The sequence below is a fragment of the Maylandia zebra genome, linkage group LG19 (genome assembly GCF_041146795.1).
Source record: "Maylandia zebra isolate NMK-2024a linkage group LG19, Mzebra_GT3a, whole genome shotgun sequence".
Taxonomy (NCBI): domain Eukaryota; kingdom Metazoa; phylum Chordata; class Actinopteri; order Cichliformes; family Cichlidae; genus Maylandia; species Maylandia zebra.
The window spans coordinates 21,704,318-21,992,675 of record NC_135185.1 but is presented as its reverse complement, the minus strand read 5'-3'; the positions used below and the strand labels follow the sequence as shown (position 1 = coordinate 21,992,675).

Sequence of the window (288,358 nt, the reverse complement as noted above, 5' to 3'; positions counted from 1 at the left end):
ATTATAGTATTTCTGCCAAATTATAATATTTGTGCTAAAACATAGTCTCAATTTAAAATTACAATATTCATAGTTCATCACAGTGTCTCTGGTAAATCACAATATTTCTGCTCTGTTGTACTATTTTTCTAAATCATAGTGTTTCTGTAATGTTTAAGTATTTTTGGCTAAATATATTCTTTCTGTTATCTTATACTATTTCTCCTAAATTCTTGTATTTTTGAGAAGTTATCATGTTTCTGGTAAGTTACAATATTTCTGCTAAATTCTGCTATGCTATTGTATTTCTGCCAAGTATTATGTTTCCTCTAAGATATTGCAGTTCTGCTAAGTTATTCCATTTTAGCAAAGTTCTTTTGCTTCTGCAAAGTTTTTACAATTTCTGCAACTTTTCAGCTTTTTCAGCTAGTTTTTGCATACAGCTTCAGCTTTAAGCATCCACACTGCATTTTCGCAGGAAATGCAAATTTTTCTAGTTCTTTATTATTATTCTAGTTGCTTCCGTACACTTTTTGGCACTTAACTACTTCCACAATTTTCAGCCGATTTTCACCGTTCAAATTTTAAACTATTCTGCTATTTCTGCTAATGTGCGCTATGACTTTTGCTATTTTTAACTATTATACTTTTTAAAATATTAAGCTTTTTTCCTTTAATTTGTCCCATTGAAATGAATGGGAAACTTCAGCAATTCTGCTAAAATTTGCTTGTTTTTGAAACTTAACTACTTCCTCATATTTTCACCTAGAACAACCATTCAAACTTTAAAATGTTCACAAATTATTGGGCTATTCAGGTATGATTCAGCTTTTTCAAATGTTTTACTGTTTTACTTTTATGCCTCTTAAAGTTTTGAGTTGCAAAATTGTGATTTTTCACAAAATACATGTGTTGTTATGGTTGCTATGCTCTTGGCTTCCAGTGTGCCACTGAAGGTTTTGCAATTTTCACTTCATGTCCGAACAACTTCCTGCTACTTGCTCAATTTTCACTCAACTTCCACAAATTATACATCAAAACGTAGGTATTTTTGCTGGCTTTCAGAAAATGTCACCATCATTGTTGTGGGATTTATAGAATTTTTGCAAATCTCCTCAGACTAACACAAGGTCAGAAAACTCTCCATATAAAGTGAATGGAGAGCTTGTTCAAAATCACCGCTGGATTTCTGTAATGAGAGGCATATTCGAATCGTCATATCTCCTTAACGAAGCAAAGTTAAGACATGAGGCTTGTCCCCGAATATCTTCAGACACCCCTGACGCTCACAATTCAAGAATTTCTTTCTCACCTATTACCGTTCTGAAATGAGTTGGACTTGTTTGAGGGTAGGAAATTCGTCCTTCGCTCAGATTTCTTCAGATTTCAAACTGTGGAAATGAACCACTTTTTTCTCTCGTCATAACTTTTTGTTGGATTTCCACAGAGACCTGAAAATTTCCATGATTGTTCACCAAAGCCTGCTGTCTCTTACGGTGAAAGAATGATATCGATACTCCAAATAGATTTCGAGTTAGAAAGCGTTGTTTGAGGGCAAGTCAAGGCAGTTTTTGCTTCGCTCTACTCAGTTATGGTGCATTACAAGTCAAATATCTTTAATAATTCATATTTTAATGATAAATTGTAAACACTGGAAGATTCCCCCATCTCTTCTGAACAAAACGGTGTAAGAATGACCGCTCTAGCCCCTACGGTTTGGAAATTATGGTCATTTGTTTGAGGGGAGTCCTCACTATGAGAAATAGGCTGCAATAATCCTGTGCCTCTCTGTGCTGCGTGTGTAAAAAGAGGCACATGTTTTGGCGGGAAAAAGTACACAGCCTCTCTGATTGGTGGATTCAAATTCAGCAGCTCCCAGGCTGACCTAGAAACTTACTTCTCTCTCCCTGTGCATTTTTTTGCTGATTTTTTCATTTAACAAGTATATTTGAGGGACCCTCAGCATGTTCAGCATTTTTTCAGCTGTCCATTTTGCTTTTCCAATTTTTCTGTTTAACTTATTACTATTGTGCTAAATAATACTATTTCTGCTATTTTATAAGATTTGTGCCTAATATAGTATTTCTGCTAAATTACAATATTTCTGCTTTTTATACTGTTTGTGCTAAAACATAGTATTTCTACTAAATGTAGTATTTATGCTTAATCATACTATTTCTGCTTTTTATGGGATTTGTGCCTAATATAGTATTTCTGCTTTTTATAGGATTTTTGCTCAAACATAGTATTTCTGCTAAATGTAGTGTTTATGCTTAATCATCCTATTTCTGCTTTTTATAAGATTTGTGCTTAATATAGTATTTCTGCTAAATTATAGTATTTCTGCTTTTTATAGTATTTGTGCTAAAACATAGTATTTCTACTAAATGTAGTATTTATGCTTAATCATAGTATTTCTATATATTTCTGCCAGGTCCCCAGGCAGCCAATCCTCTGTGAGGACTGAGAAATTCAAATTTTCAAATCAGGGCCTGCACGGCTTCCCAGCCAATCATATATGTGTCCTGAGGCATTCAAATTTGCATATTGGGGCCTTCATGGCTTCTAAGCCAGCCAATCATATCTGAGGGCTGAGGAATTCAAATCCACAAATCAGGGCCTGCACGGCTTCCCAGCCAGCCAATCATATATGTGGTCTCAGGCATTCATATTTGCATATTGGGGAATTCGTGGCTTCTAAGTCAACAAGTCATCCATGTCATATATCTCTAAAAATTCACATTTTAATGATAAATTGTTAACACTGGAAGATTCCCCCATCTCTTCTGAACAAAACGGTGTAAGAATGACCGCTCTAGCCCCTACGGTTAGGAAATTATGGTCATTTGTTTGAGGGGAGTCCTCACTATGAGAAATAGGCTGCAATAATCCTGTGCCTCTCTGTGCTGCTGCGTGTGTAAAAAGATGCACCTGTTTTGGCGGGAAAACGTAAACAGCCACTCTGATTGGTGGATTTAAATTCGGCAGCTCTCTCCCTGTGTGTGTGTGTGTGTGTGTGTGTGTGTGTGTGTGTGTGTGTGTGTGTGTGTGTGTTTAGTGGGAGAGAGAGGACCCTGCCCTTATTTGACAGCATGTCATTGTAGGATTTAAATTGAACATAGTTAGACTGGTTGACTGGATTAGAGCCTGTGTTTGTGTGTCCCTCTGTGCATTTGTGTTTCAATAAGTTATTACTATTCTGCTAAATCATAGTGTTTCTGGTACTTTTCGGTACTTGTGCTAAATACAGTATTTCTGCTAAATCATAGTATTTCTGGTACTTTTCGGTACTTGTGCTAAATACAGTATTTCTGCTTTTCATAGGATTTATGCCTAATATAGTATTTCTGCTTTTTATAGGATTTGTGCCTAACATAGTATTTCTGCTAAATTATAGTATTTCTGCTTTTTATACTATTTGTTCTAAATTATAGTATTTCTGCTTTTTATAGGATTTGTGCTTAATATAGTATTTCTGCTAAATTATAGTTTTTCTTCTTTTTATAGTATTTGTGCTAAAACATAGTATTTCTACTAAATGTAGTATTTATGCTTAATAATAGTATTTCTATATATTTCTGCCAGGTCCCCAGGCAGCCAATCCTCTGTGAGGACTGAGACATTCAAATTTTCAAATCAGGGCCTGCACAGTTTCCCAGCCAATCAAATAAGTGTCCTGAGGCATTCAAATTTGCATATTGGGGCCTTCGTGGCTTCTAAGCCAGCCAATCATATCTGAGGGCTGAGGAATTCAAATCCACAAATCAGGGCCTGCACGGCTTCCCAGCCAGCCAATCACATATGTGGTCTCAGGCATTCAAATTTGCATATTGGGGAATTCGTGGCTTCTAAGTCAACAAGTCATCCATGTCATATATCTCTAAAAATTCATATTTTAATATTAAATTGTCAACACTTGAAGATTCCCCCATCTCTTCTGAACAAAACGGTGTAAGAATGACCGTTCTAGCCCCTACGGTTAGGAAATTACGGTCATTTGTTTGAGGGGAGTCGTCACTATGAGAAATAGACTGCAAAAATCCTGTGTCTCTCTGTGCTGCTGCGTGTGTAAACAGATGCACCTGTTTTGGTGGGGAAAAGTGCACAGCCTCTCTGATTGGTGGATTCAAATTCACCAGCTCCCAGGCTGACCTAGAAACTTACTTCTCTCTCCCTGTGTGTGTGTGTGTGTGTGTGTGTGTGTGTGTGTGTGTGTGTGTGTGTGTGTGTGTGTGTGTGACAGAGAGAGAGAGAGAGAGAGAGAGAGAGAAAGGCTTTTAATGGGATGATCTCATTCTAAGATTTAAATTCAATATATTTAGACTGGTTGACTGAATTGGATCTTGTGTGTGGGTCTCTCTGTGCATGTGTGTTTCCTCATGTGTACATATTTGTGATTGTGTGGCTGTAATAAATTTTTTTGCAGATTTTTGTCATTTAACAAGTATATTTGAGGGACCCTCAGCATGTTCAGCATTTTTTCAGCTGTCCATTTTGCTTTTCCAATTTTTCTGTTTAACTTATTACTATTGTGCTAAATCATACTGTTTCTGCTATTTTATAAGATTTGTGCTTAATATACTATTTCTGCTTTTATAGGATTTGTGCTTAATATAGTATTTCTGCTAAATACAGTATTTCTGCTAAATCATACTATTTCTGCTTTTCATAGGATTTATGCCTAATATAGTATTTCTGCTAAATTATAGTATTTCTGCTTTTTATAGGATTTGTGCCTAACATAGTATTTCTGCTAAATTATAGTATTTCTGCTTTTTATAGGATTTGTGCTTAACATAGTATTTCTGCTAAATTATAGTATTTCTGCTTTTTATACTATTTGTTCTAAATTATAGTATTTCTGCTTTTTATAGGATTTGTGCTTAATATAGTATTTCTGCTAAATTATAGTTTTTCTTCTTTTTATAATATTTGTGCTAAAACATAGTATTTCTACTAAATGTAGTATTTATGCTTAATAATAGTATTTCTATATATTTCTGCCAGGTCCCCAGGCAGCCAATCCTCTGTGAGGACTGAGACATTCAAATTTTCAAATCAGGGCCTGCACAGTTTCCCAGCCAATCAAATAAGTGTCCTGAGGCATTCAAATTTGCATATTGGGGAATTCGTGGCTTCTAAGTCAACAAGTCATCCATGTCATATATCTCTAAAAATTCATATTTTAATATTAAATTGTCAACACTTGAAGATTCCCCCATCTCTTCTGAACAAAACGGTGTAAGAATGACCGTTCTAGCCCCTACGGTTAGGAAATTACGGTCATTTGTTTGAGGGGAGTCGTCACTATGAGAAATAGACTGCAAAAATCCTGTGCCTCTCTGTGCTGCTGCGTGTGTAAACAGATGCACCTGTTTTGGTGGGGAAAAGTGCACAGCCTCTCTGATTGGTGGATTCAAATTCACCAGCTCCCAGGCTGACCTAGAAACTTACTTCTCTCTCCCTGTGTGTGTGTGTGTGTGTGTGTGTGTGTGTGTGTGTGTTTGTGTGTGTGTGTGTGTGTGACAGAGAGAGAGAGAGAGAGAGAAAGCCTTTTAATGGGATGATCCCATTGTAAGATTCAAATTCAATATATTTAGACTGGTTGACTGAATTGGATCTTGTGTGTGTGTCTCTCTGTGCATGTATGTTTCCTCATGTGTACATATTTGTAATTGTGTGGCAGTCATAAATTTTTTTGCTGATTTTTGTCATTTAACAAGTATATTTGAGGGAACCTCAGCATGTTCAGCATTTTTTCAGCTGTCCATTTTGCTTTTCCAATTTTTCTGTTTAACTTATTACTATTGTGCTAAATCACACTATTTCTGCTATTTTATAAGATTTGTGCTTAATATACTATTTCTGCTTTTATAGGATTTGTGCTTAATATAGTATTTCTGCTTTTTATAAGATTTGTGCTTAATATAGTATTTCTGCTAAATGTAGTATTTATGCTTAATCACACTATTTCTGCTATTTTATAAGATTTGTGCTTAATATGCTATTTCTGCTTTTATAGGATTTGTGCTTAATATACTATTTCTGCTTTTATAGGATTTGTGCTTAATATACTATTTCTGCTTTTCATAGGATTTGTGCTTAATATAGTATTTCTGCTAAATTTAGTATTTCTGATTAATTATAGTCTTTCTACTAAATCATAGTACAGTATTTCTGCTTTTTATGGGATTTGTGCTAAAACAAAGTATTTCTACTAAATGTAGTATTTATGCTTAATCATACCATTTCTGCTTTTTATAGGATTTGTGCTTAATATAGTATTTCTGCTCAATTATAGTATTTCTGCCAAATTATAATATTTGTGCTAAAACATAGTCTCAATTTAAAATTACAATATTCATAGTTCATCACAGTGTCTCTGGTAAATCACAATATTTCTGCTCTGTTGTACTATTTTTCTAAATCATAGTGTTTCTGTAATGTTTAAGTATTTTTGGCTAAATATATTCTTTCTGTTATCTTATACTATTTCTCCTAAATTCTTGTATTTTTGAGAAGTTATCATGTTTCTGGTAAGTTACAATATTTCTGCTAAATTCTGCTATGCTATTGTATTTCTGCCAAGTATTATGTTTCCTCTAAGATATTGCAGTTCTGCTAAGTTATTCCATTTTAGCAAACTTCTTTTGCTTCTGCAAAGTTTTTACAATTTCTGCAACTTTTCAGCTTTTTCAGCTACTTTTTGCATACAGCTTCAGCTTTAAGCATCCACACTGCATTTTCGCAGGAAATGCAAATTTTTCTAGTTGTGTGGATGCTTTAAGCATCCACACTATTGAGTTCCTGTTTCTCTTTATTCTTTATTATTATTCTAGTTGCTTCCGTACACTTTTCGCCGTTTAACTACTTCCACAATTTTTGTGCTATTTTCACCGTTCAAACTTTAAACTATTCAGCTATTTTTGCTAATTCCTGCTACGATTTTTGCTATTTTTAACTATTATACTTTTTAAAATATTAAGCTTTTTTCCTTTAATTTGTCCCATTGAAATGAATGGGAAACTTCTGCAATTCTGCTAAATTTTGCCTGTTTTTGAAACTTAACTACTTCCTCATATTTTCACCTAGAACAACCATTCAAATTTTAAAATGTTCACAAATTATTTGGCTATTCAGGTATGATTCAGCTTTTTCAAATCTTCTACTGTTTTACTTTTATGCCTCTTAAAGTTTTGAGTTGCAAAATTGTGATTTTTCACAAAATACATGTGTTGTTATGGTTGCTATGCTCTTGGCTTCCAGTGTGCCACTGAAGGTTTTGCAATTTTCACTTCATGTCCGAACAACTTCCTGCTACTTGCTCAATTTTCACTCAACTTCCACAAATTATACATCAAAACGTAGGTATTTTTGCTGGCTTTCAGAAAATGTCACCATCATTGTTGTGGGATTTATAGAATTTTTGCAAATCTCCTCAGACTAACACAAGGTCAGAAAACTCTCCATATAAAGTGAATGGAGAGCTTGTTCAAAATCACCGCTGGATTTCTGTAATGAGAGGCATATTCGAATCGTCATATCTCCTTAACGAAGCAAAGTTAAGACATGAGGCTTGTCCCCGAATATCTTCAGACACCCCTGACGCTCACAATTCAAGAATTTCTTTCTCACCTATTACCGTTCTGAAATGAGTTGGACTTGTTTGAGGGTAGGAAATTCGTCCTTCGCTCAGATTTCTTCAGATTTCAAACTGTGGAAATGAACCACTTTTTTCTCTCGTCATAACTTTTTGTTGGATTTCCACAGAGACCTGAAAATTTCCATGATTGTTCACCAAAGCCTGCTGTCTCTTACGGTGAAAGAATGATATCGATACTCCAAATAGATTTCGAGTTAGAAAGCGTTGTTTGAGGGCAAGTCAAGGCAGTTTTTGCTTCGCTCTACTCAGTTATGGTGCATTACAAGTCAAATATCTTTAATAATTCATATTTTAATGATAAATTGTAAACACTGGAAGATTCCCCCATCTCTTCTGAACAAAACGGTGTAAGAATGACCGCTCTAGCCCCTACGGTTTGGAAATTATGGTCATTTGTTTGAGGGGAGTCCTCACTATGAGAAATAGGCTGCAATAATCCTGTGCCTCTCTGTGCTGCGTGTGTAAAAAGAGGCACATGTTTTGGCGGGAAAAAGTACACAGGCTCTCTGATTGGTGGATTCAAATTCAGCAGCTCCCAGGCTGACCTAGAAACTTACTTCTCTCTCCCTGTGCATTTTTTTGCTGATTTTTTCATTTAACAAGTATATTTGAGGGACCCTCAGCATGTTCAGCATTTTTTCAGCTGTCCATTTTGCTTTTCCAATTTTTCTGTTTAACTTATTACTATTGTGCTAAATAATACTATTTCTGCTATTTTATAAGATTTGTGCCTAATATAGTATTTCTGCTAAATTACAATATTTCTGCTTTTTATACTATTTGTGCTAAAACATAGTATTTCTACTAAATGTAGTATTTATGCTTAATCATACTATTTCTGCTTTTTATGGGATTTGTGCCTAATATAGTATTTCTGCTTTTTATAGGATTTTTGCTCAAACATAGTATTTCTACTAAATGTAGTGTTTATGCTTAATCATCCTATTTCTGCTTTTTATAGGATTTGTGCTTAATATAGTATTTCTGCTAAATTATAGTATTTCTGCTTTTTATAGTATTTGTGCTAAAACATAGTATTTCTACTAAATGTAGTATTTATGCTTAATCATAGTATTTCTATATATTTCTGCCAGGTCCCCAGGCAGCCAATCCTCTGTGAGGACTGAGAAATTCAAATTTTCAAATCAGGGCCTGCACGGCTTCCCAGCCAATCATATATGTGTCCTGAGGCATTCAAATTTGCATATTGGGGCCTTCATGGCTTCTAAGCCAGCCAATCATATCTGAGGGCTGAGGAATTCAAATCCACAAATCAGGGCCTGCACGGCTTCCCAGCCAGCCAATCATATATGTGGTCTCAGGCATTCATATTTGCATATTGGGGAATTCGTGGCTTCTAAGTCAACAAGTCATCCATGTCATATATCTCTAAAAATTCACATTTTAATGATAAATTGTTAACACTGGAAGATTCCCCCATCTCTTCTGAACAAAACAGTGTAAGAATGACCGCTCTAGCCCCTACGGTTAGGAAATTATGGTCATTTGTTTGAGGGGAGTCCTCACTATGAGAAATAGGCTGCAATAATCCTGTGCCTCTCTGTGCTGCTGCGTGTGTAAAAAGATGCACCTGTTTTGGCGGGAAAACGTAAACAGCCACTCTGATTGGTGGATTTAAATTCGGCAGCTCTCTCCCTCTGTGTGTGTGTGTGTGTGTGTGTGTGTGTGTGTGTGTTTAGTGGGAGAGAGAGGACCCTGCCCTTATTTGGCAGCATGTCATTGTAGGATTTAAATTGAATATAGTTAGACTGGTTGACTGGATTAGAGCCTGTGTTTGTGTGTCCCTCTGTGCATTTGTGTTTCAATATGCCTCCATATTTGTAATTTTGTAAGTTATTACTATTCTGCTAAATCATAGTATTTCTGGTACTTTTCGGTACTTGTGCTAAATACAGTATTTCTGCTAAATCATACTATTTCTGCTTTTCATAAGATTTGTGCCTAATATAGTATTTCTGCTAAATTATAGTATTTATTATTTTTATAGGATTTGTGCCAAACATAGTATTTCTGCTAAATTATAGTATTTCTGCTTTTTATACTATTTGTGCCTAATATAGTATTTCTGCTTTTTATAGGATTTTTGCCTAATATAGTATTTCTGCTTTTTATAGGATTTGTGCCTAATATAGTATTTCTGCTTTTTATAGGATTTGTACCTAATATAGTATTTCTGCTTTTTATAGGATTTGTGCTTAATATAGTATTTCTGCTAAATTATAGTATTTCTGCTTTTTATAGTATTTGTGCTAAAACATAGTATTTCTACTAAATGTAGTATTTATGCTTAATCATAGTATTTCTATATATATATCTGCCAGGTCCCCAGGCAGCCAATCCTCTGTGAGGACTGAGAAATTCAAATTTTCAAATCAGGGCCTGCACGGCTTCCCAGCCAATCATATATGTGTCCTGAGGCATTCAAATTTGCATATTGGGGCCTTCATGGCTTCTAAGCCAGCCAATCATATCTGAGGGCTGAGGAATTCAAATCCACAAATCAGGGCCTGCACAGCTTCCCAGCCAGCCAATCATGTATGTGGGCTCCAGGTATTCAAATTTGCATATTGGGGAATTCGTGGCTTCTAAGTCAACAAGTCATCCATGTCATATATCTCTAAAAATTCATATTTTAATGATAAATTGTCAACACTTGAAGATTCCCCCATCTCTTCTGAACAAAACGGTGTAAGAATGACCGCTCTAGCCCCTATGGTTAGGAAATTATGGTCATTTGTTTGAGGGGAATCCTCACTATGTGAAATAAACTGAAAGAAGCAGGTCTATGTCTCTGTGCTGCGTGTGTAAAAAGATGCACCTGCTTTGGCGGGAAAACGTAAACAGCCTCTCTGATTGGTGGATTCAAATTCAGCAGCTCCCAGGCTGACCTAGAAACTTAGTCCTCTCTCCCTGTGTGTGTGTGTGTGTGTGTGTGTGTGTGTGTGTGTGTGTGTGTGTGTGTGTGTGTGTGTGTGTGTGTGTGTTTAGTGGGAGAGAGAGGACCCTGCCCTTATTTGACAGCATGTCATTGTAGGATTTAAATTGAACATAGTTAGACTGGTTGACTGGATTAGAGCCTGTGTTTGTGTGTCCCTCTGTGCATTTGTGTTTCAATAAGTTATTACTATTCTGCTAAATCATAGTATTTCTGGTACTTTTCGGTACTTGTGCTAAATACAGTATTTCTGCTAAATCATACTATTTCTGCTTTTCATAGGATTTATGCCTAATATAGTATTTCTGCTAAATTATAGTATTTCTGCTTTTTATAGGATTTGTGCCTAACATAGTATTTCTGCTAAATTATAATATTTCTGCTTTTTATACTATTTGTTCTAAATTATAGTATTTCTGCTTTTTATAGGATTTGTGCTTAATATAGTATTTCTGCTAAATTATAGTTTTTCTTCTTTTTATAGTATTTGTGCTAAAACATAGTATTTCTACTAAATGTAGTATTTATGCTTAATAATAGTATTTCTATATATTTCTGCCAGGTCCCCAGGCAGCCAATCCTCTGTGAGGACTGAGACATTCAAATTTTCAAATCAGGGCCTGCACAGTTTCCCAGCCAATCAAATAAGTGTCCTGAGGCATTCAAATTTGCATATTGGGGCCTTCGTGGCTTCTAAGCCAGCCAATCATATCTGAGGGCTGAGGAATTCAAATCCACAAATCAGGGCCTGCACGGCTTCCCAGCCAGCCAATCACATATGTGGTCTCAGGCATTCAAATTTGCATATTGGGGAATTCGTGGCTTCTAAGTCAACAAGTCATCCATGTCATATATCTCTAAAAATTCATATTTTAATATTAAATTGTCAACACTTGAAGATTCCCCCATCTCTTCTGAACAAAACGGTGTAAGAATGACCGTTCTATCCCCTACGGTTAGGAAATTATGGTCATTTGTTTGAGGGGAGTCGTCACTATGAGAAATAGACTGCAAAAATCCTGTGTCTCTCTGTGCTGCTGCGTGTGTAAACAGATGCACCTGTTTTGGTGGGGAAAAGTGCACAGCCTCTCTGATTGGTGGATTCAAATTCACCAGCTCCCAGGCTGACCTAGAAACTTACTTCTCTCTCCCTGTGTGTGTGTGTGTGTGTGTGTGTGTGTGTGTGTGTGACAGAGAGAGAGAGAGAGAGAGAGAGAGAGAGAGAGAGAGAGAGAAAGGCTTTTAATGGGATGATCTCATTCTAAGATTTAAATTCAATATATTTAGACTGGTTGACTGAATTGGATCTTGTGTGTGGGTCTCTCTGTACATGTGTGTTTCCTCATGTGTACATATTTGTGATTGTGTGGCTGTAATAAATTTTTTTGCAGATTTTTGTCATTTAACAAGTATATTTGAGGGACCCTCAGCATGTTCAGCATTTTTTCAGCTGTCCATTTTGCTTTTCCAATTTTTCTGTTTAACTTATTACTATTGTGCTAAATCATACTATTTCTGCTATTTTATAAGATTTGTGCTTAATATACTATTTCTGCTTTTATAGGATTTGTGCTTAATATAGTATTTCTGCTTAATCATACTATTTCTGCTTTTCATAGTATTTGTGCTTAATATAGTATTTCTGCTAAATTTAGTATTTCTGATTAATTATAGTTTTTCTACTAAATCATAGTACAGTATTTCTGCTTTTTATGGGATTTGTGCTAAAACAAAGTATTTCTACTAAATGTAGTATTTGTGCTTAATCATACCATTTCTGCTTTTTATAGGATTTGTGCTTAATATAGTATTTCTGCTAAATTATAGTATTTCTGCCAAATTATAATATTTGTGCTAAAACATAGTCTCAATTTAAAATTACAATATTCATAGTTCATCACAGTGTCTCTGGTAAATCACAATATTTCTGCTCTGTTGTACTATTTTTCTAAATCATAGTGTTTCTGTAATGTTTAAGTATTTTTGGCTAAATATATTCTTTCTGTTATCTTATACTATTTCTCCTAAATTCTTGTATTTTTGAGAAGTTATCATGTTTCTGGTAAGTTACAATATTTCTGCTAAATTCTGCTATGCTATTGTATTTCTGCCAAGTATTATGTTTCCTCTAAGATATTGCAGTTCTGCTAAGTTATTCCATTTTAGCAAACTTCTTTTGCTTCTGCAAAGTTTTTACAATTTCTGCAACTTTTCAGCTTTTTCAGCTACTTTTTGCATACAACTTCAGCTTTAAGCATCCACACTGCATTTTCGCAGGAAATGCAAATTTTTCTAGTTATTATTATTATTATTCTAGTTGCTTCCGTACACTTTTTGGCACTTAACTACTTCCACAATTTTCAGCCGATTTTCACCGTTCAAATTTTAAACTATTCTGCTATTTCTGCTAATTTACGCTATGATTTTTGCTATTTTTAACTATTATACTTTTTAAAATATTCCACTTTTTTCCTTTAATTTGTCCCATTGAAATGAATGGGAAACTTCAGCAATTCTGCTAAAATTTGCTTGTTTTTGAAACTTAACTACTTCCTCATATTTTCACCTAGAACAACCATTCAAACTTTAAAATGTTCACAAATTATTGGGCTATTCAGGTATGATTCAGCTTTTTCAAATCTTTTACTGTTTTACTTTTATGCCTCTTAAAGTTTTGAGTTGCAAAATTGTGATTTTTCACAAAATACATGTGTTGTTATGGTTGCTATGCTCTTGGCTTCCAGTGTTCCACTGAAGGTTTTGCAATTTTCACTTCATGTCCGAACAACTTCCTGCTACTTGCTCAATTTTCACTCAACTTCCACAAATTATACATCAAAACGTAGGTATTTTTGCTGGCTTTCAGAAAATGTCACCATCATTGTTGTGGGATTTATAGAATTTTTGCAAATCTCCTCAGACTAACACAAGGTCAGAAAACTCTCCATATAAAGTGAATGGAGAGCTTGTTCAAAATCACCGCTGGATTTCTGTAATGAGAGGCATATTCGAATCGTCATATCTCCTTAACGAAGCAAAGTTAAGACATGAGGCTTGTCCCCGAATATCTTCAGACACCCCTGACGCTCACAATTCAAGAATTTCTTTCTCACCTATTACCGTTCTGAAATGAGTTGGACTTGTTTGAGGGTAGGAAATTCGTCCTTCGCTCAGATTTCTTCAGATTTCAAACTGTGGAAATGAACCACTTTTTTCTCTCGTCATAACTTTTTGTTGGATTTCCACAGAGACCTGAAAATTTCCATGATTGTTCACCAAAGCCTGCTGTCTCTTACGGTGAAAGAATGATATCGATACTCCAAATAGATTTCAAGTTACAAAGCGTTGTTTGAGGGCAAGTCAAGGCAGTTTTTGCTTCGCTCTACTCAGTTATGGTGCATTAGAAGTCAAATATCTTTAATAATTCATATTTTAATGATAAATTGTAAACACTGGAAGATTCCCCCATCTCTTCTGAACAAAACGGTGTAAGAATGACCGCTCTAGCCCCTACGGTTTGGAAATTATGGTCATTTGTTTGAGGGGAGTCCTCACTATGAGAAATAGGCTGCAATAATCCTGTGCCTCTCTGTGCTGCGTGTGTAAAAAGAGGCACATGTTTTGGCGGGAAAAAGTACACAGGCTCTCTGATTGGTGGATTCAAATTCAGCAGCTCCCAGGCTGACCTAGAAACGTACTTCTCTCTCCCTGTGCATTTTTTTGCTGATTTTTTTCATTTAACAAGTATATTTGAGGGACCCTCAGCATGTTCAGCATTTTTTCAGCTGTCCATTTTGCTTTTCCAATTTTTCTGTTTAACTTATTACTATTGTGCTAAATAATACTATTTCTGCTATTTTATAAGATTTGTGCCTAATATAGTATTTCTGCTAAATTACAATATTTCTGCTTTTTATACTATTTGTGCTCAAACATAGTATTTCTGCTAAATGTAATGTTTATGCTTAATCATCCTATTTCTGCTTTTTATGGGATTTGTGCTTAATATAGTATTTCTGCTAAATTATAGTATTTCTGCTTTTTATAGTATTTGTGCTAAAACATAGTATTTCTACTAAATGTAGTATTTATGCTTAATCATACTATTTCTGCTTTTTATGGGATTTGTGCCTAATATAGTATTTCTGCTTTTTATAGGATTTTTGCTCAAACATAGTATTTCTACTAAATGTAGTGTTTATGCTTAATCATCCTATTTCTGCTTTTTATAGGATTTGTGCTTAATATAGTATTTCTGCTAAATTATAGTATTTCTGCTTTTTATAGTATTTGTGCTAAAACATAGTATTTCTACTAAATGTAGTATTTATGCTTAATCATAGTATTTCTATATATTTCTGCCAGGTCCCCAGGCAGCCAATCCTCTGTGAGGACTGAGAAATTCAAATTTTCAAATCAGGGCCTGCACGGCTTCCCAGCCAATCATATATGTGTCCTGAGGCATTCAAATTTGCATATTGGGGCCTTCATGGCTTCTAAGCCAGCCAATCATATCTGAGGGCTGAGGAATTCAAATCCACAAATCAGGGCCTGCACAGCTTCCCAGCCAGCCAATCATGTATGTGGGCTCCAGGTATTCAAATTTGCATATTGGGGAATTCGTGGCTTCTAAGTCAACAAGTCATCCATGTCATATATCTCTAAAAATTCATATTTTAATGATAAATTGTCAATACTTGAAGATTCCCCCATCTCTTCTGAACAAAACGGTGTAAGAATGACCGCTCTAGCCCCTATGGTTAGGAAATTATGGTCATTTGTTTGAGGGGAATCCTCACTATGTGAAATAAACTGAAAGAAGCAGGTCTATGTCTCTGTGCTGCGTGTGTAAAACAGATGCACCTGTTTTGGCGGGAAAACGTAAACAGCCTCTCTGATTGGTGGATTCAAATTCAGCAGCTCCCAGGCTGACCTAGAAACTTAGTCCTCTCTCCCTGTGTGTGTGTGTGTGTGTGTGTGTGTGTGTGTGTGTGTGTGTGTGTGTGTGTTTAGTGGGAGAGAGAGGACCCTGCCCTTATTTGACAGCATGTCATTGTAGGATTTAAATTGAACATAGTTAGACTGGTTGACTGGATTAGAGCCTGTGTTTGTGTGTCCCTCTGTGCATTTGTGTTTCAATAAGTTATTACTATTCTGCTAAATCATAGTGTTTCTGGTACTTTTCGGTACTTGTGCTAAATACAGTATTTCTGCTAAATCATAGTATTTCTGGTACTTTTCGGTACTTGTGCTAAATACAGTATTTCTGCTTTTCATAGGATTTATGCCTAATATAGTATTTCTGCTAAATTATAGTATTTCTGCTTTTTATAGGATTTGTGCCTAACATAGTATTTCTGCTAAATTATAGTATTTCTGCTTTTTATACTATTTGTTCTAAATTATAGTATTTCTGCTTTTTATAGGATTTGTGCTTAATATAGTATTTCTGCTAAATTATAGTTTTTCTTCTTTTTATAGTATTTGTGCTAAAACATAGTATTTCTACTAAATGTAGTATTTATGCTTAATAATAGTATTTCTATATATTTCTGCCAGGTCCCCAGGCAGCCAATCCTCTGTGAGGACTGAGACATTCAAATTTTCAAATCAGGGCCTGCACAGTTTCCCAGCCAATCAAATAAGTGTCCTGAGGCATTCAAATTTGCATATTGGGGCCTTCGTGGCTTCTAAGCCAGCCAATCATATCTGAGGGCTGAGGAATTCAAATCCACAAATCAGGGCCTGCACGGCTTCCCAGCCAGCCAATCACATATGTGGTCTCAGGCATTCAAATTTGCATATTGGGGAATTCGTGGCTTCTAAGTCAACAAGTCATCCATGTCATATATCTCTAAAAATTCATATTTTAATATTAAATTGTCAACACTTGAAGATTCCCCCATCTCTTCTGAACAAAACGGTGTAAGAATGACCGTTCTAGCCCCTACGGTTAGGAAATTACGGTCATTTGTTTGAGGGGAGTCGTCACTATGAGAAATAGACTGCAAAAATCCTGTGTCTCTCTGTGCTGCTGCGTGTGTAAACAGATGCACCTGTTTTGGTGGGGAAAAGTGCACAGCCTCTCTGATTGGTGGATTCAAATTCACCAGCTCCCAGGCTGACCTAGAAACTTACTTCTCTCTCCCTGTGTGTGTGTGTGTGTGTGTGTGTGTGTGTGTGTGTGTGTGTGTGTGTGTGTGTGACAGAGAGAGAGAGAGAGAGAGAGAGAGAGAAAGGCTTTTAATGGGATGATCTCATTCTAAGATTCAAATTCAATATATTTAGACTGGTTGACTAAATTGGATCTTGTGTGTGTGTCTCTCTGTGCATGTGTGTTTCCTCATGTGTACATATTTGTAATTGTGTGGCAGTCATAAGTTCTTTTGCTGATTTTTGTCATTTAACAAGTATATTTGAGGGAACCTCAGCATGTTCAGCATTTTTTCAGCTGTCCATTTTGCTTTTCCAATTTTTCTGTTTAACTTATTACTATTGTGCTAAATCACACTATTTCTGCTATTTTATAAGATTTGTGCTTAATATACTATTTCTGCTTTTTATAAGATTTGTGCTTAATATAGTATTTCTGCTAAATGTAGTATTTATGCTTAATCATACTATTTCTGCTTTTCATAGGATTTGTGCTTAATATAGTATTTCTGCTAAATTTAGTATTTCTGATTAATTATAGTCTTTCTACTAAATCATAGTACAGTATTTCTGCTTTTTATGGGATTTGTGCTAAAACAAAGTATTTCTACTAAATGTAGTATTTATGCTTAATCATACCATTTCTGCTTTTTATAGGATTTGTGCTTAATATAGTATTTCTGCTAAATTATAGTATTTCTGCCAAATTATAATATTTGTGCTAAAACATAGTCTTAATTTAAAATTACAATATTCATAGTTCATCACAGTGTCTCTGGTAAATCACAATATTTCTGCTCTGTTGTACTATTTTTCTAAATCATAGTGTTTCTGTAATGTTTAAGTATTTTTGGCTAAATATATTCTTTCTGTTATCTTATACTATTTCTCCTAAATTCTTGTATTTTTGAGAAGTTATCATGTTTCTGGTAAGTTACAATATTTCTGCTAAATTCTGCTATGCTATTGTATTTCTGCCAAGTATTATGTTTCCTCTAAGATATTGCAGTTCTGCTAAGTTATTCCATTTTAGCAAAGTTCTTTTGCTTCTGCAAAGTTTTTACAATTTCTGCAACTTTTCAGCTTTTTCAGCTAGTTTTTGCATACAGCTTCAGCTTTAAGCATCCACACTGCATTTTCGCAGGAAATGCAAATTTTTCTAGTTATTATTCTAGTTGCTTCCGTACACTTTTTGGCACTTAACTACTTCCACAATTTTCAGCCGATTTTCACCGTTCAAATTTTAAACTATTCTGCTATTTCTGCTAATGTGCGCTATGACTTTTGCTATTTTTAACTATTATACTTTTTAAAATATTAAGCTTTTTTCCTTTAATTTGTCCCATTGAAATGAATGGGAAACTTCAGCAATTCTGCTAAAATTTGCTTGTTTTTGAAACTTAACTACTTCCTCATATTTTCACCTAGAACAACCATTCAAACTTTAAAATGTTCACAAATTATTGGGCTATTCAGGTATGATTCAGCTTTTTCAAATCTTTTACTGTTTTACTTTTATGCCTCTTAAAGTTTTGAGTTGCAAAATTGTGATTTTTCACAAAATACATGTGTTGTTATGGTTGCTATGCTCTTGGCTTCCAGTGTGCCACTGAAGGTTTTGCAATTTTCACTTCATGTCCGAACAACTGTTTGCTACTTGCTCAATTTTCACTCAACTTCCACAAATTATACATCAAAACGTAGGTATTTTTGCTGGCTTTCAGAAAATGTCACCATCATTGTTGTGGGATTTATAGAATTTTTGCAAATCTCCTCAGACTAACACAAGGTCAGAAAACTCTCCATATAAAGTGAATGGAGAGCTTGTTCAAAATCACCGCTGGATTTCTGTAATGAGAGGCATATTCGAATCGTCATATCTCCTTAACGAAGCAAAGTTAAGACATGAGGCTTGTCCCCGAATATCTTCAGACACCCCTGACGCTCACAATTCAAGAATTTCTTTCTCACCTATTACCGTTCTGAAATGAGTTGGACTTGTTTGAGGGTAGGAAATTCGTCCTTCGCTCAGATTTCTTCAGATTTCAAACTGTGGAAATGAACCACTTTTTTCTCTCGTCATAACTTTTTGTTGGATTTCCACAGAGACCTGAAAATTTCCATGATTGTTCACCAAAGCCTGCTGTCTCTTACGGTGAAAGAATGATATCGATACTCCAAATAGATTTCGAGTTAGAAAGCGTTGTTTGAGGGCAAGTCAAGGCAGTTTTTGCTTCGCTCTACTCAGTTATGGTGCATTACAAGTCAAATATCTTTAATAATTCATATTTTAATGATAAATTGTAAACACTGGAAGATTCCCCCATCTCTTCTGAACAAAACGGTGTAAGAATGACCGCTCTAGCCCCTACGGTTTGGAAATTATGGTCATTTGTTTGAGGGGAGTCCTCACTATGAGAAATAGGCTGCAATAATCCTGTGCCTCTCTGTGCTGCGTGTGTAAAAAGAGGCACATGTTTTGGCGGGAAAAAGTACACAGGCTCTCTGATTGGTGGATTCAAATTCAGCAGCTCCCAGGCTGACCTAGAAACTTACTTCTCTCTCCCTGTGCATTTTTTTGCTGATTTTTTCATTTAACAAGTATATTTGAGGGACCCTCAGCATGTTCAGCATTTTTTCAGCTGTCCATTTTGCTTTTCCAATTTTTCTGTTTAACTTATTACTATTGTGCTAAATAATACTATTTCTGCTATTTTATAAGATTTGTGCCTAATATAGTATTTCTGCTAAATTACAATATTTCTGCTTTTTATACTATTTGTGCTAAAACATAGTATTTCTACTAAATGTAGTATTTATGCTTAATCATACTATTTCTGCTTTTTATGGGATTTGTGCCTAATATAGTATTTCTGCTTTTTATAGGATTTTTGCTCAAACATAGTATTTCTGCTAAATGTAGTGTTTATGCTTAATCATCCTATTTCTGCTTTTCATAGGATTTATGCCTAATATAGTATTTCTGCTAAATTATAGTATTTCTGCTTTTTATAGGATTTGTGCCTAACATAGTATTTCTGCTAAATTATAGTATTTCTGCTTTTTATAGGATTTGTGCCTAACATAGTATTTCTGCTAAATTATAGTATTTCTGCTTTTTATACTATTTGTTCTAAATTATAGTATTTCTGCTTTTTATAGGATTTGTGCTTAATATAGTATTTCTGCTAAATTATAGTTTTTCTTCTTTTTATAGTATTTGTGCTAAAACATAGTATTTCTACTAAATGTAGTATTTATGCTTAATAATAGTATTTCTATATATTTCTGCCAGGTCCCCAGGCAGCCAATCCTCTGTGAGGACTGAGACATTCAAATTTTCAAATCAGGGCCTGCACAGTTTCCCAGCCAATCAAATAAGTGTCCTGAGGCATTCAAATTTGCATATTGGGGCCTTCGTGGCTTCTAAGCCAGCCAATCATATCTGAGGGCTGAGGAATTCAAATCCACAAATCAGGACCTGCACGGCTTCCCAGCCAGCCAATCACATATGTGGTCTCAGGCATTCAAATTTGCATATTGGGGAATTCGTGGCTTCTAAGTCAACAAGTCATCCATGTCATATATCTCTAAAAATTCATATTTTAATATTAAATTGTCAACACTTGAAGATTCCCCCATCTCTTCTGAACAAAACGGTGTAAGAATGACCGTTCTAGCCCCTACGGTTAGGAAATTACGGTTATTTGTTTGAGGGGAGTCGTCACTATGAGAAATAGACTGCAAAAATCCTGTGTCTCTCTGTGCTGCTGCGTGTGTAAACAGATGCACCTGTTTTGGTGGGGAAAAGTGCACAGCCTCTCTGATTGGTGGATTCAAATTCACCAGCTCCCAGGCTGACCTAGAAACTTACTTCTCTCTCCCTGTGTGTGTGTGTGTGTGTGTGTGTGTGTGTGTGTGTGTGTGTGTGTGTGTGTGTGTGACAGAGAGAGAGAGAGAGAGCGAGAGAGAGAGAGAAAGGCTTTTAATGGGATGATCTCATTCTAAGATTTAAATTCAATATATTTAGACTGGTTGACTGAATTGGATCTTGTGTGTGGGTCTCTCTGTGCATGTGTGTTTCCTCATGTGTACATATTTGTGATTGTGTGGCTGTAATAAATTTTTTTGCAGATTTTTGTCATTTAACAAGTATATTTGAGGGACCCTCAGCATGTTCAGCATTTTTTCAGCTGTCCATTTTGCTTTTCCAATTTTTCTGTTTAACTTATTACTATTGTGCTAAATCATACTATTTCTGCTATTTTATAAGATTTGTGCTTAATATACTATTTCTGCTTTTATAGGATTTGTGCTTAATATAGTATTTCTGCTAAATGTAGTATTTATGCTTAATCATACTATTTCTGCTTTTCATAGTATTTGTGCTTAATATAGTATTTCTGCTAAATTTAGTATTTCTGATTAATTATAGTTTTTCTACTAAATCATAGTACAGTATTTCTGCTTTTTATGGGATTTGTGCTAAAACAAAGTATTTCTACTAAATGTAGTATTTGTGCTTAATCATACCATTTCTGCTTTTTATGGGATTTGTGCTTAATATAGTATTTCTGCTAAATTATAGTATTTCTGCCAAATTATAATATTTGTGCTAAAACATAGTCTCAATTTAAAATTACAATATTCATAGTTCATCACAGTGTCTCTGGTAAATCACAATATTTCTGCTCTGTTGTACTATTTTTCTAAATCATAGTGTTTCTGTAATGTTTAAGTATTTTTGGCTAAATATATTCTTTCTGTTATCTTATACTATTTCTCCTAAATTCTTGTATTTTTGAGAAGTTATCATGTTTCTGGTAAGTTACAATATTTCTGCTAAATTCTGCTATGCTATTGTATTTCTGCCAAGTATTATGTTTCCTCTAAGATATTGCAGTTCTGCTAAGTTATTCCATTTTAGCAAAGTTCTTTTGCTTCTGCAAAGTTTTTACAATTTCTGCAACTTTTCAGCTTTTTCAGCTAGTTTTTGCATACAGCTTCAGCTTTAAGCATCCACACTGCATTTTCGCAGGAAATGCAAATTTTTCTAGTTATTATTCTAGTTGCTTCCGTACACTTTTTGGCACTTAACTACTTCCACAATTTTCAGCCGATTTTCACCGTTCAAATTTTAAACTATTCTGCTATTTCTGCTAATGTGCGCTATGACTTTTGCTATTTTTAACTATTATACTTTTTAAAATATTAAGCTTTTTTCCTTTAATTTGTCCCATTGAAATGAATGGGAAACTTCAGCAATTCTGCTAAAATTTGCTTGTTTTTGAAACTTAACTACTTCCTCATATTTTCACCTAGAACAACCATTCAAACTTTAAAATGTTCACAAATTATTGGGCTATTCAGGTATGATTCAGCTTTTTCAAATCTTTTACTGTTTTACTTTTATGCCTCTTAAAGTTTTGAGTTGCAAAATTGTGATTTTTCACAAAATACATGTGTTGTTATGGTTGCTATGCTCTTGGCTTCCAGTGTGCCACTGAAGGTTTTGCAATTTTCACTTCATGTCCGAACAACTTCCTGCTACTTGCTCAATTTTCACTCAACTTCCACAAATTATACATCAAAACGTAGGTATTTTTGCTGGCTTTCAGAAAATGTCACTATCATTGTTGTGGGATTTATAGAATTTTTGCAAATCTCCTCAGACTAACACAAGGTCAGAAAACTCTCCATATAAAGTGAATGGAGAGCTTGTTCAAAATCACCGCTGGATTTCTGTAATGAGAGGCATATTCGAATCGTCATATCTCCTTAACGAAGCAAAGTTAAGACATGAGGCTTGTCCCCGAATATCTTCAGACACCCCTGACGCTCACAATTCAAGAATTTCTTTCTCACCTATTACCGTTCTGAAATGAGTTGGACTTGTCTGAGGGTAGGAAATTCGTCCTTCGCTCAGATTTCTTCAGATTTCAAACTGTGGAAATGAACCACTTTTTTCTCTCGTCATAACTTTTTGTTGGATTTCCACAGAGACCTGAAAATTTCCATGATTGTTCACCAAAGCCTGCTGTCTCTTACGGTGAAAGAATGATATCGATACTCCAAATAGATTTCGAGTTAGAAAGCGTTGTTTGAGGGCAAGTCAAGGCAGTTTTTGCTTCGCTCTACTCAGTTATGGTGCATTACAAGTCAAATATCTTTAATAATTCATATTTTAATGATAAATTGTAAACACTGGAAGATTCCCCCATCTCTTCTGAACAAAACGGTGTAAGAATGACCGCTCTAGCCCCTACGGTTTGGAAATTATGGTCATTTGTTTGAGGGGAGTCCTCACTATGAGAAATAGGCTGCAATAATCCTGTGCCTCTCTGTGCTGCGTGTGTAAAAAGAGGCACATGTTTTGGCGGGAAAAAGTACACAGGCTCTCTGATTGGTGGATTCAAATTCAGCAGCTCCCAGGCTGACCTAGAAACTTACTTCTCTCTCCCTGTGCATTTTTTTTGCTGATTTTTTCATTTAACAAGTATATTTGAGGGACCCTCAGCATGTTCAGCATTTTTTCAGCTGTCCATTTTGCTTTTCCAATTTTTCTGTTTAACTTATTACTATTGTGCTAAATAATACTATTTCTGCTATTTTATAAGATTTGTGCCTAATATAGTATTTCTGCTAAATTACAATATTTCTGCTTTTTATACTATTTGTGCTAAAACATAGTATTTCTACTAAATGTAGTATTTATGCTTAATCATACTATTTCTGCTTTTTATGGGATTTGTGCCTAATATAGTATTTCTGCTTTTTATAGGATTTTTGCTCAAACATAGTATTTCTGCTAAATGTAGTGTTTATGCTTAATCATCCTATTTCTGCTTTTTATAAGATTTGTGCTTAATATAGTATTTCTGCTAAATTATAGTATTTCTGCTTTTTATAGTATTTGTGCTAAAACATAGTATTTCTACTAAATGTAGTATTTATGCTTAATCATAGTATTTCTATATATTTCTGCCAGGTCCCCAGGCAGCCAATCCTCTGTGAGGACTTAGACATTCAAATTTTCAAATCAGGGCCTGCACGGCTTCCCAGCCAATCATATATGTGTCCTGAGGCATTCAAATTTGCATATTGGGGCCTTCATGGCTTCTAAGCCAGCCAATCATATCTGAGGGCTGAGGAATTCAAATCCACAAATCAGGGCCTGCACAGCTTCCCAGCCAGCCAATCATGTATGTGGGCTCCAGGTATTCAAATTTGCATATTGGGGAATTCGTGGCTTCTAAGTCAACAAGTCATCCATGTCATATATCTCTAAAAATTCATATTTTAATGATAAATTGTCAACACTTGAAGATTCCCCCATCTCTTCTGAACAAAACGGTGTAAGAATGACCGCTCTAGCCCCTATGGTTAGGAAATTATGGTCATTTGTTTGAGGGGAATCCTCACTATGTGAAATAAACTGAAAGAAGCAGGTCTATGTCTCTGTGCTGCGTGTGTAAAAAGAGGCACCTGTTTTGGCGGGAAAACGTAAACAGCCTCTCTGATTGGTGGATTCAAATTCAGCAGCTCCCAGGCTGACCTAGAAACTTAGTCCTCTCTCCCTGTGTGTGTGTGTGTGTGTGTGTGTGTGTGTGTGTGTGTGTGTGTGTGTGTGTGTGTGTTTAGTGGGAGAGAGAGGACCCTGCCCTTATTTGGCAGCATGTCATTGTAGGATTTAAATTGAACATAGTTAGACTGGTTGACTGGATTAGAGCCTGTGTTTGTGTGTCCCTCTGTGCATTTGTGTTTCAATAAGTTATTACTATTCTGCTAAATCATAGTATTTCTGGTACTTTTCAGTACTTGTGCTAAATACAGTATTTCTGCTAAATCATACTATTTCTGCTTTTCATAGGATTTATGCCTAATATAGTATTTCTGCTAAATTATAGTATTTCTGCTTTTTATAGGATTTGTGCCTAACATAGTATTTCTGCTAAATTATAGTATTTCTGCTTTTTATAGGATTTGTGCCTAACATAGTATTTCTGCTAAATTATAGTATTTCTGCTTTTTATACTATTTGTTCTAAATTATAGTATTTCTGCTTTTTATAGGATTTGTGCTTAATATAGTATTTCTGCTAAATTATAGTTTTTCTTTTTTTTATAGTATTTGTGCTAAAACATAGTATTTCTACTAAATGTAGTATTTATGCTTAATAATAGTATTTCTATATATTTCTGCCAGGTCCCCAGGCAGCCAATCCTCTGTGAGGACTGAGACATTCAAATTTTCAAATCAGGGCCTGCACAGTTTCCCAGCCAATCAAATAAGTGTCCTGAGGCATTCAAATTTGCATATTGGGGCCTTCGTGGCTTCTAAGCCAGCCAATCATATCTGAGGGCTGAGGAATTCAAATCCACAAATCAGGGCCTGCACAGCTTCCCAGCCAGCCAATCATGTATGTGGGCTCCAGGTATTCAAATTTGCATATTGGGGAATTCGTGGCTTCTAAGTCAACAAGTCATCCATGTCATATATCTCTAAAAATTCATATTTTAATGATAAATTGTCAACACTTGAAGATTCCCCCATCTCTTCTGAACAAAACGGTGTAAGAATGACCGCTCTAGCCCCTATGGTTAGGAAATTATGGTCATTTGTTTGAGGGGAGTCGTCATTATGAGAAATAGACTGCAATGATCCTGTGTCTCTCTGTGCTGCGTGTGTAAAAAGGATGCACCTGTTTTGGAGGGAAAGAGTGCACAGCCTCTCTGATTGGTGGATTCAAATTCAGCAGCTCCCAGGCTGACCTAGAAACTCACTTTTCTCTCCCTGTGTGTGTGTGTGTGTGTGTGTGTGTGTGTGTGTGTGTGTGTGTGTGTGTGTGTGTGTGTGACAGAGAGAGAGAGAGAAAGGCTTTTAATGGGATGATCTCATTCTAAGATTTAAATTCAATATATTTAGACTGGTTGACTGAATTGGATCTTGTGTGTGGGTCTCTCTGTGCATGTGTGTTTCCTCATGTGTACATATTTGTGATTGTGTGGCTGTAATAAATTTTTTTGCAGATTTTTGTCATTTAACAAGTATATTTGAGGGACCCTCAGCATGTTCAGCATTTTTTCAGCTGTCCATTTTGCTTTTCCAATTTTTCTGTTTAACTTATTACTATTGTGCTAAATCATACTGTTTCTGCTATTTTATAAGATTTGTGCTTAATATACTATTTCTGCTTTTATAGGATTTGTGCTTAATATAGTATTTCTGCTAAATGTAGTATTTATGCTTAATCATACTATTTCTGCTTTTCATAGTATTTGTGCTTAATATAGTATTTCTGCTAAATTTAGTATTTCTGATTAATTATAGTTTTTCTACTAAATCATAGTACAGTATTTCTGCTTTTTATGGGATTTGTGCTAAAATAAAGTATTTCTACTAAATGTAGTATTTGTGCTTAATCATACCATTTCTGCTTTTTATAGGATTTGTGCTTAATATAGTATTTCTGCTAAATTATAGTATTTCTGCCAAATTATAATATTTGTGCTAAAACATAGTCTCAATTTAAAATTACAATATTCATAGTTCATCACAGTGTCTCTGGTAAATCACAATATTTCTGCTCTGTTGTACTATTTTTCTAAATCATAGTGTTTCTGTAATGTTTAAGTATTTTTGGCTAAATATATTCTTTCTGTTATCTTATACTATTTCTCCTAAATTCTTGTATTTTTGAGAAGTTATCATGTTTCTGGTAAGTTACAATATTTCTGCTAAATTCTGCTATGTTATTGTATTTCTGCCAAGTATTATGTTTCCTCTAAGATATTGCAGTTCTGCTAAGTTATTCCATTTTAGCAAACTTCTTTTGCTTCTGCAAAGTTTTTACAATTTCTGCAACTTTTCAGCTTTTTCAGCTACTTTTTGCATACAGCTTCAGCTTTAAGCATCCACACTGCATTTTCGCAGGAAATGCAAATTTTTCTAGTTGGGTGGATGCCGTAGGCATCCACACTATTGAGATCCTGTTTCTCTTTATTCTTTATCCTTTATTATTCTAGTTGCTCCGTTTCTTTGCCGCTTAACTACTCCCTCAGTTTTCAGCCGATTTTTACCATTCAAACTCTAAACTGTTCTGCTATTTCTGCTTTCGACTGCTATATCTTTTGGTACTTATTACTATTATACTTTTTAAAATATTACACTTTTTTCCTTTAATTTGTCCCATTGAAATGAATGGGAAACTTCTACAATTCTGCTAAAACTTGCTTGTCTTTGAAACTTAACTACTTCCTCATACTTTCACCTAGAAACTCCATTCAAACTTTAAAACGTTCTCAGATGATTGGGCTATTCCTGTGTGATTCAGCTTTTTCATATCTGTTACCGTTTTCATGTAATGACTCTTTAAGTTTTCAGTTACAACTTTGTGATTTTTCAGAAAATACATGTGTTGCTATGGTTGCTATGCAATTAACTCCCACTGCACACTCGTCCGTTCTGAATTTTCTCTTCATGTCTGAACAACTCCTTGCTACTCGCTCAATTTCCACTCAACTTCCACAAATTATACATCAAAACGTAGGTATTTTTGCTGGCTTTAAGACAGTGTCACTATAATTATTGTGAGAGTTACGTTTTTTTCACAATTTGCCTCGAAGTGACACATGGTCTAAAAACTCCCCATTCAAAGTCTATGGGGAGGTTGTGAAACTCAGAGCTGAAATACTGAAACTGAAGGCATTTTCAAATCGTCATATCTCCTTAACGAAGCAAAGTTAAGACATGAGGCTTGTCCCTGTATATCTTCAGACACTCCTGACACTCACAATTCAAGAATTATTTTCTCACCTATTACCGTTCTGAGATGAGTTAGACTTGTTTGAGGGGTGGAAATCTGTCCTCCTCTCATTTTTCAAATTCCGAAAATGAAGCCGTTTCTTCTCTCGTCATATCTCCGCGACGGAGATACAAAGAGCTATGTAAATCGCAGTCAAAGTACACCAAAGTCCGCTGATTCACCCAGTGCAAGAATTATGCTTCTATCCCACCTAGTTTTTGAGTTACACGACGTTTTGTAACTCCAAAAAACGGCGTTTTTCGCGTCTCACCGCGATCTAATTCTGACTCCTCATCACCCTTTTTTTCAAAGCGCCCGCCCCCTTAGAGGTGGCGCGATTGGTAATGACACCGCTCTTCAGACCAGAGGTCGTGGGTTCGATTCCACCTTGGCCCACATGTTTTTTTTTTAACTACAAATTTATACACTATCACAGACCGGTAATTCATATTGATAATTTATTACAATTCTGCAAAGTTTAATGATTTTAGCAGCTTTTCTAATATGGACCTCAGATTCTGGTTAACAGTCTATGGCAGAAATACATACAAGTACACAGCCTGATGAAGCAGACAGAAGCAGTACCTCTGATTGGTTCCGCAGTTTCACCTCTTATCAGCACAAATCTCACCCTCTTCTGCTGTTTTCACCTCTTTTCTGCTAATTTGAGCTTCTGTTCCACAGTGCACTCAGCCTCTTCTGCTGTTTTCATTAGAATTTTAAGCTTTTCCACCTTTTTTCAGTTACGTGAGAACCAGTTTGGCTCAATGAGTAGCTGAAAAATATCAGCCTCTTCTGCTGTTTTAGCAGGATTTCAGAGTTCAGCTTTTTCACTTGTTTTAAGCACAAATTTCAGTTTCTTTACCTCATTTCACAACAAAGTTCTTCCTCTTCACCTCTTTTCTGCTAATTTGAGCTGCTGCTCCACAGTGCACATTTTCCCTCTCATCATATCTTTGCTTGTGACCAGAACTCATTTGGCTCAGAGGGTAGGGCATCTGTCGTGAGACCCGGTGGCAGAGGTTCGAATCCTACCTGTGACAGCTGCTACACATGTTCACTGCTTGCATGCGCTCTGCTTTCTTGACACTCTCCAGTGTGTCATTACACATACAGCCATCTTCAGCAAGCACTTCTGCTTCTACACTTCTTTTCAACTCGGCTTTTTGCTTCTTTACCTCTTTTCAGCAGAAATTATTCCTCTTCACCTCTTTTCTGCTAATTAGAGCTCCTGCTCCACAGTGCACTTAGCCTCTTCTGCTGTTTTCATTAGAATTTTAAGCTTTTCCACCTTTTTTCAGTTACGTGAGAACCAGTTTGGCTCAGTGAGTAGCTGAAAAATATCAGCCTCTACTACTGTTTTAGCAGGATTTCAGAGTTCAGCTTTTTCACTTGTTTTAAGCACAAATTTCAGTTTCTTTACCTCATTTCACAACAAAGTTCTTCCTCTTCACCTCTTTTCTGCTAATTTGAGCTTCTGCTCCACAGTGCACATTTTCTCTCTCATCATATATTTGTTTGAGACCAGAACTCATTTGGCTCAGAGGGTAGGGCAGCTGCCGTGAGACCCGGGGGCAGAGTTTCGAATCCTACCTGTGACAGTTGCTACACATGTTCCCTGCTTGCATGCGCTCTGCTTTCTTGACACTCTCCAGTGTGTCATTACACATACAGCCATCTTCAGCAAGCACTTCTACACCTCTTTTCAACTCATCTTTTTGCTTCTTTACCTCTTTTCAGCAGAACTTCTTCTGATTCACCTCTTTTCTGCTAAATGTTTAGCCTTTTCACCTCTTATTAGCACAATACTAAGCAGCTTCTGCTAATTTCACCAGAATTGTCAGTCTCTCCACCTCTTCTTTGTAAGAATCAGTTTGGTCCAGTAAGGTGAGACGCCGCCTATAGATCAGAAAGGCCAGGTTCGAATCTCGCTCAGGGCAATGTTTTTTGTTTTTTCAACTTTTTCTGCTTTTTTCAGCAGAAATCTTCAGCGTAAGGCATCCACACAGCATTTTCGCAGGAAATGCAATTTTTTCTAGTTGGGTGGATGCCGTAGGCATCCACACTATTGAGATCCTGTTTCTCTTTATTCTTTATCCTTTATTATTCTAGTTGCTCCGTTTCTTTGCCGCTTAACTACTCCCTCAGTTTTCAGCCGATTTTTACCATTCAAACTCTAAACTGTTCTGCTATTTCTGCTTTCGACTGCTATATCTTTTGGTACTTATTACTATTATACTTTTTAAAATATTACACTTTTTTCCTTTAATTTGTCCCATTGAAATGAATGGGAAACTTCTACAATTCTGCTAAAACTTGCTTGTCTTTGAAACTTAACTACTTCCTCATACTTTCACCTAGAAACTCCATTCAAACTTTAAAACGTTCTCAGATGATTGGGCTATTCCTGTGTGATTCAGCTTTTTCATATCTGTTACCGTTTTCATGTAATGACTCTTTAAGTTTTCAGTTACAACTTTGTGATTTTTCAGAAAATACATGTGTTGCTATGGTTGCTATGCAATTAACTCCCACTGCACACTCGTCCGTTCTGAATTTTCTCTTCATGTCTGAACAACTCCTTGCTACTCGCTCAATTTCCACTCAACTTCCACAAATTATACATCAAAACGTAGGTATTTTTGCTGGCTTTAAGACAGTGTCACTATAATTATTGTGAGAGTTACGTTTTTTTCACAATTTGCCTCGAAGTGACACATGGTCTAAAAACTCCCCATTCAAAGTCTATGGGGAGGTTGTGAAACTCAGAGCTGAAATACTGAAACTGAAGGCATTTTCAAATCGTCATATCTCCTTAACGAAGCAAAGTTAAGACATGAGGCTTGTCCCTGTATATCTTCAGACACTCCTGACACTCACAATTCAAGAATTATTTTCTCACCTATTACCGTTCTGAGATGAGTTAGACTTGTTTGAGGGGTGGAAATCTGTCCTCCTCTCATTTTTCAAATTCCGAAAATGAAGCCGTTTCTTCTCTCGTCATATCTCCGCGACGGAGATACAAAGAGCTATGTAAATCGCAGTCAAAGTACACCAAAGTCCGCTGATTCACCCAGTGCAAGAATTATGCTTCTATCCCACCTAGTTTTTGAGTTACACGACGTTTTGTAACTCCAAAAAACGGCGTTTTTCGCGTCTCACCGCGATCTAATTCTGACTCCTCATCACCCTTTTTTTCAAAGCGCCCGCCCCCTTAGAGGTGGCGCGATTGGTAATGACACCGCTCTTCAGACCAGAGGTCGTGGGTTCGATTCCACCTTGGCCCACATGTTTTTTTTTTAACTACAAATTTATACACTATCACAGACCGGTAATTCATATTGATAATTTATTACAATTCTGCAAAGTTTAATGATTTTAGCAGCTTTTCTAATATGGACCTCAGATTCTGGTTAACAGTCTATGGCAGAAATACATACAAGTACACAGCCTGATGAAGCAGACAGAAGCAGTACCTCTGATTGGTTCCGCAGTTTCACCTCTTATCAGCACAAATCTCACCCTCTTCTGCTGTTTTCACCTCTTTTCTGCTAATTTGAGCTTCTGTTCCACAGTGCACTCAGCCTCTTCTGCTGTTTTCATTAGAATTTTAAGCTTTTCCACCTTTTTTCAGTTACGTGAGAACCAGTTTGGCTCAATGAGTAGCTGAAAAATATCAGCCTCTTCTGCTGTTTTAGCAGGATTTCAGAGTTCAGCTTTTTCACTTGTTTTAAGCACAAATTTCAGTTTCTTTACCTCATTTCACAACAAAGTTCTTCCTCTTCACCTCTTTTCTGCTAATTTGAGCTGCTGCTCCACAGTGCACATTTTCCCTCTCATCATATCTTTGCTTGTGACCAGAACTCATTTGGCTCAGAGGGTAGGGCATCTGTCGTGAGACCCGGTGGCAGAGGTTCGAATCCTACCTGTGACAGCTGCTACACATGTTCACTGCTTGCATGCGCTCTGCTTTCTTGACACTCTCCAGTGTGTCATTACACATACAGCCATCTTCAGCAAGCACTTCTGCTTCTACACTTCTTTTCAACTCGGCTTTTTGCTTCTTTACCTCTTTTCAGCAGAAATTATTCCTCTTCACCTCTTTTCTGCTAATTAGAGCTCCTGCTCCACAGTGCACTTAGCCTCTTCTGCTGTTTTCATTAGAATTTTAAGCTTTTCCACCTTTTTTCAGTTACGTGAGAACCAGTTTGGCTCAGTGAGTAGCTGAAAAATATCAGCCTCTACTACTGTTTTAGCAGGATTTCAGAGTTCAGCTTTTTCACTTGTTTTAAGCACAAATTTCAGTTTCTTTACCTCATTTCACAACAAAGTTCTTCCTCTTCACCTCTTTTCTGCTAATTTGAGCTTCTGCTCCACAGTGCACATTTTCTCTCTCATCATATATTTGCTTGAGACCAGAACTCATTTGGCTCAGAGGGTAGGGCAGCTGCCGTGAGACCCGGGGGCAGAGTTTCGAATCCTACCTGTGACAGTTGCTACACATGTTCCCTGCTTGCATGCGCTCTGCTTTCTTGACACTCTCCAGTGTGTCATTACACATACAGCCATCTTCAGCAAGCACTTCTACACCTCTTTTCAACTCATCTTTTTGCTTCTTTACCTCTTTTCAGCAGAACTTCTTCTGATTCACCTCTTTTCTGCTAAATGTTTAGCCTTTTCACCTCTTATTAGCACAATACTAAGCAGCTTCTGCTAATTTCACCAGAATTGTCAGTCTCTCCACCTCTTCTTTGTAAGAATCAGTTTGGTCCAGTAAGGTGAGACGCCGCCTATAGATCAGAAAGGCCAGGTTCGAATCTCGCTCAGGGCAATGTTTTTTGTTTTTTCAACTTTTTCTGCTTTTTTCAGCAGAAATCTTCAGCGTAAGGCATCCACACAGCATTTTCGCAGGAAATGCAATTTTTTCTAGTTGGGTGGATGCCGTAGGCATCCACACTATTGAGATCCTGTTTCTCTTTATTCTTTATCCTTTATTATTCTAGTTGCTCCGTTTCTTTGCCGCTTAACTACTCCCTCAGTTTTCAGCCGATTTTTACCATTCAAACTCTAAACTGTTCTGCTATTTCTGCTTTCGACTGCTATATCTTTTGGTACTTATTACTATTATACTTTTTAAAATATTACACTTTTTTCCTTTAATTTGTCCCATTGAAATGAATGGGAAACTTCTACAATTCTGCTAAAACTTGCTTGTCTTTGAAACTTAACTACTTCCTCATACTTTCACCTAGAAACTCCATTCAAACTTTAAAACGTTCTCAGATGATTGGGCTATTCCTGTGTGATTCAGCTTTTTCATATCTGTTACCGTTTTCATGTAATGACTCTTTAAGTTTTCAGTTACAACTTTGTGATTTTTCAGAAAATACATGTGTTGCTATGGTTGCTATGCAATTAACTCCCACTGCACACTCGTCCGTTCTGAATTTTCTCTTCATGTCTGAACAACTCCTTGCTACTCGCTCAATTTCCACTCAACTTCCACAAATTATACATCAAAACGTAGGTATTTTTGCTGGCTTTAAGACAGTGTCACTATAATTATTGTGAGAGTTACGTTTTTTTCACAATTTGCCTCGAAGTGACACATGGTCTAAAAACTCCCCATTCAAAGTCTATGGGGAGGTTGTGAAACTCAGAGCTGAAATACTGAAACTGAAGGCATTTTCAAATCGTCATATCTCCTTAACGAAGCAAAGTTAAGACATGAGGCTTGTCCCTGTATATCTTCAGACACTCCTGACACTCACAATTCAAGAATTATTTTCTCACCTATTACCGTTCTGAGATGAGTTAGACTTGTTTGAGGGGTGGAAATCTGTCCTCCTCTCATTTTTCAAATTCCGAAAATGAAGCCGTTTCTTCTCTCGTCATATCTCCGCGACGGAGATACAAAGAGCTATGTAAATCGCAGTCAAAGTACACCAAAGTCCGCTGATTCACCCAGTGCAAGAATTATGCTTCTATCCCACCTAGTTTTTGAGTTACACGACGTTTTGTAACTCCAAAAAACGGCGTTTTTCGCGTCTCACCGCGATCTAATTCTGACTCCTCATCACCCTTTTTTTCAAAGCGCCCGCCCCCTTAGAGGTGGCGCGATTGGTAATGACACCGCTCTTCAGACCAGAGGTCGTGGGTTCGATTCCACCTTGGCCCACATGTTTTTTTTTTAACTACAAATTTATACACTATCACAGACCGGTAATTCATATTGATAATTTATTACAATTCTGCAAAGTTTAATGATTTTAGCAGCTTTTCTAATATGGACCTCAGATTCTGGTTAACAGTCTATGGCAGAAATACATACAAGTACACAGCCTGATGAAGCAGACAGAAGCAGTACCTCTGATTGGTTCCGCAGTTTCACCTCTTATCAGCACAAATCTCACCCTCTTCTGCTGTTTTCACCTCTTTTCTGCTAATTTGAGCTTCTGTTCCACAGTGCACTCAGCCTCTTCTGCTGTTTTCATTAGAATTTTAAGCTTTTCCACCTTTTTTCAGTTACGTGAGAACCAGTTTGGCTCAATGAGTAGCTGAAAAATATCAGCCTCTTCTGCTGTTTTAGCAGGATTTCAGAGTTCAGCTTTTTCACTTGTTTTAAGCACAAATTTCAGTTTCTTTACCTCATTTCACAACAAAGTTCTTCCTCTTCACCTCTTTTCTGCTAATTTGAGCTGCTGCTCCACAGTGCACATTTTCCCTCTCATCATATCTTTGCTTGTGACCAGAACTCATTTGGCTCAGAGGGTAGGGCATCTGTCGTGAGACCCGGTGGCAGAGGTTCGAATCCTACCTGTGACAGCTGCTACACATGTTCACTGCTTGCATGCGCTCTGCTTTCTTGACACTCTCCAGTGTGTCATTACACATACAGCCATCTTCAGCAAGCACTTCTGCTTCTACACTTCTTTTCAACTCGGCTTTTTGCTTCTTTACCTCTTTTCAGCAGAAATTATTCCTCTTCACCTCTTTTCTGCTAATTAGAGCTCCTGCTCCACAGTGCACTTAGCCTCTTCTGCTGTTTTCATTAGAATTTTAAGCTTTTCCACCTTTTTTCAGTTACGTGAGAACCAGTTTGGCTCAGTGAGTAGCTGAAAAATATCAGCCTCTACTACTGTTTTAGCAGGATTTCAGAGTTCAGCTTTTTCACTTGTTTTAAGCACAAATTTCAGTTTCTTTACCTCATTTCACAACAAAGTTCTTCCTCTTCACCTCTTTTCTGCTAATTTGAGCTTCTGCTCCACAGTGCACATTTTCTCTCTCATCATATATTTGCTTGAGACCAGAACTCATTTGGCTCAGAGGGTAGGGCAGCTGCCGTGAGACCCGGGGGCAGAGTTTCGAATCCTACCTGTGACAGTTGCTACACATGTTCCCTGCTTGCATGCGCTCTGCTTTCTTGACACTCTCCAGTGTGTCATTACACATACAGCCATCTTCAGCAAGCACTTCTACACCTCTTTTCAACTCATCTTTTTGCTTCTTTACCTCTTTTCAGCAGAACTTCTTCTGATTCACCTCTTTTCTGCTAAATGTTTAGCCTTTTCACCTCTTATTAGCACAATACTAAGCAGCTTCTGCTAATTTCACCAGAATTGTCAGTCTCTCCACCTCTTCTTTGTAAGAATCAGTTTGGTCCAGTAAGGTGAGACGCCGCCTATAGATCAGAAAGGCCAGGTTCGAATCTCGCTCAGGGCAATGTTTTTTGTTTTTTCAACTTTTTCTGCTTTTTTCAGCAGAAATCTTCAGCGTAAGGCATCCACACAGCATTTTCGCAGGAAATGCAATTTTTTCTAGTTGTGTGGATGCTTTAAGCATCCACACTATTGAGTTCCTGTTTCTCTTTATTCTTTATTATTGTGTGGATGCTTAAGCATCCACACTATTGAGTTCCTGTTTCTCTTTATTCTTTATTATTATTCTAGTTGCTTCCGTACACTTTTTGGCACTTAACTACTTCCACAATTTTCAGCCGATTTTCACCGTTCAAATTTTAAACTATTCTGCTATTTCTGCTAATGTGCGCTATGACTTTTGCTATTTTTAACTATTATACTTTTTAAAATATTAAGCTTTTTTCCTTTAATTTGTCCCATTGAAATGAATGGGAAACTTCAGCAATTCTGCTAAAATTTGCTTGTTTTTGAAACTTAACTACTTCCTCATATTTTCACCTAGAACAACCATTCAAACTTTAAAATGTTCACAAATTATTGGGCTATTCAGGTATGATTCAGCTTTTTCAAATCTTTTACTGTTTTACTTTTATGCCTCTTAAAGTTTTGAGTTGCAAAATTGTGATTTTTCACAAAATACATGTGTTGTTATGGTTGCTATGCTCTTGGCTTCCAGTGTGCCACTGAAGGTTTTGCAATTTTCACTTCATGTCCGAACAACTTCCTGCTACTTGCTCAATTTTCACTCAACTTCCACAAATTATACATCAAAACGTAGGTATTTTTGCTGGCTTTCAGAAAATGTCACCATCATTGTTGTGGGATTTATAGAATTTTTGCAAATCTCCTCAGACTAACACAAGGTCAGAAAACTCTCCATATAAAGTGAATGGAGAGCTTGTTCAAAATCACCGCTGGATTTCTGTAATGAGAGGCATATTCGAATCGTCATATCTCCTTAACGAAGCAAAGTTAAGACATGAGGCTTGTCCCCGAATATCTTCAGACACCCCTGACGCTCACAATTCAAGAATTTCTTTCTCACCTATTACCGTTCTGAAATGAGTTGGACTTGTTTGAGGGTAGGAAATTCGTCCTTCGCTCAGATTTCTTCAGATTTAAAACTGTGGAAATGAACCACTTTTTTCTCTCGTCATAACTTTTTGTTGGATTTCCACAGAGACCTGAAAATTTCCATGATTGTTCACCAAAGCCTGCTGTCTCTTACGGTGAAAGAATGATATCGATACTCCAAATAGATTTCGAGTTAGAAAGCGTTGTTTGAGGGCAAGTCAAGGCAGTTTTTGCTTCGCTCTACTCAGTTATGGTGCATTACAAGTCAAATATCTTTAATAATTCATATTTTAATGATAAATTGTAAACACTGGAAGATTCCCCCATCTCTTCTGAACAAAACGGTGTAAGAATGACCGCTCTAGCCCCTACGGTTTGGAAATTATGGTCATTTGTTTGAGGGGAGTCCTCACTATGAGAAATAGGCTGCAATAATCCTGTGCCTCTCTGTGCTGCGTGTGTAAAAAGAGGCACATGTTTTGGCGGGAAAAAGTACACAGGCTCTCTGATTGGTGGATTCAAATTCAGCAGCTCCCAGGCTGACCTAGAAACTTACTTCTCTCTCCCTGTGCATTTTTTTGCTGATTTTTTCATTTAACAAGTATATTTGAGGGACCCTCAGCATGTTCAGCATTTTTTCAGCTGTCCATTTTGCTTTTCCAATTTTTCTGTTTAACTTATTACTATTGTGCTAAATAATACTATTTCTGCTATTTTATAAGATTTGTGCCTAATATAGTATTTCTGCTAAATTACAATATTTCTGCTTTTTATACTATTTTTGCTAAAACATAGTATTTCTACTAAATGTAGTATTTATGCTTAATCATACTATTTCTGCTTTTTATGGGATTTGTGCCTAATATAGTATTTCTGCTTTTTATAGGATTTTTGCTCAAACATAGTATTTCTACTAAATGTAGTGTTTATGCTTAATCATCCTATTTCTGCTTTTTATAGGATTTGTGCTTAATATAGTATTTCTGCTAAATTATAGTATTTCTGCTTTTTATAGTATTTGTGCTAAAACATAGTATTTCTACTAAATGTAGTATTTATGCTTAATCATAGTATTTCTATATATTTCTGCCAGGTCCCCAGGCAGCCAATCCTCTGTGAGGACTGAGACATTCAAATTTTCAAATCAGGGCCTGCACAGTTTCCCAGCCAATCAAATAAGTGTCCTGAGGCATTCAAATTTGCATATTGGGGCCTTCGTGGCTTCTAAGCCAGCCAATCATATCTGAGGGCTGAGGAATTCAAATCCACAAATCAGGGCCTGCACGGCTTCCCAGCCAGCCAATCACATATGTGGTCTCAGGCATTCAAATTTGCATATTGGGGAATTCGTGGCTTCTAAGTCAACAAGTCATCCATGTCATATATCTCTAAAAATTCATATTTTAATATTAAATTGTCAACACTTGAAGATTCCCCCATCTCTTCTGAACAAAACGGTGTAAGAATGACCGTTCTAGCCCCTACGGTTAGGAAATTACGGTCATTTGTTTGAGGGGAGTCGTCACTATGAGAAATAGACTGCAAAAATCCTGTGTCTCTCTGTGCTGCTGCGTGTGTAAACAGATGCACCTGTTTTGGTGGGAAAAAGTGCACAGGCTCTCTGATTGGTGGATTCAAATTCAGCAGCTCCCAGGCTGACCTAGAAACTTACTTCTCTCTCCCTGTGTGTGTGTGTGTGTGTGTGTGTGTGTGTGTGTGTGTGTGTGTGTGTGTGTGTGTGTGTGTGTGTGTGTGACAGAGAGAGAGAGAGAGAGAGAGAGAGAAAGGCTTTTAATGGGATGATCTCATTCTAAGATTTAAATTCAATATATTTAGACTGGTTGACTGAATTGGATCTTGTGTGTGGGTCTCTCTGTGCATGTGTGTTTCCTCATGTGTACATATTTGTGATTGTGTGGCTGTAATAATTTTTTTTGCAGATTTTTGTCATTTAACAAGTATATTTGAGGGACCCTCAGCATGTTCAGCATTTTTTCAGCTGTCCATTTTGCTTTTCCAATTTTTCTGTTTAACTTATTACTATTGTGCTAAAGCATACTATTTCTGCTATTTTATAAGATTTGTGCTTAATATACTATTTCTGCTTTTATAGGATTTGTGCTTAATATAGTATTTCTGCTAAATGTAGTATTTATACTTAATCATACTATTTCTGCTTTTTATAGTATTTGTGCTTAATATAGTATTTCTGCTAAATTTAGTATTTCTGATTAATTATAGTTTTTCTACTAAATCATAGTACAGTATTTCTGCTTTTTATGGGATTTGTGCTAAAACAAAGTATTTCTACTAAATGTAGTATTTGTGCTTAATCATACCATTTCTGCTTTTTATAGGATTTGTGCTTAATATAGTATTTCTGCTAAATTATAGTATTTCTGCCAAATTATAATATTTGTGCTAAAACATAGTCTCAATTTAAAATTACAATATTCATAGTTCATCACAGTGTCTCTGGTAAATCACAATATTTCTGCTCTGTTGTACTATTTTTCTAAATCATAGTGTTTCTGTAATGTTTAAGTATTTTTGGCTAAATATATTCTTTCTGTTATCTTATACTATTTCTCCTAAATTCTTGTATTTTTGAGAAGTTATCATGTTTCTGGTAAGTTACAATATTTCTGCTAAATTCTGCTATGCTATTGTATTTCTGCCAAGTATTATGTTTCCTCTAAGATATTGCAGTTCTGCTAAGTTATTCCATTTTAGCAAACTTCTTTTGCTTCTGCAAAGTTTTTACAATTTCTGCAACTTTTCAGCTTTTTCAGCTACTTTTTGCATACAGCTTCAGCTTTAAGCATCCACACTGCATTTTCGCAGGAAATGCAAATTTTTCTAGTTATTATTATTCTTCAAGTTGCTCGTTTTTCGTCCTTTAACTACTTCCACAATTTTTGTGCTATTTTCACCGTTCAAATTTTAAACTATTCTGCTATTTCTGCTAATTTGCGCTATGATTTTTGCTATTTTTTGCTATTATACTTTTTAAAATATTAAGCTTTTTTCCTTTAATTTGTCCCATTGAAATGAATGGAAAACTTCCAAAATTCTGCTAAATTTTGCTTGTTTTTGAAACTTAACTACTTCCTCATACTTTCGCCTAGAAAAACCATTCAAACTTTAAAATGTTCACAAATTATTGGGCTATTCATGTATGATTCAGCTTTTTCAAATCTTTTACCGTTTTACTTTTATGCCTCTTAAAGTTTTCAGTTGCAAAATTGTGATTTTTCACAAAATACATGCGTTGTTATGGTTGCTATGCTCTTGGCTTCCAGTGTGTCACTGAAGGTTTTGCAATTTTCACTTCATGTCCGAACAACTTCTTGCTACTTGCTCAATTTTCACTCAACTTCCACAAATTATACATCAAAATGTAGGTATTTTTGCTGGCTTTCAGAAAATGTCACTATCATTGTTGTGGGATTTATAGAATTTTGGCAAATCTCCTCAGACCAACACAAGGTCACAAAACTCTCCATATAAAGTCAATGGAGAGCTTGTTCAAAATCATCGCTGGATTTCTGTAATGAGAGGCATATTCGAATCGTCATATCTCCTTAACGAAGCGACTTTAAGACATGAGGCTTGTCCCCGAATATCTTCAGACACCCCTGACGCTCACAATTCAAGAATTTCTTTCTCACCTATTACCGTTCTGAAATGAGTTGGACTTGTTTGAGGGTAGGAAATTCGTCCGTCGCTCAGATTTCTTCAGATTTCAAACTGTGGAAATGAACCACTTTTTTCTCTCGTCATAACTTTTTGTTGGATTTCCACAGAGACCTGAAAATTTCTATGACTGTTCACCAAAGCCTGCTGTCTCTTACGGTGAAAGAATGATATCGATACTCCAAATAGATTTAGAGTTAGAAAGCGTTGTTTGAGGGCAAGTCAAGGCAGTTTTTGCTTCGCTCTGCTCAGTTATGGTGCATTAGAAGTCAAATATCTTTAATAATTCATATTTTAATGATAAATTGTTAACACTGGAAGATTCCCCCATCTCTTCTGAACAAAACGGTGTAAGAATGACCGCTCTAGCCCCTACGGTTAGGAAATTATGGTCATTTGTTTGAGGGGAGTCCTCACTATGAGAAATAGGCTGCAATAATCCTGTGCCTCTCTGTCCTGCGTGTGTAAAAAGATGCACCTGTTTTGGCGGGAAAACGTAAACAGCCACTCTGATTGGTGGATTTAAATTCGGCAGCTCTCTCCCTCTGTGTGTGTGTGTGTGTGTGTGTGTGTGTGTGTGTGTGTGTGTGTGTGTGTGTGTGTGTGTGTGTGTGTGTTTAGTGGGAGAGAGAGGACCCTGCCCTTATTTGGCAGCATGTCATTGTAGGATTTAAATTGAATATAGTTAGACTGGTTGACTGGATTAGAGCCTGTGTTTGTGTGTCCCTCTGTGCATTTGTGTTTCAATATGCCTCCATATTTGTAATTTTGTAAGTTATTACTATTCTGCTAAATGATACTATTTCTGCTTTTCATAAGATTTGTGCCTAATATAGTATTTCTGCTAAATTATAGTATTTATTATTTTTATAGGATTTGTGCCAAACATAGTATTTCTAGTAAATTATAGTATTTCTGCTTTTTATACTATTTGTGCCTAATATAGTATTTCTGCTTTTTATAGGATTTGTGCCTAATATAGTATTTCTGCTTTTTATAGGACTTGTACCTAATATAGTATTTCTGCTTTTTATAGGATTTGTGCTTAATATAGTATTTCTGCTAAATTATAGTATTTCTGCTTTTTATAGTATTTGTGCTAAAACATAGTATTTCTACTAAATGTAGTATTTATGCTTAATCATAGTATTTCTATATATTTCTGCCAGGTCCCCAGGCAGCCAATCCTCTGTGAGGACTTAGACATTCAAATTTTCAAATCAGGGCCTGCACGGTTTCCCAGCCAATCATATATGTGTCCTGAGGCATTCAAATTTGCATATTGGGGCCTTCATGGCTTCTAAGCCAGCCAATCATATCTGAGGGCTGAGGAATTCAAATCCGCAAATCAGGGCCTGCACAGCTTCCCAGCCAGCCAATCATGTATGTGGGCTCCAGGTATTCAAATTTGCATATTGGGGAATTCGTGGCTTCTAAGTCAACAAGTCATCCATGTCCTATATCTCTAAAAATTCATATTTTAATATTAAATTGTCAACACTTGAAGATTCCCCCATCTCTTCTGAACAAAACGGTGTAAGAATGACCGCTCTAGCCCCTATGGTTAGGAAATTATGGTCATTTGTTTGAGGGGAATCCTCACTATGTGAAATAAACTGAAAAAAGCAGGTCTATGTCTCTGTGCTGCGTGTGTAAAAAGATGCACCTGTTTTGGCGGGAAAACGTAAACAGCCTCTCTGATTGGTGGATTCAAATTCAGCAGCTCCCAGGCTGACCTAGAAACTTAGTCCTCTCTCCCTGTGTGTGTGTGTGTGTGTGTGTGTGTGTGTGTGTGTGTGTGTGTGTTTAGTGGGAGAGCGAGGACCCTGCCCTTATTTGGCAGCATGTCATTGTAGGATTTAAATTGAACATAGTTAGACTGGTTGACTGGATTAGAGCCTGTGTTTGTGTGTCCCTCTGTGCATTTGTGTTTCAATAAGTTATTACTATTCTGCTAAATCATAGTATTTCTGGTACTTTTCGGTACTTGTGCTAAATACAGTATTTCTGCTAAATCATACTATTTCTGCTTTTCATAGGATTTATGCCTAATATAGTATTTCTGCTAAATTATAGTATTTCTGCTTTTTATAGGATTTGTGCCTAACATAGTATTTCTGCTAAATTATAGTATTTCTGCTTTTTATAGGATTTGTGCCTAACATAGTATTTCTGCTAAATTATAGTATTTCTGCTTTTTATACTATTTGTTCTAAATTATAGTATTTCTGCTTTTTATAGGATTTGTGCTTAATATAGTATTTCTGCTAAATTATAGTTTTTCTTCTTTTTATAGTATTTGTGCTAAAACATAGTATTTCTACTAAATGTAGTATTTATGCTTAATAATAGTATTTCTATATATTTCTGCCAGGTCCCCAGGCAGCCAATCCTCTGTGAGGACTGAGACATTCAAATTTTCAAATCAGGGCCTGCACAGTTTCCCAGCCAATCAAATAAGTGTCCTGAGGCATTCAAATTTGCATATTGGGGCCTTCGTGGCTTCTAAGCCAGCCAATCATATCTGAGGGCTGAGGAATTCAAATCCACAAATCAGGGCCTGCACGGCTTCCCAGCCAGCCAATCACATATGTGGTCTCAGGCATTCAAATTTGCATATTGGGGAATTCGTGGCTTCTAAGTCAACAAGTCATCCATGTCATATATCTCTAAAAATTCATATTTTAATATTAAATTGTCAACACTTGAAGATTCCCCCATCTCTTCTGAACAAAACGGTGTAAGAATGACCGTTCTAGCCCCTATGGTTAGGAAATTACGGTCATTTGTTTGAGGGGAGTCGTCACTATGAGAAATAGACTGCAAAAATCCTGTGTCTCTCTGTGCTGCTGCGTGTGTAAACAGATGCACCTGTTTTGGTGGGGAAAAGTGCACAGCCTCTCTGATTGATGGATTCAAATTCACCAGCTCCCAGGCTGACCTAGAAACTTACTTCTCTCTCCCTGTGTGTGTGTGTGTGTGTGTGTGTGTGTGTGTGTGTGTGTGTGTGTGTGTGTGTGTGTTTGTGTGTGTGTGTGACAGAGAGAGAGAGAGAGAGAGAGAGAGAGAAAGCCTTTTAATGGGATGATCCCATTGTAAGATTCAAATTCAATATATTTAGACTGGTTGACTGAATTGGATCTTGTGTGTGTGTCTCTCTGTGCATGTGTGTTTCCTCATGTGTACATATTTGTAATTGTGTGGCTGTCATAAATTTTTTTGCTGATTTTTGTCATTTAACAAGTATATTTGAGGGAACCTCAGCATGTTCAGCATTTTTTCAGCTGTCCATTTTGCTTTTCCAATTTTTCTGTTTAACTTATTACTATTGTGCTAAATCACACTATTTCTGCTATTTTATAAGATTTGTGCTTAATATACTATTTCTGCTTTTATAGGATTTGTGCTTAATATAGTATTTCTGCTTTTTATAAGATTTGTGCTTAATATAGTATTTCTGCTAAATGTAGTATTTATGCTTAATCATACTATTTCTGCTTTTCATAGGATTTGTGCTTAATATAGTATTTCTGCTAAATTTAGTATTTCTGATTAATTATAGTCTTTCTACTAAATCATAGTACAGTATTTCTGCTTTTTATGGGATTTGTGCTAAAACAAAGTATTTCTACTAAATGTAGTATTTATGCTTAATCATACCATTTCTGCTTTTTATAGGATTTGTGCTTAATATAGTATTTCTGCTAAATTATAGTATTTCTGCCAAATTATAATATTTGTGCTAAAACATAGTCTTAATTTAAAATTACAATATTCATAGTTCATCACAGTGTCTCTGGTAAATCACAATATTTCTGCTCTGTTGTACTATTTTTCTAAATCATAGTGTTTCTGTAATGTTTAAGTATTTTTGGCTAAATATATTCTTTCTGTTATCTTATACTATTTCTCCTAAATTCTTGTATTTTTGAGAAGTTATCATGTTTCTGGTAAGTTACAATATTTCTGCTAAATTCTGCTATGCTATTGTATTTCTGCCAAGTATTATGTTTCCTCTAAGATATTGCAGTTCTGCTAAGTTATTCCATTTTAGCAAACTTCTTTTGCTTCTGCAAAGTTTTTACAATTTCTGCAACTTTTCAGCTTTTTCAGCTACTTTTTGCATACAGCTTCAGCTTTAAGCATCCACACTGCATTTTCGCAGGAAATGCAAATTTTTCTAGTATGTATTGTCATCTAGATATTAATTATGCTGTGAAAGAGTATCCTCTACACGCATATGCGAATCTAATGTATTCATGTGTAGTCTTCATTTAAACTTATTAGGATTCTGCATCAGTGTTTCCAGTTCAGTTTTTAATAGTTTATTAATATGTTATTATATAGAAAAAGGCTGCTTTGCATTTTGCATGCTTATTACACAGAAACTACCACAGGTAATTGAGTGGTAATAGCTTAGAAATTATCACATTATAATTTTCTTTTTGGGGGGAGCAGCACAGTGGCACGATGGTTAGCACTGTTGCTGCAGAGCAAGAAGGTCCTGAATTCAGTTCCAGTGGAGTTTGCGTGTTCTCCCCGTGTTTGTGTGGGTTCTCCCTGGGTACTCTGGCTTCCTCCCACAGTCCAAAGATATGCAGTTCTTGGGGATAGGTTAATTGGTAACTCTAAATTGCCTGTGGGAGTGAATGTGAGTGTGAATGGTTGTCTATCTCCGTGTGTTAGCCCTGTGCTATAGTAAATTTGTCTTTTATATTATATTTATAGTCTCTGCGTAGTTGGAAATCAGTCATATGGCTCTCTACTTACATTTTGTTCAGGTCAGCTGACCACAGCGACACACACATACACACAAGCAAAAGCAATTTACTGGAGCTCACAACACAAATTATGATGTGACTTATTTCTAAGTAATTATTTTCCCCACACTGCACCTCAACACCCACTCTTAGGGCTCCCCCTCCTTCAAAATTTCACTTTAATCTCTGGTTGACTCATGTTTGTCAGCATAGCACAAACTCTCTTTATGATATCTTAGGTTTTGTTTTTGCGGGGGGGGGGGTTCTTAGTTAATGACAAGCACAATGGGTTACATTTATTATTTACAATTAAAACTACCTACTACTTGATTTCAGTTGATATTTCAATATGTCAATAGCTTGAAAATGGTGAGGAATTGTATGAAAATGATGTGACATAACACAGTAGTAAAAAACTTGAAACTGGCAGTTGGTTTTTGTTGTTTTTAAATGTCATGATGAACAAACTTGCTATGAATACAAAGGTAAAGAAAATATATTTCATTTGTTCATATGAACGACTACTCTTGTTGTGACTACAGTCAGGAAACCTAACTAAAATTAGTTGTTATGTTTTTATTAAAAATGTAATTATTTATTTATTTAAATCCTTATGTTAAAATGCCCTTGAATGTGTTTATTGCTCAGGGAGGTTACTGTGAGGTCTGTGTTCAGTGGTCTGTGTCAGAGTCTCTTCCTCTGCAGTCAGTTCCTGCTGTAACAGCTCAGTGTCTCTGCAGTCTGACTGAGGGAGGTTTTTGTACGACTACAAATCACTGTGTGAACACATAAGCACTGTTTATGTTATGTTGACTCTGACAGTAGTAAACTGCTGCATCTTCAGCCTGAACTCCACTGATGATCATAGAGAAGTCAGAGCTGCTTCCACTGCCACTAAATCGAGTTGGTGTTCCTGACTGAAGTGTTTTCACAAATTTTATTAGGAGCTTTGGAGCCTGTCCAGATTTTTGTTGATACCAGAACATGGTGTCACCATCAGACCATCTCTGAACAGCTTGGCTGGTCCTACAGGTCAGAGTGACAGTGTTTCCAGGAGTAGATGTCAGTACTGGAGGTTGAGTCACAGTCACCTGACCGCTGCATCCTGCAGACAAAAACAAATCATTCATTTATCAGCAGAAATCAATGAGAGAAAAAGCAGCACATCATGTTTGAAATGTTGCTGAGTGAATGAACCTGTAAAACAGCAGCAGGTCAGCGTCCAGATGAGGATGGTGATGAGAGTCATGGTGGTTGTGCTTTCTGCTGTGTTGACTGACAGATGTGAGTCCTGCAGTGTTGAAGTCACAGGACTATAAACCTTCTCAGTTCTCTGGAGGATCAGCTGATGATGCAAAGCCTCCTCTCTATGGAAATCATTTCTCTGCTCTCAACACACTGAAGGAAATTTATATATCTTATTTTTGTTTATTGAACATTTTGAATGTGTTCTACTTTCTTTCCTACCTGAAATATTTTTACCATTTTATGTATTGTCATCTAGATATTAATTATGCTGTGAAAGAGTATCCTCTACACGCATATGTGAATCTAATGTATTCATGTGTAGTCTTCATTCAATTTTAATTATTATGATTCTGCATATGTTTTTCCAGTTCATTCAATTAAGTTTTTTAATAGGTTAATAATATGTTAATATATAGAAACGGGCAGCTTTGCATTTTGCATGCTTATTACATGGAACTACCACAGGTAATTGAGTGGTAATAGCTTAGAAAACAAATCATTCATTTATCAACAAAAATAAATGAGGGAAAAAGCAGCACATCTTGCTTGAAATGTTGCTTGGCTTCATCAGTCTGAGTCAAAAAGTTATTGGCAAATGAGCCTGAAATGAAGAAAAAAATAAAAACTAACTAACAAAAGAACCACCTTTTTTGACCTCAAATTTTACTGAGAAAGAATGAGTAACATATTTTAATATTTTATATTTTTTTTATAACACACTCTGCAGTTTCAGATGCATTTTGAGTTCCTGAAAATAACTGCATTATTATTGCTTTAACATGATGATGCTGGCATTTTTGCTCAGACCTCACAGAGCTTTTTGATTTTAAACTCATTAGATAATAATTATTGAAGCTCAAGAAGACCAGATCCTCAGTCTGTGAGGTAAAACTTGTTTTGTTTTAACATACTAACTACTAATCTAGCAGGTTGTATATGTTACTGCATGTTTACTTATAAAGTCAAGTCTCTGTCTATGGTATGAAACTAATCTAATCCAAAGGAAAAAATCCGTATTCTGGAGTTTATTTTACCTTTTGCTTTGGAACTATAGATTCTAAGAACAATGTTTGTTTCTGCAGAAGGAAACTGTTTGCATAACTGAAGTGTGAAGCTGAAAAAAGGAGCGCAAATGTCAATTTCACTACCCGTTAATGAGTATCAGGGAGTTTCTATGGAACAGTGTTGTCTCTAATCTCCTCCGAGAGATCATCGCTGCAACACATCAGTCCCTAGTTTAATTTGATATTAGTATAACTAATGTGCTTGTTCTCACACATATGTTTCAACACAGCAGTAATTTAGATCTTCATAAGTTCAGAGTTGAGGTAATTACAGATTTCTGTGCTGGCTGTACAGCTCAGAGAGACGGCCTTATAGACTTAAAGACAGCTGTCCACCCAGCAAAACATTAAAAACTGTCATTTTACAGAAGGGGAAAAAAATTCTGAAACTATAGAAAACTATTTTGCATCCAGGGTGTGCGACAGATATTCAAATTAATGCATGGGTCAGTGAGCACACACCTGCACCAATGGAGTCTGGGTGGAAATTGTACATTGCTGCTGTACAAATAGTGCCCTCTTATGTCAAAATAAGAGAATACATATAAAATTGACTCTGATACACAGATCCAAAAAGCAGACTGGACATCGATGAAAAAACACATTTTCTTTGTCTCCTTCTGGCCAATTGTAATTTTCTTTAATTCATTTCTGTTAAGGTTTTTATACATGTTTTGTCTGTCTGTGTCTCAGTTGCCATTTTGTGACTTTTGCATTCAATGTATTTCTTTATAGTGTGTTTTTATACTTTGGCTTATTTGGTTATTAATTTGCTTATTTGCATTTCCTTATATTGTTTTATGCCATTTTGCATTTTTTTTTATACAATTGCGGGCTATTTGTGGTTATTTCATTTTTTTTATTTTGTCACCAGGGTTTTTTCCTGGTTCACACTGTTTATTGTCTTTGCACTGAGTTACTGTGAACACCCTTCTTTTGTGGTCAGTTCTTCTCCTGTAGGTCAAAACACTCTAACACTGTTAAAATGACTGTTAGCATTTTTACCAATACTAATTTAACCATGATACACACTGACCAAGACACCAATCTCCTTATACTGTTTTACGTCATTTGTATTTTTTTTACACGATTTTCTGTTTTTTGTGGTTATTTTAAAATCTCAGATTCGGAGCATTTCTGTTATTATTTCTTTTTCTATTTAATACCATTTAATAAATCTGCACATATTTTTGTGCACACCATCCTTTTGTAGTCATTTGACATATTTCAAACAACTTCTTTCCACATTTTGTATGTTACAGTAAAATCTGGCCTGGCTTTCACTCAGGAGAAGAGTGGACTCTACAGCAGCAGCAGTCTGAGTCTGAGCCAGGAGAGCTGGATGAATGGTCAGGGTCATCCATCATGATTACATGTAGTTAAGGTCTCTTCACAACGTGGACTAAAGATTAAATTGCAGTCATCATTACAACCCTGTGACAGGAAACATAATCAAGATCAATTTCAAATAAAAGTAAATATATGTTTTATATTAAATGTTTAACTGAAAAATACATGTATTGTAAATACATGTATAATGTACGGGTACCTTGTTTGTGTGATATGTGAAGTTATTTTTTTACATTTGCATTATATTGTAAATGTGGAACACTTTGTGACTTAGTCTATGTCTTAAATGTGAGAACTCTATTTTAAAAACTGTTAGAACATCTTATTATTATGTTACCTTATTGTGTGCAGTGCAAAATGTAGAGAAGAAAATACAATGTACTACAGATTTTTAAGACTGTAGTGCCACTTCAATGAAGATCCTTTCAGTAACTGACCACCAATCTATCACACAGTCAAGGTTATAACCCGTTATTTATTGTTTCAGTAACATAACATGTTTTAGTTTGGTCTATTCTGTATTATTGTAGGGCCCTTTCCTTACAATATAAAGCTCTCTGAGGCAACTGTTGTGATTTAGCTGTGATTTAGTGTATTTTGTAACAGTAAATAATATGTTTCTATTTTATTAGTTGATCAGTTCAAGAGGAAAACTACATTTACTGTTTTTTAGCAGAGTTAAATCAGCATGTTTAAGCTTTTAGTTTCTTCAGTTGTATTTATGTTCTTGTGTTTGTGCTCTTTTTGTGTTCACTGGGCCAGTAACTTTCATCACAGCCTCTGCAACAGCTATCTGCACCTGCAGCCTTCAGTCTTGCTGAAGGAGGTTTTTGTACAGCTATATATCACTGTGTGAACACTCCACCACCATGGTCACCCAGACAATAATAATCTCCAGCATCTTCAGCCTGAACACCACTGATGGTTAAAGTGTACTGAGAATCAGATCTACTGCCACTGAATCGTGACGGAGTTCCTGAGGAGAGACTTGATGCTTTGTATATAAGGAGTTTGGGAGGCTGTCCAGGTTTCTGAAGGTACCAACTGAGATCAGGACCAATATTTGAACTCCCTGTGGCGCTGATGGTCACGGTCCCACCAAGACTGACAGACTTGGCTTCATCAGTCTGAGTCAGAAAGTTATTGGCAAATGACCCTGAAATGAAGAAATAAAACAAAGACTTTAACAGCATTTTTTAACTTTAAAATAGTAAACATCAGTAAGGCATTTTAAACTCTCAAACTCAATGTACACAGAAAGAGCAGATAACATGTCACCAAACATAAAATTTGTTTTATATGTCAGAAATGTTTTCAAAACTCTCACCCTGACTCAGAAAGCCTAACAAAAGAACCACCAACATTGGAAACACCATCCTGACTCAGTTTTCAGTGGAAGTGCATGAGAGCATGTGTGACAGCAGAACTTAAACTGTGAGGAGCAGTGATGCATGAAAGTGTGCAAAACACACTGTAGGAGGAAACCACCCACCTCTCCCAATGAAACAGAAAACACAGAGGTCGTGTGAGGAGAGGCTCATTCAACCTTTCCATTATATTTGTCTCATTAACAGGGCCCATATTAGTTGGTCGCCAGATACTGGTTGGTTCATTTTGCTCATTCTGACAAACCAAATCTATATTTAAATGTAAATACATGAACATCAATTAAAAGGAAGGTATATTAAACTGATGTAATATTATCTTTTTTCTATGTGCTGAAAGATGTTCAGTTCTACACAACTCATGATAGCATAAATCTATGAAAACCCAACAGGTTTGAGCTGATTTCTTTACAGGTACCTGTGCTGACTGTACAGATCGGAGAGACGGTATCGCCTTGTTTTATAGACGTTGATAATTGTGTGTCAGAATCAGAGCTAGGTTAGCTGTCAGTCCGGTAAAATATTTAAAATATATATTTTTTAAGATTTTTTTTATCATCGCATAATAAAAACTTTTTTTCAAAAATGTTTTTTTCTGGGATGATAATATGGAATATATAGCAAATATTCAAATTACAGCATGGGTCAGTGAACACACCTGCACCTGGAGAGTCTGCATGGGAAATTATAACCCTCTGTTTATATGAAAACAAATAGTGCCCTCTTGTGTCATAAAAAGAGAATACACATAAAATTAAATCCACCAAATTGATACAAAAAGCAAACTGGACATCGGAGCGACTCTGAAAGAGACACAAAATTACAGGAGTGGCTTAAAAAAAATATGCCCTGCCTCTTTCTAGTGATCTATATTAAAAATAATAATAATTGCTATAATGATCTTTGTCGAGAGTTTGTGTTTCTTTGCAATTTTGCATCTACATACATTATTTTACAGTATTTTGCATTGCTTAACATGACAATTTCCTTTTGGTGTTTTTTTTTCCACACCTCATATTTGTTTGTAGTGTTTTGTAGTCATTTTTTCCTGTTTTATACCTCTTTTTATTGCATCCTTTTATGGTCATTTTTCACCTCCGAGTAGCCAAAAACTGTCACTTTGTTTGAAGTGGGACAGTCACTTAACATAACAGTTTATCCATGGATCTCATTAATTGAGATCCAAATCTCTGAGGCCAAACTTTAATTATAATTTACATCATGTCTAAATTTTATTCAGTGCCAGAAATTATTCTTTTCAGTCTCACATATTTCTAACTGGAGCAGGTGTTCTGGTTAAAAAACACATAATGATGTATATTACTGTGTCCTAAGGATTTGTGTCAACTTGTGGAGTAAATACATCAACAAGTTTCAGTGTTTGCAGTGATTGTCTAAAGTTTCTGGAAATTGAAACAGTCTCATCTGTTACTCCAGCCACCTAAAACAAATTTCATAATACTATGTGTCTAAGGGTTATCATTATATTGTGATTTTTGAGTGCAGATTGCATAGTTCAGGAAACCAAAGATGAATTTTTAAAAAAGAATCTGGAAAAAAAAATAGAAATCCTCTTTTGTTGTGTTCATTTTACCAATAAAACAATCATATGCATAGTAAGAGCTGTTCAAAATACCGAACATTACACAAAATACAAAATATACAAAAGAAACCTGCTACACCTCCAACTACCACCAGAGGGCTGAAACGTAGAACTTCAGAACATTTTTCTTCCAATTAAAAAAAAATGAAAACGTTTCATTCACAAAAAAAGACTACAAGCAAAAGACCTGAATATTCCTAGAATTAATCTATGCAGGAAGATCAAGATTCACTCATCTTTCATCGTTACTGGGTGTCAGGCTTCTCTATTCCTTGCAACACTTTCACTTTTCCCTTGCTGTCTAAATTAACTCTGTATTCATCACTCTGCTCCAGTCATTTTCTTGTCCCCCTTCTGCAAACCAGTCAGCCTCTGTGTGATGATCTTTAAATCGCACTGCTTTTCTGTCATTCAGCCTTTGAGACTCTCATTGTTACTTCCTGCCTCTTCCCCATCCCTACCTCATTCTGGCCAGATAGAGCTCCTCACCCTTATCTCCACCTGCTTCATCTCCACCACCAGCGTCTAGACTCCAGGGGTCCTGTTCTACTTCCTGTTCTACATAGCACTATGGGGCGTAATTGCTAAATAGCTGTATTTCAATAAATCATGTTCAGTTCCTTCAAAATGATGTCTCCTTATTGAGGTGCATGTGATAATAAAGCACAGTGAGATAAATTTTACTAGTGATGTCTCAGTTTTACCTTAGTTAGCCATGAGTGTGACAACCATTATGCCAAGCAGAAGGACCCTAAGCAGTATAAACTGATATCTCAATATAAAGACACAGAAGCTGTAGTCAAAGGCAAGATTTCTGATATCAGTATTTTTTTTGGTTTCCATCTGTATTATGACATCTACTCACAAATCACATGATTTGAGCAAGCCTTTACCCTCTAATGGCAAAAATATCCTATTTGATACACAGGTTTTTTAGGGTTTTTGAGATCGCTACGTCATCAGAGTGATCCCCCCCCCCCCACCCCCCCCCCAAAAAAAAAAACTAAACAAATTGCACAATATATCTTCAAGCAATGACCAAATGTAACAACATTTGTTGGAAAATACATATTTATTTACTTATTTTGTCAGAAGATTCAATAACCACTCCATTTTCAAAAATAAATAAGCAAATTAGAATTTTCTGGCAATTGTTTCGTGGTTCAGGCTTTACAGGGTTAACTTTATCATTTTATACCAGAATTCCTCAGAAGTTAGTTCTGCAGACTTCCAGGATCCTGAAATTATCTCATCTAAATGAAAGGAATGATACATGTTAAAATAATCACTGAAATGCCATCTGCTGTGAAAAGTGCATATTTTCATGATCATATCTCCTTGTACCAGCTAGAACACAATGTGGCAGATTTCTTTCCTGCCATTAAAAGAATGTATAGTGTCACTGGACCATATTTACTAATAGTTGTTTAAACACAAATAATGCGTATATGAATGTTCCATCTGCCAATCTGTGATTTATCAATATTTTCATACCTGAATTTGTTTGTACTTCAGTTCATTAGTGGTCTTGGTAGTGCCCATTTTGAGTCCCTATATCTTTCTGAAACATTCACTAATGTTCACTGGTTTTTATATGATACATTGAATTCTATTAAATGTAAATGTATTGTCATGCACTGTAGCTTCATGACTCTAAGATTATAAGCATTAGAATTAATGACTGAACTTTTATTTTAGGGGTAAAAGTATCAATGGGAAGGTGGTCAATTTTTACCATTTTAATGTTGCAAAAATAATCTTATGAACATTAACTGTTATTAACACACATTTGATCTTATGACTTAATACACTTGAGGAAAAAAATATTAGATTTTAAAAAAAAGAAGACTGGAAATATGGCAAATGTCATATTAGAAAAAATATTGACATTTTGGATAATTCTATTAACTGGCAAAAGGATGAGGCACATGATCAATAGTGGGTCATGACCTTTTAAGTGACAACTCCCACTAGGGTGTAAATACCTGGGGCTCTCCACCATTTGGTTTTAGAACTGAAGAAGCTTCTTTGATGAGAGGAAACTCATCTTCAACAAACTTACAGAAGTCCAGTGACTTTCTTTCCAAGCTCCCAAGACATGAAATTGCACTGATTTTTTTTTTAATTTCAGGATCATTCTGTGAATTAAACCTTTGTGAAGCACGGAGATTTCAAGATCCTAGCAACAGCCTTGCTTTATAGTTATACAACCAATTCAGTTTGTGGTATAATTATCTCTGACACGTATACTGTGATTTCCCTGGGCTGTATTTCAGGTCATGAAAGGTGACCAATTTTATTCACTTCATCAGTCATCTTTAACGGCTTGGCTGATTAGTTTCTAATTTCAGGTAAAGTCTTAAAAAAACATGTAGTTTGCAAGGTTTAATTTAGCTACGTTAACACATTTTAACTTTCCTAATACAATCCCAGTCATTCACCACAATGCATCACCCCAAATACACCAAAAACAACTTGTTTCACAACTGTTTATTTATTCAAAACTCAAAAGATGAGTGTTCTGTAGATGTTTATATGGTCGATGAATGCGAGTTCCAGAGTAGATAACAGCCAGTTTGCAAAGTAAAAATAACTAGGGAAGGACAAGGAGAGTTCCTTGTTTGATGACCAGTCAACTGGTCTTAGATCTCTAAATAATGACTTTCTCTGAGACACCTCTAAAACCCTGGGCAACCCTTTACAGCAAATTTAAAGTATAAACACAGCATGATTAGCAGTAGAACATGTGAAAATGTCTCTGTTTTTAATTCAGTGTCAGGCTTTTTCATATTGTAGAGTTAAACCTTTAGATCTGCTACACTCGATAACCAAGTTGCCAGAATCCAGGTGCCTTTCCACCTTTACATTTTACACCTAAATAGACTGCGGTATGTCAGCCTAAAAAGATACAATGGCAATTAACCAGGATCGTGCGACATCCAAGAAAATCTGCACACAAAATACACGTACAAAATATCACTCATTCACAGTCAATGTGTAACATTCTCATGCTCAGATATGTTGCTGATCAATAATGAATAATTGCAGAGCACTTATCATAAGTCTTGAGTCATTACACCAAAGAATTTCCTTCAGCATTTCTACATGCCATGGACCCACCGTCACAGAAACCAAAAGCTTGACTGAAGCACAAACCGATATGAGTAACACACATGGCCTCAGCTTTCAGTTCACGTACAGTAGGTCTGCACCAATTTTGCTACAGAAAGTTAAATGAAATATAAATAATAAATAATAAAGTGTTAATAAAAAGTCAGTTTTGTTACAGTTTTAGTAGCTCAAGGAGTGTCCTGATTGCACATGGGAGCAGTGTTGTCCTGTGCTCTAACAGTAGTATTAACAACGCACCAAAGGCAAATAAGTTACTCCATAAAGAGCAAAGACATTGTTCCTTCGGTAATCAAAATGTCGGTAATATTTACAGACTTAAACTCAACTGTTCGCCATAACAACCTCCATGCCAGCCAGCTCTCGGCTCTATTTTCTGCATTACTCATGCTGAAATAACTGGGGATGTGTCATACATTACTGTTATTGTTACTGTGTAAATGGAGGCAGGGAGGAGCAGCAAATATTGATACGGAGATGTTGTGAAGAGTGTGTAGATGGCCAGAGGATGGAGGGGGAGGTTACCAACAGATATGCACATGAGAAAGAAAGGAAAACACAGACAGAAAGCTGGGATGATGGTGAGTATTTACAGAAAGCGTGCAAACAGGAGAAAAAAAATGAGGGGAAAAAGAAGAGGGGAAGAAAGATGGAGATGTTTGAGGGTAGGGACACGATGGGTTCAGTATTCGTCCTGGTCCAGGTGAGCTTGCTCATCGAGGTCTTCATCATCTGGAGGTGCAAAGCCTTCCTAAGATACAGAAAAAAAAAAATATATATATATTATCATATCACCATATTAGAGCACTTTGCTCTTGCACTGCAGGCTTACTTGTTGTTCCTAGAGTATTTAAAGTAGAATGGAAGGTGAGCCTTCAGTTTTCAGGCCCCTCTTCTATGGAAGCAGCTTCTAGTTTGGATTCGGGAGACACACACTATTGCAACTTTTAAGATTAGGCTTAAAACTTTCCTTTCTATAATTAGGGCTGGATCAGGTGACCCTGAATCCTCCCTTAGTTATGCTGCAATAGGCGTAGGCTGCTGGGGGATTCCCATGACCCTGTATTGTGTTCTCCACACCTGTTACATTTTTGCACTGATCATCACCTGCATTCATGTATATATCAATCTGCTTAGCACTTTTTCTTTTTATTTAAGTGTTTGTCTTATCGTATGTCTCACACAAAGTACCTAATTTCCTAATGTTGTAAATCTGTTCAACATTTGGCAATAAAACCCTTTCTGATTCTGATTCTGATTCTAAATTGGTCATGGGGGATCATATGATTGTTGGGTTTTTCTCTGTATGTATTTAAAAAAGTGCCTTGAGACAGCTGATGTTGTGATTTGCGTTGAATAAATTGAATTGTATTGTATTGAATTGAATTGAATTGAATTGAATTGAATTGAATTGAATTGAATTGAATTGAATTGAATTGAATTGAAAGCAAGAAGGGCAGAAAACCTGATAATATTTTATCAGGTCTTCTGCTCTCCTTGCTTTTCACTGTCAACAGTGGAGAGAGTATGGCAATCTGTTATATATCTGTTATAATGGCTAGATACCTCTGTTGCGTAGAGAATGTTAATTATCCTGCTGAGAATGGGGTTGTTTTCACTCTCGTGCTCCTGGCAGATCAACTCGATATCCCGTAGTTTGCTGAAGTAGAAGTCTCTTTCCTTCTCAAGGCCATCTACAGTCAACTTCAACTCCATCAACTTAGAAAAACAGAAAAAGGTGCTTAAGCTGGTAGTCAAAAACTAGTCTGGAGGATGAAATCAGAACAAAAGAGCCACACGGCCTTCTGTCCTTCCCGTTCAACTCTACCTGTTGATTTAGCTCCATGATTTCAGCATCACTGCCCCCATTTCTTGACAAAGTCGGATTCTTCCTCAAGGCTGGAGTGTTATGTTGGACCCGCTGCGGTGTTGGCATGTTTTTGGGAACTGTTGGGGATGTCCTCTGTGGTCCTGGAGTGGTTAGAGATGGTGGGAGTGGTTCAGCATTTCATTTAAGACAGATTTATTGCACTTATTTTGGCTTGTTAGCAGTTGTGGCGATGGATATAGCACATTATAGAGCGCTGATGCAATCATCTTGTAGAAGAATTTTATGCCTTTGACATGTAAAAGGTTTCAAATTGTTTTACAACTAAACTGATAGAAATGACACATATTTAGAGTGCTGAGGTTAAATAGCCAAATTATCGATTCATTTATATAAATGACCAAAGGTTGTTTTAATTTGACTCAAGATCTTAAAAACGAAAAGACCTGTTGCCTACTAAACCTCTATAAGTGCTTAAGCAAAGGTGTTTCAGATAAACTCAAAGACAAAACATGCGAACACATTATCCACAGGCTGTATATAAAAGATGGAAGCGGCTTCCAGGTCTTAAAAGTAACGCTAATCAAGTAGTGCAAAACTTGTTTTTATTTATCATTGTTTTTTGTTTTTACTGGCCAAGATGGGGTGGCTTTCCTGGTTGCAAATAGTTTTTGGGACTGTGCACAAGTCAGTGAAAAAATGCCCTTAATTCTCACAATGTATTGGTTGCTTCGATACATTACAAATGATATTCATGTTATAAATTATGGGCCTAATAATGGTAAAATAATTGCTATTCTTCAGGGTGCAACAGGCTAAGGAGCTGGCTGTTCAGTTTTTCTACTACGCACATTTTTAAGCCTGTTTTCCAAGTTGCTCAAACTGTTCATTATTAGCACCTGGCTAACCAAGATGACTAACTAGTGCAAAAACCGGACGCTCATGTTCAAATAAGGTAAATGCCAGACTTGAGGCTTCGAAACAGCAGCCCACAATGCAATGAGTGACATCCATCTTTTATATACAGTCTATGGTATTTTCAGTTTTAAAAATAAGTGCAATCATTCTTCCCATTTATAACACACTGCTTGCTAGTGACAAAGTCACAAAGCAGGCTTATGACATACTACAGCTTAAATTAGATTGTTTGCCATGATCTTCAAGCAAAAAGCTTTTACAGAGACAGGGCGAGGCTGTTCAGGCTGACACCACTCTCGTTAGTAGAAAGGGAAGAATTTGTTGTTATCAAACCAGCTTTAATAGAGACAAAGCTGCAACAGTGTTGCATCAGTCGCTCGATGCAGGACACTGGGGAGATAACTATATTTGCTGTTTCTGCAGGTGTTTGGGCATTATTGATCATGATCGATCAGAACAAATGTGGATTTTCTGCCAAACTAACGCTGCATCCCACTAGGCACTGTGACGATTACTAGAATATTACCAATGACTCACTTGTACCTAAAGTGTCATGGTTTTGCGAATGCTGGGCAGTGAGATGGATCAAAGAAGTCATTCTGTGAATCGTGCTGCTCACACCACTTGCTTGCAGGGAGCGCTTTTGAGCCATCCAAAGCTCAGCAAGACCGTGCAGCAAAGGCAAAATGTTTGGCTTTACCTTGGTTTCTCTTTGGTTTGTGGATAAAGTGATCACCTGGATTGGGGGGAGGGGCCACGTCCTGCCCCTGTCTGGCTAGTAAAGGGTCATACTCCTTGCCGTCATAGTTGGCGTCGAAGAACTTCTTGAACCACTGCACAAATTCAAAGTTGTCCTGGAATTTCCCTTTTACAAGCTTTTCTACAGGAATTATCTGGACAATGAAAACAGGAAATAGTTGAAAAGCTCCACTTGATACACACACGTATATCAGTATGAAAGGTAAAACAATTAATTATCTCAGGTATCATAAATGAAATAAATAATAAAACCATAATAAAGTGATTCTGACTTTGTCGACACTCATCCGTTTAAAAGCTGCCTGAAGAACTTTGAAGTTGTGTATAAATTCATGCTCCAGCTTGGCTTGAAATTTGACCTTCTTCAGAAGAATGCACCCCGGAAACAACATGTCCATGAACTGGCAATACGCCGCTCCTTGAAAACATAAAGACACAACAAATCGATCTCGTTATTTCGGTCAAGAGTTGCCCCAAAATTACCTCAGCAGCTTATTTCAGGGGGAAAAAATAACCTCAGGCCTCACCTGAACAGAGCTGTTCAATCTTGGTGTAAGTGAGATGCAAAGAGTCGTTGACCCACGCCAGCATGTCATGTCGGCTGAGGTTGTCAATGGACACAGATGTTGCGTACACATTCACTGCCATCCCTGAGTCGAAAAGAGAGAAACAACCACTCAGCTACATTTTCCTGTTAGCAAGACTTGAAAACCTTAAATGGAAGTTGAAGGAAGAATATTGGTCAATGATTAATCTCTCTGATTGGTCAGTGCAAGGTATGAGTATAAAAATGTAGGGATTGTTTTTATAGTATAATCTAGGCAAAGTAACCATTCTGCATGCTCCTTAACCAAGCTACCAACTACTGTACATAACATTTACCAAGCTTCTTATATTGGATTTGAAAGACTGAAACAGGACTTATTTAGGCCTTAAATAATGATTATTATTGCAATTAATTACTTGCTAAAAACAATGTGCCTATTTCTCATGCAAACACTGCAAAACATATAAACCTACTATACATGATTATTATGCCATTATCTACTACACCACTATGGCTTTTTATCACTAACAATTAACAATCATTATTAATTAGTTTTTAAACTGTGGCTTTCTTCCATGTGTTCCTTTTCCCTCTGCTCTTTTATCTTTCCCCTCACCCCCAACCAGCTACAACTGCTCCTCCCTAATCCTAGTCCTGCCAGAGGCTTCTTCCTGTTAAAAGGGAGTTTTTCCTTCCCACTGTCACCAGCACTTGCTCATAGAGTGTCAACTGATTGTTGGAGTTTTCTCTCTAATATTATAAGGTCTTTAACTTACAGTATCAAAGCACCCGAGGGTTGCTGTGATTTGGCGCTATATAAACAATGTTTATCTCGGTTAAACATAAAGAGATAGCAACACATTCAAGAAGCTGGAATTAGGAAATGTTAAACTGACTTCTGACTTCATTAACTTGTGAATCTACATCACTGCACTACTTTCACTGAATCCATTTTTTTTTTACTGTACTGACCTGGATTTCTTCGTTGGGCCATGTTAATATTAAACCCTATAATCTATACAGGCAGATTCCAAAACTGCACTGCAGTTTCTTCAATTTTTAGGAATTATTTTTTCACCCCCTGTCTGACTGTAAATCCTGGGGCTGGGCCACAGTCTGTTGCAGCTGTAAAGCCCACTGAGAATGGGGATATCAAGCTTTTAGGGAGGAAATTTGACTTTCAGACATAAACTGAGTCCCTAAGAAGCATCTTTATTCTCAGTTCTAATCTAAAAATGTGTTTCAAGCATAATCCTCCCTGATTATACAGAGAGAAAAAAATCCGGAGTATTTGTCAGCAGCTTTACACATCTGGCATCTCCAGCCTTCTCTGTGCTCACTTTGCTTGCCTGTTAATGCGGTGTCATGTCCAAATGATCTTGTAACACCTCAGACCTTTCCTGCACCAATATGCATATTAACACGGGCAACGTGGCGACTTTAAAATGATGCTTTTTAAGGTCACACGCCGCTCTGTCTGCACCTGACAGCCAAAGACTAATGAAACCACGTCTGTCAGTTTTTAGTTTGATGCTGAATCGTGCTGTGATTTCTGATGATAACACTTCTATTGTGAATGCACCTTCAGCAACGCATTCTCCCACGGGCCATTGGCTATACTGAAATTGCATGGCTGTAGCGTCTAACCCCACGAGCAACTACTAGCCAGGATGAGGAAAAAATCACAATGTTTCAGCTACATGAGCAGCAAAGGACCACGCAGTGGGCGTACATTTATTAAATAAGGGCACGAAGGGAAGTCTATCTATTCTCCAAAAATCTATCGGGCCTTGGAAAAAGCTCCCATAATGACTGCAGCAAAAAATAAATAAATAAAATCCTGAGCGCAAATCGCTGAAGTCAAGCAAGAGCAAATGGGCGGGGGTCTGACATTTCAACCCGAGCTGAGAACAATAAATGTGCTCGTTTGCTGGGTGCTTTTGGTTAAAAAAAAAGCCGCAACGCTGGGTGTTGCTCTCATAGCGGCCCCCTCTACAGGCCTCCCCGAATACCTCAGGACTGTCAGCGCACGGGAAATATCCTCGCTGCATGGGAATAAAGCACAGCTCCCCGTTAAACCCCTTTACGCGCAGAAAAAGGAGAGATTTAAGAGACGGGGTGGGTCGGCAGGGCGTAAATGCGGCGATACTCACTGTATTCAGGAGCGTCTGTGGTGTTATCACGCTGGCAGTATTCCTTATGTCAATGCCCGTTGCTGTCGTCGTTGTCAGACCCTGCGCGGTGCAGTGCTTGGTAACGGGCCGCCCTGTCTGGGGCTGCAACAATTCAGCCTCTACTGCGCGTGCGCCCGACTCCATGCTGTTAAAGGTTCATTATAAATAGGACTTTGGCCTGTTCCAGCTAAGAGACACATGATGTGTCTGGTTGGATCTTAGGACTGCGAGTGACTAAGGTTTTTGTGGGGTCAGGCTTCACATGTTGCTGTTTTATCTGCTGCTGGATAAGATATGTGAACGAAGGACAAAGTGGAGTGATCATTTTTTACAAAAGAACTGTTTTAGAATTTCTATGGGTTGATTTAATGTGCAAACTGCTGTTAATACTGCTGGGTCCAGTATTTTAGTTGTGATCTGTATCTATTATATCTACAGTATAAATTTAATTTAGTTTGACAGTTTCCAATCAAGTGGTCAGACCCTTTTTGAAAAAGAAGAAAAAGCACTCTTATATTTTTTGTCTAATTATATATGCCATCTGTTTTCAGTTATTTACATTTGTCCTATTAAGTGAAAATTGTTATTGGTGAAATGTGACGAAGGAGCCTAACAAGCCAAAAGAGTTACTAGCAATGGCAAATGTCTGCGAAATATAGAGAAGTATGAAAAATGTAATGTAAAAGCATAAAACTGGATAAAATTGTAATTTTCCTGTGAAAGAATGTGCAGTATATCGAGTATAGCCAGGAATCAGACACAGGATTTGATTTCATTGTTGTTTATTTGCACTCACATCATGTGATAGAGAGCTCCAAGGGGCGAAAAAAGGAGATAAAAGGATTCAATGTGACGACACATTGTTCAGCACCAGTGTACGTTAGGTGGGGAAAAGACACAGCATAATGCACTGGAGCAAAATGTGAACTCTGTCCAAAAAGAAACAGTGATGGAGGAGTTTTACTAGAACATGCATGAAGATCTTGTGAACATAACTGATTCTAAAATGAGCTAAATCCTGAATGCATGATCAAAATACAAAAAAAGAGAGAGAATCGGTTGCTGAGACAAATATTCACAAGTAGTAACTACAAAATGAACAGTAAAAATACATTATTAGAGAACTTGAAAAAGTATCAGTGCTTTTCTGTAGTTGCTAAACAAACATACAAACTTTCAGTGTCATAAGAAGGCATTTGATCCTCTGAAGATTTCAACTTTATGAACACTAAAGTGGATCCCTTCACCGCTTCTATACAGAGCTTAACAAATTTTATCAGACCACCTGTCATAAAAAGAAGAAAACACAAATATTTTATAAATCTGTCAAAAACTTACTAAAAACTAAAATTATATTGTTTGTTAGGCAAGTAAAATATACTTTTTTATACCCAAATTTTGAGCAGGCACAAATTTGGGTCAGAAATTATTCAAGCACAATATTCAACCACTAAAATAAATGTTTCTACTGAGGAATGTAAGTAAATAGCTGTAATTTGGCATCTGAATCAAAAAATGATCATGTGTTTAACTATTTCATCTCTTTTTTTGTAAAAGTACATTTGAAAGTTCAGGAGTTAATTTGGGGCACACTGTGTGGTGGTCTAATAGGTTTGTTGAGCACTGTATGTGCTTCACAGTGGTGTGCTACATTAGACGTGTCAGTCAGATGACCGATAACACCCTGACCACAGTGAACCAAAGTTGTTAAGTTGTTAAAAGTGCACCAGTGGTACAGGATGATGTGTTCTCAGGTGAGAAAAAGGCCATTTGGGTGAGACTGTTTGCTCTCTGTGGAAATAAATATGATCAGAAAAGATGCTAACATGTTTAGTATCAGTGCTTGTTAAAGTTCTTCTAACTATGCTAACATGCACAGTACTCACAGCATAGCTTCATTCACATTTGGTGGAGGTGGAACAGAAGTCTATTCTGCTATAAGGCTGTTGAACCTGATGAACCAGTGAGCAAAGACTTCATGTTCTTATTTGTGTAATCATTCCAACATAGTAGCATCAAAAGAACATAACAAATAATGCAATATAAAAAAATGATAACAAAAAACAGTAAGCTTGAATTATGATATTCCTCATCATTTGATCAGTAGCAACTCTTCCTTTCACAACTGACATTTTTTAATGTCACGTCGACATCCTTGTAGGAATTTGTCACATTTCATTCATCGTGGCTCTGAGTAAAAAGACATTTTGTGACACTTGTGACATGAAATCATGTAAAAAGGCATCTAAATAGTACATGATACAAGTGCAAAATCGTATTTTACAGTGAGGTAACACAATCGCATCATAAAAACCTTGACTCACCTTCATATTTCTAAAACTGTTAATAAGACTCAACATTTTCCCCTACCAGAATCCAATAACCAAAGTAACTCAACTGCAACTCAATTTATATCTGCTGCTTATATTTGGTTAACATTTCACTGGAATTTGGTAGCAATAACCACTTAGCAAACATTTTTCCCTGGCCGTATTGCAGTATAATTACAGCCACGTCATACAATTTTACAATTCTAAATAACAGCACTGAGTTCAAAATGAAAACATGACTCCGTTACTCCACACATGTTCTAAAGTAAAACAAGTCTTCTTGCTTGGCCATACATTTTCCTCAAATATCATTCTTCTGCTTTACGTAGCAGCATTCTGACTGGTTACCAGATCCCGCTGGATCTTCCACCAGGAGGAGCAAGGATCCTCGCTGAGGATCTCTTTGGAATGTTGTCATCGATTTGAGCACCTGGAGCAACCGGGGACAAGATCACGTTGGATTAGGCAACGAAAAACAAACAACTGCTATTGCCTTGAAGAACTTACTTGAAGCTCAGTCATACTTTGCAGTAGTACAGTAAAGGCTTCTCTAAAGAGCTTATGTTAAGTTCCGGGAGATTTAGGAAATGGAGCATAACTAAAAGGATGGAAGTGTTTGTTTGCTTTCCATTTAATCAAAGCATTTATGGTTTTGATAAAACTATTGGTAAGTAATTTGATGTAAGGTACAAATACAAGGATTCCTTCAGCATAAATGTTCACTATAACTACACTCCAATTATTATCTTCCCAGGTGAAGTGACTTCCCAGGCATAAAGCAACACGTGTTGCACAGTTAGAATCATTATTGGAGTTTTAACCTTTTCAGACGTGTTCTTCAGCATGCACCCTGGAAGCAGGTGAGATTCTGTCAGAAACCTTTACTCTCTTTCTACTGAGACTTTTTGCTGCCTGTCATTCGTCATTTCTACCTCAGCAGCTTGCCAGTAAGTACTGCTCTGATTATGCAGGCCTAAACAAACAAGTTTGATCCCAAACATGGGACAACTATAGTCTTCAGCTGACTTAAAGTGCTGTTATTCAAAGTTACTTTGACTATAGCGCCCTCATCAGGCCAGTCATTAGACATTTTATAAAACCAGCAGCAGCGCCACCAAATCACAAGCTACCAGTGTCCCGTAGCTTCCATTAACATGGAAATTCCTCCTTTTGTGTATCTATAACATAATTATAAAATTCACAATGCCATGTGTATGAATCAGCTGGTCCTCACCAGACAGGCTGAAGCTGGACTCATGGAGGTCCCTCATGCCCCCATGCCGGGTGCAGGGGCGTGTTGGAGTGTCTAGATCTGAAGAGCCGGTGTCTCTTTTTCCAGAATTTGCCACGGCAACAACTTCACCTGTGTAGGGTTCCCGCTCCACAGCTTTCACCGCCTGGCACTGGCAGAAACATATAGCAATAAGTATTCCTTAAAAACAATACTTTCAACAAACTACGCTGCAGGCTTCCTGTAAAAATGTAGAGAACATAAGTTGAAGTAGCACATATTTATTGACATTCTAAATTAATCTCATTACAGTCTTCAAATCCTCTAATCTTGTCTGAATCTAACAAAGTTCACACACCCTGATCCAAGAATTCTTATCAATTATTGAGATTTTTTTTTTTTTTCTTTTTTAAGGAAAAAATATGAAGATGATAGGATCAGCAAACTCTCCTTGCTGTCCCCTAGCAGGGGCTTTATGTTCCACCAGGGGGCACTGAAAGCAATGCATGTTTTAGCAACTGAGTATATTTCTCAACCCCACTGCAAAATTTCTTAGATGCTAACTACACCTCCAGAATCAAGATTAATCAGTGGGAAACACTGAGCTTTGTAGTGGAAGCTCCAACAATCTCTAACATTTTCCCTCTCACAGAACATCCCAATTGATTAAGAGCTATTTGGCCAACTCTGGTTAAATATACAAATTCGTTTTTGATTTTCTAGCTTTCCATCTTTTGTAGTTCCACTATGGAGGATGAGACATAAAATCACAATAAACTACAATTATACATATAACTAAGGAGAAATATAGTGTGAAAAATACATGTTTCTAAATTATGATATAATTAACTTAAATTAGTGCAGCTCTGGTTTATTTTTAACCAACCTTCAACCTTTTCTATGATATTTGCCTTTTTAGTACTGCTTTGTCAATTATCCTATTTTTTTTTTTATATAACAAATGGGAAGTTCAATCATTACAGTAGGGAGTGCGGCACCGGTGATAGAGAAAAATACATGAAACAACTGTGCCGTATCATCCTATTATAAAATTTAAGTTTATAAACCAATGCTTTGTAAGTGTATTTCAGGTCAGGCTGATACCTTTTCTCTCTGAACCATCTTCTTGTAGAGATAATCCGGGAAAGTCCTCAGTGGGCAAAACTTTCCGGAGCCCTCGGCGCACGTGAACATGCCATTTTCGTAGACCAGACGTCCACGGCTGATGGTGACAATCGGTACACCGTGGCAGCGCAGACCTTCATACGGGTTAATATCACCTCCCTGCACCTGGTTTTCAACAGAAATGACCCTGTAGGCAGAGATTGAAAGACAGAAGTGACCCAGTTTAGCAAAGCAAACGCTGGATCAGCTTTACAGCTTTGATATAAAAGCTGCACTGAGACAAGCTGGTCGATAAATGGATGGATTGAGTTTCATACTTGGATCCCTCTGGGTCCCAGACCACCACATCAGCATCTGCTCCTGGGATGATCCTGCCTTTTCTCGGGTAGAGGTTGTAGATCTTGGCTGCATTTGAGCTTGTGACTGCTACAAAGCGATTCTCATCCATTTTACCTCCAATCTGAAAATGAGAACACGCACACACATTTGAATCCATTTCTAATACTAGGGATAAACACAAAACACAAACTGCTACTAAATCATTTGACCCAGTAAAAGGAGACCAAGATGTTTTTGTGTCTCTTCTGCCCGTTCTGTCTGTTTGTTAAAAGCTCACATTCATAACCACCAAAACAGATGTCCTATTTGTGAAAGTTCTCTGACAGCCACACAGGAACAAAAGAGCCACACATACCACCCCTTTCTCCCAGATGACGCTCATACGGTCCTGAATGCCAGGAAGCCCATGAGGGATCTTTGTGAAATCATCCTTGCCCATGGCCTTCTGTTTGACGGTGAATGGACGATGGTCAGACCCCACAACATTTAGAGTGTCGCTGAAGCAGGACAAAGGAAGTCATATTTATTATTAATTATTTAATCAGTGGAAGAAACAAGAAACATTCATATTAAATTAAACTTAACGACAGATGTTATAGTATTTTTTTTCTCACTTTCCAAGCAGGCTCATTAGAAAATTTGGAGTATTGGGGTCCAGGCGGAGAGGAGGCACAGTCACATGGGCAGCTGCATGAGACCAGTCCTGATGATAGTACTGCATACCGTTCAGGACAGTGTGGGCAGTTGTTGTTTCTCCGTGGACCACCTTACCTGTGGTCAGACATTTCAATAAGGACATATATTAGCTAGAATAATAGTGCAAGGAGCTTAAAAGACAAGCAAACACTGATTTTCAGTTGACTTTAGGATCATCAAAGCAGACATTTAAGTAACAGTAGATCAAATCTCATCAAAGAAATACATTCCCTTAATGCACATCACTTGCTTCAAAGATAGTAACACTAAATATAAAAGATAAAGAGCCTCACCTTGCATCTTGGCTGTAGCCACTACATCTCCAGCAGACATACTGGAGACATTCACAAGATAAACTGGGCAGTGGGCCTAACAGAAAACAAAAAGGTTATATAGTTAGGTCCACAAGTGCTTGTACAGACTTTTTAATACAAAAGCAGCATTAACTGTTGAAGAAGTACAGTTATTTTTATTCATAGATCCTTATTTTCAAAGTCTCAAAAGTACAGTAATTGGACAAACTACATGGATGAAAATAATTTCTACATACTTTTCGCTTACATCGTTCTAGTACAAGTTAATTTAGAGTTTTATCTGCTAAATCTGTGTTTTTTAGAGCTATACAGGCTCTTTGAGATGTTTTATGGCAAAGTCTAATCTGAACTTCCTGTTCCTGGGTGTAAGCAGTGGTTTGCACCCTGTTTTAAAGCTTCGGTGTATTTATATTCATAAAGGCGTCTCTTGATTGCAGACTTTGGCAACGATACGCCTACCTCCTCCAGAGTGTTGTTGACTTGGCTAGATGTTTTGAAGGGTTGTTGTTTTTTTAACCAAGAAAAGAACAGTGCAATCATCCACTTTAGCTGTCTTTTGTGGTGTTTCAGGCTTTTAGGTGTTCCTGAGCTGGCCCGCGCATTCATTATTTCCAAGAAAGTGTCAGATTGTTGATTTGACCACTTCCAGAGTTTTGCTGTCTCGCTGATTCAATTCAAATTCAATTCAATTAAATTCATTTCAGTTTTATTTACCAAATGATAATAACTGTAGTCTTAAGGTGTTTTAGATTATAGGGTAAAATCCCTACTTAAACTGTTTGTCAGTCAGCCATCCAGTTAGATTTCAGCCTCTGAAAATGGGGCACTGTGTATGAAAATGGTTGCTAAACAACTAATGTAATAGTTTTGTTAGAGCCCTTAAATTAAAGCCTAAAGTCTGCCCTTTAATTTAATCACATCCTGATTGTTGGTTTAAAATCAACTGTGGTTGTGCACAAAGACAATTTTGTCCAACAAAAACAGCTCTGTGCAGATTAATCATTGGAGTTAAATTGCAGTGTTAGCAGTGCTAAGATTGGTGATTAAAATGTTTTATGTTTAACATCCCTAGAGTTTATAATGACCTTATTTTGATTTCTATACTGCATTTTTTCTGACATCCTACTCACCCTGTTGGCGATGGTAATCGCCCTGTGGGTTGCTTCTGCTTCCAACTGCAAGGAAATCACAGTAAATCAAAGCAAGGAATTTATTCAATCATAGAAAAAATATCTCATATCCTTGACCAGAGTTTGGATATCATTAAGAGTTATAATTATAAATGTTTATACCTCTTCAGGCCTGCTGATTTCAATACCTTCTGGGCCACTAATGCCAAGATCCAATGCCTCCTTGGCACCCTGACAAAAAAAGTAATAATGTTTTTTTTTTAAATATATAGAAAATGTAATTAAATAACTTTAACAATATTTTCATTTGCGTACACACACTGTAATTCCCAGTAAATCCCTTACCTCTGACACAAGTTCCCCATTCTCAGCGTGGACCCTCGCTATGGCTCCAATGTCCTTACAGTGCTGCAGGACCTGGAAGAGTTCACTGTCCCGCAGCATGAACATGTCCTTATACGCCATGAACATCTGAAAGGAGTTCACTCCTTTGTCTCTTACCAGCTTCTCCATCTCAGCTCGAACCTGTACAAGGGGAACAATGACACAAGCTCAAATGTGGCCTCAATCTCCAAAATATCCTTATCCAGAAAAAAAAGGTTAAACTGAAGTAGTTAATTTGAGTGTTTAATGCCGTTATTTGAGTTACCTTATTTATTCTTGTAAGTAGGTGGGATCAAAGTGGATTTCTTATTTTTACAAAAAAAGTTTGGTATTTTTGAAATAAATAGTTTGTTCCAGTATTGTTTTTAACAACTATGAAGTCATAAAGCAAATATGGGTCATTTCTTACTTGTTAATTTAAGTCAGTTATGAAATCCAGCCTGATTTAAGGAGAATGCAAAAATAGTTATTTTAAAGAGGATCTGTTATGCTTTTCCTTATTATTGTCAAATATAATACAACGGATATAATAAATAATGACACAGTGTAATGTGTAATATATTGTAGATTACAGTTACCTCATTTTAATGCCTGCTAAGGACCTGATTTTGTTTTTATGGGGTTTGTTTTGTTTTTTTGTGTTGATGTGTAAAACCTTAGAATTGGCAAATGATGCTCTTTCTTTTTACCTTGACTGTCCTGTAGTGGTGGAGGCTCATATTAAACATGGCTAAAGATTCAAAGAATGAGGTCAGCATTATCATCTCAGGCACACAGCTAGCTATGAGCACAACAGCCCCACCCACTGGTTGTAAAGGGGCAACCAGATCAAAAGAAGTCGTCTTAAAGGGTGGGGTAAGGGAGCGAAAACAGCTCGTTTCTGACAAAAGATGAACTCAGATGTTCATGAGCAAGCAAAATATGAATAAGGATTAATCTGAGCTGTAAATTCAAAGCTATCATAGCAGAACACTAGATTTAAAATAAGAAGCTGGAAATTAGCATAACAGGTCCTCTTTAAAAATAACAAGTCTCTTGCATTTATTTGTACTTTGACATATTAGCAGCTAAAGATCATCAAGTTCATTATTACAAAGTTAGTCAAATTTAACAAGGATTTTAAAACATATTCCAGGTATTTCGAATAGATTCTGGTACTTTGTGAGAAAGGAAATGTGAAAAGTGCTGCTAACTGTTCCTAATATTGCATTTGGGGGGGGCTTAGAAACCCATTGCAATACTTTATACACACTGGTCATTTATAATAATTTAAGTCACAAAGTTGAGTTTTTACTTTAGAAGAAGTGTTCGTGGAGGCGAAACGTATTACAATGACATAGAGCGACAGTGTTCCAGTACCTTGGGTCCCCACCAAGTAACTCCAATGTGCAGAGCGTAATCACAGCAGGCCTTGGAGTCGGCTGAGTTGCGGCACTTTTCGTAGGCTTCCAGCAAAGATTCGTTCCTCTCAGGGAGAACATGTCCGATCACCATGGTGGTGCCACCAGCCAAAGCAGCCTGGAAAAACAACAAAAGTAGCTCTGAAGTCACTTATAATGTCTAATTTAATTCTGTCAAATAAGTTGCAAAAAACATGTGGTGTATTTCCTGCTCTGACATTTTTTCATTTGCTATAATAGTTGATTTTTTTTCACTGAGATGTTTCAGTTTAAAAGCTGCTATTCAGTTTGTTTAGAATCGTCAGCTGCAATTTAAGACTTAAATAATTTGAGACTATATGACACGAACTTAAATTAAATCCTTAAACTTAATCATTTGCTTCTTTAAAAATGATTAAATAGCACAAAATGGATTGATTTATGAAGCAATCCATTTTGTGCTATTTTGTGCTAGAATTTATGAACTACTAAAACAACTTTAATCTACTAATCAGCACAGCCCCGAGTCCAAGCATAAAAGTGATAGCTTCAATTACCATTAATGCTAATGGTTATCTTTACATTCTTGCTGATGGAAATATAAATCCTTCAGCAGTTAAAGCACAGGATTGAGTGCTCCTTACAGTGTAATCATGTTTTTTTAAAACCTACAAACTATATCATTTCTTTACAGCATCAGCACTTCTTACTTTTTAACCTCCTACGAGCAGATTTAGATGTTTCAGACACAAGTTAAGGAAAATCTTAATAACCCAAACAAGTGTTTTGTGCTTCATGCTTCACTGAGCATCTGTCAGCTGACCCTAGAGACTCGAGCGGCGTGCACGGAGTACGGGTGTTAGGGGGGCGTGGGTCTGGGAACCATTGTCTCCAAGCACAATAGCGTGAGTGAAAAGGCTTTGCGGCAATCTTTGCAGCAGCACCCCGGTATCCATGGAAACAGATACTGATCTGCATTTTTCTCTGGACTTATACTGGAGCAGGCAGGGAGGGGCCAGGAGAGAGACAGAGAAGAGGAATGACTGGCGGAGATGGAAAGCAGCAAAGAATTGTGTCTGTCACCAGCATCTACCGGCCTGTTCGCTCCCAGCATCCGTCACCTCTTAGAAAGCTGAAAGTACTACAGGGTGATGAGTCATCACAGTGCCCTGAAGCAGAGTGGGGTATCCCGGTTATATCAGCCTCCAACATTCACCCTTGCCAAGAGCAAAATTGCCAAAACACCTTTGTCTAATTTTGGAGAAATAAACTCTGGATGCAACCCAGTGACATTTATTTTTATAAATGCTTCTTATATCCTTAGTAACAGCTATTGTTAATGTTAGTACCGCTGGTTTGTCTGCTTTTTCTGCTTGCAGCTAGATCTTAAAATTAAATGCTTCGTTACTATTTTATGTGCCAGTTTTTGACGTAATTTCTGTGCTCTGCTTATTTGCAAAGTAATAGATATATTACTTCTGGCTCTCTTAAGGGAAGGAGGAGTGACCTATAAATTTGTGTCTGAGGTCTGACTTCTTAGTTCTAACTTTGACAGCAAAAGTATTCCTGCCTAAAATAACCTAAATATTTGATCTCCAAATATTAAGAACAGAATAATGATGCATTACTGACAGTGTGACTAAAATTAACATCAGTAAAAAACCTTTTTTTCAATAATTCAATGGTCTCTGAATCTTAATCTTTCCTGTTGTGACAAAGGTGATAAAACATGAAGTTTGCTCTTTTGCTTCTCTAAATTTGGGACAATATGAAAAGACTGTTACCTTGGTACCGCTGTAGAAGTCATCTACTGTGGTGGCATTCATGAAGCTCTCCTCCAGGTGGACACTAGTGTCGATGCCCCCAGGAAGCACCAGTTTCCCTGAGGCATCAATCACTTTAGCCCCACCTGGGATCATCAGCTCTTTCCCCACCTGCTGGACGATGCCGTTCTCGATGTAAACATCAGCCTCCTGGGTACAGTCATCATTCACCACTTTGCCACCCTTTATAAGGATCCGCACCATCGCTGAGCTGGAAGACATGGCTATTGATCTGCGAGGAAGAGGGAAACATACAGCTGAATACTTTTTGCTTTTTGTAGATACTAAAGGGTGGCAATCTGATTCAAAGCAACCACAGTGTACATCAAAACAGAAGAAAAGTTATAACCACCTGACAAAGGAATCTGCAGTATTTCTATGAAAAAAATCTGTTTACAGTACCTCATTTTTACAGTAGAATAAGATGACAGAGGAGAGAGAAGGATCAGTAATGCTGCTCTGGGACCAGTCTGTCACACTGTGACTGACATCAGCTACAAGGCTGAGTAGGCTGTGTCAGTCACTGCCTGAGACCTGACAGCTCAGTGTGCAGAGGCGTCATAATAGAAAGAAGCTGCGTCCAGTTAAGGGTCACAATAGGGCAAGCAAGGGTCAATGGGACTATTATTTTTGAAAGGACCGAAGGAGCATAACACTGCTTACACTCACTGTATTGTTATATTACAAGAATCTAACCCTAACCCTAAACCTAACCCTAAGAAAACATGTAAAAATATGTTTAGCTTAAACTGAGAATGGTTTTGATTGCCTCTACTCCATTTCCTAAACTGATGGTTGGTACGTACACATTTTCCACTTACATTATCTAAAATCATGTTATCATCTGAAATAGTCACCTCTAGATTTTAACTGCTCACAGGTGTGAATGCTGTGATAAAAATACACACACATGTGAATTGGATGGTGTAGCAAGCCCTCATATTTTAACAGCTAACTCCAGTTTTACATGTTTAAATCAGGTTATTTTTGGACCAATCCACAGTTTTATTCCAGGCAGTATGAAAACTTCCAAAGGTTTTAGGCATTTCTCATGTAAAATTAAATTAATTTATAGTAAGTAACAAATTATTACTCCAAAGACAATTTTATTGAGTAAGGCTGTCCGAGGCCTCTTGGTCCTAAAGGCCCCTCTACTCTTATCTGCTCTGTCCTAAACACGTTTTAACTCATAAAAGTCATAAATAAACACACACAATATTTTCTTTAAATCAGCTGTTGGGTAGCACAGATATAATTACTGTCAGTAATTAACGGCTCATCTGTGACAAAGAAGCAGTCTCTAAGACCTACACCCTCCCTTCCCTCCACACCACTGTATTAATGGTGTGATGTAGTGTGTGAGTGTGTTTCCATCCTTGCGTGCTTGCGTACATGTGTGCATGCAGGATGCGTGCGTATGAGGGTGCGGCAACTTTACTGCAAGGCATGGACTCCTTACACATCCACATCTGATAGCTGATAATGTGATGGATATCCCATTATTACATGTACATCTATTGATACTCACAGGTGCTTTTTTTTTTACCCTCCTAAAGCCTGAGGGGACAGCTACAGGCATAATAAAGTCATTACTATATCAGGAGGCCTATAGCTCAGTTACCAGTACGGAAGTTGTCGGCGGTTAGTTATTATTAAACATAGGAGCTTGAGTTGCATGAAATCACTGCACGATAAATAAGGATACACTAAACCTTTAATATAAAATAAAGGTAATTACAAACTTATAACGCAAGGCTTCTTTCGTGGCTACATTGCTCAAATGCTCTTTATTTGATATTTTTCTTGTTCGTCCATAAAATAAATGTAATAAATCCCTCGTAAAAACCAAACGTGCTTTTAAATTGGCGCCAGCCACAATGATTATTCCAATAAATATGGCAATTTTGCTGATTAGCTGTGAACACAGTGAAATGATGACACTTCCACTTGTGCGACTTGACACAAAGAAACCGGTCTCCATCCGGCATGATCGGCTTCACAGCGTTCATTACCGACCTAGAAAAGCGTCCTCTTAACTCTCAGTCCGCCCTCCTCTCCTCTTCCACAATGAGCACCAGTCTGCTATCTAAGTGGCCTCACATTATCATCACACTGCCCTCATGCACGGTGAACGGATGCAGCTGCACTTGTAGGGTGTGTATAGATCACGGGGAGGATGGTATAAACACCAGGTAGGGACCAGACGTGTAGCCAAGGGGCATGGAAACAAAGTCTCCGTGCTCCAGGAGAGGATTTGCACCCCAGACACAGTCACTGCAGCATAGCAGACCTAATAATTCTGACGACGTGGACCACATACCTCCTCTATGGGCCTGCTGCTGCTCCACTCGGATCACTGGATACTTTCTCAACACAATTCAACACAATCCGTGGATGGCACTTCCCAAGGAGATATACACACACACACACCAGATGGATACCTTCCTGGCCGGTCCGGGACCATCAGGGGCAGCATCATCACCGTGAAGTCAGCAATGACATGCAAGCAAGACTTCTTATTGTGACTTTCAAAATAAAACAGTTGTTGAGCCCAATGCAACTTCTAGTAAAGTAATGCGAATATAGAGTAGATTTTCATCATGATTTGTATATAATTGATCAGCTGCTACCTAACATCAAGCTCAAGAAAGAAAGAAAGAAAGAAAGAAAGAAAGAAAGAAAGGGAGTTTTCTACAACTTATTGATGTTAAAAATGTGTTAGAATATATTTTAGAGCAGCTCATGTTTTATAGCTTTATATCAAATGTTATCAAATAAATAAAAAAAACATTGTATGTAGTAATTTTTAGATACATATGATGGAAGACAATAATTTGAGGTAATTCTTTTTTTATTATTTTTCAATAACAATATTTGTTTATTTTATTTATTTATTTTTGTCACTGATTCACAAAAAACTCTTGAGTTATAACTAACCAATAACTGCACTAATATTGTCTTTGCATAAAATAACTCAATGAAAATTACGATCAGTGTAATTTATATCAGCACCGATATCGAAACGCTATAACTATGATGGTATAGCTACTATATTTTATTTTGTAGGAAAATCAGCACACTTCCGGTGTTTCTGTGATTAACTTGACGCAGCTCGCAGCATCCAGGCCGTGCGACTGTGTGACGCTCCAATCAGCAGCGTTCAGTGAAGGCTTGGTTGCCCAAGCACCCAATTAATTTGGACTTAGGGCGTGTTCACTCTGAGGAGGCCGTACCACTACCAGATCAAGAGGGTGATTATGAAGAGGGTGATTATGAAGACAGCAGTACAGCAAGGCTGATTGAAGTACCCTTAGGATTCATAGTTAGTACTAATGTAACGGATTTAAAGGATTATGTATCTTTATGAGGTTCACCTTGAGGTATAAGTAGCTCGTTTACCTTTTGTGCGTTATCTTTCAACGACTTCAGCTTCATCTGCCACAGCTATAAATGAGGTAAAGGGGGGAAAGAAAAAGAAATTCTATTGCAAGCAAGAACATGGTACTAGCAGAAAGTGTAACTGCAGGCGACTCATCAGCTCTGATTGGTGGCTGAATTAGAAGCTGGAGAATGGCAACATGTTCAGGTTTAATGTGATCAAAGGGGAGCTGCAGGCTGTCACCTGTATTTAAAGCAGTGAGTCGTAGTGAACTCAGGTGCCAAGACACTGAGAGATCCTCTGCTGGAGGAGCATGGAAACTGGAGCTGAATATCAATGTTCACGGGCTGCTGACAGTCACAAGCTTATAATTGCCTAATTATGCAACATTATAATTATACTATGATTTATACTTTTATCATTTTATTCAGTATAATTAAGATATAGTAGGCTATATCTTAATTACAGACTAAGTTACAAATGAACAAATACTGAAAATCATAACATTAATTCACTAATGCAGAACCATTCTTAGTAATATTTGCAGCAGATATGACTTGAAAATATAATAGGAATCACCTCATATACAAGGAGTTCCCACTAAATCAAAAGTACTGATTTAGATATTGCATCATGTATCTCAGAGGTTCTTTTGGGGGGCAGGGACCCCTTGGGGGGGGGGGGGGGGGGGGGGGGACCCATTGGACCCAATTATAGTCCTCAGCTGATAAAATGCTGGGTACTTTGTGATGACATGCCACTTTAGCTTGGCTTGCTTCATTGGTTTATATACTAAAACTTGAAGACACACAATAATAATAATAATCATAGACACAGACATAACGTGTAATTTCAGCTGCCCATTTTCACATTAATATGGCAATAAATACATCACTGGCTCTCAAACTCAGCTAATTAGCACAATGGACAAATAATAACAATGGAAGACTAAAATGTGTTGTGTGTCTTCAAGTGCTAGCAAATGAAGCAATGAAGCCATGTCTGGTTAATAAAAATCATTCATACTTTTGAATCACTTTGGCTGTCATGTCCAACAGCCTGTGCCTTACTTACTTGGACACCTTAAAAGTCTAAACACATCTACTGGTTTGACTGTAATGTGACACTGATATTATTTTAAAGTACCTTTGTCATTTATTAGCCACAGTCAGTTTCAGTTTTTGGCCAGATAATGGTCTAACTTTAAAAAAAAGGTGATGGTACATATTTCTCTAACACTTAATTTGGTTCTGGCGTAATTCTGATGCTGAACATCTGAAATATATTTTCTTAGTGTAACGTCAAAAGATACATTTTACAAGATATCAATACATTTAAAAAAAGAAGAAAGACCCATGGTGAATTTTTTTTTGCACAAAAACAATACATTTATTCAAGTGTTCTCCAGCACAAGTACATACGAAGCCTTTATCTTCTCTTTGAACACTAAACAAAGGTATGGGGCAGAGAATGACTGCTACATCTGCTGTATGAACTGGTCTTGAGGAAAACCATACAGGCCATAAAACAGTTATGACAGAAAGAAAGTCACAAAGAGCGTTAACAGTATCACTGAAGTATTGACCTGCTTTGACCAGTAAAATGAAATGCTGTTTCAGATTTTTTTTTTCTTCTTTTTTTTAAAAACAAAGAAACAAGTAAGCGTCAGTTCAAAACAACATTCGGAAAACAGACATGGAGAATATTGTGGCATGGAATGTAGGATTAAGAAGCAATGCGCATTAAGCATACATTATGCTACAGTAAAAGTTATTACCATTTTTTTTCTCACACAATTTTCCCACAGATAAGCACCGACTACAGCAATCTCTAGTCTAAAACAATATAGCAAACCTTTCATTATTTGTTATCCTTATTTTTTCAAGTACAAAGTTAAAATGCCTTTGTTAATATATTTATATGAGTGAAATAATAGTTATTTTTCATTACTACAAGGAACTTAAAACAGTCATTGTCAAGACATGTTTATTTGTCTTCCAATCAAACACATTTTTCTTGATTAGGTAAAATGTTTAGCACCATCGGAAACGCCTACAATCCCTCTTTTTAAAGTCTTACAAAAAGAAACAGAAGTTTAAAAAAAAAAACACCACCGTGTAGGGCTGTGCAGTGAAGTTTAGACCATCAATCTTAAAGCTGTCTTTAGGCCAATGTTAAGATCACAAAACATCCAATCTGGATTCACTTGAAACAAACAAATAAAAAAACAAAAAAACAAAAAAAGCAGAGTTGGAATCTCTCTACATCTAATGCTTGAAGCTTTGAATGAAATTTGTCAATGATTTTTATTTTCGACCTAAGATTTTCTTTCTATTTGATGATATATATTAGCAAAGAATTATATTTGTACATCTCATTTGTAATTAAAAAAAGAAAAGAAAAAAAATTGAAAACAGCAACCAGAAAACTCTATGTACAGAATGTACAACCATGAATATGACGTTAGGTATTAAAGGTGGAGAGGGGGATAACATCTGATAAAATACAAAGCACGAGAGCTCATATTGAGCCACCATGCATGGACAAAAAGGATGGCAATAAGGTCACTTAAGAAATTAATTACATTAAGAAATTAAATTTCAAATCTTAAATATGATTTAGAGAAGCGATAGCATCTGCTCTTACTCTTTACTCTTTGAGTGCTGACATCCGTGTCAAACACTGTGTCAGGCTTTTGTTTTGACAAACTGCAGCCTAAATCCTCTGTGTTTAGCTTAAGGATTACAATCAAGAGAATTTAGTTTGCGCGTGTAATCCATAATTTGGATCGGCGCTTACAATTTGCCAACGTGACGACTACAATTTATCGAGCAAATGGCAGCGGCCCTACTGTCCTTCACAGGGGACAAAATATTTTTACAAAGCAGGAAACACAGCTTTTTGACGCTGCCTTACATTTTTACAATCTTAATAGCAACAGACATTCCTTGAATTTACGTGGCAACATACTGTATCGCTGCTTCGAAACAGAGAACAATATGGATGATGGAAGGTGAGAAAAGGAGTTGGAGGTTACAAATGACAATCCATCTACTGTACACCGAGTCAAATAACATGGTTTCACATATAAAAAAAAATCCATTCTTTCACTTCTATTGGCACAGCCCTACTGTATACAAAAAATATTACACGAGGATTGATCAGTTCACATCATTAAACTAAACAAAAAATAAACCAATTCACAAGAAAAAAAAAAGTTTTTAAAAGAAAAAGAAAGTGTACGTATAAAAGTGCTTGATAATGTTGATAAAACAGCACAAAATTGCTATAAAAAGGTAGAAGAACTCTGTGAAGCGGCACCATATTGTTGAGTATTTGCACCTGACAGTTATTCAGTTTAGAGAGGTGGAAGCCAAGGAGGAGAGTTACCCGGCCTGGTCGCTCTCCCTCCTTTACAGCGACCACGCTTACTAACAGTTGTACAGTAACGTCATTGTTCATGATGAAACTAGAAAAAAGTAGCTCATCACAGACTTTGATCTTAAGTTTTTTCTTTTGAATGACAGAAAACATCATCTCCCATGTGGCTAGCTTCACTTTCTGTTTGTGCAGATTCAGACAGTGAGCCTGAGTGTAGCAAGGCTGAGATTAGAAGAGCACCAGTACAAACTTGTGTAATAGCTGTAAAAACGCAGAAAAGAGTATAAGCTCTATTTTGCAGTCAAACGTCGGTCAACCGAACGGCATACAACATTATTTTATTTTTTTTTCGTTAAATGTAAAAACGTCAAACAAAAGTTCATCCAGCAACAGGTTAAAACGCTCCGTATTGTCTAAAAATGCATTGCCACATGGGCTATGATGTTTCATATCATCTTGGAGCACCATGGTATTGTAACCATATTACAGTAGTACCTTTATTACCTTCAGTTGTGTATAGAAACTGTAAACAAAGAGGTATATGTGATCTGGTGTTTTGGATTCTCAGAGACACAGCTCTCTTGACACTGAAGGAAACATCCCTGTGAGGCTCAGTAGCTGGAAGCATGGCTGCACTGCAGGTGGGAGTCTCGCAGTACGCTCACACAGCAGAAGCATTTCACATATCTTGAAAAAAAATATCCTACTTCCTGTCTTTCTGATGTTTCCCAATGTATTCCTATCCCTCTCTCTTACAAGACGTATTTAGCACTCTTCTGTCTTCGTGTCTTGAGAAGAAAGCATAGTCTCAAGTATAGCTTGCACAAACAAATAAACAATACTTGATAACACTGCAGCGGCCCTACTGTAAAATGATATATAAAATTAAATAGAATAAGAATTGCAATTCAAATACAAGAAATAATGTGAAATCTATGTTTCGCTTACAAATTATACCAGAGTATAATTTGAGGATCAAGGCTCTTGTTTCTAGTCACAACATACAGTTGTGGTTCCTAAATTATGAGGTACCGTAAGGGACATTATTACTGAAATGCTCTCACACACACGACTAAAATTTTATCTCTCACACACACTACTGAAACGCTCTAACAAACGCTACTGAAATGTACTCGCACACGCTACTGAAATGCAGTCACACACACTACTGAAATGCAGTCACACACACTACTTAAAACCAAGGCGTTTCAGCTGGATAGGGCAGTGTTGCCAAATCCTTAGTAAGGAAAGTCGCTATTAGCGTTGTTGTCCTAAAAGTCGCTAGAAGTTGCTAAATATGGTCATTGCCTAATTTGCATAATTGGTCATGCTTATGTAATTGTAACCTATGTTGTAGGAGAGAGAAATAACATCGTGGAAGAGACATAAAGTGGGTAAAAAACCACCCTAAATGGATTAGGAATATATTTAGAACTACAAATTAAATTCTTTGAGTAATTATTGTTTTTTTAATGTCACAATTCTAACCCTCCTCCTTTATCCGGGCTTGGTACCGGCAAAAGTGACCCAAAAAAGGCACTCTGGCGGAGTTACACACACACACACACTGTGTGTGTTTAAGTAGTTTTAAACCTTGTGATTTACAAAAAGTAAAAGAAGAACTGACTGCGTTAAAGTCAGGGTGGGAGCAGCGGCTTTGCTCATGCGTGATTCATTTGCAGTTTGGATGGGTAGGGATCAGCATCTCCTGCTCTGACAGCAGCTGGGGGCGACTGCTGCCTGTGAGCACTTTGGCATGGGCGAAGTGCCCACGGCAGCACCCGCTGCTTGTTGGGAGTAAGACAGATATGTGCTTTCACGTCAAAAAGTGGTCATAGGTCTTCCTAATAACAAAAGCAAAAGTCGCCAGATTTGTCGCTAGTCGTTTTTTAGAGAAAAAAAGTCGCTAAGGGGGTCTGAAAACTCGCTAAATATAGCGACAAAGTTGCTAAGTTGGCAACACTAAAACACCTTCCTGTTCAGCTGAAATGCCTTGGTGTTCAGTAGTGTGTCTGAGAGCGTTTCAGTAATAATGCCCCTTACGGCACTTCATACTAAATGGTTCTGAGCTAATTTTTTGACTGCTCAGTCACAGGCAAAGTACTCTTTGAGTGGTGCAAACAGGTGGCGGATAACTGGGACGCTCCATGATCTGCCCAGCAGCCTCTGCCTCGCCAGTCGGCTCATGTTGGATACGTCTGTATAGTGGACTGGAAAACCAAAGACCCTGATGTGAGCAACCATCCACACCACACGTGCAACCAGCGAGCAGACAGGGGAAGACAAAGGAAGAAAACCTTGAAATTCTGACCTCTGAAAAAAGCCTACACAGTAGTTGAAATCATTATGTTTACATACCTCTCCATCTCAGTGCACCACAGTATGTCTTCCTTCTCATTCATGTAGACTGGGAAGTGCTGGTCCTTGCCCTGCTTGATGGAATTAGACCTGGTAGTGATAGTCCTCACCTTGCCAAACTGGAGGACAATAAAAAAAAAATTTGTTTATGCCATTTTTATGTCCTTGCTGCGTAACAAACTTACAAAACCTGAGATACCTTTTCTAAAATGTTGAGGTTATCGTGATCAGATAATTTGGTAAACATGAGGTTCCATGTGAAGACCTGTCCCTGGATCTTGGTCCCAGAGTTTTGAGTCTTCAGCTTTGTATTTTTGATCTTTATTTCATGATTCTGTATTGGTTTTAGTCCTCTGTTGTGAGTTTTTCGTGTTCTGGTTTCTTGGTTTTAGGCTGGTTTAAGAATCCCTGGTTATTCCCGCCTCTCGTTTCCTTTTCTGGCCCAGTATTGTTTCCATGTTTGTTTACCGCCCTCATGGTTGTGTCTTCTTTCGTTAAAGTTTTGTTTCCTAGTTTTTTGGACATGGAGTACTTTGTTCTTTGTTGAAGTTTAAGCTCTGCAATAAAGTTGTCTTTTAGTTTAAACTTAGTTTCTGAGTCATGTCAAAGCTGATTTTTTTTGTTAGATAAATTCAATTTGAAACTATTACATCTAGCTGCCACATGGAGCCACCAGTGTGCAGAGTTTTACACTCCTGAATCAAATGAACTGTATTACGAAATCCGAACATGTCACACAGTGGAAATTTGCATTTATCTTTTATATTGGTCTTATTCTGATTCTAGTGTTTATTTGTGAGTGTAGTTTTTATTTGCATGATTTTATTCTGGTTGTATTGCATGTTTTTTCTGTATACTTTATTAATCCTCTGTAAGAAAATTACTCTCTGCATTTAACCCATTCACTCAGTGAAGCAGTGGGCAGCCAATCCAGCGCCCGGGGAGCAGTGTGTAGGGACGGTACCTTGCTCAGGGGTAACTCGGGGTAGCCGTTCGGTGGATTTGAACCCCCGACCTTCCGATCATGTTTTAATCCACTGTGGACTGGCTGGGCATGGGACAAATTAGCTGATAGCGGTCACCTCCTGAGGCATGGGTGTGTCCAAAGGCGGCCTATCAGCTGTTTAAAGGACCTATTAAAAGGAAGCTAGCTGAGCACTGGAAGGAGAGAGGCCCCAGATATGGAGAGGAATGCATGGAGGCCAGCTGATAAAGAGGGACCCGCTGCCTGATCATGGGGGTGCGACACCTCATCTGGAGACAGTCTGGTCAGCGTGACGTGGCGACCCAGTCCCAACAGTAGGAATGGCGACAGTGGGAGACAACATGTGGGATTGACAGCAGGGCAGAGGTATACCTCTGGCTGCATTTGTGAGTAGTGTCTCCACCGTTGTGCAGCCGTGTTGGGAGACGGTCGCCATGGCTATAAGCCAGGCCAACTTCCGGGACGATGGTTCTGGCCCCTGTTTGTTTACTTACAGGGCAATGATGCAAGGGGAGCCGTGGTGGCATCAAGCAACGGACTCCAGTGCAGAATTCGAGCTGGGCAGGGATGTGATGGGACGAGAGGGGGATAGAAGGCTTCTCCTGGTCTTCCTGGGACGAGGCTGGTATGGACCCCGCTCTGGAAGAGGGATTTCTGCCCTGATTGTGAACACCTAACAAACATTCGTCCTTGGCTGTGGGACAGTTACATTGTGTGACGGGGTGGGATTTTAGAGCGCATAGAACATTGCGTTTTATAAGGTTTTTTTGATATTGGGTTTGTTTATTCCTGGGAATTTTAGTACCTCTACAACATTTTATTGCTTATGGCTTTTAGAATTGTTTGTCATTCTTGCTCCCTGGCCTGGAATAAACCCTTTCTGATCAGACCTGCTTCATCTTTGTGCCCTGGGTTTCTGACTCGCTTTCTCCCCCCTTGTATGTAAAGAACCATCCTCTAGTATGACATTCTGCCACACCAGCTTTAGTGTCTCTGATATTCTACTGTATTTAAATTGAATGAATCAGATTAACCAGAGAGATTACAGCTGCCAGACTGAGTTTTTGTGTGCACCGGTGAGCGAACATGATGTGTATTGAAAGACAAGCTGCAAGTACCTTGGCTGTCCTGCCATGTTCTAAACAGTCCTGGAGTTCCAGCCTATCAGTGCACATGGCAGTCAAAGGCCTGAAAGAGAGAATGAACAATTTACACTTTAACACATTATTTAAATCTAACATGCATTTCATTTTTTTCCTGGTCCCTATATACACTTACAATAGTGGATGCTCACATTAAACTTGGACTAAGTTTCAAACAATTACATAACAGGTCAGGGTATGGTGACACAGTTGTCAGCACCGTCACCTCAAAGCAAGAAGGATGTGGGTTTGAGTTCACCAGCTGGGCGCCACGGACCTTTCTAGATGGACACGGGCTGTGGGAGGAACTGGTGATTCTAAATTGTTAATAGGTGTGAATGGTTGTCCGTGTCTCCGTGTTAGGATGGATGGAATGAGTGCAGGTACAAATAACCCTGGTGAGTTCAAATCTTTGTGGACAAAACGTAACAGTCAAAAACAGTCAATTTTCTCATTACTAGGTGTGCAATAAAGCTCATGCTACATTCCTCTGATTACTCTACCTTTTTCTAAGCCCTCCCCTACAACCTTGCATTTAATGCCACATTGCTACGAACTCTGAGTAACTGTCTTGAGCAAAGTCTACAGAAATGCAGACTTGTGAAACTATGGATAATGTCTAGCAGAGAGCTCGTCATGCATTTCATAATGTCACAGTGGGATAGCCTAAGTCTCTGAGTCTGTAAATGTAGACATTGGGATTGAGCCAAGGGAGGAACGGGGCCCAGAAAAAGATAACAAATTATTATTTGAACTGTGAATCATGCAAAGCTACACTAATAGAGTCCAAGAATAAAAATATGGAGCTGGAGGTAGTAAAAGGTCCCATTTACAAATGTGAAAGTAGGGCATAATAGACTGAATTGGATCTGCTATACTACAAGTCTCTACTTCATCGGCCTTTATCTGCAATTTTAAACAAGAAAAAAAATCTCTGCCGGAAGTATGAAATTACTTCTAATCTAGCCACTGAAATCAGTTTCAGTCCATGCCATAATGGCACTTCATTTTGATTCAATGATTTTGGAGATAATCTAATCTAATTTGCTGTTCCATGCTTTGAATGCAGTATTAAGAAAACAGAAGATAATCTGCCAGGACAAGAATAGTTAAAAAAAAAAAAAAAAAAAAGAAGCCAAATCAATTGGGTATGTATGACTCACTATCACTACCTTATCTATAGTCATAGTAAAAAAGACAGTATGATCCTTAAAATTCTGTTTTCCCATAAATAAACTAAAAATAAAAATAATCTGGTCTTTAGCAGGTCTTAAAATATGATACATAAAACCTCAAAGGGCCTACAAAACACGACGTACCACACTGTGTGACTATCTATTTAACAATCAAAAATCAGAAGCAGTGCGTGAGAAACTAAAGCCACACTTCTTCTTCCACACTGCTTCAACAGGAATTAAGAGAATAAGTAGCAGCCAGGTGCTGCTAATCAAGTTCACTCGATTCATTGATCATCAGCAAGCACGCGCCTCTAAAAAACAAAAGGTTTAGGCAGTTTGTTCATCAGGAACATTCACATGTGTGTTAACACAATGCCAAAGAGGAAAAACATCAGCAATTATTTTCAGCAGAGAAGCTGTTTCCAAATAGTCTGAGGTCTCTCATTCTGCAGTGAGAAATATTATTCACGATCAGAAAACATTCACGACAGCTGCCAATCTCAGCAGTGGCGGGCCATGCAATGCTCAGAGAAATGACAAAAAAACAAGAGCTACGTCTCAGCCTCAACAGGCCTTAATTAGATAGTTAAATTCTACAGTTCAAGACACACTGAACAAATGTGGCTTACTTGGAAGGGTTGTCAGGAGACATCCTCTTCTCTCTAAAAATAATATGGCAGCATACTTAGATTTGCAAAGATGCATCTGAGCAAACCACAAGACTTCTGGAACAATGTCCTTTGGACAGATGAGACCAAAGTAGACATGTGTGGCTATAATGCACAAAACCAAATACAGCACATCAGCACAAACACCTCATACTAACTGTCAGCATGGTGGTGGAGGGGTGATGGTTTGGGTTTGTTTTGCAGCCACAGGATCTTGGCATGTTGAAGTCATTGAGTCTTTGTATACCAAAGATTTCTAAAGCAAAATGTGAGGCCATCTGTTTGACAACTGAAACTTGCCAAAATGATGTCATGCAACACGATAATAATCCCAAGTACAGCAGCAAATCTAAAACAGAATAACTAAAAAAGGAAATAGCGGAAATGCTATACCACATAAATTTACCATATAAATGCCTGCAAATCTCAATGAACTGGAGGAAGTTCCTCCACAGCAACATGAGAGACGAATAAAGTCATGCAGAAAACAAAACACTTTAAATTATGGCACCTAAAAGTTATAATGAATCACAGGGTGTGATTAGTTTTTCACACACCACTTTTTCTTTTGGGCTTACTTTTCTAAAAACAAGTAATAACATAGTGTAACATGTTCTGTGTTGTTGTTCATTTTTAGTTTGTTTTTGCATTATTTTAAGACTTGATATGGACTAAAGAATTTAGGTTGTACTTTGTTGTAACATGACCATATAATTTGACATAAGCAGTCCCTTTATAGTGTTACTTTTTTGTTAAATACTACTTCTTTTCTCACCATTCATACACCAACCTGTTCATGCCAGGAAGGTTACCCCAGAAGTAACGGGCACGGTGGGCAGCTGACACTTCCTTGGCATCGATCATCACTGGGTTACACTGAAAACAGAGACGAGGAAGAACAAGCACCAATCAGGAAGCAACAAAGGTAAAAAGCTTGTGATTGCATACAGAATAATACAAGTGTAATCACACAACAACAACAATTTTATTATATAGCACAATGTTAATATAACAGAAAAGAGTCCAAATTAAACTTCAAAATTGTCAGTTTCCTCAGTGGACAGTCATTTAAAAAAAAGAGAGTATTCTAACAGCTAATGAGGGCTTCACCTAACAGATAACCAGAAACACCATCTAGGAGTAGATTGCAGCGCATTAAAGATGGCATATTAAACTGTTGAATGAAGATCAAGACGTCAGAGCTCCGTTCTCATAATTTTTGCCTAAAGATAATGAATTATTGCCACAAGGGGGCATTCAAAGCCCAACAATACCCACTTCACCAACAGCACATCATACATCTACCGCCTACAGCAGGTAGAGATTATAAGTATCAGTAAAGAAATTAACCTCTAAAAAGCGAGATATGTCCCTCTTGTCACTGACGCCCATAGCAACCACATTTTCAAAGAGCCAGAAGAAAGGCCTGTCTTCCCCCTGCTTCGGCCGAGCCTCATGGAGCAGTCGGTAAAACTCAAAGAACAGGCGTCCGGTGCCCTCTGTGAGACAGAAAGAGGTATTAAACCAGGTGCTGAAGCAAAGCAAAAGACATAAACTCCTTATATTCTAGTGATTTATTTAGGCCAGTGACTTTATATATGAATGAATTTCCCAACTAATACATTAGCAAAGCAAAAAAGCAGTGGACTCATTTAAACTTACCATACAGACCCTTCCTTGCAGGATTGACTATTGAGAGGTCATTGCATGGGCTTCCACCTATAACTAGATCAAAAGGACCCCACTCGTTTATCTGTATAGAGAAAAGAATCAGAGTCAGGATTAGGGTTATGAACTGAACCAGCAATGTACTCCTAGTGAGTAGTAAATACTAATAAAACTAGCTATACAGATGCTAGAGTTTGAATGTTTTATAATGTCTTTATTGTCTTTTACTCTCCACTCTTGGCTTTTAATATGACAAGGTAAAGTGTCAAAGAAAAGCATGGTCTCACTGTCGGTCATTTGTACATCTGGTAAACAACCATACTGTTAAGCCTTAAAAATATCCACATTTTCTGTTTAGAAGAGTCTGCATTTAATTTCTGGTTTTCCACAATAGAAAATGATATCCAATGCTACTTAGTACAAGCGAGTAATGATATATTTGTAAGTTTGTAGCCATTTGCAAGTTTGGTGTCTCTTTTTAGTAACTTATTCTCACTCACATGTTTGCGCGTGATGTTCCGCACGTCTCCAACATACATGATGCGACCCTCATGCCGGACGATACCCACAGTGATGGAGTCTTCACACACTTCAGAAGCTATGTAGCGACCCACTTGGATGCCAAGTTCTTTGAGCACCAGCAGTCCTGTGCAGGGTGTAGTTAAAGATTTTTTTTTTAAAAAGAAAAGAAGGAGACAGTCTAAAAAAATCTGTCCACTTAAATGATCTGATCTGAAGAACTGGAGCTATCCCTAATAAATAAATCCTATGATGACTAACACAAATATAGCTAATAGCTATATAGCTAGTATAGCTAGTTATATATGGCATGTGTAGTGACTGATACATGGCAATGTTCTGACTAATAAAGGAAGAAAGTAAATCCATCTAATTTTTTATAACACAAACTGGGGAAAATTTTCTAACCTGTGGCTATGCCATCAAATAGTGAAAGGACACGAATGGGCTTCCTCTTCTCCGCCATGACTGGGGCGTAAAGCTTTGGTGGATCCTGAAATTATTGGCAGAGGGGGCAACAGTGAGACACAAAGGAGACAGACTCCTCAGTCACATGGTGATTGAGATTTATGGACTAGAGGTCAATTACTTACAAAATCTTGATCGTGATTATTTGCAAAGAAGTGCTGGAGACGGCTGGGCCAATCGCTACGACGCTCCAGCAGACCAAACACACCCTTCTGACCGCACATGTAGCAGTTCCATGGGTCTTCTTTGATGGCAGCGTGAGCGGCTCCTTGACCAACAAGAAGGTCCACGCACTCCACACAGAAGCACCTGCGCCAAGGACAAGGACATTTACTTCTAAAATGATAACTAACCCTACCTATTAAAAGCAGTCACAGTGTTAAGTACAGTAAGCGACTAAGTGACTAAATGTGGTAGACTGCATGTTTTCCATTAGAAGACCAAAATAAACTATTAACTGTTTAAAATGGTCTTGATCTGAGAATGAAAATGCAGGAAATGTAACGTGCAAGTAGGGTTGCCAACCGTCCCTTAAAAAACGGAATCGTCCCGTATTTAGAAACAAAAGTACACGTCCCGTATTGAGCTAATAAGGGACGCACTTTGTCCCGTAATACAGTGAGAATCAAAAGTAGTCTATAAATGTTAATGGAATTAACGCTTTGTTGGAAAACATAATTCCCAGCCCCTCTCCTGCTTTGTGACCAATGAGCTGACAGCACACTTATGACAATTCGAGTATGACAATTCAGATTACTGCTCATCTCATTGGTCGAGGAAAGGTCGCTTGCGGAGAAAATACCGGAAGACAACAGATGACCACAACAACAAGCATGGCCAACAGGGAAACAAATGCCAACACTGCAGTGCAAATCTCGGACGACAGTACACCTAAAGCTGGGCAAACACTGTGCGATTTTTTCAGTCACGTTATTCAGCTCCTGCTCAAACTGCACGATTGACTCGCAGGGGTTAGAAGTTCATAGGTCACGATGCAGGGTCTCACACTATACGACCCGATACTCTGATGCGACCTGAGTGCTCACACTGTGCCTCCATAAAATGAAGGTTATAACAGAAAATCTGTCGCTCGCTCTCCCTCTCTCTGTCTTTCACTCACACAGACACACCACCACCATCAACTTTGCTAAATTGCTAATGAAAAACATTGATCAGGCAGCTGTGATTGAGCAGCAATGTAAATCCAACTATTTTCACAGTTGTTGTGGTCGTGATAATTTTGTGAGGCCACATCGAAAAGGCTCGGATGAGCTTTCCAAAGTTCTACAAGTTGTGCCTCCATCGCTTGTGTCCAGATCACACGCTGCACAGCTGTGCTGCTCCACCTTTTTCACCGACGTTTACGTGTTTGCGCGTGAGCAGTGGTCGTGAGGTGTTAATCGTGTCTCGTTACCCCACGTATACTACACGATGCACGATGAAGGCCAAAATCGGGCCGATCGCCAAAACGGTCGCACGACTCAAAAATCGGCTCAAAATGGGCCAAAAATCGCACAGTGTAAGCCCAGCATTAGAGCAGCAATGTTTGTTCGCTCAGAGAAAGAAAAAAAAAGGCTGCAAAAGTACAGGGAGGAATGGGAAAAGGAAAACACCTGGCTGGAAAAGTGCACGATAACACCTTTAAAGCGCACTGCACTGTGTGCCGGCGCACTTTTTCCATAGGCATGCTTCTAGTGGTGGGCACATGAAGAACAAGAGGGGCGTGAAAGCTCGGGGAACCCTTAACCAATTTCTTGTCCACCAGGCCACGGCAGAAGCAGATATGGTATGCAAACACTGGTTTGTTTTTTTTAAACCTTCTGGTTAAGGTTAATATGGGCATGTGCAGTGAATATCAGCGCTATGTGGCCAGAAGTGTGATAATATAATTTATTTTGTGTAATAAACTGCAAGGATAGATGATTACAACAAATAGATCACTAATACATAAAAGTAATACATAGATTAATAATGATGATGACTTAAGATGCGTAATCATGGGAACAAGCAGGTTTACAAACAGAAGCAGCTGATTAGCATTAGAAAAGCTGAAATAATACCTCAACTGAAGCAAATTGTACTAAATGCACTATATGTGCACAGTTACAAGAATATTTTTCATTCTATTGCTTTCTATTAATTTATATAATTTTAAGTTAAGCAGGACAGAGTTCTTTTAAAGAAAGATTTACTTATATTCTCAAAAGTTAAGCATGACAGGCTTCTGTTTAAGAAAGAGACCTGTTTTATTGTGTTAATGTTGTCATTTTGAGCTAAAAATAAATGGCTAAATGATCATTTGTTTCCCATATGGTCATATCACAAAGAATATGCATCTGCTTAAATCAAATTCAAGTCAAATGGTTAAAAATTAATTTCACACACAAAAAAAAGAGCTACCACACTGGGAAGGGTTAAGACAACTGGGTTGCCCGGCCCTGGCCACGAGGTGTCCCTTATTTATTTTTCAGGGAGTTGGCAACCCTACGTGCAAGTGAAAAAACTTCTGCATCTTTGATGGGGTTTACCAAGGTTGTCTAAAAGGCCCCAAAGTTCATAGGATAACTATATTTGAATTCTTATACAGGTGTTTGTAAGTTTATATACAAGTTTATATGCTGTTCATTTAGCATTTAACCTTCTGTTAGTTTGAGCCAGCCCACCGTCTGGTGATGTCATATAGTTAGTAAGGTGGGCAGTTTTAGTGTCGGATGAGCAGTGTTGGTCAGGTGGGGGTGCACTGATTCCTGTGGGATATGATGTGTGCGTGAATGGTAAGTGATTATTAACCTGTGTTGCATTTTGCTTTATTTGTGTTGATACTGTGATATATTTACCATTTAGGAGCTAATGTAGTTCATAGTTGGAGCGGTATAGGCCACGCACGCAATGCGTGAGTTCACCCTCATTTCACATGCTAATTGATGTCAGTTACTTCATCCTGGTTTGGCTTTAGTTTGCCACATGTACGATCCTCAATATGTTTCTAACGTAATTCATGTGTTATCAGAGCTTCCCTGTATGGTATATGTGGTGCTCGTGATTCTTTAATTTAAAATACGGAGTTTATAGCGGATAATTTGTTCAGAGTACCGCTTAAATGCCGAGCGTAGTTCGACCGGAAGTACCATGTTCCTACTTCCCCTTCGCAATAAAAGCATTACGGCGGATTATAACGGAGAAGCCTTTATTTTCTACAGCTACCGGAAGTAGTTCCTCTGTACTGACGTTAACTTAACCTCGCAGTAATGCTATTTAGCTGGCATAGTGTAAGCAGTAGAAGTGTACTACATTGCTCTGCTCATTTAAAGGATAGATTTATGTAGAGATACATCTTTTTGTGTTTAGCATTACTGCCTTACACTACTGTGCTCTTTTCTTTATGTATGGTTATGTTAACTATATTGTATTATGCATATATCTGGATATGTCACTTATCTCTTCACCTTATTTATCACTTATTTGTATTATGTACTTCTTTAGTAGAAAACCACACACACACACACACACACACACACACACACACACACACACGATTACAGCCACAGGAATTGAGCTGTGAAGGAAATAAACTTCCTCAAACCAAACCTTAAGCTTTTTTTTCCATGCTCTGGGAGAATTGGTGAAGTGGTGTTCTGGCTGACACACCAGGGTGACCGTAGTGCTAAGGAGTGAATCAGTGCCATAACCGTGTCTATCCCTGATACCTCCACTACACAGGTTATTTGCATTTTTAGGAAAAATCGTTTAAAAAAAAACCTCAACAAATAAGTCTGTTAAGTCTTTCGTTTGTGCCAGTAGGACTGTAAGGAGAAATGTTTGGTCTAGCAGTAATGGTTTAACTAGAAGAGGAACAGGAAGTTGTGACTGAAAGAGCCCCACACACACAGAAGACAGAGTGGTACAATGCCTCTGTTGAAAATTTGATTGCCAGGGTAATTATTAGCCAACAGCAAAGCCAGATGCATCTGGCATAGTTTACTACCAGATTAGAAAGGAATACAGAGGATGGTCCATAAAAGATTAAATATCCAGTGAGCAGCAGTTCTCTGGGTAAAGATGCCTTGTTGATATCAGAGGTCAAAGGAGAACAGCCAGACTGCTTCACACTAATAGGAAACCAACTGTTACTCATATAACCACTTGTTACAACCAAGGTATGCCGAAGAGCATCTTTCAACATGCGACACTTGAAACCTTGAAGGTTAATGGGCTGGAGTGGTAGAAGACCACATCGCGTGCCACTTCTGTCAGCTAAGAACAGGAAAGTGACGCTCACCAAAATGGGAAACTAGATGACTGGAGAACTGTTGCCTGGTCTGATGAGTCTCAATTTCTTCTGCTACGTTCAGATGGTAAGGTCAGAATTTGGTCTTAACACTATAGCCAGTTTGATTACTCTTGCTGACCTCATCCACCCCCTTTATGATCACAGTGTACCCATCTTTTGATGTACCTTGATATAAAGAACAAATATTCTCAAAATTGCATCTTCAGCATCTTCACTGTATTCACATGGCCTCCAAAGTCACCAGCTATCAGTGTGTGTTTTATGACAGACAAATGTTGCCCTGGAGTCACCTGCTGTAATAAGAACAACCACAAAGGTGGTTTGAATACTTCATCAAGTAGGCAAGATACAAATCCAAATATTTACAGGCTGAGATCAAAAAGAAAATCAACCAATGAGTACCAAGGACTCGTATGAGGGGGTTTGCTGACCGTAATGATCGTAGGAGAACATCTGTGTCCTTCAAATAAAATTATACAATATGAACATGACCGACATGTCTCTCTTCTCTAAATCAGTTTATCAGTCATAGGCAGAGATGGGCAGTAACGCCTTACTTGTAATGTGTTACTGTAATCTGATTACTTTTTTCAGGTAACGAGTAAAGTAAGGGATTACTATTGCGAAAACGGTAATTAGATTACCGTTACTTTCCCGTAGGAACGCTGCGTTACTAAAACCGTGATTTTTTTGCCAGAATGTCTCATGACAGTGACGTAAGCAAGTGCGACGTTCGTGACAACAGCTGTGTGCAGATCAACAATGGATCATATATCGAATGCAGGAGAGAGTATGAGCGTGCAGCGTTTAAAGCGTGGAAGTACTGACCTTATTTTGAGTTTAATTCCATAAAAAGTGACAAAAACATTAGCGTCCGTTGTGCCTGGGAAGAAAACTTCTCTTTATAGCGAAAAAAGCCCCTAAACTTCCAAGCAAGCACCAAGTACGCTGAGAAACTCGCGGATTCTTCAACTGACCGCCGCAGCACACCTGCACCAGGGTAAACCTCCGCCTACGCTACTCCTGCTTTACAGGTGAAAATAGAGCAACAGGACCGCTAGTCTTTGATGTTATTTATTTTCTGCTGTGTTTTACTTGCATCTATTTGAAAGACTGAGTGTAAACACAAAAAAAAAAAATTTTATGTGCTGGAATGTGCAGAAAATAAGTTTAAATGTTAAGCAAATTTCTTCCAGTCAGAGACTGTTGCATATAATTAAATTTTTGCTTGATGCATAAAGTTAAAAGATTAAAACTGATAAAACAAGTTAAAAACAAGAGACTTTTCCATTTGATTACATTTTGTATGATGGATTATGCAGAAAAAGTAGAAATGGGCTGAAAGATCTATCGCTTTATCACCTATTCAGGTTGTAAATCGTGTTTTTAAAAAGTAACTAAGTAACTAAGTAATTAATTACTTTTGAAAAAGTAATCAGTAAAGTAACGGGATTACTTTTTGGGGGAAGTAATCGGTAATTAGTTACTGATTACTTTTTTCAAGTAACTTGACCAACACTGGTCATAGGTCAAGCACAGTTTCATTATCACTCTTTGTTTTGTATTTAAAAGGTGTAGATAAAAAGGTTTTTAATGGGGTTTGTGGGTTTTGAGAAGCAGCAAGTTATCGTTAACACTGTCATCCAAATGTCAAATGCCACCATCCAAAAATAGCATTGTTTGTGATCAGTCCAGCATGCCTCTGACAAAGCTCAATCTGTTCTCAATGGTATTTTTCTAGACTTCAATCTAACTGTGTGAGAACACCAGTCTGTTTCTTTATGTTTAACAATGCTCTATTCAACAGAAATACAGTGCAACCACACTTTATAAAATATTTGCTATCAGCAAGTTCTCCACTGGGCTGCCACGATGTTGCCTTACATCACTGCTACGAGATTAGTGACCCATCACAAAGCCTTTATTGTGCATCCAATATGAGCAGTGAACGCACAATCCTGCTATCTGTGCTGGAAAAACAACTGTAAATTTAGAGGCAAGTACTGTCCTATTCAAAAATAAAAAATATTGCTGTTATTTGCTACACAGCTTCACAATGTTCTTTATTAAGCAATAATTTTATGAGTATTTTTTATGACAAAGAGATTTGAGAACAAGTCAATTGGCTGATTATCCTGTAATAAAGGTGTGAAGAAAGCATATGAGAATTTTGCAAAGATTGCAAGTTTTTTTTAAAGACCCTTTCATACTCTACTAACAGTAGATTTAGGTTATGGAAGGTCAGTTTATTTTTAGTTTCTTGTTCTTAGCTCACAGGAGTGCCACTTGGTGTGGTCTTCTGCTGCTGTAGGCTTCTAATGCTTCAAGGTTTGACGTGTTGCAAATTTAGAGATGCTCTTCTACATACCTCGGTTGTAATGAGCAGTTATTTCAGTTACTGTTGCCTTTCTGTCAACTTTGCACCAAGAAAATCCCTCATAGCTATGGTTTTAAAAATCCAACTGTTGTCTTGACCACTTAGCATATCAAAACTATAAAAAAGGCTGTGCTCAGGTCAGGTAATGTGTAGCTGTATATGTAGACTAAATCTAGTTCTACCAGACTCCATGCACATCCATGTAATTGCAACACAGGCTCTCATGGTAGAAACCTTACCGACAACAATTGTTGTTCCCACACATGAGCACCTCTCGTCCCCCGCAGCAGATAGTGCAGTATGACTGGTAGCCGTCGTCGTCGTATTGATAAGCACATTCTAGGAAGCAGTTCTGCAAAAAATATCCAAAATATACTCTAAGACACGGGGTCACATCAGTTGCTGCTTAAAATATGTGTTGTTTATTAGGAGCTTTGAAATTTGCTGTGACTTTTAATAACACCCTAGTTGAGTCCAAGTCTAAGCCTTTATCGCAGCTTACCTTGCAACTCTGACACATTCCTCCAGCAAAAAGAGGGTGCTCAAGGCTAACATTCAGACTTCCACAGGAGATACAGATGTCTGCAGTAAGAGAAACACCGTGTTAGTATTTAACAGGCAGAGCTCTGAGAGGAGTGAGCACCCAGAACTCACACCTCTGTGAAACAATTTGAATATCTATGAGATACAGTTGTGGTCAGAAGTTTCCATACGCTCATCATGGGACACGAAGGGTAATTTGTACTTTTAATGATTTCCTGTTATTTTTCCAGAGTGGGATGATTGTACAGCATACATCTTTGCACTAGTTTTAATTTATTTTGGATTTTCTCTTATCTAAACATGGTCAGAAGTATAAATCTTTGAATAACTGGTGCTGAAGGTTCTGCAATGTCTTTTAACTTGACAAGGCCTGTTAGCTTCTCATTAGTGATCATGACTGGTAGTTTCTCTTTGCCAGCATTACAGAGGATAGGCAACAACACCAAGAAGCATGCTTAGAGTAGTAAGGGTGAGTGTTTCAACCTAGAAACACTTCGCTATCCAGCTGTCAGGTAATTGTCAAGCATGGTGGTAGCATCACCCAATCCTTTAACTTCACCTCAAATCAACAGCTGGTTGAAACTTTGATATAATTGGATGTCCCAGCTGGGCAACGATCCCATATACACATCAAAACTGATTTTAAAATGAATAAAGCAGGCTAAAATTAAGCTTCTGGAATGGCCTTCCCAAGGCTTCAACCTGAACCTTATTGAAAATGTGTGTACTATGTACCAGAAAACCAACAAATTTAAATTAATTCTGTCAATACCACCTAGAAGACCAGTCAGATATACAGCCATAATTATTCCAGAAGCTTGCTGATGGCTCAGAAGGGTTGAGCTGCAACTTGCTAAGAGAGACTGAATGAAATGTATGTTTGAGCCCCAAATTATTATTCATGACCATAAGTGTGTGTAAACATTGACCACAACTGTAGGTCTAGATCTAGTTAGTTTAGCTATCAGGTTATGAGAAAACAAACAAAGCTGCTAATAAGGTAGATGAAATTACAGAAAACCCATTTCCTCCTTTTTACTCATTGTTATTTTGTGAACACAGATGCATGCATATAATCGGCTTTGCCCGTCAACAACAGGTACAAATAAGAGGTGTGTCGGTGCCTCCTGAGAGGCCCTTCGGTGTTGCTACAAGCAAGAGCACACAGAGAACATTTCACTTACCCTCTAAGCTGCGGCACTTTTGTCTCACTTCATAAACAAGTCGCTCTGACACAGAGAAATGAAGAATCTGTGTTAGTTCCTTCATTTTTTTTAGAAGTAAATTCAAAAAAATATAGGAAAAAATAAATAAAACTAAAATTTAAGATGGTATCACGCAAATAAAACTTCTTCGCCAAACATGTCAGAAACCACTTAAAGTATCAGTCATCATGATAATCCCTGACAGCACAAATGCTTTCATGATATATAAAGAAATAATGTAACAAACAGATCATTTGATGGGTCAGTCAAAATACACATTTGGTTATGTTATTGTTGGAGTTTCCTCTGTTTTCCTTGTATTACTATGGGATCTTTATTTTACATTATAAAGCACCTTAAGGCAACTGTTGTTGTGATTTGACACTACATAAATAAAACTGAATTGAATTACACTTCTTTTCTTCTTTTGTCATTTGGAAGAGACGGAGGATGAGTAATACTTGTAATAAAGACAGGGCACTGTCTTTCTAGATAGCATCTATTTATTGTCTTTAGAGCAACCTGAATCTTTTTGCCTTCTCACGTCACTTGCTAATGGATCTCTTGTCCATACCTTACCTCCCAGACCACTATAGTGATGTAAAACACCGCCGCAACCTCCCCAAGGAGCTGGACACAGAGTTCATGACTCCAATATAACCCAATAAATGAGGCACGTTACCTCGTGTTCTCTCATCAATGATGTCCTTGACCTTAGGTTTCTCTGCTGTGCTTTTGCGAGGCTTTTTGGCTGGAGGAGGTGTATAGGCTGCTGCTTCTGGCTCTACCCATATTTCAGGATAAACTTCTTTGTATGGGTTACGCTCCTCTGGGGTGCACAACAGAAGCAAAAAATTAATATTGCACCAAATGTTACGGATGTTTTTAATTACCAAGTGTATAGAATACATCTGCTATGCCATTATATATAGCAATTTTTAACTCTTCCAGATGGGTCATAAATAGGGTTAAAATAGTGATGTCATCTTACCTTCTGGTGGCTCCAAGCCTTTGGGTCCAGTGGGCTGAAATCCTGTCATAGCCCACTCAATCATCTGCTTGTTTAACATTTCCACGGATTTTGAGGTCTCTGTCTCATCACTGTCAGGGCAGGCCATGAAGGCCTTTCCTGCCCGGCTGCTAGCCACCTACAAACACATTCAAAACGTTTTTCACCAAAAATGTATTCTTATTCTATGATATTTACAGTAAAGATCCTTTAGTCCCATTCAGTTTAATACTATGCCTAAAATGGGTGGATAATTTGAGAGGGCTCTGCCTGCGGGGCGTCTTGGATAATTTTGCTCTTGAATTTCTCATTGAGAGCACTTATTTTGAAATTACTTCTTCGTTTTTTTTGCATTTGGCTCTCCAAATTATGGTAATTGCAGAAACGTTTCTGCAATTTTCATAAAGCTTCTTAAACACCCTCTTCCTGAGATGCTCAAAAAGACTGGGGAACATGGAATAAAGTTACTTCTTATTCTATATCTGCAAAAAGACACAAAGACACAAACAAGATGTGCCATGTTAATATTCGTGGCCTTTCTAAAGAACCATTGCAGCTGCTTCAACCCTACTTCAAGTCTTTATGCTATGCCAAGCTAAGTGTCAGTAGGCTTTGGTTTAATGCCACAGCAGATATTGAAGTCTTTACATGAAAGATTGAAAACATGTAAAAAATATGAATGTCAGATACATTCGCTTTGTAAGTTTAAAGGTTTAACTACAACGAAAGCTGTGCCCTAAAATCTTCTCCCATGCTCACCTGTAAGACTTCGTAGATGGCTTTCCTGTACATGGGCTGCTTGTTGTAAGTTGGTTGGTGAAAGGCATTGTTAAAGGAACTTAAAGGCAATAGTTTCTCTACACAAACCTGTGAAAATACACATAAAAATAAACGATTGTTTACACCGCATGTTTAAAGGAATCGTGTTGAGGTAAAAAAAACTTTCCAGACATTGAGTTTTCTGTTTATATTCTAAAGGATCATCTGGCTGAGTAAATAAAACCAATAAGCTCATTATAAAGTCTGTGGCTGTCACTATAAACAGACGTCTGTTTTGCTTGAAGAAGAAAAAAAAAAGACCTAACAGCAATATTAATGTTGGCTCTAAAGACTCACCACTGAGAATTTTCCATCTCCAAACCACATGACCCATCTGGTTCCCTCAGCAGCTCTGCTACGTCCCGTCATCCACCAGGATACGATGCGGCCTGGCCACCAAGAGAATCCTCGGAGCTTCCCCCAAACCAGCTCGCCGATGCCAAAACCACGACCGTCCTGCAGCCAAAAGAAAAGACAAATCATCCCCTCTGCTATGACTTGTGGGCAGAGTTGTGAAACCTTTTTTCAACAGCCTGTCTAGGGATATTTTTTACTTTTTGGATGGTTAGATCGCTTAGATAAAAAAGTTTATATGAAAATGGTGACCGTAGCAACATCACAAATCACCTTTTTTTTCTGAGAAAGCTAAACTCACTTTCCCATAAAATTAACAATGCTAGGGATTTTTATGTGGGAGAAAACTATGAAAAAAGTACAGCTTATGAAAATAGGTTGAATAATTGCCGAATTAAGTAATTGATTTACACATATCTACTCCAAATAACCGTTAAATTAGTGCATATTTAAAAACCTGTCATTTATTTGAATGCTTCGTTTGCCCTTTAAAGTTTGCAGATGTCACAATCAGAATTCTTAACAATCCCAGAAGAAATTATGTAAATATCTGAAATGAATACATTCCCAGAACGTGACCGGCTACCTTGCATGATAAAGATGAACCCTCACCGTCAACTGGATCCTTTATCCAGTACAGACTAGCTTACAACCAGACACGAGTCAGTGGGAAACCCAAAATGATCTTACCTCATACTCAGACTCAGTGTCTGGAGTCTTGGGGGATGTCTTGTCTTCTCCTTCGATGGCGACAGGCTCTGGGGTCGTGGCCACAGTGGGGGAAGCTGGGTCAGTAGGCTGTTGCTGCTGTTGCTGCTGCTGAGGTGGCTGCTGATGTTGCAGTTGTTGCTGTTGCTGTGGCAGCACCAGCGGTGATTGCTGTTGATACTGAGGCTGTGACTGAGACTTAGTGTGTGGCTGCGGCTGCAGCTGCTGCTGCGGCTGCTGCTTTGAAGGCTGTGGGTGTTTGATTATTGAGACCTCTTCATTCCGGGTCTCTGTTTCATTATCCTCGTGATCCTTCATCGCGTTCATTGCTGACATTTGTTTGGCCTTTTTCTCTGCCTGAAACAAAGCCAAGTGATAACAGAGATGAGGACATGATGCGTGCAGTCACTGAGTTTAAGTAAGTTTAAGCTAGATATCAAGATATCAGGAATTTACACTATTAGAGGATTTAAAAAAATATAATTTACAAAAAATATGTATAAATGTGACCAAATCAGACATAGCTGTTTGTATATTAATACAAACAGCTGAAGAATAACTGTGAAAAAAGAAGAAAAAGAAGCCACTTGTGATGAAGCTAACCAGTAAGAGCACAAAGCTGCACTTTCTGGATTGGCCATTTGAGGCTGGCTCCAACAGCAACTCAATAACCATACCCTCCCATGTTAAAACATGGTTTTGGTATTTATAGAAAAATTACTGCCCTCACACCAGCTGTGCAGGATCTGATTTGTTAACACCTCCGTTTTAAATATTATTAAGCCTTAAATGTAACAGCTAGCTATGTTCCAGACTTCATCTGCATCTCTCATTTTGTGTCTTTTCATGCAACTGTGTAGGGGTGGGCGGTATAAACGGTATATGGTAGAAACGATATAAATTTGGCCAGCAGTAGATTTTTACTATACCGCTCTACCGCAATAGCACATGTTGATGGTGTCATTATCAAGCTGCGCCTGGTTGCAGCGGCTGCAAACAACATCATCTAACATTGGGTAGGATGTTTTTTCGGGTAGGATGGATTCCCAGAACACCGGGCGACAGTAATAGCAAAGAGACAAAGCACTTCTGGAATATGAGGAAAGTCAAAAACTGCGCTTCCTCCACTTCCCTACCATTGATTCATTAATGCCGAATTCCCTCGCAGCTGCTCTATTCCCATGTTGTTGCTGTATATTAATGACTAACCTCGTATTGTGGATGGATTATCTTAGTTGTTCTCCTGACTGAAGTTTGGTCCGTTTATAGCATCCTGCTATGCAATTGCATTTGTCCCTAACCAGCAGAACCCTCACGTTAACTTTTATCGAGTGGAAAAAAAGTTAACGTTCATCCTTCAGCTTCACTGTGCTAATGTTATGCTAACATAGCTGTTTTGCTAGCAATCACGTAGGACATTATTATATACCAGCTAGTCCAACTTCAGTAACCCTACAAACGTCACTGCTTAGTTTTCTGTCCTCATTTATGTTGGAAGTGATAGCAGAGCTGTACGTTTGAATTTCTTCAGATATCTCTCAGTCAGAACATGGCATGTCATGTTTAGGTGGAAACCAGCGAGCTAACTTCCTGCTAACTTCTAACTCCGTTGAATGGTAAATGGTAAATGGCCTGCATTTGTATAGCGCTTTTCTAGTCCCTAAGGACCCCATTGTGTTGAATTTAATAAATTCTGTTTTCATGGATGCCTGGATGTTAAACTTAATTGTTACAACTGGTAAAGCAGCAACGCTGATCATTTTATTAAAGATGAAATAATTTAGACAGTTTTTAACTGTCAGTAATGCCGCAGTGTTCCTTTGACTTTGGGACCTGAAGGAGATGGAGTTTTGGACCCAGATTACCAGGCTCCTGACTACGGTAGCCGTAATGCTCCGAGGCGGTGTGGCTTCATAGCTTACCAAAGTCGTACTAAAGCATTTTTGACAGATTTTTGAGCGCCGTGTACCACATAAAATCTGTTTGAGGTCAGTAAGCACAACCAGAATTCATACATAAGCCACACTGTCGATTTTTGAGAAAATTAAAGGATTTTAAGTGTGCCTTATACTTTGTAAAATACGTTATACAGAAGAAAAGAATATATCGCAATATATATCGTTACCGCACATGCTTCAAATTATACCATGATATGGATTTTAGGCCATATCTCCCAGCCCTACAACTGTGTGACAAATACTGACTTGCTGTGCAAATAATTGTACCTTTTCAAAAATTCTGAGCACCAGTTTTGGTGAGTGATACTTTGTTTATATGTTACTTGGCGCTAATTAGCAGCTGTCTTTTTCAGCATGGTAGCACTAGCTAATAACTTAACTAATACCCCACCAACTTGTCAAGATATGTAATGAAGCACAGGAAACCCAGGTACTTGCAAAAAAAAAAAAAAAAATCAGCCAAGCAATGATGAAACATCAAGATTTCAAATATTTGCTGTCTTAACTTCATTTACTACAATATTTCTCAAAACGCTGTGAAAAATCTAGCTTATTTGAACCAAATCCTCATATAACATACCTCTTGGCTATCAGAGCAGAAACCCCCACGCTTTGCAGCTAAACATGGGTGTGCGACCCTTTAGCCTGATAACACTGTGTGGTTTGTGTTTGATGGACAACCTACTGAAGTGTTAAACTGAAGCTTAATCATTTACCAACGTCCTTTATGTGAGTATTTATCAATTTGCAACATTCTTAAACCACAAAAATAGGCACAGTTTGACATTTTCAAGTTAAAAAATTAATTGAAAATAAACAAAGGTAGATAAATGATGTGTAACCTGTGCCTCACTTCTAGGCTGAGCTACTGTAATTCGTTATAATCAGGTTGCTTTAAAAACTCCTTGAAGAGCCTTCAGTTGATCCTGAACGCTGCAAGGGATGGATCAGGTGACACTGAACCCTTCTTTAGTAATGCTGCAACAGGCTTAGGCTGCTAGGGGGGGCTTCCTGTTGCTCATTCAGTCTGTTTTCAGTACCTCTGTTAATACATCACTAAATCACATTTAATCTTTATTAATTATTAAATATCTCTCCCATCATGAATCTTTTGTCCTGTCTTCCTCCTGTCATGCCCAACCGGTCACAGCAGATGGCTGCCCCTTCCTGATCCTGCTTGTGGTAAAGGTTTCCTCATGTTAGAAGAGTGTATTTCCTTCCTACTGTCACAAAGTGCTTGCTTATAGGGGGTGGTGTGATGTTTCTTTTTGTTTTTTGTTGTTTTGTTTTTTTTTTTTTGGGGGGGGGTCTTACTAACCTCAAGGAAATATAAACGCAATATATCAAAGAAGTAAAAATTAAAAAAATTAAAAAAATGTAAAACTGCCAAAATGTCTGTGAAGGTTCTCAGTCATCCAGGTCATCGTAGTCAAAGGAGCTTGCAAAGAAAAGCGTCTGGACTTCTTTAAGTTGCTTGAAGACGTTTCACCTCTCATCCGAGAAGCAGTAAAACTGCCAACAACTTCTATGGACACAGTTTTTTACTCACAAGGGTAACAATTTGTTACGCAGCCCAGTCTTCCATAAATCTGGTCATGCATGAAATGCTTCCCTCAGATATAGATATAGCTGTACAGAGGCTGACGGATTTGAAGCTATTTAGCTATAGAACATAAGAGGCACGCCTCATTTCTGCTGTGTAAATGCAGAATGGTAGCCTTTGCAAACGCGTCTTTATCTCTGCGTGTGAGACCTATTCATCAGCAGCACTGAATACAATAACTCTATAGTGTACAGACCTGCAGTGTATCGTTCACTTGGTTTGTGGTACCTGACACTGAACCGCTAGGTCGATCAGAGAGGACGAGACACAGCCGGGACTTAAGCCTCTCACAGCAAATCCCCAACAGCTGCACTCATTCTGATGTCCCTCTCTCTCTCTCTCTCTCTCTCTCTCTCTCTCTCTCTCAAACACACACCCAGTAGGGCTGTACTGCGAACACGTGCTAACTTTCTTCTTCCTTTCTTTCTTTTCCTTTGTCACACACAGAATATATGCAGTACCATATGTAAACACGTGCTGGTCATACTATAGGCTCCACGTGAGAGCAGTGCTGCACAGCTGTGCTTACTTTTGCTCAAGTGTTTCTCAGGTTCTCATATCTCACTCAGAGGCTCTGTGGGAAGAGGAGGAAAAAAAGTCAAACAGCAGAGAGGCTGAGAGAGAGTATAGCACAACGCTCCGTCCTCTCCCCCAGTGTGACTAGTAAACAATAGTGCCTTTAAGGGGAGGTAGTGCCGAGCATGGGGAGGGGTGTCGGCGCAGAAGAGTAGAAACATGTGCTCTTCAATCAAGAGGCTCTGCTGTGGTTTATAAATATCTGTACTGTAGTGCGGGATGGATGGTTCAAAGCCCTCGGCCATATGTGTTAGGCCTCTTGGCTCCAGTACAAGAACACTGAAGTTAGTGTTCGAGAGCCCTGCGTGAATGTGCGGTTCCAGTTGGTAAAATACAAAAACTACCAAATGCCAGTTAAGCTGACATAGTTTGTGGTGGAATAATCCGTGTTGTTATGGGCAAGTGAGGAGGGCAGTCACTGGTGTAGCTGTGACGAAATGAGCTGACTTAAGACTAACTGGAAGGTTAGTTAGTCTTGGTTTAATGAATTAAACTGGCACAGTGAGTTTCTTCATATTTGTTGACTGGTAATTGCAGGTATACAGAGTTATCTGTAAAAGCCAATGAAGCACCTTTTTCCTGCATTCGTTTTTGTGTTTTTAGGACTCGGCTGTCTCCATGACTCCTTCTCCTCGGAGCCAATGAGAAAGTGACGCTGAAAATGCCAGTGGGGGGAGGAGAGAAAGTACAGTGGCTATAAGAACCAGATATTTGTCTTGCCCCCTTTTGGGGGCCTCACAGTGTGTGTGCAGCTCCACCAGCAAGACAGGCCCTCAGAGTCTAAAGGGGAAAATACGAAAGGAGGTAGCAGAGACACAATGCGGTCTTTATCACTTACACACGCCTGCCCGTCACTGACAGCTTAGAAATACCAGATACCAGAAATACCATATATCCGCTGTCACGCCGTGCTGAACAACAATACCAAAAATGACAGCAGACATACTGTAGTTGTAAAAACACTCCAAAATAAATGTGCTGAAAACAACTACACAATCCCCCTTCCCCCACCCTCCAAAAAACTATGTTAAATGTTCTAAAGTATCATGCAAGACTAAGCTTCCAGTGATCGTGGACTTTGTTATGAGCAGAGAGAAAACAGAAGCTCTGCAGGCCCCTGGCAGACTGTGGAGACATGTTGGGCGCACAATAAGGGATAATCAGACTTAGAGGCTGTGCTGCATGATACCCTGAGGGCTCAAGGGGTGACAGAGTGCACTGCAACGGAGGAAGAAAAAAAAGAGAAGTGATATTGGTCTCTGGGGTGTGCAGATGATACTTTACTATCAAATCTGGCAGCACTTGTTAACAAAAAGGTCACTTTTACTGCATAGCTGCAGTCAGCAACTGTCTATTATATGGTTATTAACTTTACAAGTTATAGACGTCTCAGTATTTACGGGTCAAAGATTTAAAAGTGCAGTTGCTGAGATGAAACAACACTGTGCATGTTAAAAATAATATGATCCAGCTACAAAGAGAAAATCAAATCTGATTACAGAGAGAAGCGTGTTAAAACTTCAAGAAAAAATGCCATTTAGTCAAAACAATCAGGTATCCTAAACATTAGACGAAATACACTGTCACAAAAATTACACTGAGCCTTTGAAACAACACAAAAGAGTGTGACCTTTGAATGCAGTAGTCTGTCATGCGCAACAGGCAGGGGAGGCACAGCGGGGACTCATTTGTGTGACTGTGTGATGGATAATGCAGTGAGATGTCTTTTCAGTGCAAAGACCTAAGCTTATCTGCTGAGCAGAACTGCAGCAAAATAATAAAAACTAAAGCCACAACAGGTGTAGTTAACTCCAAATGGAGAATAATCTGATCCTAAGCTTTGAAAAAGCTTTTAGCGTGGAAATACTTTGCAAAAATGCACAAATGTCAGGTTCAGCGGCTACTGCTTTCATTAGGCTGTTTTTAGCACTGATCCCTACAACATGAGTGTCCTCGGAAGAGGGGGTGCGGGGGGTCACATCGCCCAGAAAATACGTTTTAAAAAAGGCCATCTGTTTCTCATTGTATTACATCCCTTTAAGAGATAATTAGGAATTTTACAGAGCTACCCATGAATACATAAATCAACTTCTCCATTAATCCACAACTAGAGTTGTTAACAAAAAAAGCCACTTAAAATATTTCTAAGGGATTGAGTTTTTACAGTAATCTATGTTAGGAGTCAAACAGAACAAAGTGCACAAAGATAGGAAGAAAAGGGCTTCACTTCACACTTTTTCTAGGTGCATGTTATGTAAGGTGAAGGATACCGGCACTGAGGAAATAAAAAACAAACATTTTTTTCAAAAGTTAAATATACTTCACCTCTAAAAACAATGCTATTCTAACATTTCTAGCTGCTGCTCTGAAGCAGGAAATAGTTTGAGCAAGTATTCAACCCAGGGGAAAAAGTTTTTTTCATGCCAATCAACTTTTTCCCAAACACGGCTAAAGCTCCCTGCTCCCTCTTCCTTTTTAAAGAGACGTTTCCCTTTAAGCCGTGCAGAGCAGATGGTCCACAACAATTCTCGTGGAAATACCTGAAGTCAGCATATTCGCCTCGCTGTAAGCAGGCTAATCAGACATGCACACTATCCCCCTGTGTTATCAAACAAACAATGCAGTGCACATACCCATACACGCCAGCGTGCAACCCTCATAATCCAGTGTGGGGCTGAAGTTTTTTTTCCACCCCCACTCTTGGCGTAGGAGAGATCGCTTAAAAAAAGAAAGCATGAACATTTCTTTGTCTGGGAATTCAGGGTCAGGTGATTGCCGACAGGAACGCTGGTTGGCTAGAGAGGACTTGCAAAGTTTTGGCAAGGAGCCAAGAGGCTCTCTTGCAAGCAGGGTTGGAAATTTGCTGCAAACCTCATCTTCACCCTCATATCCATAGCACAGAGTTCATTTCCATAGCTGGGGGAGGGGTCCTTGGAAGAATGGAGCAGGGAAAAGGAGAGGGAGAGACCGAGAAGTCCACTGTAACACAGGGCAAATGAAACAAACAGGGATCCTGGAGAAAGTGCAAGACAGCCTTTCAACAACATATGGCCCCTGTTGCAGCAGAATGCAACAGCAAAGATCTTTGTAGCAAGAGCAGAACCAAAATTACGGGATATGAATCATATCAAGAAAGGGCTTTTATGTCAAAACAAATCACCCTTTTATGCAAATGAGTTCAAAGCTTGCAAAAAGCCAGATAAGAAAAGGATGGGGAAGGGGAGGGGGGGAGCAGGTACATTCAAAATTTGCATCTTGCAAATCCCCATAAATCCCTGTCTTGTACAGCTACTTCTTCAAGAGTATCCACCTCTGTTTGGAAAATGTGAACTACCCACTTTGTATTTTATGACATTTCACTCGTAGGACTAATTTGGCAATATTTTCTCTCTGGAGACACTTTTACGGTCCCGAGGAGAGCAGAGGGAGAAGCGAGCAGCAGAAGAAATGGAAGACTCCCCATTATGTAACAGATGAAGGTAGGTGCCATCACATTACTATGAGGATTAAGTAAGCAATGTGGAGAATTTTACAATGATGAAGGATGATCTATCATCATTCACAGATGATAAATGTTCTAAAAAGAAAAATCAAGGATAAATATTTGCCAGAAGATAAAAGAGCAAGCTGTGTGATTGTTCTGAGTGTAGTTAATGGATATAAAATATTGTTTGAAGTGTGTTAACAGGTAGCACAGAGGTCTTCATAAAACCTGCGTAAAAATCCCCTCCTTTATTTGGAAGTGGCCACTGGTTCTGGCAAAAATAAGAAAAAAAGGAAGGCCAACTGTACCACAATGCAACATCATCCAACAGTAAAATTAGACAAGTGGAAATTCCTGGTTTGCAAATGCTGTTTGATTCAGCAAGAGTACTATCAGGGACCATAAAAACAGATCATATTTCTCCTATTTCAGCTTCTCTTTATTGGCTTCCTTCTAAATCCAGGAATGACTTTGAAATCCTTATTCTGACAAAGTCCTGAATCATTGGCCTCCAACATATTTTTTTGTATTAGAGCAGTTCACTCTCAGAGTGTAGACTAAAAGTAGAATGGGAGGCAGACCCTTCAGCTTTCAGGCACTTCACCTGTGGAACCTCCCAGTTTGCATTTGGTAAACAAGCATGCTCTCTAACTATCATATTTGATAAAGCTTAGAGTTAGCGCTGTACTCGGTGACCCTGGACCTTCCATTAATCTCCTAGAGACTGAATGGCGACCGCCTGGTCAGAAAAAATATATATGTAATTAATCAAAAAGATGATGACATGCAAAAAAATTTCTTACAACTGCTTTGGTTGCTAGTATTTCGCTGCAGTCGCCCATACAGAAGAGGTCAGCTTGTCTAAAAGCACTCCAACTACATGCTAAACCATAGGGAGTCTGTGAAGAGTGGAATGCAAACAATAAAAAGGAAACCATTTATTTTCACAGTAAAAGTTGCATCTTTTGAAGTGTGTTGGTTTCAGCAAAAAGGGACAACTTTTACTTGAATAGCAAAAGTTCTACTTTTGCACTTTGCAAAAGTAGAACCTTTTCAAGTTTTGCAACCACATGTTTGCAAATCCATGCAACCACAGCCACAGAAATCTGCTGCTGAACAAACCAATTAGGTTTTTGATGCAGCACCTTCTTTGCATCCAATCTCACCCAGTAGCAGCCAGCAACCTCGAGGAACCACTCAGCAACCTGTCAGGGCATACACATTTTTCTCTACCGACTGGAGATTGGCAGGGGGTTGCCAACCTGTCTGAAGACCTGTGCGACTGAGGCCTTAGTTATGCTGCTACCAACTGAAGCTGCTGGGGGACTTCCCATGATGCACTGAGTGCTTCTTTTCGACTCATGATGCAGTTACATGCCACTATAAAATCTACTTTCGGCAGCCCCATTATTCAATAGGGATTGCTACAGCTGGTTGCTCAGTATGTTTGATTTGGCAATACTGTCAGGGGGGCTTTACTTTAAAATACAAAACACCTTGAGGCGATTGTTGTTATGATTTAGTGCTACATATAGCTATATATACAAATTAAATTTACTCTGCAACTGTTGGGTTGAAAGATGAAATGATTGCTACTGTGATTACGTTTCAAAGCAGTAAAGTCGGCTGGTGTTTGTCCAGCAGAGGAACTCTGACTTTGTCTATAATACGTTCTGCAGTACAAATAGCAAAGTACACAGCACAGCTGCAGATGGTGGGCAGAGTCAAGCAGTGTCTTCACATCAAGTTGTTAACAACCTTACAAATACATTGCTAGAATTTTTTTAAGTGCATCTATAATACACTACTTTTTTCTATTTGACTGAATACACAGGAAGCAAATGGGTTAATATGCTGATAATTACTTTTTTTACTCCTGAATCCTTTCCCATTAAATTATGAACCCGTGCCATATATAAGCATCTGCGAAAGCTTTGAAAATACTACTCTTACAAGATCATCCTCACACTGGACTTCTTTAATTTTTAAACACCATTTCTTAAATCTAAACTTAGTCTGATCTAGCCAATTAAAAGTACATTCGATATTAACAAAGACAGAGGGAGAATCTGTCCTTAGGAGACTGCATTGGCTGGCTCAGCTTCAACACACCAAAAGCAGTCAGAATGATGCAAATCGAAATGTAACACATTTTCATCCAGGAGGCATGAATCATATCAACACACCAAACGAATGCTATTTACACAGCTGTGTGTGATTTCTTCTCTGCAAATGCAAGACACAAGAACTAAGCCAGGAGACACAGGAGCCTACTGAGCCAGAAAGGCCTGGAAATCCACTGAAATAAATGGTACCTTCATGAGATATCAAATGACCCATCAAATACACTTGGCAGAGCATGAATGCACTACGAGCTCTGTCTTTTACCCTGGCGGCTTTAGTCAACGCCTGTCACTCATCCTGCCGTCTGTGGTGGCTGGGACAGAGCTGGGGTACTCACCTCCATCTTCCACTTGGCCAGCAACTCCTCTCTGGTCCTCTTGCTAATGTAATAAGGGTCACCAGCCTGGAAGGTTATTCTGGGCATGGGCCTCTGACGAAGGCTGATCTCCCAACCAACTCCCCCTCGCAGCCTGCCTCGACCTCCCTGTTTAAGGCGTTAAAAAAAAAAGTTAGCTATTTGTTTTTGATTCTTCTTCTGAGAGTTTCTGTCATAAGGAAGCATCCAGATTTGTAGTAAAATGACTGATCTGTCGCTACAACCTGCAAATTAACAATTTAGGTAACAACTGGGTAATAATAAACTTAAGATGGGGTTAACTACATTGCTAAAAATATGATGTCTCGCATGCTGGTGATTGGTCAGGCAGGAAGAAATGATGTCACCATGTCTAACAGACTCAAGGCCAACAATACCGACTTATACAACAAGCTCCCAAGTGTATTTGATATTTCAAATTTATACACCATCAGGTACCATTTCTTTCATAAGTCCAAAGGCAAGAAAACGAATAGCCTCCACTTGTGTAATGGTGCTGATACAGTGTAGGCTTCTTTGCTCCATTTATGGGAAGGCATGTGGCAAAAGTTTAATGAGTAAGTTTAAAGGAATAGCTTCTCATTTTTGCCATGTTCAGTTCAGAACCCAACCGGTTTGACTTCTGGTTTGACACGAGCAAAGTAATTCACCCACTTCAATAAATGAAGCTACACTTCTGCAACGTGGGACAGTCACCTTAGCTACATTAACCAAAGAATAAAGACACAACAGGACAGAAATCTTACCTCAGTCTTTACCGCATCACTCCCATCCTCCTCCTTGTGCTCCACATCTAGAGAGAAGACAGTGACACAATGGATGGCCTGAATCATTCATAAGAGAGAGGGAGCTGGCATCGGCTTTCGCTGTATCAATGTTGAGCTTCAGTGAGCTCTCGTCCATCACTGAGCCATATTATACATATATTAATCTGACCCCCATAAATGACGTGTTTGATCAAATTAAAGTCAAGTTAATAAACTGCTGAAAGATACCATAGCCACTCCGAACATTCGGAGGGCCTGCCCAAATTATGATGAAGATGGAGGGTGGCCAGGATTACTTGCAAATGTTGTGTTTCTGACCTGATATCCCCCCTTCATGAGAAACACAACTGGCTGCCATTAACATGGCCCCTCCCTAACTACTGAGAGTGAGTTTTGAAGGCAACAGTACACTGCTTCACGTCTGTGACTCTGGGGCTGTATATAATCTCCCCGCCAATCTCCAAAGCCTGAAATGGATCGACACAGGATTCTCATTTCCCTGCAGTTGTCTTGTGTAGATGGAGATGTATGTAGTGAGGAGACACAATAGCCAGTGCTTGTCAACATTATTTTGGAAGGAAAAAAACAGCCTCCTATTTTGTGTATTAAAGCTGAGGAGTGAATAATTTACTTTGTACCTTAGCTGAGTACAATTTTGTCAAAGCTAAGTTTGGGCATTCAAAGATCACAGACTTCACAGCTAACAGGAGGGTTTCACCTCACAGTTCATTCAGTAGGAGTTTTTATTTTTATTTTATTTTTTTCTTAGTTTTAAAAGATTTATTTTCACATTTGGAACTGTTTTAATAAACCCCACTGAATCAATTTAATGGAAAAATAAAAAAGAATAAAAAGAAAACCTGACAGCTGAGGCCAGCTGGCTACAGTCCAAATGACATCTTAAATTATCCAAAAGATAACTGCAGTGTCATATCTTTGTCCACACATATAAACACACACACCTACACGCACACACGCACACTTACACAGTTACCTGCACACACCTGTTTAATAGACTTCTGTTTGATACGCCTTTCCAAGCCTATCTTTAGTTTTCCATTTTAAATATATTGTTTGGTTTTTTTTTTATTCCTTTCCACACTACACTCTTCATGATGGAGTCAGGATAACAGCTGGGGGGGACACTTCATACAAATACGCTGCTGCTGCCACAACTCAACTATTTTTCCTTCTTGGTTGTCCCAGTCAATTGGTTTAGCCCATTTTAAAATCCACTGATACCATTTAGACACATCACTTCATGATGCATTCCTGCTGGCTGGTTGGAAGACATTAAAGAGGTTGAAGCTCCAGTGCTTACTTGACCAATACGTAATGAAGTACCACAGGTTTTCCTGGATTGTCAACCTGTCTAAAACTACTGCTTATCTCCACAGACCTTGGAAGTAGGTGAAGCTGTGCTAGAAATGTCCTAAATATTAGACACTGTGAGAATTTTTTTGTCCCAGATAATCTTCGGTTGCAAGACTGAAGACTGAAGATTACATTGAATGCCTCTCGCTGTACAACACAAGCACCGTTTTGGGATTTCCATTATCTTGGACACCCCAAAATTGCAAACTGGCTTTAACACTGCCAACACTATAGAGAAGAAATCCCTCATGCATCCATGGCGATGAGAAAAATGAGTATTGATAGTTTTGATATAATATTTCTGAGGGACTTCCTACAGATTATTAGTACGGTTTACTAGACTACATTCATGCAGCAGTTAAAAATGTCTGATTGCCACTGTACAACTTTTAGAATATGATATCACACGTTAAATTATACAACAGCACAAAAGTAGTTCAAATGTAAGTAGTAGGTCAAACTAGAGCAGGGCGATATGACCAAAAATATTTATCACGATATGCATTTGAAAATTTGTGATAACGATATAACTGACGATATAATTGACACTAGACAAAATACTTTACAACTCCACAACTTTATTAGTACAAAAAAAATCCCATCAATGTATTTTTACTTAAACAAGCAGCTGTTTTTATGAGCATTAAAGTTATATAAAAATTTAACAGTGCAAATGCAAATTCCTTGCTGACAGTTTAACCAAAAGGCATTTCTAGTGGAAATTGGCCTCAGCATAACCATGTATAATATCCATAAAACTTAAAAAGAGGTTATACACACACAATACGATAATATTATGTTGAAGCACAGTACGTATCACTCTGCGAGGCTCCTGCCTACGATAGCCGTAATGCTCCGACAATCCATCAAGCGGTGCGGGTTCGTAGGTTAGCAAAGTCGTACTAAAATATTTGACAGATTTTCGAGCGCCGTGTACGACATAAAATCATTTCGAGGTCAGTAAACACAACCAGAATTCATAAATAAGGCACACGGGATTATAAGGGGCACTGTTGATTTTCAGAAAAATCAAAGGATTGATTTTAAGTGTGCCGTATTTTCCAAAGAACACGGTAATAACGTCGTCCCGCTAGCATGCTCTACCAAAAATAGTGCTTTGTTGTGTGTCTGACAGACGAAAGCTAAACCAGTTCCACACCACTGAAGTTGCAGCATTTTTACAAACCAATTCTGGTTCATCCGTTTCATTCAACGACCCGCTTTCGCCCTTCTCATTCTCCACCATGCTTTTTCCGCCATGTGCGTATGAAAAGAAAGGCACTACGCATGTGCGTTTTACCCATATTCTATCGCGATATTTCATTTTCTTATCGTTGCCCAACATTATACCGGTATTACCGTGAACGGTATGATATGGCCCAGCCTTAGGTCAAACTATAACCAGCTACAGTAATAATATAGTAATAAGAATCTTTGTAAACAAGCAAGCGTTCAAGAATTTTGAGCAATATTTAGATTTTAAGTGGATGAGTCAATCTAACAACTATAGTCCTTCATTTATAAGCAAAAAGACAACTAATCATGGATATGTGTGGGTTTAAGTGGGCAGAAACTCAGTGTAAGAAGCTAAATTTTTTCAGGGTGCTATTCTTGCCAAGAAATGAGGAGATATTCATATAAGAAAAGCTCTAACCGCTGTATTATGGCATTTTGATCCAAAAATGCAAACCTCCCAACATTACTACTGGAAAATTCTACTCTTCTTTTTAAAAATCTGTAAAAACATTCACGCAATTACATGAAATCATCATGCTTTACCCACCGCTGATATATTATTACTGCTCAAGACGCTAAAGAGTACCAGCAAGTCCAGTGTTTTGCACAGGAAAGAGTGCCTAACTGTACAGAGGAAGTTGCGAAACCGTAAGTGAGAGGTACAGCAGCGGGGTAAAGCTGTCAAAAATGGCACTGAAAATATTTGCTGAAACGTGCACTGAAACCGCAGTCTAATAAAAATGCTTCAAACACAGTAAAAGCTCCAGTTGGGATTTCCCATTAACTTGGCCATGATTTAATGTCTGGGGGTGCACACCAACAACGGCATGTTATTCATTCTTAAAAGGCATTGTTTGCCTGTGTTCAGCGGAGCAGCGAGAGGTTAGCCTGCGAGCATGGATATCACCCAACTGAAACGCTAGCCTGGCAGCAGGGATTCATGATTTATGAAAAGTTTTTCTGCCACAGTGGCTGCAGAAACATTGATAAGCAAGCCAAAATCAGCTTCATCACAGAAGCTCAAACCAGAAGCTCGTGTATTACTTTCACTATGTTTAATCTGAATGAAGGCACGTGTTTCGAAAAGGGCCCTGGCTCAGTGATATTACACCGGGGCAGCATACACACAACATTGAGGCAGCTGTGGCCTGAATTAGCATGATGGCACAGCCAGAGTACACATAACTAGCTGCTGTTTTAAAGCCCAAACACTATCATAACACTCGAGTCCTAAGAGGTTAAGGACAACTTTTGATGGCGTGTTTTCTGCACAGGATTGTTAGTGAAGTGCCCTGCAAACCTGTCCAAACAATAGTCCGCTCTCTTAGCAGCCTCTTCAAGTTGGTTCCATGTGTGGCTGAACTTGCTGCACCACCACCACCACCCCCCCACACACACACCCTGACCCCACCCCTCTCTACTCGTCTCCTTGTCCTCATCGGGAATAAGTGACTATATAACAAATCGGTGAGGCATGCACACTGCCAAGGTCACTGGGTTTGCATGAGGAGCTGGCTAATGTTGCCCACAGAGAGTATACTTTGCCAGTTTGAGTGGGTTCCAGCTCTAGTATTGCTGGAGCTCAGTTCAACTCCTGCTGGAGCTAAAGTCCTTCCTGTACCCTCCAGATGGATAACAGAAACCCTGTTTAGCTGACTATTGATCGACCGCAGTGCCTCCCACCAAGGTCTCTCCACTCTAAAAAGGATATACCAACACATTTTAAATGTTTAGTTAAAACCTTAATAAGCCCCCTGCATGGATTGTTTTGGGATTTTTTTGCAGTCTGATATGCTGTTGAGTATAATGCAATAAGGTAAATGTTAACATCATACATGCGCATGCCAGAGTGTTTGCATAACGCCTTGCTGCTTTCACATTTCTGTAAAATGTCACCATCCTTTCTCCATGTTGATTAAAAAAAAATCTTAAAATCTCAAGCAAACTTTCTGCTGTATCATCCCACATAGCTGCTGGTGAACACCATGATGCAGCCATGTCGCTAACATCTGCTGCAGATTTTGAAGGACTTGCAGAGTGCTTGCAAACCTCTACTCTGAGTATCTGATTGTGAAGGTTGTTTGTTTGACTTTGTGGCTAACGGTGCTTTATCACACTACCTAGTTCCTCTGTCTGACAAACTGGTCTGACATGTCGACAACTGGTCTTATCTTGTGAGAGAAACTTTGCTGAGACCTTTCATTTCTGTTACACAGCTAAAGTGGAAAGGAATGCTTATAGGTTGTTTCCTGCAAACTCCCACAATTCACTCTAGATTATCACGGCACAGGGCTCATTAAAAGTCGTTATCGTGGAAAAGAGTGCTGACAACCCTTTCAAAATTTTAGAGATTAGGTCATTCTTTATGTGGTCTTAATGTTTGAAAAATAATTACAAACACATTTGTCACTGAAACACTGGGAATTTACAAAGCTGCTGTTAATTTTCTGAGTTAGCATGCTCCTATATTAGACTAAAGTTGTAAACAGTGCTTTAATGTTGCACTTTCCACTGGTTTCAAATCAGTGTCCTCAAAAAAGACACATTCTTTGAATAGAGGCACGAGTAACACTTTTTCTGACAGTAATATTAGCCTTTTGACAGACTGGTCAAGTGCTTTTCAATAGTTTTAACTTCATGCAGTCCCTAATAGTATACTCCCTAATAGTTTTCACTTCATACAGTCTACTTCTAAGGCTTCTCCTCACTGTAAAAATAAAAAAAGATGCGGTGCATTGATTAGCGCTGTCACCTCACAGCAAGAAGGCCCTGGGTGTGAATCCCAGCTGGGACCTTTCTGTGTCAAGTTTACACATTCAGGTTTAACCGGTAATACTAAATCAGCTGTGGATGTGAGTGTAAATGGTTGTCCGTCTCTGGGTCTCTTCCACAGTGTTTTTTATCCTGTCTTTTGTCCAGGTCACAGCAGACACCTGCCCCTCCCTGAGCCTGGTACCCCTGGAGTTGTTTTCCTGTTAAAAGGGAGTTTTTCCTTACCACTGTTGCCAAGTGCTTGCTCATAGGGGGTCATCTAATTGTTGGGGTTTGCTCTCTATTATTCTAAGGTCTTTACCTTGCAATATAAGGCGCCTTAAAGCAACTGTTGTGATTTGGCACTATATAAAAAACTCAGTGGAATTAAATTGTCTCACTGTGTTAGCCCTGTACCAAATTGGCAGCCCGTCCACGGTGTACCTTGGCTCTCACCCTATGACAGCTGGGATAGGCTAGTTCTCCCCACGACCCTGAATCAAATAAGCGGAAGAAAATGGTTGGCTCAAAACACTTTCATGATTTATCAGAGAATTACCATCATTAAGGTAGAAATGTGGAAATCAGATTTCCATGCCATCTGCGTCCCATGCTAATGGTGAGCGGCACTGGACTGAGCTTTAAGAAATCTGACCCTTTTTCACCTGCAGCCAATATGCATATTCCTGCCTTTTGCTTGGAAGTGAAGTAACAGATCCTAGAAGCACAGATCAGGTGTATGCAGAGTGCAGACTCAGTTTGTAAAGAGTTCTGGGCACAAAGCCATCCACCTGGCAGGACCCCCGACAGGGAGGTGGCCACAACAGAGACCTGCCAGCTCCCAACAGAGGCCCGTTGCCAGGAGAGAACTTGCTCCTCCCCTCGATTTATTTATTGCACTCATCAAGGTCATAGCCAGTGTGTCTGCCGACTGAGAGTGGAGCAGGAGAGGCACGTGGCTGAGGGAGAGATAGGACAAAAAATGGAGTGCATGTGTGCTGTGATGGGTGTGTTGGGGGGGCTAAGTGATATGGTTAATCTCCATCTTGGCCTAAAACCTACCTGTCAGCAGTATTTTCTCACAACAATGCCCCACTGATTTACATCGCTTTACATGGTTGTTTTATCTCCTGGTGCACTGCGACTGGTGCTGATTTAGTCCAACAGAACAAAAATCTGATCTATACAAAATAATTATATTTGCCATAATTATTTTGTCAAATTATTTCCTGAAAAATAAATATTTGAGGCATTCTTCAGTACGACATTTCCTTTTTGTCCTAATTTTCTTGCATCCCTCTATTATAAACGATTTAATCCCGCTAATTTTAACTGTTAATGTGGCCATATTTTCAAAATGAACATGAGTAGAGTAATAAATTACATGCACTAATCATTTTGTCTGTTACGTTGTACAAAGTCCAATAAATGCAGCGAACATTCGCATTCGAGAAGCTGGCAGCAGAAACTACTTGTGCATGGAGAAATTATTAGAAAAACTGAACAGACAGATTAATAAATAATTGCTTCTTTAATCTAAAACTGCACACTGGGAGCAGAGCCTGTTCTTGTCTTATTAAAAAGTTAAACATCTGGGCATTTTCCCTAAATTTTTAATTAAGTGTTGTCTTCAAGATTAGTTTGTGAATTCATACTGTCAGAGCTGCTGGTACATGTAGTCTGCGTTTTGATGTTTTAATGAACTGCTGGATGAGTCGAAACCTTTGGGGTAAATTAAATTTGTATTCTTTTATATCCTGCTAAAACGGCACATTGTAATTAACTTAGAGGATAGCATAATAAATGTAAAGTGATCCACTCTTCTTTTCACTACATTATCTGGTAATTATCCCTTTCTTTTTTCATTACATTTGTAATTTCATTTTTGTCATATGGAGCACGCTGAGCTTTTAAATGCCAACTGCTTCTGCATACTGAAAGCATTTGGTAGCCCAAACTGAGGCAAAATAAGCGACATATTGCATGCATAACAGTCTGCATACTGTGTCTCACATAAATGTTAACAGTGGAGATCATCATCACCAATTTGCTTTGCAGACTAGTCTGTGCAGCAGCATGAAGGCACCTCTTCGAGCCCAGTGTTACTAATCCTGGCAGCATCAGTTGACCTACTTGGTCTGACATCCATTTACGGTTCATTACTCAACATCTTGTACTTGTCACACGCCCAGGATTTTTTCTTCCTGGAGCCACACAAGACTGATCAAAAGATAATAAACCTCAACTAAAAACTAAAAAAAAAAACCCCAAATGAAAATGGCCAAAATCTTACATTTAGTTGGGTGCTCCAGTTTCCGCCTCCCTCGTTTCTTGCGCGGCGTCATCAGGCAGTCATCATTGGCTTTCTCCAAGTCCTGTTCTTCCCGGCTGGACAGGAATCCGTTCTCTTGAGGATGACTCAGACTCTGCCCCTGAGAGCTGTCCTCTGCACGGCAGGAGGAAGGGTCTCTGGGAATCCCATTCTCGACTTCCCGCTTCTCCTGTTTTGGGAAGCAGGCATCGGGCATCCTGTCTCTGATCCCGCCCATGTCCCCATTGAAGACCTGTGCCATCGCCATAGTGTAGCTGTGGCCTACACTCGCACTGTCTTTAAGAGAGCCACAGCTCTCAACCTGCTGAAAGGAAAAGGGGAGGTTGAAATGTTAACATCCTGATGATCGATCATCCTTAAAGATTCTTACAGCTGTATGCTATAAATTGATGTTTTGAAGTGTACAACAGAGTTGTGCCTCAGCAGTCATGAAATATGACTGGATAGCTGGCTGTGAGATAAACACAACCTTTCTGAATTTACAACAAATCATCCAGTGGATCTGAACGACCCACAATAAAACAGTTGGCACTATCCGTGTCAGGATAAGCACTTTTCAGCAGTGGCTAAATGGCCTTTTTCAAAGAGAATGTGAATGAAAGCATTCATCTCTTTCATATTAGACAAGCCTAATTAAATTTCCTCAGCTCTATCTGGACAGAATCAAACATGTAGCTCAGCTCCGCACGTATTAATCTGTGAATTATGGCAAACTTATAAACTTCAAAGCTGTGCCAGTAAATGTGCTGTACAGCCATTAACTTGCAAGAAGGAAAGGGATTACATTACAGTTCATCAGGTACACTAGTGCACTTTTTGTAGTCATGTATTCATCATTACAGCAGCACGGAAATATGTTGAGAATGTTGGCTGTTTGACAATGGGAAGGCTTTTTCTCCGGCCAGTTTGGAACGCCCAGTCAAGTGTTTCATTCTATAAAGCGGAGTAAATTCAAATAGAGCTGACCTGAAGCTGAAAGTTTCAATGGCAGGAACTCAGTCATCAATCCTTAAATAAAACACCAACTATCTTAGAAGACCTAGAAAAGTCCTAAATGTTTGAAGCAATGTAATAGTGTCTTTGCTACTGCCTAAAAATAGCCCTAAAAACCGAGTTAGTGAGACAGTCCCACTATAGGGTCACTGAGGGGAGAAAGTGGAGTGTGTCTTGTGAGATTAGACTGTCAGCAGTTACGACAGTATCTGAAACTTTTATCTGCAGGTATTTACAGAAGTTTGAGGAAGGGGGAAAGCAATGCCTCAGGAGGCTTGTCTGTCATCGGACGACGTTGAGCAAAGATCCTCTCCAGGAAGGTAAGGATCAAATCCGTAATCTGATTCTTACAGTCGGAATAAGCAAACACAACTTAAATCAAGTTTTAATGTCTGTGTAAGGGATGCAATGCAAATTATGAGTGGCAGACATGCAAAAGAAAAAAAAAGCTTCAGTGGAAGTTGCTCTGAATCGTAAAACAAATCTACAGCAAGCCAAAGTCGGTTTCAAAGCATTCTTCAGAGGCCGCAGAACTCTAAACGACTTCATCACTGTAGTAACTGAGAACAAATTAACTGTAAACTGAACAATTGCACTCCTACAAAGAACAGCTCTCCAGTAAATCTCTTTGACACGATGAATGAAAACAACCCAGAGCTCAGACATTATTAATATTCTGACTCAGTTTACTACTAAAAAAAGAGGCTACAGTGTGTGTGTGTGTGTGTGTGGGGGGGGGGGGGGGGTTACGCAAATATCACACACATGCAAAAAAAAGAAGTAAGCAAAGAGAAAACCCAAAAAACTCATATTCTCAGACACACATGCTAGCAACACACAGAACTCACAGTGAAAGAATTACGCAACAGATTTGTGACATAGTTAACAACATGCGGCCCCTGCTACAGGTCAAAAGTCAAAGTTGGTAAATCAGGCAGCTTAGACAGAGAGAGAGGTTGAAAAAATAAAGACTAATTACCTCAACCAACTTACTGCTACAACACTCACACACCCTCATAGAACTAGGTGCAGTAATAATATGATTATAAAGGTTTCTAAAAATACACATTGAAATTAAAATTAAATGCAGATGTACGCCTGAAAATATGAGCTAATAATTCATTACACTGCCTGATAACTTCTTACATTATTCAATTAACAGCAACTGGAAACTGTTATGCGAAAAGAGGTATTTTGCTGCCTTTCTACGTGTTATTATCATTGATTGAAGATCTTCTGTTTCTGGAAAGCTAGCCGAACAGGAAATATTAAGATGTTTATGGAAGTTTTTCTTTATTTTCAGGGGTTTTTTTTTTTAATACCACTCCAGTGTTTGATCTGTTTAACAGAAGACTAATCATCACATTTAACAGGCAACAGGGCTTTTTTGCAGGCAAGTTTTTGTTTGGATTTTTTATATTTTTAGCCTGAAACTTCAGAAATTCATCAGTTCACGTGAAACTAGTGCAGTGCAGCAATAAAGAAGCTGGGTGCCCTAAAAAAAGAGCTTAGTCATGTTACTTTGTTCAGGCAGGTTTTCTAAAGGATTAGCTCAACATCTTTCCAAGCAAAACCTGTTTATTCATGTTCCTGCCAAGTGCTACGTTCTCATGTCTGTACAATAAGAATTAAGCTATAGCAAGTATTTTATCAAAAAGACTTTACACACCTTATACAAACTTATTCTATACATATGATATAGTCAGTATATAAATGGCTATCTGTGTACAGCTCCTAAGCTATGCTAACATCCTGATGGCTTTAGTTTCATACTCACTTTGTTACCTAGTATATTGATCTTGTCACTGAACACTTAAAAAGAACGCAAATATATGTAAAGAGCAGAATGAGTGAGTATGTACACAATAAGGACAAAAGTATAGACCTGAAGCAATGGGGCTAAGATTCAAAGATTAAGAGGTTTGACCCAATACTTTCACCCATATACAGTAGTGTGCATTGATAAAATACATACACTTTTGTAGAAAGGACATTTCTGAGAATTTCTCTCCACTGTCTTTGTCCATGTGGGTAAACGCAACATACGAAGAGGGCTAAAGGCTTGTTTACGCTATCCTTTCCAACAATTACCTTCTGTTTTCACTCAGCTTTTGACAGTTTGCATGGAAAACAACATTTTAAAACCAATGTTCCATGTCAGCCTCTTTTCAAAAAAGTCAAACAAAAAAATTAAAAGAGGCTTTCTGACAGCATTTGAAGTTGGCCAATCTGGCATTTGAGTGACTCTTTTATTCAGAGAATAACAACAACAACTGTGAAACATCTATGTGAGCAGAACGCCTGGTACACATGGTCAATCCCCCACAGCTGTGAAAACACTCAGTGAGGCGCCCCGATTCTGCGTACGGCTTTTCTTAATCAGTTATTGATACCACTCCTCAGCTTCTTTAAATACAGGGGCACAAACCCTCTGGCATATCCCGTCCAATCATACATTATCTGTAAATATTTGTCTAATCCTTTTTTCCCTTTTTGGTTTGTTTAATTGCACAGTGAGAGTTAATTAAGATGATTTTCAACAGAAGCTTATGCAAATGCTAACATCTCAGGGAAAGAAAAAATACCCAGAAACATGTTGGCCCTTAGAGTCATTATTAAATCAGAGCTTTTAACTACACAAGGCATCACAAATAGACTGCAAATGGTGTTAGTGTAGTGCATGCATGTATCTTGGAAACAAGGTTCAAGAATATGTCATGTTTATTCATGAGTACAAAGGAGTACACGTTGTGTCTTACAGGTTAACAGATTTCTGAAGGCTAAAATAATACTTGTTTTTCTACTGAAACTGCTTATAGGTGCCATGTGCAAAGACAAAACAAGAGCTTTCATTATAAACTGGTACATGCCTCAAATAATGTGGCGTACAGATAAATGATTACTTGACGATGAGGCAAAAACATGGCGAAGGGAAGAATAATATCAAATATTTTTAGATGGGCTTTCCTTACAGGCATTTCCGCCATTATAATCTTTCTGCTTGAATGGAATGATGAGATTCACTCAGTACATCGGGCTTATAAATACCAGTGAATGAAACCGAATATGGCCAGGTGGGATTCACAAGAACAATCATGTTGAAACTGGTCAGATGGTTAAACACATCGTTCTGACGATGCTGGAAAAGGGCTGAATTTTGAAACCAACAGTCTAACAAGCACTTCACGCGATGACTGGCCAGCTACAGTATGTGAAGGTGAAAAGGCAGCCATCTGTCCTTCTGCCTTCCAGGAGGGTTTCAGTTCAGTAGTTTCAGTTCTGAAACAGCAAACCTTCGGTTGTGGTTGGACAACTTGAACCCATTTTGAGTTCTAAATTTATTTCTTTGCAACTTTTTTTTTCTTTTGACATTTGACACTGAAGGCAGGAAACAACGCAAGTCAGCGAGGAGGCTGATATGTGACAAAGTGAAGTGGCTGTCTCGCTCAGATGAATTACAACAACAGCAACAGTGAACATTTGAGCATTTGGTACATGTGGTCAATTCCCCACGCAGCTGTGAAAGCACTTACTAAGGTGCCTTGATTCGAAGTAGAGTGTTACTATACCAGGTATTAATACTAACTCCAAGCTGCTTTAACCTCCTAGGACCTGGCGTCCACATATGTGGACATCACATTTTGTGTTATTTAGACCAAAATACTCAGTTTTGCTCTACAAGGGCCTGATATCCACTTACGAGGACATTATACTGCTACTGTTCTATCAAAATTTTAAACGAATATCCTCATATGTGGCTCTTATTTTTCTTAAAAACAAAAATAAGTTTTAAAAAAAAATCTGGTAATTCTTTGTTTTTACATTCATCGGGCCCCAATGTGACCAAATATCAAAGAGAAATTAAAAATGCATGCCGTGGAAGAGTTTGGGTCTTAGGAGGTTAAATTTACTTACACAAGCCCTCTGGCACATCATCTGCAAATATTTTTCTAATCCTATTTTTGGGTTTGTTGAATCAGACCTAATCACTGCAAAACAAGTATGCATGCGTGGACAAATGTAATTTGTTTAGACATGTCAACACTCACTGAAAACTGCTTGCGTTTTCTTCCAGGCTTGCTACTTTTAGGTGACTTCTCCTCCATCAGGTCCGAGTCCAGTATTGTTCTCTCATCCTATCAAGAAAAAATGCATGCCACAATTTAGACAAAGTACCTGCAGCTGCTTGGGTAAAGATGCACGTAACACTGAATGATTTAATTAGTGCATTTTTGTGTACAATCAGCTAGATGGCAGTTTCACCTCCACCAAAGATACTAGATCTATAGGAAACAGAGACAACTGCACTACAGTGAAACACTTGAACATTTGGGAGGGCTGGAGCAGGTCCTCCAGTGTCTTTGGTTGAGTGGACAATGAGACAGATAGAAACTGAATGACACATTCCTTTGAAGTAGGCTGAAATGAAAGCTCCTCGGACGCAGTGCTGACCTTCCCTCTTGACACCGTTACAAAGACATAGATCGGCCCCCACCTTCCCCTGCTGCAATTTCCCTTTGATTAATAAAACTGTCTAGCCCCAGGAACAAAGCCCCATGTCTGCCATCACCAAGTACCCCTGGGGTTGACGGGAGAAAAGATGATCCTAATGTAGATGCTTTGAGTTTCAATATTGACTGAATAGAACCACCAGTACCAGGTTTGAATGCAAATGAGAGTGCAACGCCATTCCTGACAGCTGCAGTGGGGGGGTGGAGGGCCGGGTCCTTATTAAATTCCTTCAGTACTGAATGTGAAATTCCATCAAAGATAAACGGGGTCTCTGCACTGTAGGCATTCTCCAACCTCTGCTGACATGTTGATAAGTGTATGTATGTCTAATCTCTAGTGAGATGGCGTAGTACAACATGATAAAATGTTACTATGAGATAGTACAAGCTTTTGTCTATATATAATGGGTGGAGTTAAGTCTAACAAGAGGAGTTACTGAATTACGGAGGTAAAGTGGTATAAAACATTAATAACTTTAAGAAGCAGCAAACCAGAGTAAAAGCAGTCTCCAGTGCATATCCACAGTTAATTTGTCATCTTAAAGACATTTAACTAGAAATTACAACAATGAACATATGAAACTACGTCAGATTTAGTGTATTTCAATATGACACAGAATTACTGTGCTATGCAGACTATGGAAGTATCAAACTGCAATTAAAGATAAAAGCAATTATGGCATTGCTTTAACCTTGGATGTTGGATCTCATGTTCATACCTGAGCTGTCTGCGCTTCATCAAGAAGGCGATGCCATGAACACAATCCTTCAGCAATACATGGAGTGGAAGGCTGCGACGCGTTCATGGATAGAGCCTGGTGGGTTTTCTATGTATGGCTTATTTAGGGAGTCATAAATACACAAGACATGTTGCCATTTCAATACTGTTTGTGTGCAAAGGTGGCGCTGGCATGAATTCTCCAACTTTCCAAGTGGCACGTTGACTTGAATGGGCATTCCAGCTAAAACTTCAGAGACTGGAAACTTCCTGCTTCCAACAGAATGCAGGATAACTGTGGGACTGAAAAGCGAATCCAAGGTGGAAATGCCTTGAACCTTAATTATTTCACAATGACCAGCAGGAGGCAACTCTTGTAGTTGCTGTATGATCTATGAGTAAATGGGCCTACTTCTCACTCAATTTATGACCTCAGTAAACACTCTCCTACTGAGTTTAAGACCTCATTCACTCATTTCGCGTGCTGTTTAACACAGCATGACGTTCATTTTTTAAAATTATGGTTCCATTTACAGTAAATTAACAATAAAGCAGGTTATGCTTTAGGATTTGGCTCATAGTGTGGTATTTTGGGGGGGGAGATTGGCAGTGGTTCAGGAGGTAGAGTGAGTCATCTATTTTTTGGAAAATTTAATCCCTGATTCCTCCAACTCGAAGCATCCTTGGGCAAGATACTGAACCCCAGGTTCCTCCCGATGTATTCTTTGGAGAGTGAGTATATGAATGCTAGGTCATAAGTGTTTAGGAATAGAAAAAAGCACTTCTATGAATGTTTGTGTAAATGGGTGAGGCTTATAGTCAGTGTTGGGGAGTAACGGAATACATGTATCGCCGTTACGTATTTAAAATACAAAATATGAGTAACTGTATTCCGTTACAGTTACCGTTTAAAAAGGAGAGTGAAAAAGTACGAGCTGTCAAAGAGCAGAAACGGGAGATGAAAGCATGTAAATATAATAATAACCACTGCAGCCAAAAAGAGTGCCTGATGAGCCCAGTTGTAAGTAAGCTATTAAGACTCGACTGTACACTGTGATCGTATTTTCCTCTAAAACAATAAGTTACGTTGGAGCAGCCTTTCAACGCCTCTCTCTGTCTCTCGCTAGCAAAGCGGACTCAGACAACAAAGTAAAGCTAGTTTTCAGCTACGAGCCCGACATGAACCCGACGTATTAGCCAGAGGTCCCTTTACTACGGTTTCGGAGCCGCGGACCTGTTCTATACACGCGCGGAATAGTTTTCTATATGAAATCGCTGCAAAAAGTGCAGCCTTACCTAATGTCCACCTACTGTTACTCATTTTATATTAAGATTTAAAAATCTAGTTGCTATTGGTATGGAGAGTATCCTTCAGTTATAGTAATAAATCACACAGCAATACTACATTCATGTAGTTGTAAAAAGCATGATAATATATTAAGTAATCCAAAGTATTCCGAATACGTTACTCTCATTGAGTAACTTAACGGAATATGTTACAAAATACATTTTGAGGCATGTACTCTGTAATCTGTAGTGGAATACATTTGAAAAGTAACCTTCCCAACACTGCTTATAGTAAATAAGAAAGCAATTTGAGTCCATATATGCTCCTGTTACATTTTTTTTTTAAACAAGATGGCAGCAGCAAAATGAGACTAAGCAGCCCACAAATCAACAAGCTGCTTCAAAGTGCATGTGCACGTCTTTTACTTACACTGCATGACTTCATGTGGTCTTCCACCCTGGTGTTACATGAAAACATTTACCTTATAGATTATACTCTAGTGTCATAATTTATTCTGGAATTAAAGAACAGGAAATGAGGCCACAGGATCCATTCAGCATCAGATCTAATTAAATCATTTCCTTTTATCAGCACAAAGGGTTCAAAAGTCAATTAAATGTTCAAATTTAAACACTTAGGGGGTAAGGGGTTCTTGATTTGGGCAAAAAGATTACAAGCTGCTAACTGGGCCTTGGAGTTAATTATTCTTTCAACTGCTGTCTCAAAAGTCAAAAATTCACCTCATATGTTAAACCAAAATGGATGGGATTTCCTTCATTTTCTCAGAAAATTATTTAAACAGGAACAATTTCATTTTAGCCGTACAAAATGTGCCCTTTGACGATGATCTTGTCATGTGAAAAAAAAAACTTGCAGTATGCAAAGTGAGTTTTTACAGTAGCCTTAGTGTTGAGCATATTTCATGAAGTACCTGGTAGCTGTGACATTCTGGGTTTGAGTCAGTCCTACAGTAAAATCTGCAACTCATCCGATTCTGTGCTGATGAAATACTATAACTATATAATATGTTTAAAAAAATACCATAAAAGTACCACAAGGTCTACTAAATAATTTAAGGGCAAGGGGTTTTAATCATTATAGGCAGTTATTTCAACCGTCTGGCCACGTTTCGCCCTCAGTGTCTGCCATAGCCATCAATGCTCCTGGGAGATAAACTAATTTGCATAAGGAAATAGATATAATCAAGGTAAATGATACTCTGATTGATGGGCAGAGGATTAAAACTGGAAGAAATGGTTATAAAATAAGTGAAAATAATGACATTTTTGTTAGAGATAAGCATTTGAACGGTTATTTTTACACGTAGATTTGAAACCTTTTGTAAGAGAATGTGTTTTGATGATGGTTCCAGTTCATTGTGCGATCACTAATAGAGTGCCTGGTGCGTCGGTTTTTCCCTACCAGGGCGGCAGAATTTGCATAGATAATAGCACGTTTTGAGTGCAGCCTGGTGTGCAGGCTCATTTGGGAACCACTTACATGGATGACACAATTCAGTGGTGCCTGGCTATCTCTGCAAGGACAGCACAGCACAGCACACCGCTCCTCCAGTTCTCTGTTAGAGAGCTCAGGCTGAGGTCCTCCGACTGAGGACAACACGCCATTTTCACATTCAGCTTCGCCCTAATATTTTCTGAGAAAAACAACAAAAAAAGCCTGGAATATAATTTGTTCTTGCCTGGAGTGAACCCTACTACATTGTCAATATCTCTGCACTATTTCCGTCTGGGTAGCCAGTTATTTAAGGCAATGTCTGTTGCCAGGCAACAAGACTAAGGGCAGTACTGTGTAATGGGAACACAGAAGAAGAGGACAGATCCCCCCAGCAAAAGAGCTGTCGAGCCATTCCAGCTCCATCTCAACCTACACCAGCCAACGCCCACGTCACCAACCACCATTATACCAGTAAATGTCACAGAATACAGCTGCACCTCCCAACAGCCTCTTCGGTGCCGCTGCTATTGCTGCCACACAGGTGATGCTGCAGTTACACAGAGACTGAAATTACAAGTGCGTCTGCATCATGAAAGGTGACAAGGCATGTCACGTGCTGTTGGATTCTACTGTAAAAATTTGCCCATTTCTTCACTGAATAGAGGAATTCATTGCAATGAGGTCTGCTCTAGCAATTCTTTGGACTGCACAGATTAGTGAGTGTGGGTTAATGATTAACGGGAATCGTAAAATTGAGGAAGATTTGAATTGGTTTTGGCCTGAAGTGACTATAGAAATCAATCCAATCCACTTCCTTTCATTTTTAAGGCTCTATCTGTGTAACAGCACGGTCATAAAAAATACAATTCATGTACACATACTCCGTGCCAAGATCATATGAAAATACAAACAGGCAGTGCATGCTATATCACTGCAGGACGAGCTCAGGGGTGAATAATGTCTTTTTAAATCAGTGCTTCCGAAGACATTAAAAGAAGCACTTTTCAGTGATGGACGAGCAAATCCAATTCAATCTTGAGCTCAAGTCAAGTGATTCAGAAACCCTCCCGACATCTTTTTAAAATCACCAGATCATGAGTTAAGTTCCGCAACGTGTCAAGTGACGCATTTTTTGTTGTTGTCACGCACGTGTTTCTTACCATTGGATTTCCAGGTGAATCAGCAGTGGTGGTGGTGTTGGTGAGAGTGTTGGACGGCATCATTGAGTCTTATGAGCTTATGGGTAATGTCTGATGATGGGTAGTGTAGATATGGACTTTCACGTTAAAAGGAAGTTGAAAAGTTTAAAAGAAAATAAAGCAATGACGGATGATCCCCTCTTCTTCCTGCTCTCCTGGAAGTTAAAAGAAGAAAAGCAATGGTAAGATATGTTCAGCAAGTTTGTCTTTAATGTGTTGATTCTTTAGTTTCATGCAGACTAGATAATCCAGTGACATATTTTATGTATCTTCTCTAAAATGAAGTTGTTTTACCCTGAGCATCAGCTTTCTCTTTGCTGAGTACACGTCATGTAGCTATAGGACCCTCACAGGCTTCTATAGATACTGTATGGCCACTATATCCTACAGGCCCCTTTACACCACATGAATGTGTGTTGTGCAGTAGACGACATGAACTGGGTGCATCGTGCAGCCTGAAAATAAAGAGCGCGATGCTCCAAACTAAGCGCAAAAATACTTGTATTTTTGTGGGGACATTTTTCAAAATTCATTAATATTTCATTTCCATCGTGAGAGTCTGGGTTAAAGTTACTCGAGCGGTCTGCCTAACGCGCAAAGCGAAGCCACAGTTACACTGTTTTGCACTCGTGGAAATTTACAACAACAACAAAAAAACAACAACAACCTATATTCGTACAGGATGTGTTGAATCTAAGGGCTAAAATGAGACTGATGACACTCGGTTGTGATTTATTTAAAACATGCTGTATGTAAAACACACTGCCGGATTTACGTCCACGCTCGTGGAAAATAAATGTAGGCAACAACCAGAACGTGTTAAAAAATAATTTATTATAAGGCCACACAGGCGTTCAGTGTCACCGCATTTCCATGCCATCAGCCTGCAATCAGGCCACACGCTTACACCATACTACGATCGACTGATGTGCATATATTATTCAACCGGCTATGCGTTAAAAATTGCAAAGTTTTAGACGTCTTTTTACAGCAGGGGAAGTCTGCAATATGACCCAGGGGATTGTGGATCTTTTACAGGCCACGGACACTGAAGGATAACCCCCCCGTTATTTCCTTTAATGAGGCCACAGCTTTGAGAAGCCGCGATGCTGGTTCCGTGCTCCAAAACCGGTCAAGTTCACATCTCGACGTCCAATCAGCACATCTGCAAAAAGCGAACCCTAAATCGCTATTTCCCCATTTCCATCGAGCGCCTTCCGGTCGTTCACGTTTTTTGTTCACATAAAGGTTACCCTTCCTGCGTGGTTGCTCGTGGCGGGTTAAACAAATTTACATGCGTGAGTCACTGTGTGTCATTACCCGGTTTTCCCAAGTCCCAGGCCTGACCCTTTTTGTCTCGCTTGCTCCCGGAGCCTCCTTCCTCTTCTCTCCCCGTCCTCCACCTCCCCAGCCGGCCAGCTCTCTTCCAGATGCGCCGCTCTGACTGCAGGGGCCTGAAGTGTGCCTGCTTTTCTCTGGGTCCTAGAAACAGTCATATATCGTGGACTCAACACATTTGCAAATATCTACATTTTTGCACGATAATAGGGCTGGTATCGTCACTGATTTATATAATCGATTAGATTCCGATTCACAAGGTCCCGATTCGATTGGATTTCGATTGAAATTTTGCGTCAGATAAACAGCTTAAAAGTAATTTCTTCGGTATTAAACAGCAGAAATAAGCAATAAGCAAGAAAATTATGCAGAAAACTGAGATTTAAGATGGGAAACTATTCTTGAACTACACTGACAGAGAGAGAGAGCTGTGCAGGAAGTGTGATTTTATCCTGATGGAAGCAAAACAGCAAAAATAAGAGTAATTAATGACCATATTTATCAAATTTAAAGCGTAGTTTGATCTTCTTTTACTGCTGGTTCAGTGCATTTTGGTCGGAGAGCGACAAAACCTGCACCATCAAAATCTATGAGGTGTCGAGTCTGCGCTTTGTGTTTACATCTATGTGTTAATAAGAAAATCGATAATTGAAACCCAGCCCTACTCCATGTGTATCCCCCGAACATTTGGGATGCCTTCATATGTTTATTCTTGAGTATTTACCAAAGCTATTATAATTAACTAAACGAATATTTGGGGAATGCGTCTATTGAGATTTGTGTACATTGTAATGTGTGCATGACTGTGAAAATAAATGAAACTAAGCTGAATTGAATTGAAAACAAACACTCAAAGTAAAATTGAAAAAAAAAAGCTCAATTGGAAATGCAAGTCTTTAGTAACTCTGGCCTTTACCTTATACTCTAACATGAGACAGGTAAAGGGGAATCCTGTATAACAAAGATAATTCAGGCTGGGACTCATGCTACCACACTGTGTGCACTGAAGACCACAAGGCTGCAGGGATGCCTCTATAACTTTATTTACAGGTCTATGCATTATTGCACAATTGGAACAATACTATGCTTAGTTTCTAAACTGATTTTACACCAGAGACATTTTAATGGTCCAGATGTCCCCTAAGTGCTGCTCTGGTTGGCCCCAGTGATGTGACCTTAGGGTAAAAATAAGCAGTAAACCAAACCACATTTTTACCACTGCCCCTTAGAGAGTCTCTGCGTGCCTGTGCCAAATGACAATATGCACTTGCAGTCATAACCAGTCCTGAGCTGTTTTGTCCTTTATGTGTGTGTAGTCCCCATCTCCTTTTCTGCTCATTGCATATTCAAAAGATTGTCCAAATCTCACATGTCAAAAACCTGATGAACCTGATCATTTAAAGCTATCACCAGAAGCTGTTGAAATGCCGTGCACGTAAAAGTGACACACTGACAAAATATGCAAGATAAGTTCTTAAATGTATCAAAATACACAAATACTAAGTTGAGAAAAATGAAACAACCAAGCATGCAAGAAGTTTCCTGTTTGAAAATGATTGTTGCATTTTTAGTATTGGCACTGAAACACACAAAGGCTTGAACTTGTTCAAATGTAGTGTGTAATACAAGTAATACATGTGTAATAGAAAATAATGACAAAACACACACACACAGGAACCTGGAGAGACTTCCTAGTTTTTATTTTGTTTCTTTTATGGGCCCCCTGGTGGCTGTGGGGCCCCAAGCAGCCATGTAATTAGCTGATGCCTGAAGCCAGCTTTGGGGTCTGGTGAAGTAACACTTGTGTCATCTATGCCTATTTTAATTAAACTGCAATGTGTGTTTTGCTTCTTGACGCTGGTGTAGACTTTTTCTTTTAATGCCCCACTTTTTTTTTTTTTTTTTTTTTTTTTTTTTACATATTTATGGATTGTAACATTCCCTGTACAGTCTGTTCATCCCTGTTCAGACCCTTCAAATTACTCGTAAATGTGCCTTTCTTAGATTTAGACATTTATGATTCTTTTTTTTAATCCTAGATTTCTTATTCTGTACGCTAATTGGTACCTGCGATGCTTTGTCTCTGGTATCTAATAAGGGATGAGAGGACAACAGTATCCTTCAATCCTTTCTCGGTCAAATCAACAGTTTTAGAGAAGCAGACAGTTCAACTGGCGAAACGCAGTTGGGACTAATAAAATGTTCAAAGTTTCACTGTGATGCCTGTAAGCGCTGGAGTGGAGGCTGTGACAAATCAAAAGTAATTTCTGTGAAAAAACTTTGGTACGTTTCCTGTAAAAGAAAGTTTACTTACACAAAGACAATTTAAAGTCATTTACATCATGCATTAATACATAATAATAATAAGGCTTTTAAATGCAAATTACAAGAACATTAAACAAAAGGAAATAAAAACAAGTTTAGAGATGTAAGAGTAGGATAATTCATGATGAGCTTTTAAGGCTCAGCTGAAGGCAATACACAATATTAAAGGTATTAACATTTAGTATCTGAGATCTTTGCTCGGTTTTACTCAGTAACTTCTAAGTCCTTGTTTAATTTGCCCCCTGGGAACAGTTAGTATCCTTTATATCGCAGTAAAGAGTCACATTAGTAGGATTTATTAAGATGGCAAAACAACACAATAAAAAAGAAGCTGGACAAAGGTATGAGTTTAAAAAAAAACAGTGCAAAGGTCTAAGATTCACTTTATTTCAAATGTATCTTAAATTAAACGTGCAAAAATGCATGCAGTATATCAAAATGTTTGGGACTATAGTCCATATAGAATTCTTCATCTTGCACCATGTCTGTGGTTTTATCATTTTCATTTTATTACTCACTATTGCAAACAACCATCTATACCCGTACATGCCACTAGACGCAGTCGCCCAATGCCAGATTCCGGGAAGGCTAAATGTTCACCGAACAAATCCCTTTGGGGCAGCTTGAAGGCTTTTCATGGGCAATGAGGAAGAGAGGACATGTGTGCGTAGTTGGCAGATGTGGTTCACTGATATGGAAGTAGCAATGGCTCCTCTTTCTCATAGTGTCATTGGGACTGAGTGGTTCATCTGAGGATAGCAGCAGCAAGACGATGGCACATGACCTACAGACATAAGCAGCGTGCTGCTGGCTAGTGGACACCCTTTGTCTATTCGTGGAAACCCCAAGAGGAGGATACTGAGAGGTCACAGTGTCCTGACCTCATGTCAGCTTCATAGCTTTTGATATGATCTACGCCTGAAGTATTGGGAAAAAGGCCACACTCTTTTTGATTTAGAGTTTGGTGGGCTTCATTTTTTGCTGGGTTATTCTGTTTCTCTGCTTCTTGTTTAAAAGAAGATGCTGAAAAGGTGGTTGCACATAAAAGATTAAAATCAAGGGTACTCACACTTTCTTGTGTCTGCAACTTGGAAATACTTGTGTAAGGTTGGCGAAACAAGCAGTAACTGAGATGTAAAGAAAATAGCCTGTTAAACAAGTAAAATATGGATGGATATTACACTGTAGACTTACCTATATTAACAAAGGATGAAACACTCATAAGACAGCAAGTGATGATTTGTCCTTAGATACACATTGGAGTAAACGTTTTTTTTAATCTACTCTACATGAATGAAGTGCATATTAAATAAAAGGGATGTGACCAACATTACTTGCAAAGTTTCTGTTTCCTTGAACTCTATACTTCCTGTATTAAGTGAAATACATGTTAAAATAGCATAATAGCATGTGTCTTCACCACTAATGCATTGAAATAAAGGAAGTAATACTTTAAATGTGTAAGAATGACCTCATTTACAAGTGTGAACATCAAACTAGACAAAAAAAGTGATCAAAGAAACCCAACTCAACATTTGCACTGCAACAAACTTGCAAGTACATTTCAGGATTCAAAGGCAGTTATCTTAATGTTTCTATGTTACAATGAAACCCAAGACTTTTACTGCCCCATTCTTTTAATTGGTATAATTAATGCTGGAGAACGTAGTCTAATTAAAAATAATAATACTGCTATGTACAATTCAGCAATGAAACACTAACTAAAATTAGTGAATGAGATTTTTGTAAGAACATTCACTATAAATTAATAGTGATGAGAGTTGCTATGAATGATGCTTCCATTATGTGTGAATTGTAGCCTCAGTTTCCTGTTCTTAGCTGACATGAGTGGCACCCAGTGTGGTTTTCTGCTGCTGTAACCCATCTGCGTCTAGGTAAGACATGCTGTATGCAAATTTCTGCATACCTCATTTGCAACGAGTGGTTAGTTGAGCTACTGTTGCTTTACTGTCACCTCAAAGCAGTCTGACCATTCTCCTCTGACCTCTGGCATCAACAAGGCATTTTCTCCCAGAAAACTGCCACTCACTGGATATTTTCTCTTTTCCTGACCATTCTCTGTAAACCCTAGAGATGGTTGTGTGAGAAAAAGACGACAGGCCAGCAGTTTCTGAAACACTCAAACCAGCCTGGCAACAACAACCAAGTCACCTAAATCGCTTCAGTTTGAACTTCAGCACGTCATCTTGACTATGTCTACATGCATAAATGCATTAAGTTGCTGCCGTGTGCTTGGCTCATTAGAGATGCATGTTAATGAGCATTTGCCAGAGAGTACATGTTACTTGCCACCAATGATAGCTGATGTATGCATCGAGTGATGATAAATAAAAAAACGTGACCAGCCGCAGCCATATTTTAAATCTTTTTAATATATCTCACATTTGATTTATTTACAAAAGACAGTGGCTTTGTGACATAAAACTCTGTTTTGTAAAATCAACATGAGAAACAATGGGTACCAGAAGCATAACCATACAGAACACATACATAGATAAATAACATCAGGGGAGCGTTGTCGCCGAGGTTGTCCTCGTTACACATTGTCTCTCTGCAAACATTAAAAGGATCACGATGTATGCACCTCTGTGTGACCAGCTATGTTATAATTGTATTACCCCGAGTTTGGTCTGACAGGGTATGTACATACAGTATTGCCTCTGCGTTGGTTAAAATGACATCAGTGACTCTCTATCAGTAGATCTGGAATGTGTGTGTGTGGTTTTTTAAATTATCTTTTTTTCTGAAATATTTAATATGAGTTTGTTTTTGTTTGGGGATTTTTTTTTCCCCAGCAGATGAAATCATTAAATACGAACATCTTCAGGCATTCTGTGAATAAACTATGAACAACAACGTACTAATGCAGATATACTTTGATATATACCTGGAATTTGACACACAATGTCTGCAAACAGTTTGGCACAAATGTAAAGGCTGAGCATGAGTAAGTTTCCCCCAGAACATAATAAATAAATAAAATCAAAAGCTAAAACAGACATAAAGGCTGACAGTATTTGCTGAATGGTTACTTTGTACAGCACTCTACAGAACAGCTACAGGCACGGACTGAAAGAACAAACGGAAAGCTCAATTTTGCACCGGAATGCATGGTTGAAATGACGGGGAAGACAGGAACTCGCTAAATTTTTACCTGTGCAGTTTTGTAATTTTGGGACCTTTGACGCCGGACGAACTTTTTGACAGCAGGGGTCCCAGAATTGTACTTTACGGCACCTGCTATATATTATATTTGGGCAATTATACAAGTGAATCCTTATTCCAACAAAATCATTACAATAACGATACTCCACTAATATTGTAAACCATAATAACAGTAATGATAACGCAGAGCAGAAAAGAGAACTTAATGAAAAACGTCACATTAAGAACAACAATAACAGAGGAGTGTCTTTTTGTTGTTTTTCTTGACACAGTGTAACAGGTTGTTCAAACCCTATACTTAGCTTATAGCACAGGCTTAATTTACAAATCTCAAAGCAGAAAAAAAAATGTAAATAAATAGATCACACTTTTTGTAGTTTAACTGAGGCAGACTTTACCCTGCGCTTCTTTCTGGGACTGAACACATCCCTCTTAAACTGCTCACCAACGTTTACCAATCAAGCATTTACTTAAAAACCCGACGTTGCCTGTTTTCATATGAGATGAAAGGCTACTCTGAAGGACAAAACAGTGAGCTAGACAAAAATGTAAAATTAACTGAGACTCACTCTACTAGTGACGTAGGATAAACTTCCTTTCATGTTAACAGCTGCCTCCTTAACAGGCGAATCACTCTGCTTTTCCACAAAAAGTACAAATTCACACACAGACAAACTATATTCAACAACATGCTTCACTGAAATCTCCTTTTCTTCGAATCCAATAAATAAAACAAACTTGACTTGGTAGAATGTGAAACTATTTTGGGAAACTTCAACAAAGCCAGTGACCACAACTGCACTATTCTGCAGTTAAATCCTCCATCTTCAATTAACATTGATCTTAGTTTGTGGCAAAAGATTTCTTCATGTTACCATCACATTTCACCTAAATTACCTCTGCAGTCCCTGAGCACCTACCTTCATTGCACATACACATTGTCAATATTCTCGAAATAACAAAATAAAGCTATTAAAACATTATCTACTTGCTCACTAAAACCTTAAATCCTCAAATTTTATAACTCAAAACTAAAAGTCAGTGCCTAATTCATTACTATTTAACATCCTGAGGTGCTTCTCTATACTTTAAACCAGTGTTTCCCAACCCTTTGGAGCCACGGCACATATTCCCCATTAGAAAAATCACACGACACACCACCAAACAAAAATGTCACAAAAAGCATATTGATCATTTTCCCCGGCACCGGCCATAGCGGAATTGGTTTGGTTTGTCCCCAGTATACCTTTTTTGCTTTCTTCTGACCACTACTACAGCAACCCATTTAATTAGAGCAGCCAGTTATACTGCCCTCTACTGGAACAGAATGTAATACAGTAGTTCTGCCAGTCGCTGAGTACTAATCAGGTGGAAACAGATAACGGCACACCTGATCATTTCTTACAGCACACCTATGTGCCGTGGCACAGTGGCTGGGAAACACTGCTTTAAACAATAAATACTGAGGCTACCAGCTAGTCAGTGTCATTTGCAAGGAGGCACCATGCTGTGCTGAGCAGTACAATGCCCTTCAGGTGGTTCAGTTTTCACTGGGAGGAAACAAGGCTTGGCTCATTATTGTGTATAGAGCAGCCCCTCGGTTTGTAAGCGCACAGCCCTCTTTATTTGCAAGGGTTTGCTCACTGAGAGCACATTAGCAGCAGAATAGTATAGACTCATCGAGTGTGTTTACATGCTCCTGATATTCTGGAAACAACAGTGGTAAAAGTTCCATGCTATTCCTTATTCATTCCAAGATTTTTTTAAACGATTAAAGGAAAAATTCAGCCTTGTGGAAACTACACCTGCTTGCTTTCTTGCCAAAAGGAGAAAATCAAAATCAGTGTCAGATGTGTACTCTGGTCTGGAAGGTAAATGCAGGACAATAGCAATCCTTGCAATCACCGTGGTCGCTGAAAGGTTGCCATGGTCACCAGCAGTTTGCATGAAAGACTTGTCTGCAAACATTTGCAAACTACTCACCAAGCTGTAGCGAAACTGTTTATAGTAAAACAGAAACCAGAAATGGAGAACTTATGCCGTCAAAGTAAAAGTTGTGCCTTTTGAAATGTGTTAGTTGCAGACGATAAGGAAACTTTGATATTTTTTTTTCTCACACTTTTCACAGCATCACTGTTGCTTGCAGACAAATTACCATCTCCATTGCAAACTACAGGTAGCCAGATAAAGGTTTTTGATGCATCACCTTATGTGCAACTAGTTTCAATTAGCAACCAGGGGCTCGTTGACTGGTTTCTAGACCTGTGTGAGTCAGGCTTAAGCCAGTATTCTTGGCTAGAAGCGGGTGCTCAACAGCTAACTTGGTTTTGCTTGCTTTTAAATATTCGTTGAAAGAAAAATAGAAAAAACAACCAAATCTAGTGATTTTATTTTATTTTTCCCAGCTAAGTTAGCTAGTATTTTGTTTTTGTGATTCTTGATTGCCAGGCCAATGGCTTCTGACAGACCAGCTAACCCTCCTCCGGCTTTTATACTAGATTAATCTAATTTTGTCCCAGCTTAATCCTTTCATAGCACTACGAGAAAGGAAATGAAATATTCCTTAATATGAAGCTTTTCTCCAGGCTGTGACCAGAGCATAGAGCGTCTTTGCTATTGGAGACTAGAGTGGCAGAATACAGATGTGCAGGTAAACACACTCAGCATGAATTCTGAGGCAGGACACTTCTGACACTCCAGCTGTCATCATAAACCCACAAAGAGCTGGCATAGTGTGGTACAGTACCTTTATCAAGACACGAGTGCAACGTCATGCAAAAAATATCAAAACAGAAAAAAAGAAATGCTAGTGCTAATCATACAAAAAGCAATGACAGGGAACATGTGGTGACAGCAGGTCGCCTTCATGTTGGGGCATTCCCAAGGTCATGTGTGTACAGAATCTTATATACAGATGATCTGCTGCGGTGGAACAGTTGGGAGAGAAAGCACAGCAAGCCATTCCTTAGCAGTCATGAGGGAAATCATTGGGTAATTACAGCAGTTTTTGTTTACAGGACAACATACATACTTGCTAATTATACACATCTTGCTACCAGCAAGGTGCGAAGAAACTTTTTTTTTTCACATAGTGAAATCCCGTTAGATTACAGCATGCATTACTCTACGTGCTAATGCCAGGGGGGTTCTTGTTATTGTTGCTGATTCTTCCCAGTTAATGACTGTATGTCCTTACAGGATGGGATGGTGTTCTCTTTCCCTCAGTGCTTCTGTAATCTCACTGTGCCTGGATACACAAACAGAAGAGCTTGTTGACAGCCCGAAGAGTCTAGATGAATTAGTTGTTTTTTTTTTTAAAAAGAAAAAAAAGAATGTGGCAATACGCCACAGTGCATCGCTGCTTTTGGATGAAGTGTGACAGAAGGAGCCCAGTTCGAAGAGCCAAACAAGTATATTTTTCTTGGCTGATATAGGTGCCATGCAAATATTTAGTCGGAGCCAATCATTCAAATCCAACAAATGAAGAAACAACACAGTCATTGTCATCAAAAGCTGCTGTTTCTGCAGTAATTTTATATTATCCTGTCAAATTTTGATTGATTTTATGTTGCAACAGAAAAGAAACCAAATATTGCATATTTTGATCCTGGCCAATCGTTATAATTACTATTACCAGACTTACCTCTGTCTCCACCATTCCTCATGTTGGTCTCCTCATCCTCTGCGGCATCGTCCACTTTAAAAAACAAGAACTACATTTTAGTGACAGCAGTTCCTTATGTAAATACTTGGGCACAAAAGGCTAAAATATAGCAGAAAGAACACAGAAGTGCCTTTTTTAAGATAAGAAAAAAGGACTGAAGGCGAAGAGGAAGAAAAAAAAGCTAAAAACCTATTTTGTCTAGACTAACCTGAGTGAAGCTCTTTCACCAGTGACGACATGGTGTTTGTGATTGAGTCAGCAGCAACTAAAAGATCATTCCGAAGATTTCTAGGCACACCTGAGGAACAGAGAACGGAGAAGACATCAAATGACCAGTCTTGGAGTGTAACTTTGTGTAAGTATAATCTGCTTCAAATCCTCTTTGTTTTACTGGTTTCAGACGAACCCTGAGCAAAGGCCTCCAGCACATCCCCTCCCACACCTGCCAGGCAGTCCTGTGGTGTGTGAGTTGGGGTGGACCCAGCCGAGGTGGAACGTATGGGCATAGGCATTGAGCAGCCCGCACCGTGGCTGGGAGAAGAGTGAGGGGAGCCTCCAGACTGTGACTGCAATGGATAAAACCATTTATGATAGTTACGGTAATCATCAGCACATTACCTAACCTCCAAACGTAGGAACCACATGCTGAAAGTTCACATGCAAGAGGGTAGAGCACAACTTCCAGGGAGCACTCTAAAAATAGTAGCAAAGTTGAAATTGGAGAGGTATACAACCAGATAAGCTTAAAGAAGAGACTGGCTACATTTACATCAGGACTGATTTCTGATATTTATGTGTTTGACCCTGGCAGGTACAAAGACACTAGCTGACCGGTGTCATCTTCTTCCAGAAGCATAATAAGCGAAAAACATGGAATCTATGCTTGCTAACCTTTAGTGATTCTACAGAAAGAAGATAAAAAAACAAAGAAACCTAAATATCAGCCTAACATCAACTAATCAAATTCTCGAACAACCAGTTTAAATAGATGATGCTCTATTGGGATCACAGATTGCAGCTTTAGGAAACCTTTTTGTTTCTAAAGGTGACTTCTAATGAAATAAATCTTGACACAGATGTGACCAAAAGAACTTAATCCTTACTGGGAGAACAAACAAACAAACAAACAAACAAAATATTGGCTAAAAGCCACAACCCCCCCCCCCCCCCCCCAAAAAAAAAGAAAGACTTGTGGTAAAGCTATACTGATTGGCTTTATCTTGTCTGTCTATAGTACACCTTTACTGCATTCACAGGGTTAATGAGAACCATGCGTAGGTGTGCATGTGGGGCTTGTGCTGAGTTGGGAGCTATATCTCATAGAGAAAGGATCAGTGTGTGTCTCTGGGACTGTTGCAGGCCTGGGTTGATGGCTCCGTGCCAGGCAGCAGATGGCCAGCCAGACTGCAGTCATATTAGAAGTGAGTTTGTTAGCGCCAATGAAAGGAACAGGTCCCTGACATTTGGACCAAGAAAAACACAGTTCTCTCAACTCGCCTGGGTTAGAAAACAAATTTTAAAGATTGTGCCTCTACCGCACTGGCATGAAGCTAACAAGGAAGTGGTGGAGCAGAATCAAGTTTGACAACTAGATCAGTGTAATCATGTTAGGTAGTGGAATCCTATCATCTTTCTTAACAGTCGTCTTAAAACCTATTATAAACGCTTCCTTCAATCACATCTGTGTGGAGAGGGGAGCAGTGGACTAAGTGATGTGACTAGAGCAGGTATTGAGCCTTGCAAACTGAATTAAGGGCAACTTACAGCCTGCTTCTGCTCCTCATCCTATCAGCCAGCAAAGGTAAGCAGAGAGTGAGAGAGCAAGGAGAGTGAGAGCAACAGAATTAAAGCAATAAAAGAAGAAGAAAGGGGTTTCTGCATGCACCACATGGCACGTTTACATAAGATTACTGCTGTCTTGGTTTTGAAGACTTAAGGAAATTTTCAATTCATCAAATAAAGCCTAATTATGTAAGGTAGAATATCATTGATAAAACCTGTGAAATATAAAAGAATAACAGCAGATTTAGGACAGTTAATATCTGTTCTGTTCTGGGTTATTATATATCCCTACTTGAAGATAAATCTTCTCCAAGCAGGTGAAAGTTTTACCTTTAGCAGCCTCATGAGACCCTCCAGCTGCACCATCAACTCCCGCCTGCTCTCTTGCAAGGCTGACATGCGCCTCTCCAGCTCATCCTTCCTGTGTCTGCCGAGGAAGGAGGAAAACAAAAGATTTATGCATTCCTGTTTTATTTGTAAGGCATAATCTTACACCAGTGCTTTGCTTTAAACTCCAAACAGACAACAAAAGATTCCTGGAAAATATTCTGTAAAGAAGGCGGTGTCATCTGAAACTGAAAGCATTTCAGATGAAGTCTATTTCAGAGACTTCATCAAAGTCTATTAGCAAATTATTTTATACACTTATTCACTTCCTGAAGAGCAGCTAAGTGAGGGGATTATTTTTGTGTCTGGGAGACAGACTTGCCTTTAGGTCCCACGGCATTTGCATCAAGTATGTGCACCATAACCGGCATTATTAGGTAATATGTTTTCTCGATATTGAAAAAATGACATCAATGTCACACCTTAAACCAAGTGTGTCAACCTACAGCCATTAAGGTCAAATCCAGCCATTAACCCTCACCCTGACACTAACACTATGCTATCAGAATATGTGTTCTTTCACGTTTTGGCATTCAGGAAACAAAGACTCCTGGATGCCAAATAACAAGGCTCTAGTGTGTTTTTCTGTTCTTGCTATGATTAAGCCCCAGTGTTCCCTTTTATTCTTCATGAGCTCTTTGTTGTTCAGAGGTCTGTTTTAGGATAAAGTTTTGATTTGCTGCTTTTCATAAAGTACATGCACAAAAATGGTCTAAAATAATTCTTTTATATATAAAAACATGACTCTGTGACTGCTTGTGGCCTCTTTTCAATTCAGCTTCTGGCTCTTTATCACCCCCTGGTGTCCATACTATGTAACTGTATATTGAAAAAAAAAATTAAAGCACAGTAGCAATCATTTGTATGGCTAAAGTTGTCCTATAAGAAACGTACAAACATTTGCAGATTGTAAGCAGCAGTTATCTGTTCTTCATCCTGTGGCTGTATAAATGCAATAGGACATCTGCTCAGTCCAAATACAGCTCCACACAGAACACTGTGCTGTTAAATATTTACCATTTGATGATGTCTGCCCTAAAGCAAACATACTAAGAGAGCGTATTAATATATGAAAACCTGTTTACTAGTAAGAAACAATGTGGTTACGTGACATAAGACAGAAATTGCCTAATAATTACCATATTATGAAAATATTATCAACACTAACATGCCAAAAAGAGTCCGCGTGGGGAGTAAAATTGAAAAAAAAAAACCCCATGATACAAATGGATGAATGACTAAAGATTAATTTAGAAGCTAAACAGTTAAGCTATAAAACATTAAAAGATGATGTGATTTGAACCTTTGGCACAACTGTTGACTTGCAATGTTGCCTCTGATGCATTATTTAGGCCAGTTGACACAATCAAGGAGTCGTTCAAGGTAAAAAGTGCTGTAACATGTCCTCACAGGGTGACTCTCTCCCAGCAACTGAACCCAAGGGTCTCAGTGTCCTGCCAGCAAGACAAATGTCCATGCTGTTGTGGAAGCAAATGCTCCCTAATTAGGCACACATTAATTTTACGTAAAGAATGAGTTCAGTCCAAAAAGGTACAACCGCCCTGAGGTTTTGTTTGTTTTTATTTCTTTATCTTTTTGACCCCTTAATGATGATGTTATATGTGATGTATCGTGTCGGCAGGTTGATACCTGAGGAGTCGTAGTTCGGTCAGGAGTGTGGGGTTCTGCTGGGCTTTTTCTGGTGTCGGCTGAGAGGCCTGTTCATGCTCCAAACGCAGCCTCTGGATTTCCTGCAGGATCTCTCTGAATATAGCAGACAGCAGAGACGAAACGTGAGCTTTATTACTCATGCTGTGTTGTCACATGTTTAAAAATACCTTAAATGCAAAACTTGCATTTGAAATGATTTAAAATGTGAAAGGAAAAGCACATATTGTTTACATACTGTACTCAGATGAGTCAAAGGACAAAGATTTAATAATGGGTTTACTGCTAATGCATTCACATGCAAGCAGCATTTTAATATTACAGATGGCTGAGAAACTTTCAAAGGAACAGCTTGATTAGCCACGCTGTGCACCGTTGTAATATTTTTAGCACACATATATAATCATCATCTCAACTAAAGGCTGTAACAGAAAGCAAATGAGTGCAACAAAATCATGCATCACTGCTTTACCACCAACAAGCCAAAAAATCAAATCAAAACCTGTCACACATGTATGACAATGGTCGCATGATAAGCTGTACCTGTTTTTGTTCTCCAGCTCTGCAATCAGCTGCCTCTGCTGCTTATTGGCATCAAAGTTGAAACTGAGATCTGTTGGAGGACATTGTTGCTGAAAAACAAAATTATCATAAAACAGTATTAAAAACACGGTGGGGAGAACAAAAGTTAAATACAAACAGCTATCGCGTCTGACCACAGCGAGCAGTAATGATGCTCCGCTGGAGACTTATTATGTTTCAGCATAAACAGGAACCACAGCGTCGCTTTATCCCTTCCATATATAACAAACAGTGACAAAGAAATCTACTGCTGCTGCTTCACAACAAAAGAGTTCAGCTGGCGAAACCAGCGGGGCGCTTTTTATTTTGAAGCATGTATGTGTCACCCTCGTTACCATTTTTCTTCACCAAAATGTGCCTTCAAAACATATTTTTTTCCATTTCTTGGAGAGGTTTATGTTTAAATTTCTAAAAGGTAGCAATGGAATATGAAAGAGTTAAGAAGGAGAGAGTTGTACTCTTCCAGCTCACGACTAGTGGAGCATAAAATCAGAAAGCAGTTTTTATTAAGAGAACCTGATTTTGTTTGGCTGCAGAGTAAACAGACCCAGCAGTTGGTGTATTTGTGATAAGGAATCTGGCTTGAGGAGTATTTGTTGCATATTTGAGCCACACTTTGCTGTTAACATGTTACCAGCATAGAAAGGACTAGAACTTTTAATCAGATGACATGTGCTCCTTACTTCACTGTATTTCTAGAAAAGTCATCAACGTAAGGGCTACGTTTCCCATTGCTTAGAGATTTTAATGCCCTGAACATGTTCAACTCCCAGCTTGGCTGACCTTCAACTTGAGTCATTTCCCTGCTCACTGCCCCATGTGCCCTGCCTATTTCTCTACAGCGCTCTGCCAAAAAGTAAAAATTCCTTAAGTCTTTCTAAAACAAATACAAGTCATGGAAAATAAAAGCTCACATTTCAGTTTCAAAATCCAAGTTCCCTGTGCTGATGAAGAAAACCTGACAAAAACTTCAAAGCATCAAATCTGAAATGCAGGGTGACTGATGCCCACCATGGGGTCTCATACTCACTGTGGAGTTGCCCGCCTCAGCTGCCAGGCGGGCAGCGTATCGAGCAATGAGGCGGTGCTCTTCATCTAGCCGGCTGGGACTCTCCAAGACACTGCCCAAAGTCAAAGATAGAAAGACACATCATGCACGCGTGCACACAAGCATAGACAGCAACAGTGACTCAAATGTCAAAAGCGCTTATGTAAGTAGAAAGGAACAAAAAAAAATTGCATGGCGCAAGTGATTATATAAAATAATTTGCATGAAAACAAAACTTCATAATTAAGGCGACCTTACAAAGGACAATTGGCTTTGACTGCAGTGTTGATAGACAGTCTGAGGTACAGTAATTGGTCATAACAATGAACTGTGATGGATAAGAGAGAATGCAGCATGCCAAATGCATTTGTGACTGTGCCAATGCCCATTCTGGCCATTTCATCACTGACTGGAAATGTCAAATAAGGCGCAAGACTTTAAATGACCATGGGTGTGGCATATGGTGCGGACAGACGACAGGACATATGCTGTTCTTTCTCGGCAGGCGGTCTGCAGTGAAGAGTGAAGGACAGCTGATATGGAGTTGGGCGCTATCTGAGAGTAAGTGATGATTAAGACCATTAAACCCAATCTGGCTTCAAACCCGCTGCATCAGCAACCACACGGCCTCAAAAGGACTGATAATCAGCCTCTTAATTAACATTTGTATTTGAATCTTATCTATACACATAAATCTGCTAGTGTACTGAGATCATTTCAGCTATTTTTTTCAATGTTTTTTTCCCATAATTTCACTGATTACATCATTAAATAGTCACTGTACGATTTGACATATTTTTAGATACTATCACCTGACTGGAGGAGATTAAACTTGGTCCACTAGAGGAGAAATCACTCAACCAACATGTCATAGCAGTCGTTTTGAGCCAGATCTCTGAAAATGTCTCGTTAAGTGGGGCACTTTCTAAATAATTTACCTTCTCGTCCTCAGGCCAAAGCACAGGCAGAGTCTGAGGTTTCTTGTAGAATTAAAGTAAGGCATTAACATACGTCAGGGAGCCGTTTGGGTTGAATCTTCAGGCTGGAAGCAGCTCCAGTGTTTTGTTCTTCAGGGAGTTTCTTGGCACCACCTGATGGCCTGAGCCAGGTTTCAGACAGAGATGCATGAACTACCTTTAAGCGCTCCAAACTGGCATCTTTCCCAGATACTTATTTTAGTTGTAAGCATTTTTACTCAAACACAATTTCTCAGACACCACTGTGTCTGTCATGTTTACCTATTTCAGCTCAGCGTGGGCAGGCTCAGAGTTCAGATTTCTGGTTTCTTTGACGCTCCTATAAATAAAGACTAAATGACTTTTAAGTGACAGATTTTGGATATCAAGTGTTTACAGCACTAATATCAATATATATGATTTAGAGTAAATTCATCCATTTTCATAAAAAACAGCAAAACATTACATTAGGTCATTTGCCAACCACTATAAGTACGATAGAGTGACGTTAATATGTTTTTGAACAATGACGCAGTGTTTGTAGTTTTACCTAGGTCACCATCACATTGGATTTTAACCAAACACTAAATATGTCATTGAAATAAAGACATTCAGCTTTAATTCAAAAGTTTTGCATCATCTGTTTAGGACATTCAGCCATTTATACATAGTTTGCCATTTTCAGAGACTCAGAATTAAATGGACAATTGGATGACGAGCAGTTTTGTGGCTAGGTGAGGCCTGTTTCCTGGTTATTTACAACGATCTAAGTGGATAAAAGATCTAACGCCTAAATCCCAAGTGTTGAACATTTGGCTGCTTTTCGATGGAAATCTCAATATCAGGTCCAAAGAGATTCTGCAACAACTCAAGGAGTCTATCATCAGCCAAAAATCAAAATCTATCAGAGAGAGAAGAAAATTTCACACCCTACGTCAAGAACACTCTCAGGGATGAAGGTGTATTATTGTCGAAGTCTATAATCAAGAGAACCCTTCACACATATAATTACAGGGGGCTCACAACAAGATGCAAACCACTGGTTACACTCAAGAACTAGAAGGTCACTTTGCGAGGAAACGTCTAAAAGAGCCTGCACACTTCTGAAAAAAAATTCCTTGGACAGATGAAACCAAGGTGAACTTGTACGAATGTGATGGGTGTACACGGCTCAGATTCAGCCTAATAGGACAGTGTTTTATAGTAGATAGATAATGGCCCAAAGCAAACTGCAGAAGCAACCTAACAGTTTCTCAGGTTAAACAAATGGTATATTGTTCACTGACCAAATAAGTCACCTGATCTCAACCCAACAGAACATGTTTTTTTAGTTAATAAATACAAATCTGAATGCACAGAGACTCAGCAAAGGCCTGGTAGGCCATGCCATGTGAGGAAATGAAGCATTTGGTGATTCCCACTGGTTCGAGAACTCAGACAGCCATTGATTTTATTTAAAATCAGGTTAGTTTGTCCGATTACGTTCAAGCCTGTAAAAAGCTGCCCATTATTCTGTATACATTTTAAAACCCTTGAATTAAAGCTGAAAATCTGCACTTCAGTCTAATATTAAATGCTTGACTAAAAAAATACAACGACGGTGTACAAGAATTGTGCCTTTATCCAAATGTGTATGGACCTAACTCTATCTGTTCCGTTTCATTTACTCACTAAATACACCAGGTAAGCCTGCTTCATGAAAATTATTCTCAACTTCAATGTTAAGCAAGCAATAGCAGTTCATCAATCACATATAACTACAGCTGCTTTGTCAATAGTGCTTTCATACTGACGTTTGGTCAATAGTGAGTTGACTCTGAGTTAATGCCCTTTAAGTCTGAGACAGCATTTTGTTTTTTGCGGCTATAATGCGGCTAATAAGTTCTAAATTGTGGGCTGTTGGTTTGCTTGCTTATGCTGAGATATTGCTGTGTGAGAGGGAGATGTGGAAGAGAGCAGATGCCCTGTCAGCAGAGCAGACAGTATCAGAGAGCACACTGTGATGGAGGCTAGGAGCACAACACGCACTATTTTTTTTTTTTAGAGAGCATCAGTTTTTTTCTTTTCCCTGACATCTTATAGTTCTGTTTCTGTTTTTTCTTTTGTTTGTTTCCCTGCAGTAAAAAATCTGAAAGAGTCAACAAACAAGGACTGCACTGGTGCTGCTTTTCAGTTTGAGGCTTTCAAACTGAAGCAGAGCCACAAGGAGCTTTCCATTATTCAACAGTAACATCTTTGACTCGTACATCCTTAGTAAAAAAAAGCAGGCAGGCTAGCGCTGCGCAATTATCAAATACAATAATATGAACCCACTTTGACCTGCCTACTGATATCCTCACTGCCACTCACAACACAACCTATTTTAGAAGCGTCACAATGGCTCAGTGCACAATTCCTGCCCTAAAAATGGCAGCTTTGTGGTTGTTAGGACCCCTCCGAGGCAACAGCATCTTCGGTGCATGACATCTTCCCATACAGCCATGACTCACAGAGCAAAATGTCAAGACAAAGGTTATCGGGCTTCTTCAATGCACACAATGAAGCAAATCTCAGGAGAGTGTCGCCTTCTGCCTGCCCATGCTGCAAAACGTAATGTCTTCCACTGACCTCCACAGGTTTGGATGTGAGGTATTGTTTACAGCCTCGGGTGACCCTATCTTGTCGGCTTCCCTCAATGCAAGCTGTAATCTCGATACCGTCGGGCCACACAGACAAGACTGCACTGCACAAAATGTTGATCTTGCAAAGAAAACTAATCCGGTATTGATTGCTACTTTGCTTTCAGCAAGGTTAAATACTTACACTTTGTTACCAGGTGAAGTGACTGATCTTTAAAACAGAAAAACAGGCTTATATTAACACGTCTCTTTAAAAACACAGTTTAGGGCTAAATCTAGTTGCACATCATTGGACCCTTTTTTTACAAGGTGCCCTTCAGCTGCGAGGGTCCTTGGCATAGTATTGTATGATACCTCAGCCTGGAGAAACACAAGTGGATTAAAAAAAAAAAAAAGCATCCACAGGACTTCATTAAACTGCACACTGAATTCTTAAATAAATTCTTTAGAGTTCAATCAAACGCCGCATGCTAAATAGGTTTGATATTCATGCCTCTATTCATTCTCTACAGTGGACTGTAGCGTGTCTGCTAACGTGCCTGTCTTGCAAACACAAATTGCTGGAAAGATATGATAAAGAGATTGTGAACACAAAAAGGAAAATTTAACCAGCACAGACCTGCGAGAGAGAGTGCAGATACATTACAGCTCCCTCGGAGTGCTCTCCATTATTGAATTCATAACCACAATGGTTCATTAGCACTGTGAGTAAATAATAATTGAGGTTGCCTTTAACTGAGAGGGGCAGAAATAAGAGGACAATTAGGCTGCTTTCACGGGGCCCTCGCCTGCTATCTGCTTACATGATAAGGCTCCAGTTCTATCATAATCTATTTGTCAAATCAGCCCTTTAAGTAGGAGTGCTCGCATATTCTTCACGACAGCGGAACTAATTTTCCTCTAAAATTACTCACAAGGCAATGCTGTTCGGATGCAAAAAAAAAAAAAAGAAAAAAAGAAAAAAAAGAAATGTGTGTCAAGTGTGAAGGAACAAATTACATCTGTAGTTTGATTCACTGACTGCCCTCTGTTATTTCCACTGATGGGAGGAAACCCGAAACCATCTGAATCCTGTGATTAGAAGAACTGACAGCCAGAGTGTGCAACTGCAAGTGACGTCTGGTCATCTTTTAAAGATGTTATACCTTCAGAATGACACCAGGCCTGAGGGTCGCTTACCTTTTAGTTGGAGTAGGTGCCCCAGAGGACATGAGCATTGTGTCGTTCATGTTGTTGGCCGCTGGTTTCGGCTGACTAAAAGACAAGATTAGAGGTCTTTAATGCTGCGCTGCAGAGGTCTGTGGTGCTTGTCACCAGGGAATGGAGGAGAGGGCATTTGCATTTTATTAATAATCATGAATCAGCGATCCTGGCTTCAGTTTAATCCAACTGTACCAGGAGGGTGAGGAGGGAAGCAGGAGGATCATTATAAACCACTGAGTGTGTTGCAGGAAAAAAAGCAACATGCTGTACTCCAGTTAACTTAAAATTGTTGCAAAATAATTGACTATTCCGGGAACAGCGAATTAGATGTTTTTGGGCTATTAGCTTAAACCTAATTAACATGAGCAAGAGCAAGAGCAGCAGACAAGAGATCTAATTAAACTGGAAGTCTGTGAAAAACTAGTAAAGGTGACATTGTAGGAGGTAATTTTTTGTGAGAGTAAACAAAGCAGTGGGGTCCATCTGGCGGCTGAATCAGTGGCAAACTCATCGGAGTCCAAACCCCCGGACCACAGAGTCTCATTAACGCGCCGAAATATCACTCTGCACATCTCAGGTCCTCTCAGCTTCACATCCGACACAGAAAACAGCAGAGGAAAGCATTTGATTTTCAAATCCTTGAAGACGCATCCGCAGTATCTTTGTGTAGTTATCAGCTTTGATTCTGTTGTAACAGTTTTATTTAAAACACTCATTACCACATAAAAGAAAATGCAATGTAGAGCACTGTGTCTTATTAAGATTATTTGTCCAATCAGCTTTTCCTTTTTTCTTTTTTCCAAATCAAACTATTTATATCTACATTGTGCAAAAAAGCCACCTTTACCCCCCCACAAAGTGCATCAACAGCACAGGCAGTTCTGTATATTACTCAGCTACTAAAAACAGAAATCAGCACAAAATATATGAAAAAATGCAGCAGTACTTCTAAATGCATGCTCCTCGCATTAACGTGGGTGCTCAAGGGGGTCAGTGTGTTCTTTTTGAAGACAATTATTAATTCATTCAGACGTTTATGCCCCTCAAGAGTTGCCTAATGGGGTCGTAAGAGACGCAAGTCCGAGTATTTGTTTCTGGGGCCGTTTGCACAACCACAGCACTGCTAATTTCTGGATCACGCATTAGGATAAACAGGAACGCAAAAGTGTCACTACTAAATGGCCACGCGCTGCCTTCCAGTCTCCCTGACAAACACTCCGGCTAAAATCCCAGCGCATGTGAAAAATGTTTACCTCTTTTTTTTTTAATCACATTAAAAAAAAAAAAGAATCCACCCTGAAGGTGAGCTCCAGTCTGAGGACAGGAAGCGAGGCGCCACACTTACCTCTGTGAGGAGAGAAAGCACCTGTCTGGCTGGCAAAATACATCCAATTGCTGCTGTTGCCAGATGCCTAATCTGCCCTCAACTGAGCAGGCGAGCATCTCACTATTACACTGCTGTTGTCTCCAAGGAAACTCAGCGGTCATGTGACTTTGTGACGACGTAGATTTGCTCTCTCCCTCTCTCTCTCTCTCTCTCTCTCGCACACGCTCACTCTCCTCTCTTCACCTCTCGCTAACACAGTGGAAATTAGGGGGAAATGCCTTTTGCTCAAAATACCTCCTCTGCAACCTCTAAACAAAAAAAAAGCACAAATGTTTTATCATCTCCTCAGCAGACAAGCGCACAATGAACTCTACAGTTTCTACTATAATTGCAATTATATATCCTTACTCTTCCCCTTACCTTTAGTGAGTTACATAAGTCAAAGCTCTTCACAGTTAGCCTTCTATAAATAATCATCAGCCCTTTTTGAACATACCAATAAAACTCCTCTGGCACAGCAGGGTGCCATAAAAAAGCTTCCTCTTATGTAAAGCAGTATTTCATTCTCCTCTAAATGTTAGAATGAACTCTAACAGGCATCCCGACTCGTTCACATCAGTGTCTGCAACGCTGTGATTCACTGACTCCCTGAACGCTGATTAAGGACACACAGGCCAGACATTTGGGCGGCGCCTCAGAGGTCAACCAGGAGTGAATTGACACAACATTTAGGCACTAAGAGATCAAAGTCTGCAATGCGCTAAGCTTTGTGTTACCTGCGTGCAGCGAATGACAATGTACCACGTGCTATTTATACTTGGCTTTGAAGGGGGTACTGGGAAAATTAAGTCTAGTGGCACCTCATGCACACTCGTTCGCCTTATTTCTGAAAAGGACGGGTGCCTTCAATCGTCCTCAGTCGGCTAAAAATAATAAGCAAGCGTGAAGCATCCTCTCCTGCTGTGCTCCTATTTCCCGCGAGGCTGACAGTACCTCGGCCATAAAAACCCAATGGATCACGCTCTCAGTGAAGTGAATTATATGCCTGTTCTCTACATTTTAATGACACTGATGGAATTTTCATTGACCTGGAGAATAAAAAAAAGAAAAAGAAGAAGAGGCATAAAACAGAGGGAAGCATTTTAAAATGTTAATGGATTTCTAGGGATTATATAGAGAGTGGAAAATTGGTTACTAAATATTAAACACTGGAAGAGAGAATTTGAGCCTACAGACTCACAGACTTGGTGTGTTCCACATTAAATGCAAAGTACGGCAAGATGCCTATTTTTTGACTCTTAGTCTGTTTTGGTGCTTAAAGTCTTTTGGCAGAAGCGGTGCTAAGTCTGAAGGTAAGAAGCCGCATCCTAGATTTAAAGTTTCTGAGACAGACAGTGCATCCCAAACCTATAACTCCTCTCTAAAACACAAATCCCCAAGAATCTCGCTGACAGTTAGAGTGGAGAGAAGAAATTCACAGCTCAGCTCACTGTTGGTCTTTGCTTTCAGATGCCAGTAAATATTTCAGAATAGTTTCAGAATAGATGCACTTTGTCTGAAGATGATATGAGAGTTTGGACAACTGGGAGACTCGTGTCCGTTCGATTTGGGCGTTTTGATCAAACTTGACTCTCTAGCCTGATTCTGCCATTATTAGTCACTCACAGAAGCTCCGTCAGCCATCACAGACACACACACACACACACCTAAGAGATCGCACTGATGTATGTCCTCTGCTTTTACGATATGAAACACCATCTCTTCACAAATAACATTCATCAGAATTGGCAAGCAGCAGCAATAGTTTTAGTATTCCAACACTGCATCTCTCTCACTCTTATGCATCACCAGTAAAATGAAGTCGATGTAGAATAAAAGTAGAAGCCTGGCAGTTTTCCTGTGACTAATTATCTGAGGGATCCATTTCTATAGCCAGCAGGGAACTCGGAATGGTATGCAGATAATTGCTGTGTTCCCCCATCATTTTTTTTATTAAACTGCCCATTAAAAAACAGAATTATTCCATTAGCGGCAGAACTCATGGCTCATGGCTACAACGAGGGCATACGATTTACAATTTGATGTTGGATTTAACGGTACAGTTCAATTTAATTTTGTCCTTGTCTTACAGTCAAACAACAAATATCATATAACATCAAAGCGTAGTTGTTATTTTTCAGTTTTTATGTTTTATTAAACATCACAGATGTAAATTAATCAGCTCTAGAGGTGCTGGGAGGCTTTTAAACTTTAAACTTTCATCTGGAGCCAGATTAGCTAGCTCCCCCATTTCTGGTATTTATGCTAAGTTAAGCTAAGTTTTAAAGCTGCTTCTTCATAATTACTGAAAAAACATGGTTGAAGCACCGCTCTATTCACAGCCACTAACTGTAATTTTTATACTCTGAGCACCTCTTTTCACTCTTTACCACTGCAGTATGTCATTACAATTTAGTCTTCTCTCTCTTAGTTGGTTTTGTCCTGTCTCCCTATTTCCACTTAACCCCAAACTGGTGGAGGGCAGTGTTGGTCAAGTTACTTGAAAAAAGTAATCAGTAACTAATTACTGATTACTTCCCCCAAAAAGTAATCCTGTTACTTTATTGATTACTTATTTTCAAAAGTAATTAATTACTTAGTTACTTTTTAAAAACATGATTTACAACCTGAATAGGTGATAAAGCGATAGATCTTTCAGCCCAATTCTACTTTTTCTGCATAATCCATCATACAAAAGGCAATCAAATGGAAAAGTCTCTTTTTAAAACTTGTTTCATTAGTTTTAATCTTTTAACTTTATGCATCAAGCAAAAATTAAATTATATGCAACATTCTCTGACGGAAAAAATTTGTTTAACATTTAAACCTATTTTCTGCACATTCCAGCACATAAAATAAAATATTTTTGTGTTTACACTCACTCTTTCACATAGATGCAAGTAAAACACAGCAGAAAATAAATAAAATCAAAGACTCAGCGGTCCTGTTGCTCTATTTTCACCTGTAAAGCAGGACTGGCGTAGGCGGAGGTTTGCCCTGGTGCAGGTGTGCCGCAGCGGTCAGTGGAAGAATCCGCGAGCTTCTCTGTGAGTTTCCCATTACGTCATAGCGCACTCGTGCTTGTTCGGAAGTTTAGGGGTTTTTTTCGCTGTAAAAAGACGTTTTCTTCCCACGCACAACAGACGCTAATGTTTTTGTCACTTTTTATGGAATCAAACTCAAAGTAAGGTCAGTACTTCCACGCTTTAAACGCTGCATGCTCATACTCTCTCCGCACTCGATATATTATCCATTGTTGATCTGCACACAGCTGTTGTCACTAACGTTGCACTCGCTTACGTCACTGTCATGAGACATTCTCGCAAAAACATCACAGTTTTAGTAACGCAGTAACGCAGCGTTCCTACGGGAAAGTAACGGTAATCTAATTACCGTTTTCGCAATAGTAATCCCTTACTTTACTCGTTACTTGAAAAAAGTAATCGGATTACAGTAACGCGCCCATCTCTGGTGGAGGGAGATGAGTGCCCCTCCCTGAGGCTGCTTCTGGTGGAGGCTTCTTCCTGTTGAAAGGGAGTTTTTTGCTTCCCACCATCACATAGTGCTTGCTCTGTAGGGTCTTTACCTTACAGTATAAAGTGCCTTGAGGTGGCTGTTATTGTGATTTGGCACTACAGATGAAGAAAGTGTTTTTTTAACATAGCAAGGGATTTGTAACATAGAATTTCCATACATTGTAGTTTTCTTTAGAAACCAGAAATAATTTCTTTTTAGACACATTACTTCAGAAAAAAACAAAACAAAAAACATCTACCAATTACCATGATCAATATTATTAGTCCCTCTGGAGAACTGACCTTTTTATTAAGCAACTGCACAAACTACTGCTGTGTATTGATGAAATTTAACCTTGTAAAGGTTGTAAAATCAAGTTAAAACTGAGAGTTATCTCCAAATTTGCACACAGTATAAAAACTTCGGCATGGGTTTGAGCTGTCACTTGAGAAAGCATCACGCCAAAAACAAAAGAAATCGGTTTGGACTTGAGATAAAAAGAACTGTTAGCACTCACAAAGCAGGAGATGGATATGCAAAGCTATAGCAGCGTTTCCAAGTGTCAAGAACTGGAGTGAGAAGTATCATCAAGAAATTCAAAGAGAGCCACACAGTACGGCACAAGCTTGGCAGAAGCAGGAAGAGAAAGATTTCAAAGACTCTGGAAATAAAGAGATGTGTCAAAAGACACCAGAACAACTGCCAAAACTCTAGTGAATGACTTACCAAGTTGGCAATTGTTGTCTTAAAGACGAAAATCACTCGAACCCTCCACAGGAACAGACTGCAAGGTTGTACACCAAGAAAACAAATACAAAAAAGATAACTTCAAGCCTGAAGTATTCTAAGGACAACGTTGAGAAACAGAAATACTGGAGTCACTCCCTTTAATCAGGTGAGACAAAACTAGAGCTCTTTGGTCATACTGAAACTGTTTATGCTTGGAGAAAGACATGAGACGTGTACAACCCAAAGAACAACATCCCCACAGTGAAACATGGTGGTGGGAGTATTATGCTGTGGGGATGCTGCAGTGCATCTGGAACTGTGAGGTGGAAGGTGGAAAGTGGAAGAAAGATATGTGAAGATTTTGAATGAAAAACCTCAAACGGTCAGCACCAAAACTGGGTCTGAGTTATCACTTTGTCTTCCAACACGACAATGATCCCAAACACACATCACTCCTGGTGAAGAACTACCTCCAGAAGACCAAAGTGAACATTACTGAATTATGATTATGTTTCTGTGTGCAAGGTAAAATAAAGTAAGCATACAAAATAAAACCAGGATGTTTGGAAAAGCTGTGTTAAAAAATTCCTTGCTCTGTTTAAAAGCGCTTGGAAAATACTTTAAATACTTTAAATAAAGGGAGAGAAGCTAATAATATTGTCCTTATCTGTATATAAATTAACCTGATTTGAACTGAATGACCTCAAACTAATTTCTTAAACATGACAACAAGTTCACTGCACTCATATGATCTGCGTAGTCACCAGATCTCGCCACATCCAATAGAAATCCTGTTGGATGTGGAGGAATGGGAGATTCCCTTCATGAATGTGCAGCCGACAAATCTACAGTAGCTGCGTTTACGCTATCACGTCAATGTGGACCAAAATCTCAGAGGAACACTCGCAGCACCTTGCTGAATTTATACCACAAAGAATTAAGGCAGTTGAGAAGACAAAAGTGGATCCAACCCTGTTGTAGCAAGGTGTACCTAATAAAGTGTCCAGTAATTGTGTAACATATAAAATGCTAATGAGGTTCTAGATTTTGTTACAGTTAGATAGAGCCATGCTAGTACTTTTCTCACATCTAAAGATAAGCAGACTTAAGTGTCATGTTTAATGTATAATTTCATACTAAGGATCATATTCCAAAGAACTAAACAACACTGTTATTTCCCCCTGTGTATTGTTTTGCAGATGTATCTGCCTGCTATTTTGAAGACCTGCACAGTTAAATTTGGGAGCTTTTAATCCGAACCAAAATTGAGAATGACAGTCGCTGATGAATACATATTTTGAAGGGTTGTCAGGTTTAAAAGCTTCTTTTCATTGCACAGCTGATGAGAGGCGCTACTTCATCGCCACACAAATCAAAACATAAAATCATTTCTGGAACCAAAAATAGATGTTTTGTTTTTTTTGTAAATGCCCTTTCAGACATAACAATAGAGACAAAAAGATATAAAAAGAAGGGGTCAACAGTCACATCCATTATCCTAAAAGTCAGCAAACACGAATACAGAGTTTCAGCAACCTGAAAATGCCATCTGCAAGAGCATGAGGATGCACTTTGTGTTCAAAACCCTCAAAGGAGATCATAACAATAAGTTCTTGGAATTTCAAAGAAAGAATGCCAAACATATTTTTTTTATTAAAGCCCAATAAGCTATTAAAACTTAAAAGTAAAATTATAAAAAGTAGAAATAATCGTGGTACAACTTCCTCTAAGCTATATTATATTCAGTATTATTTAATCAAGGGCCTTTTCTCACTGCAAATTTTAGTTTACATCAGAAAATACTGAGCAATTAAAACCAGTTTTAGAGCTCTAAACAAAAGCCCCAGCTGGTTTCTCTGTGACGGAGCTCCATATTCTCCGTGACTACACTGTCTGAAATAATCAACATCATAAAAAAAAGATAGATATAGATATGGATTGCAACTTCCTGTGGCCCCTAGAGATACATAATTCTAAATATATTTTAGCCACAAATTTTATTTTTTATCAATATTAATCTACTTGTGTGAAGTAATTTCATGCTACGCAGCCTATAGTGTGCAAGCTAATCCAATCGCCTTATCTCTCAGTAGGAGGAAAACATCCGGGTCGACAGTTGGCTCTCCCTGTTGTGATGAATTGTAAATTTATGCAAATGTAAACTCCATCTTAAACGCATAAGTTTGGGCACAATGCAGAAAAAGCCCCCTGGCAGTGGGCAGAGTCTGGATATAAAAGCGAATCGGGGTAAAACAGGAAATCATGCGAATGTATTTACGTTGTGTCAATTTTCTTGGTATTCACGAAGCTACTTTCTCCCCTGTGATGCAGTGCACTATCAATTACTCACTGGCACTTGCCAGCAACAAAAGGATATACAGACAGCTTAGATTTATGGTCGTGACTGGAATACGAAGCGGGATTTTGTTATGAAACGTGCTATGGGAACTGTCGAAAGCTCAAATACAAAAGTTGAGAGATTTCCTGCGATCATGTTAACGCCATAGACAAGAACAACCATGGACCACTGTTTTTATACTCAAAACACAGTTAGATGTTGTCTTGGTGGAGACCATAAAGCGTTGGAGTTTCAGTGCAACAAAGAAGACGGTACGTGAAAGTATCTCAGTGGTGGAATTGATTATGTTAATAGTACTATTTTTCAGCTGAAATGTAAATGAGTCTTCAGGGTTTAGGACACCAGCAGAATATAATGCATTTTCTATAATGATTTCCCAAAGCCTAGAATCTGAGATTTATACCATCGTCCCTGTTTCATTGCCAACAGACTGATGAGGATGACTGCGCTTAACGGCAGCAGCGGCTGAATCTGTGTAGTATATCAGCATTTCCATGGTAGCAAATAATCAGGGACGAGATGTCTGAGCAGGATGGCGCACTATCAGTCATGTGGTGACAGCAAAGTGGAAAGATGGAGGCAGTTACATGACGGTAGCAGACTATAGATCATGAGGATACTGATCCTTGCCATGCTGTTAATCAACAAATCTGCTGGGGTTCCCTCAATAATGACAGAGAGAGCAGGAACAAATGCATTGGGAAGAGTACTTACACAGTGTGGGTGAGCTCCTGTGGTCTCTCGGCCTGCTCGGGGAATACGGGATGTGGCGGCTCTCCGATGGGGACGCAGCCTAGCGATTTACTGATGGCATGGCTCAGCTTTTTAGCCGGAGACTTCTGTGAGTTAGGCAAGACAAACAACGCATTGGTTAGCTTTGCAATTTTGTTGACTGCTGTGACTGTGTTGGAGTGAAAACAGTTTTACGCTGTTAGAAGTCATTTACATAACTAGGTCAAGACGTTGTTTACTGTGGGAAAAGTGGGGATGAGAAGTACTTGTTGCATACTCAGTAAAAGCTTCTATTGAGCAGGTTCGGTGGATTCTTTAATCCAAATGGCTGAAAAACTGCAGTGAAGCTTGACAGCAATGCTTCATTCAGGAGAAATAAGGGAAGAAGCTTCAAAATATAACAAACACATTTAGGTTTGGCTACTCTGACCAATGGTTTAGGATGATTTCCAGCACTTGTATTTCACTCTTTCGGAAACTCTGAATTATATGGGAAAAGTATACAGTACTATCCCTAATGTTTCTGATGAGTGATACTTTAACTTCTTAACTGAAGTCACTCATATCTTATGATTTTTTAAATTATATTTTCTCATACTGGCAGGTTAGAGCATCTTTCAACATATTTTAGTGCGGTACAAGGTGGTCACCACAACAGATCATTTGCCTTCATCTCATCCTGTCCCTAGCATCCTCTTCGGCTCTCACTAATCCTCTGCATGTCCTCCTTCACTACATCCTTTGGTGTTCCTGTTTTCCACCTGGCTGGCACCTCTGTGTTCAACATCCCTTGTCCAATATATTCACTATCACTCTTCTCCAAATGTCCAAACCATCTCAGTGCCTCTCTAACTTTGCCTTCAAAGTGCTTATCCTGAGCTGTCCCTCTGATGTACTCGTTTCTAATCCTGTCCCTCCTGATCACTCCCAATGAAAATCTTAGCACCTTAAGCTACCTTCTACTCTGCCTCATGTCTTTCTTTTGTTTGACCGAATGTCTCAACTTAGAAACTTTTCTTTTCACTTTTGTTGTTATCCTTCTGTCACAAATCACCCCGGACGCTCATCTCCACTCACCTCTCTTGTGCACTGTCCATTGCTTTGGATGGTTAACCACAGGTATTTATATTCATGCACCTTCACTGCTTCTTTCAACTTCACCTCCCCCTCTAAGCATGACTCCATCTCTGCAGGCTCTCTTCCACCTGCTTCCTACTCTTACTACAGATCACAATGTCAATTGCAAGCATCATAGTCCTTGGAGATTCCTGCCTGACCTCATCTGTCAGCCTGTCCATCACCACTGCAAACAAGAAGGGTCTTAGAGCTGATCCATGATGTAATCCCACCCCCACCTTGTCACTCCTCATGCACACCTCGCTATTGTTGCTGCCCTCATGTTCTGCACCACCATCAAATACTTCTCTGTCACTTCTGACTTCCTTGTGCAGTACTACAGCTCCTCTCTTGGCATCCTATCATGTGATTTTACTAGAGCCATAAAGACACATTGCAACACATTCTGACCTTCTCTGTACTTCTCCATCAGCGCTGTCAAACACTACATCTGTAGCGCTCTTTCCTGGCATGAAGCTGTACTGCTGCTCACTAATTTTCAGCTCTCTTCTTAAACTACCTTCACCAACTCTTTCACTGGTAGCTCTGATCACTTGACTGTCATGTTGACACCTGAATGCAGGCCCAGAATGAGCCAAATGCCTCCGGCAAGTCAGATATCAGAAAGCGGCCTCATGAGGCTAATACATCCTTGCAGGACAGCTTTGAGTGCACACGGTGGACCTTTAGAGACACAGCTACATCAAGGGAGTTGTATAGACCTTTAGGAATACACAGATGCTGTCACTGAATTTGTAAACAAATGCACAGACGATGTGACTGTCATCAGAACTGTCAAGACACTTGGTGACAAGCCACAGCTGACAATTGAGGTCTATTCACCACCGAGGATCAGAGTTATCATCTGGAAACAGCTCAGCCTATAGCATACGAAGAAGCAACTGAAAACAAGCATTATGTGAAAAACTGTCAAATCATTTTACAAACAACAAGGACACGCAGCGCTTGTGGCTGCGTTCCAGACAGCAGAAGGCTATAAACCCACTGTGCAATCAGGTCTTAATGACCCCACTCTACCAGATAACACTCAGCACTCTGAACACAGACAAAACTAAGGACATGATCATGGATGTTAGGAGGACAACCTCCAGTTGTGTCCCACCACTGACCATCAGTGGATCTATAGTAGAGCAGGCAAAGTGCACCAAGTATTAGGAAGTGTATCTGAAGGAAGGTTTGAACTCCAGTGACAACACCACAGCCCTCATTAAGGAGGTAAAACATTGTCTCCATCTCCTCTGTAACATGAAGACATTGAACCTGAAGCGGGACCTCGCCACTCCACCCCTGACAGTCTATTACAGAGGCACCACCGAGAGCATAATCATGTCCTGCATCACTTGCTGGTTTGGAAACAGCAGGTCTGAGGAAAGACACAAACTGAACAGGATTGTGAAAACAGCAGGTGACAGCATCATAAATGATCCCTGCCATCTATCTCGCAGCCTGTTTTCTCACCTGCAGTCAGGAAGAAGGTAAAGAAGCATTTTATTCTGCTATAATGATTTTATTCTAAATGCTTCTTAACCATGTTTTATATGATCCAGATATTTTTAAGTACCAATGTTTATTTTATTTATTATTGTTTATTATGGTCCTCATATGTTGAGCTAAATGTTTATTTTCCCTAGGGCAAGCAGAAATGGTATTTAGTTTTTATGCACATAAAAATGATACAGTTCAAGTTCTTTCCCATATCTTCATAGTGTGACTGATTAAACACATCCGTCTGTAGCTACTACAGCTCTGCACATCAACCTTGTTCTTGAAAATCGGGGCGACGTGCAGAGCTGTAGTAAACAGCACTCCTCTTTCTTGCTACGAACCTTAATGTTAGCACAACGTCGTGAGATGTGGTGTAGGAATAAAAATGCATGTCCTTGCCTGTATAATCTCACACTTGAGATTTAACTAACAAATAAAAGTAGGAAAAATAAATGTACTGCACTTGGAGGCAGATAGAGAGCAATTGAAAAATGGATGAGCATCCATTTTTTTCTGTCACATAGCCAGTAATACTGCCAGGTAATCAGGACCGAGGTTAACAGAAAAAGCATCCAAATGGCAACAGCAAATAATTTCACTGGTGTGCGTACATCATACCAATTTATCAGGGAAGCAGGACAACATCCCAAACAGATGCATGCACCTACTCCATGTTATAATTTTCTTTCTTTTTTTATATCAGAGAAAAAGCGTTTTGTTTTTCTCCGGCATGTCATTCCAGTCCTCAGGCTACAAGAGCAGTCATTCTTCTCTGTGTAAAATCCAAGTGGTATGTGAAATGGGTTCAGACTTCCCATGTTTCAATTTATAACATAATGATTGAGCTTTGGGGGCAGCAACACAGTAAATTCAGTCAATACAATTTTATTTGCCAAGATGAGTAAAACCCCATTAAATCCCTGCTGAATTTGTCTGAAAGGACGAGAAATGTGGGCACAGGGTTGCTATGTCATAAAATCAGTCGAGATGAGACCGAAGAGATATTGACTTTTCAATTGTATGGAAATGGGAAAAGCATAATGTAAGACTGAGAAATAATCAGAGCCTTTTCCCCTTACCCAAGACGAGTGCTCCTTCATCTGGTGCTGGTTGCTATGGGGACCATTAGCATGGCCACGCCAGAAGCAGCTTTGACAGAGCTGGTAGCCATGGCACTGTTGGCACCGATACCGGAAACCCATCATGCTCTCACTCCGGCAATAAGAACATTCCACCGGATGGAAGACTGAGTGGATAAACACGAAAACAAAGACACTTTCCTGTCAGAGTGGTGATGTCACTAATCTCAGAGCTACTTCTGTATTTGGTTTGTTTTAAATAATAAAAAAATTCAGATACTTTACGTATGTCAATTTTATGTTACCTTATACTCCACTATATTTACTTGAGAAATTAGTCAATGCTTTACAGATAAAGGACAATTAAAAATGATCTTCTGAGTTGACTCCACCACTTCTGTAACAACCAATAGCTAGAAAGTTGACACTATGACACATCTTTAAGACAGCCCACCTCCCCCCCCACCCCGCCCCCTCATTAGCATATGAAATGTAGAGAGAAAATATTTTTATTCATTTGGAGAAATAAGCGACGGGAAAGTACATTTATATTTTATTTACACAATTTGTTGTCATCGTCTTGATTTTGGTCTTGGAGCCAAGCCAAGACTGGTTTCATGATTTCTTCTGGCTTTTCTTATAACAGGATTTCCTTGTTGTTGTTTATGATATTTCACTCACTTTATGAAATGTTACCATGAGAGAAAATGTCTAAAAATAGTGAATTATTATTCCTTTCTCAAGCATCTCTTCTCAGTATTAAATTTGGTTTGGGAAAACTTACCATTTTCAACATTAGCAAGTCGGTGCATGAGCGGCAGCCACACAAGACACTGCGGGGGAGGATCTGCCATCAACACATCCAAAAATGTGTTCAGCATGATCTTCTTCTAGATACAAACACACACATGCATGCGTTGAACAAGTGTAAAGCACTGAAGACTTTGAAAAAAGTAAAGGAGAAAGCTGATTCAATATTCTCTTCCTACCTGCTGAGGGAAGCACGTCCGCACTGAGTGCTCCGTGTAGCCGAATGATGGGCCCTCGAACACGGCTGTGGGGAGTTTCAGCACCTCCCGAAGGAACTGATCAAACTTTGCAAACACCATGACGCCACTGGAGTCGGAGATCTGCGAGAAAATATCTGAGAAAGCAAATGTCACATTTTACTTTTGAGCAAAAACAGGATGCAAACCGGCACTTGACATTTATGTGAATGGAAACTATTGATCCTAGGTACACAGACTCAGCATTAACTTAATGCATTTAAAATAAATGAATACTGTATATATGTTGCAGCAGTGCCCCTGTGTGTTTAACTCGAGTAACTACATGCAGACCCTGGCATATGTAATTAACCAAAACATCAGCTTTTAAAAAAAGCAGTCAAAATTGTACTTACAGCGTAGTTTGTCAACAATCTTCCCTCCACACATTGTTGCCAGCATGGCTTTCATTGAGAAAACTGTCAACTTCCCATGGCTTTCACTGCAAGTGGAAAGCATTCCAAGAAGCAGAAAGTTGAATTCAAAATGAATAAAATATACATTTGTTTATTAATTCTGCTCCTATAGTACTAGGAATTTATGGTTTTTATGGTTTTTATGCTTTTCATGCTTCTTTTTTTAATTTAACCTGAAGTTTTGTCATTTAAGAGGAAAAACTAACATTCAGGAGTACGAACAAAAATAAAATTGAAAAATATGACTGCAGTGTTGATTTTGCATCCTTTAGCATACAAAATGTGAAGAATCTTTAACTAAACCTTAAACTACGGTTGACTGTGGACGTACAAATGATTATTCACCTGCTTTATTAGGTTTCTACAGGGAGTGCAGAATTATTAGGCAAATGAGTATTTTGTCCACATCATCCTCTTCATGCATGTTGTCTTACTCCAAGCTGCATAGGCTCGAAAGCTTACTACCAATTAAGCATATTAGGTGATGTGCATCTCTGTAATGAGAAGGGGTGTGGTCTAATGACATCAACACCCTATATCAGGTGTGCATAATTATTAGGCAACGTCCTTTCCTTTGGCAAAATGGGTCAAAAGAAGGACTTGACAGGCTCAGAAAAGTCAAAAATAGTGAGATATCTTGCAGAGGGATGCAGCAGTCTCAAAATTGCAAAGCTTCTGAAGGGTGATCATCAAACAATCAAGCGTTTCATTCAAAATAGTCAACAGGGTCGCAAGAAGCGTGTGGAAAAACCAAGGCGCAAAATAACTGCCCATGAACTGAGAAAAGTCAAGCGTGCAGCTGCCAAGATGCCACTTGCCACCAGTTTGGCCATATTTCAGAGCTGCAACATCACTGGAGCGCCCAAAAGCACAAGGTGTGCAATACTCAGAGACATGGCCAAGGTAAGAAAGGCTGAAAGATGACCACCACTGAACAAGACACACAAGCTGAAACGTCAAGACTGGGCCAAGAAATATCTCAAGACTGGTTTTTCTAAGGTTTTATGGACTGATGAAATGAGAGTGAGTCTTGATGGGCCAGATGGATGGGCCCGTGGCTGGATTGGTAAAGGGCAGAGAGCTCCAGTCCGACTCAGACGCCAGCAAGGTGGAGGTGGAGTACTGGTTTGGGCTGGTATCATCAAAGATGAGCTTGTGGGGCCTTTTCGGGTTGAGGATGGAGTCAAGCTCAACTCCCAGTCCTACTGCCAGTTTCTGGAAGACACCTTCTTCAAGCAGTGGTACAGGAAGAAGTCTGCATCCTTCAAGAAAAACGTGATTTTCATGCAGGACAATGCTCCATCACACGCGTCCAAGTACTCCACAGCGTGGCTGGCAAGAAAGGGTATAAAAGAAGAAAAACTAATGACATGGCCTCCTTGTTCACCTGATCTGAACCCCATTGAGAACCTGTGGTCCATCATCAAATGTGAGATTTACAAGGAGGGAAAACAGTACACCTCTCTGAACAGTGTCTGGGAGGCTGTTGGTTGCTGCTGCACGCAATGTTGATGGTGAACAGATCAAAACACTGACAGAATCCATGGATGGCAGGCTTTTGAGTGTCCTTGCAAAGAAAGGTGGCTATATTGGTCGCTGATTTGTTTTTGTTTTGTTTTTGAATGTCAGAAATGTATATTTGTGAATGTGGAGATGTTATATTGGTTTCACTGGTAAAAATAAATAATTGAAATGGGTATATATTTGTTTTTTGTTAAGTTGCCTAATAATTATGCACAGTAATAGTCACCTGCACACACAGATATCCCCCTAAAATAGCTAAAACTAAAAACTACTTCCAAAAACATTCAGCTTTGATATTAATGAGTTTTTTGGGTTCATGCAGCGTTCTGACGTATGGATTTCTAGTGTGGTTCCCCAGCTGCACCAAGGCCGATCAGCAAGCACTCCAGCGGGTGGTGAAAGAAGCTGGCAGAATTATTGGAACAAGTCTGCCAGAGATCAGTAATATCTTCCCCACTCGCTGTCTGAGGAGGGTGCACAGTATCCTGCGGGACCAACATCACCCTGCGCGCCACCTTTTCCATCTGCTGCCCTCAGGGAGAAGGTACAGGTCTATACAGGCCAGAACATCCAGACTGGCCAACAGCCTGTATCCACAGGCTGTGAGGCTCCTGAACTCTCTGCCCCCCTCTCACGGACAATAACCATATCCAACTTCTTAATAGCAATGAACTGGTCTGCATTGGTGCATCATATCTTTATTCTCTTACCCTTCCTGCCCCCCCCCCCCCCCTCTTTCTTAAATAGATAACTATCATATCTGATATCATATCTCACAGTACAATAATATTGAATGGGTTGCATTGTTGTATTTTGTCATGTTTCTCAGGTCTTTGTCTGAATTTCTACGAACATTATTGCTAAGGATTGTCTTATTGCATTGGAGTCACACTGGGTTAAATATGTACACTTGGGTTTTAAGGGGTATTTATTATTTTCTTCTTTTTTTTGGGTTGTATGGAAGCCCCAAACGCAATTTCATTGTTCTTGACAATGACAATAAATAAATAAATACTAAAAATACTAATACATTGAGAACATGGTTGTTGTTCAATAATAAAATTATTCCTCAAAAATACAACTTGCCTAATAATTCTGCACTCCCTGTATTCTTCTTATAAATCGTTTTAACTTGCCTAGCGAAACCAGCTTGTTTCGTCTGAGATTCATTTAGCTCTTGCTTCCGAGCAGAAGTAACAGAGTGGATGAAAGCTCTCCTGCCTAATTCAGTTTGGACCTGAGGGACAGATAGCAAAACTGCTTCCTGTGACTGCAGCAAGTCGTTTCCAAAAGTTTCACAGAGATACGGGAGCATGAATAATAACAGAGTGGGACCAGAATGGCTTTACAGATAAAAGTAAACCAATTGAATGGATCCCTGAATGGAGAGGGCAAGCAGCCAATCAATTTGAGTACACGAGGTACAATAATGAGAGAGTGCTTTATGGTCAATAATAAACCTCCCTGATTCAGGAAGCGGATATTAAGAGGAGGGACGTACCGTAAAACATCTCCAGGGTTACCAGACTTTGTCGACCGGTACAGGGTAGCTTATATGTTAACATTTTTGATTGATGAGCGGTTTAATATTTCAGTTAGTTAAATGTACATAGACAGGGTCCTTTAATAAAAGTAAATATGCTTGTATAATCTTAATTATTAGCTAGCTTAGAGTCTATTTGTTAGCCTGATCCATACCCACCTAAAATCCTGATTTTGAACCTACTAGAAGTTAATAACATTTTACATTCTTCATCGATTGCTGGGTCATTGATACTCTGTCCTCTGCACCAATCTGTATTTCTGGGATTTCTGAAAACAAGATCCATGGACCATCTAAGTGCCAGTAATGGTTTTACTGTATTTTGATTATGTTTGGAAATAACTCAGCCATGTATAAGTGTCTATTTAACATCCTGAAAGTTAAGCAGCTACAGGAAATGTTCTCCCCTGGTCTTTTTAATCACATATAACACAACACAAACCAGAAGGAGAACACTTGGAAGTGCCCAAGCAAATCTTTGGGAGGTGGCAGTCTTTCTGTTAGTGTGACAAATCACAGAGTCAGAAATGTGGATTTGTGAAGATTTATGGGTTGAAATTTTAAAACTGCACTTGATTTAAAAAAGGTTCAAAAAGAGCATTGTGCAAAAGTCCAGAGCCACCTCAGATTTCTATATATTTTGCTAGGAAGATGAGAAAAGGCTCCCGAAATTACTGATTTATTAGTGAGCTTGAAAGTCAGTATTTAATTTAACCACCTACATTCGTCAACACAACCTGAACTCTCTTACTTGCCATTTCTTTAAGTAGTCGTCAGGAATAGTTCTCTTCCCACTTCCCGAAGGACATTCAAAGTTAAGTTCTTCTTTGGATGTTGGCTCCCTTTTGTTTAATTCTGTTGAGGTTTGGGCTCTGGGGAGGCCACTCCAAATGACTGATAGTTTTCTACTGTTTTTCTATCCAGGTATGCTTTTACTGCAGTGGCAAGGTTGGGATCATTGTCATGCTGAAAAATGAAGTTGTTGCTAATCAGATTATATTAGATGGTATTGCATGGCGAATCAAAATCTGATGGCACTTTTCTACGTTCATAATTCCATCAATTTTGATAAGATCCCCCAAAACCACTGACTGAAATGCAAAGTCAAACCATGACAGAGTCTGTACTGTGTTTTACAGATAGCTGCAGATACTTTTGTACCTGATCTCCTCCATATATACTAATCATATGAATCCAAGACCTGTTGCCACTGATTTTCATTCCGGTTCTTGTGTAATTTGGCACACCTCAGTCTTTTATCCTAGTTTCCCTTCCTTGACAGCCAACCTACCATTTCTTTTGAGGCTTTAGCAAACAGTGGATTATCTGCAGGCTCCAGTGTATCTCTCGGATCCTGTGTAAGGTTTTTGATGGATTTTTTTACTAGTTTTTTCTTCTATTAAGGGGATGACTTTCGACACCATTGATCTGCTGTAGATCATTTTTAGAACTGTCACTTCTTCTCTTGAACTTCAATTGCTGAGATATTTGGGGTGGCGGGAAAAAAAATCGAACCAGCACAGTATTGTGATTTTTTGCATGGTGATACTGTATTAACCCAGGGACATGAAATATCAATATTTTTTGTTAAAAGAATGAAAATAAATAGAAAATAATAAATGAAAATACCCTGGGAATACGACTCAACTGCATGACCATCCTGAGATAATGTTAGCTGAACAAGTTTACACTAAATCCAACACTGGAAAAACACTTAGCTTGATAAAGTACGTAATTGCCAGCTTGACCCATTCAATAGCAGACTGACAACAGAATGATAGCAGGTGACAAAGTTTATGTCACGGTCCTGGGTCAGTGACGCAGTGTTTTGTATTTTCAGTTATTATATAGTCTTTGATTTCATAATTTATCATTTCTGGTTTCTTGGTTTCTGTTCCTGTGCTCCTCCTGTGCTCCGTGTTTCCTGTGTCTCCTCAGTCAGTGCCAAGTCTGTATCTTTGTGATATCTGTGTGATTTGTGTATCTTATTTCAAATAAGAAAAAGCTTTTTTTTTAAGCAATGCATTTTATAAGCGATTAAGAATTGATTATTACCTAAAAACTGATTTGAAGCAACAATGTCAAATAGTTGATGGCTTCAGCTCCTCTTTTGTGACAATGTGAGGTTTCCACATGTTTTATATTAGTGGACTTGATCCAGTAATCTGTAGCCACTTTTTGTCTTTTTAACCTATTTATAAAAACTATTTACAGTTTATTGCAAAACTCATGTTGGATTCATCTTTGCTTGTTGTTCTGTTGAATTTTTTTTTTACTGCATACAGTAAATTTTCTTGCAGTCCTGCAGTTACACTTATCTTGAATTTGCTATTAGCCAGCAGATTCAAACCATGAACCATCTCGCTGTGAAGCAACAGTGCTAACCACTGCTCCAATGTGCCACCCTCCTTTGGTAAATATTATCTTTAAAAGATCCTAAATAAGAGCTGTGCCTTTACTCTTTTGTTGTTTGTTGTTTCTATCCAAACAACACCACCTACAGACTAGACTACAGTATAGTACTTCTCTGTGTTGTGCACCTATTCCATACCTATCATATGTGGCCACCATGAAGTTGAGCAGGAGCCCAATGGACTGTTCCACATTGATCTGGTGGGTGGTGGGCAGCCGCTTGTTGAGCTGGTAGTAAATGGAAGACAGAATAGTCTCCAGTCGTGACACATTGATTTCAGCATTGTGGTCCAATGTGTTGAGCCCGTTGTCACGAAAGGCTTCGATCATGTTCCAGACATCCACCAGATGAACTGTGAGGGGGGATTGGCAAACAGACAGAATACAATCAATCAAGTCTGCATTCATGTTCAAACAAATGTTTCTGCTGGTGTTATAACGGCTGAAAAGAGGTGACATTTTTTTCTTACGGTTACATCTCTTCTGCACAAACCGAAGTTTGCAGGCAGTCCTATAAGTTGACAGTCTGATGACATCAAAGTTTTGAGCTCCTGAAAAATAAGAGAAACGCAGTCTCAAAAAATCATCTATACCTGACAAATGTAATCTGATATCAAAGTAAAAATATCACTTAAAGCTTTTTGAATGTTTATTTAATCAGTGATACGCTCTGTGTGGGAGGAATTACACGCGAGGGACCATGCATGTTTGTGCATTACATGAGATAGTGAAAAGACATCTCTCGCAGTCGACTCCACTCACTCATTTCCATGAAGAGCTGTCTCTTCTCCACCATGGCCTTGCCTCGTTTACTGCCTTCCTCGATCATTCTGTGGCACATCAAACACCAGTGCATGCAGCACTTACTCTTACTGTGCTTACTGCACAGCAGCATAGTAATAAATGCAACACACAACTCATTTCAGTGTCAGAAGTCATAGAGATAGGACTAAGAAGGATTTGAATGAACTACACTTCTTGCATAAAACTAAAGAAAATGCAGATATATACAGAACAGATGATTTTTGTGGATAAAACAGAATAGAAAAGGATCTGGTGTTCAAGTCTAAATTACATTTACCAGTGGAGGGCACACAGTAAGTGATCCATTATGTGGCTATAATGAATTATTGAAACACTCAGATGAACCCTTGAATACGGCTGTACCAGCAGGAAGTTTGCAATTTACCCTCTGCACAAAGGACAGCGTTAGTCATCAATATAACCTTGGTCAACTATGTAGATGATTTTGCTTTGAAATTTCACTTGTTTATTACTAGTCCATTCCCTATTACCGAGAAGGGACAGAGAACTGAAAAGAAATTATATATACATTATACTGAGAGTGTGCTTGGTAAAAGAATAGCCGTGTCAGAACTGTGACTTTTATTAAAAAGAAGAGTTTAACACTGTCCGGATGATGTTACTTCCTTCATTAGGTATATAAGGAAAAATAAAAAAATATATCCTTTCACATTTGTAGGTTTAATATGAAGCTACAATCAGGTGCCAAATAGCTTAGCTTAGTATAAAGATTTGAAAATGTGGAAATTGTTTGCTCTCCAGCTTCTAAAACTCACATAATGACCAGAATAGGTTGTAGTTTAGGGTGGGTTACATAAGGGATATTTATATATAGTATTCCAGTATTTCTGCATAGACAGTTTTACCAGTTTCTGGCTATACTAGCTTACCAATGTGAGAATGTTTTAGATCAATTACGCGATCTAACTCTTGGGGGAAGTGGAAATAACTAGAGATGCGCCAACTGACCAACAAGAGACCAGAATCAGCTGATTTCCAGTGTTCTTTGCCCAGACAGGTGACCAGCCAGTCAGCCTCATGTACATATATGGCTTATTATGGGCCAGACCACAATGGCATAGGCAAACAGTCATATACTAGCATCTTATTGGGTGAAGACACAAACCTTGGCAAAATAAATCGCCACAAAATGGAACAACAAATTTAATAAGACACTTAAATCCCCCTCACCAAGCTGAACATGGATATTTTAAAAAGGTAGCAAAGGCAAAATGGCTAAAGCTATCAGTATCAGCCTCGGTATGAGCAATGAAAGAGTAAGTGTAACTTACTGCAGTTTGGCAAAATTATTCAATCTTATCAATTCTTTACTAGTGAAAATAAATTTTGCATTAAAGAAAAGTATGCTGTCTATTGCAGTTCTTAGAAAGAAAATCTCAAGAAGCCAAGGAAATTGCAATCTCTACAAATCTTTTAAAATATGATGACAAAATCTATTTAGCTCTAAACTCACGAGCATGTACATATTTCTCAGTGCCCCCAAATAATTATCTGATACCAAAGAAGAGATGCCTATTGAACAGCTTTAACTGTTGCTGCCTGATTGAACTTCACTGTTGACTCTGTTGTGCATTTTCAAACAGGATTCACTGCTGGTGTATGTTTTCTTCTCAGCTCAGCAGGGAAAGAAAAGCCCCCTTTGAAACAACACAGGTTTCATTACTTCATTCACTTCTTTCTCTGTACTATTTTTCAAAAGCATCTCCATGGCTTTTATTATTGTGATTCCAGTCACTTCTTTACAGTGTCACTTCTCTCAAACACAGGACAATTTAATTTACCGTTACCACCAATTCTTTTGGACTTGTTTTCTTATCTGACAAAAATAATTTACCGTGAAGACAATTTGCACATGGACACCGTATCCTTTCCTGCTTACCAAGCGCTTATATGACATGCTTTACATGTGACATATTATATCACACTGATTTTAAAAGTACTTACCTGCCGCACACTGTATGTCAACAAAGTGAAGCCTTAAACGTTGACCCTGTGAAAAAAAAACAAATTGAAAAAGGTCAGCGAGGGTGTCTTGATATTGACTCGACACCACCATTACTACGAGAGATGAGCTATTTCACGCTGACAAAATGTAGTAGACTTTTAAATAAGTAATTAACACCTCCCTTGTTTACCTCCTTCAAGGACTTATTAACTCTCACTTTGTGCTTTTCTTAACCTCCCCTCCATCGCCTCCTGTAGAGATACTGGTGAGCCAGCAAGGGAGCACTCCAGTGCCTGTGGTCTGTGCAAATGATAATTCTCTATGACATCCCGCTCAGCAGTGACTGCATCCTGTGGGCTAATGACACCGACTGAGCTGCAAAGGAACCACTTAATGATGACGGACACAGAGCACATTAGGGATAGCCAATAAGCCATTAGCACTGGGTGTCCCTGGGACCAAGGACTCAAGAGTATCCCAAACATGTTTAGATTACTTGCTTATTCTCATGGTGAATTGAGGGCATTCAGCTGATCAGCAAACCATAGAAGCCAAGGTTCGAAGTGTGTAGACAAGAAGCCCCCCCCCCCTTTTTTTATTTTGCTTTCACTTCTATCCAACCTTGTTTTAGACAGACTGATCTCTAATGTTATGACAGAGCCTATTTCCAGTCACAAACTCGCACCTCTCCCTTGTCTTGAACATTTCTCTGTGCTGCTTACAAGAGCCAGCAAAGATTTTTAAAGGGGACGCTTCATTGAAATTAAGTTTTAAATAATAGATATTAATATAATAAGAGCCACATCTAAAGACTATTTTCAACATCAAACAATCTGCTGATATTTTTCTCAAATGTTCAATCAATATTTTTGCCATACGACAGCTTTGGGTGATTTCTTTAACTACAGCCTGGCTTTCTAACAAGCAAAACCTCCCACTTCCTAAACAGCGGGTTGAGTAAAGCAGAAAATCCAGTTGTGGGAATCTGATGTTTGCTTGAAAAACCAAACGAAATGTCAGATTTTTTCCAAATAATTAATTTTTTTGAGCAACTGAATGACTCATCTTCAGCTCTTTGACAACAACCACTCGTTTCACAAGCAGCAAAACCACTCTGTGCAATAGTCAAAAATCAGCTTCAGTGCTTATAAACACCATCACATGCCTTTGGAGCTGGCAAAGCATGGTAGTTTGGATAAAGTCAGACCAATTATATATCATAATTGTGATTCTAAATAGAGAAAAAAAAAGAGCTTTGGGGGCATTTTTAGAGCAGATATGTCAAAGGGGCACGGCTGCCCTTTGGCGAAATGGTTAAAAAACATTGGTTATGCAGTGGAAGACCCAGCAGAGACATGTCAGCAAAATATCACAATGGTTCATTGTAAATAAATTCCCTCTATGAGGTAACTGCTGAAATTCATGAGTATGCAACAAGGGTTGCACACTGGCAGTTCGTGTTCACAGACGTGTAATCAGAGCCTGTAAGCAGATGACAGTTTAACGGTTAAGTTGATTATTTGATGGAAGTTTTTAATAATTCATGCCAAAATAAATTCAGCACATTCAGATCACAGTCGGTGTGATCACTGTTTCACCGGTCCCGATCAATGGGATTTCTGGCTAGTGCCATTTATTCATCTCCCCATAAACAATCACAAGCTCGTAATAATTTGGATGTCAGATGCTTGCAGTGAAGTCAGACTGTGTAGTAATCATCACAGGCATGGAAAGGTGCATTTTACTGTAACCGCACCTTCAGCTCCAAGGTAATGACAACATCCTTTGACGCGAGTCAACATAAGGACTCGGTTACTGCAGTATCTCTCCGCCGCTGATATCATTCACTTCTCCCTTTCTACGAGCCTTAATTCTAACGCTGAGCAGCACCGCAACACTTAAAAATCACTTCTAAAGCGACGGCAGAGCATCAACGCAGCCATGTTGCTGATTTAACCGCCTATTTACCTTATTTCCGCAGTGGGGAATGTGTGTCGTGATGTCCATACATTTATTTTTTATTTTTTTAATTTGTATTTTTTTGGTTAACAAACAATGACAATTCTGCATTTCTTCAAATCCTACTGGTGTCTCCACAGCCAAGTAAGATACATGGCGGGGAATTGGCCTTTACCGGAGGAAAATCGCGCAGGTTGCGTTTAGAGCATTATCATCATCGGTGGCAGCAGCAGCAGCATCAGATAGGGAGGATGTAAGTGGCTATGGGCGAATAAGGGGGATATTTCCTCCGTGCTGGACAGCCCCACTTCTCACCTTTAATAAATCCACGCGTTTCCCCTGATGTTAAAGCTGTCCGGGCGATGAGAAACAGCTCGGACCATCCATCGTCGTTTTTCAAGCCCCTCTCCCGTCTCATCCGACTTCAGTCTTCGCAACTGCGGTTGTAGCCGCACACAGAAACGTAGAGGCGCCCTGCTCCGCTCGGCATCGTCAGCGACCCAGCGGCAGAGGACAGTAGATACAAGCAGGCACGAAGATGCCATGCGCGACCAACTACTAGTACACTTTACGCATGTGCGCACGCACACTGGTTAAAGGCGCACTACTATTATTAATACCGCTGTTACTCTGAAATATAATCCCCAATATTATACACTGAATAGGAAGAAGCACAGAATTCATTTAGACTCATTTAAAGGGATACTGCAGCAGTTTGGGACTTTCATAAAGAGGGGAAAGAAAGAGATGTGGCCGGCGCAAATACTTTCTAAAAGACCGGAAAAGTATCATGACTTTCTAGTTGTCTGGAGAACCAAGCTCCATAACTCCTGGGCTCTACATTTCTCATAATGCAGTTCAACAGCGTCATAGAGTGTTCCTGTTCTTTATTCAACAACTGGACTCTTGTGGATAATATACTGACCCCAAATGTTTTTAAATATTAAATTAAATATAGTTTATTTTTTGAAGCTATTTAATGAAAATAATACCCGCTCCCCAACTGTGACAGTGTGGTGACCTCATATAAAAACATGTATCCCTCCTAAGGGCAGAGATCTTTAGGAGACACCCCACCACATTTCTTTTTTACATTTTTCTAAGACAGTCAGGGATAACTCAGCTACAGCAATCAGGGTTATTATGTCAAACTTTGGAGCAACAGAATTTTTTTTGTCAGACTGGCCCATACAGGGGTCGTAACATTATTGTGCTTTAAAAAAAAATAAATTATATATATATATATATATATATATATATATATATATATATAAAATTATAAATAGTACCAAAGACAAAAAATACAATAAAATGAAGATGCAGTCAAAGAAGAAACTTTTTCCATTATTATTTATTCATAATATTCTATTACTTTGATAAAATACACTTTGTTTACAAGTTCTGATTACTATATTACATTCACCTGGAGTTTTAAATGGAGACAAAATGACACTGACATTTAAGAAATTCACCTAGTGTCAAACATGACATTAAAAGAAGAAGGGAAAAAAAGTGGAGACCCCCCCCTTCCCTTCTTCCAGCCATTTTCTATATGATGTGCTCTACACATCCAAATGCACACACACAGTTAGCCTTAGTATTGATTGGGACTGCTGTTGGACTCTTGTTTCAGTCATCATTAACCAAAATGTCAGCTGCCTTTAGGATTGAGAATGATTGTTGTTAATATTTTTTGCAGTGCAATCCAGTCCAGCAGGACTCTAACATCACTTTCAACCAAATATGACGTAAATGTTTAATGGGGATCAAAAATGAGAATAAAAGAGACATCTGTATCACTAATTAAAACATCATTATGTCCTTAATAAGTGAAATTTCTATGCCTTGTGAAACTCCTACTAGATTCTAGCCCTCAAAAACAACTTTCCACAAGACACACCCACCAACTAAAAAATAAAACTATATTAAATGAATGACTTTTAAATGGTGCATTAAAACATTATCTTTTCATAAAGTGATGATGCAAATAGACAAGTAAAAGCTACACTTTAGACAACATCTTCATTGAAAAATATAGACCAATGGATTCACTAAAAAACCTGGACCATACAGAATATCAGATACCTGGACTATTTGAAAAGTGATTATTCTGCACGGTGGTCTGTCCAGCCTAGAAAAAAAAACACTATAGGAAAGAACGGGACAGCCAATATATTAATATAGTAAATACCCTGTTGATTTGTCAAAAACAATTAGCAAATAGATCTTTTATATTAAAATATATTAATTAAAATATATTACTTTGATTAACTAGTCAGACATTTAAAAACAACTTCTGATTATTTTTTGTTTTCTTTAAGGTGACTTTGGCATACTACCTTGGAAATAATTGCTATAAAAGAGGTCATGTTTTGTACCTCCAGGAGATTCTAAAATATAGTAGATGTGTCAATATTTGTAACCAGCAAAAACACAAAACTTTTGGAGATAACACTTCAAACACAGTGGCCTTTTTACAAGTCAGTACGCACTAAGCACTAATGTTAAAATCATCATAACGGGCCTGCAAAGGTTATAACAAGTGCTGACACCACTAATGTGTTGTGCATCACAAAGACAAATTACTGTTGATTAAATACATATGTGACAAATATCATTTTTACAATACTTCCAACCACAGTATTATAGAGGATCACTCTCTTAATTTCCTGGAAAAAGGCCACGTTAAAGTGAAGTGTTACACTCACTTATTGATGTATTGGTGACATATTGTACCTGTTTTTAGCATATTTCACTGTTCTTCTCTATTTTCATTCCACAGTAAAAAAAACAAAAACAAAAAAAGAAAAACATTTTGAAATAAAGAGCCAGTTATGCTCAAGCAAGGTGTGCAGCACGAATAAAATAACAATATTTCTACATCTAGGCAAATACCATACATGAGCAAGTATATACAGCAAACTAACAAAATTGTCAGCATTTTCTCCACCCGCCTTGAGTGTTTAAATTAAGTTTGCCACTGCTGATTTATCTATACAGACGCACAAGCATTAGAAATCCCACACCAAGGGAGATCATATCCACAAACCTGATTTTTGGGGAGGAAATGCTGATTCACGCAGTAGGAAGTGACTTCAGACCTTCATTGGAAGTGAAAAGATCTTAATTTACCAACAAGGATTATAGAGGAATTATATATGATTCTCTTTTCTTTAGGTTTGATTTTAAGTGCTGTACACTGTTATTACTTTATATCCAGGTGGTTTTCGAGTTCTTTGCCTTGGAAACAAGTCAGGTTGATTTATATAAAGTATAATTCAAAAATCACTCTATATCTTCTTACTAAAACTATACATGTTCATTTCTAGTTCTTAAATCTGAGTGTGTTCAGTAATAAAAGTACAGTTTCATATAAAATAGTTACTGTAAGTTGCATTTCCCTGCCACACGTGCATAAATGCCAAATAGGAGGTACTCTACATCAAATGATTATCATTAGCGCCCTTTTTCTTCTTTTTTTTTGCCGTTAAACCATAACTGATTAGGACCAATAATAAAAAGTGTCAGTCTAAAGCACAACAGTCATTATGTTCTAAAAAAAAAAAAAATAGCAACATTCATTTTCCCTCCTCAAAAAGAAAACAAAACAAAAAAAAAAACAAAAAACTAGACGCATATATATATTTAAAAAAATATATCACACTAATCTAGCCAAGTGCAAACACTGCCAGTTTTCATTTCTCACATATCTGACAACATTTGATTGAAAATGGATTGGCATTTCTATGACACAATTGCACAAAACGACTTTTCTTAGATGTTAGTGGAAAAACAAGACCATCCAGTGTAAATCCTTGCCTTTCCCACAACGAACCGATCCTAGAGCCGTTTTCTCCAGAGTGTGACTTAACATGTTTCAGCCTATTATGCACTGATTCTAAAACACTTGCTTCTGCTTTGTGCTGTGACAATACAACTCTAACCAATTTTTTGTTACTGTTAATTTAATATCATCGTACCACTAAACACGAGACACATAGTTTTGAGGGGCCTATGCAGTCATCATGGCAAAAAGCTCCACACCCCTTGCACATGATCATTGCCTTCAGTCGGCAGTAGCATTTAGACTGGACGTCCTCCATGTTGGAGCCCTCAATGAATGACTGTTCAGGTGAGGGCTCGCCCTGGTGGCCGTGGTCTAATGAGTGACCAGCAGGTATGGTGGTAACAGTCACTGAGAAGGACATAACGCTCCCGTGGATGCCACCACCATCAGCTTCTGATGAGGATGTGGAAGAGCCGGTGCCTGCAGTGCTGCGGTTCAAAGTGTGAGGTACGGACATGCTGATAGTGCCACCGTAGCGTGACGCTACCGGGGGTTCCTGATTATCGAGTGTTCTCTGGGATTGAAAGGCAGTCGGCCGCTGGTGACTGGGATCCACGTGGGTAAGATATGGCTCGGAGTTTCCTTGATTACTATTGCAGAGTTCGAGGTGCCTTCGGTGTGATTGAGAAAAGGGGCTGGTGTCTTTGGTGGTTGCGCTGGTGTTGTTGTTATCACCACCAGCTTCAAAATACTCTGATCCAGGCTCAGTCTTTATGTTATAGTGATGCTGAAAGCCCGCTGGTTCATTAGACTTGCCTACTGAGCATCTTTGCTGCTCTGTTTTGACCCCAGAAGGAAACAGAAAAACCTTCCTGGCTGGTTGGTCCTCCTTGGCTGCGTCCTCTGCTTCTGTGGTTTCCCTTTTTGTGCTGGTTACAGTTGTGTTTGGAATGGCAGACAGGTGAAGTCTCCTGCTCTCTGATCCTCTGCCATACGTGGAGACATTGAGCAGGTAATGTCCTGTCATGGCAGGCCTTGGCATCCTCCTTCGACCCAAAAAACCAACAGAAATCCTGGATCGATCCTGTCGCTCTTCTGCGTGCATCAGTTGCTGAACTTTGTACTGAGGTGACTGAGGCCCTACACCCCCTCCATAAGGCTGACTTTGTTGGACTTTCCTCTGCATTAGAGCCTGTAGGATCTGCTCCTGAGTCTCCTTGTCAGGAAGTTCCCTGTGATGTTTTGTGTTTTCTGAGAAAACACCAGCTCGGCCTGATGTATTGAACTTCTCAGCCCTGTGCTCAGCAGAATGTGACGCCTTTGCCATAGTACCAGAGGAGAAGTTTGACATCTTTACTTCCACCTTGGATAGCGGTTTTGGGAGGATCTGCTCCAGTGGAACTTCTTTGCCCTGCAGAAGCTGAGTGACCAGCGGGTTGTTTGCAGGGATGCAGGAGCTGATTCTGGTTGTTGATCCAGCAGTTAATGGGATTTCCTGTTCCTTTGAAGCATGCACCAATGATGGTTGTGCTGATACACTTGAACTCTTTTGGACGCTATGGATTCCTGTACTGACTGTACCAGCAGAAAGACTTGTATGTTTTTCTTCAGTTTTGCTTAAGTACTTCTGAGACTGGTTTGGGCTACATGGACCAAAAGAGTCCACTTGGCAAGGAGAAGATATACTAAACTGTGTGGCTGCTAACCTAGCAGATCCCTGTGGGGATGTCGGGCTGGATAAGTGGTGTGTCTGCTCACTACTGCCTCCACCTGGCCCTGGGCCTGGCACTGCCCCCTTTGAAGCAGATGATGCTGCTGCTGCACGTTGTGCTCGGGCAAGCTGAGCTTTGGCTTTGATATCTGCCAAAGTGCGAGCACCAGTACGGCATGGGCTACTAAGTGGGCTTGGGAGGGGAGTCCTCGGTGAGATCTGGCTAGGTGACACAGGCAAGGGAAGAATTCGTGATACTGGGATCTGCAAAATGGGAAAAAAAACAAAACGGAGATGAATTCCCATTTGTATATCTAAAAAATATAAATAAAAAAAAAACATATAACAATATAAATAGGCTTCAAGCTGTATCCTATTTTATTTTCCCACACGTACAAAACAACAAACTCTGGGATTTACTGGGAAAACTCTAAGTCTTTGGAGCATAGTGAGACTAACAATATACTCAGCAAGTATAGTTTCCCAACTCTGAAAAGATAAAGCTACAGACCTGTCAGGTCCGCTCAGAAAATAGAGTGATCTGAGCAGACTTTGAGCTGCCACATTTATTCCTACCTTTAGTGGTGGAACCCTCTGACTTGTTGTTGAAGTTGGTGTAGCAGGGCTGGATATGGATGATGCTGAGGGAGACGCAGATGAGAATGAAGACACTGAAGAAACTGACGACATGCGGGGTCTTTTCTCTGGTGTTAATTCACCCTCTATCTCACTGAGAGACTTCCTTTTCAGTGGCTCTGAGGAGCCACTGGGCTCAGAGATGATCTCTTCGCTTTCTGCAGCAGGCTTAACCATAGACACCGACTGAACTTCTTTCAACTCTGAACTAGCCTTTGGTGGAGGGCTGCTGTCCACAGACAACTGGGAGCGTTCAGTTTTCTCCTCCTTCATGTCTTCCTTGTGCTCCTTTTCTGGCACTGTACATGCTGCACTCCATTCACCACGTTTCTCAACCTCTGGTGCTCTCACTGCAGCCGCCAGTCCAGTATTTGCAGTTGTATTCATCTTCCGATCCTCAGCATACTGTGAGCGTCGCGTCTTCATGGGTTCTGCAGTAAAGACAGGCTCTTTTTGAGCAGGCAGTGCTTTCAGAGGCTCCTGTGACGATGTCTGCGCTGGCTTTACGTCTTTTGCAGGAGCATCAGTCAGGCTGCTGTCCTTGGTGCACTTAGATTCCTCTAGTGCTTGAGCGACAGGTCCTGTCTGATGAGAGGGGGACTGAGGCCTGGCAGACTCCTGATTCAAATCAGCCTTTGTCAGCTCTTTGGATTCCTCATAGCTGAGCCCAGAACTGTACAATAGAAAGGGAGACAAAGAAAAAGAGAGAAAAAAAAACATAAATCTACGAATTAAGTCTTTCTTGAATGAGGAAAAAGTCATTAAACACTTATCTTTTAAATTATTTTTTTTTAAAAATACACAAGAAGAGCTTTGAAAATGACAATAGCCCAAACAAACTAAAAACTATTAATCAGCTAGTATTGTTTTATTCATTGTAGTATTTTACTTTTCAATCTGTTCTTTTTCTTATGAATTGCTTAATTTTTAACAACAAACTTGACAACAAATGACAAATCTTTGAATCACAGAATCTAATCTGAAGTTGTGCATTAAAAGTGAAACTGTTGGAAAAAATTCATACATCCATAAAACGAATGACATTTATGAGCGCTATCTGGGCATTGCACTGACATACTATTTTGCCCTGTTTGGTTAATCTGTTCCAATATGTTATACAGAAAGTAAATATCCTTTAGAAACAGATATTCAATCAATATTCTTAAGAAAAGTGACTGTTCCATTTTCCTTTTGTAAATACTACAAGTACTAAGATTTTAGTCTTTTTTGATATTTAAGAAAAAAATACTACACTGCAAGATAAGGGAGGGTGTAACCTAGGCCAGTTTTTGTAGATATAATTTCCTGATGTCCCCTAAAGTTCCCCTAGAGGATGATGGAAAAGATGACAGCTGTAAAAGTGAACTAACTGAAGGTGTGTGTGACTGTGCCATGGCTGTTTAGACCAGGCATGAGTGACTGATGTCATTTGATACAGGACACCAAGGACAGTATATAAAGAAAATTAAATAAAACCTGTCCTGATATCTTATTAAAAACTCTGCCAGGTCAGGATTAGATGACCTTTGGTAAGACTGAGAACTCTTTTTGGCTCTCATTTTCTTTGAAAGCCTTCAAAGGGCTTTCTGAGAGTGAAGACATGGGGTTTTTTACAGTTAAAGTAAGAAGTTGGTTTAGGTTAAGGTTTGGATAAAGATGTCACACTTATTTGTGATGGTTAAACTTGGGATTAGGTGGGGTTAGAGTCTCGGGAAAGCAATAACACCAATACATGTCCTCACAAGAAAAGCCAAGCAAACATGCCTCATACTCATTCTCCCTGAACACAGAGATTCTAAAATTTTAGCTAAAATATTAGAATTGGTCATCTAAACAACCCCAAACCTACGACACACTTATTCGGGGCTAAAGATCTTCACCTGCCAAGTGGAGACCGAACAGCTGGACTGACAGATTAGCAAGATACTGTATGATGTCCAGGTTCATGAGAACTAGGTAGGATTAGTGGATCAAGAAATTATAAATGAAACAGAGAACCTACTTCTCCCCATAATAGTTTTCAAAGAAGGCTTCCTTCCAGTGCTCAACTTTCTTTTCCTTCTCAATTTCTTGGCGCATTCGGAGCTGCAATTCAGGAGTGAATTCCCCTAAAAATGGAAGAGTCACAAAAGAGCAAATGTAAACCTTGGTGTTGTGCTTTTTTTTTTTAATGTGAATTGAATTTTGCAGTTATGAACTGAAAGCTTTTGAACTAACCCTCAGCCAGCCTGTCTTTCCAAGACTGAGCTGCTGATGTGAAAAACTCATTGTTTAAGGCAGAGCTAGTGACCTTCAGAAGGCCGTCCATGCAAGCCTGAGGAGAGAAGGCACAATGTTATGACTAACAGCATGACGATCAACATCACTGCATCGGTACATTGACCTTATTTGGATTCTGCCTATGATCTAGAATTTGCATCAAGAATCATACAAATGTTTTACAGAGATTAAAAAGATATTTTATGAGGCATATATCAAATAATGACTGACAGATACTGCACACAGCAACAATTTTACTTACACATTTACATTTAATGTAATATAAATAGCAAACGTTATAACATATGTATAATTTTAGGGCTACCTGGCGGTCTACTTCTGGCAGAAGTTTGACCAGCCTTTGCTGACAGTCTGGAGGCAAGACAGAGAAAGTGTGCTTGTTGATGATTGCTCGCAGGTTGGTGTTAACCAAAATAGAGTCTGGCGTCTCCACGTCTATTTTATACTTGGCACGTTTTATCTGCCCTGCGATACAAACAAAACAGGAAACAGATGTAAACCAAGGGAGATTCAATAATGCAAAGAAACAACTGTGAATTATGTAGTTCACTTTTAAATGTAGTAAAATAATTTGTTTTACTTAACTGTTTTCTGTCAAAGTAGAATAATTTTACTTACACCTAAGAAATAACTATGCAGACAATTAATTCTAGATTACAAGCAGACACAGAAAAGCTGAACATATAAAGTTAAACCCAACTGTCAGATTATTCTTAACACTCGAAACAAAAATTCTTACTGTAAATAATTTGGTTAACCCGATGTTAGAAAATTTCACTCACATATGAATTAATAGTGTGTGTGTGACTGTTTGTGGCATACTAATGGATATTTGTGCTATCAGGCTGATTAATGTGGGAGTGATTTAAAATACACTAAGAGGTTGTTATTGTGTGCCATTGTGCTCCTAACTGTCCTAAAGAGTATTTTTATTTGCTTCTTAAAAACAAAGCAGGACTACAGGGAAACTACTAATTGCTAACTTTTTTCTGTTAAATATTATAATTAAATCATAAAAATTTCCACACAACTGATTTAAATAAAAGCAGTTGTCTGAATTACCTGCACTGAGGCGACTGGACCTTTGGGGAACCTTTCTGGGTACGACTGGGTGGCATAAATCTGTTTGGAAAGAAGAAGAGGAGCTAAAGGAAATGCTCTGAGAAATGAAAGCCAGAGATCCGACTGCTTCAGTTTCCACATTAAAGCTGCCAATTATATGAGTCATGTTTGGATGATGATGATACATAACCTTTTGTAGTCTAGCTATAAAAACCTGCAATAATAAACAGGATAATTCCCAGAACTACATCACTATCCATCATCTATCTACAAAACTGTAAGTAATATCATGCAATTAACATCAGTAAACTATCCAACAATTTGGCAATGTAAGAGTTACCACCTACCAGTTTTTGTTGTAATGTTATCTGCCATGTCTTTAAGGGTTTTCAGAAGCAGTCTTGGACTGGAGGAGGTTGGCATTCCCCCCTGTCTACGCTGGTTTCTCTGCTGCTGCTGCTTTAGGGCCTTAAAATGAACAACACAGAAAGACGCAAATAGCCAGCAGTATGAGAAAAACAGAGTGTGAATATGTGTAACCCTCTGTTTCCCTGCAATTGCTCCCCAAGGGCCACTTGCCTGGTTAAATAACAGCTAAATAACAGCAGAGCAATGGAACATAGGTTGCATAACAGAGGCATAAATCCTCGCCTTGCTGTAAATCTGAGAACAAGTCAGATCAAATTTGTCACAAATTTCTCTACACGTTTAAAGAAGCAAAGAAAGGAGGTCCACCACAATAAGATATAAAATAGGAAACAATAAACAGATCCGTCCAGTAATGTTTCAGCCAAGTCGCCATCTTGTAGTGTTACCTACGCCCAAATAATGAATACAAATTCACACCAGCACAGATGGAGTGAATTACAATGTGTGCAATCAAATTAAATCTAATTAAATGGAACACAAAAGGCAAAAGACAGCCAATGGGAAATGGGTTCTTTGAAAACATTAACACTGTAAAAACAACAAAAAAACAGCTACAGGCATTTCTCCCTGATGTTTGAAATAATCAGCAAGATGTCAGATAGAGAACAAAAAAAACAAAGAACACCAGCTGAAACACTACCATTGAGTTATATGCTGCCAATTAAAACAAAGTAATGAACATAATCATACAAATTTAATTGCTCATTGTAGCCCAAAAAGAGCCCAAGTCTAAGACTCCACACTCTGTATACCGATGTAAAAACAAAAGGGTGGATTTGCATAGTGCAGAACACAGAGGGAGTGATTTATATGGGAGTGGGGTGTGGCAGGAACTCATGTTACTCATCTGAGTAGGGAGGATAAGTTAACAACTTAAATGTATGTTTAAAAAAGAAAAACAACAAGAAATATATGTTGTTTGCTGTACCTGTTTCAAAGCTTTCTTGCTGTGTTTCTGCGAGGGAGAGATGAGCTTACTGGTGGGGACAGACGGCGACGAGCATCGAGGCTGTGGAGACGACGGCTGTGACTGCAGCTTGGAGGGAACTATGAAATACAGAAGCACAAAACAGATGTTACCAAATACATTTCCTGAGGGCGATGTGCAGACTTTATAACATTGTGCTTTTGTTTTGGCGAAACTGAAACCAATTCTGTAGACAAAGAAGCAGATTACATTACCTTACTAAAATATCATATTGTTAAAAATGAGCTCAACTTCAGAACAATCCCCCTCCTACTATCTGCCTTCTGTTTCTTACAGAACATCTTTCTACATTCTGCAGCAGTTCCTTCCCAGTGCTGCCTAATTTGCATTTGACTTTGCAGTCCTTTGCATCGATTATTTCAAAAATAAAGCAATATCAGAGCCCTCCTACTCAGCTGTAAACCAAGGTTATTTGCTTGGTACTTTTAAGTTGTGCATAATGAGGAAGTGGTCACGGGTCATACTGAGAAAAATCAGTTTCCTGTTTTAACCGTCACTTAAGTTATTCAAGTGGCAGTGAGAAATAATAAGAATCGGTAAGACCACAACCTGAGGAAAACAAAATAATTGGCACTTGATGAAAAGCTCCCTCTCTCAAACCGCATTGCAATCAGGCACAATCAGGTGTTCATTTCACAATAAAGCAATATCTTAACCCCACAGAATCACAAAAGATCAGAAACCGTTGTAATGTGGCTGTTGTGCGCTGCCAGCAGGCTCTTGGTGAACAATTATCAGACAGCATTAAGGACAAAGTAAAGCTCAAAGATAAAACCCACCTTTCGCTATCATCATGTTCAGTGCTGCGTGTATTCCAGGAAATGTTTTTGATGAGGTGGTGTATTTTATGTTTGTGGTAAAGCCACTTTCCAACTTGGCATGTCTAATGCGACTTGAGCTAGTTTCCGGTGTTTCCACAATAACCTACATCATCAGCTGACAGGGGGGTGTTAACTCTAACTGGCATAACCAATCAGCTACAATCACCTAAAAAAAAAAAAAAAGCCAAACATTATTGCATTATGATCTGTTGATGGGGTTTTTTCCTTCTCTGTTGACTGATGAACAGTGATGACACTTCAGCAAAAAACACACGCTCACTCTTTAATAAACGTCAACAGGGGTTGCATCTAAAGGTGTTTAAGGAGTTAGTAAAGACATATTTCAGTGCTTTATTAAGTAGTATTCACTGTTAATCTATATAGGTGGTCTGGAAGTTAGATAATGGTGACATATTTCAAATCTATAACACTGATCAACAAGTGTTTTGTTTTTCAAAATTTACTTTTTGACCCCAAATCTGAAAACCATTTTCATCTGGTTAAGCCATTCCAAGTACTGGACAACTGGGATGACTGAACACACACAGCAATGCGTTTCAACATTTAAGATGTAAGTTTGGTCTCGAGAAAAGTGAAGCCAAAATCAACAAAGATGTTTTTGTTAGTCCTGAAATCCGTGAACTGATGCTTGACGATGAGTTTGAAAGGAAATTGTAGCCAGCTGGATCAGCAGCATAGGAAACATTTGTGCAAGTAGCCAGAATTTTCTTGGCAATCTCAGAGCAGAGAACTTGTGTTTAACATGCTGAAATCATATCAGTTAATGATATGATGTTATTGTTTTGTCAACGTTCTTTCCATCAAATCTGAGCAATGTCAGTGATGAGCATGGTGAAAAATTTAATCAAGATATTAAAGTGATGGAAAACTGATATCAGGAAAAATTTAATCCGAGGATGAAGGGTGATTACTGTTAATTCTTGCAAGGAGAGACAGATATAGAAGCAAAAAACCAAGTGCCTCGAACATTTTTAAGTGCGCTGAAAATGTGCTTTATTGTGTCTCTCATATCACCTTCTTGTTTATTTTCAGGAAAAAAAAACACATTAAAACTGTTTTAATGGGAAATAGTTAACATTCCAGAGATTGCACTGATACATTATAATGATATTCAAGTGTTAAAAGAATATGATGGGTACTTCCAAAATCTTATGCGCAAAAGTTAATTAGATTTCATATCTAAAATCAGCTTCTCACTGCAAACTCCAGCTTCCTTCCATAGTCCAAAGACATGCAACTAAAACTAGTTTAACCAGGTTAGCTAGTTTGAGTTAGTTATACTGGAAATCTAAGGTGTAATGTTGAATGTGAGCACAAATGGTTGTGTGGCTCCATCAACTAGCTCTGCGATAGACTGGCAACCTGTTTAGGGTGTACCCAACCTTTCATCTGTAATAGCTGGATTAGGTTCCAGCCCCACTGCAACCCGAAATTGGATAAGCAGAGGAAGATGGATGGATAATTTTGTTTGAAATCTGCAGGAAATATAAGCTAAACATGTAATCGAGCTATTAAGAATGAGACCCTTTCTTCATGGCAGACAATCTGACTGTTCAAACTGCCCATTTATTCACTCTGTAGTCTACTTTTCAGTAGAGTAAATCAGCCATCCTGCAGTGCATTTCAAAATTACAGCTGCAAATTTCATCCACTACAAGTATACACTGGTACAGTTCATACACTGACTTGGACCATAATGTTTGAGCAGTCTGCTGTCACAAGTTAAAAAACAAATACTCATTACATATTGATAGAATATGATTTTCTTACCCTCTGAGAATTCCTGGTGAACACTTAAAACTAAAAGACCTACCAAAACTGTATTTGAGACATCAGGTACAACTAAATTTTTGGCATGTCTGAAATGTGATGCTGAGTAGCCTGCTTATCAAATATTTACTTTAACGGAATTTACTGCTTTGCATCAATTATGTTAATTCACAGTTACAGCTAAAATCTTCATCATTCTTAGCTAAATAAAAAAATACTTCATATAAAGCACACATTTTTGTGTTATGAAGTATTTCAATGCAATGGTGAGTTATGATAATTACAATGAGTACTTTTTTTTTTTTTTTTAAAGCCATAATTACAAATTAGATTACAAACAGACAGCACATATTAATGTTGTAGCAGTAAAGGTAGGACCAAATTATCTTGCAACAAAGAAATGTCTGGAAACTCATTGCAAACAAGTGACTTTAAAATTTATGGTCATGTGTAAGTTAATTAAAGAACCTGTATGCAAGGGCACAATACCTCTTCGCATCCACCTTCCTCTCCTGCCCTCTTGACTGATAGCACTACTGTTGTTTTCTGAGCTTCGAGAGTCAGAAAGATTGTCACTGCTCTCTTCAGAGCCCTCTTCCGACAGTTCCTTCACCACATCTGAGATGTCCTTCTATATGAAAAACAGAGCAAAAGACTCCATGTTATTTTTATGCAGGAAACAGAGCGGAGGAACAGTTAAGCAGAAGTAAATAAGAAAATGACCAGCTACGGCATGTACATTCATAACTTAATTTGTGTCCAGGTACCCGAAAAGCTGCAATTAGCAAAGAAAAACATGTGCTAGTTCTTTTTTCCTGTATTGGCTGAGTAATAAACAGTGCCTTGTGTCTCACAAACCTTTAATGTGTAGACTCCCATTCTGCCCGGAACTTTGTAGAAGATTCCCTCCTCACCACGAGAGTTCGTGTGCAGCATTGCATTCAGACACGCCAGCGGCGACGTTCCGCTGGATCACAAGAGGAAAAACACAGTTTACACATCTGTTCCCCCATAAATCAGATGGCTGGGAAAAGACGAAGGAAGGGGAGAGGTTGGTCTGGTAACTTGGGAGAAGCTGCTATCATGCATCAGGAAAACATGTGTGAGTTTAGGTCAGATTTGCATCAGTGCAGTTAGAGGGGAAATTTGCTCTGTGCTTTATGAGAAATCAGCTGCAGAAAACTGATCCAATGCTCATCTAATTAAAGTGATGGACCGATATTCACAGAATAAAGGGGTCTGACATAAAAATGCCTGTTGCAAAAAAATTAATCTGTCAAGCTTTGCTTAAGTCATGCACAAATCTAGACTGACAAATTGAACCTTACTTTTTTTTTTGGTCAAATTGCATTTGTGCTGCTTTACACAGTATAACACATAAGGCTTTGAACAATATAATTACTAGAAAAAACAAAAGTCTATTTTTAATTTTTGGGAAATTACTCTAGTTATGCTTAAATATTTCTAATTTTTATTTTGTTAATTACTCGGAAAAAAAAAGAAAATGTAATTTTTATGCAACAGGTGGCTGTGGAAGCTCAAACTATGAACGTAGCATTGCATTTTTATGCAACCTCACCTAGAACATGTTATTCCTATTAACATGCAAAAAGGCAACTCCAAACAAACCTGCATTGCTGTGAGTTTGTTAAGATAAGCGGGGGGGCTACCTTTTCTTACCTTCTGGATGAGAATAGTGAAAGTGAAACAAAAAGAAATAAAACAATTATTAATTGAGTAAAGTAACTGTGACTATGTGAATAACAAAAAGGCACATGATATGAGCAGCTGAGAAATGACAGATGACACCTGTTGTGCTCTCATGAAAATGTCTCATATATGAAGTGTATCTGCAGCTCCAAAGCTATGACAACAAGGACCTGTGTACCTTATTTCCTTAAGTCTTTCTCTTTGGATCACTTGCAAGATCTCTTTATGGCTCATAGGTGTATTAGGGTACTTCTCCAGAACCTAGAAAATAAAAATGCAGATGATTATATTTTGCTGAGAGATTATTTAAAGGAAAAATATTCAGAAATTAAGAGGCAGTCCAAAGGTTACTTCATTAAAGATATCACATTTTTTACACATCAGTAAAATTAAATTAAAATAAATAACCACAGGAACAACACTCCTCACTCACCAAGATATTTCTGTACTGTTCGGCAAGCTAACAGGATTTTATCTGTAGTAGGAGGTACAGGCTCCCCTTAAGTATAACCACTGTAAATATCCATTTGTTTCTCTGTCAGTTAAACTGCAAAGTGCTCATGACTGACTGACAGAGAAGTGGCAAAGGTTTTTAAGCTTTTTTTTAATCTACTAATTGTTATTTGTTCTAATGATTGTGTGCCTTTTTAGGGTTTTTGTCTTGATTTTTATTGATTTTCGATGCAAGACTTGCCTGATCCAGGACGATTTCCTCAATCTTAGCTTAAAGCCTGAGCAATTTATGCAAAAACTCAACTAGTTTGTACTATGGTTAAAATGATCCAGTCAACAAGCACAGCACAGTTGTGTTTTGTATTTCTTCCTTTTTTCCACTATTAGAAATATATTTGGCATGAATATTTTGCAATCTCTGGAGAAAATGCACAGAATCCGTCTAGTAATAAATAAGGGGTGGTAAATTAAAGTTTCATTTGGGTTTGAGGTGGATGCACCACCTTATGCTGTAACATCTCACTTCTCTGAGTGTTGGCTGAAAAAAAAAACATGACAATAAAAGCTTCTCATAACAGTATAATAATAATAATAATAATAATAATAATAATAGTAATAATAATAATAATAACAACAACATATCAGCAACTTTAAATCGGTAATTAAAAAAAACTACTATGGCTGACCTTAAGATGTAGCGCTTACACTTTTCCCAAACCCTCTCGAAAAGCCTTGAATTACTTTAGCTAGTGTTTTGAGCACTGCAATGAAACATAACTTTGAGTCCTACAAACGTTATCGCTATTTATTTTCTATGCAGTTAGCATACTACACGCTGTGCGCAAACTATAAAGTGTAAATACCTGTATGAAGCTAACGCAAGGCGTTACAGCCGATTGCAATGTGCTTAAATTATAAATTACTATTGGACGTTTTGATAATTTTATACTCGTTAGCATGCTATGCTGTCAGCTAGCTCAATGCTAACAACATATATTGTACTCTTGCAAAACGCTAGCATGACTAGACGGACTTTGTCATCGATTTTGTAGTTAAGTAGTTTGCTCTTGGGTTGCTTTAACTACGGAAACAGGAGGTTTTGTAGTGGTTTATTTCCAAATAATACAAATCAAACTTGTTGACGAACAGAGTTGCGTTAGCAGGCGTTAGCCCATGCTAGTCGCGCTAGCGCGCAACATTGGCGTGATTACTTCACGGTTACTTCATTGGACTTAATATCCTACGAGACCTGTCAGCCTTACTATCCCCACAAAACACATACAGTGGGTTCAGAGGCATGCTTGGGTGCACATGACTTATATTTATTTCGCTGTATTTATGCTTTGAGGTGCCACTTGATGAAAGCTACAAGGCTAGTAGTGACAGCGGTCTTTCCAAATGTCGAACCGTCAACACAGGCCTTGCGCGGTGCACGCAACATTTCATCTTCACCAGCAGGTCGTGAACTCATAAACACAGTTGTACAAGTGGGAGCGTTCAAGGAAAACAACCACAACAAACGCTACATAAAACACCAAGAATACCGTTTTCGCTGCTTCCGCCCACGTCCTCCCCTTCTTCTTCTTCTGTCTCTCCCTCATTGCGAATGTCCTGTTGCAGAGTAGTCTTCAATTTCTGTTTCAGTTAAAATGTTGCTTTAGTTACCGCGTAAGATCCACTCCGTCTGCCATGTTGGACTTACTGTAAAAGAGTCATGTGACTCTAAAAGAAACGTCATCTTACTGTATGTAGCTGTCATTCCAAGTCCTCAACTTTCCCACATGTATTTACACATTTGCCAGCTGCAACTATGACGAGAAAGGAGGATATATATATATATATATAATAATGAGTTTAAGACTGTTTAAGTCTCTTTATTTTCATGTGTAAGCAAATGGACTTTGCACAATTTCACAACTATGAAAAAATAAGGCAGCTGATATAGAGAGCACTGCAAGCTTTCTTCACATTTTTGGCTTACAATTACACTGGCTACAAACTGAAGCAACAATTCATCAAGCATACAGGCTAAACCAAAGTGGTCTTGCAGACACTCCCCCCACCTCCATTACCCTTCAGTGTTTTGGCAAAGACTGATATATGGCTAAACAGAAAAAAAATAAGTATTTAAGTGTTCTTATTGGGGGTGGGGGACAGATTCAGTAAATACAAACTGGACTAAAATACACCCCTATTAGCTGAAAAAAGCCTGGAAGCCTCGTCTGTGCTATTTTGATAGGGCAGTGTAAGCCAAGAAAATTGCATGGCTTAGGCAACAAAGAAAAAAGCCAAATCTTATTAAGCCAAACAGCAAACTATCACTTTTAAGAGTCAGGCATTTGAAAAAAATCAATAAAGGTTAACTTCTGGGTTAAGCTGAACACATGCTTACTTCACCGTTTTGCATAAGAGAACTTAAAGCAATCTAAAGTCAAGACATATAGCCACCCCCCCCCCCCCCCCCCCCCCATCTCTCCCAGACATTACTGGTGCCACCATTAATTAAGGCCGGCCCTACAGTGCAGGTGTAATCGACATAAATCAGGGGCTTGTCTGAGTTGGACTTCCCAGTGGAAGATAGGCAGCTGAGGAAGGTCTTTGTCGCTGAGACGGAGAGAAGTTCTGAAGTTCTGATGTCAGAGTGGTGGACGAAGAAGATGATGTGACAGATGCTGCTTGTGGTGCCTGATACCTGCAAACCATTGCAAAAACCACTGACTATAATTTAATCTTTAATATCACAGAATGATGCACAAGATTTAATAGGTGAGATATAAAAAAACAAAACAAAATATGTGAATTGTATTTAAAGCAGAATGGTGCAATGTATGGTAAAGTGCATGGACATGTTTTCAGGAAATCCAATTTATTAAAGAGGAAAACTGAAGACAAAATTACAAAATTATTCTTCTAAAATTTTGCTGCAAAATTCAGTTAGAGCCATAAATAAAGAAATTATCTACTTGCTGTTCTCTTACCAGGACTTAGATTTCCTGACCATTGGTGATGCAGTCCTTTCTCTAAAGAAAACATTTGCCAGGGGATCGTGTATTAGCCTCGGTGTAAAGGCTCTCTCCAGGTGAGTACCATCAAGATTTAACATGAACATGGTTGGGGGAGACATGTCTAACTCCAAAAGCATGATGTTCTCAGCCTGTAAGGATATACAACAATAAAAATGTAGTTAAAAAACACATTTACTTGCACAAAAAAATCCAGCCTCCACTCTAAGCCAGTTTCCATGGAGAAGCACATTAGATTTAATCTGAACAGTCACAAGAGACCAAGATATCCCAGCTCAGTCTAATGTTGGGTTACACTGACACTGATGCAATCCTTATAAAAATATTCGTTTTGCTGGATATAAGGATATCAATATGATCCCTATGGTGGTTATTACTCCTTGGTTGTGCTGCACAGCCTGAAATCAGTGTTAGACTCTTCCATGGTGCTGACTGGTCTTCCCTGCCGTGAGTGTATTTGAACTGAGAACCCGGTGTTAAAGACCACTGCTGTAAAATACCTGTCTATATTTAAACAAGATGGCTATCAGGTAATCAGATATTTCTAACAGTCTGTTAGTACACTTAATCAGACAGCTATAATATTTACCAGACAACTGCATTAAAAAGACTCCATAAAACACCAACGCCACAGACATAGATCCAATCCAGTGACATGAATTAGCTGAAGTGATGCCTAGATGCAGAGTTAAAAGTTTGGACCCAGCCAAATTCTTTGCGATTCAAAAATGGTCTGCAACTGTTGCACACCAAAAACCTTCCATCATTTTATGCAAATAGTTTTCTCCCTTTCCAGTAAAGGCTTCTGTTGTAAAGCTTCTGCTCTTTAATGTCTTATTAACAGTATCTTAACACTAATAAAACATGAAACATTAAACAGCCAGAGTGATGAGTGATTCTTCTGAAATGTAAACTGTATGCTTTCTTACAATAATGGCTCACTGGCTAAAGATGCGAAAGTTAAATCTGTGAATAGTTTCCATGGCTACAATGGTCTCCGCATCCTTCAGCAAAGGTTGGTGGTTGTGAACATGAAAATGGAAATTAGATCACAACTTCCCTGTTTCGCTGCTGTTTCTGCCAACTGGCCTTGTGAATTTCCAAACACTGACCTGGTATCGAGATGGGGCCCCGGTAGCTGTGGCAACAGCCATCTGTGCATATTGGCTGACTGGCCTCTTGTAACCCAAAGCTGAGAGAGGCCTTCTCCTGACCTGAGTGGGTGTACTGGAAAAAAAAAAAAACATAGGAAAGGATGAATTTCTGCAGTTAAATACACTTAGGGTGGATGTCACCTGAGATGTAAACCTTTTTGAGACCCATGTTCCCCATAGATAGCCAGCTAATTAGCTTGTAGCAATATTTCTCAACATGGCAAATGTCCCAGGTTAGGAAATAAAAATACACCAGATTCATGAGAATTCATAATATATCATTATCTGTAATCCTTAAGACCAGAGCCATTTTCATGTGAAGGATTTTTTTTTTTTTACTTTAGTGACTCCCAGTGGTAGCTAAAATTATTGTGGCTGAAAAATACCAGATATGCTGTTAGATGTTATAATTTAGACACAAATTCTATCAATATAGTCAGTATATGAAGTGCTAAAATATCTTTTGGCCAGATCCACTTTTCTGGTTATGTGCTTCTGTTACTTAATTCCTATATTTTCCAGGGGGTTGATTGAGAGCCCATAGAAAAGAAATGTGCAGGTGCATTTAAGTGTAAAGCATGCAGATCAAAAGAACTCTAATAGCTACAGTAGAAAAAGCACATGTGTATCCCTTATTTAAAACCTTACACATTCCAGGTACACAGCGGCTGGTGTTTTTCTGTTTCAGTGATGGATTTCTTGCGTGCTCACAATTTCTTTATGAGAATGTTCTTTCTTTAATGTACCATTTACAGATACAGATATTTAATTTACTGACCTCTCTGATGGAATAACTGGTCGGAGTCTCCACTGGTCCTCCTCGCTGTCAAAGTACAGCCTATTTATAATTTTGTTCTTTTCCTCGGGAGGTATAAAATTCTCAATCAAGAGATATCTGTAATACAGAAGACAAGCGGGTGCAAATTGAAATCAGCCAAAATAATACAAATTAAATTCCTGTATAAAATGGTGTAAAATGGAAACAAAAACTTGGGCATATGTGTGTTTCATTAGGATAGTCTTAGAGTACCTTTAGATAATTGTTGTTTTGAATGAAGGTGAGACATCTGTTTAACTTGATATATATTAATGATATTATAGTGATACAGTATAACAGGAAGACACCTCAATGATGGCGTAAAATTTAAAAGCTTAGATTGTATATCTCCAGGTGAGGTCTAAAACAAGTTGCACCAATGAACAACAAAAAATATTATCTTGGTTACAAGCATGCATGAATAATTTGCATTCCTGATGACTAAGAAAGAACAACACTAAAGACCCCAACTCATGAAAAAGTTTATTAGTTTATCAAATAAAAATGCATTATAGCCAAAATTGGGTGGATTTCTTTCTTCTTTCTTTCTAAAAAGAAAAATTCCATCATGTATGTTTTATGTACTACTTACTTGTACTTGAGCTCTCGGGTGAGCTCATTCTGCGTCTGTTCAAGTTCCTGTCTTGTTGTGATGTGTTCGTCAATGATTTCTTTCATCTCTCTCTTCAGTACCTGTAGTTTGGTACACAACTGTACAGAAAGGACAGAACAGAGGTCTGCATCACGAAACCTGGAGTAGCAAAATGTTTGCATGAAAACAGTGATGGTTTATGCAAATGTAAAATACCCCCGCACAAGAAAAGTCATTAAAACCTCAAATTTAAGCGCACAATAACAATGGCTAATCTAAGTATTTTACTGACATTGTCTGTGTAAAAAGGATTGTTTATAGTAAATAAGACTAATAGTTAATTGATTTTCCAATAATGCCATTGGGACGCATTAGTGGGTGAGTCATCTTACTCTTTTCAGCTTCTTTGTCTTAAGTTCGATCTCCTGCTGCAGGGAGGAGTATGTTTCTTTCATTTCCACGGTCTCCTCATCCTGCAGCATCATCTGCTGTTGGATCTCTCGCTCTTGTCTTATCTGCAAATTAAACATTCCAAGCTGAATAAAAGCAACAAAAAAGTTTCTTTATTATTGATTTGATTTTAGACGCAATTAATAACCTGTTCTGCAATTTCTTGTCTCTTCTGCTCAAGCATTTTTTGTTGTTCATTGGTGTGATCGATTATAGTCTTTCCCCCAACTAACAGTTTGCTCTCCATGGCCTGTGAACAAAGATGCAATTAATTATTTATGCAGATTTCTTTTGTTCCACCAGTGTCTCGTTAATCTGAAATTTTACTGATTAATTCACTGGTTTCACACTTACAATACCTTATATTTCTCTATGATCTTCTCCACAGAATCTTGATCCCACTGCATGTCCTCCACGCTTCTTCTGTTTTCATTCAGGTGCTTTAGCTTTTCACTGCTTCCCTGGCAAGCCAGGACTATTGGGATGTCACCTGCATCTTTCAAGTTCCCATCTGGTTCCTCTTCCACAGTCTTCCACACATCAGCATCCCTCTCTCTAAGGACGTCCTCCTCCATGCCAGCCAAACTTTTACTCAATCTTTTGCTATTCCTCCTCCTTCTTCTCTCTTTCGCGAGCATTCCCCGCTCCTCTAGCTGAGCTTTCAAGCGTGCGATCTCCTCCTGAAACTCCCTCAGCAGGGCATCTTTGGGGTCCTCATTAATCCGTGGTTTGTTCTTTATTTTCTTGGCTCTGCTGGCGTATCTCAGCGTGGCCTGGGATTCATCAAAATTCTTGTGCGAAGGCCCCACTGTTGCTATCATGACAGTCTTTGCATTGCCACCCAGGGAGTCCTGGAGCAAGCGGGTCAGTTTGGAGTCTCTGTACGGGACATGGGTGCTCTTCCCATCCACCAGAGCTGAAATGACATTCCCCAGCGCAGAAAGGGACAGGTTGATTTTGGCAGCTTCCTTCAGACGCTTCCCCTTGGCGCCTGTCTTGCTCTGGCGCTCGCTGCCAGCCAGGTCAACCATGTTCAGCTTCCCAACTCGGATGTGGTCCTCACCGTCTGGCCCTACTTCGCTGCACTCCACAGTGATGACAAAAATTGCATGAGACCTAGAGCTGCGTTCATTCATGTTGGTGAATCCCACAGACCTGGACTGGTTGCCTATGTTCATCACATGTTCAATCTCTGTGGCATTCTTGGTCACCACTGAAGACAGGTCTTTAACATACACGCCAAAGTCTGGGCTTTCTTTAAGTTCCAGTTTCCTGTTGTTATCTTTGCACAGCAGGTCTCGGATTTCCTCCTGGTAGATCTCGAGATAGGATGACCTCACCAGGTATTTCTGATTCTGGGTTCTGGATATTTGTGTGAAAATGTGCTGAAATGAATTAGGTATGACACCTCTCCTCTCTGGGTCGTTTGAAACCCCTTGCATGGTGTGGGTTTTACCTGTCCCAGTTTGTCCGTAAGCAAATATAGTCCCGTTGAAGCCTTGGAGGACGGACTCCACCAAAGGTCTCACCGCATCGTCATAAATGTCGCTTTGCTTTGAATTCCATCCGTAAACAGAATCAAACGTGAATACTTTCATTGGCTCATCGGGTGGTGCCTTCGGGTTCCTGATGGTGATCTGCCCCAGTTTGTCATCAATCTCTAAAATGTTTTCAGACCCCGCTATCTCTTCTCTCCTGCTGAACGGCCGGCAGCGGACCACTACCCTGACCGCCTCACAATGTTTGGTTTTGGACATTTTATCTTAAAAAAAAGGCTAACATCACCTCACCACGTTAAAAAAGCAATTATCTCGCGCTGAGTCCACATAATTTCTCTTCTCCGTACAGGTGCAGCAACTCCCATTTTATTTAGTGAAGAAAGGCAAACAAGTCAGACACGCCTCATGTGAGCCGCTTTCATCACCCACCGATGACCGCAGCGTCTCCTCCGCCCCGAGCATCTCTCAGAAAAGAGGCGATGTCACAAGCTTGTAGAGGAGGCTGATGAAGAGGGGAAAAAACCCCCCCACAGAATATCCATCCATCCAGACCCAGCCCACACGTCCCCGGTACACACCCTGCTCTGCGGACAATGGAAATAAGACATGTGACTTGCGCAACGAATTAGATTTCAGCAAACCTTGTGGCCCACAGATGCGGCTCGTTTCCCATCTGAGCAGGACGTGAACGCACCTTGCAAAAGACAACGCAGGTTTATTTCATTCAAGCTTTTATTTCACATCACATTGTCCAGACCAAACCAGAAAATCTTCCACGTAGAAAAAAGAATTAAAAGGCATTCGCTAAAACATACTTGTAGACATTCATTATAGAGGAATTTCATTGTTACCATTTGGAGCCGTTTATTTTACATCTACAGTGTTTTTACATATGCAATGTGTAAATAATTAGCCCCTAACACACCTATGCAATTTTTTTTGATAAAAAAACAACTTCAATTTTAGATCATCCGTTGCCAGTTTATTCGATAGACCTAACAAAAACCAATGCAGTCTGATCTCCATGAAGATGGAAATGTTCCAGTTTTTCTGACAGTTTTAAAGAGGTATTGATTGCGTTTTATGATAATTTGGGATGCTTTTGTGCACACACACCGTGGGAAAGAATTCAACACACCTCAGATTGCATCCTGTCAAATAATCACAAAATTAGATCTACACCACTTTAAAACACATTAAAAAACAGAACATTACAAATTTCATGAAGGCAGAATTTACTGTAGGACTTAAACAGCATTACTTAAGGTTAGGTCAAGGTTTAGACTCAGTGCGTTTCCCCACCCTATACCGATATAAATGTTAGGCACATTCAAATGGCAGGCTGGAGTTTTTACTATTAGCTACTGGCACAGCATGGTGATTCGGTCACTTGTGAAATTTCTTGCTGGAATCTTTTGCATGGTCCAGTAGAAGCTGGCATGGTGCAAAGTGATTCCCGTAGACGGCCTCGTATTGCCTCATCTTGTTCACCAGTTTGTCAGCACCAAAGCTGTCCACGAAACGGAAAGGTCCTTGAAGCAGCAAGATGTATGAGAAATATTAGTATTACATACATTAAACAGGAGTAACTGCAAGATGAGTATTCAGTTGTGAAATGTCTTTGCAATCAAATCTGACCTCCAAGGCAGGGGGGGAATCCAAGACCAAACACTGCTCCGATGTCTCCTTCCAAGGGGTTGTTCAAAATACCTTCTTGCAAACACATCACAGCTTCGTTGACAAATCGAGAGACAAGTCTGTACTGCACTTCAGAGTCTGATGAACTGTGAGAAACACGAGTGGTTAAACATCCCAACCTCAAGAAGCAAGTAGAACACTGCATGAACTTTTAGATTTAGACCTGCAATGATAGCACTTTCTCTCTCCCCCCCCCCCCCTTTTTTTTTTTTAATAAGAAAAGTCTGAACTGAATGTCCTTTTACTACTACTACTACTACTACCTCTATAACTGTCAACTTACACAGAGGGGTTTGGTGTCAACTTATATTTCTCAAGAATGTCTCCAATATCCGGGTTCACATCTCTGACTTTAGTTCCTGGCTGGTAGACGTAGCAACCCTTTCCTGATTTGCGGCCTTGAGAATAATAAAGAAAACATTAACACAATTGAGAATCAAGTAAAATTAAAACTTAAGCCCTTAAGTCACTCACCATATTTCAGTAAGAAGTGAAGTACATACCCTTGAATCCAAGGTCCACCATAGTCTTCAAAACCTCCACATTTCCACCACCAAAGCGGGAGCCAAAAGCTTTCCCAAGGTCCTCTGCCACATGGGCTGCAACGTCAATGCCAACTTCATCAGCCAGTGTGGCCAAACCCACGGGGAACCCAAAACCTGTGGTGAGTGCATCCAGTTTCTTGGGGTCAACACCTTCCTGTAAATGCGGAAAGATAAATTAACATATTCTCTATTAAATATTGATGCTGTTACATCATTTACAGCAGTCAGCACTGAACTCCGAGCTGGAATTTGTTACTGGAACAACACTAACCTGAAGTAATCGCACTGCCTCAGCCAACATGGGAGCCAGGCATCTTGTTGTGTAGAATCCGGGTCCATCCTGCAAAAACATGTTACATTTTAAGCTAAACCATTGTTAGTTTTAGTTTAAACTAAGAGGGGAAAGAACACACATGGCGCCAAATCTCACCCCAACAACTATGATGACTTTTCCTTGCTTCAGGCCAACTGCCACAGCGGAGGCAGTGGTGTCCTTTGATGTCTTATCCGTGGTTATAATCTCAAGGAGCTGCATCTTGTCCACTGGAGAGAAGTAGTGCATTCCAATCACCTAAGAATGGAGAAATAAAACAAATCAAAACTTTCTGATTTCAGGTTAGGTCAACATCAGCACCATTTTTATGGATTTTTATATATAGCATTATTTGAAAGGTGGATCTTAGGAAGTTAAACTCAAGTACAGACCTTTTCTGGTCTTTTGCTGGCAGCTGCGATGTCCTTTATGGGCAGAGCAGATGTGTTGCTGGCAAATATGCAGTGAGGGGGGATCACCTGAGGACAAAAGCAAGATCACAGCTCAAAGTTACAGTTAGTGCTACAAATGCTTACAAACCAAGTATAAATCACATGGTTTAAAAAAAAAAATTATACTCACAGCTTCCACCTCCTTTATAACTTTATGCTTGATGTTTATGTCTTCAAACACAGCTTCAATAACCATGTCGGCCTTTTCAAAACCCTTGTACTCCAACTGGCCAGTCAGGTTAGACAGTATAGAGTCTCTCTCAAACGATGTAATGCTCTTCTTTTTAGTCTTATCATTGAGCCTTGTTTTAAAAGAAAGAAGTCATACGAGTCAGCAAAAAAAGCTATAACATTACCAGAGGTGACCTGACCGTTATTTTATCATGGCTGTGTCACTGCATTTCCCATCAGGAGGTGGGTTCGGTGCTGGGTGATATAGAAATGAGCTCACCCTTTGTAAACCTGCTGTTCGCCTCTTGCCAGTCCTTCCACTGTGGTGTCTTTCAGGATTGTATGCACACCTTTGTCCACGCTCACTTGAGCAATACCTGCTCCCATAAGACCTGCTCCCAAGATGGCAAGAGTGCTAGTGGTAAAGAAAGACAACCTAGATGTTAACTTACTGTCATGAGGGTCAATATGTCATATTATTTAAAAAAAATTAAAATAAAAAAATAAAATAAAATCAGCAGCAAGAATTCACGCAGGACTAAAACTCATTAAAAAAATATCAAGGGCAGGACATTAGCAACTTTAATTATTAAAAGAGGAAGACTTGCTTGGGAATGTTCATGTGGGTTGTACTTTTTTGAAAGCTTTTGGCTTGTTTATAGTTCTGTTTTGACTTCTGGCAAATTACCAGTTGTGTTAAAATTCTTTAAGTTGTTTTGTTTTTAAATTGCTGGATGCAAATATGCTAACTCCCTTCCCATCTGCATTACACTTACTTCACTTCTCTTTCAGGGGTTCCAAAGCGATTCTTCTTGCATGCAACCTGACCATGGTACAGACCAATCAGGGCTGCCGATTCTGAAGTTTTAGCCAACTGACCAAAATTCTGTGATGAACATGGATATTGATGCCGTTTATAAACACATTTTATTAATGTAAATATTTAGGGTGCCAATAATTTAGGAAAACAACCTCACCTGAGACTCCGCTAAGTATCCAGCAACAGGTCCTTGTTCAACTCCAGTTTTCACACACTAAGAGGAGGAAAAAATATATAATAAAAATGTTATATTATTTTCTTAAAAAATCTCGTCATAGAAGCCAAAGGTGCAGATTGCATGAGAAAGGTTTACCCAAAAGCGATGCCATGACTTTGACTTCTCTGTACTATTCATATCTTTCACTGTATTTCCTAAAACATATTCATTAGAAGGCGCTTTTACTTACTTCGATGATTTTCAGGGGTGCTGGATAAAGTCCTTTGCTTTGCTTCATAACTTTGCCTTGGACCGTTTTGTAAATCTGATTCCGGACAAAGGGGAAGCTCATAACATAGTCTTGAATCTCTATGGAGATAAGAACAGAAATGTTATTACGATAAAACAAGCAAGAGTGACTACAGAATCAAATGATAAACAAATCCAATACAACTTACTCTGCATTGTACCCTTTTCTTTGCGAAGAGAAATCTTTTTGTTGGCAATCCCTTTGGCACACTCAATGGCAACTTCCTCAAGGTATTCTATTGTTCTTTCCTCTGGACTCTTCAGTCCTGGTCCTTTAATACAAACAGAAATAATCTCATCCTCAGACTGAACAACGTACACTCAAATACCGTATTTTCACGACCATAAGACGCACTGTACTAAAAGGCGCAGTCTCAGTTATGTGTGCCATTACTGTATTTAACACACACATAAGGCGCACTGGATTATAGGGCGCATACAAGTACCGTATGCGTATTTAAAAATAAAGCGGGAGCAAACCTGAGTTCGGTACCTTACTCACATTTTTATTACCAGTAATTGTCATCATCAACAACACACAAGCATACAAGTGTGCGTATTTAAAAATAAAGCAGGAGCAAAACTGAGTTTGGTACTCACATTTTTATTACCAGTAATCGTCATCATCAACAACACACAAGCATACAAGTGTGCGTATTTAAAAATAAAGCAGGAGCAAAACAAAGTTTGGTACTCACATTTTTATCATCAATCAAACCCATCGAAGTCCTCATCCTCTGTATCTGAATTGAACAGCTGCGCTAAATCTCCATCAAACATGCCAAGTTCACTTTCTTCACTGTCAGAGTCACTTTCCGTGCCGTGCGGCTCCTCGGAAATGATGCCGGCTTTTGCGAAAGCTCGAACAACAGTGCCAGCAGACATGTTAGCCCAAGCATCTACAATCCATTGGCAAATTGTGGCGTAACTCGCCCGGCGCTGCCTTCCACTCTTAGTGAAACTGTGGTCTCCACCGGTCATCCATCGCTCCCACGCCGCTCGCAGCCTTACTTTGAACGGGCGGTTCACACCGATGTCCAGCGGTTGGAGTTCCTTTGTCAGGCCTCCCGGAATGACAGCAAGCTCACAGTTCATTTGTTTCACTAGTTTTTTCACATCGGCTGTGAGATGGGCACGCATAGAGTCACAGATCAACAGCGATGGTGATGCGTGGAAAAAACCACCTGGTCTCCTTACATACACCTCCCTCAGCCACTCTTTCATCATTTCCTCATCCATCCAGCCCTTTTCATTTGCCTTAATGATGATTCCTGCTGGAAACTTCTCTTTAGGCAAAGTCTTTCGCTTAAAAATCACCAGTTTCTGTCCATTAGCATGGCAGCCAAGCACAACAGTAAAAGAAGACTTTTCATACCCCGTTGTGCGTATCGCTACCGTGCTGGTCCCCTTCTTCTCCACAGTGTGACTCACCGGGATGTCAAAAGTGAGCGGGACCTCGTCCATGTTTGTGATGTGGCTGGGCTGGATGTTTTTGTCGCCGATGTGTTTGCTGCAGTAGGAGCGGAAGATGGCCAGCTTTTCCTTATAATCCGCTGGAAGTTGCTGCGCTACCGTAGTCCTGGTCCGGATGGAAAAATGGCACCGTTTCATGAAACGAAAGCACCAAGACGGACCTCCTTGGAAATGTTCAATGTTCATCTCTTCAGCTAGTGAAACTGCTTTTAGCCGAATGGTGACCGTCGAAACGCTTCTACCGCTCGTTCTTTGCTCGATGATCCACCGCTCGAGTCTTTCCTCCAACTCGGGCCACCTCGCCTTATGTCCGCGGAAACTCTGCTGCGTTTTCTTGACCTGCCGGAGCTTGTTTTCTAGCTTCTTCCATTTGCAAACCATCGATTCGTTAATCTTAAATTCTCTCGCCGCTGCTCGATTTCCATGTTCCTCCGCATAGCTGATGGCCTTCAGTTTAAACTGTGCTTCATAAGCGTGTCTCTTTGCCATTTTCAGGGTTGTTAAAACAACGATGTTCCACATAATGCACATACCTGTCCTTTTATACAGGTATGTGCGATTGTCCGGTATATACGATCAATGCCCACACTTCACCCTTTAGCCTTCTCATGGTGTTCTCTACTACGTCCTCCTTACAACACACAGGGCGCACTGCGCTATAGGGCGCGCCGTACTTTTTGAAGAAAATCTAAGACTTTTAAGTGCGCCTTATGGTCGTAAAAATACGGTACTTACCAAACTGCACAGATTACAGCAAATTATAATACTTCAAATTACCCACATGTTCACCATTTTTTAATTTTACTTGGGTAGCATTAGAGTTTTACCTAGAGGATCTACAAGTTGGTCAACAAGCCTCATCTTTTTGGCTTTATCTGCTCGGATATTTCGTCCTGTCAGCATCATGTCAAAAGCAGAGGGGAGGCCAACCTACAGGTAAAGAAAGCAGATCAATAATGCACTGAATAATCATCACTATTTAATGTGTGGAGAAAGAAAAATACACTAATATATTTTTTTAATTTTTATAGAGGTTATAATGTGGTCCACACTAGAAAACAGCACATGATGAACTGGAGTGATAATCAGTCTGCAAAGTCTCCAACAGCTTAAACCAATTACGAGCATTACCTGACTGCTCTGTATTAGAGCCTTGCCAATATAGAACATCGTTGCTACTATTTCACAAGTATCTCCCTGAATGCCACCTTTTTAAGTGAATAAAGTTCAACAAAATCAAAGACAATTTGGGGAATAAATTCCAGTACTAACCATTTTGGGGAGTCTTTGCGTACCACCAGCTCCAGGTAGAAGACCCAGCATCACCTCTGGAGTCCCGAGAACTGTTTTGTTGCTCTTTGTTGCAACTCTGTACTGGCAGGCAATAGCAAACTGAAATGCAACACAAAGAGCAGGTTAGAGAACACATTATCATCATCGATCCCTGTTAAACACAGCAAGCTGCTAAAAATAACACTTATTTACCTCTAAGCCGCCTCCTAAGCAAGAACCATTGATGGCAGCGACAATGGGCTTTGGAGATTTTTCAATCTGCTCAAACATTTTCTGTCCTTCCTGAGAAAGTTTGGTAACCTCTTCTGGGGTTTTGCAGCCCTGGATCATACTGAATCAGATGTAGAATATTTTAAATAAAATGACAAGCCACTTGGACTCATTATTCAGAGACGTCACTCATTTTAGGGTCACGCTTTGTGTCTGCACTACCACCCTTAAGGAGTTTGTGCTTACTTGATATCAGCTCCTGCAATGAAACATCCCGGCTTTGATGAGATAAGAACAGCACTGTTAATGGCATTGTTTTCCCACACTTCATTCATGACCTCTGTCATCTCTTTTTGCATTTGAATAGACAGTGTGTTGACCTAGAGGGAAACATAATTATAGTTACATTTAACCTGCACGATGCAAGACTGTAAAATAAACTAACTGTCTGTTACTGAGCTCACACCTTTGAGTTTGGGTCATTAATCCGTACAACAGCGACGTCTCCCTTGACTTCATAGTTCACATGTGTTCGGGCTGCAAATACAGAAAGAAGAGAGTGTAATTAGGTTCAGCGAGTGTCTGACATATTTTTATACAGATGATTGACAGTATGATTGTTCTGAAATTACCTAGCATGGCAGGAGATACTGAGAAGGAGCGATAAGATGGGCCTGTAAAAACCAAGGGAAAAGACAGTGCATTATTAGTTTATGTGCCAAGTTAGTTTACTATTGGGTTTTTCCATCACAAATCTCTGTATGACTTCTGCTGATCCATGTCCCATCTGCCTGAAAATTTTATGATCTAAAGTTAGGATAAATACACTAATTGCTGTTCAATTTTAGCTTTATATAGGAAATCCATTTAAGATGCACTTTTTTGAAAAATGGTCCAATCCTTTTCCAACATTTTTTCCCCACAAAGTTAATTCTCAGGTAGTATTTGTACATGAATATAAATATTACCATAAAGTTCAATCAGAGCCAGGGGTCTTGGCCTTGGAATACTACTTACCCGAAAGAAGCTACTAATCCCCCTTTTATTACTGTTAATTACTCGAATATACATTTATTTTTTTATGTAGAAAAATATTTACATTATACTTTCTGAGCCCTTGAAATCTCTTGGTATATGTTAAACTTAACCTGAATTAACACAATCCTTCAGGGTAGCAGATGTCAAAATGGTTGGTATAGGATGTATTGAAAAGGATATGAAATATGCATGTATTTCACAAAATCATTTTCTTAGTTATAATTAGAGTAAAATCTGGAAAAATCACAAGTTTTGTTTTTCCGGAATAGCTACAGATATTTCTTTTTTAAGATAAGATAACCTTTATTAGTCCCACACGTGGGAAATTTGTTAATTGTTAATTGTTATTGTATAACTTGTCATATTAGCTCAATCCTGCACCAAAGTTAAGTAAGTTGATTATTCATTTCACGTTCAAAAGTATTATAGGAGTTTTGTTTTGCATAATCGTGAAATACAAGTGTATATTATTTAGAAACAGTCACGTTGTCTTTTTTATATAAAGGTTTATATTAGTGTGAGCTCAAATGTAACACTTTCTAAGACTGCTTAAATTTATTTTTTCATATTTGAACTAAAAATGCAGATATATCTGTCCCATGTTACAGCTTCTGTTTCAATGTTATAGTAAGAAAGAATTTCAGGGTTTTACCTTTAATAGTTTTTGAGATATTAATGTTCAATGGCGTCAGATTTCAATGTGCGGGAAAAAAAGCCTGAAACTGGATGGGCAGGCCTTCTATAACAAAAATCTCTCTTTCTACATATACACATACGTGCGTGAAGCTAAACTTTCACAACAAGCATTATGTATGTTCAAATCTTGGGGCATAAAAGACAAATAAGAAATGATCTAACAGAAAAAAATGTCATGATCCGAGATGGAATAACCAGTTTTTAAAACATTTTGAAATATTTTAAACAATATCTTTTGCGTACAGATTTAAGAGTCAATGTCATATTTAAAAGGAACTTAAACCGAATGTCCTCGTGCATTAAATACATCTGATGTATATGAGACGTTCACACAACATTTCCGTGACCTCAGTGCACAGCGACCTTTCACCTACATTCTCCCCTCACCAGTAGGACAGAAACCGCGGTCATCACAATTGAGAATACTGTACACAAGCCTTTAAATCTCAGTCTGAACTGTCTTAATCAATACAATGTAAGGCTTAAAAGTGAAGCAAATCGATTTACAGCTTTGATCCACTCCCACTTTAACTTATGGGATTCCGTAGCAGTAGGCTAGCTAGCGCTTAAAAGTGTTCTCGCTGCACAGATAAAAGTTTAGGAGTGTCGCGCACTTTGAAATTCTGGTTAAACTTTAATTGAGATATACGTTTACTGACTCAAAATTAGCGTTATTTAACCTGCACTACCACACGTTTATGCAGGGCATTCATTGGCGATAAGAGCTAGTCGCAAGCTAATTATACATTTACGACACTTAAATACATTTGGACTCTCGCTGCCATTCTCTCTTCCGACTTTGCTTAAAATGTCTGCATGAAACAAGTGTATAGTCTACCTGTAAAAACGTTATATCTCCTTAATGTGAGTTTGGAGAGAACACCAACAGCTCGTACACCGGCCATCTTGGGAGCGTAGGTCAGTCTGCGGTGGCGTGAAGGGAAGCTAGCTAACTAGGAGGTGCTTTAGAAGAGAAGAACAAGACTTGTACTACTTCCTGAAAGCGGTCAATCGGACAAGGTACTTATTGGCTGTCTTTCAACAAACCCCCACAGCATTGGTCAAATCTCAGGAACTCGCACGTAATTGGACGCCCAAAGACTACAAAACGCCTCTTAACCAAACTGTTAAAAATGAACCAAACGTAAGTACTGCCGGCTGGGTTTCATCCACACTGTCCTTATACATTTTTTAAAATAAAAAATTCAAGCAATTACTACTATTGTTATTACTATTTTGTGTATAGCGAAAATGTTCAATTTTAAAGTTAACAATCACACCGTATTCATGATGCAATCGCAGCATGCTACCACAAGGTAGAGGCAGAAATCAGTGAATACAAACATAACCAGAATATTTGCACTGAGTTCTTTAAATAGCAGAGATATTTACCCATGTATATGTATTTATGACTAAAATGTCCTTTAGCTACAGATTTCAGAGAAGTGGCGCCTTTTAATAAAGGCACGCAGGAAGAACTGCGTCTTTTTTTTAAATTTATTTGCCTAAAGCTACAGTCTTCTGCATAGATAAAGGAAGCACATTTCTTCAGGTAGCCAACAATTTTGTGGTAGACTGCATGAATGATCAGTGCAGATTTGCTCTAAGAAAATTTGCTTTTTACATTAAGAAATATTCACACAGGAGATATTACAAATACAATTTATTGAACAAAAAAAAAGGAAAAAAATATTTACAATTACTGTCTACGTGTTTGTTCTCCACAGTAACAGCACAAGGGCGACACCCCGTGGGCAGTTAACTGAATTGCATTAGATTGACAGTTTACGTTACAACCATCCACTTGAAGTTAACATACTAGCCTAACAGTTTTGCAGTTAATTCAATATTTATTAATGTTATAATGTTCACATTTGTGTTGAATCCGTTTTTGAGAGATTTCCTTTCAGAAGTGCGATCGTTTTGGATAAGGTGGTTTGTATTTCTGAGGAACTGCTCTACCTCAACTAACAGGAACTGATCACTTTCATGATATGCTGTTTGTGGCAAGACCAGATGAGGGGATAAAAGAAAATCTAAAAGAAAAGTAACTATAATTCCTTTTAGACATGTGCATAATAGTGAAACAATAAAATATTACTATCCTTAGGCAAAAGTCATACCAGCTCTGTATTGTTGGATTATCTCTTGAACCTCTTAAATGCACCATATTCCGTATTATGGTTATATGTTAAATCTGATACATTTTTCTTCATTCTAACTTTATTATCTTATTGACAGTAAGTAGGATAGGACTGAAGAGGTTTCATCAGAAAACTGAAGTGGAAAATCTAAAGTGAGATCTGCACCTAACACTGTAGGCCTGCATTAATTTATTACATTAGGACATGCGTGTAGTTTGTATTCATATGTATATGCTGTCTAAACTGATAAGAAGTATTTATTATACTTACATTCTGACCTTTGGCACAGCGTGTTAACACGGACATTTGAAGGCAGCACCAATATATTGGAGAAGGCGGGATTATGTGTCGTTACGACGAAAGAATCCAATCAGAGGCCAGCTTTTCACATAGTAACCCCAATCAGCGAATAGGGACTGGCTGGTTGCGAAGGTAGTGGTCGTGGTGGTGTACTGGAAGAAGCAAGTGTTTCCTCTGGGCTTGTTAGCTGCAAGGTTTAGTAACAACCTTTTACTCGTGTATCTGTCAGGTTAGGCGCCGAATTTATCGGCGTTTGATCCCTTTGTTATGCATTATATGGTTTCTGCATGCTAATTTTGCAATCTAGCTTGGCAGGTGAATCTAAATCTGTCTGAAAGCATATTTGAATATAATAGGGACACGAAATTACGATGCCATCCCCGATGGAGGGATCTTCCAGAGAAGGTGACCTGTTTACTGTGAAACACGAGCTGAAAAATGGTAAGTTAGCTGGGAGCCGGTAAAACTCAATGCTGTGAATTTCATTCGATATTTATGTTTTGGAGACACGTGTCGGAGCGAGAAAAATGTTAGCTGGGCTAGCTTAGGGGAGGCAACTGTCACTGTCAGTGATCGTTTGTAGTAAGCACTAACATCAACGTTACACAAGTTCAAACATGGCAGAGGAAAGCTAACATCCGACTGTCATTACTACTTATAACGTTACCGCGAACTCACACAAACTAACGTTATCTGACCATATTATTACGGCGAGCTAGCGGCTAGCGTTTGTTATAAACCGAACTCAACCAGGGAAATAACATTAGCTTAAGCTAGTTGTCAGCGTGTAACCAGGTTAAAAACAGAGCATCGATGAAGATTTCACTAAGTTAATGCCATTGTCAACGCCTTAACTTATTTTGCTGGGTTTTCCTGCTGTTGCCTGTGTGTGACTGTTTTTGCTGTCACAGCTAACTTCTCCTCAGTCAAAAAAGGCAGAGCCAGCTGCAGTGATGTCAAGTCCAACACGCTAATGTTAGCCTATAGTTTCATTCTGCATATTACACAATAGTTAAGATCACCTGTAACCTTAGCTACAGCTGTTGCTTCTAACAGTGCATGCAATGACATATTAATCTCCTGAGCAGCCTGGTTAACTTTATACTACTAAGCCTCATCCCTAAAAGGGTAATCTACTGAAGGACAGTATAGTGTGAGTTCACTAAGAATTTACAGTAAATCTAGGCAGGATTCACAAATAAACAGAGATTTTAATGTTAGTGTTCAATTCAATTCAATTCAATTTTATTTCTATTGTTCAAAAGAGGGTTTCTGTGAAGAAGTGAAGAAGACTGCTTAGTGAAGTTGTACAGTGGACAACTAGGTTATAATGATACAGGGCTCCTGTTCAGGCTCCAACATGACTATGCTGCACCCCGATTATTGCCCTGCCCTAAAAATGCAGTCTGTCTAGTTGTCACTTTTTTCCCTGTGTGTTTCATTTAACACAGTGAAACTTATGGCTACTTTGCATCCAGCTGTACCATTTTGTCTGTGGAGATGTCTTAGTCCAGAACAACCACACAGTTCTCCAAGCTCATATGTCAATATAAAAATATGTCAATATCAGTTGTCATTGCACCTCCCTGTCTTCCTGTTGGAGATCAAGGCAGAGCTGTACTAAATGTGGCTATGTTATCATAAAATAAGTAATCATGCTTGTGCTGGCAGTTGCACAATAAAAGAATATTCTTGCTTGTCCGGGGCTTGTATTAGATGTTGGGTCTTTAACAACAATTGCTCAGGAAACCAACCAAGCACAAAGTTTAACAGATCTGGGTTTTTTTTTTAAAGTTTTTAATTAATTTATTTTTTTTAAAGGAAGCATAATTTCCCTCCAATAAAGCAAAGGGATTCCTAGGACTCCTCTGTTAGGCTATTAATAAACACCAAAATCAAACTGGGCCTTGGCAGGGTAAGCTTGACAAGGGTGTTATGCAACCTGAATCTCTGACCTTAAATTTGAAGGACAGCTTTGTTGTTCTGAAATGATACAGTGTGCGCTCAAATTGCCTAACAGTTGCAGCATTTTGTCTTGTGTGTAACTGGAGAAGCAGAGGAAAAGATTAAATCAGCCGCTTTAATTGCTCAGTACCCTATTTCCAGAGTGCGAGACAGAAGGAATGTGTTCACTACAATGGACATGCATGTCTAAGAGTGTGCCGTGCTCAGTCAGCTGTACTGGGAGACCATGATTTAGTGAGACACAGGGAGTCACAGACAGTGTGTGCTGAATTCAGTGAAGATCTTTAATGGAAGATAATGACCTTTTGCTGGTTAATTTAGCGAGTTTGCTTGCAGTGGAAGGGAGGATTATTTTGTAGTGCTGCATATTTAGGAGACAGGAAGAGCAAATGTGTTTTTGTAACACTTGTTTACATGGAGGAAGTTTGGTAATCATGCATGTGTTATTTGCGGTCATTTTTTTTTTTTTAACGTAATGGTGAAGTGAAATCACCATAACAATGCTACCAGTCTGCTGTTGTTGGTGTTTTGTTGTCTCTTGTTTTAATTTGATGGTTCTTCATTTGAAAGCCCAATTCTCCAGCTTTTAAACCTTTTCATTAAGTCTCAGTTAAGTCACATAGTAAAGTGCATCAGAATTCAAACTTGACCCCAATCTACAAAACAAGTGTACCAAAAAATGTCTACTGGTAGACATGCAGTGTTGATAACTCAACAGTAGTTAAAAACAAATTAAGATTTGTTTTGTTGATTAATAATAGATAAGAGGAGAATTTTTTACTCATAGTCCTTTATTTCATCCCCAATAGAGCACACGAGCATGGTAGTTAACAAACCATCTTTAATCCTTATTATTTAAGACTGGAAACAGATATATTATAGAGCTGTGGGGTAAAGATCGGACCAGAAATTAAACCCTTCAGTTTTCTATTACAATGTGTATCCACAGTTTGTGCTTCTTTGAACCTTAGGTATCTTGACTTTACTATCTAATCTTTAGCCATTAATAGTTATTTCCAGGTACTGAAAAATGCCAGGTGGGAGCTTCATAGTGCAACTGCATACAGTCAGGCTGTGAGTATAAACAAGGATGCACTATGGGAAGCACTGAGACATTTGCTGAACATTGGTATTAGCCTATATTAGCCTTATTAACTGGTACTGGGATATTGCTAAACAAAATCGCATTTGCAAATATCAGTGGCCAATATTTATGTGTTATATCCGTTTTGCACTGGCCTGCCTGTTTCCCTAGAGCAAAAGGGGGAATAAAAAACAACAAAAACCAAATGAAAAATGAAAAATAGTCATATCCAGAATTTCAGAGCATCCCTAAATATAAAGTTTTTCTTGTAGTAAGCATTAAGTGATCTTTCAGTGCTAATAAACTTTACCTTATGTGATTTAATTGCTTTGGAGAAATCTTAAAAATATAATTTCACTGACAATTACTTTTCATGCCAAAAATACAGTATGAATATATTTTCAAGTGTCTGTGTATATTGACAATCAAGCCATCTTTATTATTTCAAGTATTCACTACAAATATATTAATATTGTTATTTTTACTTTGACTTCAGCCAACCTGACGGGCCATGTAGAGAGGGTGGGGATAGAAAACTTTGAGCTATTAAAGGTGCTGGGTACCGGAGGTAAGTGCAGTGTTACTTTCCCTTAATGTAAACTTGAACATTCAGAAATTTGTTTGCACGCCATTCTGTCATCCAACAAAAGAGTGTTTTTGGAACGTGTCGAACGAGTCTTTTCTGTTTACCCACCTTCATTGAACTTTGCCCTGTCTGTGATTATTTTCCTGCCAGCATATGGAAAGGTGTTCCTCGTGAGAAAAGTCAGTGGCCATGATGCAGGAAAGCTTTATGCCATGAAGGTTTTGAAGAAGGCCACTATTGTACAGAAGGCCAAGACTGCAGAACACACGCGGACCGAGCGGCAGGTGTTGGAGCACATTCGCCAGTCTCCATTCCTTGTCACACTTCACTATGCCTTCCAAACAGAAACCAAGCTGCACCTCATTCTTGGTGAGGATATTTGATAATAATTTTTTAAATTTTAAGATAAATTCAGATTTTAAATTGTTATATCAAAGATTTAAGGCCTATGGCAACTGTCTGAACCCAGTGGAAAACCCCCACATTTTTAACAGCTAAATATATTAATGTACGCAGAGAATAAAAATTGTCTTTCCTTGTAGGGACATTAACTAACTTACATAACAAACATGATGTTTTCCTTTATAGATTATGTAAATGGTGGGGAGCTCTTCACGCACTTAGTGCAAAGGGTGCGGTTTAAGGAGCAAGAAGTAGCCCTGTATAGTGGAGAGATTGTCTTGGCACTAGAACATCTACACGAGGTGACCTTCAGATTTAGCTCAACAGTAAACAGTAGCGCTTCTTCCGTCCTTGATGATTAACCTGTGTTTCATTTTCTTGTTCCAGCTTGGGATTGTCTATCGGGACCTTAAACTTGAGAATATTCTACTAGATTCAAACGGTCACATAGTTCTCACAGATTTCGGCCTTAGTAAAGAATTTGATCAGGTACAGTTTGCCTTTATGTGTTTAAACCTCTCAAACCTTTTCTATTCTCAAAATACGTTTTAGCTAATAAAACCCCAAAAAGGACATTTTGCTTTTTCTTTAATGCCCTCAAAAACCCAACTGTGAAGCCAGATTTTTACTTTAAATAGTGTGGGTTTGGGTATTTCACATTAGAGATATTTTTTCATCAGTATAGAGATATAACCACTTCTCACTTCCTCATTACAAATGCAGAGAAATATTAGGATGCAGCGTCTGTTAGGATAGAGTATTTTATCTCTATTCTGTGTCATATTTGTCTTACGAAATGTTTGGTTTTGTTTTTAAAAAATAGGCTGAAAGAGCTTTCTCTGTCTGTGGCACCATTGAATATATGGCTCCAGAAATTGTGGAAGGAGGAGAGTCTGGACATGACAAGGTAAATTCTAGTTTCATGTCATTGCCTGTTTGATCAAATCATGTTGCACACTCTCCAGTGAGAAGTCACGGTTAGGTGCTTTCATGCATTCCAGGCGGTGGACTGGTGGAGCCTCGGCGTGCTGATGTATGAGCTTTTGACTGGTGGGTCGCCCTTCACTGTTGATGGAGATGAGAACTCGCACACGGACATTGCCAAGTATGAATTCTCCTTGATCATCAGCCTCAGCTTGCAGCTATATTTCAGTTATAATCAGTCTATAATGCTGCTGTATATCTCTCGCACATCACAGGAGGATTGCCAAAAAAGATCCCCCTTTCCCTAAAGACATGGGACCACTGGCCAAAGACCTAATCCAGCGACTCCTCATTAAAGATCCAAAGAAGAGATTAGGGTCGGGGCCTAATGGAGCGGAGAATGTAAAGAAACACCCATTTTACCAGGTGGATTTCATTGCCTGTCTTGTAATGGTCACGATATTTAATATAACTAATGGACTGAGATGTCATTGTTTTGTACTGAGTATTTCTACATGGTTTTCACATTAGAAAATTAACTGGGAGGACTTGGCAGCCAAAAAGGTGCCTGCGCCATTCAAGCCAGTGATTCGGGATGAGCTGGACGTCAGCAACTTTGCAGACGAGTTCACAGAGATGGACCCCACCTACTCTCCCGCAGCTCTGCCTCAGAACTGTGACCGCATCTTCCAGGTGGGAGGGAAGGAAGACATCTTAGACAAGCAGACTGTGTTTTGTTGTGACTCATGCTGCTGCTGTTTGCAGACAGGAATATTTCTTTGTGCTCCTTGGAGGTCATCGCACAGGACACCGTTTATCGGCATTTGTTTAGAGCCCGTGTTTGTCTGGGCTTTGGTAGCAGGCAGTGTGAAATGTTGACACGGATGAAAAATCGCATTATACATTATCCGCTTTTTGTCTGTGACTATATTTGACATACTTCACAGCAATTGAAGTAATCAAGTGAAGTTTTGAATGTCCTCAAAAGGTTGCTGTAAGTCAACATGAGTCTGTCTGTGTGCATTGGTATTCAAATTGACTAAAGGGTCTTTTATTGAAGTAATTGCTGCCATATGCAGCTCTTATTGAAGTAACAGATGTGAATGACTATTTTTGATGTAGCTTTGAACCATAATATGGCCCACAACTCCATGCCAGCTGATGGCTGTCTGATGTATTGCATGAAATTTCAACTCTGATTGCCTTCTGGATCCTTGAGCATGCTAGATCAATAGATCCATTAACGGGCTTCTCTCATGGAATAAAAGGTTACACTTTGAGAGCATCACCACGTCTGTCTCGGTTACGCCTTCAGTCTTTGATTGCCAACTTCATCTTGGCTTTTTTCACTCTCAGCTGCCATTCATGTAGTCTGAAATTTTGTGGTCTTTATAATTTGCAAGCCTAGCAATCTCTGCGATAACGACAGCAATCCCAGTTTTAAACCGTGCACTTGCTCCCCCGCCGTGTCGCACAAAACAAAATTAAAATTGCATTAAGAGCGCCAAGATGTAATTTCACAGCAGAGCAATCAAATATTCAAGCCCGGCAATTTAGGGCATCTCATTCATTCAACACCCATCCTTCCGTCCATCCATTGCTGTCACTACATATCACACAGCTGTGTGTGTGCCGGTGTAAAAGAGAGAGGGAGAGATTAATGCCAGCTCAAAGCTCTGTGCTCCCCACAGCTGGAATTAAGCAGGCAGCGCTCCACAATGACAGGCCTAACAATAGGAACAGCTGGACAGCCACTGTCAGTCACACATGAAGAGAATTGGGCTTATTGTTGAGCTGACAGGCTGGTTTTGATAGATTTAAAGAAAACTACGCAATTTTGTTTTATTTTAAGGGACTCTATTTTTCTGTGGCAGTGGAGGAAGTTTCCTTTTCTCCTGCCCTAGTCCATCTCTCGCTTTATGTCTTAGTAAAATGTAAACACCTAGGGCTCTTGTGTTTTTATTTGCAGGGTTACTCTTTTATGGCCCCCTCCATCCTGTTCAAAAGGAATGTGGTGATGGATGACCCTGTCCAGCTGTGTGGGGGTTCTGAAAAGCCAGGCTCAGCTGCGGTGGCCCGCAGCGCCATGATGAAGGTAAAATGAATGGACTTGGTTCTCCGAGCACAAACACACTTAAGCTAATGGATGCTGTCACAGACAGATGAGAACTTTTCCTTCCTTTCCTTTCTATTCCACTTGAACTTTATTTTTCTTCTGTGCTAGTTTTACTGCACTCACGTTCCGTTTCAGGCTTAATCCTGTTTATTTAATAGCGTTTGTTCGTGAATACACTTGCGTGTCTTTGCAGCATAATGCTTTTTGAAAAGGTAGCAGTGCTTTTTGTGCGCTCAGTTAGCTTAAAGCTTTCTCAACAACATCCTGGGAAACTGAGCTGTTTTGCAAACCTTAGCATTTTCTATTTATTATGAGATTAGTCATAATGCTGAAAGGTATTGTAATTATTTATCTTAGTCCTTTTCAGTTTGCTGCTTCAATAATCCAAGAAAACGGAGGGAAAAACAAGAAATTGGGCTTTTAAATTGTATCTAAACAATGAAGGAAATTAGTGGTTTAACTACAGTAGCTGGCTTTTCTTTTCTAAAGTTTCCACTGGGTGCACATTATAGGTTTTAAACCAGATTCTGGTTAGCAAACAGGAAGCTTATTAACGGTATTTCTGTCTTATCATGTGACGATCTTAACTCTTTTAGTTCAGATCTAAAGTCGAGACTTTCAGTGCTATTTTTTTTAAAGTCCTCGTCACATTTGTATTTCTTCTTTTCGATTTTGCATGTGAAGTGTACAGGGTTGGTGTGGTGATATACTTAAAAACAACCCTTTGTGTAGCATAAAACTAGAATGAGAGAAGAATTATTATGAACATTATTATGGGTGAGAAGAGGGATAGCTTTGGGGATTCTAGCTGTAATTGAATCAGGATTTTTAATATAAATTCTGCATACAACCTCCAGAAAAGACTTGACTAAAAGAAAGGGAATAGAAAGAATGAAGAATGTCAAGTGTACCAAGTATTCTCTGTAGAAAACTGAAAGCAACTAAGGCCCTGAGATAATACTCAGATAATTGGCAAATTAATTTGGTCATAAGTAATGTAGGAACTTGCAAAATCTCTACTTTAATTCTACAAACAAACATCCTATATCAGGCTATAATATTTAATGTGAATTTTATTTGCGTGATAATAAAATATACACATAATTCTTACTTTTTGTGATTATTTTTATGCGTATTTGCAGGACTCGCCTTTCTATATGAGTTATGAAATGGACCTGAAGGAAAGTGCTCTGGGGGAGGGTAGCTTCTCGATCTGCAGACGGTGCACACACAAGAAGACTGGGCAGAAATATGCAGTCAAGATTGTCAGCAAGAGGTACGAGTTCACTGGGTGCACACATGTGTTTGTCAACTCAGATGCTTTTGGCTCTGTCTTTTGTTTATAGATTTACTGGATCAGTTGGACCGCCACCCTCCTCCATCCCCTGCTCAGCCAAGTCTGAAGCCAGTCTGAGAAGACTAATAAATGTTAAACTAACAAAGGCCAAATAATGTCATAATTCGACCTGATTACATATTTTCCTGATTTTTTTTTTTCCCTATGAAAAATCCAGGTTATATAAGTAGATCACTTGGTTGTTTTTACTGCCACGTCCTGTAAAATCCCATGTATGCTTATAATACACTCCTCCACAGTTTGGCACCCAGTATTATAGTTCTGATTATAGTTGACATTAGGACTGATGCAAGGCAAACCCATGTCCAGTATTTTCTAGCTCTTCGTTGGTTAGAGCAAAACTGCCCTAAAGTATTTTGGAAATTCCCCTAAAGTAAACAAAATAAATAAAAGAAACCTAATTCCTAAAACCTAATATTTTCCAGTGTGTTCTGGGTTATAAAAGGATTTTTTTTTTTTTTTTTATACTGTATTGAGCATGTTATAAGAAAACGTTAACGTGGTACAACTAATAGTGTTGTAATGTGTGTAAATGTTTTGTCTTCTTTAAAAAAAAAGAAAATCTTAGCATATTGTGCTCCTAAACACGTAATGCAAAAGTAGGAAAATGTTCCACTTGTCCTGTGTGTGTATATGTGACTGGCTTTGCTGTAGGATGGAGGCCCAGACTCAGCGGGAAATAGCAGCCCTGAAGCTCTGCGACGGTCACCCCAACATTGTCAAGTTACATGAAATTTACCACGATCAGGTAAAGATAATCGCGTCCGTTACATTTGCCTCCATAAATTCTGTTTTCCATAGCTCTCTGCCTAGTCTGTGGGGACTGCAGCCTTATTAAGTCGAGGAAATTGAACAAGGCAGATTAATGGGGATGCTGGTAGCCCTCTGGGTGTTTCTTTATCTCTTTGCATATTGTTTCATGAACATCTCACACTGTGCTCAATATTTCGCCTCTGATTTATTTCTAAACTGCAGCTGCACAAACATCCATTTTTCGCCACTGAATAGTAACAACCTAGATTCACTTGTTTTGCTAATCGAGCCGCACACTTAACCCAAACTAAGCGCGCATATGTTCTAAATGTAGCTTACCCCCGGTATATGGAAGGTGTGACCGTGTGTGTGACTGTGTACAGCTTCATTAGCCTCGGTCCTTCATGCCCAGGAGCACCACTTTAGTCCTGATGAGCTCAGTGGGGTTATTACTGTACCTCACAGGTCTGTGACCCAGATCAAAGCAGCGCTGCCTCACCCGCCTCAGCTGAGTCCTATCTTTGTTCCCTAGATCCTGCACTAATGAGAAGCTCAACCCCGCTGCTCTGGCACATCATTCTCCTGCCACTTTGTCTGGCCCCTTTCATTTTTACTTAATACCAATGTGGTTTAATGTCACCATCATGAGATCAAGGATGTTTTTTTGTGTGTGTTTGTTTCTGTTTGTTACGCAATAGAAAAATTACAGTTTAATGTTTCACCCATCACTTTTCAGTTGTTTTCAATGTGTTGTTCAAGCTTTGAAAGCAACATTGATGATATTTTAGGAAAGACAAACTTTCCAATATTTATTTAATTGCCAAACATTTAAGAGTGTTTGTGCATGCCGAGCTAATTCAAGGGTTGTTAAAGAATATAGGTTAAGAGTGGGTGTAACAGATGTAACCTTATCCTGTATGTGTTTGCTGTAGCTTCACACATACCTGGTTCTGGAGCTGCTTGGTGGAGGGGAGTTGCTGGAGAGAATCCGCCGGAAACAACATTTCAGCGAAACGGAAGCCAGCCGGATCATGCGCAAACTGGTGTCTGCTGTCAGTCACATGCATGATGTAGGAGTTGTGCACAGGGATCTTAAACCGGAGGTATTGGAGAGCTTCTCAGCTGAGCTATTGCCAGAGATTTCTTTCTGTCCAAGCACAGTTTGTGTCTTTGTGATGAATGCAGGCTGGCTGGATCGTACGTTTCTGAAAAAGAATTACTGTGTTTTTCTGAACTTTGTATGATCTGTCCTTCTCTCGTTCTCACTCTGCTATTTTTTTACAAAACAAGAGTAAAATTGTTTGACCCCAACGTGGGTCACAAGTACCTGGTCAGTCATGATGTACAATTTACTACTTGAGTGAACCAGTTCTGCTGAGCTGAGAAAAATGATTGCTGTGCGTGTCTCAAATTGCTTTGTAGAACCTGCTCTTCACAGATGAGAGTGAGAACTCTGAGATAAAAATCATAGACTTTGGCTTCGCTCGACTGAAACCACCAGACAATCAGCTCCTAAAGACTCCCTGCTTCACCCTACAGTATGCTGCACCAGAGATACTCAAATATGATGGCTATGATGAGTCCTGTGACCTGTGGAGTCTAGGGGTCATCCTGGTGAGTGGAGCAGCCACGCTCAGGTTAAATCAAAGCACTATTAATTTGACCGAGGATCATTGATTGTTCAGCAATTGGGGAGAGAACAACGAGCAAACCGTTATCTGAGTTTTTGAATGGTGAACAAGCTGTTTATGCTAACGTTACCATTTACACTATATGAATCATAGATTGTAGTGCATTTATTGATGTTCATGTGGTGAGCCTAGGACTGTTGCATTGTTGGTAGGGTTGAGTTGGCTGGAAATGGAAGGGTATTGGATCTTTAACTTACTTTAAATCCTGACTTAAGGCTTTAATTTGAATTCCATTAACCTGTTCTATTATTAATATTTTTAGGTACAATTGTTGATTACAGTTATAGCTGATCTTTTTTATGGTTATATAATTAATAGATTAGTAGGCCTTCTTTTTTTTTTTTTTTTATATCCATCCATCCATCCATCCATCTTCATCCGCTTTGTCCGGGGCCGGGTCGCGGGGGCAGCAGCCTAAGCAAAGAGGCCCAGACCTCCCTCTCCCCAGCCACCTCCTCCAGCTTGTCCGGGGGAATACCAAGGCGTTCCCAGGCCAGCCGAGAGATATAATCTCTCCAGCGTGTCCTGGGTCTGCCCCGGGGCCTCCTCCCGGTGGGACATGCCTGGAACACCTCACCCAGGAGGCGCCCAGGGGGCATCCTTGTCAGATGCCCGAACCACCTCAGCTGGCTCCTTTCAATGTGGAGCAGCAGCTGCTCTACTCTGAGCCCCTCCCGGATGGCCGAACTTCTCACCCTATCTCTAAGGGAGAGGCCAGCCACCCTTCGGAGGAAGCTCATTTCTGCCGCTTGTATCCGCGATCTCGTTCTTTCGGTCACTACCCACAGCTCGTGGCCATAGGTGAGGGTAGGGACGTAGATCGACCGGTAAATTGAGAGCTTCGCTTTTACACTCAGCTCCCTCTTCACCACGACGGACCGGTGCAGCGTCCGCATTACTGCAGCTGCAGCCCCAATCCGTCTGTCGATCTCCGGCTCCCTTCTCCCATCACTCGCGAACAAGACCCCGAGATACTTGAACTCCTCCACTTGTGGCAGGAACTCATCCCCGACCCGGAGTGGGCACTCCACCCTTTTCCGGCTGAGAACCATGGCCTCAGATTTGGAGGTGCTGATCCTCATTCCCGCTGCTTCACACTCGGCTGCGAACCGTTCCAGTGCGAGCTGGAGGCCTTCACCCGATGAAGCCAACAGAACCACATCATCTGCAAAAATCAGAGATGAGATTCTGAGGCCACCAAAGCGAAAGCCCTCCGCCACTTGGCTGCGCCTAGAAATCCTGTCCATAAAAATTATGAACAGAACCGGAGACAAAGGGCAGCCCTGGCGAAGCCCATCACCCACCGGGAACGAGTCCGACTTATTGCCGGCAATGCGAACCAAGCTCTTGCAACGGTTGTATAGGGATCGAATGGCCCGTAGCAATGGGCCAGACACCCCATATTCCCGCAACACCTCCCACAGGACACCCCGAGGGACACGGTCGAATGCCTTCTCCAAGTCCACAAAACACATGTAGACTGGTTGGGCAAACTCCCATGCACCCTCAAGTATCCTGGAGAGGATAAAGAGCTGGTCCAGTGTTCCGCGACCAGGACGAAAACCGCATTGTTCCTCCTGTATCCGAGGTTCGACTAACGGACGAACTCTCCTTTCCAGCACCCTGGCATAGAATTTCCCAGGGAGGCTGAGGAGTGTGATCCCCCTGTAGTTGGAACACACCCTCCGGTCCCCCTTCTTAAAGATGGGGACCACCACCCCGGTCTGCCAGTCCACAGGTACTGCCCCTGATCTCCACGCAACATTGCAGAGGCGTGTCAACCAGAACAGCCCTACAACGTCCAGAGCCTTCAGGAACTCGGGGTGGACCTCATCAACACCAGGGGCTCTGCCACCAAGGAGTTGTTTAACTGCCTCAGTGACCTCGCACCCGGAAATTGGCGGGTCATTCCCCTCATCCCCAGACTCTGCTTCCTCCTCGGAAGACGTGTCAGTGGGATTAAGGAGGTCCTCGAAGTATTCCTTCCACCGCCTGATAATTTTCTCAGTCGACGTCAGCAGCGCTCCGCCAGCACTATACACAGTGCAGGTAGAGCACCGCTTTCCCCTCCTGAGACGTCTGACGGTTTGCCAGAATCTCTTCGAGGCAGTCCGAAAGTCTTTTTCCATGGCCTCTCCGAACTCCTCCCACACCCGAGTTTTTGCTTCAGCCACTGCCCGAGCCGCATTCCGCTTGGCCTGTCGATACCTGTCGGCTGCCTCCGGAGTCCCACAGGCTAACCAAGCTCGATAGGACTCCTTCTTCAGCCTGGTGGCTCCCTTCACCTCTGGTGTCCACCATTTGGTTCGGGGATTACCACCACGGCAGGCACCCACCACCTTGCGGCCGCAGCTCAATGCAGCAGCTTCGGCAATGGAGACTCTGAACATGGTCCATTCGGACTCAATGTCCCCAGTCTCCCTCGGAATGCTGTCGAAGCTCTGCCGGAGGTGTGCGTTGAAGATCTCGCGGACTGGGGCCTCTGCTAGACGTTCCCTCATGCAGCTCCACTTAAGAAGATCCATACCAAACCTGTCATCCTTAGTAGTATCTGTTATCCAAAGAATGGTTGGCTGTTCATAGGTGTGGTGCTTTTTCGTAAAAAAAAAGGCAGAATATAAATTCCAGGGTATATTAGTGCGTTAAGTTATTTTGCTTGTTGAAATGCAATATTCTTGGTAAGTAAAATTTCATGTAGCTCAAAGACATTATGAAAGTATTGCTCTGTACATGAAAGGTAGATTTTTGATGAAACTCATGGCTCTCACAGGTTGTAATAGAACTAAATAACTGATCATTGATTAGCCCTATTCAGGAGCATCCTTCTTTGTGACTTAACGCCATCACTTTCCACAATGCTCCAGGAAAGTGACCTGATTATATAAATGTATAATTTACACAAATCTTTTCAGAACCCAGATTCCCACTTTAAAGCTTGTCTAAAAATGCTTTTGACTGAAGTGCTTCTATAACCAAATAAATGTTTAATCAGAAGCTTCATATACTCTTGATTTGCACATCTTATCCAGTTTGAGGATTAAACATTTGACACAGGCCACTCTGATTAAGCAATCAGCTGTTATTTTAACTGATTTTGGTAGTAGTTTAGGCTAATCTGTGTTGGATGATATTCATCTCCTCTTGTTCAGCGGTACAAACTTCAGCATCCTGTGGTGAGCTGACACAGTTTACGCTCACCACAAAAAGAAGCAAAACCTGCCCCACTCTTAGACCTGGTAAAGGCTATGCGGATATGTCATCCTCATTCAACTTTTTTTTTTTTTGCATGGAAGAGAAGAATTAAAAGGAGAGGTAGACAGGATAAGGAAAGGACACATAGTTGAGAGAAAGATTTCTGTAGTTGGCCAGTCATCCGTACAGAGCCATGGCTCTATGTTTAAGTGCTGCTTCCCACCGTCGCCCCCTGGGGGGATATGGGTGTACTGTGCCTCTTGGAGGTTTGATGAAATGGCTACTGACATGCTTTGTGCACAATGCCCTGGAAGCCAACTGAGTTGAGATATAGAGGGAGAGAGAGATCACAGCACAACAGAGCCTTTGCTGCCAAAAGGGTTGTTCCCAACTACTGTCATTTTAATAAGAAATATGAGGGCAGATGCATTCAGGCCAAGGTGAGAGAATCCTGTTCTTTCAGCTGAGCACAAACCGCTCTTCTCTTGAGTGCTAGTTCAGCCATGGTCAACAACTTGCAGCATAACAATGGAAAAATGTGGACAGTCGTGATCTGTCAAGGGCGCTTTTAAAACATGTTATTTTAACAGTAAATGTGTTTAAACACTTACGTCTAGTTACTTAACCAGCTTATTGAAGGTAGTGTGGCACTGACAAAAATGAGCACGTAGTGTTTTTTCGTCCGCAGCTGTTGTATAAAGTGTATAAATTAGATTTTCACTAGAGATACCTGATTTCTGAGGACAAAGGCATTAGAGATTTAAATGGAGAAAAAAGATAGTTGGGATGTTTTAGAAGATGTAAATTTAAAAAAAAATGCAATGCAGTTATTCACCATCAAAAGCACATATAAAGATAAAAGAAAAATGTCAAACCGCTTAAAATATCTGTTCATTTCAAATTTAATGACAGCATGTTTAAAAGGCCAGTTAGGATCCTTGAATGTTTTACTACAGAGCCACACTGATCTGTGCAGAATGGGGTTTGATGTTGTGTTGCTAGAATAGCCAAGATCTTCCCCGAAAAAGAGGTTTTCCTGATGAGAGCATTTGTCGCTACCAAACCTGTATACATAATCTGCATTAATGGTGCCTTTACACATGTCTATGTAGCTAATTCTATATGCACTATTGCTCCCAATTATCACAGATGCTGGTTTTAAATAGTGTGTTGTGTAGTTTGCAGAACGCAGCATCCATGAGTCTCAAAGAGATGTTCAGATTTTTCATATTTACTGTGAAAAAATGAGTTTAGTAACAGTGCAATGTCTCTTTCAAGATTATATTGTTCTTTGTTTTATTTAGGCCTTATAAATTCTTCAAAATCATTGGATTATTGTGATATTTTGGTGATATACATTTTACACAGCATTCCAGTTCCTGGAAATCAAAGTTGCAGAGTGTGTTGTACTGAAAACGGAAAATAATGGAGTCGTTATTAACTTTGTAGTAAAGCTTTTCACAAAAACACTGTTCAAGTTTTGACACAGTTGTTCTATTTGTGCTACCCAATTTTGTCAAACTAGCATCTTTCACATTTAATTCTATTTTATTTATATAGCACCAAATCACATCAACAGTCACCTCAAGGCACTTTATATTGTAAGGTAAAGACCCTACAATAATACAGAGAAAATTCCAGCAATCAGACCCCTTTTAAGAAAGCACTTGGTGACAGTGGGAAGCAAAACCTCTCTTTTAACAGGAAGTAGGTGTCAGAGGTGCGTCTACACTTTGTGGCGAGCTATGGTTGAGTCGCCACAGTTTGATGATGTGGCAGCTATTGTTAGCTCAGAGACAGAGAAGAGCTGAGAAAAATTAAAAAACTAATAATTTAATAATTATTAATTCTAGGTGACCAACAGTTGGCCTCACTCCAAGACTTTTCTCAACAATGTAACAAAAACCTAAATAAACGTTGTTCTCTCTTTAAAGTCTATAACTGAAAAGCTAAGCGAGAGCTATTATAAACTGGTAAGCCAGTCTAAATGTGACTGTATTGTAAAAATTGCATTGAGATCTCTAAATCATCTTTATTTTAATATGTTTATGTTCATAGCAGATTGCATGGTCTTCCTTTGTTTGCAGTACACCATGCTGTCCGGCCAGGTGCCTTTTCAGTGCCAGGAGAAGAGCCTGACCCACACCAGTGCTGAAGAGATTATGCGTAAAATCAAACAGGGAGATTTCTCTTTTCAAGGAGAGGCCTGGAAAAACGTGTCCCAGCAAGCTAAGGACCTCATACAAGGTGAGGGGAAAAAACTGGCTCATTTTCTTTTGAATAACTTGAGCTTCGGTTTCTTTTTTTCCCATTAAAAACATAGAAACATAGTGCACTAAATTTATAAAATTCCACTTAAATAGTACTACAAATTTTAGGGTATGGTTATGAAAGTGAGTAGTGTTAGCTTGCAGCTCCAAGACTTCTGTTATCGGTAGATTCTTTGTTCCAGGCTCATTTTTTCAGAATAAAATATCGACTTTCAAAATAAAGTAGTATGAACTGTTTTTGTGAAATTGTAAATTAGTTAAATAAATAAAATGAGGTTTATGCAAAAGCTTTGAGTCGTGTTTAGGGCAGATTTTGGTGGTGCTGGTAGAGTCTGGAAGAAGAAATGGACAAGTAGTGCTCCGTTAGTGCAATGTCAGTAAGTGATGACGTGTTTTGGATGAACTTTCTACTCACAAAGCAGCTTTCAGAGATCAGGTTTCCTAAAGAGGAAATAACTTCCTGCCTGTGTCTCACCTTTTCCCACCTGGATTAAGAGCGTTAAAGGTAATTATCTGCGTCTTGTTCCTGTAGAGCTGCTGACGGTCGACCCTAACAAGAGGATTAAGATGTGTGGCCTCCGTTACAACGCCTGGCTCCAGGACGACAGCCAGTTGTCCTCCAACCCACTTATGACCCCAGACATTCTCGGATCCTCCACTGCCTCTGTCCACACTTGTGTCAAAGCTACTTTTAATGTATGAAATGTTCAGAAGGGTGCTAATGTTAGATAGTAGGTCAGAACGTTCCAACCTAGTGTAAAATTTGGATTGTGTAGCTTCTGCTAAGTGTCAACCGGCTGTTATTAATAGAGATGGAGACCACATTATATTAACCGTATTGTGGGAAGATTAATTCAAACAAATGCTAAAGATATTAGTAATTTAAAATGCATCAAAAGGCACTTTGATACTGCAACAAAGCGCAGATGCTAGTTTTTGTCTTACTTGAGGTTGGATTTGTGTTGTTATTGCGATTCATCAAAATGCTGAATGGATATTAATGCGACTAATGATATAATTATGTGACCTGGGTTTTGGCCAAATATTGATGGGATCTGAAACGTAAGATCCCTTGAAAAAAGATGAGAGCAGTGCATTTCATTGAAACTAAAATGTAAAAGTCTAACCAAACATCTGTTTTGTACTCGCAGGCATTTAACAAATGTAAGCGGGAAGGGTTCCGCCTCCAGACGGTGGACAAGGCGCCTCTAGCCAAGAGGAGGAAGATGAAAAAAACAAGTACCAGCACAGAGACCCGCAGCAGTTCCAGCGAGAGTACCCATTCGTCCTCCTCCTCCTCCCAGTCACAGGAGAAAACTTTTCAAGAAGGAGACCCAAATCGACAGCACTCTAACATCACTCCTGTCATCACCCCTGTCAACACACCGGTGCCCTCTGGAACAGATTCTGGGCACCAGCCAGCACCTCCAACCTTTCCCTTCTCAGAAGGACAGTAAGACAGCCTGAGGAGAATCCAGATTCAGACAGTTGGGTCTGAAAAAAAAAAAGAAGAAGAAGTTTGGCTTGGACTAGTATAGAGACATCCTTCTTCTTTCTCTCTGTCTCTGGCTCAATTGCATGGATGTCAGCACGTCTCTAAAACCAAGCATGCAGCAGGAGCAGCACTGTCACCTCTATATCAATCAATCAATCAATCAATCAATCAATCAATCAATCAATCAATCAATCAATCAATCATCACTAGCAATAGCCTATCCTATCGTATCTTTTGCTCTGACTTTCTCACACAGACTATCAATCAGGGACTGGACCAGGAAGAAGTGTCACCAGTGTCCTAAAAGAAAAGGGCTGCCCTACTGCCCCCGGTCCAGAGAATGGAGAGACATCTTCAGTCTCGTCATTAAATCACAACATCTGTCCTCTCCTTCTCTGTCTTTGTCCGAGTTTTTAGAGATTTAAAGGGAAAGTCAGTGTTTACACCACGGATGCTTTGTAATTTCTGTCAAAAGGAGAGAGAAACAAAAGGCCACATGCCGGAGGATAATCTTACGTCTCTGCTATACGGAGCAGCTTATTTATATGTGAATTTTGCAGACTGAAATTTATTTATGATAAGCTATATTATTAACTTATTTATGATTCATTATGATCTGAAAAGAAATAATGGATACAGTGAGACTAAAAAAAGAAGATATTTTGTGTGTGTATGTATGTGTGTGTGTGTGTTTTCCTATCAGCTCAAAAAAACTTTCCATACAGTGAAATGATCTTTCATATATCTTTCTAGTTAGACACATCGAAGAGTCTAGTAGGTCAGTTTTAGTTTGTTTTGTATACATCGTAAGAGTCAAAGTCATGAAACCAGAGTTCTTTATAGGTACTGCTAATTATTTAAGGTGAATTTTAAGATTGATATTTGTTTAGTGGCTTAAAAAATATACATTTCCTGATTCATATAAAAGATGAAAATGTGTGCACATCTTTTTGTAAGAACCAAATGTGGATGTAGTATGTTCAGCCAAATCTGTGATTTTTATCAGCGAGTACTGCTGCCTGAGGCAGTGCAACCTGACTAGAACAGCTATATTTAGACTTTTTTTTTGTCTCTTATGTGGGAGTATGGCTACTGCCGGACTTAGCATTGCTGCTGTTCCATGTGGTCTGATCCTGAAGTCAGTATTTAGCCAAGCAGTAGAGACCTAATTGTCTCATTATCACTACAACCAATTGGATTGAGCAGAATGTCCCAAATGGAAAATGAAGATCAGCTTAGCGTAAGGGTCGAATGCGTCAAGTAGTTTGAGATTTGAGCCTTCTTGGAACCAAGATGCCTGAGGGCAGTTTCAAGTGACCTCTTTTTTTTTTTCTTTTAGATTAAAAAATATTAATTAAAGGAAGGCTTATGTGCCAAACTGCATTTGAATGGTAATGTTTGCGTTTAAAGACGGTCAGACACTAGGACATTTGGAGACAATGTAGAGCAAAAGTAGCCCCGTTTTGTCTTCAGTCATAAAACTACTGCAAAATGCCGAACTTTGATGATTACAAGTTGTTGAGCACAAATTAGGGATGCACCGATTGATTATATTAGCCAAATGTTGGTATCTGGCTGTTGTGGGCCTTGTTGACTCATTTCAGCAATTAAAAATGTCTGATGTGCGAAGCATATCAGTGTTTAACTGGCTTATTGTTCAAGTATAGTGTGATGAAGCGTTGAAAGACTTCAAGTTCAGTTATGCTTATTTATAGTGAAGATTTCTTTGCTTCCCTGGAACAGAAGGTGGAATAAGTACATCAGAATTTGCCAGTCGGCCCAGAAGTTAACAATCAGTGCATCCCTACCACATGCTTCTTTTTACTATTGATGCCGTCCTTGCTCTATTTACCATGTTGTACTGCATGACTGAAAAGGTGATCTTTGCACTGTGTGACAGCTCGCACTTTGAGGCAGATATCTTGTTAGTATTAGGTCCCCAGTGCATGATATGACCCGAAACATCAACCACTTCCTTTATTTGCCTTTGTGGGCTTTTTTGGGGGGCAGATTCTTACTTGATTTAATGTGAGTTTGTTTACTTGCTTAACCAATTTTCAATTCGGGACTTTTACTGTTTAAAATTGTGATGGGTGTACAAAACCCCTTGTTACAATAGCCTAAATATTGTAATATCCCAGTGTTACAATTCTGGTGTTAGTTGGGATAGTTAGGGGAAAAAAATGCCATGCTCTGTTAACTGTTTTTTTTTTTTTTTTTAATTACGTCTTTGTCTGTTTTCATTGTAATAATTGAAATACTGTATTTTGCTGTTGTGTGGGGTACTTGGTGATCCGTATGTGAAGCTACCTAGAATCAGATCCTCCTGCTCAGCCAGGATACAGATTTTCAGTTGGACTACTGTGTGCATTTAAACACACGCTGTCATCCTCTTCCATTTTTACTCTGAATCAGAACCAAAGCATTAACTTCAAGGTAGCTGCTTTAAGCTGCATGAGACATGACCTTTCATGCAAATATGCAAAAAAAAAAAGCTTCATATATCACATTTTCTGTTTGTTCGAGTTTCTTTTCTTGGTCCATTCAATGAACGATATTTTTTAGTACAGATGATTTTTTTTTTTTTTTTTTTTAACAGCACATAATGTGTTTTCTTCAGAGATTCTTTATGGAATCAGTAATATCAATACCCAGCACATTATCATGCTTAAATCTATGCATCTCTTTTACACTTTTGTGTTGCTTGTTTTGCCATTTCACAAAGACCTCATTGAATGGGTTTAAGCAGAGTGCTTAAAAAGGTGTAACAAAATTTCTATACGCTGATCGTCTACAACACCAAATATTGTGTAATGTCCAGCTTGTGCCAGAAGAAACAGCTCTGACATGTTGGAGAACAGACGTGAGATGCTGTTAGTTTCTGGGACAGGGCAGATGGACTGCTGTCAGTCAGTTTGGAGAGCAGTTTAAGACCTTGGGCTCTTGCTCATGTTTTTTGTTTAATTTTTGTGGTGTGGCAAGGTGCACTGTCCTGCTGGGAAAAGCAGTTATTTCGGTGGGAAGCGTACGGTGAAGGAACATCCACACGAATGGTGCGATCCAAGTTTTCTCAGCAGAACATTGCAGAGAGTGTTTTTAATGTTTTGGCTGATCAGTGTTTACTGTACTTTTACTCCCATAACGTCAGCCACTGTAGAAATGGAACAGATGGAAAAGATTCCCAGTATGAAAAAGCTGGAATCCTTGGAGCTAAACACTACAAAGCTCTCGTCTAACTTAGTTCGCATGAGTTCCCCGTTGCTGCCTCATTAAGCCTCTTTTCTTTTGTTTGGGTGTATTAATAGCTCAAGTGGAGGAAGAGGAAGAGTGTCCTATATTGAGCTCCCCTCTGGGAGCCAGGCTCTATTAGCTGATGTGCTGCAGTGCTGTTTGTTCCAAAGAAAATACCGTACTCTACTCACTGCCTCTGTGGGACCCGGCTCACTTTCTTTGTAGGGAAAATAACAGTGCATCACAGGAAAGGGTTGGTTTAGTATCAATGTCTCTTGGGGCTGATTTCCAAACTAGGCTTTCCTTCTTTTGATGAACACCTTGTTTATTGTGCCACCACGAGGAAGAGAGACAGAGGGAGGCCGGTTCTTATTTTAGGCCTTGTTGCCTTTGATACATTATTTTGTCAGTTCCCTTAAATTTTAACGAAAGTTCCTTTTCTGCCTACAGTGCTTCCTCGTTTCTAAGCCTGAAAGCGTCACGCCTAATGATGCTAAACCTTTTTAGCATTTTTCCAACACTTAATTAGAGGGCTGGTAGTTTGAATTGTTTTGTGTAAACCAGCGACTGCTGTTGTACACTTTAGTCAGAGAAATTGGCTTGGGATGTTGCGGTGTGTTTTTAGTGCTCCGGTCCATGAAGTCACGCATGGGATTAAGACACTAAGGGCAGCGTTGAGTGACATCCTGTACTGATTCTCAGTATGGTGCTCGTGTGCATGTGTTGTTTGTGAACGTCGATAATTTTGGACACACCTTGCAGCTAGTGTTGTTCTTTTTTGTCAACATTAAGGACGTGTACAGTGCTGTGCAAGAGTCTTGAGCCAAGCTTCATTTCTCTATATTTTGCCAGGAAAATTGGAAATATGTGCAGTGAATTATCGGACACATAGAAACTAACTTGGAAATACAGTATACAGGCAAAATCAGAGTTGGTACAAAATGTTTCATTGTATGATCTTTCTTGGATGATCTTACCACATTAACAGTTTGTTTGGGGATCATTGTCATGCTAAAACTTGAAACCAGTGCCGATGAGATGCTTTTTGTTTTTGCATGGTGGATAAAATCTGATGCTACTTGTCTGCATTCATGATTCCATCAGTTTTGAAAAGATCGCCAACACCACTTGCTGAAATCAAACCCAAAACAATGGCTGAACCTTCACTGTGTTTTACAGATGGCTGTAGACTGTTGTACCTCTCTCCTGACTTCCAAAATGTTAAAATTTGGATTCATCACTCCATAAGACCTTCCCACTTATTTTTAGTCCAGCACTTGTATAGTTGGCACACCTGTCTTTTCTCCCAGTTTCCCTCCTTTAAGAGTGGTTTCTTTAGTCACTATTCATTTGAGATCATTTCTAATGATCAACTGCAGGACCAGATGTCTATCTCAGGTCCTGCGTTAGGTCTTTGTTGGATTTTTCTTTTTTCTTGTCTAAAAAATGAATGAAAAAGCAACCAGTGTCCACAGACCAACTTTTAGAAAGATTACAGAACTTTTGCTCTAGAAAATGTTAAAAAAAGTTAACAAAGTATGTTTCCTTGGAAGCAAAATACAAAGAAGTGATGGGTGACTCAAGACATGTTGATTGGTCACTGCCTTATGTATGGAGCTGTCCAAGGTGCTGAAGTGCTCAAACTATCAGTTGTTTGAGAGAAGCATAATAGTGCGATCCTTTAAAATGACCATGATGATTGTTAAGTGGCTCAACGAATCCACAGAAAAAGTGCTTCAAAACAAACAAAATCTCCCGCTATGGCTAATGATAAGTATATTTATTGATACAATTTAGAGCACTTCCAAGTAAGGTAGAGCTTTCATCAGTCATGAGTCAGGTGTAGCAGCTTTGATCAAGAGCGAGAAAAGAAAGAGTGAATGGTTAAAATGTCCAGCTTTGCTGTGTTTCTGTGTTGTAGATGTTTATATCAAAGTCTAAAATACTTCAATGTCTGAACATGTAATCTCTGCGTGGCAAAAGCTCAGACTTCAGACCGCTCTGAATTCTTGGTTTCTTTCTTTTTTTTTTCTTTTTTTTTTCTTTTTTTTTTTTGGTCTATTGGTCTTTGAACCTGACATTTTATGATGTCAGTGAGAGCAGATATCCCAGATATGGGCAGCCAATCAACAGAAAGTTGGCTTGAAGGGAGCGGGAAGGGAGAAAAGCTCAGTATATGATTAAAAAAAAGAGATTCATTTGAAAGGTTAATCATGCAAAGGCACCCTGGTAGTGTCCACAAATGGCACTACTGAGATAAAAAGGACCTAATACGCTCCACTTTGGATACAAATAATGGAATTAATAATGTTAAATAATATCCAGAATCATTTCAGCCAGGAAATGAAATATGTGAACTTTTTTTGTTTTAATTTGGGAGTATATGCTAACAGTTACTTTGATTAAAAGTATCCAACTACAACTACACTGATATCTCTGGGGCAGTGACAGCCATATGTATATACCTTACAGTTCAGCCTTTTAAAAGCAAGTGGTCAGCTACAAAGTGGCCTTGCTGAGCTACACTTACCTGCATGAGGACGTGTTCTCTTGTGTTAATTTATTTGACTCAGCGAGTGTTGCTCTATGTAAAGTTGGTAACAGATATTAATGCTTCCACATCCATGGGTTGTAAGGGATGTAAAGGCATCATCCTCATCATCGTGATCATCATCATTTTCGTCACCAGTGCAGCCATCATGCATGTGCTGATGTTGCTTGATTCCTGTCAATCTTTCTGTTCTTATCAAAACTTGTCCAAACGTACTGTAGCAGTGAATCCCTTTGAGATTGGTCACTAAACTGGTTTAAAACACAACATCAAGCTTTAAGGGCAAAACTTTGCACTTACATGTTGATTTAGTCACGCATATGTTGCAGGAAAAATGTCCTCTTTTGTGCAGGTTCAAATGTTTCTCATCTTTCTGTTTCTCTTGATGGTTGTTGTCAGATAATTCTAAGATAAAATAAACCTCAGCAGTAGTACTTTTTAGATACGGCGAGGAGACACCATGTGCGTACCTGCTTCTTAAGGCACTGTGAAAATCATCCTTCAGGACTTTTGGGCACACCGTCGATAGTATGAGGGGAAAAAACCCTCGATTTGCTTCAATAAATGCTTTACGTGCTAGCTGAATACATGTGTACGTTTGATAATCTGATACCAGTAATGAGTCTTTTAATAGATCCTCTGCTTCATTGTATTTTTAAGTGTTTACGTCATTAATGAAGATATTTTGTGATACCAGGATTTGTGTGTATGAGTTGTCAAAAAGACAATAAACGTACGATTTCCTGTTCACTTGATGATTTTGATTTTAATAAATCAGGTGTGAACTTGTCATGTTGACAAGAGTTTTAAAAGTATGTCAGACGGCAGCCACCAGATGGCAGTGTTTAATAAAGTTTAACCAGAAGAGCAGTTTACTGTTCAATAAGCCTTTAGAAACAAGTAGAAAATTATGTTTAGCATATATTATCTTAAACATTGCTACAATAAATTGTGTCTTCAAGGTTGTTTAAATCACCACCAGATGTAAGGTTTATGCCATGGGTGCCCTAAATTAACATTATTGATAATTACCAAAATAATTTTGTATATTTCCTTAATGGTTAATTCACCAGTTAAGCTCTTAATATGAAGTGAATTTTCAAATTTCTTGTTTATCAAAAACATAAAAATAGTATTAGTAGTAATAGTAATAATATTTTCTTTTTTTGAAGGGGTTGAATATTAAGATTGATTCATTTCAGATTTAGGCATAAAAACAAGAATTCAATTTATTTGCCTCATAAATAACAATATAGTTTTTACTTTTAAAAACACATTTGATGGATTTAAAATAGTAATAATTGTGTTTTCTTGCATTTATTACAGTTTGTCTTTTAAATTTGTTAAGCACCCTAAGACTGTTTCTCTCCATAAATATGCCAGTCTCCTGTTATATCATTTTTATGTTTTGATTTACTTATTTGTATACAGGGCAGTATTTATAGATATAAGACAAATGTAATAATTTAATCATCTGGAAATATGTGAAAAAAGGGTTCTCAGAATATTTAAAAGCAAAATTATTACTGTTTGTGTTTAGTGTTAGAATGATGTTTATTAAACCAGCTTTATCTGTTTTCCTCAATACCAACATATTAAATGTCTTTTCCACTAAATTGTAAATTATTTGTAAATCATTAGCTTTTTTTACTCATTTGTCGATTAAGTTATTAATCATAGCATACGTGCCACAATTCAGAATCGGTGAAGTATGAATATAGTTTTTGAAATAGTTTTCTGCCAGTTTACTTAGCTGGAAGTTACTGTGTAATATCATATGCTACCAGGAGAGGATGCTCTACACCTCTCACCGAAGAGGACTCTATGTCCAGTATAATTCATCTACATCTTCTGAAAAAAGTCCCAGAAAAGTGAAGGAGACGGAGTTTTATATATTTAGGCAAAAGAATGTACAACACCAGTCACAGTTTCTTTTGCATCAGTATTCTTTATAACAAAATACAACATGTTTACATTAAATATTCGTCATAACAGTTATGAAAAATATTTCATGTAAACATGTTGTATTTTGTAGCTATAGGGTTGTTTTTTGAAGGACATGGCAGCAGAAATTCTACAGGAAAACCGCACTTGTTCATGCAAATGTTTACTTTGCAGGGTGTTCAAAAAGATACTGTTCCCTTTATACTTTCCTTTTTCCACCATCAAATCAAATGCCATTTTAATACAAGCCAGTAGGCAGGTCATGTTTTTGAGTGTAAGCTGGCTTCTGCAGGACACAGACAGTACTCCTGCATAATATTTAAAAAAACAAAGAAGATTTTTCCTATTCATGGCTTTCAATCCACTTATTGTGGTTTCACCCCACTTGCTACTATATGCAACAATACAGATGGTGCACTTACAGAGCACTTTTGCCTGGCTAATTTTGCAACATGGACGCTCTGCAGGAGAAACTCATTATACAGTGTGTGTGTGTCTGTGTGTGTACATGGACATGGACATGATATCTCTTTTCTTTGAAATCTCTCTCTCCACTAACATGCTAGCCATTACTAAACAATGTGTGGTATACAGTAGGTAAGTATTCAGATGGAAGGTCTGTGCTCTAAAACCCATAACTGAGAACTATTTGCCAATACACCAAAAAAGACAAAAATAAACACAGAAAGCAGAACATCTTATAACCATGTGCTGCATAATCACAAGGGTGCCTGAGTGTAAGATATGGTTTATGGTAGACATGTAGTGGCACAGTGATTAAAATGCAAAGCACCAGAAATTCAGCTAACTGTAGTAAAGTGAAAACAATGTAGACCTTTGTATGATACAGCACAATTTATGCAAAGCCTTTTTTGTTCACCTTCAAAGAGCACAACCTGAAACAATGTTACTTTTGTTTGTGTCCGCATTTCGTCTCTCCTCATCTGCCACTACTCAGCACTACGCAAAATGTTAAAATGATTACAGACATTTCTCAAAGATAATTCATGCAGTTAGGCACATGGCTTATTTTATGCATCGCCACGCTGAAATAACGTCTCAGATTAGAAACAAAACCTGCTTAAAATGCCAATTACAATTAAAACAAGACTAAATGTGCAATAATTTATATATGATATTGCTATAATTTGTCAGTCTATAAAGAAGGTTACAATTTAAGAGATATGCCAAGTATTTAATCATTCCAGGCCTTCATTTTTTTCAAATGAGAAAATTTGTTGTTTTACTTCTACTTGTTTTTTCTTAATAGAAACAGTTTTAAACTTGATGGAGCCAAGGACCTGGAGAAAATATTCCAAATGATCCAAATGTTCAAAGGCCCCCCTCTTAAATAAACAATAACCAATAATTTTACTAGAATTTTAAGATGCCATGAGAATAATTTGTTTACTCAACTTTCTTTTACTCTAAATACTTTGGATGTGACATGATGCATCATGTTTATCCTAGAATTTCTAGTTCCTAAATATAACATAAGTGGGAAATTTGGACATATAATTATTGTTTTGTCATTCTTAATAGTGGTTTAAATTTTAACTTTATAAAATTACATCATAGTTTTTAAATTTTTAGCAAATTATTTTTTCACATCCCTTGCTTGGGCTCTACTGTCCCAGTACTAGTATTGAATATTTTTTCATATATTTTGCAGTAGACCTAATCAGATTAATTAAAGATAATCGTTATCAAGAAGAAATAACAAATGCTTTCTGTTATGAATGAAAAGCTGCTTTTAAAAGCAACAAATGCTTTAAGTGAATATTTTAAACCAAAAAGCAAATATACCAACAAATCTCAAAGGTTTTGCACAGCCTCTGATTTAGTTGCAGCTCCTCCCAGGCATGTCCTCAAAGAGGAGAGCAGCGTTTGAGAGATGAATGCAAAATGGGACAGAGGGCAAGGGAGGAGGTTGAACTTGGAGTGTGGTTTTGATGTGTATGTGTGATATACCTTTACAGGACCAACACTTTTTTTATTAACATTTTTCAGAGAGCTGAGAACTTCCTCAAACTGGAGGATGTTGCAATAAATTAGATGGTGTTGGGGAGTGAGCATGGCGAATCATGGCAGAATCTTTTTGTGTAGCTCTCTTATGATGTCATGATTCACTGCTTTAGATCTAAAAATCTTAATAAGTTGAAGTTTAGAAGGAAGTAAATATAAACCGAGGCATTGTTGTCTCTCTGGTATGGGCAAAGTAATGTGTGTGTTTCACCATGTGTGTGTTTGTACTCCACAGGGTGAGGTTTAAGCTGGACTCCAGAGAGGTGAAGTGCCTTCGATCCCTGGGAGTGGAACGCATTTCCTTTTGTTGCCCTCCAATTTTTGACTGGCTTGCCCCAGCACATGAGGATGATGGGGCTGTTCCTATTATCTAACTTCCCAGACCCCTCCTTCCACCTCACCCCCACCCTACCCTGCTCTGCCTGTTCCCAAAGCGACTGGCATTCCTGGGGGCCACCAGTGAAGCAGCTTTTAGAGGGAAGGCCCGCTGGCTCCTGGGTGGCCTCTTGTGCACAGGCTCCAAGGGGAGGAGACAATGTCTTATTAATTGACTGGGTGTCTTGGGCAGAGTGCAGGAATTTGCAGAAGGGGGATCGATGGAGGGGCGGGATGACTGAGGAAGATTCACAGTCCACCAGCAGAGATTCATTGACCTCTGTTTCAGATTTATGTCCGTTTGATTTACACTGCGGTGAGGAGGACAAGATAGGAGGCAATGCGGAGGTGGCTGCACTGCAGTAACACAGAAACTATTTTTTAAAATGACTTTTAAGTCAATAACTTTTAAGTTCTGCAATATTAAAACTTTCCAATTTGGCTGCAATTAGATATTTTTCAAAAAGTCTTAGAGTCCAACCTAATTTCACAACATAGACAATATTTCTGAGATGTATAATACACTAATTTTAGTTTATTTGGACCAAAATAACACATTTTTCTTCTCAAAAAAATTGACATATCCGTTTTCATTTAATCCTAGTGTACTTCTACTTTCCTGCACATTTTATTTCAAGTTTAGCCTGACTTTATTTCATTCAATATTACATCAGTTTTATAAAGCAGCTCCAAATACAGGATGACAACACTACTTCCTGTTAATGCAGTTCACTTTGGTTATTTGTCCCTTCTTCCCCAGTGGCTATTGGTTAAATACATGATGTTCAACTTCATTCACCATAAAGATTTGTTTGGCGTTACCTTTAGGCTTTTTAAAAAAAAAAATTAGATGAATTTGAGTATGGTGGCATAGTTTTCTGTTGACGCTAAGGTGCTGAAAAATGTCAAACATCAATGTCAAACAAAGATCGTTCTGCATATGACTTGTGGGTTTGTGCAAGTTTGATGGAGTGGGACAGGACAGGGAGGGGTTGTTTGGGGTGGGGGTGGTGAGGGGGCTGGGATGGGGATGAACCATCTCCCCATGTGGTCTCCCCCCACGTGTCCTCACCCTAATTCTGTTACATGTGTCCCCCATTAGCACTAATGGAGCAGCCATTGTCCCCCCGTTGTGTGCTGTTGCACCCTCGGCCCAGTCACCTTGAGTCAGTAAACTCAGCTCTGTCATGTTTGGACTGCTTCCCACAGCCAGAGGTCTCCATGACGACTGTGGACTCCACTCACTCACACACGCACTGGCTCACACACACTTCATTTTGTATGCATTAAAATGTAAAAATACATTTGCTGCTTTTGAAAGAGCTGACGCCTTAAAACACAATCTAAGATGCATGATGCATGCATGATGATGTTTAGTAAATGACAAATATTAATGACCCTTTCAGTACATTATTTGGTTTGTGTTACATCAACACTGTTGTGTAAAGTCCAAAAACTTTGTGACACTGCTTTAAAAATATTTATGTGTTATTAATAAAGTGTAGAATTTGCTTTGTAGATAAAAAGTGCCTTTATTATCACTTTTATGCTTTAATTTAAACAAAAGTTTCTGCACAAAAATTTGTTAGACCTAAAATGTCCCTAAAATGTTAATTTCTTTATTTTTTTTAAAAAAATCTTTCTCTTCAAATGTGCAGAAAACACAGATGTTTCCCACACTTCTTGTAGAAAGATAGACAGTTGGATGGGTAAAGTGAGCGGAGACGAGTGCGCATGTAGACATCTTGCTTGGTACATTTTCAGGTGACCTGGCCCCCATGCTGCATCCATCATGTAGAGACTGATTGAGCTGACCTTCAGGCCTGCCCTACCGACCCCTGGGCTTCCTGTTCTTTGTCAGCCTCTCACAATACCACTGGTATCACACAGACAGGGGAGGTCTGAGAACCGACCAGGGGAGTCCACCCAGGCCACGCTGGGGATGCGGGGGGTAGTGATGGGGTGGGGGCAGGAGTGGAGAGGGTCTTTGGGGAGGGAGCTGAGAACCCCCTTTTCAATTTCACCCGGTCTTTCCAAATTAGAGAAAAGGCAGAGAGTGGTGTCCTCTGTCACCCTGCCACACAGGGACCTTTAAAAAGCAGCCTCAGTGGTTTTTCAAGTGAGGTGTCTTCTCAAGAGACAAAAAAAGAGGAGAAGAATAAGTGGGCGAAGAATTTAATTGTGGCCCTGTGTGAGGACTGGCAGGAGGATGGCCACTCTAGGTTTGTAAAGGATTCAGGCAGTTTGCTTGTCCTTCCTCTGTGCCTCTCTTTGGACCCATGTATTCTGAGGGGCCTTAAGAAGATGATCTTTCTCAGGTGACTCTTATTAACAGTGATGGAAGACATACATTTAGTGAGGTGAGTTCCTGTATGGCAGGGTGACACTACAAGCCCTGAAATTAAATTCTTACTTAGGTAGAGGAGAATGCAGCAAAAGCATAAATGGTTCTGAAAGTGTGTATTCCAAGAGTCCATGGGGTTTTGGGGTTGACTTTTTCTGTAAAATATTTTGTTACTTTACCTCTTTTGGGATTGACCTGTTATAGTATCTAAATGAAGCTGATCAAGACATCTGAAAATTGACAAGGAATCCAATTAAATATTACTTTTTGGGAGAGTGCCAACAAGGCAAAAAAAGTTGGGGACCCAATCACACATTAAGACCTTTGGCCTTCCTGGGCTAAGATCTGCTTTTTAAACAACTACCATACACAAAAGCCTTGCTTGTACATGTGTAAAAACTGCCAGGTCAAGGTGAGAATGAAAACTCTGCACACAGCACAGTGTAGGTGAATTCTGCACAATGGGAGACTTCTGCTATGATAAGCTTGCTCTTCTTATGTAAAATTTCAATGTCAAATGTAAAAAGGAAAGGTCCTACAGTCAATAGGTGTAGCGGAATTTTAAAAAACGGATCAGTACTGGAGTACTACAGTACTGTGTAAAAGTCTCAAGTTGCCCCTTATTTCTTTGTATTTTGCTAGGAAAAAGGGAAATAGAGGCAATTTAGAGACATACATGGATCTATAGCATTGAACTCAAAAGCAGAGTTTGTACAGTTCTAACCAGCTTCAAAGTCAATATTTGGTATGACCATCTTTATTCTTCTACACAGCCTGAACTCCCTTAGGCGAGCTTTCTTGTAATTCCTTTAAGTAGCCTTCAGGAATAGTTCTCCAGGTATCTTGAAGGACAATCAAAGCTCTTCTTTGGATGTTGGCTGCCTTTTGTTCAATTCTCGGTCAAGACGATCCCACACTACTTCAATAATGGGTGATCGTGGCTCAAAGACTTGGCAGTTCATCTTGGAACCAGAAGGTCGCCGGTTCGATCCCCGGCTCGGACAGTCTCGATCGTTGTGTCCTTGGGCACGACACTTCACCTACCGCCTACTGGTGATGGCCAGAGGGGCCGATGGTGTGATATGGCAGCCTCGCTTCTGTCAGCCTGCCACAGGGTGGCTGTGGCTACAACTATAGCTTGCATTCACACCAGGATGTGAGAGTGAATAAATAGTGGAATTGTACAGCACTTTAAGGGCCCTGAAAAGCGCTATATAAAGGCAATCCATTATTACTATTAATGTTGACGTCTGGCTCTGGGGAGCACAATCCTTGACTCATGGTGTTCCATTGTGTGTTTTTCTATCCAGGTATGCTTTTACCGCATTGCCAGTTTGTCATGCCAGTGTCATGCCATGCTAAAAAATGTAGCCGTTACCAATAAGATGGTTTCCAGATGATAAACTCTTATTTTGGACATATAAAGCAAACAGACCAGTATATACACATATACACAGATACCTGCATATACATGTACACATACGTACACATATTTGCTCAAACAAAATAAACAAAGTCTCGGTGACTTGGAATAATCCCTACCCCACAGTCAACACTCTACAGACTTACCATATTCATCCTTATCCCCAGTTCCCTTTAGCACTATAATCTATAATAGATATCATTTAGATATAAATTAGCATAATTATATATACTAGCAGTCATCAGTTTCATTAATTTCATATTCTATATTGCATGGTGGATCAAAATCTCTCTGTTTCTCTTACTTAAACATGGCTTCTTGACAGCCACCCTTCCACTAAGACTATTCGTGAACAATAGATCATTTGTCTGAAAGTGATCAGGAACACGGACTGGTCTGAAAATGATTGAAAAAGCAGCCATGTTTTAAAAAAAATTTTTTGAAAGACCTTCAGAAAGCTTGGAGAAGTATTGCTCAAGATAAAAAATAACAAGACAATTTAGCTCCTAGGAAGAAAAATATGCACAAGATATGGCACATAGTTACTGCTCATTAAGAGCAACATAGAGAACCAACTGCTCGGGCTGAAAAGGATCCAGATAAATTTTAAAAAGAGTATGCTTCTATTTTTTTATTTATTTTTTAATTTTTTAGCAGCGTTCACAACACCACCTTTAGGTTTCTCTCTGGTTTATTTATGCTTATACATTCATGTTCATGTGTGCGTTCCAGTTCTTAGTCATGAGGATACATGAAGTGCTGTCTAAAGTACCTACTGGTTACCATGACAATACTTCTTCAGAGAGGTTTGGGACAATCACCTACCTGTATTCCTTGTATTCCTTCAATGTACAAGTGATCTTAATATGAGTTGTCCTTGCGTCCCAAGATACATGACTGTGCGAATAAATTGTGTTAATCGATTCTGGATTCACAAAGGTCCATTCATTACATGGTCAAAGTAAATACTTATTACCTCCACGCATGCTCTTTCAACACACAATATGTACAACATCCTTGTAATGGTTAATTTATATGAATAAAATCAATAACGCTGCATTGAGCGACCCTGAAGATCCTGGGTAAAAGAAATGCTATGTGAGTTGTCATGAAAAAGAGGGACTAAGAATATCTTAATGACCATCGGGGGAGGGGCGGGGGGGGGGGGGGGGGCAACAACTCATAATAGTGAAACACAGAAATTTTAAATAAATACCAATTTATGATCATAAATAAAACCCTATATGACACATATTTTATTTTCTGTTCTATATCACTGTGTAAATATGTATTTTTTTTAGTTTTACTTATACTTACACTGGTTAACCCATCAAAGCTTAAATTCTGTTATAGAAACCTGAAGTTTCACTTTGGTTTGTAAAATGCTTGCCACAGAAGGGAGTGCAATTTGTTTGATTTGGCAGAATTTCATCCCTAATGCCCTTCTTGATGCAAACACAGAGAGGTTTTGTGTATCCAGCTCAGGTTGAACCAGCAACCTTGGACTTGCTAAGCAAACATGTAAGCCATTACACTATGTAACAATTTGTAACAATCACCCATAGTTTTGCAACGGCTATGTCAGTAGAGCCTGTAATTAATGCCTTGTCATTAAGTCATGAATGTTAGTATCGCATCCTAATACTTATATTGTGTTTTTAAAAATGATCTAATTATTGTTGATGTTATTGGTAGCAGCTTTTAGTTGTCATTATTTCATACAAGCTGTAGATGATTACAAAGAAATACCTGAAGAGAGAGAGAAAAAAGCTGGAAGTTGTTAGACTTAAGACATTACAGCTGAAATGGTGAAATATGATTCTGGAAAAGCCTGATGATTTTTTTCCCAAATGAGAATGAAAATCCTCATGAAAAATGAAAATGTATTTTTTTGTAAAATGACTCAGGTGCGGTGGTTAGCACTGTTGCCGCACAGCAAGAAGGTCCTGAGTTCAATTCCATCATCAGGCCGGGGTCTTTCTGTGTGGAGTTTGCATGTTCTCCCCGTGTTTGCGTGGGTTCCCTCCGGGTACTCCGGCTTCCTCCCACCATCCAAAGACATGCAGCTTGTGGGGATAGGTTAATTGGATAATCCAAATTGCCACTAGGAGTGAATGAGAGTGCGAATGGTTGTCTGTCCCTGTGTGTTGGCCCTGCGACAGACTGGCGACCTGTCCAGGGTGTACCCCACCTCTCGCCCTACGACAGCTGGGATAGGCTCCAGCGCCCCCCGCGACCCTGAAAAGGATAAGCGGAAGCGAATGGATGGATGGATGGACTCAGTTATTGCTGTGGGACTATGATTTGTATGATACAATGTGGAAACTAAGGTTTATTGTTTTCTTAAAGATAGAAAGAAATTATTGATGAGAGACTCCACCTAGTAATAGAAGGTAGCAGAAAAAAGGCTAACACCAACCTTTGCATGACCTTTAATTGCAAACAAATTGATGTTATGGTGCATAAAGAAACCTTATAAATCTTTTAAATGTACCCCTTTGAATCACTACTGCATTTCGATTCCTGTTACCTACCTTCATCAAGAATAACATGAAATGTTAAAGCTAACAGTGTAGCCACTATGACCTACTGTCAGCTGCTCCCTGTCCCTCAGAGTCCTGGAAGCACCTGGTCAGGATGTGGTCTTCTATGTCTCAGCCCAGACTGCAGACCTATGGCCCAGCACACTGAAGCTCCACTTCTTTTTCTTCAAATTCATTTGCATTGCTAATGCACAGGAGACAGCTGTCATCTTGCTGCGACCATGATCAATCCAAAGCCAGGGGGAAAAGGTGGAGGGAAGGAGAAAAAAAGATAAATAAAACTGCCGGATAAATAGGTTGGCCTATTATCTTCTGGCCTTGCATGGGTGCCGGTCCTTGAGAGAATGAATTTCAATGAAAGTCTCTTTTCACTGGGGGGAAGAAGAAAGAGAATAAAATACCGGGGGGAAAATGCCTAGAGAAACAATTGGAAGCAGAAAATTAAAAGAGGGTTGAAGGAAAGCAAACAAGTTTTGTTTTCAGCTCCCTTGTTGAAAGTACTCTCCATAAAACAATGGAAAACATTATAAAGTAAGGTGATTCATCCTGAGCATGTATCCATGTGAGGGCTCTTCATTCAGCATGTAGACATGTCTTTTCTTGAGAACACATATACCTGATTACTCAGTTTTCTTTTTTTGTGTGTGTGTGTGTGTGCGTTTTTTTTTTTTTTTTAGATTTCCTGAAAGTCTGTCTGGTCAGGATTGTTTACAGCAGTCTGGTACAGCAACATCAGTGTTGTATTTTTTCCCTTGAAGTAAATGAAATGCCCTTGTATCAATAGGTCTTTCATTCAAACCCTGTATTTTCTATTTGTGATGTAGCTGACAGTTATAGCTTGTGATGGAGCCATGTGGAGGCTGATTTTTATTTTCATAATGTTTTTTCAGTTTCTAGTATTAAAGAGGGAAAACATACTCGAAGAATATTCCTGGTGTTTCACTGAAGTTACAGGTAAACACTGATGAAAAGTCATTTAGGTACAAGTAGTACACTTCACTGAAAAATGTTAGAGTGTCATCTTTTTACATACTAAAGAATTTTACCTGATTACACATTATTTATTTAGAAAGACTAATAATAAGAAATAGTGTGGTAATAATGGTGTACTAAGGTGGAAACAAGAAGGTAATAATATGGAGATAGCGGGTTATTACCAATTAATTACCAAAGTAATAGTCTAGTACTAACAAATAAATATTGGCACCAACTTTGTCACAACAATGGTTTTAGCCATGTACTATTACACTAACATTTTCATAATTTTGTAATAAAGAGCCATAGAGGGACAACAATGTGGCTAAACCAATCAATAGTGTTAGTGTAGTATTATAAACTAGTATTAATATAGTAATAGCTGTATAGTAGTAGTAGTATAGTAATTAATAATTAATTTACAAAAGGCATATACTGACTTTCAAGTGATAGTAACCTCATAATAATAAGGCAATACTGATTCATGATTGAACACATTTAACATAATATCATATATTTTATCATATTGTACTACAGTAATAAATGCTATCTTATGTTGCCAACATCCTTCTTTGGAGGTAAACGGTGTAAATATTATGTTTAACTTGGTATTTCCGTATTAATAGCGCCCAGTTTCCACCTTATTACACAACTATTATCACCTTATTACCAAGCTGCAATCAAAAGTACAACTAAAAACACATACAAGAGAAAACAATGGCATGTCATTGACTTGGGTATTAATAATACGGCAAAGTGCTACTGGAATTTTGGGGGGGGGGGGGGGGGGGCATTTTTCCAAAAATTTGATTTTTTGAAACGTAAGGTATATTAAAGTGTGAAATGTAATGCTTGACTAACAGACTACTTTGCTGTAATCCTTTTTATCTGTGATCATTGCAAATAAGAAGAGCTCTGATTCAAAAGCCTTCTTGAGTTTGTGCCTCAATTTGTTCATTTATTTGTTTATTTAGAGGATATTGGAAACAGCCGCTTAGTGTGTTAGGTAAACCCAGCCAAAGCTAATGCAGTCTAAAAAAAAAGCCTTCCTTCAATAAATCCATCCTTCATGAAGCTTATATTTGGGATTGATGCTGTATCCACCTTTTTTGTGTCAGCAAAACCAAAAATGATGTCCTCGAAAATGTTCATATAGTTGAATCAACAGCCCTCAAAGGAACTTTTAAGACAATCTAAGGTTAATTAAGCCTTAATTAAGGTTGTAGGACTCCTGTATTAGACTGCAGAAGTTTAAGCTGAACTGGGTAGGGATAGCTTTTTCTTTTTATTGCTACTATTGCATACAATATCTCGTAATAAATGCTGCACTAATTAGTTATCCTGAAGGAGCAATACTGGAAGTGTAAGATTTAAACAAAGTAGCCAGACAGAAGCCTTTAATTTGGAGACCACATGATGACAATGGAGGTAAGTGAAGACACAAGAAGCTATTACTTTTCCTTCACTGCCTTCACTTTCTCTGCTAATAATGTTTGCCTAAGCGGGACTGAGGGAAATGAGGTGGAAAACTCGGAGTGTACTTGTGTGTTTGTGTGTGTGTGTGTGTGTGTGTGTGTGTGTGTGTGTGTGTGTGTGTGTGTGTGAGTTGGGGGTGGATCTATTTCTGTGTGTGGGGTGGGTTTGGTGTGAGGAGGGAATCAATTGATTCCTGCTAAAGGAGTAGCAACAATGTTTCATCTTAAGATGTCATCTCTCTCTATCTCCCTTGCGCTTTCGCACCCCCAACCCACACACACACACACACACACACACACACACACACACACACACACACACACACACACACACACACACACACACACAAGCCTGTTGATGTCAGGAGCAGCAGCAGTAATCCCTGTTCTAGGCCGCCCAGATCATTATAGACTCTGATCTGCAGTCCCTGAAAGAGGGAATTAGCTGGGAACACAATCCCAGCGACCTTTGTGACACAGGGACAAAGCCTCAGCTGCCGGGGGTCCACATCCCTAAATCAGCCCATATGGCTCAGACAAAACTGTTACAATGGTCGCTACAAAGGAAGCACAGTGGGAGGGTTGGCCGGACTGCCTCCCTGTATACGTGTTCCCGCAATATCTGTCAGTATGTCTGTGTTTGCTCATTAATATGTTGATCTTGATTGTGGATTATCAAACGGACAATTTGTGCTGTAGGAACTCCCCTTCAAGTAGCGTAAGAGGTGTAAGAGGTTTTCCTCCTACTTCTGTCGTGAATAAGAGCATCATGCAGGATTTGAGACAGTGTGTGTATTTGTATTTGTATCTTTGTGAGGAACTACTTCAGATAAGCAAATTTTGTGACCTTTGTTTTTCGCCACTTTGCAACACACATCCAAATGTGTAATTTGTGGTTGATACTCTGGTTCAACTTGAGAGTTAAGAAGTTCCTATGTCACAGAGCATCCTCACAGAGATGAAAGTGCAGGCGTTTTTGTGTGCTCCTCCTTTAGAGCATGTTTCCTATATGTAAGCCTTTCCTCTGCCCTTATGTGAGCTGATAGGCTTCCTAAGAGCCCCCCTGGTGAGTTCATGCTCGGCAGCTCTTTGTATTTTCGGTGATTGGGAAGAACCCCCTTCTTTTAGAATACACACAAGCGCTCTCCCACTCTGCTTCTCTCTGTCTCACACATACACACACATATTTCTTGCATCACCTCGGATTTTTTTCTTAATCCTCAAAACTTTTGGCTGTAGTTTGAGAGGTTTGGAGACCTTTCGAGAGAAAAAAGAGCAGGATCACTCCCCAGACTGCCCTCCTTCTCCAGCTCTCCCCTGTCACAAAGGCAAATAAGGCAGTGCCCATTCAGTTTCACACTGGAGGGTATACTCTACTCTACTAGGTGAAAGTCCACTTTTATTTCATATGTGTGCTTTTTCACTCTTTATACTAGCCTACTATATACTGGCCAAAGGTTGTTATGGATTTTCTTTCTTTCTTTTTTGATTTGTTGGGTACTGCAGTTTTAACATAGAAATTTATTATGTGTTTGTGTTCACTGTTTTGAAAATGTATGTATTTGGATGCTTTGGACATGTTTGCTCACATCACAACTATCCTATTTTGTCAGAAACTAATAATGGAGGAGCAAGTAAACAAGGTTTATGCACACCGCATGTCTTCATTTTGGCTCAGATGCAAAATTTTATAGAAATTGTGCTTAGTTTCCCTCCATTTTTCTGTTAGCTATCGTCTGACGGGTGGAATATTACAGGATAACAGCTCTTATAATCTGTCATTGCTGGACTATTGCCGTCAATATGATGAGCCTTGCTCGTTTTTGGATGTTTTGAACACACTCTCAACTATTCAGACTTTCACAAAGGCAGCAGCAAACTGGAAATGTACCTTGAAGTGATGTTCACTCAATTTAATCTATTCAGGAATTTAAGAGTGAAATCATTTCATACTTTCATACTAGCCTAACATTTGTTGCTTTGAGCTATTTCAGAGGCAGCGCTAATAACAAAGGTCATCAATAATAGTGAATTGCATGCTTTGTCTCGCAATGAATCCAATTCACAAAAAGTGGGGAGTACTTAGTGCTGCTAGATGGTTATGAGGCTCCCGTTTTCACCTATCAGAACAAGATATTTCTCTAATGGTCCTTGCTGATTTGAAGTGGTCCACTTTTTGCTCCTATGGCACACTTCATCAGATATTTAAAACACTGGAAATTATTACACAAAGCTGCTATTGAAGCTGAGAATATGAACGCTGAGGTACCATGTGCTTCCGCATGACCTGTTTTCCAGGCGTGGGTCCTGTTAACGTGTGTCATGGTCCATGTTGAGTCAGTAGTGTTACAGCAGAGGTGCATTTTCTCTTGGGGCCATATTCTCTCTTTCTCTCTTCTCTCCACTCTCTTCTCCACTCTTCACCCTCTCCAATTAGGGGAGCTCCAGCTGTGTACCAGTCAGGATCAGAGGCTCGTTCTATTAGCCAAATCCATTTGTGTAGCAATTGAATCACTCCCCAATCTTCTCTTTTCATCCCCCGGCCCCCACACCCCAAATACACATCCATACACCCATGCTTTCATGAGTGCCCCTTGGAACCCCCACCCAAGCCTTGCTGACAGCTCTGCAAACCCTAAATCTGAAGACATGAAAAATGACATACAGATACAGTATGTCCACCTTAACCAGTTGTGTGGATGACCCTGCAGAAATACTTGGAAAATTCAATTCAGGTTGTTGTGGGGTTTGTTTTTTTAACACAAAACAAAACTGTTGGATTTATAAGACATGACTTATTTCCATATGGATGATGTTCAACTAATTTGTTATTAAAGAAAGTTCTTTAAAAAGAACCAGTGTAATACTAATTAGAGATGGAAAGGAATTAACGTGAAATAAAGAAATATGGCCCATTCGTGTTGAACTGAATGCTAAATGATTGACTCAAGAAAATAAAATGTATTTTTTGATTTTCTGCACACTGATCAGAATGCTCGGGGAGTTGATGTATTTAAAGCTGTTTTAAAAATAATTCTGACATTTAAAGTTAAATAAAGCATTTCTACCTTAATAAAGAAAGTGAATTAAAATGAATGTAATACTTTCTAGGAATTCAGTTAAAGTTGCAAGAAGCAGAAGTAAAGCAGACTTGCAGAGCTGCAGAGAAGGAACAGAACCAGAACCAGAGAAAATAATACATACCGTACACTGAAAAGCAGGTTTCCCTCGTCTTACTGTGGTCAAAAAAGATAATTCTTAAATTCAGTCCCTGTTGAATTCTTGCCTGTCCTTGATAGAGTTTCCCATTTATTCCAGAAGGTGGCACAATTGTGTAGGAACTGGTCACAAGCTTGGCATTCATCATGGTGCCATTGATGCAATATAAAAAGCTTGTCACTGAGGTCTTGTTCCTTAGACAGTCATAGAAAACAGTATATCCATCTTTGTGCACTGTATGTTAAGAGACCTCTTGACCCTTTGCCCTGAAGACAGTGTTAACAAGTTGCCAAAATGTCACGGTCTTTTAGTTTTGCAAAAAAAAAAAAATGTTGGTTGAAAAGAAAGCATCAGATGAAGAGTATGTAGCCCTTCCATGGAGTCATATAATTCAAACCCACCAAGGGCGAGTCTTTTATAAATCCTCCCCTTAGTCGAGTGTACTTTCCTGTCTTCCGCTCGATCTCACATATTTTTTATTCTCTCTCTCTCTCTCTTACACACACACACACACACACACACACACACACACACACACACACACACACACACACACACACACACACACACACACACACACACACACACACACACAAGCCTTTGTTTCTCTATCTCTGTCCTTGCTAGCTCTCTTGAGTGACAGTGTCTGGTCCTCAACAACTTTAATGGCTGTCAATTTTAGCTGGGATAAAACACTAGCAGAAACCGACTCGGTGGTTCCCGGTGTTCTGCAGCTTACAGGACATTTGCTTGATTAAAAACTATTTAAGCATCTGCTAGCCTAACCTTAACAAAAAGAGCATCACTTGAAGATTTTTAAGTTTAAATAAAAGTTCAATATCCTCACTGAAGGTAAACCTTGTGTTTTATATGGCAAGATTTCTCACAGGGACTTTACACTGATCCTTTTTTATCCCTGGACTTTGAAATTAATGTGACAGAAATGTCTTCAAAATGCTATTTTGTCCTGCTTTGAGGAGGTGTGGACATTGTTAATGACCCCCATCAAGAAGGCTACATTTTGAATTTCTTCATCCTTTGCTTAGTGAGGATAGTGTTTCAGAAACTTTAAGAATCAGCAGTTTCACTGAAATTTCAAGGAAAGTTTGCCCACTCTAAACTTTTGTTGATATAAGTGGACTGATGTGAATCAATCAACCAAAAACTGAAAAATCATGTTTATGGACTTGACTTCCTTATCTTAAAATACATAAATAAATAAGATTACAATACAATAATGTACAAATTGTCCTTTTAAAAAAAAATGAAATCAAGAAGGGAGTTATTTTAAACAGACTGGTGGTCAAATTCAAACATCTACACTGCTTAATGAAACCATTCTCTTCAAAAATATCAGATTGTTATACACGATTCAAATTTTGGACACATTGTGCATTTTATTAGATATATAGAGTCAATTCGACACAGGTGCCCTGCCATGAAGTCATATAATACCTAGAATGTTCAGTTTTGTTGATACTATTATTTATTAATACCAGGAGGACATTGCTTAAATTGTTAAATTGTTTATAATCAGCTATTTCTGCTATTATGACCTTAAAATGACCTCTCAGTATATCATAGCCCAGCGGACCACAGCTGTCACCTATAAATAATAAACATATGATTATATATATCGACAGAAAAATTAACATTTCGAGCTTTGTGAAAATACATTGTAAGGCATTGTTGTTGTACTGGACTGTGTTAGAATGTGCAGATACAGTTAATAAAGCAATCATTAGGAATATATACATAGATAGTTTGCAACCTGCTTACAATGCCAGGTGCATGAGTGTATTTTCTGTTACTTTCAGGGTTCTTTTTGAATGACAGCTAAAAAAGACAGCGAAACTTAAAGGATAAGTCTTTGCATGTAATTTCGATGGAAACAAAGCTGGCTATACGGCTACATGTAGATATTTGCAGCGAGCACTCAGTGAGAATGCTTTGCTTTGAACATGTCTGATTTCAAGAGGGTGAAAAGTGGCCTTGTCTTTCCAATAAGGTGCTATATAACTGAATATGTGAAATAACTGTGAGTTAAAATTGATTTACTTGCTTTCCATTAAGTGTTAACGTGTACAGTCAGAAAAGACTTGATCAGTCCCTAATGGTAAACAAAAGAATGACTGCTACCTCTTGAAATAGTTCTTGCATTAACTCATTATGGGATGATGGCATAACGAGATCTGTTACGTAACTTTCTAAAGATTTTCAAATATATAATAAAAAATATGAAGTATCGCACAGCTGTGGCAAAGGCACACACTTCAAACCAAGCAGAGTGCAACTGCACATGTACATGGTATCCTCGCAGAATTTCTTTTGTGCTCAAAACACTATAGCAAGAAAACATTTGGAGGCAGAGGCATCGAATGTATTCACAGGGGAGCACACTTTCTGATCCTACTCACACTCCTCGTGTATTTTCCTGCCCGTTCGTTGGCCCACTCCGCACAACCTGAAGTTCAAGCCTGAGAGATGCCTCCTGGTACTCCTGACGACAGGAGTTTAAGAAAAATAGCTGCGGCTAAAAGGCTTGGCAAGGTATTCTACATGGGCATCCGAGTGTGTTTGTTTGAGGGGGTACACTTGACCTCCTCCCTCTCGAGGAGCAATGGAGGAGACAGTGGAGAGCTTCTCAGGGCTGCCAGTCAGACTTTATCCTCTCATGGATGTCTCAGCTCACACCTCCACAATGAAAACACAGTGAATAAATTGTCATGTTGAGTGTTTGATGCTACACCTTTTTGTTCAACAAATTACTGCATTTCTGGCTCGTAGTGTTTATTTATAAGAATTATTTGTGGTTTTACCCTTTTTTAAAACATCTTACAGCCTTGAAATTGAAATTTGAATTAATTGAGCTGCTCTTTATAGTTGTTTTGTAACAAAGTTCTTTTTGCTTTACATTTGGCACTAAAAACTAACTTGTGTCATTGTTACATTCAGGAGAAGATGCGAGGTAGGCTCAAAACACACACACAAAATGCTCAGAACCAGGAATTTCCTTTCTTTGCGTGTCCATGTGTTGGGGTGGCAGTGGGGTTATTGGAAGTCATTCTGGCGGCAAAGAGATTATTCTTGTCACTGGGGGGCTGTGTGATGTCCTTGGCTTGTGACCTTTCTACATATTTGCAAAAAATGTGTTGTCCAGAAGTTGCAAAAAACGCTTGGGAATGAAGCCTTGATGCCATTAAATCCTGCAGTGCAGTGCTACAATAAAATTCTTTTTTCACCTTCTTCAGTTTACTTTCATTATTTTTTTTTATTGAAAACTTGAACAAGAGATTGAATAAATCCAAGGTCACACGTCGTCCACATGCTGCACATATACTCTATAAAAATCCCCGAGAAAAACAGTCTCACTCGGTCTCAGAACTTTGAATCACGCCTCTAACTTGGTTTTGTTTTCATCGTGTCTCATCCACTCTCAAGATGATAGTGCTGATTGTGATTTGTATTTTCAAAGCTGGGGCGGGAAAGCGTGTGGGTGGGTGTTAAGGGGGTGTAGGTGTTTGCAGCAGGAAAAAGACAATACAATTAAATGATTAATGCACAGAGGGGCCACTGACAATTAAAACTATTATAGAAATTAAAATGGCATTATGTCACAGTGGAAAGCTGATGATACCCGTGCCGTCTTTTTAAAAGCAATTTTCATAATTCCAATAATTGAAATTACGGCATATTCATTCATTTACTGGGTGAGGAGGGCTAAGAGCGGCTACTAATGAAATGCAATCATTAGCATCCAAACAAAGTAATTGGGTTGTCTTTTATCCTTGGAGATAGGTGATAAGGCACAATCACCCCCATCACCCCCTCCATCAAAATGCAAAAGCAAGTAATTAAAGCACAGACAAAGATGAGACCAGCGCTGCTGCTGTGCTGTACACCTCTGAAAACAGTACTGATTGCCTTGATTAGAGACCTTACTGTACCCTCTGATTTTGTTTATGGATACTCTGGCATTCTTGGGGAAAAGAAGGGGTTGTGGGTGGATGGGTGTGAGTTCTAAATGTGTTTCTGAAATTGCAAGAAAACACATTCAGAAAGATGAGAAATTCTCCAAAAATGTTATATATACATTAAAGCATATGCCACGGTTGGTGCTTTTGCAGGCGATGGAGCTTGAAACTCCCACCTAAGCGCACATTTATCTCAGTTAGATATTAGCTCATTGTACATGCTTAAGTAAATGGAAAGTAGTACTACTCTGTAGTGACAATTACCAACCTGCTCCCGAGGACAGAGCGGCAAGAAAGGGGAGGATGGCTGGAGGTGGAGAGGTGAGTGGAGAAGAAGAGAGAGGTTGAAATGAGAGGAAGATGGGCACATGAAGAGTCTTGAAGAAAAGAGCTCCTTCTCACTCGTCTCTCTAGTGGGGGCGCCATTCTCTCTCCCCTTTCTTGGCTACCTCCTCTGTGGCGTTCGGGGTGCTTCTTCCCAGTATGCCCCCTTCCCCCAACCCACATCCCCACACCCCTCTTCCACCATCCTGGGAGAGTGTCATTAGGCCCTCCTGGAGGGGAGTCAAGAATATAATGCGAGAGGGGCCAACTTCTAAAAAAAGAGCCCAGTGGAACCTTTTCTACTTGTGCTGTCCCCTCATTAACAGCCTCCTCTACTCTATGCCAGCTCCAAACTTCAATCACACCTTCTTCTTTGCGCCCATCTTCATCTCCAGTGTAAGGTAGCTTGTGTATCTACCCCCCTGAGGGCCAGGGAGGGAGTCCATTTCTTGCTAGTTCGGCAGAGAGTTGACACAGTCACCTCCTCCCAGGCCCTAACACTATACTTCCACCTCTTCTGTGATGGACTGATGGGCGAATAACAAAAGAACCTAGAGGGGAAAGAAACTCCTCTTCTTATAGCCTTGGCCCTGAAGCCCACCATTCCATTTCGCAGCCTGTGAAAGTAGGGCTTTTCATCTCAAAAGATCAACACATTTCTCTCCTGCAGGCACCTACACCACTTCTCTCTCCCATTTTCTCCCTCTCCTCTCTTTCTATACACCTCTCTCATTCTTACTCCTTGGCAAATGGGAAAACTGTCCTTGGTTGGATTCTGTTTTTCAAAAGAATCAATTCTCCTTTGTACACACTTGATCTGACCCTGTGACAGGCATTAAGTGTGTCTTCTGCCTGATACAGAGGCTCGTGTTCTGTGTGCTGATGGACGCTGCCCATTATCACACACAAGTGCAAGCACACACTCATGGACACTCACAAAAAGGGGCATTTGTTCACATATCCATGCATGCAGACACATGTCCACATTCACACAAGCATGGATTCACGGTTATGCTGCACCGAGCCACTTGCATGCAAACAACAACAGACACATACTGATTCACACAGTCTTGGTGAGTGTGGCCTTTGAGATAATGTGCAGAGAATATCGGTAAAATCCCTGTGACTGAGAATTCATCAGGTATGTCCTGCTGAGCTCAAACTAATGGCTTTGACAGGAGCACTAAATGGGTTGAAGAGGTCGCAAGGCAGAAATGTTCAAACCTGAAGATAAATTGGGAAGAAAAATGAGGAGTGATGATGAAATTTGAGGTTATTTATGGGCACCAAGCAGCTGCAGGTAAATGTGCAGCCTTGAGTAGTGAAATCGATAGCTTCTGATGGGCTTAACAAAATAAGAAATATTAGAACACTAATAACTTTATGACCTGTTACTTTAGTGGGGAATGAGTTGTGAACACACCACTGACATGTGATCACCTTTCAAGGTAAAAAACCCGGCTTAGAACAACAAATACGACAAGTAGAATGCAATGGGATGTTTTTAGAGCTCTTATTAAAAACATTTGACTGAAAACATCTGGAAACTGCAGGAGAGAAATGGTGCTGTGAGAACATAGAACCAAAACTCTAAAATTACAAGTAAGATAACAGCTCCGATAACCATATCAGGGATGGTAACACACAATGTATAATAACAATGTTATACTATAATATTATACTGCTTGCAGGAAACCTCAGGCCCAGTCTGAGCATGCCTTAGAAGTAAGGAGCTGAATTTTGAAAAAGCTTAGTCAGTGAACAGTCAGTACACTTGTGTCCATGAAAGCACAGAAAAAATATGTTGGAGGGAAACATTTGCTAATTATACTGATATTTTATCTTTTTATTAAACTCATATCACTTTAAAAATCTGTTATATTTTTCATGACTGGCACTTATTGTCTGTTACACAGTTTTCAGTGCAGCTGAAGCCTTCCACAGTGTAATATTGTAGATCAACATAAAAAAAGATGCTTGATCATGTATTTTTCATATAAATAATATCGATGTTAATGTTTTCCAAAAGATGCTGTGTCAAAGGTAAGTGAAAACAAAATGCAAAACTTTCCAAATTTCATAAGCTCACATTTTATTCAAAATAGATCATCCAACACATATTGAACGTTTAAACTCAGACATTTTACAATTTAATGAAAAATATTACTTCATTCGGAGACACCAAAAGTCTCGAAAAGTACCTGGTACTAAAAAGAAACAGTCGCCTGGACATTTTGCAACTAATTAGGTTTACTTGCAACAGTTCAGTAACAAGACTGGGTATAAAAAGAGCATCTTAGAGAGGCAGACTTTCTTAGAGGTCAAGATGGGCAAAGGTTGCCCTGTCCGCAAAAGAACTTGGTCTGCATATTGTGGAGTCATTTATGAATGATGTTCCTCAGAGTATTTGTTTGAGTATTTCATTTTATACAGCACATAATATAATCAAAAGATGCTGAGAAGCTGAAGAAATCTGTTAAATCTGCCAAGAGGCAGATCAATATTGGATATCTGTCTGTCTGTCTGTCCGTCTGTCTTTCATTATTCAGATAGAAGACTAGTCCTGTCTGTTCTGATTTCATTCTCAACTAGAATATACAGATCTCCATCACTTGTCCTGTCTTTATTCTCAGCTTTACCTGTCTTTTGAATGCTTTTTAATTGTCTGTGATTTCTCTGTTGTTGGTGTGTTGCTGCAGATACAAAACCCCACAGAGCCTTGAAAAGGCAAAAAATGAGAAAAGAGGCTGAGGAAAAGCGAAAGGGGAGACGAAAGAATGTGTTTGATTAGTGCAAGTTTGCTCAAGCTCAAGTTCACCATTGTGTTCCTTGTGGATGTGTGAATGTTACTGCGAGCAGAAAGGCTAAGAAAAGACAGACATGTGAAACATGCACACTGACATTTCTTAATCAAATATGGCAATCAGGGGGCCAACCAACAGTATACCATTTGCAATCCCTTTTAATTCATAATCAAAATCTGAGCAAATGAGGCAGAAATTGAGAAAGACTGAGGGGTGGGAGGGAGCAAGAGAGAAGGAAAGAGAGGGAGAGAGATGCAGGTCATTACGTCTCTTTTTACTGGCCCGATGAGAGCAATGTAGAATTAATCAGAGGCCATTAGGCTGTATTTACTTACCACTGCAGGGGCTCAGATCTCTCTCTCCCTCTTTCTCTGGATACAATCCCTGATATGATCCTACTCTGCCCCAGCCCTATAACAGAAGATGGAGCAGGGCTAAGAATAAGGGTATAACGAGAATGATCCCGCATACAAGTGTGTGTGTGTGAGAGAGAGAGAGTGTGCATGTGAGCTTGTGTCTGTATTTCTGGACATTATGTTGCATCATGTGGGTGTTGTATGCACCGAGGACCCGAGTGGTACAGAGAGGAAAGGAGGGGAGCTGGAGAGATGCTCTTAAATCAGAGTGTGTAATCCCCTGTGGGGTCAGCCTGCGGCCTCTGATGTTGACTCACAACTCAGGCTATCACACATCTCTCTCCCTCTCTCTCCTAATGCACTGCTGCCATTACTCACCCAGGTCCCGCCAGAGCTCAAATCTCTCTGATAATGGGTCTGATAAAGGACAAAGTTAGCACCATTTGAAGAAAATGGAGATCATACCTCTTATAAAAGGAGAAACTTGAGTTTTTAAATGGTGTGATATTTGATATTTATGGTTAATAACTATATTATTAATGCTTTATAGACTAACTTCCTGGTTGCACACTGCTGGTCTATGATACCAGAAATATTAACAGTGTTACATAAGTTAAAGAAATATGAACAAGCACTTGGTGACAGTGGAAAGGAAAAATTCCCTTTTAACAGGAAGAAACTTCTGGCAGAATCAGGCTCAGTGAACACACATGCAGTGACCTGTTGAGTTGAGGGGAAAGAGAAGAGAGCAAAGAGAGACAGGAGAACAAACAATGGGAAAGAGAGAGAGTTTCACAATTAGTAATGATTAAATGCAGAATGGTGTATAAACACACAGGGAGTGAAAAGATTTTTCAAAATGGAAGCTTCTAAGCCTAATCTTAAAAGTAGAGAGTACACAAAGGGTATGAATCCATACCCGTTCTTCTTTTGAAAAGACTAGGAATTCCAAGTAAGTCTGCAGTCTAAGAGAGTTCTGTTTGGATAATAGTACTATGAGGTTTTTACAATATGATGTGGCCTTGATATTCAAGATTTTGTATGTAAGGAGAAGTTGACATAAAAAAGAGTGCTATTACATGACAGTTTTTTCAGTTTTTACTACATCATAAAATGTTTCCTCTGTAAAGTTGACCTTGGATTCTACCTGTATTATTATTGTACCACTGCACAAAAACACCTGAAAAGTCCTATCTGAAACAAGTTGTTTTAGCTTCATTCTCCGTCACTGTAATGAGGCAATTCCTTGCAAAATTCAACAAGTGGGTGGGACTTCTGTGCTCAGTGCATCTGTGCTCACAGCCAGAAACCTAAAATGACCAGTATTAGAGAAACACCCTCCTCTTGACATCATAAACATCCAAAAGGGGATCAACTGTCTAAGTGTTGAAAGCAGTCTGTACCACAAGGTTTTGGTTCTGATTGATTACTTGCCTAAACACTAATCTCATGATTTGAAATTTTGGCTATGTTTAATATGGATAGTGGAGCAGTATGTATTCATTGAACACTTTAAAAGGTACACCGTGCAAGTACTGAGTTGGACCCTTTTTGCCTTCAGAACTTTTTCCCAGAATTTCTTTGTGGCATAGATTCAACAATGCACTGGACACCTTCTTTTATCATAAAGGCATGGAGATGGGCAATCCTCAGATAGGTTGTAATGTATAAATGATACTCAGTTGGTAGGTGCCCAAAGCATGCCAATAAAATACCCCACACCATCACACCACCAACACCCGCATCAACGATTGCTACAAGGCCGTTGTGCCTGAAATCTGCTGGAGCCATTCTTCCAGTTTTAGGGTTACAGGTCCTAACCATCCTATTACCTTCCACTTCTGCACCAGTTGTTCCTTCAGTTCCTGGTACTTCCCCTGGTTTCTGATGTTGGTGTTTGCTGGGGTTGCCACATCTATCTCAAACAGTCTTCTGCTCCTTGTCAACCACCATTATTATGGTTGGTTGGCCAGCAGCTGCTTTTCTGTCTGGAAGCTGAAGTCCTAAAAGACCTTAGCCCTGTAGTTCTTTACCATCTATGTTTGCATCTTTCATCGGGACTTGCAGTAAACTATATCAGCCACTTGGTTGTACTTCTTAGTATATGCTGTCATTTCTTGATCTTACATCCTGCTATAATGTGTTGGGTATTTCCCTGGGCATCTTTGCACAGTCTATAACTTGGGCCAGGTCTTTTGAGGTGGCCCTTTCTAGTTTCTAATAGGATTTCTTTATGTCAAGCACTTCGTTTGTCTGTCTATGGTTCCTCCTGTGGAGGGGCTTGGTCATCCATGATAGTTCTCCTCCTGTTCCACATTACCCTCCCTCTTCAGCTGGCTCAGGCACTCCTAAAGCAGCTTTTTCTGCTGTTCCAAGATCAGCTGGATGAGGTGGCCAGGGTGAGGAAAAAGCATCTCTGTGAGTTGAAGTAAAAACATGCAAACTCCAGACAGATTTTGCATGTTTTCAAATCACATATACAGAAATCATACACCTGAATGTCCCAGCTGACCAGCACATTTGAATCTGGAACACTGTAGAGCTCAGAGGACATGTTTAGTTGACCAGTTGTGAGTTCTTTTTCACAGTAAACCACCTTTATGTTGTTTTTGGTCAATTCTATCAATTGTTATATTTCTGTTTCAAAAATATTAATTATAGTTGCTTTATAAAACAGACATATATGCTAGTATAGATCTTAATGCATGGTTGTCATGATTTTTTGTCAGAATGTTTGCTCATTTAGTTGGGGTTACAATGCTTCATTTGTGGGGTGAAGGGTGGGGGCGTTTTTTAATTGATGTATATTTAAATGTAAAAATAAAATAAAGTAATGTTAGAAATAGATTTCACATTTTCATTCATATTCACATTTCATTACACAATTCAGGAGTATTTCAATACGTGACAAACAAACCTGCCATTTAACGAACATTAAAGGCACGTTTATGATCTCTAAAGCATTAATAAATTACTTATTAACATCCATTAAGTAACTGGGTTCAACTGATAAAGCTTATGTGAAGGATGCCTTATTAGAACATGTTCAATGTGAGAAGAGACTCTCTGCTTTGAGAAAAAAAACAAGTTTTCTATTAGTTATTTTGTCATGTGACCTGAAAATGCAACTTTAGGGTCAGCTTTCAGCGACTGTTGACGTTAATTCACCGGTTGAGACGGCACTTTAAAGTCCCTGGCACTGACTGACCACGCCATTACAGAACAAACCTTTTTAAACAACTGATAGTGAGACAAAGGAGGCTGCAGCATACTTTCTGTGGGCGATATGAGCAAACAGTTAATGACGTTTACTCAAGATTACACGGGGCTCACCACCAAAGGAGTCTGTCTTGGAAAGAGAAAGAACCAGCAGAAAAGAGAAATACGCCAAAGAACAAAAGGAAGGCAATTCAATGCTTCGGTCATTTAGTCTACATTGTTGTTTGTCTGTTTGTTGGGTGTGTCAGAGGAGTGGAGGAATGCTATGGTTAGAAGTGAATAATTTGTCCAGGCCTTGAATGACACATACAGGCACAACTCTGACTGACTCACACAAAAGCATGTGATGAAAGCATTTCATGAATAAATCATAATTTAAGAAGAATAAAAATTTCTCAAACAGTATCACTCATCATGTAATGCAATAAGTCAGTGTGACACCAAAGAATACTTACTTGGATCATGCTGATTGCGCTTAGAGCAAAAAAAACATCAGTCAAAGTCTTAGGCTGAGAGTAAATGACAGAAAAATTATGTTACTTTAGGTAGACTTGTTTTTCCAGAGCCTAAACATTGTACTTAAGTAATCTATGTCCCCTTCTAGCAGATGGGATCGGTTTACTAAAATCACAGACTGAGTAAGATAAGATAAGATAAGATAGAACTTTATTAATCCCTCGGGTGGGTTCCTCTGGGAAATTCGACTTCCAAAAAAAGCACAGCAACGACCGAAGTTACAGTTACAGAACTGTTATATATATATATATATATATATATACACACACACACACACACACACACACACACATATATAAATACAGAGACAAATATAAATAAAATATACAAAGGGGATAAATAGAATAAATAGGAATAAAAAATAAAAATACAAGTGAATTGCACATTTCAAGTATTGAGTCTATTGCACTGTTGACTATTTACAAAAAGTATTGCACAAGGTATTGTACAGTGAGGTGCAGAGGCACTACAGCTTAGTTGTTCCCCCCTCCTTTGTCCTCCTGTTTCCCCTCCCTCTCCCCTCCAGAGAGGAGTAGTCAAACAAATAAGTATTCATAGAAGCCAGGTGAAAAAAACAAACAAAAATAAAAAGTAAAAAAACAATCCTATTTCTCAGAAATGCACTGAAATACAAGTAGAGACTAAAATTCATTGAAGAGTACATAAGAAATGTCTAAAACAATATATAAATGTGCTAATGCAGATTTTTTGTTTTTGTCAAGTTCTAAACACAGCATGGACACCTGCATAAAATATGAAGACCTAAGGAAATCTGGTACTCATTTACACAGTGAGAGTGTAAAAGTGGCATTCCTTTGGAGTCATACTAAATTTTAGTTAAAAAACAAACAGTGATGGGAATAAAGAGTCAGTTGTATTTGAGGACTGGTAACAAATTGTCCATTCTAACTCTAACCTTATCAGCTCCTTTATGCATTTGGACATTGCAAAACATTGCACACCAAAAAAAAAAAAAAGAAGAAGCCAAAAATATAGGCATTTTTGCCTATTACTTTATTGGTTATACAACTAGACAGTTTTGTTATGTGAGTGAATGGACCATTGAAAGGTGTTTCAGAGAAAGTGTGCATGAAAGGTAAAAAAAAAATTGATGCTTAATCTAAGTTATTGATTTGAAAACCTAACTTGAACCACATGCTCCAGCAGTGCATGTATATCTAAAGGGTTTGGCTGTAAAGGTTAACTGAAGTTCCCACACCATTAAAGGACTAAAGTTTAGTGTCTAATTTCCTTTCATGTCCCCAACAAACAGAGCCAGACGGCTGTCTCTTCCGCCCAGATACGTCTGCAGCCGTACTGTAAAAAGCACCACAACAACTGCAGCTGATTCCTCCCCGAACGTGTAATTTTCTCATTTAGCTCACAAGCGTTTGGCCCGACACCAATTAGCACAGGGCCCTGACCTCGGATGTCTGTACCAGGAGACATGGCGCTCAACGACGCACCACGTGGCGTGCCTCAATCAGCCACTTGCACCCTCTTTTCTATTTTGCAGCCATCAAATCATTGCTATATACATAATTCATACACCTCAGATTTGGAGGTTTATTATAACCCCTCTTTTACTCTGAGGGTATGATTATATGTCAGCTTCAACTTTATAAAAATAGGAGAAAAGGGCTGTCTTTCTCTCTCATCTACATCTACATCTACATCATTTTGCATAGAGTTACATGTTGTTGCAGTTTGTGATATCAAGTAAGTTTTGTCATTTCTGCATCTCTGGCTATTACACACTAGTGATAGTGAATGTTAATGTGTGTGCTCTTGAAAATAATATTTCGTCTGGCTATGTTAAGCAATACCAAATCTCGCCATAGGGGGGTGGGGTCATACCAGAGTGCTAGTGCTGTCACCCATGCCCTCTTAATATTGAGAGAGCCATGAATGTCAAAGGGGAGGGTGTAATTGGTTTCAGGGATATCTAAATGTAATGGGTCGATTTATAATATGAAATTTTGATAACTGTCGAGAACCAGGAGGCAGATCCTGTGTTTTCTTGTTCAGGTATATGATGGAGACGAGTGTGAGGAAAGTATGTTCTGTATTAACTTGTAATTCTAAAAAATTAGAGCTTTCATCCTGGGAAACTTCATGCAGGACTATAAATAGTAAGTAATACATGTGAAATGTAACTGTGGTGTGACATTAGAGTGCACTGAGCTCATTAGATTGGAGTAAATTAAGTTGTTATTAACCTCTTGAGTTCATCTTATTTGAAAAATGTTCATTTTTGTGGAATCACGCTGTATTCGATTAGCATCCTGCTATATTTATTTTCGAATAATTAAGGGACGTTTGCACTGGTTTCTGCAAGCTTGTGATGTATGTTGGTGCGAACAGGTGTTTCCGTATGTAAATGTATACATGTGAGCATATGCGAGTCCATTTGCACATGTGTGCATGCACATGTGTAAGTGTGCAGCATGCACATGTCTCTCCTCCTTGACGTTGTCTGTGCACCCCACCAGGCAGCTCTTGGCCTCCTCCTTTCATTGCTAAGAAACCATCCATTCTGTGTGAGTAATCAGAGCTGTGCCTCCAGGAGCCCAGCCAAGCCTCTCATCCTTGGGCTGCTCAAGAGCTGCTTTAATTAACCATCATACCACAGATGGGATCGATTTTTCCCCCGCCCCCCCCCCCCCCCCCCCACCCCCTCTATCTCACCCTTTCTCTATGCCTCTCTCGCTCCCTCTCTCTTGTTGCCTCTCTCTCTCTCTCTTGCCCTTCTATCTCTGCTGCTTCTTTCCTCCACCCTACTCTCCCATACACAAGCCCCATAATTGCACTGGAACGGTGCCAGCCGCCAGTCAGGCCCCAGACTACAGGCCTCTCCTCCCTCTCTGTTCTCCTCCTCAGCCCCTGGCCTCACCTGCTCAATACCTTATTAGTGTCGGGATCTGTAGAGAGTCATTGCGGATTAACTAAAGAGATGTGAGATTGATTTCTGCCCCTGCAGATAAAATTGAAGTTTTCTTCATGTGTGTGCACATGAGCACAAGTGTGTGTATGTGTGCGTCTGTGTGCGCGTGGGTATGTGTCAACGAGGGATGGAGGCTGAAAAAGAAAAATAAGAGTAGGAAAGATGGTTCTTTTTTTTAAACAAAAGACAAAGCCTGGCTCTTTTAGGCTACAGCCTTGTGTGAATATATTGGATCCATGTGCATGTTGTGTGTGTTTGTGCATTACTCTCTCTTCAGTATGTATGAGGGTTTTTGAAATGAGGGTTTGCTAATTTGCTATTGGAAGACCCACTTGAGCCTCTACCTCTCACACAACAAATTAATCCCCCCTCTTGCTTTACCTTCATTGGTTTTCATGTGGCGCTATGACGGCACTACGCAGACCCATATCCCTCCTGTGTTACAGTGTATTCGTGAAAGAGCTTCTCCATCCATACACGTGACCACAACCATAGGGAAAAAAACCCATACATGCACACCCACCTCCATGACAAATCTGAAAGTCCAATCTCTGATTCTAATCTTCCGGAGGAATAGTCACCAGAAATACCCTATTCTTGTACGTATGTTCAGGTAAATAGCGCCCTATTGATTATTCATGGTTCAGGGATGGCTATAAATGTGTCAACGAGGTCTCAGAGGAAGGCAGTTGGGTGAGAGATTAACATCTATTTCAGAGATAGGTGAATTTGTAGTGGAGGAGAGGTGGGTGGGGGTGGTCGCAGGCAGATTGTGTGTGAGCGGGGAGTTGCAGGAGGTTGGGGCTGGAGCGAGGTGGAGGGTTGTCTCCTCAGGATTGTGCTGTAATCACAGGCCTCCGTCTACATGGCACATCTCAAGAGTGGTGTCAGCTGGGCTCTCTTCTGTTTGCTAATAGCAGGGGGTCAGGCCTCGCTCACAAAGAGGTGCGTTTGATCCCCAGGTATGGGACACAGAGGGAAGAAGATGACACTACTGAATACTAACAGGTTGTGCTACATGCCTGCTTATCTTTTGTATAATGTGTGTGTGAGTGTGTGTGTGTGTGTTTGACGTCCTAATGGTATGTGCTTTGCAAAGAGATTAGTGGGTGTAAAGGTTGAAATATGAGCTTGTTTCAAATAAACCACCCAAACCAAAAACAAGAAAAACAGAAGAAATCATATAGGGTCTAAGTGACACATACTAAGACCTACATTATTAGTTCTTATACTGGTATTAGATATATGCACAGCAATAATAATATAAGAATGCATAACATAAAAGAGAGACTATTTTAACTAGCCTTGAGAAGCCAAAGAAACTTTCCAAACAAACTAGCCCTGTTCTTGTTGTTTGATGGCAGGTGCATTGCCTTTGTGTGTTACAGCTGCTGATTTGTAGTGCGGTGTTTGTGCGTTTGTATAGAAGCCGTTGCGGTGGCGGTTGTGTAGCAGTTCACGGGTTCCAGGGCCCAGCTGCCAGAGTGAGGCAGAAGAGTCAGACATCATTGTGGTGTGATTTCCTCCTCTCCTTGCAGATGGAGTGTTTTTGTCAGAGCGAGGGCCACAGTGATTGCCTCTTCGCCACCGGTGTCAGCCCAGGATAATACTGCAGCCATCCCCCCAGGAACAAAACAGGATCAGCACAATCCATTTTCTTTTTCACGGCCAAAATGGAATAATTTCAAAGAGACAATTCTTGGTAGTCTCCAAAGCCCAGGAAAAATCAAAAGACAACCATTATGGCAAAAACTGTGAAAGAGGTGTCCCACCTTTCTCCTTGGCTCTGCCAAATACGATGCCCAGCTCTAACTAACAAGCACGGCTACAGATAGACAATGAAAGTGGATTGAAGAGCAAAGCTAGCAATCTCACAAAACGCAGCACTAAAGTGACACATGACAGATTCATGCACAGAGACTACAGATGAAGAAGCAGCAAGTGCAGTCCCCAGCATGGCCCCTTACATTAGATACCACACTCAGATCTTTATATTTAAAATATTGTGGTTTTATCTTTGAGTCCATACATCTGCAGCAATCTGAGTTCTATGGCAACCTGCCCTTTACAATCCTAATGACACTTCAGCAAAGTGTGGTGGCTGAGAGAGGGCGGGAGCCGGGAGGCTTTCCCTCAGAAAGAGCTGAGAGCATCTTATTGGAAAAAGGGGCTAAGAGTGTTGTTGTTGTGATGCCTGACTCCATATTCTTGGGTCATAGATATTCAAGAAGCGCTCCTCCCTTTCCATTTTCTCTTCCTGTTGCCATAGCACATCAGTCGGGACATGCAGTCCTATACTCAGCCACCTGCAAATGAATATCCGTGCAGAGATGGTAGTGTGACGGGGCTTGAGCATGATGGTTTTATGTTTAATAAAGATGGGGACATGCTGGAAAACTCTCCTGAAAGTGATTTTTTCTGCACATTATGGTGCAACAGAAATAATCAAAAGTGTCTTATCCACACTTTTTTTTGTGCATTTAAGAAAAATAACTCTTCACACATTTCTCAAGAACTTGGCATGACACATCTCAGGTTTAAAGCTCTGCTATGCACAGGTGCTTGAAGGACAATATCGGAGTAGTAGTCTATTATTGTACAGTGTGAATGAATGAAGAGTGATTGAGTGCAGTACTCCACGCCACCTATATAAAGCAGAAGTATTGCAATGTGAGGGCCAGAGAGAGGGAGAGAGAGAGAGAGAGAGTATGAGAGAGCTCTAGAGGCCTAAATGTGGCAAAGGGAAGTGGAAGTGTCCAGTAGGGGGTCTGCTGCTGTGGGAAGAGAGGGAAGGTGGGGGAGGAGGGCTTGCTCTATGCAGTGCCTGGGCCAATGCATGAGGGTTTGTGGCTAAGTGTCTCATCAGCATCCAGCTCAGGTGCTGCCAGGACCCACGCACTAACTATGCCCTGACTTGATTGTAATTGCCTGAATTCAACTCCCGCTGCTCCCTCCTGGCAATATCACAGGCACATTTAACTCCAGAGAGCCTGGGGACTGTGCAGCAGGGCCACAGAGAGCAGCTGACTGCCTCTTGTTGAAGCCTGTGGGCTACAGGGGGATCCTCTCTTGTGCTGTCTGCTTTGTGGGGGAGGGTCACAGGTGCATGCACTCTCTTTATCTTGGTGTTTATGAACATGAAACAAATGCGTCTGGATTGGATATAACCTGAGAGTGATGGTATTTGCTGTGTTTTTCATGTTGCTTAAAGAGAGTGAAATTTTGCCACCGGCGTCCCGGGCCACCAAAAACCTCTACATGTACATGCAAAATGTGTGCTAGTAGCAAGCACTAGTCATGAAATTTGAATTATCCGTGTGGTTTCAGAGCTATGAGAACCATAAATTATTTAACATTATCTTTAAAATTTCCACACAATCAAACGGCAGAACACTCCCTGTTCCTGTCAGCCTGTGTTTATCATGTCCAATTCAAAACCAAAGTATACACTTGATTGCTTCATTTTGCCACCCACAATATTTTTATTTTACACACAGTTGTGATGCTGCATACTGTAGTTATGCTAATGTTTTGTGGGTTGAAAATCACTCAACAGAAACAGTGAGATGGAAAAGAAAAAAAAGCCCAGACCACCATCAACAATGTAGCATTAAGTCCATTGGGACTCTCTCCTAAAATGCATCTGAATTTGGTTCCAAATCTATAGTTATAGAAAACTGAAGCTGCGAGCATTTGAGCCCCCTTTGTGACATTTGCGACTGACAAGGGCATGGATAAAGTACTTCCCCCTTACGGCGACAAAAGCCCATATTCAAACACAACATCTAAAATTACAAGAAAAAATAGATTTTCCAGTGGTAATGCGTAATCTATGTTTCCTAATCGCCCAGCTTTGAAAACTGCAGCAGGGTTAACTTAAAAAAGTTAGCCTGTGGCGCTCCTCATCCTGTGATAATAGGCCTGTCTGTAATGAAGAACAGGCTTGTTGCCAACAGGTGGTCTCTTTAAAAGACCAGAGCCACAGCACTCAGGATGGGGAAAAAACTGCCATGGCAAAATGTGTCAGAATCTAATGTTCTGCAGAGTGAAAAGCCTGTTTTCTGTCTTTTGTTCCCAGCTAGAGATTCAGCCTTGTTCCTCATTGTTCAGGGCACAAACGAGCAACAGTCTTTTTTGACACTGAGCCACAGATGAATAAAGACTGGAGCTGACTAGTCACAGGAAAGAGCTTTCTTTTTGGAGGGCTTGGAGCCCATTAGGAGTTTGTGAGATATGAATGGATATGAATCCTCTCCTTCGACCCCACAAAAAATACTGGACCCACGGAAGACAAGGAACACCTCTGTGTCTTTTTACTGAGGTTCCCAAGGACATTTCAAGACATCTGGCAGAGGAAGGACTGATTGACAGCCAGGAATTACATAGAGTCAAAAAGGAAGTGGCTCTTTGTTCATTTGGAAGGGTACAGGTACACTATGCCTACACAGACATAGAGCACCAACCACTGACACTAGTGTTGACATATTGACTTTGTGTTCTTGATATAAGCAGTAGGAAAGAGGAGAGGTAATTGCCATGATTTGAAACTGCATTACTGTGATATAAACTTTACATTTTTGTTAGATCCACCGTAGGAAGCTGCATGCATAATGTGCCAATGAATAAATCAGACAGGATAAAGATAATGAGATATTTAGGAAGCCACTTCACGTAGACGCTAGATAGCGTATTTGGCTCAATGGGCAGATGATGGGTGGATCCCAGAGAAAGCAGCCCACAAAATACGAGCTTTTGTCCAACTCCATAATCCATTTGTTACACTCAGACCAATTTGTCCTCATTAACCCTCATAAGGGGACTGTGTTTGAGACAAAAGCTCCAGAGGAACAATGAGAATACCCCCGGCCTCCCCGCGTCCACATCGCCACAGCTCAAGTGCTCCCCTTCCCAGCACATTGTGGCCCCTTGTTGCCTAGAAGGTTCCAGTCTATGAGCAAGAGATGGACAGACCCCAACAAGCGGGGTTCACCTGAAAGAAGGGGTGAAAAGAAATTTCCCCATTTCCGCGTTAGAATGAAATATCTTCCGAAAAACACAATGCGACGTCTGCCGTTGTATTCAGGTCACTCCATCAATCAACTCTGAAATAAATCTTGACAAGATGTACAAAGAGCAACTGGAGAGAAAAGGAAGGGGAGTTACAGTAATTTCCCAAGACGTGAGAAAGTTGTTTTTCTGGACTTGTCAGTTTGTCACACCTGCTGCAAAAATTATTTTGAAAATGACATTGCTATTTTTATTCAGTTAGAAGAAGAAGAATTTCTGTCCTGTGGCTCTGAAAAATAGACTGTGCCTGGGTCTGCTAGCCATGAATTCAAGCTGCTGGTTTTTATAACATATATACAATATTATAATATAGAATTTTAAAAAAATGTTTTCGATCAATCTGTTGAGTTTTCGTTTTAAAAACAATTAATTGAGTGCTTTTCTCGCCTCTAAACTGGGCTCATTCACTTCACAGTATTAAAACCCAGCTAATTTGAATGTTTATGACACTTCATATTTGCACTAAATTTAAGAGGACATTATTGCACATTTTATATAATTACATTTAATGGACAGGTCTTGTTAGTACTTACTTTACATTTATTTATTTATTTCATGACATCAACTCTCCAAGATAATATACAATGCCCCTTCCTCGATGGAAACATATTACGTATACTTAATAAACACAAATTTATTATAACACACAATGACAGGCAACAGATGATTTATCTACATGACAAAATAACTTTTTCAAGTTATGTGGTGAACTCTTATTTAAAAATAAAATATAAAGTATAGCAGTATAACGTTTCAGAAACCAGTGATTCCTGATGTTTTTGGCACGAGAAAAAAGAAGAAGCATGTTTTAAGTATCTCTGAATTGATGCGAGTTCTTCTAAAGTCAAATTTTCCTTATAAATATTTAAAGTTTGCAGATTATCATCTCGACCAACTGTGGCCGTAGTGTGTTAAAAACAGTGCCATTTCTAATACCAATTAATACTTATGGGGGTAAAAGTTAAGTATTTTTTTTCCTTTTGATAAATTTGCTGCTCAAAAATACGACTTTAAATGCAGAAATCTGTGTAACAAATACTTGTGTTAGTATTTTTCTTAAGCTTCTATATACATCCTCTTCTACTGAAGCAGTTTCAAGATAAAGCAACAGCCCTTCAGATTTGCTGATAGCTGGAAAAAAAGAAATCATAATTACAGCTTCACTCACTAGCGAAGTTAAAGCTCTATGCAAAAGCCTTTTATGAACATGTCACAGTGTCAAACGCAGCAGCATCCCATTTAATGCTGGTTTGTTGGGTCTCCAATATGTTTCCCAAACAGAGTTGCAGTAATCAGGTCATTTGTTATAATGACAACCATTAGGGGTGATCATCGTCACACAGCAGTCAGGCAGATAAATCAGGTGCACTCTCCCTCCTTTCTCTGATTCATCTCGACTAGACACACACACACACACACACTGTCATGCATAAACGCACACACTTGCCTTCCTATCATTAGGGTGTGAAAATGAAAATGTCAAAGATCCAATATACATGCATTCTATAATGTTAAATTTAAAAGAGTATTTTAGGTTATGTGTTATCTATTTGAGCTGAAATTTAAAAACCACTGATTATTCATAAAGTTATAATACAAGCAAAAATACACTGAGTATAAGGCTGGATACTATGTTGACATTTGGTTTCATTTACAGAACAAATTATTCACAGTGAAAATGTTTTTTGATCAATCTGATTAATATTATTTGCACTACTAATTTCTACCTATAAAAGTCACAAACTGCATTTAGCTTAAATTTTAGATTTAACTAATATAGTAATAGCTGTGATTAAACCACGAGTCAGGGTTTTCATGGAGGAAAATATAGATTTATTTACAGAAAATTTACATTTCATTTAACTGTTATAGCAGTACATGATTTCCATCCAATATCATCAAATGTCATATGAAGAGTTTTTGGGAGTTTTTAATGACACAGACGATGAGAATGCTGCTAATGAGTAGCTGAGAGTTGGAGGAAAAGAAAATGATGACACACTGTGAATGCTTGAGCAACTGAACTCGAGTATTTGTTTGTGCTTATGAATATATCACAATGTACAATCTGTTCCAAATTCAGGCCCAAACTCAGTCGCCCTCTTCAGCAGAGCTGCTTTCACTGCGCTTATCTTCTCATCCAGCTCTGTCAGGCTGCAGGACTGAAGGACAAAGAAAGAAAAAAAATGATCAGCTCACTTAATATAGGTTAACCTCCACTTACAAAGTACTGCGAGAGGAAAGGAAACACAACAAACCTGAGCAGAGGACGTCTTTTGTCGTTTGTGCAGGTGACTCTACAAAACAAGCACACAAATACACATAAGACCTTCTTAATTAGGGCAATTTTTAAACAAGCTTTGAGAAGCATACTGAGGTGCTCATCTGTGCTCCTTCCTACTTTGCCCTCTCAAGGACAGAAAAAAGTATTATCCCAGAAAGGAATACAACGCAGTAGAAAAGGGGAATACACAAAGCCGAGGATAAGGAAAAGCTCCATTTTAATCTAAAACATTTTTGTGTCCTTATTGGATGCTTTTACAATAAATAGGTAAACAATAAACACTGGGAGACAGATAAAGGTGGCCTCACCTAACAAGACCATCAAAAATGAATAGAAAACTTCATGTATGTGAGACTGTGTAAGCTTCTGTACCTTTAGTTCTAATTTTCAAACACGGTCAAATTTTTTATTGATATGTTGCTGTCTAATTTTGTTAGGAAGCCTCCATTAATAATCAGCATTTAAACGCTGTCCCTGGAATCATGGGCCAACTGTGTACAGCTTTTTGGAAAACACCAAACTAATGCAAAAAAAGGGAGGGCTGGGTTGGAGGGGCGGGGGCGAACTTGGAATATAAAAGACCCCCATCCTCATCAGTTTATTCAAAGACACTCAACAACTCTTGCTCAGCTCACACAAACATGCAGTGAGTCAAAAGCAGATGGAGAGCAGCATACTCACAGAAGCAGCATGCTGTGCTGAGAAATACCAGGATGAAGAGACATGTAGCATCTCAAGTACACTTAGATAACTAACACACTGGACAGACTCCTTCAGCTTGGGAAATCAGAGTCTGTGTGACTGCTGATGTCTGACAGGTTGAATAGAAAGACCAATAAATTACCTACTGTCATCTTTTGAGTCAGCGTCATCTCAATAGCAATGAACAGTTGTCAATTCTGAGATTCATCCGTCTGCCCTCACCTAAACGTTTACGTAAATCTAACCAAAGGCACTGCAGTTCTGATTTAAATCAGCTTAAGTGTTACTTGAAGAGTGAAACGTGTTGAAGTATCAAAGCATAACAGAAGAAATTCCATTCTCATAACCCACAAACTCCTTTCAGTAAGTAGATATCACTCTGAAATGATTTTTCCTACAGCAAACCAATACTCTCCATGCCAATTTAGGCATCATACACAACTGAGCTGACAGTGTGCAAAATGGAGAAACCAAAATTCTAACTAAACTAAAGCCTTCTTACCAATGCAGTATGGATCTTTTGTCTTTCTCTGATACGAAAAGGGTGCCATCTCTCGTGAATTGAACCTCAAACTAGCATCCTGATCACAACCAGAGCCTCAATACTCAAAAGTCATTAAGAAGTGCAAACTAGTTGCAATTCTATTTGGAAATGGAAGCAAAGTTGTTTTCAGTTCCAATGCGACAACATAAAAGCACTTCAAAACAAAATGGAGAAGGAGCAGACTGTCGTGTTCAACAATTTCCAAATTCTCTATGATTACTATGACTTGAATAAGGGAAAAAAAAAATCACTGACAACAGGTTTGGGGGGGAACCCCACACATACACACACAAAAACTCTAATCAGAGCAGGATGCATGATTTATATGCTCCACATTAACACGCCTGTAAACTTCAGTCTCACGAGGGCCCAGAGAGTCTTTTGTGTGAACAGGGAGGTTTGCCTTCATGGTTAGTTTCTTTCAGTCAGGCTCCTCAGGTGAAATGCAGCACCTGCTTACTGTATGAATCGCAGCAGACAGGCTGGCAGCTGGCAATAGCTGGAAATAAACTGGCTTAAAACTGACACAAATTGTGCAACTCGTAGAATTTCATTAAGACATATGGCAATTAAACTACATTCAGTGCCTTAAAATAAATTCTCATTCCTCTTTCAAACATGCATGACCTCTGCCATAAATAACTATTAACGCCTTTGATGTATCTGTATTTGTATTTTGAAGCCAGAGGACTCACTGTGGATTGAAAGTACTCAGGCGAGAGTCCCTCCAACTCGAGTATACGATCCTCCAACTTCTTGAGTCGCTGGTAGACACTCAATGGAACTGGACCCACTGAGGAGTAAAACACTTGTTGAACAGTTTGAAAATTGAAATTTAGAGTAGGAGCAAACAAAGAATGACTGATAACAACAGATAAACCAAATAATAGATCAGTTTATAAATAAAGGCTTACTATAAGTAAAAAATACAGTGCCAATAAAAGGTGTCATGTAATTGCTGAGTTAAATATATTGTACAATGTTATATACAAGACAAAGATCATTTGAGCCTCACAATAACTTCCTGTCTCTCACCTGCTGCAAGTTTGAGGTGAGCTTCGATGTTGTTGAGTCGTTCCTCTATGGCTGCATTTCCACAGTCTCTCGTCAATGGCCCCCTCTGTTTATCCCCAGCCTCTGCTTGGTCTCCCCCACTACGGGTCTGGGGTCCGTAAGTGTTTACCACTCGTGTGACTGCCCAGCCAAGAAACAAACACAGAAGATACAACTCGGTCCTAAACAGATTCTAGTAAACAACATGTTTTAGTTTAATTACACAAATGATAGTTTAAAAAAAAAGCTGTTAAAAATTCTGACATTTTCTTACCTTTTACGTGGCTTTTAAAACCCGGGTAAGGAGTGAATACGGCATCTGTTCTGGCACAGCTGTTTTCTACAGATGATCACATTTAATATAAATTGCAATTAGAATTACCAAATGCAATTAAACATGATTACCAAAAGCTGTATATGTATATCACACCTGAATAACAACTACTCCTGATTTCTGTTACTGGTGTCTCACACAGGCTTTGAATTTAAAAAAGGTTCTTCTGTCTCGTGTTTTTCTGGACTAAGCGGGTTGTGTTTTGAGGCCGAGTGTGTTAGCTACTTCAGCCCCACTCTTGGAGCAGTTCAGCCTGACCTCTCGCCTGTGGAAATCAGCTCTCTCCCAAACATTGGCAATCTGTGTGCAGGCACCCTCTCCACCCCCCCACCTCTCTCCCATTCTCACCCTGATTGCAGTCGATCACGTTGCAAAACTCGCGTACATTGTTTTCATTGATCTCCATCTGTTTGCGTTCCATAAATGCAGATATTCTTCGCTCAATCTAGGGTTACAATGAAGACAACATAATAAGATACAATGGATTGATGAGGTGGCAAGAATGCTATGTTTTTGACTATTTAACGATAATGATGTGGGACAAATAGGGTGCGGCAATTTACATTTCAGAAATTTCCAGGTAGCCAAAAAAGTTGAACTGCTTGCCATCATCACATGATGGAATATGAATACTGTTTGCTTGGCTACCAAAATAAATGCACAACAGAATGGGGCCTCTTGTCCTTCATCCACATGCAATCTCAGAGTAATGAGCATCCACTTCATAATCCATCAAGGACCTGGCCCTCTCTCAAAACCCTCCAGCAATGTGGTCTGTTCTACCCCACCGCAGCACTAAAGGACCCCTTATTCTCTACCGAACTCAGCTTATCAGGTCTCCATCAAGCATTTGCTTTGCTGCGGCACGTCATGTGCACATCCTCTGGAGCAATTACTTATGATTATTCATTTGCTTGACAGAGTGTAAAGAGGGCTCTAAAATTTCACTGCCAGAACAGCTGACAGATCTGCTGACAGCGACCAACCTCTGACTTCCCAGCTCGGATCTGAACCATGACATCATCAGCTGCTGTCTTGCTCTCTGTAGCCCCGGAGCTGTGCGAATGGTGCTCAGACTGCGTGGCCGTCTGTGCACTGCTTGAAGATGAGATGACAGCATCTTCTGATGTGTTCTTTAAAGAGGATGCATCAGCATCCAACAACGCCTTTAGGCTTTCTGAAACAGCCTAAATAAACAGCAGGCCAGAAAGAAGAATATTAGATGTAATTATTTAAAGCTCTGAAGAATAATCGAAAATTTAAAATTCAGATATTGTTAATTCGAATCTACTTTTATTTCCTTGCAATGATAACACAATAAAAAGCTGCATAATAATCTATGTCAGCTCTTGAAAATCCTCTAAAGTTTTTACCTGTAATTTAGCGATATGTCCTTGTAATGAGCTGTAAACATGAGCAGGTGGAGATGATTGAAGATTCACAGCGCTGGGGTTGACATCTATTTTCAAAGCAGCATCCCCAAATTTCAGCTTAATTTCAGGAAAGACAACGTGTGGATGTTACTGTGAATCAGCATTTAACATGCAATTGCATGCCAACAGGACAATATATACATTTGTCTCATATATGCAAGTTACAATTGATTGATGTGAAAGTACATAAACTATTTTTGATAATTAACTGGGTAATTATTATTGATTTGTTACTGTTCAAGAAAAAGCATTTGGTGGTATCAGCTTCAATTTAATGTAAAATAAAGGATTATTTTCCTCTTGTTTTCAGCTGTTTTTTGTCACTGTAAAATTAATATATTTGGCTGATTATTGCAATGGTGGTCAATCAATACATAATTAAAAATAAGATTATCCCAGACTTAGGAAAATAATGAACTTCTATAGATTCATAAAGCGGGTGAAAGGCGATGGTTTTATTTTTTATTCAATGCATATTTTATTTGTGCTTTACCACACAAATAGCAGGGCTTGAGATCATTTACTGCATGTATGGAATAAAGAGGTTTATTTAGATGTGTATTCAATCCAATACGAGAAGCACGGCAACAGGGATAATGACATGAAACATTGCTGTTACTGATGAAACAGAATGCCTAGTTAAGCCCAGTCAAGGCACAAGCTCGATCTTGTATCTTAAATTACTTTCAAAACAACACTGAACCATTTAAAGCACAGTTACTTTGCAACAACCTACTTGTCAAAAAAAAGCACCACAGCGCTGTGTGAGTGACAATGAATGAACAGTGTGGGTCCGCTAAGCAGCCCTGCTAACACCACATTGCTAAAAACATTAGCATGCAGCCAGCTAACACCCCGGACTGAAAGGAGCGATGTCCGAAACAAGGCAGCTTAAACAATCCAAACAAACCTCTTCCCCGAAGTCTGCTAGCAGTTGCAGTAACGAATCCATACAGTCTGTATAGCTGGACATTTTACTGGAGTCACTGTGAGGAGCATGATTTCTACTTAGCTTCATTGCCTCCGCCATTGCTGTTCGACAAGCCGAAGAATACTGTGCGCTGATTGGTTCGAGTGCAGGCTTCTGCGTGTGCGCGCTTAACGAAGTCGAGGCTCCACACACGCATGCGTACACGCACACAACCGTAGTTGTGAGAATATTGATATTACTGCTAAAATACTAGTAATAATAAATGCTTAAATTAAATTCACTATTTTTACTGGGTTTTATTGTGCAAGTATTTCTGAAAGCTTTAAGGCATTTCTCTTTTTCAGTCTTTTAACAGATTGAAAGGAAATTGTTTACATAATTCTTAAAGTCAAGGATCAACTTTTAAAACTGCAATTACAATTAAGTATATATCAGTTTTCTGTAGATATAGATGTTAGATACTTAGATATTATCAGGCTCCATGATAGCAAATTGAAAAAACAAACAGCATAAAAAAACAAATAAAGTTATAAAATGTGAAATTTAAAAATCTTTGAACTGTTCTTCGACACAGGGTGGGTAAGATCATCTCTATATATACTGTATAGGAAAACTGATTTTATAAAACTTTGAAAAACCTGTTTTATAGCTTTATTTCCAAACATTTCATGCACATTTCATCTTTTACCCAATTGTTTCTACTTCTCTTCAGTCTGTTCCCATAAAATCCAAACTAAATATGCCTATTAATGACTATCATCAAATATAAAAGCCCTCTTCATGCATTAGTGACCCTGTGGTTTTATACAGTAATCTATTAGCAGTCAAGCAACATTTTATTGTTGCCTCTAGTCAAGTTAAGCTAATGTTGTAATGTCATACACTGGTAGACAGTTCTATTAACAATCAAGTATTATTTTAATATTAATAAAATAATTTTATGACTTGTGTTCTCTACCTGAAAACAAGCCTGTAAGTAGTGCCACATCTGGAGCATATTATTAAATGCCCAAAGATGTCCAGTCTCTGAACTTTCTCTTTTAACGCCTTTTAAAGCATGTTTTAAATCATTTATTCTCTGTCGTCTTATGGCATGTTTATCTGTCAAATTTTATTTTCACTATATGTTTAGAATGCCAGTTCTTATATATTTGTATGACCTGCAATTTTTATTACGTTTATTTTAAAACACTGTGATATATACAAAGCAGGCTCCCCGTCTACTGAACTCACTCAAATGTGCCGTTAACTGTATTCTCAGTCACTTACTTTTCAAACAGGCGAAAGAATGGTCACTCAATTATAAAGATATTGTCCCTCTGACCGCAGTGGACTGTGCAGCAGGGCATTGGGATGGGAACCTGGTTACAATGGCGTATTTTTTTGTGTTGAGTGACTGTGGGAAAATCTCCCTCCTCTATTCAGACATTTTCCCCTTCTTTTCATATAATGAGGAGAGAGACTGATGAAGGAAACAACAGAAAAAGAACAATTACAGGCAAAGAGAAGGCACAACCACTCAGAACTCAATAATGCTCTTTAGGAGGGTTAATCATTTTAGGAAGGGGTCTGAAGACAAGCCTTTTTACTTTAATTCATCTCTGAGGTGATATTTTCCCCCCCAAAACAGGAAGGAACTGTAACACTTGACATGGTTTGACATGCTGAGCTATTGCTGAATGTTCCCACACAGCAAGGCGCTCAGAAATTAAAAAACTGCTCATTTAATTTGGCTGGCTTCAGACCAAAGAGCTGTTTATTCTTCTAACGGGGAAGAGTTGTGATTTAAGGCATTTATATGAGCCATTAAAAAAAACATGATAGCCTACTTGAGCTCAATGTTTTTATATTTAGCTATATTTACATTTTGAAACCAAAACTAAGTATTACAGATATTCACAATCTTTAAATGTCACCTTTTCCTCTAATATGTTCCGACATCTTAAAAACAATTTTAGAGGATTAAAAAACCAGTGGTTGAAAAAGTATTTACAAGTGCTACAGCCTAAAAATATTCCTTTACAAGTAAAAGTTCATGCACAACGGCCTTAGTCATTGTTGGCTTACACCGTGGGGTCATTATTACTGATGCATCAACATAAGTAGTACTGTATTTATCTAATTGGCTGAAAGTAAGGTACAGCAAACTGATTTAAATGCGCTAACTTGTTTCCAGAGAATGATTTGACCTCTGGTTTTTCTTGCTGTTATTAAATCATATTAATTGTAGATTCCTAACATAACATTACAATTTATAACCATTTATTAAGTATTTATGCACTGCTTGTAAATGCTAAAGCCATTATAGAGAATTGCTGAAAAGTGTTACAAGGATACCTTAATGGTTCTTTGTGCAACTTAATAAGATTTTTTTTCTTTGCTTTACAAGAATGTGTTCTTGGCAGGCAGAGGGAATTTGTGCTATACAGGAAATAAGGTGGTCCTAGTGTTAGAGGGAAGTGAGTGAAGAGGGATTGTTGCTGCCTCTTGCCTCAGTCACATCAGCCACCTGCAGGAAAGTAAAAAGGTCCGCTTTTGAGCCTGTCTGCTGCACGGTGGCAGATTATGTTGACAGAGCATGAGACGGAGTAAAGGCCAGACATGAGGATCAGGAGAAAGAGGCAGCACAATGTAAAGAGCGAAGTGGATTGCAGTAAGAAGGTTTTGTCTCATTTCCCCCAGAGAGGAATAATTAAAAGTATTCCTTTCTTGTGAGTTTGGGACCAAGCTTCCCACAGATCAGCTCATTACGTACTGCTTTTAAGTAATAAAAAGATATACGTGGAAACAAATGTAAATTTTGCAGAAAAAATGTTTTTTAAAAAAAGACTAGTCATGGTGCTGGATTTGAGAGTGACTTCAGTAGCTTTTTACAGATTTTTTCTGAACTGCTTTGGCACATTACTTGCAACACTTTTGGAATTCTCAGTTCTGAAGATGCATGCAAACATAAGCAGTATTTACATGTGCATGAACTGTAAAGGTAAAATGTTTATGTACTGTTGTCTTCTATGTCCACTCATATAGTGGAAATCTCTGGGCTGCCACTTTTGTCCACTTGGTCACAGATTCCCACTGAACTCCTAATCCTCCCTATGAAGTGTAACAGGGGAAGAACTGCTTTGTTTGGTAGACCCATCAACTGCAGTTCTCTTTCTATTTGCTGTTGTTTCTCATTGTTACACTGCCACACATCCTCGCTTGTCTCCCTATACTAACGCTATTGTCCCAGAAAAAGGTTTATTTGGGCTCCTACTAGTTCTTAAACTGTTGTAAATCTATATCTATATACAAGCATTTATACATATATAATTATATGGACTTTTACACGTGATGGCTTATACAAAGAAATAATGCTATTATATTTTGGAGAATAAAACTATTCAGTTGATAGAAACACTTTTTTTTAAACACAAATACATTTTTTTATTCTTTACACTAGACAACTAGTCATTAGACTTTGCTTTTAGGTGCTTAGGAATCCTCCCACCGTCCCAAGCTTTACTTGTTAATTGGTGTGGATGTAAGAGTGTGTGGTTGTCTGTCTCTCTGCTGACCCTGTGATGGAGTGGTGACCTGCCGAGGATGTTCCCTGCCTCTATTCCCACTCACCCCAGGACCTAGAATTGTGTGATACCAACATGTTCGGGCTGGTGATACAGTATCAACTATTGACAATAGTACCATGTTTATCGGGTTTAAGTTTATGATTAGTGACATAGTTTAGAATGCAAGTCAATTACCATTACTGGCAACAAAAATAGTAAATTAGTAAATTCAATTTTTTTTTATTTGTATAGCACTTTTCAAGATAAATATCACAAAATACTTCACAATGAAAATAATAAAACATAAAAACATGTAGTCCACAGATCTCGAGCTCAAAAGGAGCTTGAAAGCACTGTCATGAAAGCTCTGTCTCCTTAGTTTTTTTTTGTCTTGTGTGCTGCACAGCTAGCAGATCCTGATCACATGACCCCAGGGACCTGCAGGGGAAGTATGCATCCAAAGCCTCACTGATGTGCAAAATCTTAAAGCAGACTCTCAAGTTAACTGGGAGCTAGTGGAACTAAATTAGCAATAGTGACAGGTGGGAGGCGAGTGACTTGGAAGACTTATTCAAAAGTTTCGTGGCAGCATTCTGAACCACCTGCAAATGTTCGAAAGAGGTTTTGTTAAGACATGTAAACAATGAATATGAATAATCCAGATGTGATGAAATAAAGACATGACTAAATCAGAGTATGACACAGTGGAGCTCAGCTTAGCAATATTTCTTCAGTGATAAAAGCAAGCGTGAACCAGATATTTCACATTAGCAAAGTTAAAGCTGAATCAAAGTGTTCTATAGACATTTTGGCAAATAGCAAGTGTAACTACAATTTCCATCAGAAATGTGTTCAGGGCACAAAAAAGGACTTTCATTTTCTCCTGGAAAATTTTCAGTCATCCAACTGATAATAAAATCTAACCAACTAGGCAACTATTTAACTTAGAAACAGCTTGAAGCTTGAAACAGATATATAACAAGATGTCATCTGCATAGAGTGATAAGAAATCTTAAATTATGCTGAAAAGGGACTAGATATAAGAAAAAAAGAAAAGGCCCCAAAACAGTACCTTGCAGCACACACTAGGCAAGAGAACGGGAAAAACATCTTTACTTGGAAGCAGCTACAGGAATTATTCAGAATCTTTTTCCTGCTTACACTAAGGGAAACCCAGCTCTTCATAATTCATTGTGAGTTAGCAATGCAATGTGATGCAGCCTCAACTAAAAGTTAGCCACAAGGGACAGGGAGGTAAGTTATTGCTTTAAGCCACTTCTGATTGTGAAGAGCATTAATAATATGGACAAAGTGTTAAGGATCCTCATGAAGTTATTAACTGGCTTTTACTGCTGTGCACTGCTGTTTCTGCCACATTTAGTCTACAATCACAAGAGAAAGATGTAAGTCTATACCAGCACTCAAGCTCTTTCCTGTGCGTTTGCTTAATCAGCTTAATACAGGTCAATTTGAATGTTATGGAGCAATTCAAGAGGTCTAGTGTTTCATCAGTGTTCATATATGGTTTTACCTTCTTTTTTTTAAATGTAGCTTTTAACAGCTTTATCAGAACACAATAGAAGTTGTTTCATGGTAGTTTATCCAGTGAAACTTAATGATTCCAGCTGAGCAAGCATTTGGTGACAGTGCAGAGGAAGAACTCCTCTAACAAGAAGAAACCTGTTGCATGACCAAATCCAGGGAAGGCTGCCTCTAATGAATAGGATGAGTGGAGAAAATATCAGTATTGAAAAACAGAAAATAACCACCAAGCCTTGGTGAGCCAGTAAGCTTAGATCAGAAATATTCAGATAGAGAGCCAGACTTAAAAAGGCACAGAGATAGTGAGAAAACAGAGAGAATAAAAAGTTAATTAAATGAGAGCAGCAGTACTGGATGATGGAGGTCAACCAGGAACTGGCTCTTGTAGCAGCATAGTTAGGAGCTGCCAGTAGCTCTAAGCTTTGCTTCAAAAGTAGAAAGGGTTTCTGACTCTTAAATCAAACCTGGTTCAACAGGGGATCAGTTTAAAAACACAATGAAGCTTAGTCATTAAGGGAATTAATTTTATTTTTATTTCCGGAAGATGAATGTGATCTTTATTGCTAGTTCTGATCAGTACTGATTTTGGATCACTGCCAGGCTTTTATGGGGTTATTCTGATGAGGAATTAGAATAGGGAAGTAATACATGTGTAGACTACTTTTCAGCATCACTCTGACAGAGGATAGTCCTAACTTTGACAAGGTATAAGGCCTAAGGATATATTTTTTAAATAATATACAATATTTAATGAAATGTTCTGCTCATAAATATCACAATAAAAACAGATGCCATGGTAATGGCAACCAGAGTAACTGTTTGCAAGGTCTTAAAAACAAAACACTTCTTGATTTAGAAATTAAAAAGTTTACAATTCACAATGTTCTTATAGTTCAATCGATTTACTTGGTCTGATTTACAGGTAAAAGTAAATTTTTGGGTAATGTGAAAAGTATTGGCTCTACCATAGATCCTTCAGGAACTCCATGACTAACTTCTGCATGTGGAGAGGAGTAAACATGAGAAAACTGGAATCTAGTGAACAAAATTAAGATTATGGATAAAACAGGAGTTTTGAGTGAAGTTCATCCGTGAACCCGTGATGAAGTTGCCATTTTAGATAAAAAAAAAGAGAGTATAGACCTGGAGGATAACACACAATCCAGTTGTATTTTCCATTTTAGTTTTCAAATTAGTTTTAGTCTAGTAACAAGGAGATGTTTGGTTAATGAAGAGCATTTCTTTCATTCATTCAATTAATGAATTACTCTTGCAGTAGTTATTTGTAGTAATGAACCTACAGAGACTGTTACTTCACTAGCAGTTTCTAAACAGATGCAATTTAAGAATATGTATTATAGTCTGGCAATATATAGTCACTAACTATTACAGTCACAATGAAAGCTACAGCTATGACTACAGCTGTGAAATGTATGTAGTGGAATATAAAATTGCACCAGTACTGTACTTAAGTAAATGCAGCCAATTACATTTCACTACTGGTTGGGTTTCATACTTATAAAAGTCTGACCAAGTCACCAGTGGCAACTTAGTCCACCTACATTGTCCTTAACGCAGCTGAGACAGTAGTCAGCAGAGCCTAAATGGCTGAAGTGAAGAGCGGTGAGTCAGAGTGCTTCAATCACTCAGCAGTCTTTCCCTGAGAGGCTGTATGTAGATAGTTCCCTTGTTATTATGTCTTCGGTTAGAGCTATGGAAACGTGTCCGAATCATATTCGTGTGTGCCTTAACACTTAACATGAGATATCTGTCATGAATAATGATAGAGAAAGCATAAAGGAAAGTGATGTTGTAGTGGGGATGCACAATGTTTCTGAGCATCACCAGCAATTTTAGTAGAAGCCCTGCATGTACAGCTGGTGGAAAAAGTATTCCAATTCTCAAGTACAAGTACAAAACTAGACCTCTTAATCAAAATGTACATATAGTACAAATGTTTCAAATGTAACAGGATTCATTATTCATCTCAATAAAACCACCAGTGTGGTTTTTTAAGTCATTTTGAATATTTTTTCTAATAGACCTACTTCTTATGTACCATTGTAAAGTTTTAACTGAATGGGATGGAGCTAATATGGGTGAATGGGTTTTTATCTCTAGGGCTTAGAGATAATGGTCCAAAAAAGTGAAAAATATCTAGTGGGCAGCAATTAAAAGGGTGAAATGCCTTGTTGATGTCACTGTAGAATGGCCAGATTCCTATGCAACCAAACAAGCTATGCAGAAGAGCAGCTCTGAATGCACACATTCAACGTTGAATCAGATGGGCTACAGCAGAAGAACACACTGTGTTCCACTCCTCTCAGAACAGGAAAATGATGGTAAAATCCACATAATGCTCAAAAAATTGCACAAAAGAAGACTGGAAAAATACAACCTGGCCTCATGAGTCTTAATTTTTGGAAGGTAGAGTTGTAAACAACATGAAAGCTTAGATCCATTCTGCTATCAATATCACCAGTTCAGGTTGCTGCTGGTGGTGTAATTGTGTGGCAGATATTTTTCTGGTACACTTTGGGCCCTTTAGCACCAACTGAATATTGTTTAAACACTGCAGCCTACCTGAGTATTGTTGCTGACCATGCTCATCCCTTCATGAGCACAGTGTGCCCATCCTCAAATGGCTAATTCCAGCAGGATAATGCACCATGTCAGAAAACTCTAATCATGTCAAAGTTGTTTCTTGAACATGAGAATGAATTTACTGTACTCAAATGGCCTCAACAGTTACCACATTTCAATCCAGTAGAGCACCTTTAGGATGCGGTAGAACAGGACATTTGCATTGTGAATGAACAGCTGAAATCTACAACAACTATGTGATGCTACCATGTACCAAAATCCTCCTTGCTGAGTCTGCCATGAAGAATTAAGGAAGTTCTGAAAGCGAAGGGGGGCAAAACTGATATATCGGTCACAGGGTAACTAATGAAGTGGCTGGCTTATTACTAAATTATAGGAAGTGTTATTCCATAAATATTTATATGTTGTTTGCTTTTGTGGATACTTCAAAGAAAGGTTGTTTTTTTTGTACAAAGTTGGTTCCAATATAGAAATGATACATAAAGAGCATGGGCTCGGTTAAAACAACACACTAATTTTTTGTGTTTTGGATGAGCAAAATAAATAAAATAAATACATGTTTTTACTTTTATTCCAATTCAGTCTGGATTTTTTTTTGTGCGCAGTGCAGATTTTCTGTGTGGGGAGACCGTGTCAGCAGTGCGCGATTGCTCACGCGCACAGCTTAGAGGGAACACATATATAGTAAATTAAAATTTGTATCTAAAATGCAGTGAAAGTGAAATGGAAAAGTAAACAAGTACTTTTTATTAAAGAAATATACTTTGCATCTTTTCATTGTTATTACTTGTTTGGATTGATCCTGCTAGGAATTGAAAGAGCAGTGACAAAATAATTCTGTAACGCTGAAAAGAAACCCAACTAAAAATGTGTTACTTTTCACTCAGTTCCCAGGTAATGCACCTAATCTCAGTCTGCAACTCTGTCTCCCTGCGGGCCTGTAAATACATCCTAGCATATTACTCCCCCCATTCCCCATTGCATGACACCATCCCTGCCCCCACCTTCAGCTGACTGCACCTGTCACCTGGGGGCCTCTGCCTACATTCAGGATCAATTTACATAACCTCATTTAGCAGTTCACAAATCAGAGCCATTAAGAGCTACTAACAGGAACCAAGGGTTCTAATTTAGCTTGCCTTTCACAGTGGGAAAATTGTTCAGTTCAGGCCTACAAATAAAGATTCAGGTCTTGGCTTTGATTGTTGATTGTGATGGTAAATGTACAGATGATTAGAACAGATTTTCTCCCTGTATTGATTTCCTGCCAAAACACAGCAGGCACTGGTCCTGTACTGGGAAACCACAAGAATAGGTGAGTGCTAAAGAGTTTGTGGCAGACATTGATATGTACATATATTAAGCATTTTAAGTATAATGCATTTAATAAAATCATTATAACGGCCTCATTTTTTGGCATGGCTGGAGGTGCACTTACATGTATTAGTAGTTGTGCTGGTTATTGCATGTTAAAAAAATCTTGAAATTATTCTCTGGAAAATGCGGTGAAAGTGACAGCAAAATTAATCAGAGATTTGAGGATTTATTCAAAATGACAGTGTATTTACAGTAACCTAGCACTGTCATTTCTCTTTGCGCATTAGACAATATCCCTCAAATTTTAGCTGAACAATAATTTGAAGACTAAAATGTGTTTATTTACATTTGTGTGGCAACGTGACAGTAGCAAAACCAATTCAGAGTGGTGAATAGCTGAAGTCAAGAGCTGAAAAATTATTTTCAATCTGCATTCAATTTGGCAAAGATGGGGCTCATGGAATAAAGAGGCTGATTCAGATTTCCACTTGTTCAACACTGAACTTGGTGGTACGGCATTGTGAATGTGGGATTTTAGGGAGCAATTCTTTTTTTTTGGGGGGGGGGGGGCATGTTTAATTAATCAACAAATCAGCACTCTCCTCACTAGCGTTCCAGGCCCATATGTTTGCACTTCACACTGTAGGATAAGGAGGAGGCTCCATAAGTGATGCATCCAGCCGCCTACAGATTTTGTCTACTGCTGCTGCAAAATGTGATTGCATAACATCAGTCATCAGCAGGCAGATAAGAGCTTCAATAACAGTAGGCCCATAGAGTTGGCAAGGTTCAGACCATGTGTGATGAAAGACCCAGACACATGCATTGACTGTATAAAAGCTTTGGGGGTCAAGTCACACAAAAATGAAAATGTTTATGAGGTGTGATTCAGTAAAGTGGCCCTGTCCAGCTTCGGTCCAGCTCATTTTTAGTCATTTCACTTGAGGATAATTTATTACAAGTGTGCAGAGCAGGTCTATGTGGGGGTTGGGATTTAGCAGAATGGTGCTTGAAAATGCTATAGCAACCAACAAGAGGTTGTGGGCCTTTGGTAAAAGCAACTCAGATTGTGGAAAAAAAAGGAGATAAGATAGCATGCTGATTGTGAGAGTGAAACATGACATTTCCACATAACACTCTATTAAAAAACACAGTTTTGTCTGTTTTTAAGCAAATAGGCAGGCTAAACTAAATGAGAGTGAATATAAGTGTTGTACAAATTGCCTTTTGATGATTTGAACCAACACAGAGTTTTTAAGGTATTTAAATTGAGCTCAAGCATGACTTTCATACAGTTTTAGCTCAGAATACATCGTTCAGCAGATGGACTTACTGAGGCAGCTTGACTCAAACTCCTTCCCCCCCCTAAAAAGTCCAAGCCTGAGTGAGATTAAATGTTAACAAGAAGTTGGACCCAAGCCATTCCCTTTTTTAAGCCATTCCCTTAAAAAAGGGACAAGGGGAGAGACAACTGTTGTTGGTGTGTAGCCTAGACGAATTACTTTTAATGTAACATGTAATTAATGGAAATAGACTGAACGGTTTCAAAGCAAACAACGATTCTAATTGATTTGCATTTTCCCTTTTTGGGCTCTCCGATTCCTTTTGTCAGGCCTTTCTATTGATTACCCGCTATGTGTATCGCTCCGCATGTGTTTTCCTTCATTAAGAGATAACGGGTTCCTGATTACTCCCATCCCTGAGTTTAATGTTGCTTAATGTCTACTTTGTTCCCGTGTCATGTCGGAGGGCAGCGAGAATAATGAGAGAGTGGGTGGGCCGTGATTGGCCTGCAGTAAGGCAATAGTGTTTTGGACGCCGGCTGCAAGGGGATCAGTGAAGAGGTTAAAAAAGCAGAACCTTTAGGGCTGGCTGAAGCGCAGCGTGTGGCCCCTGAGTCCGATTCACTCTCACTTACACTGCTGTTTTCTGTTAAACTGCCATTTGACTATCAACACCTGACACTCCTATATTGAGCTGCCTGTCAGCCTGACATCCATGAAATGTGTGTTACAGGCTTTTTTCTTTCTCCCGACTAAGTGTTTAACATAAATGCGCTGCCATGCAGCTTCTCTTTGGGGATTAGGATATAAACCCCCATTCTGTCGATTTCCGTTCATTTAGCCTGTAAATTGACCAAGTAAGAAACCACATAGCCTATATCCTACTGAGCAATTCAGCCACCGGAATAACATACAGTGACAATTGGCCAAAAAGGAGAACTACCGCGTTGTGAACAGAATTGCATGTTAGCTAATTGTTAATTTAAGCGGCTCGCAGTGGCTAATTATGTCGGCACAGCCAAGCCATTTGCATGATGGACCAGCCACCTGCCTGAAGGCGCTGCCAGGGCAAACTATATAATTACTGAACAGCAGTGGGGCAATTTTTGACTGTCGCCCCTTTTGTGTCACATGAATTCCTCGTAATGACATATTTCATTAGGGGGGCAAATATCACCCCTCCTCCTGTAGCCGAACAAAACATGCAAGTCTCAACAGGTCCTAATATACAGGACCTATTTACATCCACCTCCACCCCGTGTTTTTATTAACCTGTAGTTATGTGCGTCTTTACTGTGAGTTAGATGGACGCGCTGTGCCTTTTCTCAGCTCGGCTCATATAGACTGTGCTCTGGTTAAAAGGGACCATGGCTTTTCTTAAAGTGATTGCAGCCTGAACTCATTAAGCTGTCAAATGTCCAGGCTTTGGGATCTTGATTGCTTATTGTGTAGAAACATTCAAGGAATTTTTTTTTCAGTCTGCAAAGAGACGCAGCCTACCCCACCATTCACTCACACAGGAGAATGGACTGACTGCTGGATTATCCATGGATTCAGTGCGGTTTAATCAAGTTGTCCCTCTTTACTGAGAGCATATGGGAAGTTTCATTCATTTTATGCTTTAAGTTTTCACGTTAGGCATGTGTGTGAAGCTTTTAATGCTTACTGGGCAAAGCAAAAAAGAAAAATCAGGGTAACTGGTTTCGACTTTTAAGGTTTCTTACCTGAAAATGTTACCATAGAGCTCTGGAAGAACTATTCATAGCAGTGGCACATATAACAATACCAGATACAAAAAAGAAAGCTTAGTATTGGTCAAAAATTGTAAAAAATAAATAAATAAAATAAAGTATGGTTAAAAGTAGGTGGACTCATTATACCTATCAGCTGAGAATTGCTATCATTAATTTTTATTTGGATGAAGTACTCCCAATGCTGTAGGTGGTCAGTGGTAACTGCAGTGATGAGTAGTTACTAAACAGAAGCTGTTTTTACTAAAATCTTAATTTGTAAATTGTAGCTTTCAAATCAGTTTAGAAGAGTAATAGAAAACAGAGCTCGGAGTAAGCCCTTGTATCTTTACATTTACATATAGATATTGAGTATATCCACTTAGTTACTCTGCAGCACTCCTTTTAATATTGCCGAACATCCTTTATAAACTAAACACACTTTTTTGTGTTAATTCCTCTAAAAAATGTTATTATAGCCTATAATTCATAAGTGCTCTCATATTTATAGCATGCAAATCAATTTAAATTCACTTTAGGTCTCACTATTTGAAAGGGATAGCCTTGGACTATTCAAACCTTCATTAAATGGAGAAGTTATTGCTGCAGGCCTATAGAGCGAGCAGCGGCACCCGGGTCGGTCTGGAGGGTCTGGTGTTAACGGGGTTAGTGATGGCTCGTTGGTTTCTAAAGGACTCCTGCTGGTACTGTACACAGACATGACAACTCCGCTTTAGTCTGGTCTCATTTAATTGGCATGTTTAACAGGAGCACACACAGCGTGGGCGCGCACACCAGCTCACTCATTTACTTGAATTTCTATCCTGATGAGGACCTTCCACACAGAGACTTAAGTCTCAATCCAGCCTTATTCTTATCCACATTTCTGTCAAATGTCAAAAGTATGTTTACATTTATGTGGCATTGGGTGAGTGCACAAAACAAACATATTTCACACTGTTACTTTTGGACAAACACACAAGTAGAGTAGTTTTGAAGGTATGGAGAGTTGATGAAACAATTCATGTATTGTGCCATAGAAAACTGGGTTGGTTTATGATGCTTGGATATGAACCTGCTCATTTTGTCTTTTGGATTAAAAAAAAACTATACCCACTCAGGTCACAGAGAATGGCAGTAGCCTTGCAGTGTTTATAAGATCCTCTCCTGAAATAAGCTCATACAGACCCATGAAAGCAGGCTAGGGCCTATTCTGAAGGACAGGGGAACTAAGGGCCATGGCCAAAATATAGTTCGGAGGATTTTAACAGTACTTGTAAATAGGTATTTTTTTTAGCGATGGAAAGGTGGGGAATGTCTACAAAACTTAAAGTTTAAAGAAAATTAACAATTTATTGTTGTAAAGTATAAAGACTGATCAAAATATTTCTTTTTTTGTTTCTAAGTGTCTTAAGTGCACATGTGTAAAAATATGCTGTGAATGTTTTTTTCCCAAGTTTGTACAATATTAAGTAATTAAATGAGAGCATTAGTATTAAGTATTTGTAGTACGCGTTTTATAAACTGCTTTTCACAAACAAGCTGTCACAAAGCACTGTACAACAAAATAGCTTACAATAAATAAGAAAATTAAGTGCTGTAATGGCAATACAAAAGTTAAGACACAGAATAAAGTTTACTAGTTGATAAAGTAAAGTAGCTTAAAAAGTATCAACAAAGTCGGTTAAGCAAAAAAAAAAAGTGTTTTATTTTATCAATACATTTTTATCAATATTTAGAGGGTTCTATAATACCCCAGTTTACATGGTATGTCATCATGTAACAAGAGAATGGAAATCAGGTGACACTGCTTCTAAACATGGTCACTGAATACGAGGTATAATGTCCACTGTTTAAGTTAAATCCAACTAGATCCTGGTGTCCAGTGCTACTCATAATGCCAATTTCTACAGCCCGAAACCCTTAGCCTATTACTTATTATTCTTTTTCTACCCCGAGTCTATTCTAATTTTATGGCTACTTACATTAAGAACTCCTAATGTATCTTGAACTTAAGTCGAACTGGGTCTTCGATGGATACAGGTAGAAAATGATTTCATTAGTTTAGAAGAAGAGAGCCTACGGTTAACATGTGACACCCACACTGCCTGCCCTCCAACCGCAGATATAACCGTGTTATTGCACATAACTAAGATTTCATTTTTGTAACAGATTTTCCTTTCACTTTAAAACTATCAATAATATAAGAAACTTAACCACCTGCTATTTTATAACATTTAGTTTGTTGGTGTTTGTTTCTGATTTCAAGTTTAACCTTTGGCTTGTAGTATGTCCTCAGTGTGAATCTACATAAATAAGTTGTGGGTATGCATTCCTGTCTAAATAACAAGTTAGAAATAAGTAAGTACACAGAGGTTAGATTTAATTTCTAATATTTTCAAGAACAATTGCCTTATTTAATAAGCTAGTGAAATAAAATGCTTTCCTTTTATCTGGGCAAACTGAATATGTATCATCTATTAAACATGCATTTGTAGCTTTATTAGAAATTCTCTTTCACTGTCGCTCAGTTTGGGCATTCAGGTTTTCTGTGGCCAGAACTGGTTGATATCATCCAACTCTGACAAAGAAATATATGCAGTATCACTGTTTCCCTTTTACTTTACAAATTGTCTGTGTAAGCCTAGAAATCAGAACAAATTACAGTTTCTAAGTCCTACTCTGTGTCAGTTTTTAAAATGATTTATTTGCTTTCTGTAAAAAAACAACAACAACAAATCCAATATTTTATAAAATTATCTAAACGAACATAATTTGTGGCAACCACTACCATCATAAAAAATGGCACGGGACCACATGAAGCTTCTGTTTTGGGAGGTTTCAATATGTTGGTGTGTGTATTTTGATTTTAAGCAGCCTAAAATTTGTTTACATTTCTAAAATCGAATTTGTCTAGAA

The 288,358-nt window shown here is 38.9% G+C and overlaps 9 protein-coding genes across 24 annotated transcripts; 1 reads left to right on the top strand and 8 right to left on the bottom strand.

The window, feature by feature from the left end:
- Positions 1-53,910: 53,910 nt before the first annotated feature.
- On the bottom strand, positions 53,911-60,926 carry mapre3a (microtubule-associated protein, RP/EB family, member 3a). Of its 2 annotated transcripts, none has more exons than XM_024806345.2 (7): positions 60,770-60,926; positions 58,597-58,719; positions 58,342-58,487; positions 58,011-58,203; positions 56,393-56,535; positions 56,131-56,283; positions 53,911-55,315 (listed from the first exon to the last, which is right to left on the bottom strand). In XM_024806345.2, exons 2-7 carry the CDS (start codon positions 58,715-58,717, stop codon positions 55,247-55,249), a joined length of 825 nt encoding a protein of 274 aa, XP_024662113.1. In that variant the 5' UTR covers positions 58,718-58,719; positions 60,770-60,926; the 3' UTR covers positions 53,911-55,246. The 2 variants fall into 2 exon arrangements, with proteins under 2 accessions (XP_024662113.1, XP_024662114.1); XM_024806346.2 differs by having other exon boundaries at positions 58,047-58,203.
- Positions 60,927-61,561: 635 nt separating this feature from the next.
- Positions 61,562-74,016, bottom strand: dpysl5a (dihydropyrimidinase like 5a). 2 transcript variants are annotated; one of them, XM_004540234.4, is made up of 13 exons: positions 73,862-74,016; positions 71,503-71,773; positions 69,699-69,857; positions 68,301-68,480; positions 68,118-68,186; positions 67,956-68,000; positions 66,805-66,880; positions 66,430-66,586; positions 66,171-66,312; positions 65,794-65,936; positions 65,456-65,663; positions 64,355-64,523; positions 61,562-63,550 (listed from the first exon to the last, which is right to left on the bottom strand). In XM_004540234.4, exons 2-13 carry the CDS (start codon positions 71,761-71,763, stop codon positions 63,465-63,467), a joined length of 1,695 nt encoding a protein of 564 aa, XP_004540291.1. In that variant the 5' UTR covers positions 71,764-71,773; positions 73,862-74,016; the 3' UTR covers positions 61,562-63,464. The 2 variants fall into 2 exon arrangements, with proteins under 2 accessions (XP_004540291.1, XP_004540290.1); XM_004540233.3 differs by lacking the exon at positions 73,862-74,016 and adding an exon at positions 71,944-72,025.
- Positions 74,017-76,283: 2,267 nt separating this feature from the next.
- On the bottom strand, positions 76,284-128,772 carry dnmt3ab (DNA (cytosine-5-)-methyltransferase 3 alpha b). 9 transcript variants are annotated; one of them, XM_076877304.1, is made up of 24 exons: positions 128,659-128,772; positions 127,300-127,493; positions 122,217-122,303; positions 117,136-117,478; positions 109,461-109,507; positions 108,676-108,822; positions 98,576-98,950; positions 97,829-97,987; positions 97,472-97,579; positions 96,695-96,851; positions 96,386-96,532; positions 95,683-95,727; positions 94,458-94,537; positions 94,195-94,307; positions 87,413-87,596; positions 87,228-87,312; positions 86,801-86,946; positions 86,295-86,385; positions 85,983-86,131; positions 85,423-85,508; positions 84,594-84,626; positions 82,763-82,832; positions 80,660-80,778; positions 76,284-80,528 (listed from the first exon to the last, which is right to left on the bottom strand). In XM_076877304.1, the coding sequence occupies exons 2-24, from the start codon at positions 127,360-127,362 to the stop codon at positions 80,387-80,389; spliced, it is 2,976 nt and encodes a 991-aa protein (XP_076733419.1). In that variant the 5' UTR covers positions 127,363-127,493; positions 128,659-128,772; the 3' UTR covers positions 76,284-80,386. The 9 variants fall into 9 exon arrangements, with proteins under 9 accessions (XP_076733419.1, XP_076733420.1, XP_076733421.1 ...); XM_076877305.1 differs by having other exon boundaries at positions 117,136-117,475; XM_076877306.1 differs by lacking the exon at positions 84,594-84,626 and having other exon boundaries at positions 85,408-85,508.
- Positions 128,773-133,374: 4,602 nt separating this feature from the next.
- Positions 133,375-172,689, bottom strand: dtnbb (dystrobrevin, beta b). Of its 5 annotated transcripts, none has more exons than XM_004540225.3 (20): positions 172,484-172,689; positions 170,209-170,254; positions 168,202-168,269; positions 167,910-167,990; positions 167,579-167,792; positions 161,901-161,986; positions 161,488-161,642; positions 161,283-161,388; positions 160,499-160,665; positions 156,780-156,904; positions 148,072-148,146; positions 143,301-143,391; positions 142,232-142,320; positions 141,671-141,784; positions 139,964-140,060; positions 139,616-139,636; positions 138,258-138,417; positions 138,060-138,149; positions 137,831-137,884; positions 133,375-137,434 (listed from the first exon to the last, which is right to left on the bottom strand). In XM_004540225.3, exons 3-20 carry the CDS (start codon positions 168,266-168,268, stop codon positions 137,409-137,411), a joined length of 1,818 nt encoding a protein of 605 aa, XP_004540282.1. In that variant the 5' UTR covers position 168,269; positions 170,209-170,254; positions 172,484-172,689; the 3' UTR covers positions 133,375-137,408. The 5 variants fall into 5 exon arrangements, with proteins under 5 accessions (XP_004540282.1, XP_004540283.1, XP_076733482.1 ...); XM_004540226.3 differs by having other exon boundaries at positions 161,283-161,385; XM_076877367.1 differs by lacking the exon at positions 139,616-139,636.
- Positions 172,690-173,501: 812 nt separating this feature from the next.
- On the bottom strand, positions 173,502-189,562 carry asxl2 (ASXL transcriptional regulator 2). 2 transcript variants are annotated; one of them, XM_004540222.5, is made up of 12 exons: positions 189,381-189,562; positions 187,562-187,644; positions 186,532-186,640; positions 186,163-186,304; positions 183,002-183,120; positions 181,992-182,112; positions 181,645-181,704; positions 180,887-181,047; positions 180,520-180,616; positions 180,305-180,410; positions 178,243-178,975; positions 173,502-177,930 (listed from the first exon to the last, which is right to left on the bottom strand). In XM_004540222.5, the coding sequence occupies exons 1-12, from the start codon at positions 189,435-189,437 to the stop codon at positions 176,140-176,142; spliced, it is 3,579 nt and encodes a 1,192-aa protein (XP_004540279.1). In that variant the 5' UTR covers positions 189,438-189,562; the 3' UTR covers positions 173,502-176,139. The 2 variants fall into 2 exon arrangements, with proteins under 2 accessions (XP_004540279.1, XP_004540280.1); XM_004540223.5 differs by lacking the exons at positions 186,163-186,304; positions 186,532-186,640; positions 187,562-187,644; positions 189,381-189,562 and adding an exon at positions 183,841-186,122.
- A 734-nt stretch (positions 189,563-190,296) lies between these two features.
- LOC101469881 (kinesin-like protein KIF3B) lies at positions 190,297-196,016 on the bottom strand. The gene is made up of 8 exons (XM_004540224.4): positions 194,232-196,016; positions 194,021-194,122; positions 193,815-193,937; positions 193,423-193,541; positions 192,792-192,908; positions 191,972-192,086; positions 190,815-190,990; positions 190,297-190,528 (listed from the first exon to the last, which is right to left on the bottom strand). Exons 1-8 carry the CDS (start codon positions 195,627-195,629, stop codon positions 190,378-190,380), a joined length of 2,301 nt encoding a protein of 766 aa, XP_004540281.1. The 5' UTR covers positions 195,630-196,016; the 3' UTR covers positions 190,297-190,377.
- Positions 196,017-196,085: 69 nt separating this feature from the next.
- Positions 196,086-205,527, bottom strand: hadhab (hydroxyacyl-CoA dehydrogenase trifunctional multienzyme complex subunit alpha b). The gene is made up of 20 exons (XM_004540220.4): positions 205,385-205,527; positions 203,445-203,486; positions 203,279-203,349; positions 203,059-203,192; positions 202,795-202,933; positions 202,582-202,701; positions 202,137-202,239; positions 199,986-200,108; positions 199,778-199,896; positions 199,528-199,584; positions 199,327-199,436; positions 198,831-198,965; positions 198,510-198,681; positions 198,320-198,406; positions 198,045-198,185; positions 197,886-197,954; positions 197,573-197,768; positions 197,353-197,467; positions 197,010-197,155; positions 196,086-196,903 (listed from the first exon to the last, which is right to left on the bottom strand). The coding sequence occupies exons 1-20, from the start codon at positions 205,449-205,451 to the stop codon at positions 196,758-196,760; spliced, it is 2,292 nt and encodes a 763-aa protein (XP_004540277.3). The 5' UTR covers positions 205,452-205,527; the 3' UTR covers positions 196,086-196,757.
- Positions 205,528-207,118: 1,591 nt separating this feature from the next.
- On the top strand, positions 207,119-231,357 carry rps6ka5 (ribosomal protein S6 kinase, polypeptide 5). Its single transcript, XM_004540219.3, has 18 exons — positions 207,119-207,184; positions 207,347-207,431; positions 210,536-210,607; positions 210,776-210,994; positions 211,214-211,329; positions 211,415-211,516; positions 211,851-211,934; positions 212,029-212,132; positions 212,227-212,377; positions 212,483-212,644; positions 213,921-214,046; positions 215,210-215,343; positions 216,079-216,172; positions 217,110-217,280; positions 217,600-217,791; positions 223,148-223,307; positions 223,863-224,026; positions 224,482-231,357. The coding sequence occupies exons 2-18, from the start codon at positions 207,362-207,364 to the stop codon at positions 224,785-224,787; spliced, it is 2,427 nt and encodes an 808-aa protein (XP_004540276.2). The 5' UTR covers positions 207,119-207,184; positions 207,347-207,361; the 3' UTR covers positions 224,788-231,357.
- A 36,587-nt stretch (positions 231,358-267,944) lies between these two features.
- mbip (MAP3K12 binding inhibitory protein 1) lies at positions 267,945-273,547 on the bottom strand. The gene is made up of 9 exons (XM_004540217.3): positions 273,395-273,547; positions 272,425-272,541; positions 272,038-272,238; positions 271,400-271,496; positions 270,992-271,057; positions 270,700-270,858; positions 270,360-270,457; positions 268,393-268,431; positions 267,945-268,296 (listed from the first exon to the last, which is right to left on the bottom strand). Exons 1-9 carry the CDS (start codon positions 273,512-273,514, stop codon positions 268,189-268,191), a joined length of 1,005 nt encoding a protein of 334 aa, XP_004540274.2. The 5' UTR covers positions 273,515-273,547; the 3' UTR covers positions 267,945-268,188.
- Positions 273,548-288,358: the final 14,811 nt, after the last annotated feature.

Excerpts from the sequence above, each read along its gene's own strand:
- mapre3a (XM_024806345.2), bottom strand. The coding sequence starts at position 58,717 with ATGGCAGTGAATGTGTACGCAACATCTGTGTCCATTGACAACCTCAGC. Across the intron at positions 58,204-58,341 it reads AACGGATGAGTGTCGACAAA|ATAATTCCTGTAGAAAAGCT; the intron begins GTCAGAATCACT and ends TTCATTGTCCAG. Across the intron at positions 56,536-58,010 it reads CAAACCAAAGAGAAACCAAG|GACCACAGAGGACATCCCCA; the intron begins GTAAAGCCAAAC and ends TAACCACTCCAG.
- asxl2 (XM_004540222.5), bottom strand. The coding sequence starts at position 189,437 with ATGAGGGAGAGACAGAAGAAGAAGAAGGGGAGGACGTGGGCGGAAGCA. Across the intron at positions 186,305-186,531 it reads TGGGAGTCTACACATTAAAG|AAGGACATCTCAGATGTGGT; the intron begins GTTTGTGAGACA and ends TTTTTCATATAG. Across the intron at positions 183,121-186,162 it reads AGGAAGGTGGATGCGAAGAG|TTCCCTCCAAGCTGCAGTCA; the intron begins GTATTGTGCCCT and ends TGTATTTCATAG.
- hadhab (XM_004540220.4), bottom strand. The coding sequence starts at position 205,451 with ATGGCCGGTGTACGAGCTGTTGGTGTTCTCTCCAAACTCACATTAAGG. Across the intron at positions 203,193-203,278 it reads TTAATGACCCAAACTCAAAG|GTCAACACACTGTCTATTCA; the intron begins GTGTGAGCTCAG and ends GTTTCCCTCTAG. Across the intron at positions 197,468-197,572 it reads GGTGGACCTTGGATTCAAGG|GCCGCAAATCAGGAAAGGGT; the intron begins GTATGTACTTCA and ends ATTATTCTCAAG.
- dnmt3ab (XM_076877304.1), bottom strand. The coding sequence starts at position 127,362 with ATGATGCCGTCCAACACTCTCACCAACACCACCACCACTGCTGATTCA. Across the intron at positions 97,988-98,575 it reads ACACTGAGTCTGAGTATGAG|GACGGTCGTGGTTTTGGCAT; the intron begins GTAAGATCATTT and ends TTTTGGCTGCAG. Across the intron at positions 80,529-80,659 it reads TGGTGCACTGAGATGGAGAG|GGTCTTTGGTTTTCCAGTCC; the intron begins GTATGTAAACAT and ends TGCTCACATCAG.
- LOC101469881 (XM_004540224.4), bottom strand. The coding sequence starts at position 195,629 with ATGTCCAAAACCAAACATTGTGAGGCGGTCAGGGTAGTGGTCCGCTGC. Across the intron at positions 190,991-191,971 it reads GGGCCCCATCTCGATACCAG|GCTGAGAACATCATGCTTTT; the intron begins GTCAGTGTTTGG and ends ATATCCTTACAG. Across the intron at positions 190,529-190,814 it reads GTCAGGAAATCTAAGTCCTG|GTATCAGGCACCACAAGCAG; the intron begins GTAAGAGAACAG and ends AATGGTTTGCAG.
- rps6ka5 (XM_004540219.3), top strand. The coding sequence starts at position 207,362 with ATGCCATCCCCGATGGAGGGATCTTCCAGAGAAGGTGACCTGTTTACT. Across the intron at positions 211,517-211,850 it reads TTAGTAAAGAATTTGATCAG|GCTGAAAGAGCTTTCTCTGT; the intron begins GTACAGTTTGCC and ends TTTAAAAAATAG. Across the intron at positions 217,792-223,147 it reads GGAGTCTAGGGGTCATCCTG|TACACCATGCTGTCCGGCCA; the intron begins GTGAGTGGAGCA and ends CTTTGTTTGCAG.
- dtnbb (XM_004540225.3), bottom strand. The coding sequence starts at position 168,268 with ATGATCGAGGAAGGCAGTAAACGAGGCAAGGCCATGGTGGAGAAGAGA. Across the intron at positions 161,389-161,487 it reads GGACGTGCTTCCCTCAGCAG|AAGAAGATCATGCTGAACAC; the intron begins GTAGGAAGAGAA and ends GTTTGTATCTAG. Across the intron at positions 143,392-148,071 it reads GCACCTACTCCAACTAAAAG|TGTCTTGGAGAGTCCCAGCC; the intron begins GTAAGCGACCCT and ends GACTTTGGGCAG.
- dpysl5a (XM_004540233.3), bottom strand. Across the intron at positions 65,664-65,793 it reads TGGGACCCAGAGGGATCCAA|GGTCATTTCTGTTGAAAACC; the intron begins GTATGAAACTCA and ends CTCTGCCTACAG. Across the intron at positions 63,551-64,354 it reads GTCCAGCTTCAGCCTGTCTG|GTGCTCAAATCGATGACAAC; the intron begins GTGAGGACCAGC and ends CGGTTGCTCCAG.
- mbip (XM_004540217.3), bottom strand. The coding sequence starts at position 273,514 with ATGGCGGAGGCAATGAAGCTAAGTAGAAATCATGCTCCTCACAGTGAC. Across the intron at positions 272,542-273,394 it reads TAGCAGACTTCGGGGAAGAG|CTGAAATTTGGGGATGCTGC; the intron begins GTTTGTTTGGAT and ends CCTGAAATTAAG. Across the intron at positions 272,239-272,424 it reads GACATATCGCTAAATTACAG|GCTGTTTCAGAAAGCCTAAA; the intron begins GTAAAAACTTTA and ends CTGTTTATTTAG.